Genomic DNA, 288,358 nt, shown 5'->3' on the forward strand with positions numbered 1-288,358 from the left:
ATTTATAAAGAAGTAAAACCGGCCAAGTGCGAGTCAGACTCGCGTTCCGTACTCAGGTATTTTTTCCAATATTTTGAATGATAAATCAAAAACTATTATACTTTTTTTTATTCACTATAGGTAAGCGCTTGACCACAAAAACACATACTTACATAAAAATAAAAATAAACTGTTTTAGAATGTACAGTAAAGTCCTTTCATATGATAACCAACTTGGTTCATATGATAACCAACTTGGTATAGTTATCTTACTTTGAAAATAGAAACAATTTTTTTTTTAAATGAATGTAACCACAAATTCGCGGTTTTAGAATGATTCGTGTACTTGTGGTATAAGACCTATCTACCTGCCAAATTTCATGATTCTAGATCAACGGCAAGTACCCTATAGGTTTTCTTGACAGACACGACGGACGGACGGACTGACGGACAGACAGACAGACAGACAGACAACAAAGTGATCCTATGAGGTTTCCATTTTTCCTTTTGAGGTACGGAACCCTAAAAATCGTTATACTCTAGAGTAACGGACATAACATAGCAAGCAGGTTACTGAGAATCGATGGAGAGAGCAGTGCTTGTGTCTATACGAGATCAAATCAAAAATGACGAGTTTTACTCATCATATCGAGCGAGTACCTAATATAAATTAAATAACATCTTGATAACATTTTCTTCGCAAAGAAGAAATTTCTGATAAATAAATATATTCGTTTCATTCAATAAAAACCTTTTAACAGATTGAAATGGAAACACTCCGAAAAGAGCAAATACATTATGGGATTACGGGCGGTATTTGTTTTGTCGTATTAATATTATTTATTAATATCGCAAATGTAAATTTTATCGTTGATCGGATACTTACTGTAATTAAATATTGAAATATTATCTGATTTATGTAAACAGGTTGATATTGTGTAATTGTTATTATTTTAACTAGGTGACCAATCATGTAAACATGTGTTACACCTCAATAGCTGAACGGACTGAAATTCGAAAGGTCGGCGTTCAAACCCCACCCGTTGCATTATTGTCGTACCTACTCCTAGCACAAGCTTTACGTCCTGATATGGAAAGGAGAATATTACTCATCATAAACATGGCTAATATTCTTTAAAAAAATACTATGTTTTTTGGATATTTTATTTGGTTTTGTCAAAGTATTTTAGCAACATGATGTATTATTCTACATACATGTTGTATTGATCTAAAGGGTCTAGAGAACCGATGGATAGGATCAATAATGTAGCATTTTTGCCACTACTTCGAAAAAATACTGTTGAAGTCATTGTAACCTGAAATTTGTTTTGTTAGCATTAAACCTGACCACTTCACCAAGGTCCTATTGTTATAGATGTATTGAGTCAATATCGTAATTCTACGTAGATAATAATATAATAATTTGTATCATGCCGCCCTGTGTAGAGTCCCTTAGATTTAGAGACAATGATTTATCGATAACTTGGGACGTATTTATTTTGCACTTTCGAAAATTTCCCTCGGCTGATAGAAAAATATTATAAGATATATTTTACAAAGCTTAAGCAAACCCAATTAAATTACAAACATTATAATATGATGGCAGCAATTTCATTCGCAGGGAATCCCTCCTTGATTCTCCGGGTTAAAAAGTAGCATCCGTCCGTCTCGGGGATGCAAGCTATCTGTGTGTTAAATAAATATGAGTGCAATTTAGTCCACGTGGATTTACGTTTTTAAAAAACCCGTTGAAATTCTTCGATTTTCCGGGATGATAAACAGCTTGTCTCTGCTTATAATGTAAACTGTCTCTTTAGCAAATTTCGTCAAAATCGGTAAAGCAAAATGGGCTGTAAAAAAGGAATAAACCGGGCAACACATTTTTGCGTTTGCATGCCTGAGTGATCTCCATAATATTCTCAGCGGTGAAGTCTGCCAATACGCACTTAGCCAGCGTGGCCGACAATGACCTTAAACCCTTTTCCGGCAATGGGTGGGATGATGATGATGATACGTGATGCTAATCCTTACACTACTAAAACATGGACTAAAGATTTATTTTCTTTAATCATCGTATTCATTTAGGTAAGTATAACCTTTGTACACAAGTGAATCAAAGTAGGTACACGAAATACTAGCTGGTACTATTGTGTGTGCCTAGCCCATCAGGTCCAAAACGTCAAGATGACTGATTACTTCCCGAAAATCTAGGTTACGGTTGTTCGAATTTGTGTTTTGGAATGAGGACGCAGGAAATTCCAAGGTACTAATTTATTCCACCGACATTCAACCAGTAAGATCTGGTAGATTAAAAGCGTTGTGTACATTTTAATAATACATTTTGTTACTTTTTAGACTTTTGGGTGCCAACGGAATCCTATTACTGAGCCTCCCCTGTCCGTCCGTCCGTCCCTCTCTCAGCGGGGTGTATCTCGTGAACCGTAATAGGTAGAGAGTTAAAATTTTTCACAGTAGGTATGTGTATTGCCGCCATAACAACAACATAAAAATTTTAAACCAACACACTTTCGTATTTATGTATAATAAATAATATAAAGTTATGATATATTTATTAAATAACCTTGCCTTAATTAGTAAACGGTTGGGTATGGGAAGGTGAGGTATAGACATTGAGGTGTTATTAGTTCAATGGGTATAGAATATAGATGGCTCTTGACTGAGACGGCTCGTGGGGTAGAGTGCGGTTTGCAGGAAGATGACAGCGACGTTGAATTCCTTGATTTTTACGTCAACTGTCACTCTCTAACAACCCGTGCTGTATACTCATAACTTAGGTATAAAACTCCCGGTAAAAATGTGTCCTGTCCCGTCATTTGTCATCTCTTGACGGCTTGTAATAGTCTGAGGGCTACCGCGGCGCACAGATAATGACGTCATTAAGAGACAGGGGGGAAATAAGTGGTGAAAGTTTTTGTGGCTAAACGTTGGATGATTTCTGTTTCATAATATTTTTAACCGACTTCAAAAAAGAAAGAGTTTCTCAATTCGTCGGAATCTTTTTTTTTTTTTAATGATGTTCCCCGATAACTCAAAGACGCCCAGACCGATTTGGATTTTTTTATTTATTTAAAAGGGTATACATCCCATATAAATTTGGTGAAGATCTGATGAATATCTTCGGAGATGGTGCGCAGAACTCCTCAATGGATAAGAGCAAATTGCTCGCGATCAGTGTTATAACTTAGTAAACGGTAGCGTTTTAACTGGGCACAGCATATTATAGTATCACTGTACTATAACTAATTTAACAACTAATAATAATTTGTTTCACATTATTTATAGTATAAGAAGCTAAACAATGTTTTCAGTGATCATACATTATTTCAAAGATTGAGAACTTCGCAGTAAGCTCTCAGCCAGATTAACTTTTGTCAGTTGAAATCCAAAGAGTGTCGGTAAGGAATATTTTATTAGATCTTTATTGAACCTTTTCGCGGTGAAATCTGAAACAAAGGTACTGTGGCAGTCTGAATAACAAAGAACAGGGTCTTTCCCTCCATTTTATTCCTGTCTACCTATAGTGTAACAGAAGAATGGAGTTTTGAGTTATTTTTATCATAATAGAAGATTGACTTATGCAGACCGCTGGATTTATAAAATTAAAATCATGCATAGGCAGTCTCTGTAACTTAGGGAATAAGGAAAAAAACCGGCCAAGTGGGAGTCAGTCTCGCGCACTGAGGGTTCCGTACTCAGGTATTTTTCCAATATTTTGCACAATAAATCAAAAACTATTATACATAAAAATAAATAAATATCTGTTTTAGAATGTGCAGCTAAAGCCCTTTCATATGATATCCAACTTGGTATAGTTATCTTACTTTGAAAATTGAAACACATTTTTTTTTAATTATGTAACCTCAAATTCGCGGTTTTCAGATTTATTTCTGTATTTGTGCTATAAGACCTACCTACCTGCCAAATTTCATGATTCTAGGTCAACGGGAAGTACCCTATAGGTTTCTTGACAGACACGACGGACAGACAGATAGGCAGACAGACAGACAGACAGACAACAAAATGATCCTATAAGGGTTTCGTTTTTCCTTTTGAGGTACGGAACCCTAAAAATTCGACTACTTCGAATTCAAAGCAACGCCCTCGAGGAACAAAATATCCCTTGTAACACAAATAACTATTTGATACCATGTTTGATACCTACTCCAGATATTGCAAACTATTTCAGTTATATTTTGTCAACAATATTAAGTCATTAGCCCATCTGGTAAGCTTTACGGGAGAGCTCTCGCAGATAAGAGCCCTCAGCATAACGACTACGCTGGCCGGTTGATACGTGATAACGCGTACGTTTCCGCTCATCAGATCTCCACACTAGAATATATAAACAACGTAGCAAATGGAGCCAGAACATTTCGTTATCTACAATAGAAAATTTTGTCAGTTGAGCTATAATTTAACATAAGCCTCAATAGCTCAACGGTTATAGAAGCGGCCTGAAATCCGAAAGGTCGGCGGTTCAAACTCACCCGTTGGACTATTGTCGTACTACAAGTTTCACGCTTAGTTGGAGGGGAAAGGGGAATGTTAGTCATGATTAAAATGGCATGCCCGCGACTTCGTTCGCGTGGTATAGTTTTTTTAAAACCCCGTAAGAACTCTTTCATTTTCGGGGATAAAAAGGTATGATCTATCTCCATTCTTTTAAGCCAAATCCGTCCAGTAGTTTTTGCGTGAAAGAGTAACAAACATACACACATACACATAAACTTTCGCCTTTATAATCTCTCTTTTGCTAGCACGGTCCATACTTTTATCAAATTTTGACAGAGATAGCTTGCAAGTTGCAACCGATGAAAGTCTTTTTGTACCGGAAAATCAAAGAATTCTCACTCACTTTATTTTCCTAAACCTAAATCCACACTGAAGAAGTCGTGGGCATTATCTATTAATAGTCATTATATACTTTTTGAATTTGGTTTACGGACCAAAATGTTTGTGGGATCAAGATGTAATCAAAGAAGAGAATTATCTTGAAGATACAGATACTTCATCGACGACGGTATTACCGGGACTCTACTACGTATTTGAAAAAAAAAAGATTCCGACGAATTGAGAACCTCCTCCTTTTTTGGAAGTCGGTTAAAAATGTATTTAGTGTGCGCACTCAGTTTGTACGACCAGTAAGTATTCATACGTATAAAACAAATTTGTATCAAAAGTGCGGTTAACCTAAAGCTGAAACTATATTTTCTCACCACGTTTTTACCCCTATTCGTATGAAGTATCAAGGTTATCAAACAAACAGCAAATAACAATGGATAGCCAACAAAATTTTATGGCAGCAGTGTCATAAAAAATGATCCGGGTAATAATGTCGCATACACTTGGAAAATGTAATTTTCTGTTACACGAGGGCTACGGCATTGTGGCATAAGCGACGAGCGATAACTAAACCAAGCGGCTCGATTGCGGTAGAATGACAGCTACAATTTCACAATCGCAATCCTCTCTCGTTGGTTGATGCTCGCTACTATTGGCTACAATGTATTGCTGCAACAAGAATATCATAAAATCAGCCAATCACAACGTTGCAACTAACCACACGACCACTAAATTGATAGGTCTAACGTCTAGTATCCTTTACCAGAGAGAACATTATGAAGGGGATAACAGTAACATTTATCCCAATAATGACAGTTTTAGTTTAGTTAAGAGAATATTTACAACAGAATTAGCTACAATGTTGTTAAAGAAGTGAAAGATTTTTTTGCACTGACAATTGATGGACCAAGAGCCAATGCATGCCAAACAATCGTTATTTTATAAAGGATGAAAGTTTCGTTGGCCTTTAATAATGAGAAAATTTTTCACTAGAGAATTACCTCAAAAGCAACTGTAATACTCACTCGCTTGGTATGGCTCTGGGATTTCACCCTTAAATATAGATTTACGATAACTAGCCCTAATTCGCACGAGCATTAAAAGAGCGTTGCGCTGAAAATACAAATTGCGGGTTAAAAAAGCGTTGACGTGTGAACAGATACTTGGGAATGCATTTGTTCTATTTGAACGCTTTTTTAAAGTCCGTTGCGAATGAGGCCTTATTGATTTAGCATCTTCCTAATCGCTTTCTGCGCCGCTTATGGTAACGCCAATAGCCGGGGCCTCGGGTTAGAGCTTTCCGGAGTTGGGAAACTTTGCGTCCCGTTTCATAAAGGATATCGCAAAGTGTCATCGCCGATCGCCAGTGTTAAGCCAGAAGACAATCAATCACGCTTTGTTTGTTCATCCTCTTACTATAAGTGGAACAGGGATTATTTCAGGAATTTGCCTTTCAGACAAGATACTTGATGTTATGTGCCATCTATAATAGCTTTGATCACACTTTTAGACGTTTAAAAGTGAGCTATATTGCTGTTTGAGAGCTATCATCATCATCATCATAATCATGATCAACCCATTGCCAGCCCACTACTAAGCATGGGTTTTGTTTCAGAATGTGAAGGGTTCAGGCCATAGTCTGCCACGCTGGTCCAGTGTGAATTGACAGACTACCAGAGCTATAACGGCATAACGACATCCTTAAGACGATAGACCCCATCAGAAAATTCCATCAATCATGATTGATTATGAGCAGTAAAATATCCAGATATTTAACATTAAAACATGTGCTCAAAACTTCGTAATCTTGTTTCTCCTTGACCATTCTACCACAGAACAGTGAAAAACCGTAAATATTGGCATCCTTATGTGGTCAACATCCAATCTACTCGCACAAAATGTTTTTGCTCAACGTTTCTGATACGAACAGCTAAGTGTGGTTTGCCCTTCCGGCGTTCGTGTTTCCTGCCACGTTTAAGGCTATCGTTGTCAACGATCCCCCGTCGATTTCCTACGTATGATATTATTGTTCTTATCTCTATCTGCCCTGGTTCGTGCATTCTCGGTTCCTAGATCGGTACATTTGTGATAACCAATTGAAATTGCTGTGATTGGCTGAATTTACCATGTTCTTGCTGCGACAGTGAGTTTTAGCCACTAGCGGAACAATGTTAGCCGGTCAGAAATGATTGCAATTAGTCAACCTGTTTGACGTCCGTGTTCTGTTTTCGATTACAAAAAAGAAAAAATTGTTGTTGCAATCATCAATTTTAGCAAATAGTGAAAGAGAGTCGGCCAATCAGAGGTCACAACTACCGTCACACTTTCTGTCACACTATGGCAGTAGGCATACCGAGTAATGAAAACAATTTTTAAATTCTGTCTAGGAAGTAGTAGGGTTGCCACCTGCCTCTTTTTGATTTACAGGCTACCACCATCAAAAATACGGGGTTTAGATTTGAAGAAATTTGAAAATTTGAAGTATTTAAAGAAATAGGCGGTGGTTCTCTCTGAAATGCATGGAAAGCCTATTTAGATATTTTAGTTTATTTGTAAGTTTTGTATTTTTTCTCCGTATGTTGCCGTGTCTTGATTAGTGAACTGTGTTTGCAATGTGGTTTTAAATAAAAGATTTATTTATTTAAATAGCTTTTAAAAACTCTTAAGTTTTGTAAAGCAAAATGTTATACATTTCATGCATACAATCTTTTCATTTTAACTTAAAATTACATTTAATTTGTAATTCCACCTTCACAGTATCAATACTATGGCCGTAGCCAGGAATCGATTGCGGGAGAGGTTTTATCAGGGCCGGAACTGAATCCTGTCATGAGGAAAAAAACATTCGCTCAACTTTATGGGCTAATTACCTGGTTAGTGAAATTTCACCTTTCAATTTGTCAGTGAGATAAAATACAACAATAAAAAAGCGCGAGCGCAGTGAGCGTAAGTGTTTTTGGTTCAATACAGAAAAAATTAAAGTGAAAGGGAAACGAGTTTAGCCATAGCAAGATTATATTTTTAAAGCTTCCTATCCATACTAATATTACGAATACGACAGTATATCTATTTGCCTATCTACCCTTTCACGGCCCATCTTCTTTACCAAAATTTTGGTACTTACTATTCAGAGGTAACTTGCATCCCAGACATTTTTTTTTAGGCGGCTTTTTAGCCCGGAAAATCCCCCACGGAATTTTTTAAAATCTAAATTCATGCAAACGAAATTGCGGAGTTTACACCAAGTAATACAAATTCAAAGCGCGAGTGAAGTGAGCGCGAAATGTTTGATATATTTCCAAAAAAAATTGGTAAGCAAATGCAAGAAATAGTGTAAGTATTATTTTAGGCTTAGGTTTTTGACGGATTCCCAGGCGCAGTCGCCATTTCTAAATTTCTGGTCTGAGGGGAGGCTTCGGTCATGGCTAGTTATATGGTTACTATGGCCCTAACGGCCAAGAAATTAGACTGCATCATCACTTACCACTAGAAAAGATTAAAGTCACGGGCTAACTTGTATAAAAAAAGGCTTACATCCTCAAACCAAGCCCCGCTGCCTTGGCTACGACCATGATCAATATCGAGTGGGTTTCGGCTACGCATTGCCGCAAAAGGAAAATATTCTTTCTACTGGACATAACGTCAGTGTTTGATTTCGCCAGCCAGGTTTCTGTATCCCGAAATACGGGGTAACCAGTAAAATACGGGGCCTCTGGCAACCCTATTCGGAAAACACTGTCACATTCAAGTTAATGTCAAATATTTTGTTTTCAATTACAGAAAGCTGCATCAATCATTATTACAATATTTTCTTTGTTGTGATTGGCTGAATTTTTGAGTTTGAGCCAATAAACAGACTGTTTGCCAATTAAACGTCATAACAATATAAATGCCAGAAAGTTTAACCAAATAAAACAAACTTAATGAGAACCTAGTGAGAATGCAAACGGCACACAATTTATAATACATATTATGTTAGTCGTATATAATAGATATTATAGTAGTCGTTCACTTTGGTAATAGTCAGATTGTCATCAGTAAAATTGATATTGGTTGATGTATCGTAAATTATTGTTTCGGTGACAAATATTTTTATTATCTATTTATCTTTGAACAGAATGGAATAGAATGAAATGGAATGGAATACAATGATAAATTTTTATTCCTGTAAACTTCAAAGTGTTTTTGGATGGTCAGACAAATTTACCACTGGTTCGGAATGCCGTTCCTACGTTTTCTAGGGTTTCGTACCTCAAAATGAAAAACGGAACTCTTATAGGATCACTTTGTTGTCTATCTGTCTGTCTGTCGTGTGTGTCAAGAAAACCTCTAGGGTACCCGTTGACTCAAAACCATGAAATTTGGCAGGTAACCTAACTGCGTAATTTTGGGTAGTTTTTTTAATCGATAAAGAAAGTTTGCGACATTGTTCAATAAAAAATTTGGATTCCAACTCCTCAATCCTGATGTTGCAGGGGACCTGACTACTAAAGCTAATGGGATTTAAAAAGTGTCGATTATTAATTGATATTGAAGGTATAGGATGCTGTAAGAAATTGCATTCCTAAATCCTGGTGATCCCTCGGGATTTGAAAAGGATCATCCGTTTAAATATTCTTACGTGATACAGAAACAAGTTGCATCCCGGGGACGGGCTATTACGGAGAGGCAACTTTTGTTCTGGGAAATGAAAGGATCGGGATTTTTAAAAACCTAAATCCACGCGAGCGAAGCTGTGGGCATTAGCTAGTTGTAAATATATTTAAAAGCTACTATAAGATAATAGATAAGGTACTTATTTCCTTATATTTTTATTGTATGGCAGCGCGCGTATGTATGTATATTTTTATTATAATATTATAATAAAAATTATAATATTAAAGCTGTGCGTATTGCGTGAGGAATAGGTTGCAAGAGAGTTGCAACTTGCAGGGTTTGATGCATGCGCTATTGCCAGCAAACATGAGACATATTTTTATCTACAGGCAACGTCTGAGTAGGTAACGCATACGTCTAACGCAAGTTGAAATGTACCAGTGTATTTAGTTAGACCTATCGACAAGTTTGGAGTTGGGTGCAGTCTAAATGTGGCCCGTGTGTTTAGACTGTCAGTTTCTGTCAGTTTCACGTGTCGTCCCCCGCACTTCACCACCCCGCTTGCACAAATCGAGACAGCACGAAATTTTCAAGATTTCTGGGTGTAATTTCTGGTTTTCGTAGTTCCCACACAATTATAACAATATAAAATATATAACGATAATTTTTTTACTACATAATATTCATTAAATTTTCTAGGTCTGTGGTTTTTCCAAATTTCATTAAATTGCTCCATTGTCTAGAAAAACGAGCACAAAGTTGGGCCTTTTTTTAAAGAAAAATACAAATCTTTGAGCCCCTGTAATTTTAAAACTACATATTTTTAGAAAAATCTAAAACACCACAGACACAGATATTAGTTTCTAGACTATGTCTGCAAAATTTCATGGACTTTGGTTGCTTAATATTCAAATGAAATGGGAACTACGATTGTATGGAGTAAGTGATGGAGAGAGTCCTGTAAACTTAAGTTATAAGTTATAACATTATAGGTATAGGTATTTTCTATATGGTAGATAGCGGATACATACCATGATTAATTTGGTTTGGTTTGGTGGTGGTCGTGGTATGTACCCGTTATTGATATAAAATGTCGTTAAACCACAAAATGAGCTTAAATCGCTAGATATTTTCCAGGCAAGCGCGCTCCATTCTAAACCTTATCATTGCCTTTTTAAAGCATGATTCTCATGCCTAAGCCTATTTTGCAACAAAAAAAAAAACAGTTATAATAAAATCAACATTTTACTCAAAATACTCGTATCACAACATTTTCGATTAAACTTCCTTTATCAATTTCATTAAAACATGAATTTAGTTGGGAAAATGAAAAGTGAGCAAAAGCAAAGTGAATGCGAACAGCGAGTGACTGCAGGCGAAGTTTGCTACACCTAACTTTCTTATTAAAAATTTTTGGTTTTAAAATTTTTCGTAGTTAATAGAATTTTTAACATGATCGTTATAAATGTAAGAGATTTTGCATTTGAGACTTAAAGTTAAGCTGCTTTTAGAATTTTATTGAAGTACTTGTAAATTAAATAAATAATAAAGGTTTATTTTTTTAGATCCCAACTTTCTTTGACCTAAAATCATACTAACCCGAACATACAGTGCCATAATACTTTCTTGAGCCATTTGCTTAGCGATTAAAAAGTTGAGAGAAGCGATGTCGTTCTGATAGTGCTGAATGCAATTTTTTTTAAATGTTTTATCGATAGCGTAAAATATCACTACCCATAATAATTATAAATGCAAAAGTGTGGTTGTTTGTTGGTTAATTTGTTTGTCTTTTAACCACGTTATAACGTGATTTACGACGTGATTTTTTGCATAAGTATAGGTAGTTAAAAGGAGGAGTGATATAGGCTACTACTTATCTCGGGATATCAAAGAGTTTCCACGTAATTTTTTAAACTTACATGCATGCGGACGAAGTCGCGGGTATCAGTTAGTAGTAAATGAAATATGCGCCTAATTATTAATTAATTAAGTTTGATATTTAGGTATGTATAACTTGTGTATGTTTTATTACGAAAACAGTAAAAAAGGCGCCTAGCTACTTACGTCGGTCTCCGAATTCAAGGTTTTCGAGCTCATCTCATCTCACGACCCTTGTTTTGTCAACAGCGGGCCGTGATGCAGATTACTCTTATTAAATAAAGTAAGTCGTGGAATAATAAATGAATCCCGCCGAGTTCGTAAGTATTTTGTGTTAGAAAAATCTTTATATTATGCAACTTGAATAAAATAGGCTTGGAATACGAAATTACAAACTTCTAATGAATTAGAAATGAAAAAATCGCGCGGTGTTCTTTCGTGCCTTTGGCTTGGTCTTTTACTTATCCATAAATTACTGCGAAAGTGTGTCCGTCTCTTTTTCGTACCTACTTATGTTGATTATAATAAAAGCAATAATTTTACCTCACAAAATATAATGAAAATTGCTCTACACAAGATCGATAGAACTCCCGCGAAACGCGTATGCCACACTGTTATACTTAGTATAAGTAGCATTTTTAGATCCTCATCAATCGATAGATGTCCATAGCGGGATATAGATCTTTTGTAGAAACTTCCACAGTCCACACGCTACTCTTTCTCGTTTGATGTTGTCTGTCCACCTAGTGGGGGTCTTCCAACGCTGCGCTTACCTACCTGTGAAAGGTCGCTTTTCTAACACCTTAGGAACGCAACATCTATCGGTTTTTTCAAATTAAGTGTCCTGCCCATTGCCACTATTTACGTAAGATATGCCTACCTACTTACTTCAAAAAACCGGCCAACTGCGAGTCAGACTCGTGCACCGAGGGTTCCGTACTCGGCTATTTTACCTGTCATTTTGCACGATAAATCAAAAACTATTATGCTTAAAAATAAATAAAAATCTGTTTTAGAACGTACAAGTAAAGCCCTTTGGAATATTTATCTTACTTTGAAAATTAAAACACATTTTACTGTGATGTAACCACAAATTCAAGGTTTTTAGATTTATTCCTTTACTTGTGCTATAAGACCCACCTACCTGCCAAATTTCATAATTCTAGGTCAACGGGAAGTACCAAATAGGTTTTCTTGAGAGACACGACGGACGGACGGACGGACGGACAGACAGACAGATAGACAGACATACAGACAACAAAGTGATCCTATAAGGGTTCCGTTTTTCCTTTTGAGGTACGGAAACTTTAAAATCATCCTTTCTCAAAGTTGCTTATATCCTGACAACAGTATATGAATTGACCTTGTACAGTACACCCAATCATTTTATAGAACACTTATTATAATTGGGAGAAGGTTGTTTTGTGGCATCAGCATTTTTGTCGCCCACTGGGACTCGAGTACTTGGGACGCATTTACTTCGCTGTGAAGTTTGCGTCGGGACCGTTAAGAAAAGCGTTCGCTTGGTAGGTATATTAAATTTTATGGATCAGGCGTTTTATGATCTATAACGCGTGAGTGTTGGATCAAGAATCTATGAGTACTTACGTTTTGATAATAATAATATCGTTCATCGCAAAAGCCGGGCATTTTTTAGAATCACGACCGTTTTGGCGTAGCTTGGCGTAGGTGTGCGCGCCACTTTTACCTTAGGGTTGATTTTCTGCTTGATCCATTTGAAATATATTTATTACATTATCTGAGTGGATAATGTTTTTAAAACCCCTGAAAACTCTTTGATTTTTCGGGATAAAAAGTAGTCTACATTAGTTTCCGGGATGCAAGCTATCTTTGTACCAAAAAGATGAAAATCCGCGACTTGGCCCACGTGGATTAAGTTTTTAAAAATTTCACGAGAACTCTGATTTTCCGGGACAAAAAGAAAGCTTTGATCGTCTATGGGGGTCAAGTTATCTCTGTACTCATTGGTTTTCCTCACTGAAAAATGGAATGGTTATGGAAAACTCTCAGGCATGCAGGTTTCGTGACGATATTTTTCTTCACCGTTAAAGCAGGTGATACTTAATTACTTAACGCACATACTTCCAAAGAGTTAGAGAAGCTTGCCTGGGATCAAACCCCAGACCCCTCCCAATATAATAAACCGACGTCTTAACCACAAGACTATCGCCGCTCTCTCCTTTTACATAATAATATTATGAAGGTAGACGATAATGCCTTCTATCTTATTGTCAAATACCTTTGACTAAACATCCGTTGGAGTAGCAATTATTTTTAGTTTATGAGGACGATTTTATAGGCATTAGCTATGTTATAATGTATTTACGCAAATCAACAAATTCATCCTTTTAGTTTGTAATTTACGTTACCACATATTTCAGAGCCGCTTAAAGTTACATCAACGTTCATTACACGGTTGTAAAGCATTTAAATTTAACTCTAACCATTAGTGTTGCCATAATTTAAATGTGTAAGGACTTAAGGAGTTTGTAGACGCTAACTATGTATTTACAATGCGAGATAAGGCGGTGCCGTTGTTTTATGGTACGAAGGAAGTCTTTAGGCTACGATGTGGTGGGCGAACGTCGTTTTGCAGTTGTGTTATACTCGATACATACGATCGTTTTGGTGTGAATCGACCTTAGCGAGCGAACTGATTGCTATTTATATTATGTGTAATATAGATAAACTAGCTGATGCCCGCGACTTCTCGTGCACATAGGATTTTAAAAATCCCGTGGGGACTCATTTATTTCCGGGATAAAATTTAGCCTGTGTGTTAATTCAATCCGTCCAGTAGTTTTTGCGCGAAAGAGTAACAAACATCCATCCCTACATATACACAAAATTTCGCGTTTATAATATTAGTAGGATGGATCGTAAAATCTTTTTGCTACACAAACAAGAATCTACACTTTTCACTACCCTAGAGCCTGGCACTTATTTAGCTCAACGACTAAGACTAGTCGTTCAGGGCCGCCAGTGTATTGGGCACAATGCCCATTAATGACCATTTACGGAGGAAGGTGTATAATTCCCACTATTATTATTCGTACAATTTGTAAAGTTATAGTATATTTATATTTCTTTGTTTTCATCTCCATGCATTCTACTTCTGTACCAAACAGATGATACCCGTAACTTCATCCACGTGAGTTTAAGTTTTTATAAGGATCCCATGGAAACTCTTTGATTTGCCGAAATAAAAAATACCTATGTCTCACTGATATGCAAGCTATCCGAGTAACAAATTTCGTCAAAATCAGTTAAGTATACGGATGGACCGTGAAAAGCTAGCAGAGAAACAGATAGACCGACTGACAAACAGATAAAAATACTAGTATTTATATCTGTTTGTCAGTCAGTTATAATAGTATTAATATGGTATGATATAGATTATCATTGGTAAAGAAATATTTTATAAGTACACACTTTTATTAAATTTTAAATCTGGGTTGGTTAATTTATATGGCAGTGTGTATCGAGCTGCCTGAACTGTAGGAGGAAAATGTTTGATAAGCATTACGTACTGTCTTTTGACCCTAACGTAACTTTAATTACTATTTCAACTATTTACCTATAAGTAGAACGAATCCATTGAACGTATAGTACACGACAGGTTGAGATGGCAATCGGGGTATGAGGTGGGGGGACGCCTCGCCCTTGGCCAGTTTTTTCGGGTTGTGCCACAGCTTATTCCGGCGGGGCTTCTTCTGCTTGAGGCTTTCTGGCTTTAATCCTCAAATGGAGTAAGCGCCAGGATAATTAACTCTTAGGTATAAAGTCATATGTGGCAGAACTTACAAAATCGATCCAGCTTCAGATATAATGGTTAAACTATCGTAAAAGTACACATTTTCACATGTTAGGATATTTTTTGACCCGGAAAATCAAACAGTTTTTACCGAGATTTTTAAAAACCTATAACCATGCCAATGAAGTTACGTACATTTTCTATTTAGGTAGTACAAATCAGTAATTTGCATCCCGGGGATGGATATAGGCTACTTTTACCTCGGAAAATTGAAAAAAGTCGTGGGGATTATCTAGTGTATCTATAATTTGAAAGAAAAATATGAAGCAAACACAAGTTTTGTGTTAGTATTGTTATCCTTGCCTTGTCGTTGTTTGCTTCAAACTTTGTATGTATCTACCTACTCTCTCCATCCATTGTCAAAGAACTTAAGTTTTATATTCGTTACACGGATTTTGTCGGCGGCAATTCGACTTGGCACGCTGTCCCGTGCTTTTAACGAATCGCCTGCCAAGCTTGAATTGTGGCCTTTTCGGCAATCGTCGTATACATAATCCTATGATAAAATATAGCTTATAGCTCGAAATAAATATATTCTATCTTAGACTGCATCATCACTTACCACCAAGTGAGATTGCAGTGAAGGGCTAACTTGTATCTGAATAAAATAAAATAAAATTGTTTGAAAGATGTTTTTATTTGACATCAATGGTAGTTCACTTTGTACAATGGAGTCGATTCTGATGTTTGCTCTAAACTAAATTTAGAGCATATGCATCTTTTTCTTTTTAATATTGCTGAAAAGGAAGAATAATGAATTTTAAATTAAGGACTAAATATTAGTGCTACGCCATATTAAATGAAGAATAGGCTCACGACTTGTACCTATAGTTATACGCGACAGGTTAAGATGGCAATCGGAGAATGAGGCTGGGTACGCGCCGGACACCCGCACGTCACCCGCACTCACCCACAGCGGGTTAACGCGGGGGCTTTGTGGGTGTGTGGGGCGTCCCCACCCTGGTTGCCATCTCAACCTGTCGCGCAATATACCTGCCTACCTATAGTCACGAGGCTTTGAAGTTCTAAATTAAATTAAGTTTGTCTATCCTTTTCTTCCTTTTCTTATTACATAAATAAGAAAAAAATGCGAATACTCTGCAGAGAACCAGTACTATATTTACTAAGATGTTACCGTACGGTAAGTTAATCGGTAGTTTAAAAGCTACAGTGTGATTGGTAGAGTGTAGACACTCTCTCATTATTGGCTGAAGCGCATTCTTACAGAAGGAATACCAATAAATTCAGCCAGTCAAAGCAATAGAAAGTGTAGCAATGATTTATGGAGTTTTTCCGCAATTGACCAGAAGAATATAATCACTACGACATCGACAGTACAGCTACATTTCATCCAAGAGCTACATGCTATTTCATCCAAGAGCTACATGCTATTTCATCCAAGAGCTACATGCTATTTCATCCAAGAGCTACATGCTATTTCATCCAAGAGCTACATGCTATTTCATCCAAGAGCTACATGCTATTTCATCCAAGAGCTACATGCTATTTCATCCAAGAGCTACATACTATTTCATCTACAAAAAATTATAAAGCCAAGAAAACTTTCGGCTACTGGTAGTCTTTTTAGGATTCCGTACCTCAAAAGGAAAAACGGAACCCTTATAGGATCACTTCGTTGTCTGTCTGTCCGTCGTGTCTATCAAAAAACCTATGGGGTACTTCCCGTTGACCTAGAATCATGAAAGGCAGATAGGTAGGTCTTATAGCACAAATACAGGAATAAATCTGAAAACCGCGAATTTGGGTTACATCATTTAAAAAAAAATTAAAACGTGTTTCAACTTTCAAAGTAAGATAACTATACCGATTGGAGTATCATATGAAAGAGTTTTACCTGTATATTCTACAACAGATTTTTTTTGTTTTTTTTTTTTTGCTTGGCTGCAATCAGGCTTGCTGGCAAGTAAAGACGCGGCTTAGATCCAGCGAACTTGCCTAGAAGATACCTATTAACTGTTGACTTGAGTTGTAGCACAGGTCATAGTTACGTTTAGTCCAGTATACCTATCTATATTATGTATAGTATGTACTTATATGCAAAAATTTAGAGCGCGCAATTTTCTTTCATAATATCTCTACAAAATTGCAAAGTGATATTTTCAGTAGCGGAGGTGTAGATAGGTAGTGCAAAAAAATTAATTAACTCCGCCGAGAGTGACAAGCCAATTAAATTGCTAAGTGCCGAGCGGAGTTGTGTACGTTTATCACGGTAGGCGCGCCATTTGTCAGTGTTCACGACAGTTTATCATGATCAACGCATTGCTGGCCCACTACTGAGTACGGGTCTCCTCTCAGTATGAAAAGGGTGCAATTCTGTTAGTACACTCCAATAAAGCTCACGAGTTTCAGAAGTTGAGGCCTTATGACTCTCACTGACTACAAGGTAAATGTCAAATTAGGACCTTGAAAGTCAATCACCTTAGACCTTTCCAGTCACCGACTTTAAGCATAAGAAAGCTCTCACTCTTAACCTAGACAAAAGTATTCCTTGGGAACGTTTATCGATCCTCCAAGCTAGTGAACGATTTATTAATCTAAAGGTTGGTAAGTAATTTGCAGGTTGGATCATTTCGATAGCAATTCCTTTAACGTTCAATCGTAGATCGTAATGAAAGTAAAACCTTTTAGAATAAACCAATACCTAGGGCTTATTTTTAGACGAAATGGTAGTCTATTTAGTGTATAAGCAAGCAAATAGCACTATACTTGTAAGTCTCGTAAGTCTTGTAAGTCTTGTAAGTCGTAAAAGAAAATTAACTGTTATACGTGAAAATACATAATTAATTCACAAACTTACCTTATAGGTGCTTAAAAACATTTTCACGTCTTGACTGTGCGGTGCGCTTAGCACGAGTTCGACAACGTTGAAAGGTTTCGAGTATGGAATTAAATATTGACAAGCTCTTTTGTTTTAAGGAGTTTGTCAATATTTCTACAGTGACCACTAGCTTGGCCACTCTTGCTCGAGTCGCACTTCGATTGGTCGGTTTTTGAACTAGACTGCATTGCAAACATAGAAATTATATTACAACACATCATATCGTCTAGTTTGAGTTTCACCTAGAATTAAACAAACGGGTGGGTGACAGTTGACGTAACGAATCAACGAATTCAACGCTACTGTTACCTTCCACAATCCGCACCTAACGTTATGGACCTTCTATCCCATCCTTCTATCCTTCTATCCCAGTCTAATGATGACGAAATGTATTCGAGTAGGTACGATTATCATCATCATCATCAGCCTGTAGACGTCCACTGTTGGATATAGGTCTTTCCTAAAGAGCATCACCACACCCGGTCCTCAGCCTTCCTCATCCAGCCACTTTATATCATCAGTCCATTGTGCTCTGTGCTGGAGGGTGCCCCACACTACGCGGTCACCACTCAGGGGGTACGATACTCGAAATCTATCGATGTTGTCGAGATATTTAAACTTGTACTAGGGGTACAGGAGGATCGTGCAAGTTCGTGTATGCTAAATGGATGCGCGAGTGAAAATATGACCTCGAGTGCACCGCTCGAGATAATTGCTGTAAACTCGTCTAATGAGGATTGTACACGGCGGGGGCTTCGCGATTTGTTTTACGACGTTTAGTTGCCGTTTTGCATAATTAATTCGCAAGTTGCAACTTAATGCAGTAAGTTGAACTGGTTTAATCTTAACTTGTTTATGTACTTAATATCGCTAAGTCGGAAAAAATCAAATTGGGCAGCCATAGATACAGGCCCACTTACACAAGACAGTTAAATTGATTTAGTTGAATTTTGTAATTCTAGCATTTTAACTGTCATGAGTTATAACTATATGATATAATAATACATATTCATATAACACAAGCTGTGATAGCCTAGTGGTTAGAACGTCCGCCTACTAATCGGAGGTCGGGGGTTCGATCCCGGGCACGCACCACTAACTTTTCAGTTATGTGCGTTTTAAGCAATTAAATATCACTTGCTTTAACGGTGAAGGAAAACATCGTGAGGAAACCTGCATGCCTGAGAGTTCTCCATGTTCTCAAAGGTGTGTGAAGTCTGCCAATCCGCATTGGGCCAGCGTGGCAGACTATGGCCTAAACCCTTCTCATTCTGAGAGGAGACCCGTACTCAGTAGTGGGGCGGAAATGGGTTGATCATGATATAACACAACAGTTAGGAATCTTCGGTGATAATTCCGACCAGTACAAATCATATTAGGGATTTTCGGCTCCTAATTCGCGTGGAATTCGCGTTTAGGGATCTTGTTGTTTCTTAATAAAACGTAGAGCAGTTCAACACACGTCCATTTTATTCCGGTGCAAAACACAGAGACAGAGGGCACAATACATTTTTGGCAGATTAAATATGATACTGACACATATTAAATACTATGAACAATATGATTAGGTAGATAAAAAAGTTTAGTGATGTAAAAATACTAAACAACGACTAAACTAGACTCATGTGATTAGTCAAAATAAGCCCAACTAGTTTGAAACTCACTCACACAGGCTCACTTTGATACTAGGGCTTGGCTTGTTCAAAGGGTCTGTGCTTGCTTGTGTCATTACGCGGCACGTAATGCTGCGAGCTTCACGGTTCGCGGCCTACACGGAGTGCTGTGAAGGAGGTCGAGGTGAGGGTGGCTCCGGATCATCTCCCGACAGTTTCTTACACTATACTGTAATTACTCACTGTCCTTTTAAACACTAGGATTTCAACCGGTGTGTTCGTATTAATCTCCTTTTGATGGCCATATTGTGTACCTATTATCAAAAAATATTAAAATAATATCAAAGGAAACCAACAATAAACAGCTTATAAAAAGTATACTGGCGCAGTGTCATAAAAATATCTGAATAAAGCTTGACACACTGCGTGGTAATAATTTTCTGTAACTTTCCAAAGTTCGGAAACTTTCCGTCATGTCACAAAGGATATCATAAAGTGCCATCGCCGGTCTCCAGTGTTGAAGGCAAAAAACAATCAATCATTCATTGTTTGTACAATGTCTCCCACAAAGTAGTATTGGATCAATTTTTGAAATATGCCTTTAATAATAATATTTATTTTAGGGATAGCCTTTTCAGGAATAGAACCTAAGCATGAGAAAAAAAAGTATAGGTACTACTCGTATCTTCAAAATGCAAGAGTAAAAAAATAATGTGTTACAATTTGCGGGCACCTCGTATATTAACATAATATTGGCACAAAATACAATATAAAATTTTGCGAAAGTAAATTGAACAACAGGTATGCCCACTGCATGCTGATGCAAGGTCGTATAATATAAAGAGGCGGGTTTTTGTTCAATCCATACAAAACTATCAAGCGCCGCTGTCCTGCGGCTGACCGCAACACGTATGTCTGTGCCAGACAGGCTACGGCATGCGGCATTGAAAAATTATAACCAAATTTTATTTTCGTTCGTATATGTAATACGTTTATAACCAATCCATCACCGACACACTGACGATACCGAGGACGAGTCTCCTCTCAAAATGAGAAGGATTTAGGTCATAGATGTGTGAGGGTGGCAGCCTTCCTACACCTTTGAAAACTTACAGGCATGCATGTTTCCTCAACCCTCACGATGTTTTCCTTCACCGTTAAAGCAAGAGATATTTAATTTTCACCTCACTAGCTCAAAAAGTACGCCTTTGTTGTCTAAAACCAGTGAGCAAAAATCGTTTTGGCTCACTCAATGAGAAAAAGTGTTGTCTCAAAAGTTCAAACAAACACAGACTTACTAATAAAAAAAAACTTCACCATAAATAATAGAGCTATACAATAGTAATGAAGAACAAACATGTAAACACAATTTCGTCGTACAATTAACCCGAGCAATGAACCCATAACACAACAGAAGCGTTTGAACCGTAAGTTCAGTTTACACACGCCGTAAATGGGTTATAAAGTAGAGCTATCAAAACTAATGTAAAATGTGGAACTGGAAATGCAAAGCATTTTTCTTTATTTCAGAGAGAAAATAAATCTACGTTACGTTTTAATTTGTTGATATTGAATTGGGGAAATGTAAGAGACCAGAATTCTTTTACATTAGTCATTACACGGGCTCAAGGATTTGGAAGGAAGGAATCTTTAAGCACATAACATTAAAACTGGATAATGATCTGGTAGATATTCTAGATAATCTCTCCTATAGTACTAATACTCCCCTTTCCCTCCAACTAAGCGAAAAGCTTGTGCTACGTGTAGGTACGACAGGGGTATAAGGGTCTCTTCATATAATAATCAAGGGGTACGAAAATAGTGCAACCGGTGGGGTTTGAATTGGTGACGTTTTGTCGGTTTCAACGACAGAGACAACGCTCTACAAAACCGGTATCTCTTTCTAAAGGTTGATATTTCCTTCCGGGTACTGTACGTTTGTATAGGAGCGATGGGGAGTGTGCCAGGGAAACTTCTTTTAAAACGGAATTTCAAACGATATTTTCTAGAAAAATAACCATCAAGTTAGTATAAAAATTTAAAAAACAGTGACACATTTTGTCAGATTTTGGATAGAAGAAATTCACGATGCTAAACTCGGTTAATAGTAGCTCTGTTGACCAAGTTACAATGGACAATATTTCGCAGGATGCACATTTTGTCAGTTGGTAGTTTCACATGAGCGAACGCGAACCACTTTCTAACACTATTATGTACCTTGCATTTATCGCATGCGATAAATTTTAGTTCATTAGTGCAGCTTATTACCTACCTCTTATAACTTACCTTATATTTATGTCAAAAGTTTAGTGACTATTATACTTAAGTACATCATTTCTTTTTACTTTTCAAACAACTTAAAATTATTACTACAGATAATCATAAATGACTATCGGTAGTAAAATTTTCTAATAATATAGTAAAAAATTAAGTAATATAATAATATTTGAATATTGGATAGATACCTAGTAGTCAGATTGCACTCAGCTACGTTTGAAACTTTTAATTATTACATATAGTAGTTAAAATCTGGCTGTTTCTTTGATAGGTATTATCAATATATTGCTATTGCTTTCTACCACTCCATGTGGAAAAGAATAGCACTAGATTTAGACCAGTCATTTTAGTTTTGTGTAGAAATATTGTAAAAAGTAAAACACTATTCTTACGTCTTTGCTTTAACCATGTTATCACTAGATCTTAAGTGACAATTATAATATAAATAGAAATGATCTTAGATGGTAATATAATCACGTGTAAAAGTGTCTCACTTTCTTATGACACCCGGATTAGCTTAGCAATGTTGCTAAAACTAAAAATCAAAATCTTTTTTTTTTTTGTGGTAAAGCGAGAATTTAATCTAAAGTCTTCTTCCAGTGCTACTGAAAAATTGTCTAAACGCAAGTCGAGCGATATGAGAATAGTCGTAGACCGCAGTAATGCTGTACCGCGGGCGGTAATGCCAGCCGGTCGGCCATTTTAGCTCAATGGCCCACGCTGCCAATATCACCGGAAAATGCAGTTTATGTCCCCCTGCATACATGTGTTCTTCTGCGCTAAATCATTTTGTGACTCCATTTTTAGAACAGAAAAGTTTGAATAAATATTGGATAGAATCAGGCGTTACTTTGCGGAAGTTCATGTTTAGCAAGAAACAGTTAAAAATTATTTTGCTATAATCCGCCAACAGGATAAATCTGTATGGTCAAACATGCAGTTACAAGCTAAGCACCGCTTACCTCCCCAACCAAGCAATAAAGCCAAGTTCCCAAGCAAGCACTGCCACCACCATTCACATGCAACACCACACAAGACTTTTCCACTACTCTCGACGCACGTTTCGCCCCGACACCGGAGCATCCTCAGGAGATTTCGACTTTACAATGCTGTATTGTCAACTTGACAATACAGCATTGTAAATTGCACTGAGTTCATGTCCAAAGTTAAATTCCACTAGGTACCTTAGTAGACATATTTTATTCATGTTCTGAGGTGACTTCGTATTTTTTCTAATTTTTATTCGACATTAGCTGATACCCGCGACTTCGTTCGCGTGGATGAAGGTTTTTTAAATTCCCGTGCGAACTCTTTGATTTTCCGGGATAAAAAGTAGCCTATGTGCTAATCCAGGGTATAATCTATCTCCATTCTAAATTTCAGCCCAATCCGTCCAGTAGTTTTTGCGTGAAGGAGTAACAACACACACACACACACACACACACACACACACACACACACACACACACACACACACACACACACACACACACACACACACACACACACACACACACACACACACATACAAACTTTCTCCTTTATAATATTATAGTGTGATTTATCTCCCAAATAACACAAATTTTGTTAAAGTATTAAAAATATCTATGTGAAGCGATTCCCTCGAATTCAGACCCAAAAATTATATGATCCATATAAACCTAACAAAACGGTGTTTGATATTAAATAGTGTTAAAATTTATTGCTCTCACTCTTTTGTACTATAATATTATGAAATGGAAAGGTTTTGTTTGATTGCAATCGATATACTCTGAAGCTACCCTACCGATTTTAATAATTCTTTCATCATTAGAAAGCTACTTTGTCCAGAAGTCTTCTTCTTTATGTGCCTCTCCATTACTGAAGGTCAGTAGTCAGTTTTTTAAACTTCTCCTTGTCCATGGCTAGCCGGAATAGTTCTCCTACTGTTTTTATGCCAGTCCACTCCCTTATGTTACGTAGCCATGACTTCTTCCTTCTTCCCACCCCTCTTTTTCCAGCAATTTTTCCCATCATAATTATCTGCAGCAGGCGGTACCTATCGTGTCGCAAAATATGGCCCAGGTACGAGATCTTACGCTGCTTGATGGTTTTAACTAACTCGGTCTTCTTCTGCATCCTGGCAAGAACCTCAGCGTTAGACACCTTAGCCGTCCAGCTTATGTGAAGCATCCTGCGATACGTCCACATTTCAAATTTCAAATTGTCCAGAAGTAACATAGGTAAATTATGTGCGTTTATCAAATTGCACTCGAGAAAAGTCAGATGGAAATAGTTTTGTATAATAATGATTTTGTATATTTCACATATTATTTTGTTTTATTTAAAGCTGTCTCAGCGTTGAAGCATGGTTATGCGTTTAGAGCTTGTTAAAGTTGTAAATATGGCTCGTAGCGACATAGCGTCCATATATTTTTGTTTGCGTGTTCTCTCCTAGTTTTGCAGCGTTGTATTGTCTACGTGAAATTATATTGAGATAATAGATAACGTTTATGGCATAATTTCGTTGGTCGTACGACTTGAATTATACAGACGTTCGTAATATGGCAGTAACGTATAACAATTTGTTGGCATTTTAAACTATGTAGTGTACTTTTCTTTTTTATTCGACATGATAATTAAATGGTTAGAGAGCTTAAAAGAAAAGCTTCCTTTTCCTATCCACCTTTTTCGTAGACAGAGGTTTTTCTGAGCTACTGAAGGATTAGTAATGTAATAAATCATTTATACGCTGTATTTATTATAAATACATATTTGCGGTGATTTCGGTTTACTTGTTTTAACTACGGAACCCTAAAAAGCCAAAAGTAACTTAGGTATTGATTTTGGGCAACCAAAAACCACAAGCACTCCTAAAGGCCCTCATTTCAGAGCCGGTAAAGATAACTGTGATAAAATTTTGCGGCGAAATGTTCCCATTGTCCGCATCATTTGTGACGACACGCTAGGAAGCGACAACTACAGATAATGACGTCATTAAGATATAAGAAAGGAGATAAGCGATGGAGGTTTTTGTGCCAAGGCCCGAACTTACCTAGCGGTATTTTGTGCTCCGGACCTACTGGTATTATAGTTACCGGCAGTTAAATAGTTGCGTCTGACCTACGATGCGAGTGCGATGTCGCGCAGGTATTGTTCCACGCGCTGTGTATGAATGTAGCACTCACACTAATGCAGATGGCGAACGCAGGATGTGTAGTGGCCACAGATGAGAGATTAGTTTGCAAACCTGACCATTTGGACTTGAGCGATGTCATTTTGTTCGTGATCTGTCATCTATACCTACAATTCTACATCAATCGTCCACCCACAAGAAACTTCGCATGTAAATCGCAAACAGCATTTCAACACAATTAAAGCTTCAGTGGGAAAATTAACGTTTCAACGGTTTACAAGGCTGGCATTGTGTCGGTAGCTAACTAGGTTTGCTCGGCTCTATTCAAATAGAAACAATGAGCGTTAGTCCTGAATAAAAGACCTAAATACACAAGTCTTTAAAAGCAATGTTTAGTTTTAAGTGGACAGTTCCGACCATTTATTTTCGCGTATTGTATGTAGTTTCAGTGGGGTTATTTTAGCCGAAACTAGTTCAACACCTAAAACTCTCAGAAGAACAAAAGCTTTAAGAAAAATGAAATTCACCCAATCCCCCTCAAATTTTGTTGTATCCAGTTCAACATTAACTTTCAGCGCAACTCATTGGCTATCACCCTGGATTATATACTTATTCATAATTCAGACAGTGAGATCGCATTTAAATGATAACTTGTCAGAATAAAAAAAGACTGCATAATCACTTACCACCTGATGAGATCATAGTCAAAGGCTAACTTGTAACGGAATAAGAAACCCTAAAGTCCTAACCTATCTAGTTTTAGCCACCGGGGTCAACGTTGATTAAACTATTCCAATGCTGTACAGATATCAAGGATTAAATATGAAAATTAAAAAAAAAATACCAACTCACTTGAGAATATTTAACTGCACTCCATGTTACAACTCTCAGATACCGCAAAAGAAAAGGAGGGAGATAAAAAAACCGGCCAGGTCAGACTCTCGTACCGAGGGTTCCGTACTCGGGTATTTTTTCCGACATCTTGCACGATAAATCAAAAACTGTTATGCATAAAAATAAATAAAAATCTATTTTTGAATTGTACAGGTTGTCCCTTTCATAATATGATACCCCACTTGGTAAAGTTATCCTACTTTGAAAATTGAAATACATTTTTTTCGATTGAGAAATTTATTAGACAGTAATAATACAGATTTTCACAAATGTTAAAAATACATTTTAATTTTTTTTTAATGATTTAACCACAAATTCACGGTTTTCAGGTTTATTCCTTTGCTTGTGCTATATAATACCTACCTACCTGCCAAATTTCATAGTTCTAGGTAAACGGGAAGTACCCTATAGGTTTTCTTGACAGACACGACAGACAGACAGACAGACAACAAAGTGATCCTATACGGGTTCAGGTTTCCCTTTTGAGGTACGGAACCCTAAAAACTAATACAAAATGGCGCACGGTATTCGGAATTCAAATGGTCGGATCATGGTTGAATGTTGGCGAATAACATAAATTACGTGCCGTGCAAATTCCAGCCTTCTCATTTAGAATGGGAAATTCAAACAACTGTGCCCTGGATTTTCGGGAAGCAATCAGTCATCTCGATGTTTTAGAGTTGACAGCCCAAGGTTGGTTAACATTAATGCGTTTATCTGCTCAATTTGACAATTTCATACATCTATCCGCACTAATGTATTTTGCTGGTATGATCACACTAATATTATAAAGCCGAAAGTTTGTATGTGTGTGTGTGTGTGTGTGTGTGTGTGTGTGTGTGTGTGTGTGTGTATGTTTGTTACTCCTTCACGCAAAAACTACCAAACGGATTTGGCTGAAATTTGGAACGGAGATAGATAATACCTTGGATTAGCACATAGGCTACTTTTTATCCCGGAAAATCAAAGCGTTTCCACGGGATTTCGAAAAACCTAAATCTACGCGGGCGAAGCCGCGGGCATCGGCTAGTAATAGATATAACGATATAACATTACATTTTCGTTTACCACATAGTTAGGTAATTACCAAAAATACTTTACAATTTTTGACAAAATAAAAGATTACAGATCGATTGATTAACCATAAGTCTGCTGTCTGGAATTTATAACGTTGCAATTCGTTTCTTCCCACTGGTCTTATTATGATTTGCAGAATGTACATAGTTTCACTATTATGATAAGTAACTATTATTTAATAATAATATAAAAAGCGGTGATAGCCTTCGCCTGGTGAAGGAAAACAAGGTGATCTTGCATGTTTGAGAGTTCTCCATAACGTGTCTCGATGAGGTTTTAGATTTAATTTAGTTTTTAATTTAATTTAATTATTTTAATTTGTTTTTAGTTTTAATTTAGATGTAAGTTTATTTTAATAAAAAAACTCTTTGGTTGGTTACAATAAATATTATATTTAAAATTTAGAGACATGCTCAAATGATTTTGCGTACCGAGAAACTGAAAACAAATCATTTCACCCTCAGTTACACTCATCAGCCCCGTTTTATTATTGTCAGATCACAGCGCATTTCTCACCTGCCACACATCAAAGCCTCTGCCATTACTCTTCGCAAATGTAGGCCCCTGTTAGAGACGGGCGAGGATGCCATATCTCATCGCACTGCCTTAAAGAAATTCCGTTGCCAAGTTTACTACTTGTCAACAAAAGTTCGTTCTACTGAAATAACGATGTTTGAATTGTGTTTCTTTATTATTACAAGCTTTCTTTAACATGCCGTGTTAGTATGTGGTAAAATGTTGCAATGAATTTTCCTATAATTTCACTTAGCAAGGCTTATTAATAAAAATTGCATACACACTTTCACATTAATAATACTAATAATAATAATACCTAATTAGTCTATGGAATAGAATAGAGTAGGTAACTTACGTACTTTAACAATATACCTACCTAAGCTTTAACAAATGGTTTTGGATCGTCAAAAAAAGTTGTAGGGGAGTTATTAATTTATAATAATATACAACACTATTAATTTTTCTAGAATCTCTGCAGTATAATCACGTTAGAAGCAATATTTTAAACAATAAAAATGGCTATAAAACCTCTCGACCAAAATACCCTTATTGTTCCCGAGTCATTTGTCATCACTCCACATGGCGTCATAATCTGAGGGGGTGAGCTCTACAGACTAGTGACACAGCCTAAAGAAATACTTCATACAGTCGGTTGACCAAGATGTCTAGATTCTAGATAAAAGAAAAAGCTATTACTTTAGGTTAGTGCATGGTTAGTGCACGGTTAGTGCACCTGTAATGGACAACCATACTGCAATTAATTTGTAAATTTTATAGTCATAACTGTGTGGAAGTTGTTGGTGTAAATAAATAAATAGTAAAGAAAAAAAAATTATAACGTAGACATCCGCTAAGAAAGGATTTTTGAAAATTCATCCCTAAAGGGGTAAAACAGCGATTCGAAATTTGTGCAGTCCACGCGGACAAAGTTGCGGGCATAAGCTAGTGTAAATATAAAACTAAACTAAATTTATGCGTAGGACTACTACGTTTTGGTTTTGACGCCATCTGAAACCTTGCAAATACCTATAGCGCTTCAGAGCGAAAAAATGGAGTCCACTGGCTACCTTCCTCGCGATTTTGTTGGCTCTAGGTACCTATTCTGTACCTGATGCACCAGGGGTGTTGCATCTTTTGAGCATGACGCTAAAGAAGCAGTCTATTCGGCCGTCAATAAACATCTCTGACGCGACGAAACATGGCGGCTTTATCAATCGTCTAAAAGCATTATTTTATTGTAAAGCCAACTCATCCGCTTATATAAACGGCATCTGGAAAATACAGTCTACGGTTTATCAATTTATATTAAACTAGATGATGCCCGCGACGTCGTTTGCGTGGATTTAGGTAAGGTTTTTTTAAATTCCTTGGGAACTATTTGCTTTTCCGGGATAAAAAGTTGCCTGTGTCAATTTCCCGGGACGCAAGCTACCTTTCTGTACCAAATTTCGTATAAATCAGTCCAACGAATTAGCCTTTAAGAATCCAGATGGAACTCTTAAATTCCGCGATAAAAAGTACTCTATGTCCGTCCCTAGGATGTAAGCTAACGCTGTACCTTTCATCGAAAACAGTTAAACTGTTGGGCCGGGGAAAGTTAGCTGGCAGACAGATACACTTTCGCATAATTATAATATTAAAGTATGAATCTATAATTTAGTAAGTACTAAGTACGCACGAAGAACTGCACCTCACGTTGCCATCTTGCTGTACCTATGTTTTTAGGCTGTATTAGAGATGACGACGTCATTATGAGACCGCGGAACTAAGTGACGAGGGAGTTTAAAGTACTAAACAAACAGAAGTCGAGGCGGGAATGGATCATACTGGCACAGTGGTAAAAGTGATCTTATAACAGGGAGATTTCAAGTTGGATCCAAACAGGAACCAAATAAAATTTATGCCGAGGGAGGCTATGGCTTATGCCGCGGCTACCATAAAGACATGGCAATGTTCAGTGGGTATAATACTGTGTAGAAACCCACTTTCAAATGCATCATCACTCACCATCAGTGAAATTGTAGTCAAGGACTTCGTAACATATTTATTTATTTAAAACCTCCGACGAGTATGACCCACTGTTGGGCAAATTCCTCCCTTAAACATCTTTACATTTATCTTGGTCTATTGATAGTTGGGGCCAGTTTATTATGCATCGAGTTCGTTGCGCCAACGATACCTAGGTCTTTTTGGTTTATCTAGCAGGCAGATAATTAAAAAAGTCATACAAAATATTGTCATCATATCCCGAACTGTGCCCATGGCAGTAAGTATTTGTATGTCATTCATTCCATTCTCTGGGGCATATTTATTTTATACAAAAATAAATGAGTACCTACTATTACAAAAGTCCCTTTTTTCGATATTTACTTTGTTCAAAGTTTCTGAATAAACAAGTGTAAATTAAAAATTTATAACACCCCCGACAAGTGAAGGTTACAGTAACTAGAAAAGACCGAAAAGACCTGATAACTTTCAAACGGCTGAACTGATTTTCTTGAACTATTCCGCGCCTACGATCTAAAGTATCTGAGTTTTCCAAAACATCATTTTCAAATAAATAATTATGTATTTAGGCAACGTCCATCTTGACAGCTTGACATTTGTCAATTGACATAATATTATGAACCTAACGGTTAACTAACCTTCTTTTCTACAAGAAAACTAGAAAAGAGCTGATAACTCCTAAACGGCTGAACCAATTTTTTTGGATTATAGCTAAGAACACTATCGATCAAGCCAGCTTTCAAACAAAAAAAAGTAAATTAAAATCGGTTCATTCGTTTAGGCGCTACGATGCCACAGACAGATACACAGATACACAGACACACAGATACACAGATACACAGATACACACGTCAAACTTATAACACCCCTCTTTTTGGGTCGGGGAATAAAAAGCTGTCACAGAAAGACACAGAAACCGAGAACCGAGGTGATTTCAAAAGTATTCCATTTTTACCTTTGTGTAGGTGCTGAACACTAAAAAATGTTCTAACTTATCCGGCTAAAAATTTTATAACCTAGGCGCCGAGTTAAAATCCTTTGTGCGAAATTCATCACTTCCCTTCAGTCAGATGAAAATTCACATTTTCACCGGCGGATGCCAAAGCATTTATAGAGTTTAAATTTTCCTATCGAAGAAATAAAAAAGCTCTCTACATTCCCAAGTAAAATTGACGCCTCAACTGAACTCTCTAAACTACATCGAAGTGCAAATCGGCACAAACTCAGCTAAGGGCGGGTCTACATTAATAATAATTTTGCATGGCTGTATTTGACGCAAATTATTTCGCAAATAAATTCCGATTTATTTTGTCAATTTATGCGTTGTAAGTCCTACGGAACTGGTTTGTTCCGTGAATGTATTCAGTGTTTTGATCGACCTCCCTAGCACAGTGGTGAGCGTTGTGGTCTTATGAATGGATTCCCGGGTTCGATTCTTGGCAGGGGCAATTAAAATAATCCCACTCAGCAAAGAAGGATATGATGTAAAAAGACAGGGACCTCACTTTAGCGTGCATTGACCACAAGCTAAGCAAAAATAATACGCGAATCCACGCACCTTTTTTCTCTAACTTTCTACACGTGACGTTGTGGAGGTATAGAATACATCAACATCATGATCAACCCATTGTTGGCTCACTACAGAGCACGGGTCTCCTCTTAGAGAAGAAAGAAAGAAAGAAAGAAAGAAAGAAAGAAAATGCATTTATTTGTTGTTGGTGTCACAGATAAAAACAAACAAAGTATACAAATATACATTTTCATCTGTGACACCACCCCAAATGGGTGTACAGCTCAGCATATTAGAGCGAGAAGTGCTTTGGCCATAGTCTACCACGCTAGCCAAAGATCAATATGCTATGTGAAATTGTGAATGTGAATCGACCCTTAGAAGTCAGACTGAAAAGCGTCGCATCTTAACTTGAAAACTAGGAAATTCTAAATACATCCGCAATCGGCTCGCCTCCGATTGAGTGAATAAGACGTAGGTACTCCTCAGTTGTTATTTTGTTGTCGACGCCTGCGATTTCTATTTCTATTATATTTTCAAGTATCGTATAATTTCTTCAATGACAATATTGCTTATGAAAATTGAAATATATCTTAGAAGTAGTAAAAGTTTTTTTTTACTATTTGCTAATGGATGTACACTTAGTGAGTATACAATCCTGTAACAATTTTTAATTCATCGTAACAACCCATTGCACACTATTTACCACGGGTCTCTTCTCAGAGGGTTTGGCCATAATCCACCACGCTGGCCAAGTGTGGATTAGCAGAGATTTAATTACCTATTTAAGTACAAGAACAAATTACCTAACTTAAATTAAGTTGGATTCTTTAAGCACCAATAGGTTTTTTACTTCATGAAAAACCCCCAATACAATTAACCCACGCTAAATAAAATAAAGTAGGTTAAATTAATTAGTTAATGTTTTATTGAAAATAAATTGATGTTTTTGTACTATGGATATTCGTCAAAATTAAACCTTGTTGGCGATCCAAAAATTAGCCCTAAGTTAAGGAAAGTTGAAACTGTACGAAAATGGGGAGAATAATACCTTTCTAATAATAATACAAGTGTAAATTAAAAATGTATAACACCCCCGACAAGTGAAGGTTACAGTAAGAACTAGAAAAGAGCTGATAACTTTCAAACGGCTGAACCGATTTTCTTGGATAATAGCTAAGAACACTCTCGATCAACTTACCTTTCAAACGAAAAAAAAAACTAAATTAAAATCGGTTCATTAGTTTAGGAGCTACGATGCCAAAGACAGATACACAGATGCACAGATACACAGATACACACGTCAAACTTATAACACCCCTCTTTTTGGGTCGGGGGTTAACAAATTAATGTATTGCATGTTCAAAGCAAAAATTACCTAATACGTTGTAGGACTCATACAATATAATATACTAACAATAAGTAGTCATTAGCTTGTCTCGCAAGCCTTTACATAAGAACACTTGTAGATACGAGTCCTTGAGCTTAATGGCGAGGCTATATTACATCGTATATGTTTCCTTACAGTTCGTTGCTTAGATTTAATTGAACGTGCTTTGATTCCATGTTAAGTATATATTTGTGATTTCTTCGTCTATTTTGCTCTTAATTTTAAAGGGTCTTTAAAGGCAAAGTGAAAGTCAGTTTGATGTAGATGGTACAACTGTTTTTTTTTATCGTGGATATTTTGGGTTCTGTCGAATGCGAGAATTTTAATACTAGGTACTGAGTACAAAAAGTAAATTAGAATTCTAGTACGTTGCCGTGTAGAAAACAATTAGGGGTCACTTAGGGTGGGGTATGGGTTTAATTTGCTTTAATTAGTAAAAAATAAGTAGTAGTAGTATTAGTAAGGGGTATGGGTTTAATGTGCTTTAATTAGTAAAAAGCTTGGATGAATAAATACTCGTAAAAAGGTGCAAGTTTCCATCAAGCATTCCAACTTCCACCGACCACTTACAACCAGTTTAACATGACATGACATGACCAACCCATTACCGGCCCACTACCTGAGCACGGTCTCTTCTCAGAGTGAGAAGGTTTAGGCCATAGTCTGTCACACTGGCCCAATGCGGATTGGCAGACTTCACACACCTTTGAGAACATGGAGAACTCTCAGGCATGCAGGTTTCCTCACGATGTTTTCCTTCTCCGTTAAAGCAAGTGATATTTAATTGCTTAAAACGCACATAACTGAAAAGTTAGTTGTGCGTGCCCGGGATGGAACCCCGACCTCCGATTAGGAGGCGGATGTTCTAACCACTAGGCTATCACAGCTTTTTACAACCAGTTTAACTTTTATCAATCCCTATCGAAAGTGCTGCGGTGAAGGGAATTTTACCAGCGGCCTTTTTGCGGTCAAATCTAAAACAGAGAGGAAACACGCAGGGCTGAAACAACCGCATAACAATATTTGGGAACTTTTGTTTTTGTGCCTACTGTGAGCTAAATTTACGTGAAATTGAGTTACGCTATTCGCGAAACAAAATAATGTCTGTGTGGCGGTCGCCCTTTGTTATTTTTAGGGCTCCGTACCTCAAAAGGAAAAACGGAACCCTTATAGGATCACTTTGTTGTTTGTCTGTCTGTCTGTCTGTCCGTCCGTCCGTCCGTCGCGTCTGTCAAGAAAACCTGTAGGGTACTTCCCGTTGACCTACAATCATGAAATTAGGCAGGTAGGCAGGTCTTATGGTACAAGTAAAGGAATAAATCTGAAAACCGTGAATTTATGGTTACATCACTCAAAAAAAATTAAAATGTGTTTTTTTCAAAGTAAGATAACTATACCAAGTGGGGCATCATAATATGAAAGGACTTTACTCGTACATTCTAAAACAGATTTTTAGTTAGATTTAGTTAGATTTGTAGTTTTATGCATAATAGTTTTTGACTTACTGTCCAAAATGACGAAAAAATACCCGAGTACGGAACCCTCAGTGCGCGAGTCCGACTCGCACTTGGCCGGTTTTTTTACAACATCTATATTAGTACAATGGTATAAAAATGATGTTCCATTACTAGAGAAAAGGTTCTTTCTCTCTATGTATATTTACAACTTGATTTTGGCCGCGACTTCACCCGTGTGATGTAATTTATAGTCTATAGCACTTGGGCATAATGTGGCTTAGTATCTACCGGTGAAAGAATTTTTAGAATCAGAGAGATTTGTTCATACAAACTCACAAACTAACAAATTACCCCTCTTACTTTTTAAAAATAATTGTTTAGATTTATCCTACAAATATTATAATCGCGAAAGTGTGTATGTGTGTATGGATGTTTGTTACTCTTTCACGAAAAAACTAATGAAAATCTATATCCACGGAAACGAAGTCGCGGGCATCGGCTAGTAATTTATATTTATTGGTATATGGGTGCTGAAAATCTTTCTAGTTAGTGCGGGGTCTATAACTAGGGTCTACATTAGAAAGAAAACTACTATCAGGCTTAGGACCAGCGCATACCAGTCTGACCTGAGCTAATTTAGCAAATACAAAGCCCTAAATCAACCGAGCAGAGAATCGAATCTTTTTTAGGGTTCCTTATAGGATCACTTTGTTGTCTGTCTGTGTGTCTGTCGGTCCGTCCGTCCGTCCGTCCGAAAACCCCGAATTTGTGGTAACATCATTTAAAAAAAATTAAAATGTGTTTTAATTTTCAAAGTAAGATAACTATACCAAGTGGGGTATCATATGAAGGGGCTTTACCTGTACATTCTAAAACAGATTTTTATTTATTTTTATGTATAATAGTTTTTTATCGTGCAAAATTTTGGAAAAATACCCGAGTTCGGAACCCTCAGTGCGCGCGTCTGACTCGCACTTGGCCGGTTTTTTAACCGTATGGGAGGGAAAATCCTCATGGGCATCCAAGACTGATATCCTACTGGTTAAAACTCCTCTTTTCTCCAAGTAATAATGTTCCCGCCTCGCTGGCGTATCACTATTGCCACAGCCTAGATTTATCTTATTTCTTTCCTTTCATCCTTTACTCTTGGATTGCCAGCCGCTTTTTTAACCCCCGACCAAAAAAGAGGGGTGTTATAAGTTTGACGTGTGTATCTGTGTATCTGTGTATCTGTGTATCTGTGTGTCTGTGTATCTGTGTATCTGTGTATCTGTCTGTGGCATCGTAGCGCCTAAACGAATGAACCGATTTTAATTTAGTTTTTTTTGTTTGAAAGGTGGCTTGATCGAGAGTGTTCTTAGCTATAATCCTAAAAAATTGGTTCAGCCGTTTAAGAGTTATCAGCTCTTTTCTAGTTTTCTTGTAGAAAAGAAGGTTACATAACCGTTAGGTTCTTAATATTAAGTCAATTGACAAATGTCAAGCTGTCAAGATGGACGTTGCCTAGATATACATTATTATTTATTTAAAAATGATGTTTTGGAAAATGTTTGGAAAACTCCAAGTTTTTGAAAGTTATCAGCTCTTTTCTAGTTACTGTAACCTTCACTGGTCGGGGGTGATGAAAATTTTTAATTTACACTTGTTGTCTCCAGTATTAGGTATATCTGATGGTTACGACACTTGCTCAACCCACTGTACTAATCTGTGTAGTGTCAGATTTCCCGTCACGTGTAAAAGTGGAAGGACGGTCGAGATGTTTACCTTGTGTGATATTTTTAAATAAGATCTATTTTTCTTAGAAGTTAATATGATTGTTTCATTATCATAGATTTCTACAAAAGGACGCACGCTTCTGTAGTGAAATACTTTATCTATTTTCTATTTCCTTTGAAGTATCTAGCAAAATATTCTCGTATTACAATAACAGTTTCCACGTTGTCTCAACAACTAACTAATCAGTAAATCGTTTTTTAATATTGCTATATTACGTATTTGTTGTTAGCGAAAATTGCAATTTTGAAGTCAGTTTACACGGGCAATACAAAAATCGATTATTCAGTTTAAGCTCCCTAAAATAAATCCTGTTACAATGTGACCTAGGGTGTATAAATGGACACCCATTTCCAAGTACACACCCTGGGATGTGTGTTTTAGGGTGGATAAACGTAATAAGCCTAAAAATTGATCTCGACATTACATATTAAACGCGTATGCCGTACAAGTCACATATTGTGTCACAAAAGATTATTGTTACACCAATTTGTATAACAGAGAGACAATTAGTTTCATAATTAGAGCAGACGACCCCGTGTTGTGCGTACAGCCGGTGTTATAGGCTAAGAGCTTTTAAACGATCTGTACTAAGTGTTTTTACACCAAGAGCTAGTGACGATATTTTGTCCAAGTGCTGTACATTGGTCCTTTATCGATCCAATTGCTTTACAATTGAATAATTAATTCATTTTATATTGTAGCGATACTTTGGCGACATTATTTATTTATTTTCATCAAATTAAATTAAACGAGTGTAACAAACGTACCTTTAATGTATATACATGAGAGTAAATTTTACAAGAAATAATGACTAAGGATTCTAAAAAATTTTTTAAATATGATATTATGGAGAAGTATAAGCCCACTGACGATATCGTTCACCCGCTCTTATTAATAAGGGATGAAACACCATTTCATTAATGCTAACAAAATTATTTCCCCATCGCACTTTACTCGCCAAATTAATTGTTTCTCCGACAAATTGTCACTGTTTTGGATTATACCCGCTTTTTTTTTGTGACAAGGGTCCCCTTAAAGTGATTAGGAAACTGATTTTTGGAATCGATCTTCTAAACGATATTGAGGTTTGGCCTTGACACATTCATTTATTTTTATATCTTGGGCTTAAGTTTAAACACGCTATGATGTTATTTTAATGTTGTTCTGGATTAATGGGTCTAGAACTCTCTCTCCCTATAAAGCAGACCTCAATCAATACTAAGAAAGAATTTTACGTCAACAGGATCTTTATAAAACCTAAAACCATGCGTGATGGGGACAGTAAAAAGCTAGTATTTTTCAATATTTGCTCGGTGTTAAAAGAGGAATCTTTCGAGGCTCTAACTTCAAATCAATATTTTTTTCAATGTTTTATACATCAATAAACCTAGAGATGACGACACAAATCGATATTCATAATATGCTTAGTTTTGAGCGTACTATCTATACTAATAAATACTGTCCGTCCGTCCGTCCGTCCGTCCGTCCGTCCGTCCGTCCGTCCGTCCGTCCGTCCGTCCGTCCGTCCGTCCGTCCGTCCGTCCGTCCGTCCGTCTGTCTGTCTGTCTGTCTGTCTGTCTGTCTGTCTGGCGAAGCTGCGGGCATCAGCTAGTATCAAATAATGTAGTAATCACCCTCATACGTTTGTATTAAGAAATATTTTATTCTCATTTGAGAGGACGCAAGCCGCACTGGCATGAGAATAAAACATCAACAGAATTTTTGTTCCGGGAAAACAAAGGGGTTCTACGAGATTTAATCTGAAAGTCTAAATCCACAAATCGAGGATGTGGCGGGCATAAGCTTGTCATAAATTAAAGTAATTAATGTCACAAAATAGGACGAATAATAGGGTAAAGACAAGACGAACATAATAAAAAAGAGAGAGACAGCGAAGGCTAGACCTTCATTATTTTATAAAAGCTGAAAGTTTATCTCTGTATTGTCCCCAACACATGGAAGAACAATCAGCGCCTACGAAGTTTCGTCATGCCAACCTCCTGCCAGGCACCCTTAAATTTTAAAAGTTTAAAGTTAGGTATCTGGCAGGGGGTTGCCACGATACCAAGTGTCCAGCAATGCATAACGTGATTTCTTATACTATTCCAAATAAATATTAGAAGATAAAGAAAGATTTTTTTACACTTTTTTACCTGTTATCTCCCAAAGTCACCATGATCATAGTCGCTGATCGCATTTCCCTGTGTCGGAGACAATACGCAGAGTTTTCAGCTTTTATAAAGTAATAAAGGGCTGACCCTCGCGGGCTCTCAGTCCATAATATTTATATTTCATACGGACGGAGTGAAAGAAAAGACGACAGTAGGTACAAGTACATAATATACCAGTAATGAAATCCCAGTGTTTCTAAACAATCTCAAAGAAAAACAAGCCGACGGGGTTTTTATGAAAAATAATGTCCGTGAAAGTAAATTAAATGCAACCCGGTAATATTTCATTTTTAAGGGAAAAGCAAAGCTTGAGTTTTAGGTCTAACGCAGACGGCCGGTTTTAATGAGATTATCAAATTATTGTGTCAGTACTCGGTAAGAATAACCGATTTTTGTCAATGTCACATAACACCTCACACTGTAGCTTGTAATACTACTTTTTATAAGTTTATTGTTTATTTAACTTACTAATTTATGAGAGAGTAACAGCAGACTATAATTGATAATATTATACAATTTTAACAGGTCTTATACTAATATACAAGCACGTAAAAGTGTGTATGAATAGAGATTATATTTCTTTATTTCTGAAAAATTATTATCTAGAGTCAGTCAGTCGCAATATTATCCCGACGTTTATAGGACTTTTAAAATACTGTTTTTTTTTTTTTTGTGATGATTGGATTATATTATAAGAATAGAATAAGGTTTATTAATAGGTTTAACACTATAAAACAACTACAATATACAAAGACAAGTGTTGGAAATTGTAGCAGGCACTTGGAAATTATGGGTATTATGGCCGACCGTTTGCGTTAGGCATTAAAGGAAAAGGAGGCTTCATTTTTATGTTGAAGATTTCCTAGAATCTTATTATTTTCACCTCAGATTAGTGACGGCATGACCTCAAGGAACAATTTTGTAATTAAAAAGGGGAATTAAAGAAATTTTCCTCACCAAAAAATTATGTTAATTAATGTTTTTAATAACGCGTTGATGGACGTAAATATCTGTTTAAGGAGGGAAATAAAAGGAGAAGAAAAGAAGAGAGGAGAAATGATCAAATAGCTTTATAGCGAAATTTCGAAACTTAACTAGTGTAAATTAAAAATTTATAACACCCCCGACAAGTGAAGGTTACAGTAACATCTAGAAAAGAGCTGATAACTTTCAAACGGCTGAACCGATTTTCTTGGATTAATAGCATCAGATATTGAAAGCTCAGCAAAATGGCAATATTCGTCAAATTGATATATATTAGTCTCATCATTCACTAATAACATTTAACACATCATGAACAAATGCTAAACGACGCATGAAATTACATTCCCAAAATATTCAATTTCATCTAATAGGAAACTTAATGGTAGTGAAAATGAAATTGGACTTTGTATTCATGTAAGAGATTTAAGTAAAGAAGGTATTTTTCTTAGTAAGGTTCTTCTTTGAGCGTTTCACAAGGTCACTCAAGTACCTAATCACTTATCTCGATGCGTTAGAAATGAAAAAAATCCATTTTGCAGTATTTTTTAGCGTTCCGTACCCGCAGGGCGTCAACGGGACCCTAGTATAAGCCTCTGTAAATAATAAAAATTAAAAACGGTACGGAACCCTTCGTGTGCAAGTCCAACCACACCTGACCGGTTATTTATTGTTGCTCATACGCACGGCTAGAGTTTGAAATACTCTTGCAAAATCTTTGTTTGCTACCAATAATAATCCGGGTATCTTTAAAACAAAAGTGACTATGCATTTTCTTTGTAAACGGGTCTCACTTTAGGCCACGTCATCACTTATCATTAAATGTGATTGTGGTCAAGTGTGTACTTGTAGTGACTAGAAGGGCTCCGTACCATCGCATAAAGAATAACACTTTCGTGTGATTCTGAAATGTTCATTATTTGTTGTTAGAGCGGCAATAAAATACACATTCTATCAAAATTTCAACTCTTTAGTCAGAGTTACCTATTACAGTTCACGAGATACTACAGCTCACTAAGGGAGGGACGGATGGACAGCGGAGGCTTAGTAATAGGGTCCCTATCTGTCGAGTACGGACCCCTAAAAAATCTTGTAAGAAAAAAGGTACGTTAAGTCAGCTCATATACCTACTAATGTGTGTCCGTGTTTTACTGGTCTAAGTGTGAAGTAAGTTTGTAAGTTCATTGTGTTGGTAATTGCAGTTTGGAGCTTGTTCTTATCTCGGAGCTAACGAACAGGCTGAAACGAAAACTTTGTCTAGTTATTATGTAGCAGATAGTTCCATAATTATGTTGTTTTACTTCGCAGATACTTCGCAGAGTCCTACTAATGAAACTTACTCTTTAAATATACTACTAGCTGGTGACCACGACTTCGTCCGCGTGGATATAGGTTTTTTATTTGAAATAAAAAGTAGCAGGGCTCTCTCCGTCACTCGTTTCCACTCGTTTCATAGAATCGTAGTTCCAATTTCATTTGAATATTAAGCAACCAAAGTCCATGAAATTTTGCAGACATATTCTAGAAACTAATATCTGTGTCTGTGGTGTTTTAGATTTTTCTAAAAATATGTAGTTTTAAAATTACAGGGGCTCAAAGATTTGTATGAAAATTTCTAAGACCGCGTAACTTTGAAACCGAATATTTTAACAGAAATCTGGAAAACCACAGACATAGATATTCGTTTCTAGAATTTGTCTGCAAAATTTCATGGACTTTGGTTGCTTAATATTCAAATGAAATTGGAACTACGATTGTATGTAAAATACACATTCTATAAAAATTTCAACTCTCTAGCTTTTATGGTTCACGAGATACCGTACGCTCTCAGACAGGCGGACGAACGGACGGACGGAAAGCGGAGGCTTAGTAATAATAATTATATGAAAGCAAAACGTAATTTTCGACATTAAATAATCCGAATACGAATGAAGAATTAAAATAAAACAAGAAGTGAGTAGGTTATACTACATCTATACAATGTCACAATATCACTAACGAGATTGCCTGACCTAAATAAATGCTTTTAAAGTAATTTGTATTTTACGCTCCTGCATATGAAATAGGTACAGCTACGTCTGCCGATGGCCTGTGATAAATACTTTTACGGAGAAATAAAAAATATTTTAAAGAAAGTAGGATGAAATTTCTTAAGTAGGTAGGTATATTTGAGAAGATTTAAAATAAAAATAAGAAATTCATTTTTAATTTAATTAAAACATTGTAATTTCATTAATGATTTACTGTTAAATAATAATAATCTTATAACAAATTTGTAAAGTATTATGTTTCATGAAATTAATTGCATTGGTTTTAGTAGGTAGGACGGGTTTTTCAGAACTTACCTACGCATTGAAGACACTCTTAAAATCGACAGCACTATTAATAGTATTAAAGGCTTTTTTCCTATTGATTTATTCATTTGCGCACGTTTTCTACCCTTTTATACGAATCCATTTTGCGTCTTGCTTAACCCCATAAAATCATCGAGGTTTTGTTAGATTGCTTCTACGAGCGTATGAGAGCAAAGACTAGTTTTTTGATGACCAAAAGTAAATGCAACTTTTTACGTCAACTTTTGTAGACCCCATTATTATTATCAATAACTAAACGATACCCACGATGACTATATAGGTTTTTTATTTCTGCAGAAATTCTTTGATTATTCGGGATAAAAAGTAGCCTATTGTTTTTTATAAGAGTAAATAAGCTGTCTCCATTCTAAACAGCCAAATCCGTCTAGTAGGTTTTGCGCGAAGGAGTAACAACATAGACGCATACACACACCCATATAAACTTTCGTTTTCATAATATTAAGTGTGATATCACCGATACTTATGAACAGTTTTACTATAGTTACCAAACTTATTATTCTTTCTTACGTGCAGCTGAATAAAAAGCCGGCTTCCGTGTTTCTTTCACCCATATCCCTTCCCCATACACGATACGTCACGCGAGGTTAATGACGCGCCCCACAACCCTAGGCTTCCCCTTAAGACGTCCTTTGAATACCGTTCGTTTGCTTACATTTCAAAGCCTTGGTTTCAAAGACTGTCCTATTTGGCTAATATGCCTGTAAGTTTTACTTGGACATAGAACATCTACTTAGGCATCGAGTTCGCTTCGTAAAGACTGCTGTTATTTTTTAAGTCTAACTAGCCGATGTCTGCGACTTCGCCCGCGTGTATTTAGGTTTTTCGAAATCCCGTGGGAACTCTTTGATTTTCCGGGATAAAAAGTAGCCTATATGCTAATCCAGGATATTATCTATCTTCATTCTAAATTTCAGCCAAATCCGTCCAATAGTTTTTGCGTGAAGGAGTAACAAACATACACACACACACACACACACATACAAACTTTCGCCTTTATAATATTAGTGTGATTAAGATTCCCTATACTGTCAGAGGATGTGCACTAACCTAACTGGCATATAGCTCAACGGGTTACAAATCTAGAGTGGCCATAATCGTTCGAAAAACCGATAGGTATAGGTACTTTGAGGTGTCAAGTTGCTTTGACGGCCTCTACACTAGATAGCCAGACAAGATCAGACGAAATGTAGGGAGCCGCTGGATTCAGGCAGTGCAAGACCTTAGGGTGAGATCTATAAACCGCACTCAGACTTTGCTTAGACTTAAGCCAGAGTTAAAACGAGACAGATGTATATCTCTCACATAAATCTGTCTCGTTTTAACTCAATCTTAAGTCTGAGCAAAGTCAAAGTGCGCTTTATAAATCTCACCCTTAGAGTGAGAGAATCCCTACAAGAGAGCTATTTATGTCCAGCCGTGGACGTCTATTGGTTGACGACGAAGATGATATTGTAACTAAGCCGGCCGAGATTCAAAATTTCGTAGGTGCAACCCCTATTTATTTATTACCCGTTTACCTTTTCTAATTCTAGCACAATATGCTTTACACTATGTTAGTATAGTACTTTGATAGTTCTAATAAGTTTAAGTGATTTTGTAAAGTGGTGATAGATATTGGTAAAAAGTACCCGGCTGAGTTTGCTGTGGGCTCTTTTCAGATCTGGGCGCGTTTGGAACCTTCTTAAAGCTTTAGTTTTAAGTTTACGTAATTAATTATCACCACTAGGTATATCATATTATAAATCAATTCTGATCAACTACGATGCCACAGACAGATACACAGATACACAGATACACAGATACACAGACACACAGATACACAGATACACACGTCAAACTTATAACACCCCTCTTTTTGGGTCGGGGGTTAAAAAGAGTACAATATTACCTATTTAGAATAAATGATCAAGCCCTTTTTTGGTTACATTTTTTATAACACAGGATCTTTGAACTAAAATTTTTACATTCGATGCCAAGTTTTTAAGGATTTAACTTACAATACACGTTCAATCGAGCGATACATTAAGCATGACCCTATAAAGCCGTGGACGTGAGCACTAAAGGTTACGTCAACTTTGTAACTTAACGACCTGAGTAGCGACGTTATAAACACCTATATGGGTGGACAAGCAAAGCAATAACTATGAAACACTGTAGTAACAGTATTTTATATTTTACGCCGAAGAGTAAACTTACTTTAAGTGCTTCGGCGATTTCTGTTGCAAATCTTAACTGAGCAAGCGACATTACAGTGCTATTTGGCAGCATTATTTCACAGTAGGTATAATCACAGTTAGGGAAATTATAACAAAACGTATAGACTTTGACGTCACTGGCAGGCGTCAAATGTTACCTGTATTTGTCGCTAGGTAGCCTAGTAAACGCCTATTTTTCTTTAATTTCACGTTACCCATAGCCTTATACTTAACATAATCATTGATTCAGGATCAAACCAAGAGTTCCCTCCCTCTAGTTCACTTTGGTATCCTGATCAACCCATTTCCGCCCCACTACTGAGTACGGGTCTCCTCTCAGAATGAGAAGGGCTTAGGCCATAGTCTGCCACGCTGACCCAATGCGGATTGGCAGACTTCACACACCTTTGAGAACATGGAGAACTCTCAGGCATGCAGGTTTCCTCACGATGTTTTCCTTCACCGTTAAAGCAAGTGACGCACATAATTGAGCATCACTTTGGTATATGGATAGCAAAATTCGTTACCAACCAATCAGCAAATAACATAAAGCACATGCTCGCCAGTATACCTATTATGAGAAATATGAAGAAACATTCAGTTTGACTCTACCACAAAAAATACCGTGTCTACTTCTAAACTCATGCCTCCACAGAACAAAAACTGAAAACTGAAACTTCCTGACTGACTGACTGATTATGGAATAAGACCACTTCTCCTGAGTGACGCACATTATAGAATCTAACATCTTTGCAATAACACAATCAAATTTTGCTAGGTATTCTTTTCAAAGGTGGCTTAATTTTATTTTTAAAAGTTTATTTTCACAGGAAATTATAAAATATTATGAATTTTGTAGAACTAGTTTAACATTACATAAACTTTCCAATAAAATGTGCCTCAATGTAAATCATCCATTTATACCCCTTTATAAAAACACTCGCAAAAGGGACAAAAGGTTCTTAGTAACGAAATTTTTCTCATTTGAATACGTGACTGAAATAAAATGTCTGAACTTTGAAAGTTAGGCCTTTGGACCTCTTAAGTTCTTTTGTACTCCGACTAAATACGTTTTCATTTGTCGAGCAATTTTCTCAACAATACTTAATTCAGTTGGTTTTACGTACACTACAAAATAAATGAAAACATTTTGGCGACTTTATAAGTAGGCTCCAAACATTAACTTGGTCGTAAAAGAATGGGAATAATCGACATTGTTTTGGAAGCGTTTGTGTTAAAATGGAGATTGGCAGGGTATGTCTATAGGACCACGGAATATTATAACCGATAGACTCGTTCGCTACTAGAATAGAGACCACGTACCACAAGCAAACATTAAAAGACAACGATCACGATGCATGATGGTCCATGTCCATAACATCACCAGAAATACTGCATATATGCTGAAGGCATAAACGTATAAGAAGAAGCAAAAGAAGACAAACTAATAATAGAATAATAGACTACAGGCCCATGTTTAAAAATGGGTGGGTCATATGAACCACCAGGTGACGTATACAGGACGATATAAGAGCATAAAATAATAAGTTTCAGCACTATGCCGTCACTTGTAAGCTGTCCAACAGAGTGCTGGTGAGAATTGAAAAGTGCAGGTAGAGTGAGTACATTTTGGTCATATATTTTTGTACGGCATTTTTACCATCGATAGATCCATGAAAAATAATAAGAAAGCGCGCAGTGCCGTAAAAAAATGGTGCGCCACAAAGTCAGTAAATGTTTTGATTTTCTGACAATTTCCGGGGTAAATTTGGTCATTTAATTCTGTACGGCACTAGTTTCATATTGTTTCAATACAGCCTCTAATCCATTATTCCGCAACGCCGTACAAAAATCATGCGACAAGGGGAAAAAATTGAGGGTAGCAACCCCCTCTCTTTCCGTGGTCCGGGGGGTGATTTGAAACAACATAAAATTAATTTATTTTGAAAGTGTTTTATGCATAGATAATATTTTTTTACATGCCGTACATTTTCGTTGGTCCAAAGGTTTGTAGGTGATGTGGATATTATATACACACCCGTTCACTTCAGTTAGACGGCATAGTGATTTTATCATATTATCAATTGTTCTCTTCAAAAATATGTTAATGCCGTACAGTATCAGATGGCCATAAAGTACTACCCTTAAAATGGTAGCGTCATTTTCATCAGCCTAAAAGATATGGTCTGCATTAAAATGTACGGCATAATTTTTTCCTAATTTATTTATCTTAATACTATTTAAAACAAGGGAAAAGCGTAGAAAATTGCTATATTTTATTAATCTATGAATATTTAAACTTTTGCAATAATTTGAAAAATTTCAGTTTTTGTATTTATCTATAATTTTTTTTAGAACAGTTTCTTTTGAACGGCAATACTATATAACAATAGTATTTTACACTATCATGTTAAAAAAAAAGTTGCCGTACAGAGTCAAATGATTTTACAGCTTTAAAAATTAAGTATACCATGAAATTAAGATAATTATTGATACACATTCAAATGAACACTAATTTTTTTACGGCATTATTTTTAATAGTACTTTTGAGTGCTAGATAATGTTTTGGAACCAAAGCCGTACTTTCTCAAATCACCCCCCGGACCACGGAAAGAGAGGGGGTTGCTACCCTCAATTTTTTCCCCTTGTCGCATGATTTTTGTACGGCGTTGCGGAATAATGGATTAGAGGCTGTATTGAAACAGTATGAAACTAGTGCCGTACAGAATTAAATGACCAAATTTACCCCGGAAATTGTCAGAAAATCAAAACATTTACTGACTTTGTGGCGCACCATTTTTTTACGGCACTGCGCGCTTTCTTATTATTTTTCATGGATCTATCGATGGTAAAAATGCCGTACAAAAATATATGACCAAAATGTACTCACTCTACCTGCACTTTTCAATTCTCACCAGCACTCTGTTGGACAGCTTACAAGTGACGGCATAGTGCTGAAACTTATTATTTTATGCTCTTATATCGTCCTGTATACGTCACCTGGTGGTTCATATGACCCACCCATTTTTAAACATGGGCCTGTAGTCTATAACTAACGTAAGTTAAATTATGTGTAGCTCAGAGTTACTCAGCAGGTGGTAGGGAAACATGCTCGGAGAATCACTACGTGACGAAATCGTGGTTAATGAAATCAGCGTTTCTAGATTTTTTCAGGCAAAATGGGATTCTTTCATCAAAAGCGAGGCTTACCTAAAAAAGTATCAGTAGTTTTAAATCCTTTTATTTGAGTTTCAAATTAAATTTAGATAGCTACATGACAATAGATAGCCGTAATTGCCAGTGTAGAAGCAGGTTTTGTATTTCCAGATAAACAATCATACATGTACCTTATTATTTTGCTACCCACTTCTATGGCAGGGCACGGCACATCAAGACCTCTCACAAATAGGCGAAGTAATCAGAAAAATTTCATTAAGCCCCTCTAGGGAACAACAGAGACTCGAATTGAGTGCTCGCGTATATTACAGCAATAAAACCGTATACTTTGTTATGCACACACGAGCCGCGCGAAGATAGGTACATGAGAAAAATAAACAACGCTTTTCCTTCTACGCCTCCAGCTTTTTAGAGATCCGTATCACAGAACCAAAAGAAGTTGGGCCCAAACTAAGCTTGTGTTTGTGAATATAAGGGAATGGTTGGATTTTGGATTTACAATCTTCCGGATTTCCGTCCGCTCCAGATTTGGATTTAGTAAAATTACACTACAGAAATATCTAGAGGCCCTGGTCTGGTCTATAAGGTTCTCGATTTCATTCCCTGGTTAGGTTCAAAATATTTAAATATTGTAAGTATGGTATTCTTAAAGGCCCATCCGTTTAACCGATTTATAAAGAAAGGGTCAAACTTCACAGGTAGCTTGCGTCCCGGAAATTGACTAAGGCAACTTTTTATCCCGGAAAATCAAAGGGTGCCCAAATCAGAGGGAGTTTTAAAAACCTAATTCCACGCGGACGAAGTCCCGGGCAACATCTAGTTATAATTAAGCCTGCTTCTTAGAAATCATCCTTATTATATTCTATTACTAGATGAGATCACAGTCAAGGATTAATATAAAAAATTACTGCGTTTATTTTACGTAGAATTTTCACCTCGGTTGAAAATTCTAACTGGATTGAAACATACAATCTAAGTTATTTTTTTGGAGCTGAATAAAAATGGCAGTGCAGGTGTGTTATTGAAAATAATATCACGTTACAATATTATTTAGAAAAAAATAGCTGAAAAAAAAACCGTTGCCAATATATTGTACCTAAGCCAGTTTTTACCATTTACTTCATCCACACAGATCATTTAGAAACTTTAAAAATCTGTAGATATAATCATTTTCGGGGATAGCCAAAATAGGGGAAAGTTATATTTTCAAGATTACATACTTTCCATTACATTAACTTGATGACAAAGTTGCATGGAGATAACTTACTGAGCTTTCAGTTGGCCACAACATGACATTGATATTTTAACTTTTTGATTTAAAGAAGAAGAGCAAAGCTGCTGACTTTTTTGCTGCCTCTGCTCAGTAGAACCTGTATTCCGAACTAGTGGTAGAGTCACAGACGTAGCATATAAGAGATATCTACTATTGTCCTACATGAAATACTGTGTGTGTTTCCTATCAATTACAATCCGGGTATCTTTAAAACAAGGGTGAATAGATATCTTCTAGGTAAATGCGTCCCATTTTACACCACATCGTCACTTTCCATCACCTGTGATTGTGGTCAAGCGTGTGCTTATAGTAAAAAAAATATATTTGGTTTGAACTATAAAATGTGCCTATCTATATTAGGGGTACGAAAACTTACTGAAACAGGATAAAATCGGCAACCTTTCCGACAAAAGTAAAATTAACAGTGAACTCCGCTAAAACGCCATCAACCTAAATTGCGAAGGTGCTTGCCCAAATGACAACGATTAACTGGGAAGCCATTTTGCAAAGTTTAAACAGCGCACCTGAACTTTGGCGATTGTTTTTCAAAATGAATGACTGCAGTGTACCATGCCCTGAGTGAAACTTTAAGCGAGACGCGCAAAATGGCTCGTTGAAAAAAAAAGAGGGAACCGTATCTTTTGGGGCCATAAACTGTATGACTATTTTATTTATTTTAGTGGTTCTTGCAAACAGCTACCTCAAAATTCACACGTCCAATCTGTAAACTTATATTTTTGTAATATTTTGATGCGTGTATTCTTATCACATTATTTTAAAGCTTTAGCTGACTATCCCACTCATTTTGTAGACATATATCATCATCATCATCATGATCAACCCATTGCCGGCTCACTACAGAGCACGGGTCTCCTCTCAGTATAAGAAGGGTTTGGCCATAGTCCACCACGCTGGCCAAGGGCGGATTGGCAAACTTCACACACTTTGAGAACAACTCTCGGGCACCTCGGGCATGCAGGTTTCCTCACAATATTTTCTTTCACCGTTAAACCGTTGATATTTAATTTCTTAAAACGCAATTATAACTCCGAAAAGTTACCGAGGATCGAACCCCCTATATTTGGTAAGTACTAATCAGTGACGGCTGCCTGATTCTGGAGAATTCAGAGAATTTGGCACATTTAGATAGAGGTTTAGAGGTTCAGAGTTTGCATTTTAAAAAAAAACTTCGTGAACGAAGTAGGTACCTATGAGGGATCATCTAATTTCTCTGTAAATAGAGATAATTATGTACAAAGGCCTTGTGAGCTAAGTTTTCTTCCTTAAATATTTTGATATGTATTTCGATATCATCGCGAGCGTACCTCGCGATGTTTTCCTTCACCGCTAAAGCAAGTGATGTGTAATAACACTTAAAACTTAAGCTATAACACTTAACACCGAAAAGTAGAGATTCGTGCCCAGAATCGACTCTCGGACCGCCTGAAGGAGGTCGAAGTCTTAACCACCAGGCTATCAGCACTTAATTGTTTAATTAAACCAAAACTGATGAACGCTATACTTACATCACACTGGCCTGTTTGCCGACTTGGTCTATGTCACCCTCATCAAGTTTCAAGTGTAAATAGGTTAATCGCTACGCACCACCCGAGCCTTGTATCGGCGTCACAGAATACAACATACCGTCCATTAATTACTTTAGTAAACCTAATGGCCTGCCTTTATTTTGTGAATATAGGCCATGCATAAAGATCACTTTGAATAAGAATTTTAGTTAGGTAGTCCTGTTGATCTAAATTATGGTTTCTAAAAGAGATTTTAGAGATTCTTTGTGAATATAATAAATAGGTCATGTATAAACATGAGTTAGAATAAGGATTTTAGTTAGGTACTTACTTTGATCTAAGTATATTATGGTTTTTAAAAGATATTTTAGAGTTTCATGATGATAGAAAAAATCTCCTGAAAATCTCCTGTCTATCTATGCCTACAAAAAAACTTGTCCTGACAGATCGATTTCCCATCTTTTGAATTTTTCCCCATCATTTTTTTGGATTCAACTCCTTAATCATGATTCTGCAGGTTACTACCTGCCTAAGCTATAAAGATTCAGGAGTTGTTGATAGTGAATTAATATTGTAGATACCAATCAACGACATATTGATTTAATTCCAAGTCCCAACTCCTCAATCCTGATGCTGCAGGATACAGCACTCTTGAGTATTTAGAAATTTTTGATGGTAAATTGATATTACAGTTACTAAGCAACGACTTAATGATTGAACTGCAAGTTTTAACCCTCAATCCTGATAATACTAGGTTACTGCACTCCTAAGCCTTTTACAGGGTTGAGACATTGACTTAATTACTCTTGTTGTTTGTACTTGTTAATTATAATAAGTATTAAGTAAGTATAATTGTTTTCTGTAAACCAAAACATCAGTACAACGTGTAAAGGTATCCGAAGTTAAGGAGAAAATGATGTCGTGAAACTTAAGATGGGCGTAAGGCAATATTGACGGTGGGGCCGAGTCCGCTGTCTTGTAATTAGTTGTCTGTTTACATTCGCCCCGGTACCTGGGAGATAGGCCCCGTAGTTTACACAGCCGGGCTTGATTTAAGAGATGCATCATTATGATAGTTAGGGAGTTGGTGGTCGGTCTGGTCCTCCACGCGGACCCTTTCGGGTCCCGGGGTAACTGATCAGGGCGATGGCCCTCTTCAGTGGTGGTGGTGGTCGGTATTTGATCTGCAAGAGTACCAATGTGAATATTTAATCTGTTGTAGAACTAATGTGTATGACTTCACTCTGCAAAGGATTACCAAGCTAAAGGTCAGTCAGGCAGAGAGCAGGTCTCATCTGATGCAGAGCAGATACCTGGCATGCACTTGAGTGGAGACTGCGCAAGCGCAGCGCTTATCTCCTTCCTCGTCACACCTTAAGAAAGGGTGCCTGCGATAAGAAACGCGGGATGTACCTACTGTATGCGGTGGCGTGCTAAGACCTATTTTTGCTGTCTTGCTGTGGACGCCAACAAGATTAGAGTGAATTGTAGAATACTTATTCAATTTATGTTATGCTAGAATGTTACTGTGGTGGATTTTATAATCGAAGCTTCATTATTCTTAACGTTTGGCCTAGAGCTAATTAGTTAATCATTATACATCGATGTTTCTACCACCTGCTCCCTAGTTACAATGTTTCATCTCGGACCCAAGTTTTAATAGCACTTTGTTTGTGTTAGTTAATTTATTTTATAAAATTGTATATTTTCTTTACTAACGGTACCTTTCTTTACTTAAGAGCCGGAAGCGCCTGAAGTATTTTTATGGGAATTGAAATTATGTAAACGGAAAATTGTTGCCCAAATCTAGAGTGTGTTACCAGAAGGGTCTACAACACAAATCATAAAATCTAAGGATACAAGTGTAAATTAAAAATTTATAACACCCCCGACAAAGTATTTGAGTTTTCCAAAACATCATTTTCAAATAAATAATTATGTATCTAGGCAACGTCCATCTTGACAGCTTGACATAATATTATGAAACTAACGGATATCTAACCTTCTTTTCTACAAGAAAACTAGAAAAGAGCTGATAACTCTTAAACGGCTGAACCAATTTTTTTAGATTATAGCTAAGAACACTCTCGATCAAGCCACCTTTCAAACAAAAAAAGTAAATTAAAATCGGTTCATTCGTTTAGGCGCTACGATGCCACAGACAGATACACAGATACACAGACACACAGATACACACGTCAAACTTATAACTCCCCTCTTTTTGGGTCGGGGGTTAAAAATACATTTAACAGTCACGCCCAACTGTCGTGCTTGACGTTTGTTAAAAACTTATCCTGACTGACTAACTGATTGATCTATCAACACAGAATTTATGAAGGGATTTTCAAAAATTTCATCCGAGCAAAGCAGAGGTGGGTCAGCTACTAGTTATACTCTTCAATGTCAGATTTGGGTGCAAAACAGCCGATTGCAGAAGTACAGCTGTATAATATAAAAACGTTAATCTTTTCTGAATTGACTCATTACTAAACTTATGAGAGGCTTCGGCCGTGGCTAGGTAACATTCTACCGGAAAATATAATATTCATTTATTTGTCAGATATTCTATTTACTGTTACAGAAAAATGTACTCAATTTTTTCAGCAAAAGAATACATGTTTCTTTGCTAACATCATATCGCCATCCTCCTTTGTATGCGACTCTTCACCGAACACATTATGTAAATGTAATACCGGAAGCTGATCCGATATACCCTAGTAAGTAGGTAGTATGCACTCGCCTCAGTCCCTATATCTGTAAAGCAAAAAAACAACAAGATATTTTGAATATATTGAGGATTTTCGATTTATCTAACCTTGGGGAACTTTCCTTGAAAAACGCAAGATTACAAATCTACGAGTATTATAATTTGCCGAACTCCCTGGCGCAGTGATAAGCGGTCTTATAAGAGGGAGGTACCGGGTTCGATTCCCGTCAGGGATTTGAAATTTTATAATTTCTGAATTTCTGGTCTTGTTTGGTGGGAGGGAAACTTCGGCCCACTTCTAAGCAAGGGTCCCCACTCGGGATGGGAAGGGTTTGGGCGTATTCCACCAGGTTGGTCAAGAGACGATTGGTCGATTTCAAACGCGTTCGAGAACATTATGGAGAACTCTTAGGCATACAGGTTTCCTCAAGATGTTTTCCTCCACCGTTAAAGAAAGTGATATTTAATTGTACTCTCCAAACTCCAAAAAATAGAGGTGCGTGCCGAGGATCAAATCTAAAACCCGCTGAATAAGAGGTCGAAGTCATAACCACTAGAATATCAAGATATTAAATCTGTATAATCTGTACCTACTATAATAAATAAAATTGAAGTGTCGTGCTTGTTTGAACCGGCTAATCTTCGGAATGGCTTAACCTATTTTGACGGAACTTTCACAGACAAGTAGAGGATTAACCAAGGAGTAACATAGGCTACTTTTTTCACCGACTTTGAAAAATTGAGTTTTTCCGAGATTTCTGAACCGGTTTGCGTAATTTTTTTTAATCGTTAAGGGAACTTTACGACATTGTTCCATAAAAAATTTGGATTCCAACTCCTCAATCCTGATGCTGCAGGGGATCTGACCAATCTACGCGGGTGAAGCTGCAGGCATCATCTAGTATACATATACTTATATAAGGAAAAGCTGACTGACTGACTGATAGACAGTTGATAGATCAAGGCACAGCTAAAACTACTAATTACTGGACGGACGGATGTCTACGTCATATTTATGACGTAGGCATACGCTAAGAAAGGATATATGAAAAAGGGTAAAACGGGTTTGAAATTCACGTCCACGCGGCCGAAGTCGAGGGCATAAGCTAGCTAAGTATATTTTTCCAAACAAATATATGGCGAGCTCATGGTAAGCTATAGATTTTTCAAGTTTCTTTACTTACCTTAAAAGTTTTAAAATGTTCAAGGTTTATTGAATTGCAGACGCGTATTTTTGTTAAAAACTCGTGATCTGTTGAAAAAGTTTCAATGTATTTCTAAGAACTGTTGCGTTGGTTGCGTTTGGCTGAATTTTAACCTAAAATATTTTTTAATTCTACTTCTAAAATTCAATGTTGTATATATGTATATATACCTATATGAGTCATTCAGCGGGAGATGGACAGCTATGCTTTGAGTTTCTCTACGTTATAAAGTCAGAGATAAAGATATTATTAGGACAATTGGAGTAACCGACATAGCTCTAAGGATTACGAAGATGGAGTGGCAGATAGTTCGAAAAACCGATAGACGTTAAAGTCCTAAGGGGCTGGAATGGTGACCTCACATTGGAAAGCGCATCATTGGCAAAGCCCCACTAGGTGGACTGACAACATCAAACGAGTTGCAGGGAGCCGCTGATTTCAGGCGGCGCCGCAAGAACGTGGCGAGAGGAAGCCCTTACAAGGGGCCTATGTCCAGGTGTGGACGTAAATCGGTTGGTTAATTATTAACCAATCGATTTAAATTAGTTAGTAAAGAATTATTGGATTATCGTCTCAATTAACAAACTAAATTGTTAACGATATAGTTTGATGGAGTTCTTACGAAAAAAGTTGCTACAAGCTTTTAAATTATTAACCGAAAGAGCTTGGCAAGTGATCGCGCCTGACTCGTAAAATATTGATCCAATCCTTTTACCAAAAGCTTCCGCAAGGTCTTTTGAATAAACGAACGCTTAATGGTCACCTACTTCGGAATTTTTGCTCTTGATTAGAGCTATGACCTAGTTTCGAGAACATACATCAGCCAATTGAGCTGGTTAAGCAACGTTACCTTTGGTAACTGGTTGGGTGACCAAATGTGGCAGTTAACTTTTTGCGTGAGTCGAAAACACGTTATAATACTATGTAGGCGCCTATTATTTTCATTTTCAATGGCTAAAGAGTATACAAATACCCTGAACAAGGTGAAGTGGTACTTAACGCCAAAACAACGCCTCACTAAATATTATCAGGCTCAGGTTTGGTCTGGCATAGAATACTACAGGCATCTTTGGGATGGCATTGCCAAATACCAAGTGGATGCATTAGTCTCTATTAATCGCCATGCCCTAAGAATAACTGGCGATCAATCACTCACACAGATGAAAGCCCAGGTATAGTTTTTCAGATCTCCCAGGGTTAATTAAAGACCTTCTAATCTCAAAACCAAACTTTACTTTAAATCATTATTATGCCTGTAGCATTTCAAAAATTAAGTGAAAATACAAATCGACTCCAAAGCACAGCACTCGTGGTAAAATACAGTCGTCGAAGTTTAGCCGCTGTTTAACTTCAAAATGGCTTCCCAGCTAAACGTTGTCATTTGGGCAAGCACCTCTGCAATTTAGCTTGATGGTGTTTTAGCCAAGTTCACTTCTGATTTTACCGTAAATACTTGGGCGCGATTTGGGAGATTAGAATGTTTTTTACAAAATATTTTTGGGTGTTTATTCGGGATACGTAGTAAAACAAAAACACTTATATTTTCGTCCAGTCTGTCTATCCGTCTGTCCGAGTATCTACCTATTGGTCATAATCGTGTAAAAAATAAATATAAAAGTTGTAATGTTTTTAGTACAGTTACAGATACCTATTGTTGCTCATAGAGATATAAATTAAAAACAAATCTAACCTACCTTCGGAACATGAAAACTATGGGAAGAAAAAAAATTAGTATATTGCCGCGAATCTTTGCTAAATAAATATTTGGAAGTCATTAAAAGGTTTCTCAGATAGTTTTAGGAAAAAATACCGTTTAAGAAAGATCGCCAAAGTTTTTAGCAACTGGCAAGGTTCGTCGCCAAACTTCGTCTCGAAGAAGGCACGCGATGATGATGATGATGATGAAGGTTATGAGCAACCTTATGAGCAATTTTTACTTTAATATTTTGGTAGTGCCACAGTTGCGTGTTGGGTTTCACGCAAAGGCCATAAAATCATAAAAGCGTGAGGTAGATGACAGAACGTTGGTCAGGTAAGTAAATACTCTACTTAGTAACTTTATGTGAAAACATGATTGAGTATGGATTTAACAAGCGGTCAGAACTCAGATCCAATAACCCGTTACCAACGTTGGATAAAAATACAACTATTTCAGCCAGGATAGTTAGATATCTTTCGTATCAAAGCATCATGTAAAGCCATCAAAATCAATATTCCCATTGATAGTGTAATTGTGGCTTCAATTATAATTACAGCTAGTTTTAGGTCGCATTGCTCATTGCTAGCAATAAGCCATTTGCGGAATTAATAGCTTCGATCTGTCACATCGCGATACTCGTACGTATTATAGTGCTATTTGGATAATTATTCTGAATGGTCTTCTGCTTTATGCAGGTATTGCTGGCAATCAACCTAAAATCTCGCTTTTCAAACGCGTAATACAATTTTATAAAAATGAAGCATTAAAATCCTTACTAACATTATAAATTGAAAAGTGTCTGTCTGACTGTCTGTTTGTCTGTCTGTCGCTAGCTTTTCAAGGCCTATCAGATGTTTAACTGATATTGACTAAATTGGGTACAGGGATAGCTTGCAGCTCGAGGACATATTACTATTACTTTTTATTGAGGAAATTCAAAGAGTTCCCACGGAATTCTTAAAAAAACTAAATCCATGCAAACGAAGTTGCGGGCGTCATTTAGTGTTCCCATAAACCTATTGTTTATTTATCATTTATCATCAATTCATATATAGGTAACAAGTAAATAGTTAATGATATTTTGCATACAGGTTGTCTTCTCTTATTCAGATACAACGTAGCCCTCGACTGTAATCTCACCTGGTGGTAAGTGATAATGCAGTCTAAGATGGAAGCGGGCTAACCTGGAAGGGGTATGGCAGTTTCTCTCTATAAACTAGACTCTTTTTTCCGCTGGTAAATATACAGTTACGCATCCCGCACTAAAACGGGTATGTGGGACTCTCTAGCTATGTTTAGTGGGTACAGCATACCCACTAAACTAGACCCTAAACTATTTTGTTGACAGCTGAATGAAAATTCGATTGCTTCCTTTAACATTACCATCGAGAAAATTAAAATTGTATTTCATTATTTAGGTGACCTCAGATTAACCTATTGACAAAATCGACAAAACCACAATGTGACGCAAAAGAGCTTATTTTAGCGGTATTTCTCGACTGACGCATTAAGCTCGAAGCCATTTTCAAAATTTATGGATTCGATCTGTCACATTGCGATATGTTTGGGCTTGCGTTGTCAATGCTTCCTGTGGGTCCATTTATACTGGTAGGCGATTTTATTTTTAGGGTTTCGTACCTCAAAGGAAGAACGGTTCCCCAATAGGATCAATAGGATCCTGAACATATTATGATTAGTATTTTTAATTTTCAAAGTAAGATAACTATACCGAGTGAAAAATTACATGAAAGGGCCTTTCCTTTCATGTAATTTTCCACCTTTTCCACAATTCCTTTACCTGTAACTATAATCAAAAACAGATTTTTATTTATTTTCATGCATAATAGTTTCGATTTATCGTGCTAAATATCGGAAAAATACCCGAATGCGTAACTCAAGTCTGACTCACACTTGGCCGGTTTTTTCAATGTAATTTTTCCGTACGTGTATGTTTAACATAACGTATACGGAATTTCTGGTTTTGAAGTTGGTTTGAAATCACCAGTAAGCGGTGTTTTTCTCAGCTGCAACATGTACTACATACTTTGTTTCAACACCTAGAAGGTTAGAAAGCACTAGATCGATATTAACTTTATAGCGGATTAAATATTTAGAAGAAAAAAAACCATGAGCCCCAGTAGGTAATTGGTATAGCTCACACAGTAAACAGTAAGCAAGGTAATTGCTTCACTGATTTTACTACTACAATGGATTTTAATGGGTTTATTTTACAATGAACCGAGCATACTCTACAATTACCTATTATTAAGTCTCAACAGCTTTCTCTTTCTCTCTCTTGCATAGTATTCCTCATTAGTGAGTCGGTCACCCATCCAATTACTGACTTGGGTCAACGTTACTTAACGATCACAATCGACAGTGCATCTCAAGTATTATACATTGTCACAACTAGGCCACACGCCCCTCAGCACGGGAGCTAAAACTTGAATAGTTATACCTAGTCCTTTTCTTGGCATCAGGCAGACAGTCAGACAAATTTTCGCATTATTACAATATTAATATGGATATGGGTTCAATTTATTCAACGACTAGCCGATCCCCGCGACTTCGCCCGCGTTGATTTAGTTTTTTGGAAACCCCGTGGGAACTCTTTGATTTTCCGGGATAAAAAGTAGCCTATGTGCTAATCCAGGATATTATCTATCTACATTCCTTTCAGTCAAATCCGTCTAGTAGTTTTTGCGTGAAGGAGTAACAAACATACACACACATACACACACATACACACACATACACACAAACTTTCGCCTTTATAATATTAGAGTGATAAGTTTCCAATAACAATTAGAATAGAATAGAATAGAATAGATTTTTATTCAAATAAACTTTTACAAGTGCTTTTGAATCGTCAAATAATTTACCACTGGTTCGGAATGCCGTTCCTACCGAGAAGAACCAGCAAGAAACTCGGCGGTTGCTCTTTTCAATTGTGCAATTTACAATAATTCGTGTACGAATCCTTTGCTAAAATGTTCAGTTCATAAACTTAGGCAAATGCGATTAACGATGTTCCTAAGATAAGGTGGGTCTTTTGTTTCACACAGAAGGGTGTCGGATCCGTCGCTGAGATTACAAAGTGCCAACGTTAAGCGACCGCAAGACTGCTGAACATCAGTGGAGGCGGGTGTCACGAAACCACAGCATCGCGTCTTATAATAGACAGTTAGTTAGTTATGGTATCTTCACATGCTCACCGGTGGTAGGTACATCACTGCAGAAACTACAGTTATACATTTACAAATTATTTAGAATGAATACCTAAATAACCCTGGCCGGGAATATACCTGATTCTACCATCACAACAGTTACCATTTCGCCAGAAAATTCGTGGGATAATGTAATAAGTAAAATGTTAAGTTACTAACCACTTTTAAAAACGTACTAGTCAGGTACCGTAGTATCTCTAAGTTTATGATGAAACTACCAACGAAAGTCGTCCGAGAGGAACTGAGAGCAAAATCTGGTATTCAAATATACCTACGCGTCAGGTAAGCAAGTCTGCACAAGGGACAGGGTCCTTCGCCTAGCTATAAAGTTCTTTCAATCCCAAGCTCTGAGATTGTCGACAACTTTTTAATTTAAAGCGACTTATCGCTCGATTGCCGCAAGCAAAGTATTAAAACTTGGTCTATCAGGTATAATATCAATTTCGTTTAGGCTTTGGACTTTGAAATCGAAAACGGAGGTTAGCTGTTGAATAATGGCTTTTGGTTTATGTCTCTGAATTTATTCGTCCGACTATTACGTCAGAAGCCTGTAGGCAAGTAAATTACAATATTGGTTTGTTGAAATAGGCTTTACAGTTCTTTTGAATGTCAAGGTCACTCAAGTTTTGTGGCTTTTATTATATTTTATATGAGCGTTTGAGTAATTTAAATTGTTGAATATTAAAAATGCTAGATTTTAATATTGGTATAGCTTGGAGTATTGTAAAGTGTTGTAACCACAATTTTGAAATAAAATGGCTCTTTGAGCAGTTGCTTTTTCAGCAACCAACCGACTTATTTAAGTATCTTACACTTCCATCAAGATGGCAAGGGGCGGCTCAGGCGTCCTTACAGAAGTCCTCGTACTAAGTTTTTATATTAGGTGCCGTTGAAAAGCTCTTTTTTATCTATTTTAGCTGGTTTAGCCATGAACAACCTATTGGAACAGGTACAACATGATTAGGCCTAAAGATTGGCTGAAAGCAAAGTAGCGGATTTCCGTGCGCTGAAATTTTCTTCAGTCTTTTCCGCGCACGTTATAATTACGCCCACTTTTTAACCGACTTCCAAAAAAGGAGGAGGTTCTCAATTCGTCTTTTTCGGAGTCTTTTTTTTCTATAAATTCTATATTAGGTATTGCAGCGGAATCCTGTTGGATAAGGCTAAGCAGAATTGTCAACATTTCACAAAAAAATACACATTCTTATATTCACAGGTGATAAGCCTAATGATTAAGACTTCCAAATCTGAAACTTTTCAAATTTATGTTCGTTTTAAGCAATTTAACCTACCTATCACTTCCTTCAAAGAAAGAAAATTGTGGGGAAACTTACATGTTTGAAATGGTTCATAATATTCTAAAAGTATGTGAACTCTGCCGATCCGCATTTGGCCAACGTGGTGGACTATTACTTGAACCCTTCCCATTCTGAAAAGAAACCCATTCTCTATAGAAGGCCGAACGATGGGTTGTGATAGTAATATTCACAGGTACAACTAACTTGTATACTTCCCAGTCCCATAAAAACTTGCCGTCATTCCCTCCAATAATCCTTAATCCCCCGTCCGACAGGGATCGTGCAAAGTCCTTCTAAATTAAAACTACTCTTGTCACGGACGGTATGCGGAATCGCTTCGATCTCTTCGCAAACCGCTTTCATGTCTGGGGCTGAAATGAACTTTCAGCCTTTCAAGTCGCCAGACAAATCGATACATGTGTATGTGATTTTATTTCAAAGGTACCAGAGAGCTCAATGTTTTTTCTGTCAATACCTAGAGAGAGAGAGTTTTTAGGTTTTTCTAGTAACGAAATTCCCAGTTAAGTAGGGAATTTTAATTCATTTTTGGAAATCTAAACTATTCCAATTCATAGTAACCAGATTGTATGCCAAATGACTGACTTTGAACTTATGGAACTAAACCGCACTAAACTGCAAAATGGATTCCTCTACCTACCTTTATACATACCTATACAAAGCGCACATAAAAACACTGAATGTAGTTGTATGCTTGGAAGAACTGTACCTTTGGCTATGTTTGTGTGAGTGCACACGCACACATTGTTATAGTGTGCTCACTCTCGACTGCGTAGCGACGCGGTTTACATTACGCACACAAATGCGTTAACACTTATCGATATACTCACTAATACATCCACTACTGAGCAGTTTTCGTGAAATAGAACATCTATACAAGAAATACAATGAAAATCACACTGCGGAGTGGCAACGTAAGGTGTACAAGCTCTTTGTCTAAAGGGAATTAAGGTATGCCTATATTGTCTTTTACATAATAAATGTATTATAATGAGCAATGTCTGAAATCATAAGCTAGTGTAATATTATTAGCTATTTTGTTGAAAAGATAGCAGTCTATTTACTTTACGGGTAACAAAATGGTCGTGTGATACCCCGCAATACTGGGGCCGGTAGGTCTTGCTCGTTGTATTACATTTACATAATAATGCTGCATACAAAGGCTCTTCAGAAGGGGATGAAGCCTTGTCTCGTTAAAGAAAAACAACTCCTTTCACAAACACTTTAAAGCTTGTATTTCCTTGGAGCGTGCTAATGCAACTAAATTGTATGCCTTATTTTTTAAGATTCTTACGTTACACCACTTTGTTAAAGTTTGTTTTGAGTTTTATATTTAGTTTGCTTTACAAAAATTTAATAGTTGTTTTCAAAACATACTTACCAATAGTATATTAGTGACCTTACAAATAAAAATTTACATACTGCTTTGCTTATAAATGGCTTAAATTCGTCACATGTATGACCGATTGGTCGTTTTAACTTTATGTTTTTAAATTATACAAATTATTATGAACCTTTATATTTTTACTGGAACTTCTGTAGTCCATCTTTCTAGAATGGACAGAACTATAGATTTTAACTAAGTTTAGTTAATAAAGTACATAATATTATGAGCACAAGCGGTGCACCACGTAAGTAGATAACTATGGGTATTTTAGAGCCTTATAAATACGAGTAAAGTGGCGGCAGATTGTAGTACGCTTAACAAGATTAAAACTAAAACAAGCCCCGAAGTAGATGTATTTAAGCATAATTTGGGAAGTAAATGATAAAACTTAGTTAGTTTGCATAAAATGTCGCTGGTAGACTAAGGGAGACTTCTCACGTACCACAACCACACCACATCGCAAGAACAAAAAGTGGACAAGCAGTAGTTACGTATGTGGCTGCAGTTTCTTGCAGTTGCGTTGTGGTAACTACAAAATGTTGATTAGCTTGCGTTGTCGCTTGTAGCTGTTGCGATGTGGTTACATTGTTGCTACTGTTTGCAGACAGACGGATGTGTGTGATGTGGCTGGCCACTAGTCCATGGTGTCACTGGTGGTTGCGTTGTGGATACGATGTGATTGCGATGTGGCTGACACACACACACACACACACACACACACACACACACACACACACACACACACACACACACACACACACACACACACACACACACACACACACACACACACACACACACACACACACACACACACACACACACACACACACACACACACACACACACACACACACACACACACACACACACACACACACACACACACACACACACACACACACACACACACACACACACACACACACACACACACACACACACACACACACACACACACACACACACACACACACACACACACACACACACACACACACACACACACACACACACACACACACACACACACACACACACACACACACACACACACACACACACACACACACACACACACACACACACACACACACACACACACACACACACACACACACACACACACACACACACACACACACACACACACACACACACACACACACACACACACACCCACACACACACACACACACACACACACACACACACACACACACACACACACACACACACACACACACACACACACACACACACACACACACACACACACACACACACACACACACACACACACACACACACACACACACACACACACACACACACACACACACACACACACACACACACACACACACACACACACACACACACACACACACACACACACACACACACACACACACACACACACACACACACACACACACACACACACACCGCTGTAAGTACCGCTGTTCAGAAACCAGAATCATATTATCCGAATTAAATAAGATATAGAACAAACGAGCCGAATCCAAGCGTAGTCTTAAGCACGCCATTAAGCCAAGCATCGTAACAAAGTACCTCCTTAATTGATAATTTAGAAACATTCTGCCATTAGAGTATCATTAACGAGTATCGAGGTAGACGTACAAATGTGCGCCATATTACTCGCCTATCGTAGTGTCGATCAAGACCCAGAACAGATTAATGTATGTAACTACTAGAGGATGCCCGCGACTTCGTCCGCGTGGATTTAGGTTTTTAAAGATCCCGTGGGAACTGTTTGATTTTTCAAGATAAAAAGTTGCCTATTTCAGTAACAGGGGCGCAAGCTTCCTCGTACAAATCGCTTAAGTGGATGGGTTTTTGGGAATCCCGTGGGAACTCTTTGATTTTCTGGAATAAAAAGTAGCCTATGTCCATCTCCGGGATATAAGCTAACCGTGTACCAAATTTCATCAGAATCGGTTGAACTGTGGGGCCGTGAAAAGGTAGCAGGTAGACAGACAGACAGACATACTTTCGCATTTATAATATTAGTAAGTATGGAAGAGTATGGACATGGATGGATAGTACTAGGGGAACAAAAGTGGGGATTTACTCGAGCGCAATGTTTGGTTTCGGATCAACGTTCTACACCAAATACCTCCCTTTTGTGACTTATTTCATCGACGAGCTAGAGACCTGTGACACGCGGACGGACAGATAGACAGACACCAGAGTGACATTAATAGCGTTCCGGTTTAAACCCTTTGGGTACGGAACCCTAAAAACCGGGCAAGTGAAAGCCGGACTCGCACACGTAGGGTTCCGTACCATCGTGTAAGAAATAACATTTCAATTTTTTTTGTCTTGTCTCTAACCATAAATTCACAGTTTTCGGATTTTTCCCTTTCCTTGTCTTATAGAAGTATCCCATAGGTTTTAATTCTTTCGATGGGTTTTGGCAGACAGACAGAAAAACAACGAAGTGATCCTAGACCCTAGGGTTACTTTTTTCGTGTAGGTACGGAACTTTAAAAACTAAGTAAATAAATATTAATAGAATAGCATAGAGTATTAATTTACACTGGTATATTAATATTCCATGCGGATAATACTAAGTGAAACTGAGCCAGGTACTCGTAGAAACGCACGGCCTATTTGCCCGCCCATCCTTGTGCCCGGTCAAGTGTTAGGACTTGCGCTTCCCTGTAATTGCCTGCTGTAATGAAGTTGAACATGCAACACGGCATCGGGAAATTATCGCCGAGATTGAGTTCATGTACGCTCTATAATAACACGTGTATAGGAAATTGTACACATGCCCTATTAATAAAAGTAACAATTTTCAATTAATCAGCCTGTTTGTATCCACTGCTGGGCATAGGCCTTCCCAAGAGCGCGCTACCACACACGACCCTCGGCCTTCCTCATCCACCCACTTCCCGCTATCTTCTTGAGGTCATCCGTCCAACGGGTTGGAGGTCGTCCTACACGTCGTACTTGCTGATACGCGGTCTCCACTCCAGAACACATCTGCCCCAGCGCCCATCAGTTCTGCGGCAGACGTGGCCTGCCCACTGCCACTTCAGCTGGCTAATTCGTTGAGCTACAACGTCGACACGGAAAGAGGGTTTTCACCGCCAAAAGCGGTCCTTTCACCAATATTTAGTATTTAAGAACTTTTTGTAGATATTAATTATTTATTTATTTATTTACTATAGTACCGCCCACAGAGTTACACATTTTAATTATACATTTTGTTCCTTACTTTCTATTGCTCTTATGCAACTCCACTTACGGGCAGTCACAGCGTGCATTAACATAAACATAAGTCGTACAGTAAAATATAAAATATAATATAATAGCTAACCTAAGGACTATGAAAAAATACCTAAGTTATAAATTTTAAAAGAATATAATAAGATGAAAATTAAGTTAAAGTAAATTTAAGTTAAACTAAGCTAAATTATCTAAATCATCTAAAATACAATATACTTGCGGCTAGGGATTGACACTAATTATCGTTATCCTATTGAGGAATCAAATGATTTGAGCAACTTGGCTTTAAATTTAGCCAGGTTATCGCAAAACAGATCCGTGGTAATGTCCTTGTCCAAAAATTCCTTATATGTACTACTAAACCTTGGTATTAACGAATGACGACCTAGATTGTTAAAATTAATTAAAATAAGTAACAGTTAAGTAAGTTTAAAATTTTAGGATAAGTGTATTATTGTGGGAAAGGAAAATACAGCCATTTTATTTTTTTAATTTATTTATTTAATTTGGCCTTTGACTGCGATTTTACCTGGTAATAAGACAATGATGCTGTTTACTTATACCTAACTGTGTCCTTATTTGAACCAAGTCAAAGTAGGTAGTTCTTTTTTTTTTTTTTGTTTAAATGTGTCCTTTCTTTTTTCCTCTAACATGGCGGTCGGAGATTGTTGTAGGTCGGTACTATAAATGGCGTTTTTTTTTATGCGTAGCTATTCGTTCTTGATTTATCCAATCTGGAATCAAATAAAACTATGCCCAGTTAGGCATGTAAGTATATAGCTGAGTGACAAACTCTCAAGATTAATAATTGCCTCTGAAATAAATTTTATCGATAATTTCTCGACGCCATGTTACACGATCGACGTCATTAGCGGAAGCAATCTCAGGGAAGCGAAAGTGTTAACACTTGATCAGGCACTGGAATAAGCGTAAAAATAAACTTAGTAGGTATCATGTTCATAGCTACGAAGGTTTAGCTATATTAGTTTCCTAATCCTAATCCTAATTCTAATCCTACTGATATTATTAATGTGAAAGTGTGGATGTTTGGATGTTTGGATGTTTGGATGTTTGTTACTTAATCACGCAAAAACTACAGGCCGGATTTAGCTGGAAATTTGGAATGGAGATAGATTATACCCTGGATTAACTCAGGCTACTTTTCATCCCGGAAAATCAAAGATTTCCCGCGGTATTTTTATTTTGAAAAACGTAAATCCACGCGGACGAAGTCGCGGGCATCAGCTAGTATGTGATAAAGTTTAAAATATCGTGTGTGATATTCATTATAAATTAATAACCAGCTAGACTTATATTAGTCGATGTAAACTCGACTAGTTTCGAATCAATCCAGAGTCCTTTTTCAAAGGGCTTTTGCTTGCGATGCGGCTTGAATGAGTCTAATGTACGATCAGATTTATGTGTAATAAATCATTGAACCCGTGTTCTGTTGAAACTAAATATTTTTACGAAAATCTGGCAATCCACAGCCAAAGATACCTATTAGTTTCTAGCGCATGTCTACATTTTTAACCCACGACCCAAAAAGAGGGGTGTTATAAGTTTGACGTATCTGTGTATCTGTCTGTGGCATTGTAGCTCCTAAACTTATGAACCGATTAATTTAGTTTTTTTTTTTGAAAGGTGGCTTGATCGAGAGTGTTCTTAGCTATAATCCAAGAAAATCGGCCGTTTGAAAGTTATAGGCTCTTTTCTAGTTACTGTAATCTTCACTTGTCGGGGGTGTTATAAATTTTTAATTTACACTTGTACTTGTACTCATTGTTCAAATAATAATAATCAAACTTTGTGTGGGGTGCGCTAACGAGAGGCTCCTCTTGACTGTAGAGCCTAAAATCCATTTCACTTTACAATATACGACATTCATCCTGCCTTCATCCACACTATCGTTATATCGTGGTCGATATTTGAACAATAGGGAGTTCACATCAGACCTTGGCCGTGTTCGGTCGCACGCTAAACTGTACAGCAGAGATGTATCTGGTACAGTTCCGCTGTGAGCTGAGAGCTGTTAATTTCCGCCAGCATGTAGCGGCTCGGCACAGCAGTGGTGTTATTGCGTCTTCTACTACCCCGCAAGTTATATAACGGGATTTAGGGCAGGTACACGTTCATAGCCGCAGCGGTACTAATTAACCTACTCTACGTATCACTGCCCATATCACTATCCATACTTCCATATTACAATATTATAAATGCGAAAGTGTGTCTGTCTGTCTGTCTGCTACATTTTCACGGCCCAACCGCTGAACCGATTTGAATGAAATTTGGTATAGACTTGGGTAACGTTTGTTAGTTTGTCCTTCAATCACGCCACAACGGAGCAACGTTATTATAGTCTGTACAAAATGAAAACTTACTCGCCATTTTAACTGTATGTTTCAACTGTTCTGTCAAAAGTAAAGTTCATCTTTAAAAAATAAGGACTAAAATCGTACTTTTGAGATGACAGTTATAACAAAGTTAAAATGGCGAGTGAGATCTCATTTTGTACGCATTATACCTGGCTTTTTTACATAGCTATTGTTGAGCTATCACCGTGGCCGAAATAGACAACGCACCTAGTCCTAGAACTTTTGGAAGAAATATTCCCTGATACTAAAGGCCCTCACACATTGTAGCCACGCACCGATTGCACCATAGCATAATAGTATGCAGTGCGGCCGTCTGTAGTAAGTTATGGTTCATACAAACGGTACGAAAGTAATGCAGGAGGATTTTTGCAATCATTACAATGCGTTGCGGTGCGGTCCACTCTTATGTGCGCGAAATTAAAGCAAGGAAATTTCGGCGCCTTATTCCTTCCTTGCGAGTTTTATTACAGTCTAGAGTCGCACGAATATCTGAATTATTTTATTTTCCGCTGTGTCTATGTTACTAAAATCATAGTCTTAAATGTTCATAGGCCGCTTTAGTTGGATATTGAGGAAATGATACACATGTTTCATATCACATATAGGTAGCTTCAGGTATTTTCAAGTTCATCTAGCACTTTATATTATTTAATTGGAAATTTTAGAACGATGTACTTTTGATGTGTTGAAATATTCTCAAGCCTATGAGCCAAAATTCCACATTCTGAGTCGAGCCGTATGGGGAGGGATCTGTGACTCTACCGCATAACACCCTAAAGGAAACCCTTATCATTATGTGATTAATGAAAAGCAGTCACGACCCTTAACAAGGAATACGGCGAAGAAAGAGAGATAAAGTTCAGGACATTTGTAGGCGACGGTATTCAGGACTCTGTTAAGCAACACCTTTTCATTCTAGTATCACCAGCAGACTCCGGTACAAATCATGCATGGAGAATGACGAGATTACGGAATGCGTACTACGTTGGCTAGAGAGCCAACGTAGTACGCATTCCGTAATCTCGTTACTAGAGAGTAATACCTACTCCCTGAGTTCCTCGTCTAACTGGGTGGTCTGGTTGGATTTTGGAGAAAGCTCGGCTGGCTGGAGTGATCCCACACCAGGTGAGATCATATACAGCAGATGGCTTCGTCTAAGCGTGGAAAAGAAAACCATGAGAAAGAAGTACAAGAAAGTTCAGTTTGCGGATTAATTAATTTGCCACCCAGTACCCTTCCTCCTTCTAAGATTAAACCTACAGTTTTACAAGAAAATCATAGATTACACTCAATTAATAAAATTAATTAAGATAATAACGCCCAAGAGCCATTAATTAAGCTGACTCGATTTGGCCGTTTAGTGCTGAAAGACAATCGATTGGTTATAAATCAAACAGCCGGCCTCTCAGTCAACCATTAACTCTGTTTGGACGAGGCCGTCCATCTTTCTTTCCAATTCTATTTCCGACCCGTTTTCTACAAGGACGCACGTTTTGGGTGTGTCTCGAGCAACGGCCTTGTACAATAGACAATCTTTAACCTTTGATGCTTACTTAAACATAGAGTTTAAGGTAATTTACATCAATTCCTTTCAAGTAAGTAGTGGTACTCAGGCAATAATAAATTATAGGTATTATATTAAGGGCCTGTTTCACAACCACCAGTTAAACTTTCCGACGTTATGACAGTTTTTGTATTAGGAATTTGTCAAAATGTCAAATATTTTATTCGTTAGTTAAAGTTTATCTGGTGGTTGTGAAACATACCCTGTGTTACTAGTAACTAGATGATACTCCGACTACATCAGCGTTTTTTAAAATCCCGTTAAAATTTTGATTTTCCGAGATTAAAAGCATCTATATGTATTTTTCTGCGATGTAAGTCATCTCTGTATTAAACGTGAAAACGGATGTGCTCTAATCGGTAACAGACAGATAGATAGACACCTTTTACACTTATAATATTAGTATGGTTGTTTCTCCTAGGACTGAGGAACACTGGAGTATCCTGTTGGAGATCGCATCTCTGCAAACGAAAATGGAGGGCACCCTCTACCTTTTTATCATGTTTTTGTTAATTCGTTTTTTTGTCTTTTATTTGTTTTGCACTATTATATCTTACAATCGATTTTAAACTACTATTACCAACTAACTAGAAGACTTAACTATCTAGAAGCTACAGACTTGAAATTTCAATTTCTTAGAACTGGATAGGGAGTCAATATTAATTTGTCTGTCTGTTTGAAAATATTTTTTCATTGATTTTATGAAACTGTTGGTGTAACCAAGACTATTAACATTTGTAAACTACAGTTTGGATGTATGTATGTATTAAAGTGGAAAAAATAACATTCATGACTCTCCTGACTTGGCCCAAACTCAACGCAGTGTTGTGATCGAGGAGTTTAAAATCCTTTTGTGGAAACATCAATCTTGCTTTACATTCCGTTAAGAAACGCCGCCCGTTCTATGTACTTATCTATTTAGGACTCCATCAAGTGACTTTTATGTCTTTTACTACAGACTTGTTGATAAAATGTACTGCACTGCCTTAGGAGACAGAAATTCATTTATTTTAAACTTTTCTAGTAAGTATACTAGTACATCCTTGGTACTCCAAGTGAACTGATTTTATAACCTACTTGCTGACGCCCACGACTTCGTTCGCGGGGATATAATTTGAGGAAAAGTAAACAAAGCTTTGCCTATACATAAAAAAATCTTTCTTCTATCAATGGGTTTGCCCCTGCGGGTAATTCGCTAACTCAATGATCAAACACTAAAACAAATGATAATCATCAAGGTCATTTGACATTGGTTGGTTCTAACTACATTTCTGATTCACTGAGTGATATTAAAATAATTTTTCGTAGAAAACCTTCAATGGGTTAAAAATAAATGTCAAATGAACTCGATGGCTACTATAGTGTCGATTACTGAGTTAGAGAATCACCTATGCCTAAATTAACTAAGCCAGAAGTGTGCAGACTAAATAGGTGCTTAAAGTTTTTGAACGCTAAAATAAATTTAATATTTTATCTTATTCCTAGAAGATCAAGACTAACAGAGCATCCTTTTCAGTGTAGTCTGAGAAGAACGTCTAATTTTCGTAGTAATGGAAAAGTTTAGTTATTTCTTTTAGGCATAATATTTCAAGGTGCTACGGTGGTGCTACGAATTGCCTTTTTTTTTAAAGACTATTAGCCATGCTAGTCATAACTAATACTCCCCTTTCCCCTCCAATTAAGCGTAAAGCTTGTGCCATGAGTGGGTACGATAATAGTGCAACGGGTGGGGTTTGAACCGCCGATCTTTCGGAATTCAGTCCGTTCCTCAACCGTTGAGCTATCGAGGCTCTAAATAGTTAGAGGCTTTAAATAGTTGCTACCTACGCTTGAGTCAAAGTAACCTTGACCCTTCCAGAACGTACATTAGTGAGATTGTTAGTGATTTGGCTGTATTTTCGTAGTCGTTACGGATAATATACCTACGCTCTACATTGTTACTGTAATTGGTCATTAGCCCTCATATTTTACTTGTACAGGTAGAGAATAATGGCATAATAATTTGATATACAAATTCTATCCCTAAAAGCTCCTTTAGACAGGTCAGTGACCGTATTTAGTCCGGCCGCATATTTGTTTGTCGGGAAAATGATGACGTGCGCTGAAAGGCACTGTACTCATACATTTTGTACTAAACTACAGACAGTCAAAATAATGGCGGATCGTCGTACACTTTTTGATATTCGCAAAGTGAGTGGGATAGAAAGTTTTCTAAAAACAATTGACAATTTGCGGCCAGCCTTAACGTTTATGTTTTCATATAAGGTTTCAAGGTAAAAAGGCTCTACCAATAACAAAAGTTGTAGGGTTTTTGATATCTATTTGTACAGACATAATTGTCTCCCTTTGTAATATCAACAAAGTCATTCTTTTATAGTCAAGGTTTTTATTTTATTCAGGTTAAAAATTTACATAATTAACATGTCCAATGAAATGAATACAAAACTTCCAACTCAAATACAATCCTACAAAAGAAAATTATGTACTATGAAACAAAGTTTCCCTACAATCTTTTTTTGATATTTTTTCCAATTGAACAAACTAATAATAAGCGGTTTATTAACCACGAATACTAACTATGGATTCGATACAAAACTTTTTAACTTTTATAGCGTAGTTACCATAAAATAATCAAGCCTTATTCCTCGAGACAGCAATTTAGTGGAAGTTAATAAAAATTCCTATTACAGTTATTACAACGCTAACTAGTTTTACCCCAATAGCTATAAAAATATGGATAACTCACGCAATTGATTGCTTGAACAGCGCCCTTGGGTGTTGGGCATATAAAATTACAACGGTACAAATAGTGGGGGAGCAATTTTTCATGTAAAGTGTTTTGATGTTACGTAAGGGAGTTGATCTTTTCGCGCGCAGTTGATGCGCGAAAAAATCAAATTTCATAACTTTTATTTTTATTTAGTTACGCGATGAACATTGCTCTTTGCTCGTCAAGGTCTTAGGGGCCTTTACACGCTACGGTCTTGGACCCATAATCTAAAATAATTGCTTATAATTTTATATCCATGAAATAAATTGGATTAGATAATAAATAAGTTGATTATTGTATATACACTTTTTTGTGCCACGACAAGAATCAAAATAAAGCTAAAAGAGCAAAAAAATAGTAAGTAGGATACAATTAAACAACCGTATCGCTTATTAGCAATCTCTACCATACCCGGATATCATCCTCCCATCTGTTGGAATTTCTCAAAAATTCTCTTATAAATAAGCAACAAAAATTACTCAAGTAAACTGGCTTAGGTCGGGTGAAATTTCTAAAAATCCTTTCTTTTTAGAAATCTATGTTAAAGAGAAAACCTATAAAGAAAATCTCTAGTTTCTAGATCCAACGGTTTAAGCTGTACTTAGATGTTTCAGTCAGTTTTACTTTTCTATACTTACCTAATACTACTCGTAAATGATGCTTGGGAGTTTTATTCGTCCGCGTGGATTTATATTTTATGAAAACCTCGTGGGAACTTCTTATTTATTGGGATAAAAAGTAGTTTTTTATCCCAATAAATAAGAAGTTGCCCATTGCCCACTCTTAAGATACAATTGATCTGTGTACTAAGTAGATGATGCCCGCAACTTCATCCACGTGGTTTAAAGTTCTTTTAAAATCTCTTGATTTTCCGGGATAAAAAGAATAAACATTGCTGATTACTTTGGTGCAAGAAATAGTCCATCGACTGACTGGCTAGATTCAAATTTTATTCTTTAGTAAGTATACTAGGTAAAATTTCTATTTTACATACCTATTTTTTCGTATTCCTATCTATCGTATTTAATATTCTAACAGCAATTTAGTTTTTATAATTTGGTCTTTATCGTCTACGGCAACCTAATTAACTGAAAGTGCTTTTAAACGTTTTCAATAGAGACCTATAAATATTTTTATTTTTAAACTGTTTTCCAGTAATGTTGCCCATTATATTTTAATATGATTGGTTCTACGTTTCCGTAGCTTTTCGTAGAAGCTACGCCAGGAGCTACAACCTATAGAGCACGTTATAAATAATAGTAAATTATTGTATTATATTTTATAGAAGATAGATACAATAGATAGAAAACTTTATTGCACACGAAACATGAAATAATCAAGACAAACTAAAGAAACTAAAAACTAAAAATAATTGTATGCAAAGGCGGCCTTATTGCTCAGAGCAATCTCCACCAGACAACATTTGCTGCCTTTTAAAGTGCAGAGTGTCTAAATTATATAGAGAAATCTGCATGTAAAATTCCAAGTTTCTTGATTTATGATGCCTGTCTGTCAGTTATTGTATTATACATAGACAACTAATGAAGCGCCCGTGGCTTCGAATTCCATGAAAATTTCGAAAATTGTTACCTAAATCCCTTGCCTATATTAAAAATGAAACCTCTTTGTCAAATTTCAGCTTTTTAGATTGTTTTTTAATTAAATTTTCTTTGTACATTAATTTCAAAAGGTTTGTTTCATTTCGCAAAGAAGTCAACTTTGCAAAATAAAACGTCAAGAATTGACCTCTTGCCTAAGCCTTTAAGAGTAGGTAGAGTATTTTCGTTGACCTTATACTCTCAGTCCAATTCTTTGGACTTATTGGATTGACCCGTTTACTCGTACTTCATAAGAAGAAATTAATTTATATAGCAAATCTTATTACCTATGTAATTAAAATAAAACTGAATTCATTTTAGAATTGGGTTTCGAATTTTGTTGAATTCTAAGACATCCTTAAAAAATAAGATCAAGCATATCGAGTTATATTGGAGGTAGGTATTATAGACCTTTGACCTTTGATTGAGAACTAAAGTAGAAAATTTATAAAGGTTTTCTTGGAATTGGGATTCAGGCCTTTATTGAACAGAAAATTATTTGATATTCGCATAACATTAATAAACGGTTTTATCAAAACCAATAATTCTGAGAATCAACATACGCTCGATATTAATGAACTATCTACCAAACTATTAACATTCTAGTGTGGAAAATTTGTTTTGCTATTTTTACTAAGTTAATATTAATTGAAACAAAATCCACACCACACTAATATTATAGATGCGAGAGTGTGTCTGTCTGACTGTCTGTTAATTTTCACAGCTCATCTATTTACTTGACGAAAGGTACAGACATAATTCAGTCCTGGAAACTGACATATTTTTATTCCGAAAAATCAAACAGTTCCTATCAAAAAGTCTAGATTAAATGATTAATTTTATTGTATTCCCCAGAGATATTCAATTCAAATTCGATTCAAATGATTATTTTGCTTAATAGATTGCGAGAATCTCCTGCTTGTTTTCTGAAAATTTTCTTCCAAACTATTATTAGCAGGAAACTTAAAGTGAAATTTTAAAGGCGCGGTAAGATCAGCGAAGCGCTTAAGTGGTTTGCTCCTAATTAGTCTGCTCCGAGAGCGAGACGATTATTTTAAAACCAATCAACGACAGTTATTTTAAAACTAGAATATCTAAAAATATGTGATATAAATATTATGTAAAAGGAAAAGTAACTGACTGACTGAGACTGACTGACTGACTGATCTGTCAAAGCGCAGCCTAAACGACGACGGATCGAGCTGAAATTGGGTATACAAATAGCTATGACGGCGAAGACATCCGTTAAGAAAGGATTTTTAAAAAGTAAAATAGGAGTTTGAAATTCTTTTAGTCCACGCGGACGATGTCGCGGGTATAAGCGAGTAATATTATAAATTTGAAAGTGCCAGTCTGTTTGTCTGCCCGTCAGTCAATCTGTCTGCTTGTTACCTTTTCACGGGCCATGTGTTTAACAGATTTCAACAGAATTTTCTACAGATATTATAGATTGCATCCCGAAGAAAAACCTAGGCTACAATTTGTATCAAAAAATTAAGGAGTTTCAACAAGAATTAAAAAAAAACTTTAATCCACTAGGACAAAGTCGTGAAGAAGTCTAGAAATAGCTTACGTCCTGGAGATTGACACAGGCTACTTTTTATCCTGGAAAATCAAAGAGTTCCCACGGAATTCAAAAACCTTAATCTACACGGACCATCAACTTATTATTATCTACTAACATCGTGGACGAAGTCACAGTAGAGACCGCGTACCGATAAGCGCAGTGTAGATTGACCTTTAGCCTACTGGACTGACCGACGACCTGAAGAGAAGGTGGCAAGCACGTGGATGAGTAAGGCGGAGGACTGTGCTTGGTGGCGCACTCTTGCATAAGCCTACGTCCAGCAGTGGAGACATACAGGCTGATGGAAAGGAATTTAAAACACTTCTGTTACCTTGAAAACACATTTCAGTCACAGATTAAGTTTTTTTTACATTGGTTTTAATGTCAATTCAACTTTAACGAAACTTTTATTACAATTTCAACCTTACATTTGTGCAGAGGCAAATCAAAAAGACTCACGCCATTATGCGCAGCCAGCTATTAAAAAAGGTAGGCCTTTTAATGGATCTCGTTAAGAATTTACTATTTAACAGCTGCATATAATGAGCTACGCCATTTTCTATTCACGTAGCCACCTCTACGCCGCGTAGCACTTTCAGTTAGCACTTTGTTCGAGGTTTTGCTTAAAATAGCGACGTTTTCGTGGTGACAATGGTGTCTAATTTACCTCATAGGCATCTAGATTCGTTTTTCTTCCACGTTCTGTCCTTACAGCGCATACTTTATTTCTATTTGCCCGTGGTGCGAGGTGAGCGGTGCGAGGGGCGGGGGGAAGGACACGCGCGGTAGCGTCGCCCCAGCCAGTTGAGGCTGCGGCGAACGACAGACCGCTTGTCGTACCTACGGAACTCTGGAAAAAAATACTGTGACCTATAGTGGCTGTGACGTGATAGTGATATCGCATGCGTTCGGAATTGACCCCCTGGTGTGACCGATTTATGTGACTTGTGAAGTGATTGTGGGAGCCGATTTTTGGGTGTATCACTGAAACGTTCGGTAAGTTACGTACTCTTTGGCATTGTGGAAGTATTTTCAAGTCTTTGGCAAGTCGCGATAAAATTAGCATAGTAAGTTTCGCTGGGAAACTGGTATTGTCGTGGTTCAGCGCGGCTTAGTGGACTTAGCTGCGTTTACTTGGAATTACTGCCGCTAAGTAAAGGCTTATCCATGGTAATGATGCCTTATATACTTCCCTGTGATTATAATATTATTTTTACAGGAGCCGTTAAGAGGAGTTTTACTGGTGTTTTAAGTTAGCTCTATGTTGTCTTTACTGAACGTTTCATTCCGAATTTGAGTCGAATTTTTATGCTCTACATTTTAATGACTAATTAATTATGTACGTGTGTGTATGTGTGTAGTTAGGGTTCCGTATCTGAAGGGGTCGTGCGGCGTGCCGTCAATGGGACCTTATAACGAAGCATCCGCGATCCGGCGCTGTGGTCCGTCCGTCCGTCCTTACGTCTGTCTGTCAGCGGGGTGTATCTCGTGAACTGTAATAGGTAGAGAGTTGATATCTCCACAGAATGTGTAGGTATTTCTATTGCTGCTATAACAACAACTAAGTATAGTAAAAATTTTTAAACGTCATCTACCATGAAAACTAAAAAAAATAAAGGGTTATTTCTTAAGGGTACGGAACCCTTCGTGTGCAAGTCTGCCTTGCGAGTTTGCAACTATAAACAGCAAAATTAATTAATTCGGTAAAGCAAAACCAAACTAATTTATTAAACAACAATTTTGCGACGTAGCTTTAATTAAAAATTACAAAATATTGAGTTTCAGCTGCCTCTATACTGTATTTTAATTTCTGCGGACTACAGTGATAATAACCATTTTATAATTAACACTTCGGAGAGCATGTCTGATAATGATTGACCCAATTATTATGGGCATGTTCTCTTATTCAAGTTACATGGTTTTCTAGTGGGAGGCTTCGGCCGTGGCTAGTTACCACCCTACCGGCAAAGCCCGTACAGCCAAGCGATTTAGCGTTGCGGTACGATGCCATGTAGAAACCAAAGAGGTTATAGGTTTAATAAAATCTGCCACGCACATTCCAGGTTAATCATTTTCAATCACGGCATCATTACGTACTTACCACAGGTGAGATTGCAGTCAAGGGCTAACTTGTAAACTTAATAAGTTTCATCTAATTCATTACTTAACTTTCTAAACGTTTTGGTTTACTTCAAAAATTAGGTACGACCTGCAGTTATTCAGGATCAACCCATTGCTGGCCAAGTACTGAGCACGGGTCTCTATCAGAATGAGAAGGGTTAGGCCACAGACTGCCACGATGGCCAAGTGCAGACATCACATACCTGAGAACATTATTACGTCTGGAAACCTCGTAGCTTCAGTTTTAAGATGACCTTATTAATTATCACCACTACATCGTTGTTTGATAATAATCAGAAAGTTTACAATAGTACCCAATTTGAATCAATGATTTTGACTTTAACTTTGACTTTGATGCTTTTAACTTAGATGCTTAGAACTCTAATGCTTTCTCATTCTGAGAGGAGACATGTGCCTAAAACATAGCTACTCGTATACGGTTTCGGAAAACCAAATTCGGATCCATTACCTAGGTATATCTACAAATTGTATCACGGTTACTTCGAGTCGACAATTCTCGAATCAGATTCGGATCGGATGTTTTTTTTTTATTAATTTATATATTTAAAGTACAGAAATAAACCTTATACAATATATCTCGCCAAACTGCGTCGCAGTTTGTTGGCGAGTTAGCGCTCAATACTTTTATTCTAAGCCTAATCTGTAACGTTAAATATAATTAAATAAATATACTTACTTATTACTATTTTACAATTTCTTAAAATCTACTATATTTAGTCGGTCAGCGAAGGAGTCCCTAATAAATACTTCTTTTAGCTTCTTAAGGACTCCTTCGCTGACCTTTTGTAGAGCGCTACACTACACTGCACTGGTCTTAAATAAAATTTTCTATACATTTAGATAGAAAATGCGAATAGATCATAGCAAATACCCATTAGTAATAACTTTAAGCTGAACAGTCTGTCTGAACTGCGGGTAAAATCTCGGTCGATTAATTATTTTAAACTAATTGCAACTGAATTCGAAACTAGCCTTAAGTTAATTATAAGTTTTCTTGGACGCGAACCGAACAAGTTTACGAGTTCTGGCTTTATTCAAATCGTGATGAATCGGAGCTACATCATAATTTAGACTTATCATAAATCACCATTCAACTGTTCAACTTGTTTGGTTAATTACTTGCTAATATGCCTGCGACTTCGTTCGCGTGGATTACACAAGCAAGCTCGAACTACTGGACGGATCGGGCTGAAAGGCATGCATATAGCTACTATAATGCAGACATCCGCCAAGAAAGGATTTTTGAAAATTCAACCCCCAAGGGGGGAAATAGGGGTTTTCCCAGCGGACGAAGTTGCGCGCATAAGTCGGTCTATTTATTTAAAAAAATCCATGTAAGTATATTTCTATGTTCAACCCATCGCTGGCTCACTACAGAACACGGATCTACTGTCAGAGTGAGAAAGGTTTTGGCCATAGTCTACCACGCTGGCCAAGTGTGAATTGACAGACTTCACACCTTTGAGAACATTATGGAGAACTCTCAGGCATGCAGGTTTCCTCACGATGTTTTCCTCCACCGTTGAAGCAAGTGATATTTAACTACTTAAAAAGCACATAACTCCGAAAAGTTAGAGATACGTGGCCGGGATCGAACCCTCGTCTTCCGATTAGGAGGCGGACGTGCTAACCACTAGCCTATCACAGCTTTATATTGCTATGGAATAGGTAAGCCCACCTGTGCCAAATCGTGACGAGTGTGTAAATAAGGGTCGGCATAATTTCCAAAGCAAAAAAATGTTTGGGAAATGTATGACAGCTTTTCACTTCGCTTCACTTCTTTATTTATGGCTTTACTCGCTCCGCCAGAGTATAAATATTTCACCAATGTCACTTTGATATAGAAAACACGTTACAGGTTTTGGGATTACTCCTAAGGGAGACTGGGTGTGGTTTGCAAGGGGCTAGCACGGAAGTTGATATTAACATATTGCGATAATTGCAATGTTTTAACTGGCTGATGGGGATGATGCCTATGTCAAAAATAAATCATTGCTTGAGAATTATTAAATAGTCCAAAATTATCAAATTTAATAATTAGTAAATGTAAATTATCTTCCAAAATTCGTAAAGTCCATGTTGACTGTTAGCTTTATGTTTGCATTTTAAATTATAGATTTAACTGAAAAAGTACGCCAAAGGCTATGACGTCACATCTGTGAATGTCATACAAGCCCCGTTACGTTTACGTTACGTTTCGACGTTTGATAAAAGTCGCTGATTTGACTATAGTAGTCCTCATCCCTATTTATGGCATTCTTGCTGCAACTGTACGTACGTTCCGTACGTAGTCGAAATTCCTCGAATACGTACGAAACGATTTGCTTCCTCTTTCCTAATTCGAACCGCTAGGATATGGAACGCCCTTCCGGCGTCAGTTTTCCCTTCCACCTATAATATGGGTACTTTCAAGTCAAGAGTGAATAGGCAACTTCTAGGCAAGCGCGCTCCATCTTAGGCTGCATCATCACTTGCTAGCAGGTCTGATTGCAGCCAAGCGCTAGTCTATATAATTAAAAAAAAAAAAAACTGTGCAATTTAGCCAATAGTGAGAGAGTTTCAGACAGTAAAGGTTCATCAACTCGTCTAGAAAAATCGTTCAAATTACAACTAATTTAGCCTTCTAATCACACTAATATTATAAAGGCGAAAGTTTGTATGTGTGTGTGTGTGTGTGTGTATTTGTTACTCCTTCACGCAAAAACTACTTGACGGATTTGGCTGAAATTTGGAACGGAGATAGATAATATCCTGGATGAGCACATAGGCTCCTTTTTATCACGGAAAATCAAAGAGTTCCCACGGGATTTCGAAAAACCTAAATCCACGCGGGCGAAGTCGCGGGCATCGGCTAGTCTAATAATAATCTAAGTATTTCAAGGTTTCCTCTTTATTATGCTGCAAATTAATTTCTAACAATGTTTTTGTTATATCTTTGAGGCCAATAGTAGTACTATGTGTGATGTTCTGTAAGATACTGAAAATTATGCGAAGGCACCGTTTGAGGAAGACTAGATTTGAAAAACAATTCGAGTTTCAACCTTGCATTATTGAACAGTTTTATTCCAAAAGATTTCCATATTTTGTGATTCAAGCAGCTTGAATTTCTCCGTAATAATAATAAAGTGAGGGAAGAATCTCTGACGACGTAGAAAACTTTATTTGAATTCGAAGTTCGTTTTTAATTTAACTTATTTGCAATAAATTATTTTAAAAACAATTTTTGATTAAGTAAACCAATACAATAATTTTTTTTTTTTCAATTTTCATTTCCGAACATCGCAACAAACTGTGAAAGAAAAACCAAAAAATAGTTTAGTTATGGTCACAGCTTACAAACTACCAACCACAACGAATACCAGAATTTCATATTCCTAACTAGTTTAGTTTTTGAGATAGAAATGGTCTAAGGAAAACAGACAACTTTGCCTGCCCCCATTTCTTTATTTTTTAAGATAAAAAAATAAAAAATATATTCGTACTCTAATCACTCAGCTCTAGACAATTATATGTTCCCAACATGCTAAGATAAGAAAATTATAGGTTTGTAATTCCTGTGACACAGCCTTGGACAAACAGACAGCAGAGCTTCGATTTTACTCTTTAGGTCCGGAAACTTCTGAAGTCTTCTTTTACATTGTATTCTCGTAAGCGTCGTAACCATTTTCTCGTGTCTGTCTGGATGTGTGAATAATTTACTCGCGTTGAGTTGAGACTCGGAGGCTGTATCGATTGGTTCTAAAATAGCTTCCAAAGTGAGATAAATCTCATTGTTTTTCTATTTCGATACCTTTGTCTGTGGTTTTTTTTTTATCTAAAAGTAAGTGTATACCAGGTGTGTTACGGAAGTGGTTATATCGGAACCGACTTCGGAAACGGAGTTTGTAACTTAGTTTGTCGGAACCGGAACCGGAATCGGAGGCGGAGGCAGAAGAGTGTTAAGGGCACGTCTAAGAAAATAAAATCAAACATTATTTATCAGTTATGTTCTTATTATGAATTCAAAAAATAATACAGAAGTGTTGATATACCTGGCTGAGGAAAATAAAAACAATCGAATCGGAAATCGAATTTAAAATCTTAATCTACTACTACGAGTAGTAGTGAGGTTCAGAGCATCGGCATATTCACAGACCTCCAATATAACTTCCGATTAAAAATCAGAACCGAAATCGGAACTGAAGGTGCAAAATCAATCGGAAGTGCCGAACTTTCGAATCAAAATCGAACCTCCGTAACATCTCTAGTACATACCTATATAATATTTTGTACTTAAGAGAACTTACAAATAAACATTTCAGAGAATATGCTGAATAATTGTTCAGTGTCTGGTCTGGACATGTTTCACATCCCACGAAAAAATGGGTACCTTTTATACAGCTTTATTTGGCGTATGGAATAACTCCGTGGTACTTGTTTCAAACGAAGCGGTGATAGTCTAGTAGTATGGCCGTTGGCCTTCTATTCGAGAGGACGGGGTTCCATTCTGGGCACGCGCCTCTAACTTTTCTGAGTTATGTGAGTAATATGTGCTCCAGTGCTATAGGTAAATTATAAAAGCGCACGACGTCGCGTGTAAAAGCTAGTAAAAAAATAGTCAAGTGCGAGTTGACTTACCCAAGACGAGTTCCGTATCAGCGTACAAGAAATAACACTTTTTTTGCATGGCGGCCATTTTGATATTTTTATTATTATTTGTCATAGTGGCAATTGAAATCAAACTCTATGGAAATATTTTCAACTCTCTACCTGTTACGGTTGACGAGATACAGCCCGCTGACAGACAGACTGACGGGTGGACAGACGGACGGACAGCGAAAACTTACTAGTAGAGTTCCGTTGAACCCTTTCGGGTACGGAACCCAAAAAATGAAATGACGTAATATGAAGTAAATTGCTATATGTTAAAGTAATAGTCAACAAAACAGTAAAATGAATGAAGTAAACATACATTAGCGTAATGTTGCGCTAATGATCATTAATTCATTTTTTATTCACCTCTGAAGTTTTATGAACGACTCATGAAACTTTCATTACGGGATATTTATCATACTTTTATTGTAGGGCTTGTTTGACCGTGTAATTAATATAAGTATTATAAAACCACATAATCAGGGTTCCGTACTCAACGGTCGCCAAAAGGATCCTATTACTAAGATTTCCGCTGTCAGTCCATCTGTCTTATAGCGGGCTGTATCTCATGAACCCTAATAAATAGAGAGTTGAAATTTTAATAACTGACATGGAAAAAAGTAAGTAAGCTTTTGCATTCCATTGTAACATTGATAGAAGAACGAGATCGAATAACATCAGAGTGGAATGGCCTAAATAAAGAGTGCCCCTGTATTTATGCACATTACTTATGCGCTACAATATCTCCTGAGTAGTTGGTTGGTCCGCTGAGATTAGGGCGCCGTGGCCAAAGGTCAGATAGACCTTATTTTAACAGAGACCAAAACTTTTTACAAATCTATTGTTTTAACTAAATCCACTTTTAAGTTTTATATTTTAAATTTTATATTTTAGGGTTTATATTTTTTATTTTTATTTTTTATTTTTAGTTTTGTATAAGCGTCTTTATTTGTAATACTATGTTTATGTGTCGGTTTCAACGAATAAATTTTATTCTATTCTATTCTATTCTATTCTTAATATCGTGAACTCTCTGGCATACTCAATCGTTCAACAATCCTCCCTCAACAATCCTCGTGCAATGTTTTCCTTCACCGTTAAAGCAACGGATTTTTAACGTTATAACTCCAAAACGTTAGAGGTGCGTGCCCCGGATCAAACCCACGACCTCCGGAATATGAAGCGGACGTCTAAATCACTATCACAGCTTACTTAGATATACCAATACTATATTTTATTTGAAGCATTTGTATGTTATCTTGAACATTCTATACACCAAAGCCTTTGCTGGGGGCTTAGAGCTATAAGTACCTAATCGGATGATACAGTCTAAGCTGTTAACAGTGACACGACGTATTTTCCAAAAAAAAATATTATCACTGTAGTGAAGTACAGGAATAAGGTTTCCGAGTGAAATCACACTTAATATTATAAAGCCGAAAGTTTGTATGTGTGTGTGTGTGTGTGTGTGTGTGTGTGTGTGTGTGTGTATGTTTGTTACTCCTTCACGCAAAAACTATTGGACGGATTTGGCTGAAATTCGGAATGAAGATAGATAATATCCTGGATTAGCACATAGGCTACTTTTTATCCCGGAAAATCAAAGCGTTTCCACGGGATTTCGAAAAACCTAAATCCATGCGGGCGAAGCCGCGGGCATCGGCTAGTGTGTTCATAAAATTGAAGAAAAAAGTGACATTGAAAATAGGATACGAGAGAGCGAATACAGGGTACCTACCTACACATGTTTTTGTGTAAACACGTCTTTGACCGCCTGTATAGCCTGACCGCCTGACTAGCATTGATGTTGGAAGTGCCACCCCTGACTAGTTAGTAATCCTACATGTATCATAAATGCAGAAGTGTAGGTATTTTTTTATTCATTTGCCTTTCAATCACGTTGCGACGAACCAACAAATCGACGGTATTTGTTGTAAGTATGGATATAGTAATTAAAGACCTGGAGAATGATATCCGGGATTTTTATTCCGGAAAATCAGTTTCAAAACTTAATTCATGAATTAAGGTTTAAAAAATTGTCGACCTCCCTGGCGTGGTGGTAAGCGCTGTGGTCTTATTAGTGGGAGGTCCCTGGTTTGAAACCCGGCAGGGGGATTAGACTTTTACAATTTCCGAATTTCTGGTCTGGTCTGGTGGGAGGCTTTGGCCGTGGCTAGTTACCACCCTACTGAAGAAGCCGTGCCGTCAACGATTTATCGTTCCGGTACGATACTGTAAAGAAACCAAAGGGGTATGGGTTTGATAAAAACTGCCATACCCCTTCCAGATTAGCCAGCTTCTATCTTCGACTGCATCATCACTTACCGCCAGGTGGATTGCAGTCAAAGGCTAACTTGTTTCTGTACAAAAAAAAAATGAAGTTGCAAGCACCATCTAGTTGGTTATTTATTTATGTTATTAGGTACCTAATGACTATGACATATTAAATACTAATGAATTGACTATTATTAAATGACTTTTAATGGCGCATAACTAACATTAGTATTTAAAGGTCTACCGTAACCGTTTGTATAATTCGCGTTGTGAGCAGCCTTTTTTCTCAAGTCTATAGCTACGACTAGCCAATGAGGCGTTTTAAAAAAGCCTTTGTACAATAGCTGACAGGGGAAAATGTGGGTTACGTTGCACTCGCAACCGCGGGCGACGTGTTAACGAGTAGTTACTGGTGATTGCATAATTGCAAGTCGCAAGTGGTGCATTGTGGCTTATTTTTTCTTATTTCACCCCATTTCACCCCCACGGGTAATTGGAGAATTTTCGTGCTTTATTATGGTGATTTTTGTACAAAGTTTTATGGGTTGTGGTGCGGTGGTAGAGTCGCGGATATAGCATAAGACGTACTAGTTGCCCTTCATGAAAAAAACCGGACAGGTGCGAGTCGGACTCGCGTACCGAGGGTTCCGTACTCGGATATTTTTCTCAACATATTGCACGATAAATCAAAAACTATTATGCACAAAAATAAAAAATAAATCTGTTTTAATAATGTACAGGTAAAGCTCTTTCATATGATACCCCACTTGGTGAAGAGACCTTACTTTGAAAATTTAAACATTTTTTTAAATGATGTAACCTCAAATTCACTGTTTTCGGTTTATTTTCTTTACTTGTGCTATAAGACCTACCTACCTTCAAAATTTCACGATTCTTGGTCAACGGGAAGGTTACCCTATAGGTTTTCTTGACAGACACTCTCTGCACCAAGTACTTAGGTACGTGATGCTCGCTATTACGTCCTTGTGGAGTTTGGGTTTTTAAATATCCCCTAGTAATTTTCCAGGACCAAAAGCCTTTCCCAAGCAAGATACATGCAATTTCTTTATCCAATGTCAAAATCGGTTAAACGGAGGGAGACGTGAAAATGTAGCAAACAGACTGACACATTTCGTTTATAGCCTTTGTGAAAATGGGTTCCAAAGTTTCTATGATATAATATTCGTATTTTTCTCGTATACAATTATACATATTTTTATATTCGTAGAATATTACGTATAATTATGTATAAGAGTAGACTGCATTAGTAGCTAAAGCCGCTTGGCTCATTTTGTTGTACATTTTTCCCATTTTATCGGTATTATTGTGCCCGGAATGTTGATTACCCGTTCGTTTCATTATGCTGTCGGGAATTGACCTGGATTTTTAATCAAGCACAGGCCAATGAACGAATTCTTATTTACGTATTAAATACTAAGGTTTTTTTCATATTTAAAGCATAATGGTAAATAGATTCATTTGACGATTCAAAAGCAAAAAAGCATCCTAATTATAAATGTGAAAGTGTGGATGTTTGGATGTTTATTACTCTATCACGCAAAAACGGCTGAACGGAATTGGATGTGGAATGGAGATAGATTACCTTAATACCCTGGATTAAAACATAGGCTACTTTTTATCCCGGAAAATCAAAGAGTTCCCGCGGGGTTTTGAAAAATATCAATCCACGCGGACGAAGTCGTGGGCATCAGCTAGTTTAAATATAAATCTTTCTATTTCTATTATCTAAAATTATTTGCGTTTTCTATTGCATTAATTGAATGCGAAAATGTTTGTATATCATATGTTTGATCATCTATAGCCATCTATTTTTAGTATGTCTAGCTAAATCTTGTTCTTCACTCGACATTCAAAGCACCTATAATTTCAACACAAAATAATCTCTTACCTTATACACCTATAAGACCGTCAAAGGTCTTATTTTAATAAAGCAAATATTTCTTCAAGATGTCTAGGTACGTGAACCTTAAAATTTCAACATTCAGAGAAAGTCTCCATTGCAAAATTTAATATACCTACAATAGAAGAGGTACAGGAGTGAGCTTATCAGTACTCAGATGAATAGTGAAACACTTGCACGTTATTGTAATATCAGACGTATTTATGCAGCGTTACAGTTTAATTTACATTGTTCTGGATGTTAGAGTTAAAAATAATGTATATGCCTTCGAGCTATTTTAAACATATGAATGATCTTTTACAAAACGGCGATACGTCATAAAAAGAGAGCCAGCGCGTGCCAGACCTTCGTTATTTTATAAAAACTGAAATTTCTCTGTGTAATATCCCCAGCATATTCAGGAACGATCAGTGACTATGAATATATACCTTTATTACCTGTTATCTCCCAAAGTCACCATGATCCAAACTTCATAGTCACTGATCGTTCTTCCCCTGAGCTGGGGACAAATACGTAGAGAAACTTTCAGCTTTTATAAAGTAACTAGCTGATACCCGCGACATCATTCGCGTGGATGTAGGTTTTTAAAATTCCCGTGGGAACTCTTTGATTTTCCTATTAATCTATCTCCATTCTAAATTTCAGCCCAATCCGTCCAGTAGTTTTTGCGTGAAGGAGTAACAAACATACACACACATACACACACACACACACACACACACACACACACACACACACACACACACACACACACACACACACACACACACACACCTTTATAATATTAGTGTGATTAAATGTAAGTAAAATAATATTTACGACACTCAAGGACCTTGAAATTCTGGTGAAAAAAAACTGCAGCTGTAGTGTTCCTGTCCGACAAGACGTAGCCTAGCACAAACAGCGCGACAAGACGTTTTTCTCAGCTTTCGCAACAAAGCAAAAGTGCTATAGCAATGTATCGCACTTTGTGTGCAAGCCGTTGCAATGTAAATTGATGTTCTTTAGTTTTGTCTCCCCACCGTCATTGACACTTTGAGGAGTAGTGTCTGAGTGCCTAAGGATGCACGTTTATATATTACTACCTTATGCCCGCGATTTCATCCTCGCGAACTACACAAAATACAAACCCCTATTTTACCCCCTTAGAGGCTGAATTTTCAAAAATGCTTTCTTTACGGATGTTTACGTCATAATTATAGTTATCTGCATACCAAATTTCAGCTCGATCCGTCCAGTAGTTTGAACGGTACTTACGTTGATAGATCAGTCAGTCAGTCACCTTTTTAACCCCCCGACCCAAAAGAGGGGTTTTATAAGTTTGACGTGTGTATCTGTGTATCTGTCTGTGGCATCGTAGCTCCTAAACTAATGAACCGATTTTAATTTAGTTTTTTTTTTGTTTGAAAGGTGGCTTGATCGAGTGTTTTTAGCTATAATCCAAGAAAATCGGATCAGCCGTTTGAAAGTTATCAGCTCTTTTCTAGTTACTGTAACCTTCACTTGTCGGGGGTGTTATAAATTTTTAATTTACACTTGCCCATTTATGTATTTAGATGTCTTAGTTTTGTAGCAATAAAACAGTGTTAACTAATATGTTACTGATGAAATATAATCGGAAACCATTATCATCATCATTTTAACCGATCGCCGATTCACGGTATCATACCAAAACGCTAAATTGTATGGCGACGGTAGGGTAGTAACTAGCCACGGCTACTAGACTAAACCGGGAATCCAACCAGCATCTCGCACTTATAAAAACGCAGTACCACTATGCCAGGGAGGTCATCGTAGAGACAGTATTAAGGTCTTCACACATTATACAGACTCGCCGCCGAGTCCGCTCCTACACGACTCACAATAAAGCATGAAAATGTGTTCTTTATTGTATTCCCCGACAAAACCGGGAAAACTAATACCTCCCACTTATAAAACCTCAGTACCACTGGGCGAGTCATAGGTACATTACAGAGATGTGAAGCCGACTCTGCTGCGAGTTGATTCACTGTAAATCATCGAAATTTGAGCTTTATTTATTTATTTATTGACAACCAAAACAGATTACAATATATTTTAACCTAATTCTTAAATTACTACATTTTGACCTTATTGTAATCCTATATGGTCGCACAACATGACCATGTTTTTTAAGGCACGCTTAGTCATTATGCTCCTTACGGAAGTATTTTCACTTCTGTGTATGAAGAAAGTTTGTGCTTCAATTACACACTTCAATGTTGAAAATTCCATCGGAAGGAATACTTTTTTTTGTAAGTCAAGTCGGAGTGGAGTTTGCGTCGAGTCTGTGTAATGTGTGAAGACCTTTGTACGGCTTAGTTATCAATACGGAAAGTACCGTCCGTACCTAAAAGCTATTGTAATAAAAATGACATTTAAGTACTTAGCTTGGGCCAGTTTTATTGAAATGGATAATTTTATTACGCACCATTCTCTTCAGTGTTGTTCCCTTTAATAAACAATCCTTCTATTGGCGCAAAGCCATTTCACCATCGGCTTTTACATCATTCTATAAAATGTTTATATTTCCATCAAAAGGAGAATTTGTCATTTATCTTGAAATAATCTTATGGGAAATCGTAAAACCCTGTTTAAGACGTTGTATAAGTACGGCATACGCAATACGCATAGCAAGTTAAATTTTACAAAACATTCTGTGTTTATTTTCTACAAAGTCAAGTTCGTCGTTGAGTTCGCCGTCGATAATGCTGTTGTTACTTGTTATGATGTTTTTCCACTTTCCTCTGTTTGCAGTGGTGTGAATAGCACCGCATATAGGTGTTGAGACCGCTTCCTTTATCTTGTTAGCCGACCGCGACGTGTCGCACTACGTCCGGTCTCCTTCCTCTGGTTTTACCAGTAGCTATGAGTTTTTCAGTATTGCTATTGTTCCTGGCGCACCTAGATTCACATCTGTGTCTATTCGTATCTGCAGAAGTGTGCCTTATTTTTATTTTTAGTTATTATTTGCTGCCATCCACTAGATAAGTCTTTTAAAAATACCATAAGTTTATTTTTATTTTTTGGGATGTGAGCAATTTATGTGTTAAAACGTAGAAATTGGTTGAATAGTTGAGTAGTGTAATGTGACAGATACGCAATTATAATAATGGATATGGATGTAGGTCGAACGATTGAGTCTATAAAAGAATTTTTGACACATTCCGCCATTGCCTATTTCAAGTGAAGGTGTACTTATTATTTCATCGCTGTGACAGCGTTGATTATAAGCAAGGCTGTGCGTTTACAGAATACCTTAAGTACCTACAACAGGATCAATTCCGCCCGAGTACTGATAAGTCTTCACGAACTCATTTATCACCCGCCATCTAAGGAGGAGCGTCGTAAAGCAACGTAAGCTCGGGATGCCTGCAGGCGTATAAAAACCCTGATGAACGAAACCAGCCATTGTTCGAAAGATTTATTGGCTGATGCCGAAATACACAGAAAAGTGAATAAAACATAAAATGTACCAGTAGAGATATTCGGAGTAAAAAGAAAAATTCCTCTTTTAGCCTTACTCCCAAGTTTTTGATTAAGCTGCAAACAGATTCGTGATTGGGTGTGTAAAGCTGATCATGGATAATCTCGAATCATAAGCACAAAACGCTTTTTATTTTAATAATTTTTTTTTTTTTAATGAATTAAAAATATAACATTTTTATTTATTAGTATATGTATAAGTATATGAATCTGAAGCACAGTGTTCAGAAGTGAGATAAAGTGATTGAACTTGCCATTGCCAATGAAAATTAGATGACGAGTTTAGGATGAATTCAATCTAAAAAAATACGGGGAAAATGCAAGTAGGGCATTTTCGATACATGATAGCGAAATTAAAATTCATTATGAGAAATTCACTGATCCTTCACTGGACTTCCTGGACTTCACTGGTCGACAGTTACCACCAAATGCGATAACAAGGGCCAGTATCTGATAAAAATACGGAATTTCTCCGTGATTTATATTCTGTTACGAATCTGACATTGGTCGTTTCTGATTTGGAGCATAAATGGATTTAGGTATCGGTGTATCGCCAGCGGAATGACGCTGCGAATGTTCTGTCGACTCATGCTGCGGATACAAACGCATTTGATATTATACACTCCGGCAAATGTAATCCGTGATACTGACAAATTTGGATTCGTTTCAGACAGGACTTTAATGAGAAACATTATTATATTTACATATAGTCATGTTTAACGAACACGTTGTCTCAAGACCCATCATCGCCGGAAATGTCAGCGTCGAAGTTGGTTAAGAATTTATAACTACCTCGGCCAGATTATACAATTCGATAGAAACATCTTCAACAAGGAGGCTAACAGAAGAATTCAGCTGGGCTGGGCAGCATTTTCAAAGCTACGTCAGGTCTTCGAATCGTCGATACCGCAAAGCCTTAGGTCTTCACTCTTCAATGAGTGTGTCCTAACTGTAATTACGTATGGAGCGGGAACGTGGACACTGACAGTTGGACTCTCTCCGATTCTCAAGGATAACATTCGGAGCGAGGAAATTCGCAGAAGGACAAAAGCGACCAACATACCTAAAACAAAGGATTAGCAAGCTGAAGTGACAATGGGATGGTCATGTCATCGCAGAACTGACGGCCGCTGGGGCGGACGTGTTCTAGAGTGGGCGAAGGACCGTCTTTGGTGGTGCGCTCTTGGAAATGGCTATGTCCAGCTGTGGACTCTGAACAAATATATTAAAATGTATTTGTTTTCACTGTTTGTTAACACTGCTGGGCTGCAGCTAAGGTCCGATATATCAATCTTTAAATATAATCATTTTGACTGACCAAGAAAGACCACTATGACAGGTTTCTAGTGCGCATTTATGAGAAGTTAATTACAAATTGGGGTTCAGTCCACCTATGACCTTTGTTTTGTAAAGGGTCGTTGTATTGAGAGTCTAAAATTACATCAAAGTATCGTGATTTGTTCGCAAAATATATTATCAAACCCACGAGTACACGCCTCACTGGTTGCTAAACGTAATATAAGTCAAACGTTTACAATATTATGGTCACCAGACAGAAACAAAATTCACCCGGTGTCTTGCACGACCCCCGGGCGTCATTACAGCCGCACAATGCCCGTGTTCCAGCACATATCAAGTAAAACTTTATTTATTGCTTACTGTTTCGCACATTGCTGGTGGTGCGTACGTGATCGTCAACTACTATTTATATGTGACCGTTAACCATAAATTGTTCCGTTTATTTTTAGGTTGTTTGATATAGTTGGAAGTGAAACACCAGTAAAAAGCCGTGGTAACCTAATGGTTAAGAAGTTAGCGTACAATTTCTGACACGCAATTCTAACTTTCTGGAGTTCATGTGTGTTTTAAATAATTTCAATACTTGCTTTAACGGCGAAGAAAAGCATCGTGAGGAAACCTTGCCTGTGATTTTTCCGTAATGATCTGAAAGGTGTGTGCCCATGTTGCCAGAGCTTCCCGGAATGAGGCTTTGTTCACAAATATTTAATAACAAACCTACATGCCCCACTGGTTGCTAAACGTAATATAAGTCAAACGTTTACAATATTATGGTCACCAGACAGAAATAAAATTCACCCGGCGTCTTACACGACCCCCGGGCGCCATTACAGCCGCACAATGCCCGTGTTCCAGCACATATCAAATAAAACTTTATTTATTGCTTACTGTTTCGCACATTGCCGGTACGTACGTGAGCTTTAACCACTATTTATATGTGACCTTTAACCGTAAATTGTTCCGATTTATTTTTAGGTTGTTTGATTTAATTGGAAGTGAAAATCGGTAAAAAACCATAACAGCCTAGTGGTTTAGTAGTTGCACTCCCGTGGGGATCCAAGGTTCGATTCCGCAACTTATCAGTGGTTATGTGCGTTTCCAGCAATTAAATATCACAAGTGCTTTAATAGAAATATATCGCGAATTGGGATGACTATGTCAAAAATAAATTATTTCTTAGGAATTGTTAAATAGAGGGTCTTCCAAATTTCGTAAAATCCACGTCTGCTGTAAGTTTTTAGTTTGAAAACCATTTGTAATTATCGATTTCACTAAAAAAGTACGTCAAATTATGTCAAATATTTATGACGTCACATCTGTGAATTTCATACAAGCTTCCTCACTAAGCAAGCGTTTTAACAGGGCTCTCTCCGTCACTCGTTTCCACTCGTTTCATACAATCGTAGTTCCAATTTCATTTGAATATTAAGCAACCTAAGTCCATGAAATTTTGCAGACATATTCTAGAAACTAATATCTGTGTCTGTGGTGTTTTAGATTTTTCTAAAAATATGTAGTTTTAAAATTACAGGGGCTCCAAGATTTGTATGAAAATTTTAAGACCGCGTAACTTTGAAACCGAATATTTTAACAGAAATCTGGAAAACCTCAGACATAAATATTAGTTTCTAGAATATGTCTGCAAAATTTCATGGACTTAGGTTGCTTAATATTCAAATGAAATTGGAACTACGATTGTATGAAACGAGTGGAAACGAGTGACGGAGAGAGCCCTCTTAACGTTTGATAAAAAGTCACTAATTTGACCAGTAGTCATCATCCCTATTCTCTATGTTGGAAGTCTGCTAACCCGCATTTATGCAGCCCGTGGATTGTAGCTTAAAACTGTTTTGTTCTGAGAAGAGATCCGTCCCCGATTATGTAAGAAAACGTATTCATCGTAGTCATAATTGATAGCAAATTCTGCCCCGTGATTGGTTGAATTTGCTGTTCACATTTTTCACAGCCAATCAGAGGGCAGAATTTGCTTGCTACCAATAACGATTACGATGATTTCGTTTTTCTCACACAATCGGGGGGATGAACTCAGTAGAGTGCCGACGATGGGATGCTCTATGCAATGTGAGGGGATCCTAGCTTGTAGAACAGATATACCTTCCGTCCATTGTGCATACAGTGCTCCTACCCGTCAGAGTCATCCCTCTAGTCATCTATGCTCGCTCCAAAAGCCTAGCAGACTGACCAGGTAGCCGAGAGCTTCCCGGAGCCAGGCTGGAGATCCAAAGTAGAGCTCCCATTACATGCTCAATTTTAGTGATTACATTCAAAATCATTTGTTTTATTGTAGTAACTTGTTGAAAATAATATAAGTCTGAGACTAAGCAATGTTTTTGCTATAGCGCTAGGCGAGCTCTTACATAGCAACAATTTAATTTAGCTTTTAAACTGAAACTGAACTAATTAAAACTCCTAGTTTACTCATTCTACTGATATTTGGAACTTCACAAATACACATCTCAAACGTATATTTTACTCTGGGATACTTTAACTACATAAATATGCAAACCGGCTATTAAGGATTTAGTAAACAGAAATGAGGTTGGGCAGGATATTAGGTAAATTAGGTACCTCGCCACACCCGACGCTGAAATACTGGGAGCCTTTAATCTCTAAACTACGCATTTTGTTTTATAATACAAACCTTGATGAAACCCTTAAATATTATGGATATTATGCCTAATATTATTTAAATCTATGAGAAGTTCTCCCTAGTGGGTACTCTTAATAACAGTTGGCAAATGTGTACGGCTGTTTTTCCACCAGAGATGTATGCGGCTATGCTGTGAGGTCAAACTAAGCTAGAATTCCATTACATAACTATTTTTCTTAATTATACAATTTAAAATGCACATCACTTTTCAGAGTATCGAGTACGTCGTTTTGAGAAATTAAATAACACTTGCTTTAACGGTAAAGAAAAATATCACGAGGAAACGTGCAAGTATTAAAGTTCTCTAATGATCTCAAAGTTATGTGCAGTCTGCTAATCTGCATTTGGCCAGCGTAGTGGACTACGACCTTGAACTTTCTCATTCTGAGAGGAGACCTGTGCTCAGTAGTTGGCCGGCGATGGGTTGATCATGATGAATGAATTTTCAGGAATTCCAATCAAGAAAAGCCAGGACGGGTTAGTTAGTAAAAATGAAGAAACAATTTCATATCTTAGACGAGCAGATAAGTATGAGAAAACTCATATCAAAACTCATCTTTTAGATACATACAAGATACTATGTTATTACTAGATATTATAAAATAGCGCGGGGGTATAAGCTGAGGTCATGAATACGAGTATATCAAGAGAAATGAGAACTACATTTCTCGTGAAGAGATTTTTCCATAAAACAAAAGATACATTTTCGCTTTGATGCGGTATTAGAATCATGAATTGAATAGATAATAGGATATTGTTTATGTCGACATCTCTCTTCTCTTCACTAAATAGTTGAAAACAAAGTCTGTTTATTCGTATGTACATTTTATTCTTAGAGAGGATTTTAATACAGTTTCATGGGGAAGGATAACACAGAATAGAAATTGGGGTGAGTCAGTTAATTTGACAGTTTTAGATGAATTAATTTCGCAATCATATGTTATTTTTTGATTATAGTAGAAAATGTTGATGAGTTTTTTAGGTTTTTACTAATTTAGGTTTAAAGTACCGTTAGTTTTAGGTATTTAGTAGACTAGCGGGCCATACTTAACTACAAAATCTAGGCTGAGTGGTTTAAACTGCAGGTGATTTGTCGGTGAGTTAGTTATTCTTTTATTTGTGTATGATTACCTACGTAGATTTTTATTTAAATAAAAAATATGTTTATAAATTTCCTTTGCATATTAATAATTTAACTTATAATTTTAATGTAGAATTAGAATAACGGTCACTCAATATTTCCTACTAATTTTTTCCGTATTTTTAACATCGTTTTCCTCTACCACTCTCTTAATATTCTGCGTTATAATTGCCCTTAATTAAAACTAATTCGTATTTGAATTCTCTTGACACATTAAAAACACCTATTTCTGTATAAAATAGCAGAATAATTGAAAGGCCAGCGAATTTTGTGGCGGTAATGGTTCAGTAAGCGTTCGAATGCTTTCCGCCTCGCATAAACTAATTTATTCATCAAGATGGTATCAAGGTTTGTCGCAGTGTAATACTTCGGCTTACGTAACTAATACACCCTGGTAATCAACAGTGCCTGCGGTAATCAACAGTGCCTGCGGTAATAGCGCATTCTTTGCATAAATTAGGGGAGGAGGGAGACCATGAACCTCATAAAATGATTATTGTTAATGCTTGACTTGGAACTAGGGTGGTATAATTTGAATGATTTGTTTTTTATTTTGATTCAAGTTAGGCCTTGACTGAGATTTCACTTGGTAGTAAATGTCGATGCAATCTAAATAGAAAAATCTCGAGGCAACTCTTTAATTTTCTGGAACAAAAAGTATCATAATATTTTGTCCATCCCCGGGATATTAGGCTATCTCTGAACCAAATTTCATCAAATCGGTTAAACAAATGTGCCATGAAAAACTAACAGACAGACAGACAGATACGCTTTCGCATTTTTATTATTATAGTTTTTATAGTATGCAAGTAGGTTATTTAGATATTAAGCACGGACTCATTTATACTAACATTATGAAGAGGTAAAGTTTGTAAGTTTGCTTGTAGGGGGTAATCTCTGGAACTACTGAACGGATTCTGAAATGGAAAGCTAAGTACATTATTCCTGAGTGATATAGGTTTTATTTTATTTCAAAAAATTAGAGATCCCTACGAAAATTATAATAAGCGTGCGAAGCTGGGCCGGATCGCTAGTGTTTGATACAGGTGAAGGTCGACTCTATGCATGATCGCGTGGGTACTAAATACAAACTTTTTCTATATCATAAGACAGATTACGAATTTTATCTTATGTGAAGCAGCGGCAAATCTAATAATGGCAGGTATGATAACGTTGCGGGCTTGAAAGGAATATATTAGTTTTCTTTGATAACGCCACTGAGAAAACTTTTTTCCCCAAAATATTAATATTAACCATACGATCAATATACGCTTTTGTAACATAAGACTTTTTTTCAAGATCAATGCTCAAAAAAGATATACTTAGATGCCTTTGATTGGTAAGTATTCAAATAAGAGCCAAACTATTTGTTTGAAGCAGGCTACGATTTTTTTATTTATTTGAATATTATTAATCAAAACTGGTATAAATATATGTAAAGTCGGCGTCTAAAGTAGGAGAGCCCGCATCTTAGAGGCCAGGACCTTCCCATATAAATGGTTGTATGAAAAATTAATCAGGAAAAATACAGAGGTAACGTCAAATTTATTCCTTAGATACAGATAAATGTTAAGTATTTGACGATTGAAAAATCGGCCCTTAGTTGCATTGCTATGCGGAAGTTTTTATTAACTTGGCTAAAGCCATTTTTTCTATAAAGAATTTCAGCTAAATAATAGAAAAACGTTCTAATCCTTATCGTTTAATTAAGTACTGCATTTCCTATTTCTAACCATCATTCGCAGCGACGCGATGAGGCAGCAAATCGTAGCGCAAATCGATTTAGAATCCTCAGCAATTCGACGCCTTGTCAGCATCTCCCGGAGATTTCCTTTCACTCTATTTTCATCCTCTCAGTAGTAGGTACCTACTAGAATTGGTAGAAAATCCAACGGGCTTAGAAACTCGATGACATAGAGAAAAACTGGCGTACAAATAGAAAATTGTGTTGTTTTGATCCAGTGGTGACGATGTTGCCAACTTATTAAAAGTAAGCGTAGAAATGTCAAAAGGTGCACTAGATTTATAAGTGCAATCCCAAGGTTGCCAATTTTTTCACTTTCAGTTCGTTTCTTTTTTGAAAAACATAATCAAGACCTCTCTTTTTTCTTTTCATTGAAATTACATCCTGCTGTCTAAATATGACAATGACAGTAACAGTGCACACAGTGCTGCCAGCCTGTATGTATTCAGCCACAGAATACTATACAGTAGGTACCTTCCAGGTACAGAAGGATCACTCCGCAAGGACGTTTAAATAAAAGGCCAGTCTTGTTACAACACATTAAAGGGCAATTCAGCTCGCACAGTGCTGCGGCCTAAAATTTAATAAGCGCCTCTCTTTCTATCGTGTAAACTTTCATCTCACTCTCTTACGAGATAGAGTTACGCGAGGGCCGTTGAGTAACAAACATAAATACATTTTTCGGTAACGTGATCAAATAAGCCAATTAATATGGACAATTTAAATAGTTTACCCACAAAAGAAGATAACGTTTACTGAAGAATCTTAGAAATCAGAAAATCCAAAATAATATCCTCTACATAAATCTGTAACCGCCTTCGTATTTTAACGTTTCATAAGTAACGAAAAAATATTATATTTCAGTAAAAGAATGTTTTATACCTACGTTCAAAATCAGACATCATTGACGTTTTATGTTGTAACATTTCGTAAGTAATGAGTTCCAAACACACAAACGATATTACTTCTGCGTGAGAGCGTATGTTTCCGTGTCTGTAAGCTTAGTGCAAGCTTGAACATCTCAATAACGTTGATAGATATCGAGTATTGCAACACTAATATCTCCTTAAAATTGGGTCTATACTTAAAATATGAAGTCCTGCTATATGCTATAGATGCTTGGGACACATTTGAATCTTCAAATAAGGGATTTAGGTCAATTTTATACTAATGTTATAGAAATAGATAGATTTTTACCTCAAATAAACTTTTATAAGTGAATAGTCCAAAGAATCTATCTGAGTACTTGAGATGTGTTACGGGTATTATAATTAATATATTTAGAAAAATAAAACTAAATTCCTTTGTTTTCCGGCATGCTGGTATAATTTTCAATAGTCGAAATCTATCAACGTTGTCGAGATATGCCAACTCATACTAGGTATACAGAAGACATAACGCACGGCTCATTGCCTCTACTCATAATATTGTGTGCTTATGTGCATGCGTTGTGAGTTATGACTTATGAGGCGTTTTTGATAATTTTTAAGCATACAACTTCCTCAAATATTCATATGTTTGTGATGAAAATGTTTTCTTTATATTTTGCGATGATTGATGTTGTGCGTCAGGAGAAAAGTTTGTAGGTATTGTTCTTATTTTGGACTTTTATAACCGAAGAATCTTTTCTTCGGTAACTGACGAAAAATTTTAATAAAAAAAAAAAGAAATTTCAATCCACTTCGACGATTTCGGTGGAAAAATTGAATATAACCGGTTAAATGCGAGTCGGACTCGCACACAAAGCGTTCCGTACCATTTTACATAATATAACACATATTCTTAATTTGCATAGCGGCCATTTAGAATTTTTTTATTATTAGTTGGTATACCGGTAATACATAGGTAAGTATACTAATGAAAATTTCAACTCACTGCCTACTATGGTTCATGAGATACAGCCCGCTGCCATACAGACAAAAGTACAGACAGACGGATGGATAGCGGAGGCTCAGTAACAGAGTCCAGTTGGAATCCTTTGGGTATGGAACCCTAATAGTTATAAAGAGTGAAGAAAGCAAATTCTAATAAATCTTAATGTCACCACTGTCGTTATTTTAACTCAGTTCACCAGATGGCACTGCAGGTCCATAAATCGCGAAGATTTATAACATTTATCGCGTTGGCACGAGCTATTGATATTACTGCTGTATCTACTACATTTACTTTTATTTCTATCAAATCCCAGCTGAATGGATATTAGGTCATATAGAATTTTTGATGAAATAAACTAACAATAGACTTTTCAGCGTATGCCTCACGAAACTTTTTGTACGCTTTTTTGATACACACGGGCACATATCCACACAAAGCACTCACACCACCCATATACACTCACGCATGCATTTAACTCACTACCAGTACTAGTTCCATCTGTTTTCTTTTAGTCTTTAACACAGAATTTTTAAATTAAATTTGTATAATCTGGCCTTATTTTATAACTTAACTTTAAGATGTTTACAAATAAATAGATAAAAAATCCTTTGTGCGTGTTGACTTAGGTACGGCCGAAATTAATAAATCAATCTATCTTTAATCAGTCGATAAGTAACTTAGCAACTTTGTTATTTGTCAAGAAAGATCATAATAATATAATTCTTGACAAATAACAACGTTGAACAACTAAGAAATTTATTGACAGATTATAGATAGATAAGTTATTAATTTCGGCCGTTAAACAATGACTTGATTATATCTGTAAAATATCAGCTCCATCACGATTGGGCTTGTTGAGTAACCCAATCGATTTATACTTTAATGATACCTGAAAGGTTTGTTTTACAATACAATATTTGAGCATTTACATAGTTTTTTTTCGACACTGTAGAGACAAAAAAAAAACCGACAAAACCGATCAAGTGCGAGTTGGACTCGCGCACCAAGGGTTCCGTACTCGGGAAGTTTTTTCGACATATTGCACGAAATCAAAAACAATTATGCATAAAATTAAATAAAAATCTGTTTAAGAATGTACACGTAAAGCCCTTTCATATGATACCCCACTTGGTATAGTTATCTTACTTTGAAAACTGAAACAAATTTTAATTTTTTTTTATTATGTGAACACAAATTCACGGTGTTCAGATATATTCCTTTACTTGTGCTATTAGACCTACCTACCTGCCAAATTTCATGATTCTAGGTCAACGGGAAGTACCCTATAGGTTTTCTTGACAGACACGACGGACGGACGGACGGATAGACAGACAGACAGACAACAAAGTGATCCTATAAGGGTTCCGTTTTTCCTTTTGAGGTACGGAACCCTAAAAAGCGCAAATACTTAAGTATGTTAAAATCGGCCCCTATTTAAAGCTTTTTCGTAAGTTGAGATGTAGGCTTTATATTCCAAAACCGCGGGTACATAATGTATCGTGTTCTACATTTGGCGTTGTATTGGAATTTTGCCAGTCACATTGTAGTGTATTGTTGCTAGCAAACGTGGCCATTGCTGGGCTCATATAAATTAATTATACTAGTGAAAACTCGGCGGCAATCCCTAGCGGCTCCTTTGTTGAGTGGAGGAAGTTTGTTAATATGAATATGACTTTCTTATCCAATTTCTTCATTGCGTTTCCATATGGTGGTCGAATCACCCTTTATAGTCATATTCCTCAGTGTTTAAGATCGTGACACCTTTCTATAATAATAATAAATTAAATATTTTTTATAATTAAAAAAAAATATGGACTACTTAAATAATAAATGACAAGTCGAGTCGACTAAGAGGACGAGATTTCGACTCTTAGGTTTTAGTAATTATTATCAGATATTTGTTATAATAACTGGGACCGACGGCTTTCCCAGGCAAGGAGACGGCAAAAGCCAAATTCAGACCACCAAAGTCGGTCACCCATCCAGTTGCCAACTCGGGTCATTCGCAACCGATTGATTCGAATTTGTCACAACTGGCTGACACGTACCTATGACGAGTCATACAATGCTTCAAACTTTTAGTATTGAAGTTTGATTAAATTTTTATACCTACTGTACAGAAATCAATCTCCATATAGAGAGGATTAACTCGAAAAATGCAATTTTCATGTTAGAGGTATTTCACAACTTTCTATTCGGTATATCTACTGTAAATGTTTTTGTTCATGTATTTTTTAGTTTTAGCGAGCATGATTTTTATGTTAAAACTATAGTAGCATAGGTATGCCTGTTGAAACGACACGTTTGAAAATTTCTTCTTTATTCGATACATAGTAACCATTAGCTGCAATATCATCTGATGGTGAGTGATGATGCTCTATAAGATTACAGCGGACTATCTTAGTAGGATTTATAACCGGTATCGTTTTATATTGTACGCGGAATACTGGAACGTAAAATCACTTAGCAGCACGTCATTGCCGTTAAGGTGATAGCTAGTCATGACCGAAGCCTCTAGCCAAACCAGAGCAGAGGCAATTTAGAAATTATTAATTCATTTTTTTATTCAGATACCAGTTAACTCTTGACTGCAACTGTTAACTTTTTAACCCCCGACCCAAAAAGAGGGGTGTTATAAGTTTGACGTGTGTATCTGTATATCTGTGTATCTGTCTGTGGCATCGTAGCTCCTAAACTAATGAACCGATTTTAATTTAGCTTTTTTTGTTTGAAAGGTACTTAACTATAATCCAAGAAAATCGGTTCAGCCGTTTGAAAGTTATCAGCGCTTTCCTAGTTACTGTAACCTTCACTTGTCGGGGGTGTTATAAATTTTTAATTTACACTTGTGGTTTCTACATGGCATCGTACCCGAAACACTGAATCGTTCGTACCGAAACCTCCCAAAAGAAAAATCATAAAATTGATCGTGCCGGTAATTGAACCGAGTGCCTCCCATTTATAAGACTACAACAATCACCACTGCGTCATAAAAACATCATCTCACCTATAGAACGCGTCAAGTCGAGATGGCCATCGGGGTATGAGGCGGGGGGACGTTACCATCCAGATCACTATCTTGTACGTATACCAGGTAGGTACTTTTGTAGTGTCATAAATTAATGCCTACATTTTACTAACTATACGTTAGAAATGGTCCATAGCTTAGCCCCTACGAAACAAGAAAGCTGCGAGCTATGTAGTTATGACCTAATTCGGAAAGGTCGTTATACAAATTGACCCAGTTGGAACTTGAGTCCGAGAACTCTTGCTTTGCTTACAGGAAGGGCTTTACACAGTTGCGTGAAACAGGTCATCAAAAGTGATGAATGAGCATATTTTGACACAATATCTACACGGAGTTATTACAAATTAAAACTGCGCGACCCGGATGTTAATTTTTAACCCCTGACCCAAAAAGAGGGGTGTTATAAGTTTGACGTGTGTATCTGTGTATCTGTCTGTGGCATCGTAGCTCCTAAACAAATGAACCGATTTTAATTTAGTTTTTTTCGTTCGAAAGGTGGTTTGATCGAGAGTGTTTTAGCTATAATCCAAGAAAATCGGTTCAGCCGTTTGAAAGTTATCAGCTCTTTTTTAGTTACTGTAACCTTCACTTATCGGGGGTGTTCTAAATTTTTAATTTACACTTGTTGTGTTAGGCTGTCATAGAGATGCTACAATCGACATTATAATACTCGACTATTCTATATGAATGGCTACACCGAAACAAATTTCCCTTTTTTTTAACAGAGTGACCTCAATAAAATAAAAACAAAAAAAGTCAAAAGTAAGAACTTTTATTTTACTGATTTGATTACCTACCGAACCAGAGCCTATGATAGATACGAAACGATACCAAAATCGGAAAAAGAAAAGTCCTCTCTTTTGGAAGGAAATTCTTTTCAACCCCCGACCCAAAAAGAGGGGTGTTATAAGTTTGACGTGTGTATCTATGTATTTGTGTATCTGTCTGTGGCATCGTAGCTCCTAAACGGACGAACCGAAATTTAATTGTTTTTGTTTGAAAGGAGGCTTGATCGAGAGTGTTCTTAGCTATAATCGAAAAAAATCGGTTCAGCCGTTTGAAAGTTATCAGCTCTGTTCTAGTTTTCTTATAACGGTTTTTGTGTCGGGGGTTTTATAAAAAAGTTATAAAAGGAGAAAATCATAAAAAACACCAGGTTCCTCTCAATGTTAGTTACTCCCACCCATCTATATAGAGTATTATTCTCGCCTAAGGGTAAAATTAGCACCGTTCTTCCATTCTATTTAACCCTAATCGATAACTCAATATACCTAGCCGTCTAGTTCAACAGAAAATGAGTTAAAGCGTTCGTTCGTTAGCTGAGACAATGTTATGGCAAGTATATTGCTCATGAAATTCAGCTTAGGGAAATTGCCTCTCTTTGAAAGAACACGTAAAGACGTTTGGAGGAAAATTTGATAGCTTATAACCAGCGTTTGAGTATCTTTACTTGTGTTTAGGTAACGTTCGGGCGTATAAAAACAATTACTTTTGTACGATAAGGAGGGTTATTGTGTTTTATATTAACTTTAAAAAAAGTTTCCCTAGCGCGTTTCCCAACAGTTTTCATACAAACGTAGTCTGGTTCTCATTTGAAACTCAGTGTTTAGACACATTCTGAAAATTAATATCTTGCATCCTGCATGTATCTAACCATTTTTTATTAAATGTTATGAAGCAGGACCCTAATGATGTACCTATCTGTACATTTTTGGAATATAAATTGTGTGTGTTTGCTTTGTAACCTCATGTACACTAACTGCATCCCGGAGTTTGAAACTATTCAGGCTTACACTGACTGATGCTAACTTAGCAAGCGTATATCCACCTTGTTGCATTATCAAGTTAACAACGTACAGAGTCAATTTCGAACAGATTTCTCTGACACCGAAAAACATATTCCTTTGTATTTCAAACGGCCTTTGGTTCGACGTACTAATTGAATCCGATACACTAACTTCATTAAAGAGTCTAAAACTATTTAGGCTTACACCAACTGGTGCTAACCCGTCACATAGTTATACTTTAGTTTTAAAAGATAAACTCACAGAAGCGTTCGCCCAGCGCTTCAGACCTTGTGGAGTTAGGTTTTTCACTTGTATCATGATTTCATTATAAGTTTGAGGTGACAAGGTCCTAAGAGCTGCGTATAGAGCGCCTCTTACGCATTGGAGTGAAAAGCTGCTTGTTTACCTTTTACTTAACAAGGCTCTCTCCGTCACTCGTTTCATACAATCGTAGTTCCAATTTCATTTGAATATTAAGCAATCAAAGTCCATGAAACTTTGCAGAAATATTCTAGAAACTAATATCTGTGTCTGTGGTGTTTTATATTTTTCTAAAAATATGTAGTTTTAAAATTACAGGGGCTCAAAGATTTGTATGAAAATTTTTAAGACCGCGTAACTTTGAAACCGAATATTTTAACAGAAATCTGGAAATTCACAGCCATAGATATTAGTTTCTAGAATATGTCTGCAAAATTTCATGGACTTTGGTTGCTTAGTATTCAAATGAAATTGGAACTACGATTGTATGAAACGAGTGACGGAGAGAGTCCTCTTAAGTCATTTAAGGAAAAATAAATTATACTTACGTAAATAATACCTAATACATATTATATGCACCTTAATTCATCATCAAGCTAGCAACGTACAGAGTCAATTTCGCACAACTTCTTTGACATCGAAAAATATTCCTTTGTATTACAAACGGCCTTTGCTTCGAAATACAAAATGGACCTTGATTTCCTGAAACTGAGTGACAAAGGCGCACCTATAAACACGAAACCGTGTCCACCCATACGACTGATTTGATGCGGAATTCTCGGTCGAGTTTATTAATTTCCATTTCGGGTACCTAATTTACACAAGTACCTACCTACATACGTACTTTAAAGTGGCTTACTATGACCCTTTTCTATATCTTATATCTTTTATCTTTTATATCTTATATCTTTTATATCTTTTGTGACCCGTTCCGAAGACATTTTGGCAACCATTTCGCACCACTAATAGTAGCATAGTAGACCACCAGACCTGTTATTTAAGTTTGTCATGAGTAAGTTTTTCATTTATTGAGTAAGTATAGACGAGGTGATTAGTGCAGAAAAAGCTTTGACTTTAAAATATTTTTACTTTCAACTTGTTTCAAATATAAAAATAATTAATTAGTATGAAAAACTCAACTCCCGGGCGATGCTAATGCTGTTCAAATATTAATAAACTTTTCATTTAATTAACTCGACGTAAAAGCTGTACTTTTTGTCCCTTTGCGTTTTAAAGAGAAAACTTTTGCTGTTTGTTCTTTAGGGTTTTTTACAAACATTGGCAGGTACTGTGTTTTTAATCTGGGCTAAAAACATGGGATGCTATAATGTAGAATACGTTGGCAAAGGTTTATTAAGTTTTATTAAAATATTTGCTTGTAAATAAATAGAGATGGACTCAACGAGTATTAACTTAGTATGTCTTACCCATATTATAATTGTGAAAGTGCGTTTGTTTGTTGATTTAGTGGTTTTCAATCAAGTCACAACAGGGTAACATATTGACGGGATTTTGCATGGATATAGACCTGGAGAGTGACAGGCTGCGCTTTCCGGTTCGAGCTCAACATTGTAGCACGTTGGGACCCAAATGTCTATTTTTTCGAATAATGTGCATTCCCCATTGTCACTTCAGCTTCGTAACCCATTGAGCTATGTCGGTTACTCTGGTTCTCCTACGGATCTCCTCATTTCTGATTTAATCACCTAGAGAAACTCCAAGCATAGCTCTCTACATCGCCCGCCGAGCTGTCTTCCATCATAACTACCGGCTATCAATAAGTTTGTGATGACAAGTGTAAATTAAAAATTTGCGACACCCCCAACAAGTGAAGGTTACAGTAACCAGAAAAGAGCTGATAACTTTCAAACGACTGCACCGATTTTCTTAGATTATAGCTAAAACACTCTCGATCAAGCCACCTTTTAAAAAAGAAACTAAATTAAAATCGGTTCATTAGTTTAGGAGCTACGATGCCACAGACAGATACACAGATACACACGTCAAACTTATAACACCCCTATTTTTGGGTCGGGGGTTAATAAAGTTAGTACAAGCAAGCGTAAATGTAATTAAACAAAAATACACAAAAATACTTTTAAATACGAAAATTGATCGGCCTTTTTTGCCAACCGATAAAAGAACATCGCACATCGCGTATGTTTTTATTATTTTCGAAATTAATAGCATTTGGCAGCGGCGAGGGAAAACATTACAAACAAGCTCAAACCAATATAATAGGGGAAAACTTTTTCCATATGGATGCCATGTGGTTTGGATATTAATCAAATTGGTTTTGGTTCTTTTTGGCTCTTGTTTTATATAGTCTACCATACGCGTCGAATTCCAATTAATGATGTGTATTATAATACTGAGTATCGAACGGCTGTAAAAAATCATTCAATTTTATCACCCAAATAAATCGAATGAAGATTAGCTAAGGGTGTTAAGAACTTTTGTAAAAAAATTTCATGAATCCTACTTTATATCTTACTAAGTTAGTATTCTTATAGATAATAAGTTAGTTTTTTAAATTAGTTTATTGGTTGGTCCTTCAATCAAGCCGCAAGGAGTAACGGATCAACGTGATTATTACATGGATATAGTTGACGACCTGAAGAGTGACGTACCTACTTAGACATTTTTTTCTAGTAAATTCAATAGTTCTCACGGATTTTTAAACTTTAATAAATGCAGATAAAATCGCAAAAATCATTTAGAAAATAAAATAATTAACGTTAAGTTAATAATTATTACCTATATTAAAATACGAAAAAAAAATTGTTAACCTTTGGAACATCAATTCTTTATTCTTTCTTCATTTCCATTCACGTCTTATATCATTCTTCTCCCAAGTTTTGTTTTCACTGAGAAAACTTTAAGAAAATCGAGCGGGTACTAAGGAAATACAAAAATCCGAAATCAAGTAGAACGTTACAAAGTTTACCTACGAAGTTTGAACTAGACAAACCTAGGTGAAGTTGTAACAATACTAATACAGCGAATATTACTACTAACAACTTGCATTACTTTTTACTACACCAACTATCAAAAGTGTCATGAAGTTGTAATAGCACAGTTTCTATCTAGTCTTCTGTGGCAATACAATTGAACACAGTCGACAGAAAGGGGTCATTGCGTGTGTTGTATCATGTTTAATAGAGTTTGTCTAGTGGAAGCTGATAGTGGGAAATAGCTGCTTCAAAATAAATATGTGTAAAGTTCAATTGGCACCTTGACCATCAGATGCCTTCAGAAAACTAAACTTGGAGACAAAAAGATGCCGTTTTTTCCTGGAATATTACAGTTTTTGAAAGAAATCTATTCAAAAATCGATAAAATCTAACATTTTGATTCCAAAGACAAAATTAACACACCAAGCGCAAGTGTCGAATACTGACGAATCAAGATTTGTGACTTGAGTTTACGAATTTAGTAATCAAAAGAGATTTTCCATCGCGTTCGCGGCCATATTTTCGTCCTATTTTATTAACAGCGGTCTGTTCTCGTCGACGGAACAGAAGCCCTTATCTATGAAGGGAATATTTTGCGAGTACAACGCACAAAAGGCTTTCCAAGTAAGCAATGAATATACCCTTTGGGAGAATATAAGCAGACGAGTGCTATTCTAACCCAAAACAATAAGTGCCCAAGTTTCCTGTGGGTCAGATGAGGACTTTTGAAGGACTTTTGGAGATAGGTTATCATAACTGTATGTTTTACTGTCTGGGGTTTGAATACATACTTGTTTCTTGTGACTATCTTTATTATATTGTGGGACTGTTTATGGTTTGTGCCTTCATATGTGAAGAGTTTTAATTTCAGTCGCTTTAGCAATAAAGTTGTAACAATCACATTGCTACAATGCTTGCTAATTTCATGGTTTTGTATCTCTAACTGTGTATTTTAGCCAATAGTGAGAGAGTGTCTGTCAATCATAGTCACAGATATGGACACTATATATACCTATGCCATTCAAACTGACAGTTCTTTTTTGTGCCGATTCAAAACGCCCCATTGAACGTACAGTCAAAAGCCGTAAGTCGTTTAGCACTTTAATAATCATATTTGCGTGGCACGGTTATGCACATACGTTAGGTGTTTGTGGCGTGTTTATAGAAAAGTGTCATATTAAGTGCGGCAGGTTTTTGATGCAATAGTTTCGCGGAATTACTACTCGAATTCTGAGGCCGACCGTACCTACAGAGAATTAAAATTGTCACTTTGTGTCAAATGATCTTCGTATTGACCCTAGAGTGGCTCTTTCAAAATCAATGGTATTGACACTAGATTATCCCAATCCAATTGAATTGATTTTCAGTACTTCCAACAGAATTTTAAAAAAGAAGGCTAGGTAGGTAGTTCACGTCACAGTCGCGGTAAAAAGCTATTATTAAAAACTAGATAATTTTTCATACTTAAGTGATTAAATTCAACTTCAAAAGTGAAGGTTTTCATAATTGATAAGTTTAGCTCTTCGAAATAAGCCCGCAAAGCAAGTTATTGTTTTAGCCCGGGCTGTGTTTTCATCAATAAAATACGAGCCATTTAAATATTCTATGAAACAAATATTTGCAAAGGCAATGTTAACCTTTTCATAGAAGCAATTTCCATTTGGTACATAATAAAAATAGTGATAAAGTACCACCCTAACCTAAAATAATAAATATATTTTCTTAACCCTTCCCATTCAGATAGAGGATCCGTGCTCAGTAGTGGATGGAGATCAAACCTTATGACTATGAGCATACTATGCCAGTCTTGAGCGTAGGTAGTGTTTAAATTTGTAGATTAGCTTAAAATTTAAAGTTGTTAATTAATTATAATTTAGCAATATTAAAAAGTATAAAATTTCAAGCATCTAGTTCGTCGGGAAGTTAGTTTAAAACCGATGCTTTTGGCGAACAAGCAAACAGACAGACTGACAAGAAAGCGAGTTAGTAAATTTAGTCTAGAGAAAGACATCCAGATCGACGCCAAGTAACCGTACCTATTTACTTACATTAATCATTTTCTTCAGTCCCAATAGACGGACCCGATTCGTTACAGAAGGTCAAAACTAAATCTACTTAAGACGGTAAGGAAGCCTATTTTCATATTGCTTACGGAAACTTCAGATCCCTTTGTAACGATGAGAATTACGTAGGATTTGCTTTCCCGTGGGAAACATGTTGGGTCGGTTCATTTTGTATGTATCTACTTAGGTAATGCCTATTATTGCGCATGTATGTAAGTATTTGAAAAAATGTTTTCTAACAACCAACGTATAAAAATATCTTTAGTACCTACATAAAGAAAAAAACCATAGTATTTACTTAAATCCTTCATCGATAATAACCAATTACATTGGTTATAGTAATTTATCTAATACATTTTTCTATCTATTTAATACAAAACCTTAATAACATGGTTCAATGTTACGGGCAACTTGATTAACTGATTAACTGAAAAAGATTTAGGGGTGAGAATAAGATAGCTTTAATTTATCCCTTGGACCGAGCCGTATACATATATGGGAAGTATTCTCATACTGCTAGTCGGGCATCTATACTAATAAAGAAAATTGTAGTGTCTGTCTGTAATTTCGAAATAACTACCGCATATTAAGGTCATATGGTTATTTGAACGATACTATAACTGAATCACACGTTTTTAAAATTTTTGTCTGTCTGTCTGTCTGTCTGTCTGTCTGTCTGTTTGAAAAGGCTAATCTTGGGAACGGCTGAACCGATTTTGACGGGATTTTCACAGACAAGTAGAGAATTGACCAGGGAGTAACATAGGCTACTTTTTTAACCGACTTTCAAAAAGGGAGTAGTGTTTTTCTACCTATGTACACCGAAATCTCCGAGATTTCTGAACCGATTTGCGTGATTTCTTTTTTAATCGATAGAGGAACTTCGCGACATTGTTTCATAAAAAATTTGGAGTCCAACTTCTCAATCCTGATGCTGCAGGGGATCTGACCAATCCACGCGGGCGAAGCTGCGGGCATCAGCTAGTTAATAATATGATAAATGTTTACCACAAAATCGCTTCGTTTTAACTTAGTATATGGAAACAAGGTGCCTAAGTACCTACGGAAATAAGTGTTTCAGGTTTTTTAGAAATTCCAGCTCTAAGGGATTTTGAAAAATTCCACGCCAGCAAAGCAGGGGCAGTTTAGCTAGTATAGTAGGTACTTATAATATGATATCATTGCCTTTAATCCTATCAATTTTTCATAATATTATTTCGTATTCAAAAATAGATGCGATTCAGGGAGCGGATGGCACTCGTATATCAGGGTCCGTTGGCTGAATCTAAATCTTTATATCGCTGGCTCCCAGCCCGCTGGTACGATGTTAGGTCAGCGGGGCAATGACTTTTTTATTGAAAGGCCGTGTTTGATAAAGGTGGCCCGTTTAGGTCGTGGTCGTTTTAAAATGCTCTTTACATTTTTATGTGTATGGCTCTTTGATCGACAAAAGGAGGTGCGTATAAGGCAGAGGATAAAGCAGTAAGTTTATAATATTTACTAGCTTATGCCCGCGACTTCATCCGCGTGGACTACACAAATTTCGAACCCCTATTTTGTCCCTAGGGGTTTGTTAGGGGTAGAATTTTCAAAAATCCTTTCTTAGCGAATGTCTACGTTATGATAGCTATCTGCATGCCAAATTTCAGCCCTGCAATTTGTTATGCAGATAGTTATCCAGTAGTTTGAGCTGTGTGTTGATAGATCAGTCAGTCAGTCAGTCAACTTTTCCTTTTAGCTATATTATATAGAGCCTAGCTGGTCCACCCGGCTTCGCTCGGATGAAATTAATTGAAATCCCCATATATACTAGGTCATAGCCAACCACACTGGTGTAATGAGGATTAGCAGACCCATTGATGTAGGAGGAATCTACGTGGGCAGCGTTCACACAACTTCGAGAACATTGTGGAGAACTTTCAGGCATGCAGATTTCTTCACGATTTTTTCCTTCACTAGTCCAGTCATTATTGTAAGTTCACCTCGGAATTCGAGATACCCAGCTGTAAGTCTGTAAATACTTGTATATTGACACCCTAAAAGTTGTCTCAAAACCTACATATGGTAGGGTGTACGCAACTATTAAATTTCAAGATCAAAGGTCACAAAAATCGTCTTTTTTGCGCTTATAATAAATACAAATAGCAAAAAACCCTTAGGAAATGAGATATTTACAAAAAAGCGCAAAAAACAGATTTTTGTGACCTTTGACCTTGTTTAATAGTTGCGTACACCCTACCATAATATGTAGGTTTTGAGACAACTTTTAGGGTGTCAATATATAAGTTTTTACAGACTTACAGCTGGGTATCTCGAATTCCGATATTCTTACCTAATTTAAGCTTAAATGACTGGCCTACACCGTTAAAGTAAGTGATGTCCGAAAGTCAGAGGTGTGTACCTAATAGGTATTATTAGTACTGCAACATTCATATTATAATATCGCTATATCTTCTTTGCTATAATGATTAAAATATCTAAACAGAATTAACTCCACAATTTCTCTTGCATTATTTTTTGTATTTCCGAGATAGTAAAAAGCATTCAAAGAACTTACAGTAATTAATGATATTTCATCATAATCCTTTGTTCTCTAGGAACTGTATCCGAGCTTTATCTAGAAATACTCTAGTTAATTAATATACCTACAATGGTGTTTGCAGCTCGGGCGAAGAACATAAATTATTTATTGAAATATATTACTGAATATTGCATTGTATTAAGAGAATTACAATGAAACCTACTCAGTGCGTTCAGGCCACAGAAATATAAATTCGTGTGTTAGTAGGGTCCCGTTGGCAATCTTCGGGTACGCAACCCTGAAAAGCAATGATGAGGTCACATTGGAGCGCGCTTGCTTAGAAGATATTCACTCCTACCTATTCACTCTTGCTTGCTAAATATTTGGGCTATGTCAGTGACCTTGGTTCTCATTACGGATCTTATCCCTCAGGGAAACTCCTATCATAGGCCCCTCCATAGCTCGCTGAGCGACTTTGAATTTGTGGTTTAGGCAGTTAATTAATATTACGGAAACCATAACAAAGCCTATCCGTGCGTGCGCGTAACATGAAATTAATCCCCCGAAGGACCTTTAAATCTAGCTTATTTATATTAATAGTCGGAAATTTAGTTCAGTTTCATTACAAAGTCGCTGTTCGGGGACCGATACCAGCGTTAACTGGAGATATTTAATCATAATGTACGTTGGTTTCGAGTGGAATATATTAGATGTATTATTTATGCCGTAAATTAATTTTAATTATAACTTGAGCATCTTATGTAACACTTAATAGTTTCGGGTAATGCACAAAATATTAGTACGTGATCTCGTACTTAATTAGTTTAGTTCAGTTACTGACTAAAGATACACATTGGCGTGGAGTTCATAGAATCGTAAAAGCACTGCTTATCCTAGTTGAGTCCAGTGAGTGGGTAGAAGGTGATTTTCCTTCCCTTACAACTTAACAAGAATATTCAACTTTTACTCTTAGGTTTACGATAACATGTTCTTTAAGGTATAGGGGAAAATAAAAATGCCGAATTTGGACCACGAAAGCTCACCTATTTGTTACCGACTTGGGTCAAAATTATTTATCAAGCGCAATAAACTGATAGGTATGCACTGTTGGATTCCAAAAAGATTAGTACCAATTTTAATTTTACATTAAGAATAAGATAAAACCGGCCAAGTGCGAGTCAGACTCGCGCACTGAGGGTTCCGTACTCGGATATTTTTCAAACATTTTGCACGATAAATCAAAAACTATTATACACAAAAATAAATAAAAATCTGTTTTAGAATATACAAGTAAATCCCTTTCATATGATACCCCATTCGGTATAGTTATCTTACTTTGAAAATTGAAACGTGTTTTAATTGTTTTTTAAATGATGTAACCACTAATTCGCGGTTTTCAGATTTAGTCCTGTACTTGTGCTATAAGACCTACCTACCTGCCAAAATTTCATGATTCGAGGTCAACGGGAAGTACCCTACGTTTCTTGACAGACACGACGGACGGACGGTTGGGCAGACAGACAGACAACCAAGTGATCCTATAAGGGTTCCGTTTTTCCTCTTGAGGTACGGAACCCTAAAATATAAACGGAGGATGTGAAATTTCAGTAATTTGGAACCTCATTGTATCTATGTATTTGCAAAGCAGAACAAAGTTCGATAACATTCAACAGCTAAGATTGAAGCTTTATATTAAAAAAAATATCTTTATTTTTTGTCTTGTCACCCGAACTTTTATTCGGAAAGTCTAAAGCTGCGAAGATCGTCACTTAAATACCGGGTAAGCCCGTGAAATTACCTCGTTTAATTATAAGCGAGATATTTATAAGCTTAGCTCTATGAGCGGGATTATGAAGTGGGGACAAAGAAAAAGTTTTTATATTTCATCCTCTGTAAGCTCTTTTAGCTGTTTCGCTCTTATTCATATCTTGAGCTGGCTTTCTAGTGCAAGCGGAAATGATTTAATAAACCTTTGTTAAGGCGAGTAGAAAAGAGTGCTCTACGGGTAAACTGTTGTTTCAGTACTACTTTAAATAAAATAATGAATTGTTTGAAACCTAAATTATTTTTTATGGGGGCGTGGGTTTAATAAAAACTGCCATACACCGTCCAGGTTCGCCTGCTTCCGTCTTAGATACATCATCACTTACCACCAGGTGAGATCGCAGTAAAGGGCTAACTTGTATCTAATTAAATAAAAACATACCAAGAAGAAACTGTAGGTAGGAAACCTAGGTACCTATATACTTTAGGAACAAGTGTAAATTAAAAAGGAGATCATTATTTTTGGGCCTTTTCTGAAAGTGCCGGCCAACGAAAAAAAATGGTACGGATCGTTAGAACTAGCCATTTGGAGTAATAGTTAATATGGCAGAAAAGTTGTAGGATTGCTCTGAACCAAGTTATACAAGGTCGAAGATTCGTTATTTTCATACATTTTATTGATTTCTAAAAGTGCTGGGAAACATAAAATAATGTTAGATATTGCTAGAACTAATGATTTGAAGCAATTGTCATTATGACCCGAAGGCTGTGGGGCCGTTATATGTCGTGTTATACAAGTTATACAAAAAATTAATATACTTTGTATAATTAATTGTAACCGATTTTAAGATTTTGTTACTGTTCTGATTGTTTTATACGAATTTGAATACACGTACAATTATTTTGACTCCCACGAAGTGCTGGATCAGCTGCAATGTGGACAAAATTCGTTTATACATACCTGGATTGTATGCGGCCTTGTAATACTAGGTGATCTCATCCAGCCATCTCCCAAACTTCTGCCACTGGGATATCTCCGGCGAGCTCTGTGATGAATACACTATTTGGTAATAAGTACTGTTCACCATAGTAACTACGGGCTTGCTTCAGTCGATAGCTGCCCAAAGCTTCGATTCTTCTGTGAATCTAGGAAAGTCATTGAACGGAGGATGTCGGCTTCCATAGTCTGGAAATGAGCTCTTCTTCTATTATAATTATTGTGTGTGATAACAAGTTCTGCTAAACTGTTTTACTCATTGACCAGTTCATGGATTTTGTCAAGGAAATCACGTTATTGTCTATCAGAACATGATAGCTGTTTAGCAATGTTACCGCGATCATGAAATAATCGATCACGTTACTTAATGCCCGGTCACTCTGATCAATCCTAAGCAAACGAAAATCTCTTTTCAAGCAATTGTTCATCACTTCCACCATCCAGCGGCAAATGGTAACAAGCTTAGATTTATTGGTTTGGTCAGTAATTAGCTGGGATTCATTTAAATATTTTGTTTCTAGCATTTGTGTCACATAACCGCATGCCTCAAGAAAGAAAGGCTATCTATAAAGGGCATGTACAGACAGATACAGGCGTGTACATATATCTTCAGAAAAGCACTAATTACTTTTTTCAGTGAAAATCATACCCTAACCACAAGTTCCGAAACCACTAAAAGCCTTTATATTTTTTGCGATGGAACAATAATCTACACGCTGCAGCAACTTACAATGCCTAGATTTTAAATGATACTTTAAATGATATAGAAGATTTTTACTGGATTTTTATCTTAGTCCATGGTTTTAGAGATACCATAAACAATCATGAGGTAATCTTTCTTTCTTGAGGTGTGCGGTTAAGTCCACAAATGCCAGTAACAAAACATCAGTAAAAACCCAGCTAACTACTGACGAAGCCAATAAATCTAGACTTTTTACTATTTGCTGCTGGATAATGTAAATGATTAACGACCGCTTTGGAAGAGATTTTTGTTTACTCAGGGTTATTCAGGATTTGTAACCGGACATTAAGTAACATGATCGATTATTTCAGGATTTTGTCAGCATTGCTGAACGGCTATCATGTTCTGATAGACAACAACGTGCATGCACGTGATTTTCTTGACGTAATCCATGAACGGCCAGTGAGCAAAACAGTTCAGCAGAACTTGTTATCAAAAACAATATGTAATTATAATAGAAGGAGAGCTCATTTCCAGGCTATGGAAGCCAACATCCTCCGTTCAATGACTTTCCTAGATTCACAGAAGAATCGACGCAGGTTGCTTTGGGCAGCTATCGACTGAAGCAAGCCCGTAGTTACTATGGTGAACAGTACTTATAACCAAATAGTGTATTCATCACAGAGCTCGCCGGAGATATCCCAGTGGCAGAAGTTTGGGAGATGGCTGGATGAGATCACCTAGTATTACAAGGCCGCATACAATCCAGGTATGTATAAACGAATTTTGTCCACATTGCAGCTGATCCAGCACTTCGTGGGAGTCAAAATAATTGTACGTGTATTCAAATTCGTATAAAACAATCAGAACAATAACAAAATCATAAAATCGGTTACAATTAATTATACAAAGTATATTAATTTTTTGTATATCTTGTATAGCACGACATATAATGGCCCCACAGCCTTCGGGTCATAATGACAATTGCTTCAAATCATTAGTTCTAGCAATATCTAACATTATTTTATGTTTCCCAGCACTTTTAGAAATCAATAAAATGTATGAAAATGACGAATCTTCGACCTTGTATAACTTGGTTCAGAGCAATCCTACAACTTTTCTGCCATATTAACTATTACTCCAAATGGATAGTTCTAACGATCCGTACTATTTTTTTTCGTTGGCCGGCACTTTCAGAAAAGGCCCAAAAATGTATGGAGCTAGAATGATCTCCTTTATAACACCCCGACAAGTGAAGGTTACAGTAACTAGAAAAGAGCTTATAACTTTCAAACGACTGAACCGATTTTCTTGGATTATAGCTAAGAACACTCTCGATCAAGCCACCCTTCAAACAAAAAAAATTAAATTAAAATCGGTTCATTAGTTTAGGAGCTACGATGCCCACGGACAGATACACACGTCAAACTTATTACACCCCTCTTTTTGGGTCGGGGGTTAAAAAAGCAACCTTTGGTAGAAAATACCTACCGAGAAAATAAGCAATTTTCCGTTTCAATAATTTTATTCAAACTAGAAAGCATAATATTATACAGAGCGATCATTTTACTCCATTCAAAAGGCAAACTGAACTAGAATGTTAGACTTGCTTTTTTAGCTATACAAGTTCTCATGTTGAGTAGTTCCCGGCCACTCGACCCGCTTCGGGTATCGAATCCGCTTTTAATATAGATACATATGAAATAAGAGGTTCTTTTTAGGGTTCCGTTACGGAATGGTGCCAACGGGACCCTATTACAAAGCCTCCGCTGTCCGTCCGTCCGTCCGTCCGTAAATAAATCATTTAAATAACATTAATAGGGCTCTCTCCGTCACTTACTCCATACAATCGTAACCCCAATTTCATTTGAATATTAAGCAACCAAAGTCCATGAAATTTTGCAGACATATTCTAGAAACTAATATCTGTGCCTGTGGTGTTTTAGATTTTTCTAATAATATGTAGTTTTAAAATTACAGGGGCTCAAAGATTTGCATGTGAATTTTTAAGACCGCGTTACTTTGAAACCGAATATTTTAACGGAATCTGGAAAACCACAGGCATAGATATTAGTTCCCGGAACGTTTCTACAAAATTCCATTGGTTAGTTTTACAATGAGAGACGAACTACGTTTGTATGGAGCGAGTAACGGAGAGACCCCTCTTAACTGTAGAAGATTTACAAAACGTGGATTGTAATCATTGTTTCGTGGATAAATACAACTTTGGTTGGGGTTTGGTCGGGTTGGTTGGGATGACGAATTGGTAAAATAATTTCATCCACAGTTTTATTGTTTGGCTCAACGTGTGGCAATTTCAAAACTTTTGTAATAAAAAGCTTTAAAGTTTATCTGCAGTTTATTTGCGGCATAACAAACCACAGCCATGAATACTTTAGCGGGCTAAACTTTGTTTTTATCTCCACGAGGTTGGGCCACGTCCGCCCCCGTTTCCCTGCAACCCGACCTTTGGAAACCATCCAAATTGAGCGGCCATATTTCCCGGTGGCCATGATTTAACACACGTAAAATATTTCCCCTTTATGATGGTGTAGCAGTATTTGTGCATTTAATCATCGTTTATTATATTTAACTCACTTAGTTTTGCTATATTTTGTACTGAGAACCTATTTTTAGGAGTGTACTAAAATATTACAATACTAGCTGACGCCCGCGACTTCGTCCGCGTGGATTTAGGTTTTTCGAAATCCCGTGGGAACTCTTTGGTTTTCCGGGATAAGTAGCCTATGTGCTAATCCAGGATATTATCTATCTTCATTCTGAATTTCAGCCAAATCCGTCCAGTAGTTTTTGCGTGAAGGAGTAACAAACATACACACACACACACACACACATACAAACTTTCGCCTTTATAATATTATAAGTGTGATATTTTTGAACAAACTCCGATAGCGCAATCACCTAAAGTGGCCATTTTAGACGTGTACAAATCCTTTGTAACCCCTGACCCAAAATGTGTACCCACGTCAAACTTCTAACACCCCGGGTCGGGGTGTTATAACTTTGACGTGTGTATCTGTGTATCTGTCTGTGGCATCGGAGCTCCTAAACTGATGAACCGATTTTAATTTCATTTTTTTTTTGTTTGAAAGGTGGCTTGATCGAGAGTGTTCTTAGCTATAATCCAAGAAAATCGGTTCAGTCGTTTAAAAGTTATCAGCTCTTTTCTAATTACTGTTACTTTCACTTGTCGGGGGTGTTATAAATTTTTAATTTACACTTGTTTTACTTAATTCTTCTTTTCACACGTTAAAAAATTCCTCTAGCAGATTAGCATAATTTAATCCTCATTTATAATATTTAAATTAGTTAGGGTTGCTATATTTGTGCTACAGTGGAGAATCAATTTCTACAAGCGTACTGATATAAAATATTGTTTTCTTGAGCAAACTCCGATAGCTCAATGACCCAAAGTAGCCATTTTAGACGTTTACAAATCCTTTTTTAACCCCGCCACAAAAGAGGGGTGTTATAAGATTGACGTGTGTATGTATCTGTGTATCTGTCTGTGGCATCGTAGCTCCTAAACGAATGAACCGATTTTAATTTAGTTTGTTTTGTTTGAAAGATGGCTTGATCGAGAGTGTTCTTAGCTATAATCGAAGAAAATCGGTTCTGCCGTTTAAAAGTTATCAGCTCTTTTCTAGTTTTCTTATACAGGTTTTTGTGTCGGGGTTTTTTTTAAATTTTAAGTTATTATTCTTTTCTTCTTTTATACGTTAAAAATTTCTCCTCTATTATGATGATGAAGCGATATAAGTGCTTCTTATCATCATTTGTTATTTTTAACTCACTGAGGTTTGCTATGTTTTGTGCTGAAGTGGGAAACCTATTTCTACGAGCGTAATATAAAAGTTGTGAAATAAAATATGGCTTTTCTTGAAAATACTCTAATGATTCAACCACCTAAAGAGAATTTCTGCTATAATAATAGGTGCTAGTCCTTTTTCATTAAATTTTCCTTAAGCAGGTAAAAAACATCTATTTTTGTTATAAAGTAATATTAAAAAGTTATTATTTGTTATATATTATACTTAAGTTAGGTTTGTTGCAATTTTGCTGAGGTGGGAAAGAAACCCATGTTTACGAGCGTAATATGAAAGTTTTGAGATAAAATATTGTTTCTAATGGCTTTATGACCTGAATTTCTCCTTCAAACAAATGGTGCTAGTCCTTTTTCATACATTTTCCTTCCACACGTAAAAAATCTGTTGCAATATTTGTGCATTTTATCATAATCACACTAATATTATAAAAGCGAAAGTTTGTGTGTGTGTGTGTGTGTGTGTGTGTGTGTGTGTGTGTGTGTGTGTGTGTGTGTGTGTGTGTGTGTGTGTGTGTGTGTGTGTGTGTTACTCCTTCACGCAAAAACTACTGGACGGATTTGACTGAAATTCGGAATGGAGATAGATAATATCCTGGATTAGCACATAGGCTACTTTTTATCCCGGAAAACAAAGAGTTCCCACGGGATTTCGAAAAACCTAAATCCACGCGGACGAAGTCGAGGGCGTCAGCTAGTTTGTTATATTATTTAACTTACTTAGCTTTTTTAACATTTTGCTGGATTAGCAACCCATTTTTCCGAGCGTAATGTTGTGAAATAAAATATTCTTAAAAGTATTCTTGATTTTTTTTAAATTTATGTCTCAACGACCATGATAAGTGATTTTCAGTTATAAAGTTTGTAAGTAACGCGATTACTTTATGTTGATCTTTTGAAAAGAAATTTTATTAGGAACCTACTTGGTGACGTAGGAAGAACTTAGCTATGCAGTATACTTATTATTATGAAGGCAATAGATTAATTATTTATTATTTACATATATAGCAAGTATTGATTATTACCAGAAAAAGAACACCGTACAGCAACAGACAACTTCCGACTTGAAAGTTTTTTTTTGAGAATGCAATATTAGAGGTATTAGAGGTACTAATGGTATTTGGGTAGATACAAGTGTAAATTAAAAATTTATAACACCCCCGACAAGTGAAGGTTACAGTAACTAGAAAAGACCGATTGGACTATTCCGCGCCTACGATCCAAAGTATCTGAGTTTTCCAAAACATCATTTTCAAATAAATAATTATGTATTTAGGCAACGTCCATCTTGACAGCTTGACATTTGTCTATTGACATAATATTATAAACCTAACGGTTATCTAACCTTCTTTTCTACAAGAAAACTAGAAAAGAGCTGATAACTCTTAAACGGCTGAACCAATTTTTTTGGATTATAGCTAAGAACACTCTCGATCAAGCCACCTTTCAAACAAAAAAAAGTACATTAAAATCGGTTCATTCGTTTAGGCGCTACGATAGATACACACGTCAAACTTATAACACCCCTCTTTTTGGGTCGGGGGTTAAAAAATAAAAACAAGCAATGAAGCTGTACCCTAGACTTGTTACAACTACATATTATGATATATCTATTTAAATAAAAAGTCTCGTACCCGCATTCTGAATATCAATGGGCGTTGGAATCGAATTTTTGAAATCCTAGAGTTTATTTGATATTCTATGCTTGTTCGCATCAAGACGTGAAAAGGAATTGGCTTTCCGTTTCGAAAAGTAAACGACGTGACATAGGTATTTTGCCTCTGAACCCATACGTTAGGGTTTTGTTGCCCATCTTATCTGTATTATCTTCACGTCATTTGCTTGCAATACCTAATATTTATCACACTAATTATAAAGGCGAAAGTTTGTATGTATGTGTGTGTGTGTGTTTGTTATTTCTTCACGCAAAAACTACTGGACGGATTTGGCTGAAATTCGGAATGGAGATAGATAATATCCTGTATTAGCACATAAGCTACTTTTTATCCCGGAAAACCAAAGAGTTCCCACGGGATTTCGAAAAACCTAAATCCACGCGGACGAAGTCGCGAGCGTCAGCTAGTCTCAAATTAAATATGAAATAGCTTTATCGAACTGGATAGGTAAAAAAACTAAAGTTGAGTAAATGAATGGAAATTCTGTAAGTGTTTGTTGTGATTCAGTGTCTTGAACAAATCGTGTTTGTCTTTGATCAATTATTATTTTCAAGTGGCAATTTTGACAAGAATCGAAAACTAATATAACTCCGAAATGTTGAGGTGCGTCCCGGGATAAAACTTCCGATCATCGAATTAAAAAGTATAGTTTAGAAGTAGATGGGGTAGGCCCATACCCCATCTGTATGCTAAATTGAGCTAACACTATGTTGCTTCCACTTTACTCTAACTTCAAAATCTTATATCAGTCGCATACAAACGCGAGAGTTTACATAAATGCATTTAACTCTAAGATATTATATGCCATAAATTCACGGAGTCGCTTGAGATCGTAAAGTTTTTACATCAGCCAAAGTTACTGTGTTACAATGCAAATGAGTTCTGTAAGTCTCAACTGTCTATTTAAATTATAATACTTGGGAGAGAAACGTGACTTTACTTTATGAGATGACAGCGACTGCTAAAGCGCGAGGCCCACAGGTGGAATGGAGTGGCGCTTAGGCGCAGCTTCTTTTTTCTATCAACTTAATATAACTTTACTTTGACAAACAATTGAAATTGATATACTTAGTAAAGAATCTTGATAAAAAAAACATACATATCCACATACATACATACATAGACTGCTAAAATCATAACCCTTCCCTTTGCCGCAGTCGGGTAAAAATGAACGTGCTTAAGAGAAGTAACCTTAGCGCGCTTGCCATACAAACGGAGTTAGGCTCTCATTTAAATACTAATCAATGAAGCTCAATGAAGTTTTCTGGATACGTTTCAGAAATAAAATTTTCAGAAATAAAATTTTATGTCTGTAGTTTGTCAGATTTTCGTAAAATCTGTAGTTTCAAAGTTACATTGGGACTTCGTCTTGTTGGTGTTTGCTGGCGTGCGTGTTCTGCCTTTTTGGAGTGTTATTTTTTGTTAGAAGTGGCCGGGTTTTGTGTTTTTGGTGGTGGAACTGACTGGGAAGCGTCTAAAGAGGTGGCCGCGCGTGTGTCGGCGAGCGCCGGCACAGACGAGGTCCATACTCGTATAGTTTCCCTAACTTGTAAATAACTACAAACTAGACATTGGCTAATCTATGTAAAGCCAGACGAGAGAGAGAAAAAAAAATTTCATTGGCTGAAAGATTTGTGTGTAATTCTGGGAGCCCGTGTAGTCTGACAGCCTCCCCGGGCGCAGTGGCAAGCGTTGTGGTCATATTAGTGGGAGCATGATTTTTCATATTATGCTACCTGTGAAATATTCCATCTCTAGTTTTCAAAGATTCCATGCGAGCAAAGCCTGGACAGGTCTGGATAGCTTTTAGATACCTACTTGTTTATTGCAAGTGCGATTTGTCGTCAGGGATAGTTTCAGGAAAATACGCTTAGAAACTATGCAGAATTTGAATTAGAATTTACATAGTTACACTGTACTTAGCGATATTTCCCGAAGTAGTTCACAATAGCGCATTAAGCATACTAATGGCGTTATTTAACATGTTTAAAGAAATTTATGCAGCGTCCAGACGGAATGATTTTCTGAATTAGTACTTTCAAAGGTTCAACGAATTGTTTCCTACACGATTTTACATTTTTACAATGAAACTAAAATACAACAGTCACTACTTACCTATATTTGTTACAATATAAAATTGAACTCTTATTTTTATAGCCAAACTAGCTAACGCCTGCGACTTCGTCCGCTTGGATTTAGGTTTATCGAAATCCCGTGGGAACTCTTTGATTTTCCGGGATGAAAAGTAACCTATGTGCTAATCCAGTATATTATCTATCTCCATTCCAAATTTCAACCAAATCCATTCAGTAGTTTTTGCGTGAAGGAATAACAAACATACACACAAACTTTCGCCTTTATAGTATTAGTGTGATAGTGTGATTAGTGCGATTAGTCTGATTAGTGTGATGTGATGTGAAGTGTGAAGTGTGATACTTTAAGCCTTTTCATAGTTGATCTAATTATCACACTAATATTATAAAGGCGAAAGTTAGTATGTGTGTGTGTGTGTGTGTGTGTGTGTGTGTGTATGTTTGTTACTCCTTCACGCAAAAACTACTGGACGGATTTGGCTGAAATTTGGAATGGAGATAGATAATATCCTGGATTAGCACATAGGCTACTTTTTATCCCGGAAAATCAAAGAGTTCCCACGGGATTTCAAAAAACCTAAATCCACGCGGGCGAAGTCGCGGGCATCGGCTAGTCAATAATAAATAGAGTTGTAGGTATAGTTCCAGTTTATGGTTTCAGTGTGTGTGGATATAGACAGTTCACTTTAACTTATCCCTTAACATCATGTTGACACAATTGCAAATCAAACAATAATAAACCTTAGGTTCTTAAGAATAAAGCAAAAATTCTAAGGAAAAAGCAATGGTGCCAACATGACAGAAGGGGACAAGTCATAGTGAACCGTCTGTAGTTGTAGTTTCGTACCTACTTTTCCAAAGATTTTTCTAAACCCTAACTGTTCCGTAATCTTTCGATAGGATTCTGGTCGACACTTAAAAGTAATTGAGACTCTAGATTAGTTACACAGATAAAATGTTTCTCGTCTCTTGATAACGCTACGTCGATAGATTCGTTAAAATTCTCATTTAATTTTAAACTAACTTATCAGGTTCCCCCAGGATACAACGCTCTCATATATGTCTATTTCGAAAACAACATTCTCCCACCATAAAACGTTTTTATGTTCAGTATGAAACTTGCTTTTACGGCGTGTTTATATGAGTCCGGGACGAAGAACGGAGGCAGTTATATTAAGGATGTTGGTGATCTTGAATTTATTTGTATGGCCTTATTTATTTATTCTCAGAGTTGGATTTATGATGTGCGGGAAAAATAAGCGAGATTTTTAAATATTAGACTTGGCAAACAGGATTTGTATTTAACTTTTCCCTCGAAGTAAGCGGAAAACCTGTACTAGGAGTACCTATTAGATTACTACAAGTGTGCAGTCCACTCGTAGAACCGTTGACCTAACGGATTTCTGTTCTCTTTGACCGTTGCGCTATAAGCTTAAAAGTAATAAAGGAAACAAAGGAACTATATTCAAATGATAAGCAATCATTTTAAAAGGTTGAACAGTCAAACATGAGTCAAATAAGAATAGTTCAATCTAGGCCGAGAACTTGCAGGTAGGCAGAAAAAGATTTAAGAAGAAAAATGTACCGAATAGAATAGAATGAATAGATTTTTATTCAAATAAACTTTTACAAGTGCTTTTGAATCGTCAAAATAATTTACCACTGGTTTACAATGCCGTTCCTACCGAGAAGAACCAGCAAGAAACTCGGCGGTTGCTCTTTACAACTGTTCAATTTACAATTACGTATATATGCAATAATATACAAGCGATTGCAGCCCCGCAAAAGTGAAGTTACCTATAACCTTGCCTCCATAACGAGTCTAACCACAACATCCACATCGAAGAGGCATTTTCTCATCTCAAGTTTAACGCAGAGCAAATCGACGACCCAAAATTGAAATAAATCTTATTTCCTCCGTATTAACATCTGAGACAAATTGGAAAAAGCTTGAAAGGCTGTAGAAAAGAAAGAACAGATAGGTTGCTGTCGCTTTGAGTAATCACAATCTCTCCTCTTATCCCCTTTTTCATCGGAATAATTTTGATTACTTCATTAAGATTACATTTAAATTGGGAGCGAGCTTGAATAGGCTTATAGCTGCTAGGTGAAAATCGTGAAATGTATTTACATTCATTTCAATATGTGTACGAATTTAATTTTTCGGAATGAAATATCATATTTCATTTTGTTTTGTCTATAAGTAAATTATTTTGTGAATTATTTTATTAAGCTTGTAGTTTAATAATTCAAGTATCGTAATAATAATACATTTTTAATTTGTCAATGATTTATGTATACTCATTGTATACTATTATATTACGAATTCAATTTTTCGGAATGAAATGTCATATTTCCTTTTGTTTTGTCCATAAATAATTTTGTGGGTTATTTTAATGTTTTATTTAAGCTCTTTGTCAAAATTATCGGTTTTCGAGCGCCACATAATAATAATTTTATTAAAATTCGTAGCTTATTGTTTATTATTTCGAATATAGTAATATTACCTTTTTATTTTAATTTAATAATCTGATCTGTGTGTTAATTAATAATAACTCATAATTGTTTTTTAATTAAGTAGTATTTTTGTATGTAACTGCCGCATTGGCTTAGAGGTTAGCAGGTAACGACCAGACCCTGGGTTTGATGTCCGCGTCGGATCAAAAAATAGTTAGGTATTGGATTTTTTTCGTTAAGAAATTCTTAGTAGATACTAGTCCGTAGTTAGCAAGTTGGCGGTGTTTCACCCCCGAGCCTCGAAGAAATAAAGCCGTCGGAGTTGCACCTGATCTCTCCGGTCGTGTCGGATTTCCGTCCTATCGGGCTTTGACAGTAGAGAGTGCCTGTCCCTGCGCACACACTTATCTTGTGCACGTATTTCCCGCGCAGATAGCTAATCTTTATGTTGATTAGCCCCATGGCCAAAATTCATCACTGAGGGCATCACTATTTCTGTATGAACGTATATTATTTAATACAATTATGTAGATAATATGTTAGGTAGATATTTTCCATTGTACTTTTCTGCATTTTTTGATACAATTCTCCTTACCACACTGTTTGTGTTACGTAACAACCTCCCTTCAAAGACGTCGTCGTCAAAGAGTATAAAAAAATATGTGCTCAAAATTTTCGGGAGAGCCGGAGAGGGTAAACAGCATTGCTGAAGAATCAGCCTGAAATTCCTCGGAACAGAACAAATACTCTCACACAATGAATGTACCTCCGCAGGTGAATAAAACATTTCATTAGAAAAGCTGTACAAACGACACAAGAAACTGTATTAAGTGGGTGACACGACAAAGAATAGTAGGTACCTATGTACCGGTAAACAGAAGTGACACTTGCGGCGAACATAAAGAGCCTGAATACAATACATTCCGCCTCGGACGCCTTTGTATACTACATGTCCTTTTCAGGTCACTTCCAGTTGGTTGTTCTACAAATAATTTAGCTTTGGAAAAGTGTAGGATAGTGGTTCTGTTGGATAACAAACTTGTGTTAAACGTGTATGTATATGTTATTCGATTGATAATTAAAACTTTTTTCCTTTACTCGGTTATTTAAATATATCATTCATTTAGGACTAATATTATATAACCTATAAATCATCATCATCATCAATTCTCAATCTATCACCGGCAAACTATAACTGACCAAGTCTTTTAGAATGAGAATGGTTCGGGCTATTTATTGTCCATCACGCTTGCCAAGTGCGGATTGGCATATGTTGTTAAATCCTAATTGTAAACATGTTACAATTGCCATTTACTACTTACTTTCTTCTGGTTTTGTCGGTATATATGCCCAACTTGTTTTAAACCTCTCCAGTTTCTTACATTGACCTTAGTTTTTGTGTTTATTTATAGGCATATTATGTACATGTATGAGTAGTGCTGGAATTTATATATGGGAAACTAACAGAATATTAAAATTGTATCATTTGTTTTAACGGCGAAGGAAACACACTTGGCCAAGCGTGGCCAAATATGGTCCAAAATTTTTCTCATTCCGAGAGGTGGACCTGTGCTCATTAGATGGCCGCCGATGAAAAATAATGATGAAATGGTTGCAACTAGAAAATTACTGTTACCTCTATATAAAATATAACTACCAAGAAGCTTATGTTCTAAATAGGTAGACTACAGGGTTCATAGTAACAAGGTACACATATAACACTCGCTCGTTCACAAAGTCTTACATTCTCTTAGGAGAGTGTTTACATAATAAAATGGAGCGCCGACGTCGTTATTTCAACTTATTTCGGTTTATGAACACTTTGAAAATATTAAATTTTCTCTGAGCCTCCTATGGATATGCAGCGTAATTTGTAAGAGAAAAATTTACTTACGCAGATATTGCTCATAAAATTTCGCTCGCTAATCTTTGCTTCGTGCATTTTTAAAAGTGCTTTTGGCTCACGCAAATCACGCTTTATGGAGTTTTGTTGGGAGTTTCTCTCTTCTTTTTTCTGCGATGTATTTCCCAGGTTTACTGGATTATGCTTTATAACGTACGCTGGGATTATGTAGAATTAATTTCTTTAAAAATACAGAAAACTACTCTCTACCAGAATGTTAGTTAAAATACCTTTTAACCTACCTATTACCTACCTGCCTTTACTTGGCTAACTTTACTCAGAAAGATTTTCATTCGAAAATCTTTTACAAATACTTTTAGTCGTAGATTGAATCTACTACGGGTTTGGATTGCTCTTCTTTAAGTGTCCTGGTTGAAGATATTAAAAAAAACTATTTTCACTCTTACTTTAATGTAGGGTAGCCCGGATACAATTATATTAGGCTGTATTTTCGTTTCTGCGTTCATCAGGCAAAGAGATGGTTCACACTATGTGGACAATACGCTACGTAGCCAATCTGCATCCGCAATGCGTTGTGGCTTAGTATAAAAAATATCAGCCACTGAGGGTTAGCGTCTTACGCATAGGGTCATAATGTAATGGTATGAACAATTGAATATAAGTATATGGAACAGCAGTAGATACGCTCAGTATAAGATTTTTGATAGTATTAGAGAGTCGAAGCAAATAAACGCAAAGTAAAATCCATTTTATTTCACCTGATGACTTTTAACGCCAAAAAATCAGTAAGTACCATTGATTTTAATTTCGCAACATTTCCGCTTGGAGCGCTAGCTGTAAATCATAAACTTGAGCATTAAAACAAGGCGATTAAGGACCATTCTATTTTAACTAATGTAATATAGTAGTTTCGACTCTCAAAATCTATCATCGTTGGTGAGAAGTAAAATCTTATACTGAGAGTATAGTTTACTGCGTAATCGCTTGGTGGCTGACAACAGGTACGTTATACGTGTGAACTCGCGCTAAGACTTAAAAGAGACGACCAATTTTACCGTTTTCATCATATTAAGGCAAGTTCATATAAAAATTCAGTTTACACTTTGTCCTTGTCTCCCCTCGTCATATATCAAACGATATTAGGGCCTATATTTTTCCCATTTATATCGCACGGTTCTGAGAATTGCTCATCATTACAGTAACGTTTCTGTTATCAAATTGGACGGATATAACTTTTAGATGCGATGGGTTTTTTCCACGATATATTATTTTGGGTTTTGGAAATCGTTTTGCGCGTTTGGACAGTTTTTTCTTGCTGAGATAAATGATTGTTCATAAATTGTCGAGAACCCTTCCGGGATATGCCGTGGCACTTATTTATTAACACCATATTACCTACTCTTGAAATGTTTTTGTTGTATTCTAAAATAATGATGTGTAATATTTACTGAATAACATTTCTATACTTCCATACTTAGGTACATACAAAATGCTATAGTGATGTGTCCATCTTTTTATCTGTATGTATGTCTGTCTGTTACCTTTTTGCAGCCCATCCGCTTAAACTATTTTGACAAAATTATACAGAGAAAGCTTCCATCCCGGAAACGGAACAGGCTACTTTTTATCCCGAAAAATTAGAACTCCCACTAGATATTTACAAAATCTTATTCCACGTGGGCTTGCGGGCTCATCAAGCAATAAATAATTTAAAGAAATATCAGCAATATTTATCGAAGTCTAGTTCAAACGAAAATATTTTCAATAAAAAGTAAGGGGTTGAAAAATGAGTTATGGGTCTAGATATTATAAAAAAATATATATGCCAGTATGTACCTACCAAACAGTATTGAAAAAAGTCACTGGCCTTTTCTTAACGAGGGTTCAATTTTGTCTACAGAGACTTTTTTTGATATTATTTTCTTATTAGGACAATGATATCACGGACCAATTTCTTCAAAAAGTAGACAAAGGCATATTATATTAATATGATCACTAAAACTCGTTTACGTTATTTCTTCCATAATACGTACCTAGTAAATAATATAAAAGTTACGTAACTAAAACGTAAACGTAACTTTTATATTATTTACTAGGTACGTAGCTACGTACCTAGTAAATAATATAAAAGTTACGTTTACGTTTTAGTTACGTAACTTTTATATTATTTACTAGGTACGTAGCTACGTACCTAGTAAATAATATAAAAGTTACGTTTTAATTTTACGTTTAACGTTAATAAATAATTTAAAAGTTTTCAAAAACAGTTGTAACAGTAGTATATAATTTATTCAAGTAATTTTCTATCTTGTTTCAGATGTAACCTCAGGGCGCTACCACACAAAAATTTAAGAACAATGTTCTTAAAGGGCTCAACCGCCAAAATAGAGACGATGGGAACGAAAAACCGACTCGAGTGATTTGCGGGCGAATAGAAAAAAAAATGTCGGTACAAGCGAGCGTGGGTTAAAAGAAAAAACATGGCCAGCAAGGGTGTCGGTGAGGTGATCGGCTTTTTCCTGGCTGTGGCGTTTTGCATTACGTGCCCCGAATATGGTGAGTGAAATCGTTTGTGTTTTTTACCTCTTGTCCGACGAAATAGGTCCTGCATTTGACGTTTTTATACCTTTGATGTTTTTATACCTTACTTTCTAATGGGTAAAGCTTCCTCACCAAAATGTTCACAATGCGATGTGGTGGAGGATGTCTTCCATATTTTGATAGAGTGTGTCCGGAATGAGTCTATGGGGCAAAAGATTTTTAATAATATAAATTATTTGATAGCTAGATTTTGGTACCACACATTTCCAGTCCTATATTTGGAACTAGAGGATGCCCGCGACTTCGTCCGCGTGGATTTAGGTTTTTAAAGATCCAAGGGAACTATTTGATTTTCCGGAATAAAAAGCCTATGTTAATAACAGGGACGCAAGCTACCTCGGTACCTTTCATACAAATCGGTTAAGAGGATGGATCTTTAGGAATCCCGTGGGAACTCTTTGATTTTCCGGGATAAAAAGTAGCCTATGTCCATCCCCGGGATATAAGCTAACTCTATACCAAATTTCGTCAGAATCGGTTAAACTGTTGGGCCCTGAAAAGGTAGCAAACAGACAGAGAGACAGACAGATAGACAGACAGACAGACACACTTTCGCATTTATAATATTAGTATGGATAACTCACACTTACGCAAATTAAACCAATTTCTAAAACTACCGATTGCCACTACAAAACAAAATAAAGTTTGTCCACGTAGGTATTTTCAGTCGTTTGATCGTTATTGGTTTTTAAATTCGGCCCCAGCTGACTTCAAAATACGTGTAGTATACGTGCTTTGAAATCGTTCCTTCTTTTTATTTGTATACGCTATGTTTCAAAAGTGACCAATTATTGTGGATTGCATGAAACCATTGAACATTTCGTGACCGTTTTACGATATAGTTTGAACGGAACTTGGATACAGTGGAAACCACAGCAGTTGAAATATAAAAAACTTCGAAACAAAATAATTGGCCAGATGGATATTATTCCACAATTAAAATTTTGACGTTGAAAACTTAATTTAATAGTAATTAACTACTGTAACTGAACTTTCAAGTATATTAAATTGTATCAGAGTCTATATTTATATTGCTGATATAACAATAAAAAACCAAAATGGCGAATTTCAAAATGGCGGCCATGCAAATAAAAAGTACATAATATGCTATATCTTGTACGATGGTAAGGAACCATGTGTGGGAATCCGACTCGCACTTGACCGGGCATATTATAACAAGGTTGACTCAAAGTTATCTTAGAAATTAATGTAGCTCATATTATACTTGAAATAAGTTATATAAATATTGTTTTAAGAGAATAACTAACTTAACTAAATTATAAATTTTAAACATTAATTTCATAGACGAGAGCAGACGGGTTTCATGTCTTATAATATTCATTAATGAAAATTATATCTCTTCGACCTTTGTAACTAAGTTTTGCTTTCGTGTCTAAATATTATATTAATTAGTTAATTAATAAAAAGTTTGCTACCACATAATAATATAGCTCCAAGTTACTTTAGGGCTTTTTCACACTGGAGTTTTATTAAAGAAACTCATTATAGTTCTTTAATATTTTTAGGGTTCCGTACCTCAAAAGGTAAATGGAACCCTTATAGGATCACTTCATTATCTGTCTGTCCATCTGTCCGCCCGTCCATCTGTCGTGTCTGTCAAGAAAACCTATAGGATACTTCCCGTTGAATGTAGCTTTCTAGTGATAGAAGAATTTTCAAAATCGGTTCAGTAGTTTCACAGATTACCCCTACAAACAAACATACAAACTCTACCTCTTTATAATACATATTAGTATGGATAATTTTGCCATTAATGAATTCGTCAGATACTTACACTTGTCTGTAACAGTTTGCTAAGTTAGTTTCTTACTTTATATTATACTTAGATGATTTAAAAAAGCTAATTATTAAAATATTTTCAAAAAAAAAAAAAAAAAAGCCTACAAGTAAAGTACCGAAGCAACCGCCGAGCGCCGCTAGCGATCGCTCCACAAAGCAAATGTCAAGATTTCAATTGAAATCTCGGGGAGATCAAAAGAATTACCATCTTGTTCCGACCAAGCTATTCCTTATTCGAAATCAAAGGCCCTATTTATGTACCAGCAAAGGCATTCTGTTACAGACAAGTATATCTGAAGAGGATTGAGGTCTAATAATTACAAGTAGATATTCAGCACTCGTTATCGAAAGTTCAAACAAATTGATAGGGAAGTTAATTGGTTTTATACACAAACAATATTACAGACGAAGGCATTCTTTATGTATCAGCAGAGGTATTCTGTTGCAGACTAGTGTTTCTGAAGAAGATTGAAGGCTAATTATAAGTAGATATTCATTTTTTTATTTTATTTTATTTTTTCATTGGTGTACAGTAAAAATATAACCATTCATTCGGTCATTCATTCACTCATATTCACCACTCGTTATCGAAAGTTCAAATAAATTGATATATGGCTTTACAAACAGCTCTCTTTACGTACCAGCAAAGGCATTCTGTTACATACTTACAAGTGTATCTGAAGAAGATTGAGATCTAATAACTACAAGTAGATATTCAATGTACAGACCAGAACCTAGTTACAACATTATGATAAATCTGTCTTGTTTTAACTTTATGTAAAGTCTGTGCTAAATCAAATACTAATAATAATTATAAATCGTAGCTGTAATAAATGATAAATCAGACCGAATTTCATCTATCTTTTAACATGAAAAACTATTTAATATTATATTTGATTGAGGTTAATTTATAATATCAATATTTATTTTATCCCGCAAAACATGCTAAAGTAATTTAATTAACTACATACAAAAAGAGCGGTTGCTTTTAGTCTTTTGGTTAAACTGATAAAATTAATTACTCATTTTTCTAAAAATATGTAGTTTTAAAATTACAGGGGCTCAAAGATTTGTATGTAAATTTTTAAGACCGCGTAACTTTGAAACCGAATATTTTAACAGAAATCTGGAAAACCACAAACATAGATATTAGTTTCTAGAATATGTCTGCAAAATTTCATGGACTTTGGTTGCTTAATATTCAAATGAAATTGGAACTACGTTTGCATGAAGCGAGTGACGGAGAGACCCCTCTTAAGCTAGTGTTAAAACTATAATACAAGTGTATAAATATGAAGCTCTGCCGCCTGTATGCCAAGCAATGCATCTCAGTTAATCGCGTTACCACCCGCCACAAGTCCAATCCTCTACATTAGCATAGTTTTACACTTTCCACAGAGTTTTGCTTAATTTATGCTATGGCCGCTTGAATTAACATCGTGATAGCAGTCTAGACTAATTTACTTCATGCAAAGTAGGTATAAAATAGTGACGCGAGCTGCTGGCGAGTCGATTCAACTTGCTTCATCTGAGGCCGGCCACGGGCAGCTTGAGGCAGTCAGGATTGACTGCTTCAAGCTGCGACTGCATAGTGAACTAGTCTTTTATTTGCATACATACATGAAACCGATCGAGCATGTCGACTGCTCTGGGCAGTCAACAGTATCAATGGCAGCTTCAAGCTTGTCGCTCAATGACTCGAGCTGCCTGTTAAGCCGGCCTAAGGTCTCAGTTAATACCATAGCATAGACCGTGGTACCTACCTAATTGATTACATTTGTATTACGCGCTCTGATGGCCGCAATTCGGTCCAGTCTAGCATGACTATATGACTAACCCATCCCCCATGAGAAGAGTTTAGGCCGTCGTCCACCACGCTGACCGTGCGGTTTGGCAAACGTACCATGCCTTCAAGAACATTATGGAGGACCCTAGGCTATCGCCGCATGATTTACTTCATAATTATGTAATCAGGTAAAAAGTAAAGATTTTTTTAAGTAAAAGCTAGTAGTAGTAAAAGTAATATAAAGCAAAAACAATATAATATATTGGGCAGGTAAGTCCTACCATATGCCATCAGGGGGTTTCAGGGTCCACCTTCCATCCCTATCATCAGTTTTTTGTCATTGTATTTTTTGAAAAGTACTATGAAAGAAAACAAATGAGCCCTAACTTGACTAAGCTGTCAATGCCAATGCTTTTAGAGAGTTTTACTCTATCGATCAATTGAAGTAGGTGTCAATTCCTCACTTCAAATTGATTCTACGTACGTAGTCTATTTCTTGTTTTTTTCTCAACTTGGATCCAGGTCCGAAAACATAACTTTAATTGATAGGTAGCGGTAGGTATGTTAACGTACGTAGATACGCGGCAGGAAATTCGATTCCCGTTGAATATTTCAAGCTGACCATAAAATATAATAATACCCATGGTAGTTTCTGTAAAAAGAGAAAATACAAACTTTTTGGTATTTTTTGTAAATAAAAGCAATGAAAATTTTTGAGCTCCGCATAAAATTTTCAGACACGAAAATTTCCCTTCACCAAAGAGTAAACGAAAAATATTCATGTATAAAGCACTTGTTACCAAATCGATGGTGAAACTATAAAACGAAAACCAAAGTGCTTTTCCGAATTTCGATTGCTCACGCAATGTTGACGTCAATGTGGATTAGTTTTGTGTTAGAAATACGTTATTTTATAACCGTCAAGTATTACTATAATTTTGTTTCATTACTTATTTTCTTTATTCATTTTTATGATATTTGTGATTTAATGCCCGTGGCATCGAATTTATACATATACTAATATTATAAATGCGAAAGTGTGTCTGTCTGTCTGTCTGTCTGCTACGTTTTCACGGCCCAACCGCTGAACCGATTTTGATGAAATTTGGTACAGACATGGGCTACATCCCGGGGAAGGACATAGGCTACTTTTTATCCCGGAAAATCAAAGAGTTCCTGCGGGATTTAAAAAACCGAAATCCAGGCGGGCGAAGCCGCGGGCATCCTCTAGTATTATAATAAAGACGAAAGTTTGTGTGCATGTTTGTTATTCTTTGACGTAAAAACTACTGGGCGGATTTGGTTGATATGAATGAATGGACTGGATCATACCCTGATTTAACACGTAAATGCTGCTTTTATCTCGGAAAATGAAAGAGTTCCCGCGGAATCAAAATAGCCACGCGGAATTCCGCCTTCATTATCTGATTCTGTTCCTTTTAATGACTATTCCAGCTATTTTTGAACAAAATCTCAGGAATAAGTCTCGGCTTGCGGCGCTCTCCATTATGGCGGGAAAAGAGCCCCTGCACAGTTCTATTTTGATCTGTTGGTGCAAGTCCTCCCGAATTCAATCGGCAATCGATGAGTAGATGGAAGATCGACTCATCGACACTTTCATCGCAGACACAGCCAGGGCTATCTTTGCACTTGAAAAAAAAGGTCCCGTTGGAACCCTTCGGGTAAGGAGCCCCAAAACGCTTTCAAGGAATAGAATTGTAAAAGGTCACATAAAGTTGCCCAGTCACAAAGGCGAGGACTACAAATTGCTTGGAAACGTAGTTACCGTAGGTCGTACCCGAATATCAGAGGTTCTATTGCATTCCTTTCACAAGTTTAACTAGCACATTGTACAAAACTAATCCAATTTTGTTCCGATATCAAATTGGATTCCAAAGGCCTATCCGAGCAAATTAAATGCAAACAAAGAGTTGGCATGGAGAAATTTTCGCGTATAACATCTATATTAGAGGGTTCATAATCATCATCATGATCAACCCATCTCCGGCTCACTACTGAGTACGGGTCTCCTCTTAGAATGAGAAGAGTTTAGCTAAAGCCTACCACGCTGGCCAAGTGCGGATAAGCAGACTTCACACACCTTTGAAAACATTATGGAGACCTCTCAGGCATACAGGTCTCCTTACTATGTTTTCCTTCACCGTGCAAGCAATTGATATTTAATTGCTTAAAACGCACGTACATAGCTCCGAAAAATTAGAGGTACGTGCCTGGGATCGAACCCCCGACCTTCCGAATAGACGGCGGAAGTCTTAACCACTATCACCCCATTCTAAGTAAACTAACTACTAACTAAAGCAACAATAAATGCTCCTTATAAAATTCCATCAAACGGAACCTTCGAAAAAAAGCCAGCCTCTATCCAGTAAATCAAACCGGAATCAAAAACAACCTCACGATCTGGGAACTTTAATAATCAACATCCCAGCGCAGCAGGTTTTATAAAGCGCCGCCTACAAAGTGCCTTCGGTGAAATTCCCTCCATTACGCCGAACTATCCGGGATTACCGATCCCGGGGGATGGCACGCTCATACAGGCGAGGCACGTTCGCCCCGGTAAGCGCCCGGATCAGTTCCTTAGCTCTACTCGAAGAATTAAAAGAGATCTGAACGCTCGAGTAAAAGAATCGAAAGGGGTTTATTTCATTCCATCTTGGTATATTGATTTTGCTTTTGCCGGCAGAAATTTCTTGAATAAACTGAATATTCATTAAGATTAAGACGCCGCGCGCCGTTAGTTCTTCTAGCGGATGTTGGAATATTCATTTAATAACTATGAACTCTTTTAAAATTCAATGAAAATAAAACAGTTCATAAAAATAATTCTCCTTTTAATCTATCGCAAATGCTCACTAAAACTTTTTAAATTATGGAACAAAGATAAAGATAAAGATAAATTTAAGATAATAACTAGCTGATGTCTGTGGCTTCGTCCGCGTGGATTATGGTTCTTAAAAATCCCATAGGAATGATGATGATTCGGTGAATCTTTTTTTTTTCGGGATCTTTGATTTTTCGTGATGAAAGTCATATATTACTCTATGTCACTCTCCAGGTTTCTAACTATACTCCATTGCGATTTCTTAAATAAATTTGATATTCATTAATCTTAAGACGCCGCGCACCGTTAATTCTTCCAGCGGGAATTGGAATATTGTTTTCTTCGTTGTGACGTGATTGAGTAGCAAAGCAATAAACCAACAAACTTGCAACAAACAAAATACACTTTTGCATTTATGATACAATGGGTAGTGACTTTTTAAATTCAATGAAAATAAAACAGGTCATAAAATAAAACTTAAACACGCTTTAATCCACCGCAAAATGTTCACAAAAACTTTTCAAATTATGGAATAATAATTCAGAATAATCGCTTTCGGTTCCGTGAAAATTCTAATGCTATGAAATTAATTGCCTTATAGCGGCGCAAAGTAAACAAAAATGGTTTGAATATTCGTAATGGAGGCACCCTCAACTTTCAGATAATATATCAGCCTGGCGAACCAGGTAGTTCTAGAGCAGACTAAAGACAGTAGGAAATCAACTAGCTATGTTTTTTTTAAATGTATGTGTGGACAAACTTCCGACATGGAGACTTTGTATAGGCTCAATAAAACGAATGAACGACGTACCTACCTAAAGATATTAACGCCTTACCTGACAAAATCATAGCTACTTACAATTTTAAACAAGTGTAAATTAAAAATTTATAACACCCCCGACGATCCAAAGTATTTGAGTTTTCCAAAACATCATTTTCAAATAAATAATTATGTATTTAGGCAACGTCCATCTTGACAGCTTGACATATTTGTCTATTGACATAATATTATGAACCTAACGGTTATCTAACCTTCTTTTCTACAAGAAAACTAGAAAAGAGCTGATAACTCTTAAAAGGCTGAACCAATTTTTTTAGATTATAGCTAAGAACACTCTCGATCAAGCCACCTTTCAAACAAAAAAAACTAAATTAAAATCGGTTCATTCGTTTAGGCGCTACGATGCCACAGACAGATACACAGATACACAGATACACAGATACACAGATACACACGTCAAACTTATAACACCCCTCTTTTTGGGTCGGGGGTTAATAAAAGATAGATAATAACTTTTATTGGTTATCATTATTTAAGCCCTCTTTATAACCCAAAATCTCACACAGGCAGGTTATCTGATGTTAAGTGATTACCGCTATCCATGAACATTTGCGGCACCAGAGAAACCATGAATGCGTTATCAGCTGTTTAGGAATTTTGAAATGACCCCATGTTGAAACCCAATGGGAACGCCGTCAAGGGAGGTGGATCCACAATGTGCGTGGAAAAAAGATCGGCACAACAACACCACCATGCACCAAAATTGTGAGGGTGAAATTCCCTCCTTACTACTGTGTATTTCCCATAGTTACGTTGCTCTCGTGCGTTACGTTTGTTTCAAGCTTTAGGGTAACAAACAGAGGTTTATTATGGAACATAACAGTTGTGTTCACCAATAAATGTGATTGGGGTCGCACTAAAAACTTGGTCGGTGACTCACGCGATTGAGCGATTATCCTGCTAAGCTGAACGTGTATGGAGGCTAAGAGTACTTTAACACGTGCCACAACCACACCTGACGCCTTGCGTCATTCCTTCATTACTGAGAATCGTGGCTCCTTTCTGATAACACCCACTTTATAATATTTTCCAACAAAGCCAGTTCTCCGCCGTGTGGTAAGCACAGTAGATGCCAGAGTCGAGTGATCCCTTCACCTGGTCCATCCAATGTCTTGGGCAAGTCCGCGTTGCCTCTTTTATTCAATCTTCCATATCAAACGAGCTTTTCTATGCTAGTTGCACCTTTCCTGACTATGTAACCGAAGGACTCGAATGTTTTGGTAGAGAGTCATTCACATACGACCACAATACTTTTGTCGCTGTGGTGTGGCCCATCTTAAGTGACACTCACAACTACACACACAATAATTGACCAGTGAACAAAATGAGGAACAAATATTTTACTGTCTCGGGAATGTAGATAGGTATTTTATTTTTTGTTACAGATCAATATTGGAGATAGAGTAGTATATATAGAAATAATTGTCTGTTGTTGCCTGTGTGTTCGCGTAGCGTTCATCTGATGGAGTTAAAGTTTCAGAGTTGTGTATGACTAGGCTCATATTATAAAGCCAGAACCACAGAAATTGTTCGGCGACAAATAAAAATAGAATACAAAACATTCTTAAAAACGATGTTTCATATATTATAAATATTATCGCCGGTATTAATTATTGAGAAATCAATGGACTGATAAATAATAAAGAAATTCAAGTACTTTTAAGGTATATATTATGTTATACTTAAATCAAGTCCTTATACGTTACAAGGCTTTAAAACAAAAAAAAAAACATTTCGAATACATTCGAACAAACCACGTTATCACACTTGAACGCGCTCTGAATAATTTGTTCCTGTATAATTTGGGGTATGAATTTGACCTTTTAAACTTCGCTTATAAATCTCAAATATCAGATGTCGTCCCTTGGTTAAATTTTTTTATGATGGAAACCGTATTTCTATGAATTGTCGTAATTATTATTTACTAGCTGACGCTCGCGACTTCGTCCGCGTGGATTTAGGTTTTTTCAAAATTCCGTAGGAACTCTTTGATTTTCCGACATAAGAAGTAGTCTATGTATCCAGGGTATAATCAATATTCATTCTGAATTTCAGCCAAATCCGTTCTGTAGTTCTTGCGTGACAGAGTAACAAACATAGACACATACACACACGCATAAACATACACACCAACTTTCGCCGTTATAATGTTAGTGTGATTAAAGTGACCAACGACTTTATGTTCTTTCCAAGGCAACCCCAATACTTCATACAATCGAAGTGATTTAATTACCTATTACTACTACCGGGACACCTGCCTGTCCGGACACAATTAGTGGGTAACGCTAGCTGAGGTCTGAGCGAAGCCAATCGAGTCAGACAAGGACAACGCTTAGTTAGTGTTTTGTGGCACAGAGTGAACACCGCCATCTTCCCACCTCCACCGCGGGCTATTACTTCACTGAGAATTATTGAAAGGAAAGTGCATTTTTTTAAATCCTGATCCAGAACTTGAACTCGAAACCTCATGATCCACAACCAAATATCCTAGCTTCTAGATTAACGTAGAAGTTGCCCCTAACAACACGGTATCGGTATTTCACGAAGATCTATCTATGTTTGGAATAAAGCTCTCTAGACTTTTAAATAGCATTCCTTTTGGAGCTCTCTCAAACGATTGTCTCTGTGTAAACTTCATTAAAGCCATTTTAATTAGTCTCACTGCACCCATTCTCGATAGAGGCTTAAAATAAAATAAATACTACAATACACACACAACAATCGTAACTTTAATGGAATATGCATGTAGTATAGGAGCCAGCGTACGGTTGAAAGAACAAGTAAAGTAATTAGATTTATTTGATATAAAAAGATGTGAAAATCATCGATGTATATGGATTAGCCTTTCCCATACAATTCCGTCCGCAAAAATACGCTTGAATCTTACGTCATCGTCATTGACAAAGTCAAGAGACTTTTGCAAATTCTATTGAATATTGGATAGAATCAGGCGTTACTTTGCGGAAGTTCATGTGCGGAGGTAAGCGGTGCTTAGCTTGTAACTGCATGTTTGACCATACAGTTTTTTTCTGTTGGCGGATTATAGCAAAATAATTTTTAATTGTTTCTTGCTAAATTCTATTGACTTTTTGAGCGCGTTTTTTATCTTCGAAGGGCCCATCCATATACATCAATGGTGAAAATATATAGTATTGGATTTCGTGCTTATAGATTTAAAAGCGTTTGATCACAACCGATATGGAAACTTTCACATCGTAAATTAAATAGAATTTATTCATATTTTGTAATTAATTTTCATTCATACGTTGAGTTTTAATTCGTGTCAATATAATTATAAATAGTATAATTAAAAGGAGAAACTGACAATATTATTACCTATTGGCGTATAGCTCAAGCCGTTAGGTCTCGAAACTTGAGATTTTTTTATAATTTTCCAGTTAGAAAGGATTTTTAAAAAGTTCACCTGAGCCACAGTATATAGAGAAACAGTAGTTTGATATCTCGTGGTAACGACACCTTTCAACATAGACTCCTAACAACGTAGGCCAGTTTGGGTGACTCCTTCGTTCGCACTTATCACACGATTGCTCTGTCTATAGCTATAGTGAGGTCAACGAGACGATATAAAAAAATGTGTAACCAAACTGACAGTTGCTAAGTTACATGCCAAAGCGAGTGATTATTAATATCTCTGTCCTTATCTCTCGTACGCAATAATGTTGCCAGTTTGTTTAGGTACAGTCTTTATCTCGTCTTATAAATAACTTCATCGAACCTCTGTAGATAATACTACTATCGTTACTCTGTGCCTGAGTTAAGCCGTGTGAGCTAGCTAGTTTGCATACGGAACACAGTCACAAAAGAAATATACCTACAGGTGGATCCAATAAATAGCACAATTGAAATACCCAATAAATTCAAATGTTATGCTTTACTCAAATAAGCCTCAAAGGTCTTTTATGTTACCCAATGAATAGATAATAAAAAATATATCCGAAGTACATAGTTTGGTTCAGCTGCAAAAGGGCGCTCTAGTACACGGTACAATGGAAGTCTTTTATTAACAAAATAAATTGGAAATATTATTACCCGAAGTAGGTACTATTCCTTTTATAATGTCTTCATAGATGATTTGTAGGATTATAACTACGAGTTTTGAGTGGAGCGATTACAGTCTAACCTCAGTGACCCCAAGAGATACTGCATTGTCTGGTTTGTTGTTCAGTGGCTACTACTGAGCACGGATCTCCTTTCAGATAAAAAGTGTTTAGGTCATAATCCACCGCGCTAGTCAATTCACATTTGAGAATATTATGGCACTTAGGCACTTTGGAAACATGCATGTTTTCAATTCGATATCTTCCTTCACCGGTAAAACAAGTGATATTTAAGTAATTGTGTAAAACACACATCACTTCTTAAAGTTTTATTTATTACAAGTATTTATCTATCAATTTGTGGAAACCTATTATTATTAGTTTCATCTCATTTTGAGCCTATTTAGGCCTAGTTAGTTAGTTTATAAGCCGTTCGTTATCCCAATAAAATAAAAATATTGCATCTAAAAGTGCCATCACTAATTCGGTCACCGGCTCTTAGCCTATATTCTCACAATAGCGTGAAGCTAGTAGTTTCTTATTAGCGACACAATCACGAAATGGGTCGCGAAAGGCTGACTCGACATCGCAATTAGTTATACGAGTTAACTAACTTTCGTTGCGGCATTTCTTGATCTTTTCTTCATAATATTCTGAATATTTCCATAATGCAATGCCGTATTAATTAATATTTAATGATTGCTTGGGTTCAAAATGGAGGCTAAATTATCCGCATTTCAGTCTAAGGATAATGCAAAGACATTCCTTTGTTGGTATTGGTATTGATTAAACAAACCCTTTTAACAGGGCTTTCTCCGTCACTTACTCCATACAATCGTAGTTCCAATTTCATTTCTATATGAAGCAACCAAAGTCCATGAAATTTTGCAGACATATTCTAGAAACTAATATCTGGTGTTTTAGATTTTTCTAAAAATATGTAGTTTTAAAATTACAGGGGCTCAAAGATTTGTATGTGAATTTTTAAGACCGCGTAACTTCGAAATCGAATATTTTAACAGAAATCTGGAAAACCACATAGATATTAGTTTCTTTCTAGAATATGTCTGCAAACTTTCATGGACTTATTGGTTGCTTAATATTCAAATGAAATTGGAACTACGTTTGTATGGAGCGAGTGACGGAGAGACCCCTCTGTATTGATGCCGGAGATAGCCTAGTGGTAAAGAGGTCGGCCTTCTATTCCGGTGGTCCAGGATTCGATCCCGGGCACACCTCTAACTTTTCAGCGTTTTAAGCAATTAAGTATCACTTTCTTTAACGGCGAAGAATAAACTCGTAAGGAAATAGTTATTAAAAATAAAAAAAACAGATATTAGTTTCTAGAATATGTCTGCAAAATTTTATGGACTTTGGTTGCTTAATATTCAAATGAAATTGGAACTACGATTGTATGAAACGAGTGGAAACGAGTGACGGAGAGAGCCCTGTTATTCCTTGTCAACATTATAAAGAGAACTCTATGCATTTCAGCTTTCTAGGTTCAAGGGTTTTGGCTGGGCGTTGTTAGTCACTTTTTATACATAATATATACAGTATACACATAGTACATTTTTACCACCTCTGAGAGTGGTTTAACTTGCCGTGTAAATGCCAATTAGCGTTATAGGCCTATACAACCATTAATTAATTACCTATACATACACTTACAGTTTAGGAAGTGCATTATGAGTGTTCAATACTCCGCATTTGATTAAAATCAAATTGTTTACAGTCACGCAACCTTCACCCAGCTTTTATCCACCCTTAACCCACCTTTCACTAGACTTGTTGAAAATTATCGATATATTGTTAATTATTACATCATCATTTTCAAATAATTGACGTCTTCTGTGCTAGACAGGTCTCGTGTAGGGACTTCCGCACGACAAGTTTTGCGCCGTCTTAAGAGTGGTTTCTCCGTCACTCGCTCCATACAAATGTAGTTCCAATTTCATTTGAATATTAAGCAACCAAAGTCTATGTTTTGCAGACATATTCTAGAAACTAATATCTATGCCTGTGGTTTTTCAGATTTCTGTTAAAATATTCGGTTTCAAAGTTACGCTGTCTTAAAAATTCACATACAAATCTTTGAGCCCCTGTAATTTTAAAACTACATATTTTTAGAAAAATCTAAAACACCACAGGCACAGATATTAGTTTCTAGAATATGTCTGCAAAATTTCATGGATTTTGTTGCTTAATATTCAAATGAAATTGGAACTACGGTTGTATGGAGTAAGTGACGGGGAAAGCCCTGTTAATCCAGCGACTATTTAGAGCGATTTAAAAGTACAGTAAGCAAGTACTCATTACCAGTAATATCACTTTTGTCTTTGACTTTAATTGCGTATGTACTCATTTATAGATACTACATTAGAATTTCTTGTAAATGTTACTGATATATCGATATATCAATATTTTTTTCGATATATTATTGACATCGATATTGATAATATATTCACCATTCGTAATTTGAAAAATAACACGACTGCTCTGCCTAAAAGCGAAATAAAAAGTTAAAATTCTCACATTTAAATATTGAATTTTTTCCAAAAATAGCCATTGTCCCTTGGGATGATGTAAGGGTTCTAACGATACACCTTAAGAAATCTGTTCAGGCATTTAGAAATTATAGTGGAATAAAAAACCTCACTTGGGCTTCGATATTGATTATTATTATTAATTACCTATGTCGATATATCGATACTTTTTTTTGGCTCTTCTGACATCCCTACCGTTCACCCCTGTGTGCCTGTTCTGTTGTAGCTAGTGAAAGAGGCGGTTTGCGGCGTTTAGGCCCAAATTGCTAGGAATACGCTACTGCGTCATTGTACAACCACCTATTAGTTGCTAGGCTGCACGCATTGTTCCAATTTGTGATGAAGGTATAATTTTGCGTATCTATGCATACATACCTTAGGTTAGAGTCATGAAATCTTTGACATCAAAAAAAAATTAAATTTTGTATGGAAATTTTTATAATTTTAATTCGTCCAAACACCCTGTATATACGAGACCTGCAAAACTTTAGTAATATTCGATCAATTTAAATCCCTAAACCAACACGACTACATTATTAAATAAATTAGGGACGTTAACGAAATACCTTTGCGATGTTGAACGAAATCGATTTTCTGAGAACCTTTTATGGTTTCTATGTTGTGAAGTGTAAAATTACAGTTTTCCCTAACCCTTTAACTTGTGAACAGTTAAACTTTTATTATTATTTATCATCATCCTTAAGTCCTAATGCCCCCCCGTTTGGGAAAGAGCTTTTTCTTCAAGTCGACCTATCCTCGTCTTACGCATGAACTCACTACTATATTATTAAGTAGGGAAGTATCACACTAATATTATAAAGGAGAAAGTTTGTATGTGTGTGTGTGTGTGTGTGTGTGTGTGTGTGTATGTTTGTTACTCCTTCACGCAAAAACTACTGGACGGATTGGGCTGAAATTTAGAATGGAGATAGATTATACCCTGGACTAGCAGATAGGCTACTTTTTATCCCGGAAAATCAAAGAGTTCCCACGGGAATTTTAAAAAACCTACATCCACGCGCACGAAGTCGTGGGTATCAGCTAGTGGATTATAATGTCTGGAATATTAATCTAAATACCATGCACTTAAGCCTCAGGAGAAAGAGTTACTGAGCTATAGAATTAATTTAACAAGTTACACGTGTAGCCGTCATAAAAACACAAACCGACCTGAAAACGCCATTTTGGGTAAATGTTCAGTGTTTATGCGTTTACAGACATTAAAGAACCATTTCACAAGCGCAACATTTGATGTAATGAAGTCGCGGCTTTATTTCAAAGTGGAAAATCCCAAAAGAGACTTTTTGTTTTGTAACTTTTTGTCTTATTGCCTTCTAGGCAGAGCTTCTCTAGTAATCTCACGATTTTTTGCTTTTTTGCTTGAAAGAGTAACAAACGCACGCACACACGCACACACACACACACACACACACACACACACACACACACACACACACACACACACACACACACACACACACACACACACACACACACACACACACACCACACTTTCACCTTTATAATATTAGTGTGAAGTATGATTTGAGTAGCACAACGTGAGCTGCTTCAAACTTTGAAAGAAATAAAAAAAGCTCCAAGAAGTCCTTGTAATACTATCTGCTTCGGCTGCTATTGGACTTTTCTCCGTCGACATAATGTCACAAGTGTGCTTTAGGTAAAAAGTAATGATGGAACCTTAAAATCGTTATTCATGATCTTTTTAGAACTCTCTGAAATGCTTTCACGAGGTTGAGTAACAGCGAGAGAACTTTGATTCCCGTTATCTAGCTTACGTTTTACCTTGTGTTGACGTTTTCAAAGCTTCGAAAACTCGGAAGGTTGACTTTCAAATTGTGAATGCCGGTATTTGGTCTCAGAAGGTCATCTATCTGTATATCTCTCTGCATCGTATTCCTCATTGCTGACAGCCGTGACCCCTTTCCGTTAATCACATTAGGGTAGGAGTCTTTTTGGGATTATAATGTGGTGGGTCTTACAACTTGACTAGGTTAGAGACATACTTACCCCAAATTAGATTATATTAAATATAACTTCAACGAAATTACATCTGATATTATAACGAAAGATTTTTAGGTATTGTACATACGTATTGTACCACCCACTGCTCTGTATCCTCAATCCCTAAGGCTTTGATTCTTCGAATCCGATATCAGTGATTTCATATACAAATACATGGAACCCTTATGAAATATAATAGCGAAATATATCCACTCTCATATTCCTCAAGGGTTCCATGTTCTTTGAAAGGTTTGTGCCCGATAGCAACATAAAGAAAACATTTGGGTAACGATGCATTACATACCCGTGCCAGGGACCTAACTCGATTTGCCTGGAGGAGACCCTGCTATGTACAGGTAGGGTCACCATGAATCAATTCGGAAAATGTTGAATATCTATGCGGGGTAAAATTAAGTAGAACCATTTTAAAGGTCACTTTTTATGGGTCCACTGTACCCGAAGGCTGCCTATGGGACCCTAAGCCACCGCTGTCCGTGTGACCGTCTGTCTGTCAGTGGGCTCTATCTCGTGAACCGTAACAGGTAGAGAGGTGAAATTTTTGGTGTGTAGGTATTTCTATAATAACGCAAACGAGTATTTGTTGCCCTCCCAGTATTTTATTTTATTTTTTATTTTATTTTATTTACTAGGAAGAATATTTCAGAGGTATGTCATACATACCACTGTATTTATACGTAGGTACTGAATTGCCCTGTCACTAAAAGTTATAGATTGACGCAAACGTAATTGTATGGCTGCTAAACTTTAATTACTGGTCTTTAATAATTGTGTGCCATTGCCATTTTGAAGCCAAAGACAGTAACATCTATTTTGCATGTTCAATACTAGAAACTGAATTTTGGGATGAAACAACAAGAATTTGGTTACCCTACATACGAGTATTACGTGGAAAAAAGTATCATGGTATAAAATAAATTCATTTTCGTTTGCTTATTTAAATTGGAGTTGTGCGAGTTCGTGGTACTCATTTTAAGCCTTTTTGACTGTAATATATTATTGTGTCTTCCAAGGTGCCTCCAGGTAACACGATTATTCCTCAGCTTTTTATTTACTCAAATTGTTATTATAAAGATCTGATAATAATTATTGTTATTGTGTCTGTCTTAGTTTTTCTCTAGAGTCTAGATCAAGGTCAGGTTCTACACTTATTGACTAAGTACATCTAAATGTATAAATACAAAGTCCTAACTCATTAACGCCTAGCCCAAACCCTTGTTTATTCTTCTTCTTGTAGTGCCGTCTCCTACTGGAGGTTGGCAACCATTAGGGCTATCTACACCTTGGACCCTGCTGCGCGGAAAAGAGATCCCCCTTTTTCTGAAGTCGGTTAATAATAATTTTTGTCTCATCAAGTTCACGACAGTTGTTCATACTTGCTCCGATTTAGTAGGACTACAACATTTTTGTGAGCCGCATAATATGTCATAATATGTCGGTGATTTATGTCGGATCGATTAATTGTACCTAGTGGTTCGTTTTAAGCTGAAGCCAAGTCTGGAAAAAAAATTCTCACTTAATTTTAAGTTGTTTAAAAGATTTTTCTTCTTTTTTTCTTTAAAAGCTTGCGCAATGTTTGTTCTGTTGCAACTTTGGTAGGTACTGTAACTACTCTCATTGAAAGTTTTATGCTGTTGTATCTAGTTTCAAGATTTCACTGCTAGTTGGCTAATGAGCTTTTTATAGAGTTGGCTGAGTTGAGCATCTGTTAATAGTCTGTTAAACAAATCAACAAATTAGTATTGGTAGGTAGGTAGTTGATGAGTTGATGACTGTATCTAAAGCAGAACACACATCTGCAGAGTGGAATGGAGCCATAATGTACCATCGTTTTAGGATTCCTTAGTAAAACAAAAAAAATTGGTTGTCTGTAAAGTCGGTTTACTGACGATAGTTGAACGTGACAACAAAGGCCGATTGTGCTTCTTTGTCGTTCGTTCCGCGCTCTCGCTTGCACTTCAAGCCTTACATGGAACGCCTCAGAGCGAGGTAACGCCGCATGAGTCATGTTTTTTCGTGCGTGCAAGCCGGCTCTATCGAATTATAAGACGTTGTCACGTCAAAAGAACAAAAAATGAAGAACTCTCAGGCTTGTATATTTCCTCACGATATTTTCCTTCACCGTCAAATTAAGTGATTCCTATTTAATTGCTTAAAGAACACATAACTCCGAAACGTTAAAGGTGCATGTCTGGGATCGAGTCCCCTACCTCCAGACTAGAAGGCGGGCGCGACGTCTTAACTCCTAGGCTATCATACTTTAGCATAGCGATGGACATCTCACGACTATAACTGAGATTTTGTACTAGTTGAAGAAGAGAAGAGATGGAACTTTTTAGTAGTAGTTATAAATGCACACTAAAATAAATCTTTCCAAGTGAAGAAAACTTTTCTTATTCCCAGATTAGGAAACTTTGTTTGGGATGTAGATAGTGATATTTCAGGTAGACCTAGATATTTTTAGAGCGCTGTGTGACCTAGTTCTGACTAATTCTAAAATGTAGATGGACGTCTCCGGGCTATTGATGTTGCGTTTTCATTCCCAACGCCAATTCGTTTGTAGATATTTTTGCTCAGTTGCTACGTATTCACTTTTTGACTTGTTTCAAAAATCTCTTCTGATGACATGTTTTGCTTGTGCAAAATTTTTACTTAGCTTCTGCTGGCTATCGGCCTTCTCAGAGTGTGACGCTGTAATTTTGAGACTGTTTTACATCGGTACAATAACACGCAACAATGCCGCATGCGACGAGTAGAAATTGGAACTTTGTAAAATGGATTAAAATCAAATTATTTTCATATTTTCATCATGATTCATGACCCATTTTTACAAGCAAAGAGTTAAACATTTCCACAAACAGCTGTTACGGAAGAATTTTAAGTATAAGCGGTGTTCTCTCGGCCCTTAGTACGCTCTAGTACTAATGTATGTTTTATGAAAGAAATGTTTTTGTGGCTACAAAAATATTAGTATTTTTTTTTGTATTAAATACCAGATTTTTATGCTCGCATTATATTCTTTTTCTGAGTAATTATTATTGAATTCAGTGTTTTATCTGCCTTCAATCTACAGTCCACTCTACTCAAGGTAAATATATGTATTTATATTTAATTTAAGTATTTAACCATACTTTTTTTTTTTTTTTTCGCTGGGAAATGCTTTTACGCATCCCTCCCGGAAGCAGAGCTGATCACGCTGCTTCCGGGGGGGTATGTGGGACTCGCTGGCAACCAGAATACCCACTAAAACCCAGCGGGGCCGTCTGCGTCATGACGAGACGACACAGGAACGCAGTTTGCATACCACTGTGCCGTCTCAACGATACCGCCACATTACTGGACATCCCTATGGGATGCCGACGCCTTGTGTTTGGTTCTGTCCTCATTTACGGCACGAGGTAGCGCGCATATTGGCGCCTCCTTTGCCCCTGGCGTTTGCGGCGTATGGGATGAGCGTTGGGATCCAGCTCTCTTTCCCTTTCAGCCGCCTCCTTCAATGCAATCACCTCCTCACAGAAGGACACCATTGCCGTCCAACAAGTCTCATTGGCGATCATCGCGTTTATTACGCTTGGGAGCGATAGATCGCTGCCCAAGATGAACGACAATGGATGCCTCTGCGGCGCCCAGGCTGTGCATTCCGCCAGTGTGTGCTGTGCCGTATCGGAGGGTGCACCGCATTCGTGGCAGGCCGGGGTCACTTCCCGCCTTGCAATCTGGTGCAGGTACTTACCGAAACACCCATGTCCTGTAAGCTCCTGCACCAACCGATAGGTTAAGGTCCCGTGACGTCTTTTCAGCCAGTGCTCCAGGTGGGGCTGTATTGCCAAGACAGTCAGGGTGCCCGCAATAGGGTTTTGTAAATCCTCCTTCCATCTGCTGATCAGGGCCGTTTGTGCAATGGCTCTAACCCTTTGAACTTCGTCCGGACTTGGCCTCTCACCCTGAGCCCTCAGATCCGCTCGGTACCGGTACACCTCCGTATGCACCTCGGCCTGGAGTTCCCACGGTGGGTCACCCGAAAGCAGCGTAGCAGCGGTCCATGACACTGTGCGGTACCCCCGGATATTTCGCACAGCTATTATTCTTTGCGGTCTCCGCAAAAGCATTTTGTTTTGCGGAGACAGAGCTTGCACCCACACAGGTGCCCCGTACAGTGCCATACTCCTCAAACTTCCCGCGTACAGCCGTCTGCAAGTCGACTCAGGCCCTCCAATATTTGGCAGCAGTCTACCGAGAGCTGCGGCGGCGTTGACAAGCCTGGGACCTAGCTGCTTAAAATGCGCTCCAAAACCCCATCGTCCGTCCAAGGTTAGGCCCAGGTATTTCATAGAGGCCTTCACCTCCACGACTGTGCCCTGGACGTTAATTTGCGCGTCCCGGGGTGGACCTCTGCGTGAACCATGGAATAGGAGGGCCTCAGTTTTGGAAATTGAGACCTTCAGGCCCAGCATCCTAATCCTGTCCACCACCATGGACGTACCGACTTCTGCAAGGCGAGCCGCTGCCTCATAATTCTCCCCACGGGCAGTGACTAGGGTGTCATCAGCGTAGCACAATACCCTCATCCCCGGAAGCAGTGGACCCCGCAGGAGCCAATCGAAACCAACGTTCCAAAGGGTTGGCCCCAGTACCGAGCCCTGCGGGACTCCACTGCCTACGCGGTGCCGGTACAGTCGTCCATCGCTACCTTCCCAGATGACATCTCTCTCTTGAAGGTATGCCTCCAACAATCTCCTGAGATAGGGTGGCAAGTATTTAACCATACTGTGTCAACCCGGTCAACCTATATAAAACTAAGTTTAAGTTGGTAATAAAAAGACAGCTCTCCTCTACTCCGTCTGTATGCCCTGTCCTTTACGCTGTTTTATACTTACCTATATTATTTTGATACCAAATAGAAATATTTTTGTGGATATATTTAATACATTGGAATTTCATGCTTAGAAAATATTATTTTTCTTTTTATGTAGGATTATTGAAGAAAATATTATTTCTATCTACGTTTACTCTATACCTACATTCATTCCATTTACAAGTTTTTCTTATTTTTAGGGTTCCATACCTCAAAAGGAAAAACGGAACCCTTATAGGATCACTTTGTTGTCTGTCTGTCTGTCTGTCTGTCCGTCTGTCGTATCTGCCAAGAAAACCTATAGGGTACTTCCCGTTGACCTAGATTCATGAAATTTGGCAAGTAGGTAGGCCTTATAGCACAAGTAAAGGAATAAATCCGAAAACCGTGAATTTGTGGTTACATCATTAAAAAAAAATGTGTTTAAATTTTTAAAGTAAGATAACTACACCAAGTGAGGTATCATATTATGAAAGGCCTTTACCTGTATATTCTAAAACAGATTTTTATTTATTTTTATGCATAATAGTTTTTGATTTATCGTGCAGAATGTCGGAAAAATTACCCTAGTACGGAACCCGCGGTGCGCGAGTCTGACTCGCACTTGGCCGAATTTTTTTCCTTGAGCGATTAGGTACAAAGAAACAAAGTACTTATCTTTTTTTACAATCTATACAAATAAATAAGTACAGCTAAAACCGCTGGGTATAAAAACATAATATACTTACGTAGATAAATAAGTAAAGTAGTAAGTGAAGTTGGTTTAAAAAAAAATCATAATTTGTGACCCCACTATATTAAAATATGCGATGCCTGGTTAAAACCTACTGTTTACTGAGCGATTACACTGCGAGCAATTTACTCTTACCTATCCATTGAGGAGTTCTGTTCTCCATCTCCGAAGATATTAATCAGATCCAAACGAAAATGGGACCACCTCTGAAGTTATAACCTTCCAAACAAAAAAAAAATACAGTCGAATTGAGAACCTCCTTCTTTTTTTGAAGTCGGTTAAAAGAAAGAATTTTTCAGGTATACCATTAAAGCGAAATTGGGATAGACCAACTAAAAACAGGTCTTTCAACTAGGTCATGATAATTTCATAAACTATGCGCTTAAACAAAGATAAATTATAACCTTTTTGTGGGATTGTATCTTCCAGAATAAATGTGTCTTTCGCCGCAATTTCGCCAACTGTCGCAGCCGGGGCATTTTCCCCTAAATTTATGACAACGACTCTTTCGCTAATATTGTTTACTTAGATAATGCCTGATGCAAACCACCGATAAAAATAGGTCTAACTAATTAAGTAGTTGTAGTCTAGCGACTTCCGTCTTCTACTCGGGATTTCAAGGATTCAATCCTGGACCTCTAACTTTTTGGAGTTTTAAGCAATTAGGTAATCACATGCTTCAACGGTAAAGGAAATCATTCTCCATAATGTTCTGTGAAGTTGTGTGAAGTCTGCCAATCTGCACTTGGTCAGGGTGGTAGTCTATAGCCAAACCGTTCTCTTTCTGAGTGTAGACCTGTGCTAAGTGGTAAGCCTGCGATGGTTTGACCATGATGATGATGAATCATTAAGAAACTAGCTGACGCTGGCGACTTCGTCCGCGTGGATTTAGGTTTTTCGAAATCCCGTGGGAACTATTTGGTTTTCCGGGATAAAAAGTAGCCTATGTGCTAATCCAAGATATTATCCATCTCCATTCCATCCATCATAATTTCAGCCAAATCTGTCCAGTGGTTTTTGCGTGAAGAAGTAACAAACATACACATACACACAAACTTTCGCCTTTATAATATTAGTGTGATATCAACATGTGGTAAAAAATGTTCTCACAAAAATCGACGTATGGTGCAAAGTATATTCACAAAGTATTCTAAAGCTGAGGTCTAGCTAAAATGGGTTGTCTACGTTGCGGCTTACATCGGTAATGGTCAGTTTTATTATTGCGCATCTTTGCCGGTTTATTTAATTCACCCGCCCATGAATCATGAGAGAGGTTGTGATATATGTAGTAATTAAAGAAGTTTTATCCGTTATTTCGTAATGGCAGATATTTAGGTTAGTCATGCTAAATGGATATCCGAATACATATTTCATAGGTTGCTTTATCGTTTTCGTGCCTCATTCTAAATTGCTTTGGTAGCCTATATACAATAATCTCGTTCATTTACTATTATGGTAGGAATTTCCTTAGGATAATAAAAGTATTCGCACACTATACAAACTCCTTCCATCCATCTATCCACCTCCATCCATCTGTTTTAGGGTGCATCATCACTTTCCAGTAAGTTTAATTGCAGCCAAGCAGTAGTCTATTAATTTAACAAAAGACTCGACGCCGAATCAACTCACAGTAAAGCATGGAAATGTGAGTTTTATATCGTGTTCCTTGATTAATTTTAAGAATATTGAAATAATTAAATGTACATCGTTTGGACTACGAGTAGCCCACGCATCGTACACTTCTTCAATTAAATGTTGAAGATTTCACCTAATGGGGTGAGCTCTTACACAAATTAATACGTTACGTACGAACCTATCTAAGTGAAGACCTAAAACTGCGACACTTGGATCACATTTCGTAGAGCGCTACCTCTTCTACTCTTGTGCAAAAATAGTAGAAGAAACAAAAGTTTCATCTGTCGCTACCATCACCAAAAACGAATCTTCTACGACAAGTAGGTACTATTAACGTAACATGTCTATAGTACAATTTCATTGTTATAAACAGACAGATTTGATGATTCAACAGCTTGTAGTGCAAAGTTTTACATGAACAAAGAATATTTTGAATTTTAAGTATAATAATAACGAATTCTCGAAGCGGCAGCTTGTTGAATTTAATAATATAAAATATATTCGAGAGGCAAACAGTTTCATTGTTGGCTCGTGTTCTTAATATATTAAGATGAGACGTATAAATCCAAGATGTTACAGTACTGTTTTATTAAAACACATGACGCTTTCGATTCTTATACATTTTTTAACAGGAGTAATTTTTTCTGAAGATTTCACCATGCGAAATTATTTTTATATCCAAGCGCCGACTCATATAGACGAAATGAAGTAGAAAGGGCTCTTTGTTACTACAAAAACTACTAACAAAAACAAAAAATATGTATCGGGTCACACTATAGACTATCTATAAATACATTAGGTAAAGCACCAAAGCACGAATGAAGTATATCCAAATCTCATAAATATAAAAATGAATTCCTATTTCCCTTGGTTATGTCATAACTTGAGAACGACTGGACCAAATTGGACAATTCTTTTGTCGTGTTTGTAATTGTTAGAACAAGGTTCATATGGAAGATTTTTTACGAAAATTCATAGGAAAAGACGAAGTCGCGGGCAACAGCTAATCTATAATAGTTTAGTATGTATAGAGTTTAAATTCCCTATGAGTCATAAATACATTTCCATCTAAATTCCACCGAGATTCGTTTCTGAGAGATTATATCCGTTTGAGATATGCAAGCGTATTTAATGTCTGCATCAGCAACCAATCTGTAATCAAAGAAACAAAGATGTGAAAGAGATTGCGCAAGTAGCTTCCCTTCCCAAACTCGCTGAATAAATTATGGGGTTTCGGAAGAAAAAAGGTAATTTTAACGTGTTTACTAGATTTAAGGCGCCTTTAAAGTCATAAAAAGATCGCAACGCGACTCGATTAACGAACTGTTTGTAACAATCGTTAAACTAACTTTGCTTTATAAAATACTAGAGGATGCCCGCGACTTCGTCCGCGTGGATTGTAGGTTTTTAAAGATCCCGTGGGAACACTTTAATTTTCGGAGTAAAAAGCCCCAGCGTGCAAGCTATAGGTAGATAGATAACCTATCTGTACCAAATTTCGTCAAAAACGGTTAAGCAATGGAGCTTGAAAGCTAGTAGACAGACAGACAGACAAATTGCGTATTTTAATAAAAGATGGAAGGATGGATAGTAAATGTAGATAAACATTGAATTTTAGTTAATTCAATAGTTAGCTTAAACTTATTACCTATGTCCTATCGTCAGCGCAAATCGAAACATGCCCATAGCTGGGCGTAGGAATCTTGTAGGGACTTCCTCATCCTGCGACTCGTTTGATGCCATGTTTTTTCTTCTTTTTTTTTATTCATTATAGGGACGCCCTTTGTCTGCCAAAGTTGCACTTTCTGGTGCGTGGTTGCCGTTTATTCTATTATAGCTCCTTGGGACCCCCATTTCTATAGGTTTTTCGAAGTATATGTCAACTTCAGCTCCGCACCCCGTTAGGCTATCATTCATAGAGACAAATAATATTGTAACTTTATCAGCAACATAGAATTTCTGCGCAAAGAATCACCTTGAATTTTTCAACCTTATGAATTTTTCAACCTACCAGTTTTTCAAAAAGTTTTTTTTTTTTACCTAAAACTGATTACAATAGCTGCCAATCTTAGCGTAGGTAGATTTCAATATTTTGTTGATGAATTTTCATCAAACTCTTGCTTACGTTTCATTATAAAAAAAAACTTTCAGCCTAATTTGTCAATATAAGGCTTCATTCAGACAGCAAAAATCAACCGTGCCGTTTTTATTCCAGCGAAAGATGGATATTCTTACTTTTAAGGTTCACTGTGAAAAGATGTTTGAATAAATAGCAATTCTTGTCTTGTTATTGCGACGCAATAAATGGCAACACAGATCGCACAGTACAATGAGCTAAAATTTCATAAACGCTTCTCTTGCTATCGCGTAAACTCTTACTCTCTCGCTCCCTCTTACTTGCTTCTTATATTATCTCCCTCTTATGACATTAAAGAGGATTTGGAGCTGCCTTAGGTACACTTAAATACGTCTCGAGTCACGTGACCATGTGAGCCCGGCCTTTTTTTATCGTGAGGAAAATCCGTAATGGATACCACTGGCCACGGGGGAGCACAGTGGTTATGTCGGACTCCTACCGACTAAAAACCTCACGAAGTTCCATCCCACCGATGACGATGTATCACAAGGGACCTACTACGCTTCGTTACTCCGCCGCTTTAACAGTATGAATATTGACTTCTGCAACTCACTTTGCTTTTTTATTAGTGGTCAAAGTTTGACAATAATCAAGTAAAGTAACTTTAACCTATCGTGCAATTAGACCTTAGGTCTCAGGGGTAAGGGCAAATTAAAATTACGTACATACTTGAGTTACCTATTTGCAGAAGCTTAATGCACGCCACCGCGCCATTTCTTATTTATAATTCATAAACGCTTTCAAATATACATCACAACGCGAGTCAGTGGGCGTTCATGTCTGAATATACCCTAATGCGTGGGTTAAAAGCTCGTAGAAGCGGCTCTGGCAAAACAAATATTATGTTTGGACGGGCCCTAAAACAGAGCAGCCATACAATTTATACTGTACCCATTCGCCCACAGGCTAATGTTAAATATCACTTGTTACTCCATTTTAACGTTTAAGTACGAGATTGACGGTCTAAAGTAGCTTGCGAAGGTTAATTTTTATGAGTTTATTAGAAATACCTTTCGTTTATTTAAATATTCACAAAGAGATTTTTAAATTATTAGTAACGTTATAAAATTATAATAGGAAATGAATCCAAGGGAAATCTAAGGGATGATTCTGTCTTTAAATAATAAGTTAACTGTATGATGCCCTCGATTTCGTAAAGTAGCATATTTTCCTTAAAGAAACTAGTTATTATTTTTTAGGTCGTAGGTACCTACTTCAAACTTTTCCGAATGAAGTGCGTTCAAAGCTTTAAAGGTGAAGGAAATTATTGTGAAGAAAACTGCATGAGAGTTCCCCATAATGTTCTCAAAGGTTAGTGAAGTCTGCCAATCCACACTTGGCCAGTGTAGTTTGAATGGTTTATTGGTTTGTTGGTTTGTCCGTAAATCATGCCGCAACGTACCAACCGATAAGTATAGTTGAAGACCTGCAGGGTTATGCTGTATCTCAGTGGCACACTAATTTCGTGAAAATTTCTAATAATTAAATGTCAAACTCAAATTTTCTATTCGCTAACGTCAGTTTTTAACCAAGATGACGTCATAGACAATGACTCTCGATCATAGCCATTAATGGGATGGAATAGAAACCGGAAATGCTTTTTCACGTATGTTTTCGTATCGATAGTTTTTAAAACTCTATTCACTAAGCAAAAATGACAGTTTGTAATTAGAAACTTTATTAGGTGGCTACAATCGTTTTAACAACTAGTCGGGACCAGTGTTTTGCGACTCGCCACTATAATCCGTCCGTTTTATAGAGGTAATAATTTTTTAGCAATCTCAACGAATGTAGAGATGTTTCAATTTCGAAGGATTTTTATTAATTACAAATCGGCTGAATTCCGCTCGGTTTTTCAGAAAAATATATTATAGTAAAAAATTGATACCTAGTACCTAGGTACTTACCTATTAGTTGTAAAAAGGTAAGTATAATAATCTATACTAATAAATAAAATTGGAGTGTCTGTCTGTAATTTCGAAATAACTACCTCATATTAAGCTCATATAGTTATTTGAACGATACCAACACTGAATAACACGTTTTTAAAATTTTTGTCTGTCTGTCTGTCTGTCTGTTTGAAAAGGCTAATCTTTGGATCGGTTGAACCGATTTTGACGGGATTTTCACAGACAAGTAGAGGATTGACCAGAGTGTAACATAGGCTACTTTGTTAACCGACTTTCAAAAAGGGAGTTGTGTTTTTCACTTATGTACACCGAAATCTCCGAGATTTCTGAACCGATTTGAGTAATTTTTTTTTTAATCGAAAGAGGAACTTTGTGACATTGTTTCATAAAAAAATTGGATTCCAACGCCTCAATCCTGATGCTGCAGAGGACCTCACCATCACTACTGATGGGATTTAGAAACTGTCGGTTATAAATTTAAATGTTTTTACGTGGTACAGAAACACGTTACATCCCGGGGAATACAAAAGTTCCCACGGGATTTCAGATCCTAAATCCACGCGGGCGAAGCTGCGGGCATCAGCTAGTATAAAGTAAGGTTGGTTCGTCGGAGTTAAATTATTGTTATTTTGTAAGCAAGTAGGTACTATATTTTGTGGTTATGTTAATGTTGTAGATAATAATTAAAAAAAAAATATGGCTCGTGCCGTATTGATGGGGCATGCTGAAGAGCAGCGCCAACAAACGGCGCTACGGGTCCACAGGCGCAGGCTGCGCGATATGTATAACCCAATGGAGCTGCCAGAAACAGAGTTCATTGCGAACTTTCGTTTGAGCAAGGCTGGCTACCAGCAGGTGTTAGAGGAACTCGGGCCTCACCTCCTCTATCGACCCATCGCAAGAGTTCGAATTTGCGCACAGAGACTTTTCATTTTGGAGGCATCGAAATAGACAAAATATGCTTCATGATTTCGTTCAAATTGTGTGCTGAAGGAATAATTAGGTAGGTACACAATAAAAGCATTCAAGAATACTGTAATTCTATAGTCATTCAATAGTCATAATTCAAAGTTAGGTACTACAAAACACTAATCTATGCAAAACACAAAACCGTTTAAATTCAAGTCAAAGTTCAAACTGATGTAACAAAAACTCTTTGTATATTTTTTAATGTCAATAATAATAAATAAAATAAAATAAATAAATAAATGTAATGTCAATGTCAAATGTCCATAGATAATAATTAAAAACTAGTCGAAGTCGAACAATTTAAAAAGTCTTACATTTCTACTACGCTACCTGTCAGGCAGAGATATTTAATTTGGCCATATAAAGTCGATAAAATACGCTACTATGTTAATGTTGGCCAACTGCCAAGTGTTAGATACTCGTAATTAGTTAGCCACGCATTCGATACGGAATAGAAAAACACGTGACCTAAATTTCATGGATTTCTAACTGCACTCAATGTCTAACGAAAACTTTCAAAGATACAGAATAGCCCTGCTGGAGAGTGACAAAAGCTACTTTTATTCCGGAAAATCAATCCCAGGGGATTTTGAAAAACCTAAATCCATGTGTTCGATGTCGCAGGCATCAGCTAGTAGTTTCCATAAACTGTTATCATATGTAGACCAATTAGCAGCTATTCCCCGAACGATCGCTTGTTTTCAGCTGCAATTGAAGGGGCGGATTATTATTTATTAGCAGCTTAAGCTTCCATCGAGACGCTCAGGGGCGGCTCGGGCGTCCGAACGAGAGCTCAGCGTAGATTATTGCATTTCAAAATTCAGGATGTCAGAACCGTAATACCGAACAACGGTATTTAAAGAGTCAATATTGAAAACTTGACACAACGTTCTCAGATGGTGTGAAGTGGCGCCATGGATTCTTTTATTTTATCAACTTCACCATCAATCATTATATTCATCAACCCATCGCTGGCGCACTACTGAGCACGGGTCTCCTCTAAGAATGAGAAGGGCCTGACTCTGGCCACAGTTCACGACGCTGTCAAAGTGCGAATTGGCAGACTTCTCACGACACCTTTGAAAACATTATGGGGAACTCTCAGGGATACAAGTTTCCTCACGATGTTTTCGCGGTGAAAGAAAACGGCGTAATATGCGATAATTCCAACTCTCCTCCAGCGTTCACATCCTTCCTACGACATACGTGGCCCCGTCCAGCTCTACTTAAGGGCCGCCACTCTCGAACGATGTCATTCAAGCTATAGTTGGCTAAAAAGTATCATCATCATCATCATCAGCCTGTGAACGTCCACTGTTAGACATAGGCCTTCCCAAAAGAGCGCCACCACACCCGGTCCTCAGCCTTCCTCATCCAGCCACTTCCCGCCAGCCGCTTTATATCGTCAGTCCATCGTGCTGGAGGGCGTCCCACACTACGCTTGCTTATACGGATACGGTCTCCACTCAAGGACTTTCCAGCTCCAACGGCTATCGCCTCTACGACAGGCATGACCCAAAAACATATGTAGGTATATATCGTAAAATGATGCCTACATTCACACGACTCGCTTTGTACACTATAAAGGGTAAATGAGCTACATAGTCATCACCTAAATTCGGGGCAATTACTAAATTGTCAGTGATTTATGGCCACTAAACTAGCGCACCGTGTTCAGCTCCGGACCATGTTACACAACTTTACAACAATGAACTAACCACACAGGCATTCACGTTGGGCTAAAGCTGCGGTTAATTATTTACTTTGTTAGCTATTGCTGCTAACAATACGGGTTGACAACAGGAAATTAAACAAAAACTTTGAACAATGTATCCAGAAACTTATAGCATGAGTGCCGAGTTGATATATGTAAGTACCTACTACTCGTCGAGCCATTATGAGTCAATGCCATTATACCTGCCTACCTACTATAGATATTATCTTACGTTTATATTACATTTATATCGTGTGTATACAGGGTGTTTGGTAATTAGTACCTATATAATGACGACACGTACCCATGCTACTTTGATCTGATAAACACAATGCTGAAGAACAATGACGAAATAAAATTATACCCATACAAAATTAAAAAAAAAAATTACAAAGTTTTCATGACTCTAACGTGCCCTAACTCACTGAGATCGTTGGCCATCTTTAGATAGGCCGAGGCCAACGATCACAGTGAGTTGGGGCACATTAGGGCCATGAAAACTTGGTCATAAAAAAATTAGAATTGTGTATGGAAATTTTTATAATTCTATTTCGTCATTTTACTTCAGCATTGTGTTTATCAGATCAAAGTAGCATGGGTACGTGTCGTCATTATATACTAATTACCAAACAACCTGTATAAAAGGAAAAGCTAACTCAGTGATTGACTGCACTATCAACGCACAGCTCAAACTACTTGACTGATTGGGCTGAAAGGCATGAAGATAGTTATTATATAGACATCCGCTAAGAAAGGATTATACCTATTATAGGAAGTAAATACCTAAAGGGGTAAAACAGAGGTTTGTTTGTGTAGTCCACGCGGACGAAGTCACGGGCATAAGCTAGTAGCACAGTAACGTATAAAATTCGTGCTTAGTTTAAAATTATTTAGACAACCCGGGTTGATTTTAAATTCCGTTGAATGGTAGAAATCTGGTAAAAGCTATTGTAAGTAACAAAAATATTTCTATTGCCCACAGTATCATCAGCGCAACGCGAACTCGGCAAGGGTATGCCGTCGAATACCTCGGCGACTTCACCACCAGCGGCGGAGAACGTGATTCGGCCAGGGGTGGCGATCGACGTCCCCCGCCCCACCCCTCGCACTGGACCCTACTTCGACTTGGCGGCCTCCAAGAATGTCACCGCGCTGCTTGGCAAGACCGCCTACTTGAATTGCCGAGTCAAAAACTTAGGAAATAAAACGGTAGGTAAACGATTTCAGAATATTTTGTGGAACATTTTGTACGAAGATATTTTCGTCAGACGATAGTTCCGTTTGACGATTAACGTACTTACTTGTAAAAATTTATCCATACTAATATTATAAATGCGAAAATGTGTCTGTCTATCTGTCTGTCTGTCTGTCTTTTCACGGCCCAACAGTTTAACCGATTCTGACGAAATATGGTACAGGGTTAGCTTATATCCCGGGGACGGACATAGGCTACTTTTTATCCCGGAAAATCAAAGAGTTCCCACGGGATTCCTAAAAACCCATCCGCTTAACCGATTTGTATGAAATTTGGTACCGAGGTAGCTTGCGTCCCTGTAATTGACATAGGCTTTTTATCCCGGAAAATCAAACAGTTCCCACGGGATCTTTAAAAACCTCAATCCACGCGGACGAAGTCGCGGGCATACTCTAGCTAGCTAGAATATAAAAACATTGTGAAGAAATCTGAATACCTGAGATTTCTCCATAATGTTCTCAAAGGTGTGTGAAGTCTGCCAATCCACACTTGACCATCGTGGCTCACTAACCACAAATTCTCGGTTTTCAGATTTATCCCTTTTCCTGTGCTATATGGCAATGCTACCTGCTAAACATGATTTTAGGTCAACGGGATGTATTCTAGGTTTTAATTCCCTTGACAGACAAACAGACAACGAAGAGATCCTAAAAGGGTTCCTTTTTCTCTAGAGATATGGAACCGTAAAAACTAAAGTATTGTTTGGAATGCAACCGAATAACTACTACCATTATTAGAACAAATCCCCAACAGAACTTAACACCTACGATCACACTAATGTCGCAGTTTTACGAGTATATCGTAAAACTGTGCTAGTGCTAATATAATAAAGGCGAAAGTTTATGTATATGTATATGTGTGTGTGTGTGTGTTTGTTACTCCTTCACGCAAAAACTACTTGACGGATTTGGCTGAAAATTGGAATGGATATAGATAATAGCCTGGATTAGCATATAGGGTACTTTTTATCTATGAAAATTAAAGAGTTCCCAAGGGATTTTGAAAAAATCCAATTACACGCGGACGTAATCGTGGGCATCGTCTAGTTAAATATAAAACTGCAACGTGATATAAAGCTCGCTATGGAAAGATTACGAGAGTGTATCATGAATTCACGTTTCAAAAATAGGTAGCGCATACCCAAATAGAAAAGGCAAGTGCACACGTTCACACTAACGAGTCCCTCTTATTGCGGAGCTAACGTCCAATTTACATAGCGGTGTACCACAAAATCCTCGTTTTAAAATGAAAGGCAACAATAGCACAATGCAACTTTAAAGTCGCTATTGTGGGGGAAACTTTATAAATAAAAGTCTCATTAAGCCGTGATGCGTCCGGCGCATCTTGTATATAACACTTCTATATAACGAGATGGCAACCGTCCACACGACTGTTTTAATATTATTCACTGACTGCAAAGTAACGTCCTTTCTTCAACATATTACGTAATGAGGTTATTAATGCATTTTTACACAACTGCCTCAAAAAAGGAGTGTAATGTTTTCATGGTTCATTTATGTATGCAAGTTTCTTTGTTCCATGATACTTCTGAATGCTTGAACAGATTTGAATATATGGGGATTAGGGCATAAAAAACTACTTTTATTTTTGATATCCTAAAACATAACTACGCAAGGTATCCGAACCAGCCTAGATTAATTTAACGAATCAAAAGCACGTGTAAAGTTTATTTGAATAAAAAATCTTTCTATGTTCTTTAATGTTTACCATTTTTCATAGAGATGTGAATTTCAAATAGGTAAGTATTACGAGTCAGGATATTTGCGTAATCTAAACGCTTCACATTTTCTTTCTCTCGCGTTGATGTCGGTGGTGTAATGGGTGTTTTATTTTAATGCAAGTGCTCTCCTAAAGTGTTTTGATGTGATATTTTTAAAACACTTTAAATTTCTTTCATATTATGAAAATCTTGCTGGTTCAGTGTGTTTTGACCTTAATAGGTTTCTACTCGTATTCTGTGAGGTCAATTATGAAATTTATAATTTCACGACTAATCTAATGGAATGCTTTGGCTGCGACGAGTTAGTTGTGATTATTAAAACAAGATTAGGGATCGATCCGGACCTCAAACTTTTCAGAGTTATGTGCTTTTTAAGCAATTAAATATCACTTGCCTTAACGATGAAGGAAAACATCTTGAGGAAACCTGTATGCCTGTGGGTTATCCTTGTTCTCAATGGTCTGTGAAGTCCGCCAATCCGCACTTGGTCAGCGTGGTGGACTACGGCCAAGTACTTCTCATTATGAAAGGATCCGTGGTCAGTAATGAGTCAGCGATGGGTTGTTTATAATAAAGAGTAGTTTTGAACTGGTTTTGTTTGGCAAACCATTCGCGGTATGTTCGTTAATATCATGATTGATAAAAAGTACGTTTCATTTGGTTAACAGATGGGTCAAGGAGCACCCCATTCCAGATCTACTGTGAAACAGGTACTGCCGAGCGATTTATCATTCTAATACAATGTGTGTAACAACCGATATTCTGGTTTGGGTATAATAAGCTGTCGAATCCCTTCATCACCTTGCTATCTTTTGTGAGAGTCGTAGTCAAAGGCAAGTCAAGGCAATCAGACTTGCAATCGGTTAAAAAATAAAGTCGGATTTAATTTCTTTACAATGATTGTCATCGTTGTAAATCGATTCCGAGATACCGATACGAACCGACGTTGAACACAAGTTACTTGTACGGAGTTTCACAAGCTACGATCTTATACCGTCTGGTTAAAGTGGCTACCTGTGACTCGTCTGATTTGGTCTATCTACCAAAACCTAGTGAGGTGCCAAGGGGAATTATCGGGTGCGAGGTCGCCACTCCAACACCTTGAGGCCCCAACGTTTATCGGTTCTTCAAACTATGCGCCCTGCCCATTGGCACTTCAGCTTCGCAACCCATTGAGGTTTGCCGGTTATTCTGGTTCTCTGGATCTCTCCGTTTCTGATTTGATCACATGGAGAAACTCTGAGCTCTTGCTGCCCGCTGATATTTACAATCATAGGTAACATTAATCAACCGTCTCAGAATGAAATTAAACGCTTAACACCAGATGAAAATTAATGATGATAGTTTAAGATAGAATATGATTGTGATTTCAAAGTAAAATCCGCTTTTGTGAAACCTAACAATGACTCTCATATAATCCTCATTAGAAGCAATGAAAAGCTCTGAATGAAGAAGATAAATTACAGCCGAGTCTTAGTCTAGTAATAATAAAATTAAAGGGTTTAAATATTAAGTCCATTTTGATATTCAAATGAGATTTCATGTCTTGACGTCCACTGTTGAACATTAGGTCTCTAACAAGTGTAAATTAAAAATTTATAACACCCCCGACAAGTGAAGGTTACAGTAACTAGAAAAGAGCTGATAACTTTCAAACGGCTGAACCGATTTTCTTGGATTATAGCTAAGAACACTCTCGATCAAGCCACCTTTCAAACAAGAAAAACTAAATTAAAATCGGTTCATTAGTTTAGGAGCTACGATGCCACAGACAGATACACAGATACACAGACACACAGATACACACGTCAAACTTATAACACCCCTCTTTTTGGGTCGGGGGTTAAAAAGGATTTCCGTACTTAGCAGTTTTACGTCATTATCTCCAGCAGATCTCTACAACGGTTTTGATATTATCAGAGCAGTAGGTACCTGGCAACATTGCAGCATCTACAGTGATTAATTTTGAGATATAAAGCGGCCGCAAAAGAAAGCGAAAGACAAGAAGCTCCCTGCAATGGAACGGGATTACTAAAATCTATCCATGTTATTATAGAAATAATTTGGTTAAATGTTCGCGTAATGAGTTGCGCACTGTACAATTTCTCAGAAGTCATCCTTGAAAAGGTCTGAATGAAGATGATAAATGAGAGACAAACTCAAATCTAATGATATTAGGAAGCATTAATCTCAACATAACATTATAAATTATAATATTATTCAAGCAGTATTCATACTGAGTTTATACAACAAATTGATAAATGGTCTAGACTTGTATAGTCTTCATTTTACAAAACCTCTTGAGGTACTTTTAAAATTCTTAAATCTTATTAAAAATTTAAATTAATTTTAATATTCAATCTAAGATGAATCGAAGTATTCAAGTTCTTATTTAGCGATTGAACAACTACACAGACCAAAATAAAAAATGTACATAAATAAGTAGATTATTATAAAAGAACACATAAACGAATATTTGCAAAAAAATTACACCCCCAAAATGATCTTGAATGGGTTATAATAATCTACATTCAAGTACTTAATTCATTTTCATGATACACAAGAACATTTTGGCTTCACTTCCAAAAATACTCATGGAAATCTATTCCTGAAAATCTTAGAAGAAAGATTGTGTTACGTTAATTTAATTATATTCCGAAGAAAGCAATAATTGGTATTTTGATATTGTTCAAGATACGTGTAATTACCGGAATGGCGGATTTCATTATCATTACCTTTTGACTACGAAGTATATCTAATGCCTGTTTATTCAAGCTAGTTGATGACTCGTGATACAATATGATAATAAATCATAAATAATTTAAATTTTTGTAGGAATATGAAAGTATACATTATGAATAACTCAATATTTAAAAAAAACCCCGACACAAAAACTTCTATAAGAAAACTGGAAAAGAGCTGATGACTTTCAAACGGCTGAACCGATTTTCTTCGATTAAAGATAAAAACACTCTCGATCAAGCCACCTTTCAAACAAAAAAAAAACTAAATTACAAGGGTAAATTAAAAATTTATAACACCCCCGACAAGTGAAGGTTTCAGTAATAACTAGAAATGAACTGATAACTTTCAAACGGCTGAACCGATTTTCTTGGATAATAGCTAAGAACACTCTCAATCAAGCCACCTTTCAAACAAAAAAAACTAAATTAAAATTGGTTCATTCGTTTAGGAGCTACGATGCTACAGACAGATACACAGATACACACGTCAAACTTATAACACCCCTTTTTTTGGGTCGGGGGTTAAAAAAATCTATATTTATTGAGTTTTGCAACTAAGTCACAATAAATTCACATACAGCTCACACTCATAAGTTTAGAAACGAGCAAACGCTTATGTTTAGAAGCTGTATATTGGGACCTTCAAACGAATAGTGAATAAGCATCTTCTAGGCAGGTGCGCTTCACATTAGCCTGCATCGTTACCTACTATTTGGTTTAGTCAAACGCATGCCTATATAGTTTTAAAAAAATGCGTCCATGTGGCATGGCTCAGTGTCGCACTGTTTTGCTCTGACGTGAAACGGCCTTCACGATCGTTGTGGATAACATTACAGTTTGTAACACCACGTAGCACCTTCTACCTTCTACCGCTATTAACAAAAAAATAATGAGATCGTAAGTTCTGTTTTTATTCAATACCGCACGCATGTTTGAGGCCGTAACCCAGTTCCGAAGTTAATTGAATCAGGCTGTTGGACTAGAACCAGGCCACTATTTTGTGGTAATCGTTTGTGCGCACTTTACTTACACCTTTATGGGTATTTTTCTCTTAGTAGTTACAGTAAAAAGTTATTAAGGCGAAGGTTAAATATGTAATGCCTTTCAAATAACGAATAGGTAGTTACATAAATTTTGGACTGCACCCAAATAGAGCTGTTTCAATTGAATTTGATAGTGTCTTTTACATGCATTTGTATACTAAAATTGTAAAAGTTTGTTTATTACGCAAAACACAGACAGGATCGATCTAGAAAAAAACGCAGTTCCTCTTAAGTACCTATCTAGATTCTGGGTATTTAAAAAAGTTTTTTTTTTTGTCTATTTGTCTGTGTGTCTAGGTTCGTTCGTGTATCGTTTTGACACACTTAAAAAAAATAGTCAAGTATGAGTCTGACTCACATACGAAGGGTTCCAAATTATCGTAAAAGAAATAATACTTAAATTCTTTTAACTTTCATGGCGGTGATTTTAAAATTTTTATTTATTTATTTGTTATAGCGGCAACAGAAAAACACATATGGTAAAAATTTCAACTCTCTACCTATTACAGTTCACGAGATACAGCCGGCTGACAGACAGACAGACAGACAGACGGATGAATGGACAGACATACAGATGGACTGTGGAGTCTTAGTAATAGGGGTCCCGTTATTGGCACCTCGGGTACGGAACCTTAACAATATTTATCAGCAATTCAAACGTTCTTGTAAAATAAAGACCAGAAAATGTAGACTTTGGTCTGAATTCCATAAAATCTACTCCTAAGTCTATGGGTAGCTACTTTATATAACTAGTGCCTATTAGAAATTACATTGTGTACTAAAACCAACATGTTCACAGCTTATTACCGCTTGCATTCTATGCATATGGCGTAGGTCACAGAACGTAGGTATAATGTTTTGTCCAAGTGCAAGTGTGGGTAACAGACTAATAAGTTTACATTTTAATTTAATACCAGGCACATTTTCGAGTCTCCTTTGCACATTTGGAACTGTTTTAATAAAGGAACGTTATCATAGTATTATAATAAAAGTGTTTACTTACATTAATTCTATTCTGAAGTTTAAGGTTTTTGTGAGATAAATAATTGATGCACGCTTTGTGTTTCGTTTCTCACAGATTCATCATTTGACGGTTAGACATAGCTAGATTATAAATCATAATCAACATAATTTTTTCCGCCTAATCAACTATCGAAAATCCATGCGTTATAGTGCCTTTATAACATAATTTTGATGTCCATTCACAATCTCGCTTGTAAGTAGGTACTTTGTCCCTAGAATCACAATTCACAAGAAAGGTTATTAAGAAATTTCACCTGAGAGAAACCAGAGTGGATCAGCTACCTTGTCATATTGGTCTAAAATCCAATCATATTTTACTTGATGTGTCTATAATATCAATAAGCGTATGTGTATAAAGTTAAAGAATATATAGAAGCTTAAGGAATACCTGTTATTTATTAACCTATTGATATACCTACTTATTTAACAGATAATTGGAAAAAATACTGAGCAATTAAAATTATTATCGTATTTCAGTAGGTAGATGGTATAAGTAGGTAGGTAGGTCCTTCATAATAATTAGTCCATAGCAATTAAATTAATAAGTTAATTTTGTCCATGCTGGCATATTATTGAATTTTAAACTTCTAATTAGCCTAACTAACGAATCAATTAGAAATAATAACGATATCAAAATTAGCAGCTCTATTAAGTAGGTAGAGCTTCAGCGCAATATGGCGCTAAAAGCAAATAGCAATTTCGAGTATAATGCTATGTAGAAGATCTTAATACAGTTTCATGAAGAGTCTATCGCTTTAACAGGTTCAGCTAAAAGACTCGTTAGTTTAGATTTTTATACAGAAATGTCCACAAGCTCGTAACGTTTATTTTCGTAGCTAATTCAAAATAAACAAGCAACACTAGATGAAGCTTGAGTGCGATTTTATCTGCATTAATTAGATATTTAAAAATTCCGTATTAATTAATTGATGCAATAACTATCCACTGGAAGTGCATCCAGTGTAAGCTTATTCATCCTTAAGTTTATAAGCTTTTTTAGGTTTTAAAAATCCCGTGGGAGCTTTATGATTCTCGGTGATAAAAACTTGCTTTTATCTATCTCTGGGATGTAAGCTATTTCCGTAACAAATAGATGATGCCCATTACGTAGGTCTTTTATTAGGTTATTAGGTTTTTCAAAAATCCCGTGGGACCTTTTTGATTTTCCGGGACAAAAAGTAGTCTATGTTCAAACATGGGATGCAAGCTATCTTTGAACCTATCAGACGTCTTTGGTTAAATGGATGGGCCATGAAAAGATAGCAGCAGACAGACATACCTACACTTTCGGACTTAATCTTTTGGCAAGATCGGTGCAGGGGAAAGGTGAGAAAGGGTAACAAATAGATAGCCAGACACACTTTCGCATGCTTTCGCATTAGTATTTTTTTTTGCTGGTACTCCTAGTTCGTAGTAGGTACTTACTAACTACCGACCCCTTGGAACTGGGTCACGCTCACACCACTCTCACGCCTTAGAACGATCTGTGATATCATTTTAATGTGCTCTACATTTATGAAAGTGTTGACTTGTATAATGAGTGCAAGTCATTAGTATAACTACGACCTTGTAACTTTGCATTCAACTTGTTGGAGCAACCGCCCGCGGCTTCGCCACCGTCGTGGGAGTATCGGAAAATTCAGCCTTATTCCTTGTCTACATCATAAATGGGCTCTCAGTGCAAAATTTCGGCTTTCTAGGTCCAGAGGATTGGGCAGGGCGTTGATGAATCAGTCAGTGTGTACTTTATGAGCGAACACTCGCCAACAAACTGCTATTGCAGTTTGGCGAGATGTGAATAATTATAAGTAGGTAATTCGTGTTAGTGCATTATAATAAACTGAATGATGCCCGCAGCTTCGCCCGATTTCTCTCTTTCAAAGAACTCTTTGCTTTTCCGGCTTATAATACCTATATAAAAAGAAGGGTATTTGCTAAAACTTTGTCACATGAATGCTTCCACTAGAAGCCACATAGATGACAGTGCTACGCGTGCGAAGCGGGCCACTAATTTATAGTGTCTTAGTTTATTTTCATTTATTTTTAACCTCCGACCTAAAAAGAGGGGCGTTATAAGTTTGACGTAGTATCTGTGTATCTGTCTGTGGCATCGTAGCTTCTAAACTAATGAACCGATTTAATTTAATTTTTTTTAGTTTGAAAGGTGGCTTGACCGAAAGTGTTCTTAGCTATAATTCAAGAAAACCGGTGCAGCCGTTTGCAAGTTATCAGCTCTTTTCTAGTTACTGTAGCCTTCACTTGTCGGGGGTGTTATAAATTTTTAATTTACACTTGGTTTTATTTGGATTATTGGACAGTTATGATTGAAGATAAAATAATTGAAAAATAAAAGCACAATCTACCGATCTATCAAGTTCAACTAACGCCTGCAAAAGTTGGGATTTTTATTCCATAGCACGCGCACTATCCAGGTCGTGACCTACTTCCGACAGAAATTTAATTAAATTTCAATGCTAGCACCTAGGAACTATTTGTGGTATTAGTTAGTGCATTAGGTACATCTTATAAGCTCGACTAACCACCACCTGCATCTTCAATTCTGTAGGAATTTTGAAAAATCCGGTCCAATTCCTTGTTTACGTTACAAAGAGAACCTCTGTACAGCTTTCAAGGTCCCAAGGGTTTGGGCTCGGCTTTGATGAGTTAATTAGTGATTGAGACAGGTCTTTTCTTCTAAAATAAAATGAATATCTGACTGATTGATGTATCAACGCACAGCTCAAACTACTGGACGGATCGGGCTGAAATTGGGCAGGCAGATAGCTATTATGACGTAGACATCCACTAAAAAGGATTTTTGAAAATTCAATCCCTAACGGGGGAAAATAGGGGTTTGAAATTTGTTTAATCCACGCGGACAAAGTTGCAGGCATAAGCCAGTTTTATATATTTATTTATAGTTTTCTAAATGAATTTTTTTTCTCGTATTACAATTTCGTTGTAAAGTTGTAAGACATGCAGAGTCTCTGCATGATTTTGGGTAGTAGATACACGGAATTTGGGGAGTGTTTGAGAAAGAAAAAAATCTGTGAAATTCAATTGCGATTTTATATTTTCCATGTCGTGTGTTATACTCATATCGCTCCAAAACGGTATATCAATTTGAATGGGGTTTAATGATTCGGTGGATTTAATTGAGGTGGTTCTTAGCTACATAGAACAGCTGGAAACTGAGAACGTTGGTATCTTTATGTGGTCGACAATCGACATCCAATCTACTTGCAAGAAAGGTTTTTGCTTAGGGATTTTAGGGTTCCGTACCTCAAAAGGAAAAACGGAACTCTTATAGAATCACTTGTTGTCTGTCTGTCTGTCTGTCAAGAAACCTATAGGGTACTTCCCGTTGACCTAGAGTCATGAAATTTGGCAGGTAGGTAGGTCTTATAGCACAAGTATAGGAATAAATCTGAAAACCGCAAATTTTTGGTTACATCATTTAAAAAAAATTAAAATGTGTTTCAATTATCAAAGTAAGATAATTATACCAAGTGGGGTATCCTATGAAAGGGCTTTATGTATACATTCTAAAACAGATTTTTATTTATTTTTATGTAAAATGTTGGAAAAAATACCCGAGTACGGAACCCTCAGTGCGCGAGTCTGACTCGCACTTGGCCGGTTTTTGTATTTAGTTTCTGATATGTTGAACTGTATAAGTAAGATTTGGAATATCTTCCGACGTTTGTGTTTCCTGCTACTCAAGTTAAAAGTGAATAGAGGTCTAAAAATTCAATATACGGCGATAGAAGAGGTAACTCGTTGATATAAGGGCGGCATTGTCTTCTTTGGATTATGGTAAATCTCATTTCCATTTATGAAATACTAAATGATGCCCGCGACTTCATCCGGTAGATATATGTTTAAAACATCTCATGGGAACCATGGGAACCACAGATTTTTACGGGATAAAAGTAGACTGTGTTAATCTGGGCTATAATCTATCTCCATTCCAAAATCCGCCCAGTAAATTTTGCGTGAAAGAGCACACGCGCACGCACACAGGCACACACACACCACCCACACTCATACCCACACACACACACACACACACACACAAACTTTCACCTTTATAATATCAGTGTAATTCTACTAATATTATACTTAAACGCGAAAGTTTGTATGTATGGATGGATGAATGGATGTTTGTTACTCTTTCACGAAAAACTATTGGACAAACTGAAATTTGAAATGAAGATAGATGATACCCTGTATTAACACATAGAGTTATTTTTATCCCAGAAAATCAATGAGTTTCCCACGGGATTCTTAAAAACATATATCCACGGGAATGAAGTCGCGGGCACCAGCTAGTAATGCTATAAATGATTAATTTATCTAGTTCAGAAGTAGGTATAGATTTTTATTCAATACCACGCGCATGTTTGAGGTCGTAACCTAGTTACGGGCTAATTTAATTAAGCTTCGCCGGGAGCACCTGGAAACGGGGACTGTTTGCGGTGACCGGCGCTACGTGTGGTTCTTTGACTTCAACTGCATTATTCTAATGGATTTTTAACCCCTTACCCAAAAAGAGGGGTGTTTATAAGTTTGACGTGTGTATCTGTGTGTATCTGTCTGTGGTATCGTAGCTCCTAAACTAATTAACCGATTTTAATTTAGTTTTTTTGTTTGCAAGGTGGCTTGGTCGAGAGTGTTCTTAGCTATAATCCAAGAAAATCAGTTCAGCCGTTTGAAAGTTATTAGCTCTTTTCTAGTTACTGTAACTTTCACTTGTTATAAATTTTTAGTTTACATTTGTACCGCATTGGATAGCTTATTACTAAATAATGTAATATATCAAAGGTTGAATCTGGTATACGTCAACGACTAGTCGTATACTTGTATTCAGATATTGTTAACATATAAATCGCCTAAATTACAAATATACTCCTAATTACTATGGTTGACCTAATAGATACTAAAGGTGGCGTGTGGTGACGGCAGACCAAAATAGACATGGTTCCCTCCATTCCGCCTCTTCCCGAGGGTGTCGTATGAGGAGAATATAACGGGAGAAGAGAATACAACGGAGAATCGGGCATATAATGGGCAAACCCTTCCGTTAGGAGAGACCTTTAGTCCAGCTGTGGACTGTTAAAGGTCACTGATAATACTACGGATAGTTTTTGGCGTCCGTACTTCATAAGCTCATCAAGTAATTATTCATCAAAGATTTAGAATTAGAAACACCGGCAGATACCTCATAAAACTTTTGATCAACTGTCTTAATTGAAGTAAATACCCCATTGTTTTGCAAAAACCATTGTTAATCCTTAGCTTAGAATCTTGTTTAAAGTTAAGACACCATAAAGGAATTCAAATATCCGTAAATCCTTGAGTTTTACGTCTCAAGGACCGTTAAGATGATCGCTGAATGATAAAGTTCAAAAGAAAATTGTTGTTATCGATGCTTGCTTTCAAATAAGTATCTAATTCGTAGATAATAAATTTAAAACGCTTTCTTCCCTGCATTCCCAAAATTAGAAATGGATTTTGTTACTTTATTGACGACAAGTTTTGAGTTCTCTTACTGCCAACGGTCAAGAGTTCTGAGCACAGAAGTTTGCGTTTTCTTCTGTCAAATAAATGAATACTTTTTAGACGAAGACCATAGTCATTTTCTTTTTGTTCTTTTTAATCTATACTAATATTATAAAGAGGAAACCTTTGTATTTTTGTATGTTTGTATTGAATAGGCTCAAAAACTACTGGACCGATTTTAAAATTTCTTTTACCATTACTTAGAGGGATTCTTCCGAATCCGTATAGGCTATATTTTATCCCGGAAAATAGAAAAAATAAATGTCCACCCTTGCGAAGCCGGGGCGGGTCGCTAGTTTCCTATAAGATTGAAGAAATGATACCTACTAGTTTTTAAGCCCCCAAGCAAAAAGAGTGTGTTATAAGTTTGACCGCTTAAGGCTATTTCGCATTGCCACTTCAGCTTCGCAACCCATTAAGCTATGACGGTTAGGTACATCTGGTTCTCCTCATTTCTGATTTGAACACGTAAAAAACTCCAAGCATAGGTTTCTCCATCGGCCGTTGTGTGACTCTAAGCTTTCTTCATCAATAACCCCAGATATTTTGTTACAGTTAAATATGCAAGTATCATGGGTGCGGCACAGAGACATCCATTTGCTAACTGTGGGGCGGTACACCTACACCAGCGACCAGCGGTTTCGAGCCATACACCTTCCTCATTCAGAAGACTGGACTTTACAGGTGAGTCACTTATGCTATGGATTGACTGATGGAGAACTTGACAGCAGTCATACTATGATAGGTTCATCACTCAATTCTAAAACCTATCATATTATAACCCATCGTCAGACCCACCAGAAACCCATTGTCTAACGAATACAATCGTCATACCTACTCGACTGAGTCTCCTCCTCCTCTTTCTTTGAAGTCCGTTAAGAGATTGTATGAAGTGACTGGCGAAGAGACGTTAAAAACGCAGCCCCAACGCGCGCTTCTAATTGTTATTAAAGCGTTTTCTTACGGTTTCGGTTTTTTTTTAATTGATTAGGTTCATTTACAGCTACTTATACATTAAAAATAGTACTAAGTCTAAACTTAATTGCTAAATGTTGTCGCTATTTACAAGTGAACACAACATTTACAACAACAAAATTGTTCGGTTCCTTGTATTCTAGGACCCGCTTTAGCCACGTTTACGGCGCGCGTTGTGTGTATTGGAAGCTTTAGTTTAGACTCGTTCATAAGTGAGCTATAAAATAAGTAACAGATGAAACCTGTTCCTTTCAACATTAGCAATATTCATAAAGTTAATGTGCTGTAAGAACAAAGAATACAGTCTATAAAGCTTTTATAACCACTTTACCTTTAAGTCTTTATTTGGTAAGGCCGAGCGCACACTACGCGTTTTGTTTTGAATAAATAATAATAATATACTTAGTTAATACCATACACCGCTATAAAAATATATTCCTGGACTAAAAGTACCGTACTTAAACTTTGCATACATACATAATTGGTTAGATATACGGATTACGGGCGAGCCTTGAAAAGCTAGCAGACAGACACACTTTTGCATTTATAATATCAGTATGGATTAATAGTGACTCGTGAAACCCTCTTTGTCTTTTATTGGGTTCAAATTTAATCGGTAGCTGAAACGTAATTTTAATCGCCTGTCATATTCAATTTTTAAATTTTTACTAACGGCTAATCGCTGCATTTGACATGTCATTCATCGTGTATCGAGTTAATTGGCTACCAAGCACAAGTTGGCAGATAAAGCTAGTATCTGGGGCGAGGTTTTTTTAACATGCCCGCAAGGCTTCGACCTAAAAATGTCTGCAAAATAATGAGGCTAATAAAAGAGTTTTGAATAAAAACGTATTGTGTGCTTAGCTTTACGAGTATGTTGTTAAGGCGAACGACTTATTAAAAATAATAACGAAACGATATTAAAAACGGCAAGAATTCAGCTCGATGTTTATTCAGCAGACTGGAAAATTGAGTTAGATATTATTGTTCTGAATGAAAAGAAATAAATTATGAGCTTGTGCTTTTTTACGTGACTACGAGAGTGTTGTTATTACGTCAGCGTGTGTGTGAGTAGTGTGTGTGTGTGTGTGTGTGTGTGTGTGTGTGTGAGAGAGAGAGAGAGAGAGTGACTGTGTGTGTGCGCGAGCTTGAATGCGTACGTGCATATATGCGTGAATTATTTGAAATAAAATTATATCATTATAATCCTTCAAAATTATTCCATAAAGTAGTGCTTTTTGCCATCCAATAAATGCCAGCCACTTTTTGGATGTCGTCACGCAACCTGGTCGCGGGAATGTGAGTGGCATTTTAAAGAGTAAAGAGCGTGCAAAACAAGAAGTCTAATCAGAACAAGGACTGCACTTTGTACAAAAACAGATCTCAGCCGGGCTGGTGTATCTAATCCTAGGCTCCGGCTGAGACCAAGCACTGCACAGACTAATCAGTTTTTCGAACTGACCGGTACGGCGTCCACACGTATGCACTTAACTGCGCAAACTGACTTGTGTAGGTAAGGTCTCAGGTAAGACGGAGCGTGTAGTCGAAGCTTTAGTCTATGACCTGCGCAAACCGTCATGTTGCAACTTTAGATTGGACTACTTGTTTTGCATCACTGCAGTAGGGGCCTAGTCAAGTTTAACTAATCTATATTTTTGTTTCAGATAAAATATCCCCAGCACAGAGATTCTGGTATCTACGAGTGCCAGATATCAACGACCCCACATATGAGCCATTTTATACATTTAAACGTCGTTGGTAAGTAAACTAAGAATAGGTACAGTCGCTCATTTGACTAGTAGTCAACTAGTCAAATGAGCGACTTTTCATCAAACGTCAAAACGTCAACGGATCGACGTAAATATTTGTTTGGGCACAGTTAAAGACTTAGAGAGTGCCATAGGTTACATTTATCTGAAATTACATTATCATTATCATTATTACAGATAATTAAAAAGTCCCCGTGGCTATTTAAAAATCTAAATCCACGCGGTTGAAGTCGCTGGCATCAGCTAGTTTGTTATAATGACCTCATGGACCTATCAATACTTCAATAACCTATACTTACTATATTTGTGTGTATTTTTGGTTAATTTATTGATGCATCCACACTGCATAGGTTCCTTTTGTAGCAACTGGCAACGTACGTACTGGCAACCTTATTCACGTTCTGTTAGGAGTTTTCGGTAATCAATCGTTTCGCATTTGGGAAACGTTATACACATAGTAGGTAGCTGATGGATAGTTATTATAATAATAATAATCAGGGGATTCAGTAATTAATTATGTAAACACTAACGTGATTTAAAATTAATTACACATAGTTTCATGTTAGCGTACAGCTAACTTTAGATACCTAATAATGTTTTGTTTATCAATTTTAATAAATTATTATAATAACATTCCTATTATATTACTATCTGATACCATATTAATATGATATTGACCGCCCACGGTTTTACTTGATGAAAATATAAATAAATCCTCTTCATTCTATATCGCGTAGTATAGTGCTCTTGTCTACATTATAAAGGGTGCCTTTTTACAAAATTTCAGTTTCTATAAGACAGTCAGTGAGTGAGTCAGTTTTCTTCTTATAGATATTGATGTGATTGATTGTATTCCCATAAAATTAGTGCGGAAGTTAATAAAAATGAAATTATAATAAGAAGGTACTTCCGATTTTCGACTTTATAACATAATAATTACCGGTTTCACAAAGAACTTTTCACAAAGAACATTGAAGTATCATAAACCAACATTCAACGTTGAATTTCGTTAAAAAGTTTCGCCAAGTATGAGTCACGGGCGCCCACAAGTTAGCGGATACTAAAATGTTTACGTTTGAACAAGTTCGTTAATTATGTGCGGCATATTAATGGCACGCACGAAACATAAGCCCCTCTCCAACATTTGTGCCGTTCTTTCGCATGCTAAAGTGAGACGAATTTAATTAGTTCTTCACGTTTCAAGACATTTTAGGAGGGAGGGTCAGCGTTGTGACAGCACGTCTTCTTTGCCTAAGAAAAGATACGACGAATTATGCATACTAAACTTTTATTTACTTACTAAAAATTTAATCCTCTAGTATTGTATAATTAAACCCGCAGCTTCGCCAGCGTGGATTTCGGTTTTTAAAAATCCTGTAGGAACTCTTCGATTTTCTGGGATAAAAAGTAGTCTATGTCCTTCCCCGGGATGCACCTTAAGTCTGTGCCAAATTTAATTAGAATCGGTTCAGCGGTTGGGCCGTGAAAACGTAGCAGACAAACAGACAGACAGACAGACAGACACACTTTCGCATTTATAATATTAGTATGGATGGATATACCTACAGTTCGTTTTTTGTGTCACGAATATTAGGCAGTTCTTACAGCCATATTTACTATCGGAAGCTACATGATGTAATATAGTAATTTTATTTATATCTTTTGAAAAGGTTAGTTAAACTGAAATAAGTAGGTAGGTACCTCTTGCCCGCTTGAATCGACACTTTATCTATACATATAATAAAATTGTAGAAAAGTGGTGTCTGTACAATGGAAATATATAAAAAAAAGTAGCAGGGGTTGTTATTATATCGATGTTTGTCTGTTTGTCTGTGTGTTTGTGCACGCTAATATCAGAAACGGCTTATTCGATTTAGATACGGTTTTCACTAATATATTGTAGTAAGCTTCACTTAACATTTAGTGTTTCTTTCATGTCAATCGGTTCATGAATAAAAAAGTTATGTCAATTTAAAGAATCACGGCGAACATTTTTAACGTACAGAGTACGTACTACACGCCTCGCGCCTGAGCGTCCGTGGCTATATAAAGCGCGCTGATTCCACGCGAACGAAGTCGCGGGCACAGCTAGTCGTCAAATAAAATCGCAATAATGGATTTACTTTTTTGCTACTTGTACTTGGATTTTTAAAAACCTAAATTCACGTGCAAAAAGTTGCGGGCATTATGTGTTTGGTACAGAGTTATAGAGACAGCTTGCATCTTGGAGACTTATACATATAGTGGTACTTTTTATCCCAGATAATATAATCAGAGTTCTCATGGGAGTTTCAAAAACCAAATCCACGTGAAAGAAGTCGCGGTCATTGCCTAGTATTTTTTATACTTATTCAGAATCTTTTAAAAGCCTGTCGAAATCTGCGACATCGTTCCAAAAAATGCCACCATCTTGGTTCAATCTTATAAATTAATATCTCGATGTAAAAACATGGCCGACATTAACGATGTTTATCGCCCCGTTTATTATCAAGCAATAAAACTCCGGGCCGACAACCCGGGAGAATTGTAAAAAACGTCTTCGCGACAAAATTAATTTCTTTCAGAATACAGAGACAGCTTTTTACATTTTTTGTTATTACGTGTCGCTCGCAGACACTATGAATTTATTACAGCTATATTATAGTAGTTGTTTATGGAAAATTACAGTTTTTAATAAATTTTCTGATGCAACAATACAGCATAACTTGTAAAGGCTGTTTTACGCCAGAGCAACAACAATCGACAATGCGACATGCTACAAATGGAAAATAATGTCGCGGAATTAAGCAGCATGCGCCAGTTTAATGAGAAAGCATGGTGCTATATAATTGGAATATTATGAGTTCAACCAATCTTGCCATATTTTTAAAATTACTGTAGCATGCAGGTTTATGGCAAAGCGCAATATCGCACTGTGTTAATTTGGTGTAAAATAATCTTAAGGAATAAGTTCTTATTTTGAGTCTCGAAAAGCATGGTAAGACCTTACCTGATCTTTCTCCGGTCGTATCTGATTGCCATCTCATCGCCATATGAGTGGGAGAGAAAAGAGCCAAACGTCTTTCTGGTCAATTCAAACTAAGCTTTATTTACTGTGGTATAACAGTTCTAAACTTTTTTTTTTAAAGAATATTAGCCATTTGAATCATGACTAACATTCCCTTTTCCCCTCCAACTAAGCGTAAAGCTTGTGCTAGGAGTGGGTACGACAATAGTGCAACGGGTGGGGTTTGAACCGTCGACCTTTCGGATTTCAGTCCACTCCTATAACCGTTGAGCTATTGAGGCTTCATACTATTGAGGCTTCGAATACTTAGCGAACTTACCATTAATATTGACTGCTGAATGCACTTACTTACAAGTTATCGCATCGTATAAATTTTTCATTACTTCGATTGTTATTCAATACAGCACCTAGGCAGTAGGCGTGGAAACTACTTCATACTTTATTTATACATTTCTTTTTGTTACAGAACCAACGACAGAAATAATAGGAGGTCCGGATCTGTACATCGACCGGGGTAGCACCATCAACCTGACATGCGTAGTGCTGTACTCGCCTGAACCACCGGCGTACATATTTTGGAATCATAATGATGCGGTCAGTACCATGATTATGAAAAAGTAACTCTCAGTTTGTCTGTCTGTTTGTTATGTTTTCACGAGTCAACCGCAGAACTAATCTTGATTGGCTTGATGAGATGGCTGGTGTCCTGGAGACGGAAATAGAATATTTTGTCCCAGAATATCAATGATTTTCCACGAGATTTGAAAGAAACTTAATCCATGCTTCATCTAGTTTGTTATATTTGCCTATTTCTTGAAATTATTGTCAATTTATAACATTGTTAGTTATTTTCTTGCAATAGAATTTGAGCGTGATTTAAGTTTAACAAAAAAGAATTATATGGAGACCCCATATTATATTAATCTTTTCTTACCTTTCTATGCTTTATAAGAATTGTACGCGGTTTACCTGATGTTAAGTAAGTAATTACCACCGCCCATGAACATTGCAGCACTAAAAGAACTGCTAATACGTCCAGTTCTTAAATAATTCGTTCATCCGCTCCTGGAAGGGAACAGCTTGTTTCATAAAACACTGGCTTAACCAGGGGTAAAAGATTACCTACCAGGTATCCCTATTTCAACGACGTTGCGATCACTTTGAACACTCCCTGTTTTAATATGAATACGTCAAGAATTCATACAAGGTGCTAAAATCATATCTTCACTGTTCGAGTGACCTTCCTAACCTGTTTTTGTTTTTGTATATCAGATAATAAGTTACGACTCGCCAAGGGGTGGCGTGTCAGTGGTGACTGAAAAGGGGGAAACTACCACATCCTTCCTCCTCATTCAGCAAGCAAGACCATCTGACTCAGGGACTTACCAGTGTAACCCGAGCAACGCTCAGTCCAAAAGCATCGTGGTACATGTGCTTAATGGTGAGTTTTCAACAGGCTGAGATCTATAGAGCGCACTTTGACTTTGCTCAGACTTAAAACACTGTTAAAACGAGACAGCGCTATACCGCTGGCACAAATCTGTCTCGTTTTAACTTAAACTTAAGTCTGAGCAAAGTTAAAGTGCGCTTTAGAGATTTCTACCTCATACCCGAAGCAAATAGCAACTTCAATGCAATCACAGATGTATTCGCAATTGTTCTGATTCCAATATTCTTCCACTTGGCTAAACTACAGAGTTTAAAGAAAAATCTTAAATATTAATGTTTTTCTTGAATTTCTGGAACACTTCATTCTTCTAAACGGATCTGTCCCGAATTGCCAACGTGATTGTAATCCAGGAAAATTCGGCTATCAACTCCGCTTCTAGGGATCAGTATTATAATACATTTAAATAATAATAAATAATAAAACAAAGTGATTAAAAATAAACTCAGTAGTTGTATATTAACTCTAGATAAAAATGATAATGAGTTTAACAACGATAAGCATATTTAAATCTACTAACTCATTATCCTACCGGATGATACATTAATAAAAGATGCAATATCCAAAGACCATGACAGCACTATCTATTAGGGGGCTCCCAATTCCCTTGATAAACGACCTCCGTAAGATAAAGGAGAAAAGTACTTTTAAATCCCAAGACGGAATGAAATCCGTAGATGCCGAAACCATTAAAACAACGACAGCGATGAATCAAAGAAATGAAACGTGCCTTAAATTGGGCCTGTTCCTTTTTTAACAAAAAGAAACAGTACATGCCATAGTGTAACTTTAAAAGCAAAACAACAAAATGTAAGTTACCGTAAATCTGTAATTAAGGTTATTACTAGTAAAAAATTAGACACTGCTTATACTGGCTTATAGAATAACAGTTCTGTCATAAATTTAACCAAAGTAAGTACATTATTATATTGACTACGTTGATTCAAAGCGGTTAAAGTTGCGTTACGGTTAGCGTTAAACTTTGCATCGATAAAGCAAAATGGGCACAAGTCAGGGTTTGTTAACCTTGGACTAAAATTTTAACTTTAACCTTAATCATGTAGATCTGAATACTGATTTGTGCAACCCACTTTGCTTTTTTTGGTGCTCAAAATTTGACTCTAAGTTAGACCGTTAAGTAAATTTTATTAGACCACCACTTTGAAAAGTTATAAGCTATGCTATTTTAGTTCAGTTTTCCTTCATAAATCAAAAATCCTTTTCTGAGTAAACATCTAAATATTCTTTACTTGAATTAATTATCGGGAGCCCCTTATTATTTATTCAATCATGAGCTTTTAGTCTGTTCATTTGGTATAAAATTATTTTTATATTGCATTATTGTAATACTGAATATTTATTTTTCTGTACTTATGTATAATCTTTTACATTAGGATAACATTTGTAAGGTTTTATATTAAATTCTCAGTACTGCTTTATAATTTAGTAGACATAATTTTGACCTTCGGTATTTCAGTTTAAGTTTTATGGAAGAAAGTACCTATTAAGTGCTAATGAACGGATCTTGAGCAAAGTTAAAGCTTTATTAAAAGCTTACTATAGTTAATAATGATACGAAAACAAAAATAGCCTCGTAGGTTTTTAGTTTGACGAGCACATTCATATTGTTTCTCTGTGCCAATAGAACAAACAGCTACTTATATATTAACAGGGCTCTCTCCGTCACTTACTCCATACAATCGTAGTTCTAATTTCTTTTGAATATTAAGCAACCAAAGTCCATGAAATTTTGCAGACATATTCTAGAAACTAATATCTGTGCCTGTGGTGTTTTAGATTTTTCTAAAAATATGTTTTAAAATTACAGGGGCTCAAAGATTCGTATGTGAATTTTTAAGACTGCGTAACTTTGAAACCGAATATTTTAACAGAAATCTGGAAAACCACAGGCATAGATATTAGTTTCTAGAATATGTCTGCAAAATTTCATGGACTTTGGTTGCTTAATATTCGAATGAAATTGGAACTACGTTTGTATCGAGCGAGTGACGGAGAGACCCCTCTTAACATAAGACGCTAAAAGTTTCCTATTGCACTGCAAAAATGTCAATATTGATTTTACGAGTATTCTCTCTCCGTTAACATTTTGTTCAATCGGCAATGCTATTGTTGAGAACAGTTTTAATGTTTGCCAAAGAAGCAAATTCCATTTTTCCTTTGTCAGGTGAATATCCGGCCGCGATGCAGAGAGGGGGGCAAGCCTTCGCCCCCACAGCCATCCACCGCGTGGTCCTCGCCGCCAGTCTGTTCCTGGCCTTATCTTGACACCTCCAAACAGGTTTATCCATGTAAATAGTATCCCAGACTATTTCGCTGTTTATAATGATGCTTGTGATATTATAGCAGATCAGATTTAATCATTATTTTATATTACATACCCAGTAAGAATTTTAATGGTTTTTAAATGACATACTACACCTAATAGTACCTATTAAAATTATATTTGAATACTTTAAAATAGCTGTTTTGGTTACTCAAACTAATTTTGAAGTTCGAAGGCATACACGAAACAAAAACTACAGTATGGTCTGTTCAAACCTTATTAAAATCAATTTCACTAATTAAATTACTAGCAATGTATTTAACATGCGTTTCATATTAATTTGATAAAATTTCAATCCCTTTTCGAATTCTAAAGAGAGTTAATGTGTATTAAATTCTCTCTGCAATTTAATGTTTCATTAAAATCAATACGAACTAATTAATAGTTAACGTGAGCTCTATACCAAATGGAACGTATTAGGCTTCAGATAATCATTTATAACCCAATAAACGATTTCTTGACAACCTAATATGAGACGTAAAAGATGTACTATTAAGCCTAAATTCGTTTGACGCTGATATCTTTCGAGTATGAGTACATATTATAATGTGCTGTTAAGGTAGACTTTGGGTGACGCGACATACGGTTCTTGCTTATATGGGGAGCATTTGAGGTGCGCAACCACGAAGCCACGGTAATATTATGTATAATATTACCGTGACGAAGCATGATACTTAGCATACATCACACGACACTTAGCGTAGGTATCTTACGCGTATCGCGGTCGCGTACTCAAAGTCAATCTTACACCCCCTTACGCCATTCAAAAAGTACCCAGGACCGATATCACGATAGCCTTCAAGCCTTAAAGCGCCGGCCACACAGGCCGCGTATGCGTTGCGTAAGCGTAGACGTAGCGCGTACCATTGTGTTGTAATGTATGGAACTGTATAAGATATGGCATACCGTTTGCGTGGCGTGAACGTTCGCGTAGACTAATGCGTGCAGTTACTCGTATGTCGACGGATTCACGCGCGTCACTACACGCGTGTCACGTGTACGTGCTTGGTGTGCATCGGCTTTAAAAGAATAGACATATTGAGTTCATTTACGTAACGAATGCACGCATTATGACAATTAGAGACTTGATTTAATATGGATTAGAGACACAAAATCAGAATCGATTTTTTTTTCTATTAAACTTTTACAAGTACTACTTTTGACACTTATCGTTACACATCTAACCATGTGAATTCGAAAACAACTATACTTTAACAATTTCTTACATATTTTCGACACAAATATCAGTGTAAGCAGCCGAAATAGTTTTGCTATTTTATAGTGTGGGTTGTGTTATGTATTATATAAATTTAATTAATCCCTGAGCAAGTAGATGTGCTTGTTTCTAATAGAATTGTATATAATCTATTTTAAGGTTTATGACTGTATTGGTTTTTATCATGTTTAGTGGTAAGACTATGGTTTCTTAGTACCAATTTGAGTATCTAAATGCCGTATGCCGTAGAGAGAAAGAAGAAATATAATGGACATAGAGGAATAGAAAATAAATAGGGGCAGCCCAAGCACAACAATTGCGAAAACGCATTCGATGATTTAGTTTAAAAGATTAATCGGATTCACAAAACAATAAAATGATGTCGTGGTAGCCCTCTGCCCACCCTTACTCCACGGGAAAGTATTGTCGCACTTGTTATGCTTGAGCCACCACAATCGCAAGATATGCCATTGCAAGTCTAAAGTCCTTATGTGCATACTTCTTTTAACCTGTGGCATATAAATACATTCGTAATGTAGATAGGATGTTCAAAGTTATTCAAATTAAAGTGACCATTAGGCTGGAGTTATTTTTTCGCATTCTTTCTTTACTGAAAAGTGACAAAAGTGAAGTGACTGTCAAAAAAAAAACGTTACGAAAATAAAGTCGTGAGAAAAAGGAAACAGGAATGATAAAACAGCTGACAATACTATAAATTAACACAAATGTTTAGAGAATACAAGGATTGTACATAATAATAAAGAGTAAAGATATACGAATCATTCTATCTAGCTATACTCTGTAATAAGGAATGTAAAATTGTAAGTAAACTTTAGCTCATAAAATCATTAAATTTATAACTGTTGTAAATACTATGTACAAAAACGACTAACACAGGTCATTTTGGTGGCACGCGACATCAGTGTAAAACCTCTATGCGGCTTTTGCAACGAAAGGCCGCGAGAAAACTTTGTCACACTGATGGTGCTAGGATTGAAGGACGCGTGTTTGGGACGCTCATAAACTGTTATGAATAATAACAGATTTTTTTTTATTCTCTATAAGCACGCTTTACCTCGATCACATCTGATAGGAAGTGGTTATGTTGCTTAAAAATGCATATAAGCTTACGGGCATCACAAAGTGTCCGTGAAAGTACCAGATTAACCACGATTGGGCGTAACTACTTATTTTTTTACTCAAGCTATTTATACTTTAGAATTATCCAAATAAGGTAAGTTTTACAATACAATGCTTAAGTACTAAGGTACCTACTTTGTTTTTTGTAATTCTAGTGTGGCTGTAAACTAAATAAAGTCGAAGCTACATTATTTTTCATATCAGATTTTGTAATTGACAACTTTTTAAGTATGAAGATATTCGTTTTAGTATTCAGCCGTAAATTTTTTTATCAGTATACAATATTTTTTATTTGAACGCATAGCCATAAAATGATGATTGAAGATGATTATAATATTTGAACCACCTGCTTTCAGTAGGCGCTCATAGGTATCGATAAAATGCATTTTATTTTTATCTCGTGCAATAATATTTATGAAAGTATCGCTGTTCGATCAATTCCAGATACCTAACGGGATGCTATAATAATAAACATGTCCGAAAAGAAAATAAATAGTTTAAAAAAACAATTGGCATGGATATTGGATGTGCGTAATGGCCGATTCAATAAAAAAATATCTAAAATGAATGGTGCGTGTTTATTAGTGCTCTAGGCTTTTGCAATAAAACATTTAAATATTATATTAATAACATATTAAGTTGAAGTTTAATTAATATATGATTGATTGATTAAAGTAAAAAAGATTTGATACTGGAAGTAATTTTAAATTATAAGGCTTTATGCCATTTAAATTCTTCGACATCCGTTTTTTGGTAAAATAAGCCTCATGAAATACTATTAGGTGTAAATTGTGTTAGTTTTATCATTGCTTTTTTTAAACTCTTAGGTTTTGCGAAGTAAGATGACCTGTGTACAGTCTATGTAATTAAACATATTATTAGTAATAAAATAGGTGTTAAACTTTATAGTATTAATATAGCAGAAAATATAAATTTTACAGTTTAGATAAACGATGTAATAATATTTCATTTAAAACAATTTGTAAATTACTTTCCTCTAAGCGTGAACTTTCCTTTAGAATTAAAATAGGGATATTTTTTTTAATAAATAAATGTCTCGGATTTTCTAGGGAATATGTGTTTACAAATTAGTAAAGAGTATGCAGATATAAATTATTAAATGAAATATTTTGTTTCAAAAGTGGAAGCACATGTAATCGTTCCCCGTCCTAACACATTTTTAAAAATACCCTCATTTGTAGTATTGAGGTTTCGAAGTGCTTTTAAAGACAGATGCTGTCATTAAATACTAAAATATTCTATTTATTTAAATATCAACTCTAAAATTGTATATAATCCTATGAAATTCATGAACTTGTACTTTACTTAGAAGTCTTGCTTGTGTAAAGATAACATTACTTTATTAAACTTTTCAACATTAAAATAGAAGGTAAAACGCGGTATTGCAGATGCACTAACATAGCTCGCGCCTCAAAATGTTATCATATGCAAAAATTCCAAATACATAAGGCTGATCGTACTTCGAATCCATTTCTATACGAATTTAACTCGTACGAACACATATGAACACTCACGAATAATCCCGTCCTTCCAAGTGCTAGGGAAGCGCGCAGACTATAAGTACGACTAACTCGCACCCAATCTACGTGTTCTCATAGTACTCGGAAGGTCTGGATTATTCGTGTGTGTTCGTACGTGTTCGCACGAGTTAAATTCGTACAAACCACATCCTAGGTGCGGCTAGCCTAAATCTATTTGGCTAAGAAAGTTAGATATTATGTTTACACAGGCAAAAACGTCTTGTAAAAAGCATTTGTAAATGAGTCTACATGTTGTCCGATAGAATTTTTAACAGTCATCTTTATGTAAAATTGTGACGTGAGATAAAAATATTTCGTCGAAGTATTTTTCTCTGAATAGGTTACGTGACAGATCTCGTTTAATATAACCAGTTATTATTATGTGAAAAGTTTATTATTGTATACAAGTAACAATAGTATAAAATATTTGTTGTATGTATTATGGATAATGATTGATTGCGCGATGTGCACAATCTATAAATTACATCTATAATAAACATTATAAAGAAATAATAAAGTTTAAATAAATGCGTTTGTTTTAATTAAACCCAGCACCCACCCGAAGAGTATTATTAATGATTAATAATGCCACGAAGGTAAAATTACAACAAATACCTATTTCTATTGGTTTCTGCCGTCCTAGGTATATTGAGATATTTTAAAAACTAATGTTTCTAAAAAAGAATGCTACATAGGACTAATGTTTTAGTTCGATTTATTTTAATTTTCCCGCATAGTTTGACAATAGAACGGAATAAATATTATACCAGCTTCCCACGGTAGGTACTCGATATTGCGCACCGAAGCACCATGGGAAGAGTATCCTCCACAGGAAGCGCAGACACGTCCGCCGTGGAGTGTCCGATCCACTAATCTCAAGACCCATACAGACTGATACGCACTATTGGAAGAACCTTGTTGCTGTGCGTGGATATCCGTGGTCATCGGCCGTGCGTGATAATCCGCAGAATCACGCATCGTGGGAGGCAAGTATTATGTTTCCGATCTGCCCACAGACTGAATTTTCTCATCAATTGAACTAACAGTATAACGAGATGGGAATAGGCGGATCTAAGCACTCATATTAAACATATTTTAATGTAATATTTTAACACGCCGGTGTTCTCAGGGCCGGATCTATATAAGGGCTTTTAAGGTTGCAGCCCAGAGCCCTGCGGGTATAAAGGCCCCATTTACCCAAAATGTACTGTATTGTAAATTGTAAAAAAAAAACCAATTATAAGTTTGGATAACAATGTCAAACTATATCGACTAAATTATTATTTATCAATACTTTTCATAAATTGTGATTTCAGTTTTAACAAAGAATGAGCAAATATATGAATTTGCATCACAAAACTGCAGATAGGTGCTTTATAATTTTTTCCTATACCGTGTAACTAGGTACCTAGTATCTACCTAAGATGGCAATTAGTTGAATATTTAATTAGACAGGGCCCCAATTAATATTAGCGCAGGCCCCAACAAACCCACGGTCCGTCCCTGGTGTTCTCCGTTCGTACCAAAACCGGACGTGAGATTAATTTGGGAGTTTTCTGAAGTAGGCAGGTATCTCCTCAAACTCATCAGCTCGCGGACCATAGGGGGCGCTGGGGGAGATAAGGCGATAGAATAACGCATTATAGATTCATGTTACGGCCGAGTTGTAAAACTTTTTGTTTACATGCAAGGAAAATACGAAATCCGTTCCAGGGGTGGGGGTACAACAGACATGGCGGACCCACTGGCGCCTTATGAATATCTAATCGCACCGAAAAGAGATGAAAGATGCCTTCCCTAATTCATAAAGACTTATTTACATGCTACATGGGCCGTATTTTGTTTGGGAAATTTTTGTTAGCTTAACTAATTCAGTGATGATTTTTGACGAGTTTTCATGGTCTGAATAATTAATTTGGATGTAATTTTTGGGATTAATTTAGAAAAGAAATGCTGTCTGGAAGTACGGTTAGTAAATGGTTATTAAAATCAACGCACTGAATATGTAAGTATCACTATCCATGAATTGTTCCTATCCGTCCCCCTAATCTGTCCCCCCGGGGGGACGGTTATGAATAAAAAGTTCGATCTGTCCCCCTACACGCGACGAGGGGACGGATCGAACTAATTCTTTCCGAACTGTCCCCCCGCTGATTTCTTAGGGGGACAGATTGAAATAAAAAGTTCGATTTGTCCCACTGCCACGGACGAGGGGACAGATCGAACTAATTCTTTCCAAACTGTCCCTCTGTTGCCAACGAACTAATCGAAAGAATCAGACAGATGAACAAATTATTCCTATTATCTGTACGCCAAAATAAAAATAATTAAGAATTGAATGTAATAACACCCCCGACAAGTGAAGGTTACAGTAACTAGAAGAGCTGATAACTTTCAAACGGCTGAACTCATTTAGACTATAGCTATGAACACTCTCGGTCAAGCCACCTTTCAAGCAAAAAAAAAAACTAAATTAAAATCGGTTCATTAGTTTAGGAGCTACGATGCCATAGACAGATACACAGATACACGGATACACAGATACACAGATACACATGTCAAACTTATGACACCTCTCTTTTTGGGTCGGGGGTTAATGAAAAGAGAATCAGTATGTACTATTATTCAGGCCTGGATAAAAATGATGATAGTAAATAAAAATTATTGTTTTGTGTTTTGTACAATTTTTTTCCTTCAAATTTTTTTTTACAAGGGAGATTTACAGAGTAAATAGATAAGAGCAGAAGAAAATTAAAGCTAATAATAAGTTTTCACAAATAGATCATACATAATATTACGTGTAAAAGATACGGCAAAGTATTTAGAAACGTTGAGACCCCATTTATTAACTTTACAGTATTGATCCAGTGTAAATAAAGTCTTACACAATCCACTGTTTGTTTTACAATAGCGGTAACTGATAGCGTAATAGTAAAGATGCTTAATTATTTTTATTTTGGCGTACAGATAATAGGAATAATTTGTTCATCTGTCTGATTCTTTCGATTAGTTCGTTGGCAACAGAGGGACAGTTTGGAAAGAATTAGTTCGATCTGTCCCCTCGTCCGTGGCAGTGGGACAACAAATCGAACTTCCAATCTGTCCCCCTAAGAAATCAGCGGGGGGACAGTTCGGAAAGAATTAGTTCGATCCGTCCCCTCGTCGCGTGTAGGGGGACAGATCGAACTTTTTATTCCTAACCGTCCCCCCGGGGGGACAGATTAGGGGGACGGATAGGAACAATTCCTGTTAAATATACGTGTAGAAATAAAAATATTTTTCTATTTTGTAATGATTTTGAAAGTTGGTTTTTTAGTTAGATGAAAATAATGTATGATAAAATTGTTTCTCTTAAAGTTTTAAAAAAATCCTCAATAGCATATATATCTGTCTTTCGAGATTGATTTACAATAAAATGATAAAAGTAACTTGTCTGTAAATGAACTTCAATCATCATTATACAAAGTTAACATCTCGTCTAATGGTGATTGAAGTTTATTTCTAAAGATATCTATGATAACACAATTTGATAGAAAAAAAAACCGGCCAAGAGCGAGTCAGACTTGTGCACTGAGGGTCCTATACTTGGTTATTTTTACCGACATTTTACAAGATAAATCAAAAACTATTGAACATAAAAATAAACAAAAATCTGTTTTTAGAATGTACAGGTAAAACCTTTTCATATAATACCCCATTTTGTATAGCTTATCTTACTTAAAAATTGAAACAAACACATTTAAATATTTTTTTGTTATGTACTTAATCACAAATTCAGTTTTCAGATTTTTTCCTTTACGTGTGCTATAAGATTTACCTACTTTACTTACAAAATTTTATGATTCTAGATCAATGGGCAGTACCCTATAGGTTTTGTGGACAAATATACACATAGACAGACAACAAAGTAATCCTATAAGGTTTAAGGTAAAGATTGTTTTTCCTTTTTAGGTATGAAATCCTAAGAAATAACAAGATAAAGTTGAATTATTATAGTAAAATAGTTTTTTGTTGCTTGGTTATTTTAATGTTGTAGTACATTTGTATTCATGACCTCAGAATTTTCTCCTCTTTCATTTGACATCCCACTTGATACAATAGCAAAAAAAATGTTGGAGACTTCCACTTTTTTTGATGTAACATCCGTTAGATCAATTTTGATCGTATTAAATATAGTCTATGTCATCTGGACTTTTACACCGAATTAATTGACACCTCATTCATCGGCTCAGTAGTTTAGGCACTACGGTGGAACACACAAAATTTGGATACAAACATACATACATATTATATACATACATACATACATAGACTGCTAAAATCATAACCATTCCTTTTGGCTTTGCTGCAGTTTGGTTAAAACAAAATAACACAACATCACTATAGTTATGGCAATTCTAACCTGCTAACTTATTATAGTTTATAGCTCTGCATAGGTACAGCAGTATGTAACCCTGGTATACTGTTGACCACACCGAATGCAAAGTTAAATGTTAACATTTTTTTTTTCATTATTGAGCAGGGTGAGATTAAAGAAAAAAGAAAAGGGAAGGTTTGACTTAAACGAAGTATCTGAACTCCTCAAACCTGATGATGTAAGGTACTTCACTCCTAAACCATAGAGATTTAGGAACTCTTTCTGGTGATATAATATTTGAGAGGTCGGTATGTTATACACATACTTAACTAACTCCATAAAGTTAGAGGTGCATGCTTGGGATTGAACTTTCGACCTCTCAAATAGGAGGTGGACGTCTTAACTCTCAACCATTAAGATATCATGGCTTTAAGTATATTTATTATAATATAATAATTATTCTGTGAGTAGGTAGTGAAAGTTACACGAAAAATTACACCTAGATTTAGATAATTTGTACAAGTATTATTTTATATAAGTACAAGTATTACCAATCTACTTCAGTAGTATTATAGTAAAATAGATATGAATTTAACTAAGTACTTAAAAGTTACAAGGAACCAAAAGCTTAGTTTGCTATAATCCGCTATACCAGATAGATCTATATGGTAGTTGGTACCTAGCAGCATCACACAGATCCCAAACCCATTCGACGTGAATTGTTCCTATCCGTCCCCCTAATCTGTCCCCCCGGGGGGACGGTTAAGAATAAAAAGTTCGATCTGTCCCCCTACACGCGACGAGGGGACGGATCGAACTAATTCTTTCCGAACTGTCCCCCCGCTGATTTCTTAGGGGGACAGATTGGAATAAAAAGTTCGATTTGTCCCACTGCCACGGACGAGGGGACAGATCGAACTAATTCTTTCCAAACTGTCCCTCTGTTGCCAACGAACTAATCGAAAGAATCAGACAGATGAACAAATTATTCCTATTATCTGTACGCCAAAATAAAAATAATTAAGAATTGAATGTAATAACACCCCCGACAAGTGAAGGTTACAGTAACTAGAAGAGCTGATAACTTTCAAACGGCTGAACTCATTTAGACTATAGCTATGAACACTCTCGGTCAAGCCACCTTTCAAGCAAAAAAAAAAACTAAATTAAAATCGGTTCATTAGTTTAGGAGCTACGATGCCATAGACAGATACACAGATACACGGATACACAGATACACAGATACACATGTCAAACTTATGACACCTCTCTTTTTGGGTCGGGGGTTAATGAAAAGAGAATCAGTATGTACTATTATTCAGGCCTGGATAAAAATGATGATAGTAAATAAAAATTATTGTTTTGTGTTTTGTACAATTTTTTTCCTTCAAATTTTTTTTTACAAGGGAGATTTACAGAGTAAATAGATAAGAGCAGAAGAAAATTAAAGCTAATAATAAGTTTTCACAAATAGATCATACATAATATTACGTGTAAAAGATACGGCAAAGTATTTAGAAACGTTGAGACCCCATTTATTAACTTTACAGTATTGATCCAGTGTAAATAAAGTCTTACACAATCCACTGTTTGTTTTACAATAGCGGTAACTGATAGCGTAATAGTAAAGATGCTTAATTATTTTTATTTTGGCGTACAGATAATAGGAATAATTTGTTCATCTGTCTGATTCTTTCGATTAGTTCGTTGGCAACAGAGGGACAGTTTGGAAAGAATTAGTTCGATCTGTCCCCTCGTCCGTGGCAGTGGGACAACAAATCGAACTTCCAATCTGTCCCCCTAAGAAATCAGCGGGGGGACAGTTCGGAAAGAATTAGTTCGATCCGTCCCCTCGTCGCGTGTAGGGGGACAGATCGAACTTTTTATTCCTAACCGTCCCCCCGGGGGGACAGATTAGGGGGACGGATAGGAACAATTCCTATCCATCTGTGTGCTGTCTGTAATATGGGTAGTGATTTTGTGGGTCTGTGGGATAATCTACTTCAATGTTGTTGCTAAAACAGCTATGCACTTAGAGCCCTGAACCTGGCCTTCGTAATTTTATAAAAGCTGAAAGTTTTTGGGCGCATTGTCCCCAACACAGATAAGAACGATCAGCGACTATGAAGTTTAGATCATCGTAGCTTTGGCTAGCAGCTAAGTTAAACAATTTATTAAAGTTTAAGTGAATCTGGCAAAGCATGCCGTGATTTCTAATAAGTACTATTCAGATGAAATATATAAAATTAGACTTTATACTTAGGCAAAAGATTTTGTACACCTTTGTTACCAAATCCACAATGATCCAAACTTCATAATCGCTGATCGTGCCTCCTTCCTATGTTGGGGACAATGCGCAGGGAAACTGACAACTTTTATAAAATAACGAAGGTCTAGCACTCACAGGCTCTCTCTCTACTAGTATACTCGTACTGTACATTTGGCACTCGATCAATTGAACTTATATACGAATACTTACCTATACACACAGTTTGTTTATCCGAGTCAGCAATGCAAAATATGTAAATAATTTGAATTTATGCGTTGGCTGCTTTGGCTACTTTATGATAATAATTGGGTCAACCGGAACTTTGTCCAACACGGATGATTTATTTCTAGATAACAATAAAGCCATACACGACCATAGATAAGAAATTTATATGATTTGTAAACGAGAGAGTTTGTGAGTGTGGGGTTATTGATAAAGCTGAAAAATGAAATTGAAAATCGTAACAACAGAATTTTTAGCTATTAGGTAGGGAGTAGGGACTAAGTAAACTCTTTTCCTAAACTGAATTCTCTATGAGCTTGTACCTATACCCTTATTTTTATATACCTACCTAGGTTGATTGATATTTTTAGGGTTTCGTATCCAAAGGGTACCAACGGGAACCTATTACTAAGACTCCGCTGCCCGTCCGTCCGTTCCGTCCGTCCGTCCATCTGTCTGTCAGCGGGCTGTATCTCATAGATCATACTAGGCAGAGACCTGAAATTTTTATAGAATGTGTATTTGTTGTATATTTAATGTAAACAAGATATAAGGCTGGATTTTTCAAAATTTCCATGGAAGCAAAGCCGCGGCAGTACATAATATTATAGAGTTAGATAATATGAGTTCTACCTAATGAATGTAAGAAGTTTAATAAATTTCTTTGCTCTATTGTTTAGACTAACGGAATTATCTAATCGTGATCTTAAATTAGTTTAAAAGATTAATTTCAAAGGCAAATCTGTTTAAGATTGCCCACGAAGGCAGGAAGTGAATAAGCGAAACGCTAAAACTAAATTGCTGTTATCAAGTTAAAGGCTTTACCCCAAAGCAAACTTTTGTTTTAGCTTATCATCATAAAATCTAGTGTTGGTAACACGGAATGTAACTTTTAAGAGCGGATGCCCGTTCTTGTGAAACGTCTTTTACGACGGATAACTTGTTACAACTTTAACAAAGGAAAAGTTTATAGAGTTAGTAGGTAGCCCTAATAAGGTTGTTGTAAACTCAAACAACCGAACACCGTAATGCCAATTAATTGTTTAGGCCACCTCATAATAAATTAGTAGGTATTTACATTTGGGCCGCCACCATAAGTACCTACTGATAGTAAGTTACTAGTCACTTACTGGGATGGTCCCAATTTATATGCAGGTATCTATTATTTAAAATTGGTTTATCAAAATATTTATTTTTGAATAAGGTACTAGATGATGCTTGGTTAAATATCACTTCGACTTGGAGTTGTCCAAGGGAGCAGATCCACAAATTTATGAAAAGCTGGCAACGCAGTGGCGGTTACTCTGGCGTTGCTCAATGGCGGCGATAATCACTTAACATCAAGTATCTTCATTGTACATACCTGCTTGTTAGTTGATTCACTATTTAGGTAAATAAATGCCATAACTGTGAAGGGAAACGTGAGGTAGCTAATGACTGAAGAGTACCTACTCCATAATGTTTTAAGAGTAAGGTGTATGAAGTCTTAGCCAGTGTTGGTTAGCCAGTCTATCGACTAAAATCGAAATCGATTTTAGTCGATAGATATGCTGTACCTACATATGGATGCGCCGTGAAAAGATAACAGACAGACAAACCTATAATTTAGAAGACTTCAAATTTAAACATATGGCTGCAAAATAAGATAAATAAAAATATTTCCTGCGCAGAAGATTCAGAAGATTATATCAAAAATGCAAATTTATGAGAGGTTGATATGTAAAAAAAAATTATTACAACTTCACTAAGGTTTTAAGTTCAGTATGATCCTTACTCGAAAATCTACCTGGGACCGTCGAAACAGCCGGCCCGTTATAATGGAAATGAGTTTTTACATAAATTACCAAATTTTACGGCACGGAAGGGCGAGAGAAATGTCCATAAGCCGTGTAAAAATTGATCGTTACGAATGGAAAGGGACTTTATCAAGATGAGATTAGGTAAGTAAATAAAATAGAAGTTTATTTCAAGCAATGAAAATTCAAAATAATAACTAATTAGGCAATAAAATAAACTAATATTGGTTGGTATTGTATTGGTACTGCATGGTTTCTGCTCCAGCTGAAACCGATTTTTTAAATTCTGAAACAAGTTAGCCCTTGACTGTAATCTCACCCGATAGTAAGCGCTGGTTCAGTCTAAGATGGAAGCGGGCTAATTTGGAAGGGGTATCAGTGCATTCTCTATTCCCTCACTTTCATAGCCCGATGGAACAGAAATTCGACAGGATTGGAGAGAGATGAGGCGCAAAACCGACGGCTTTATGGTCTCCGTGGGCACGGGCGTGACGCTGACAGTTCCCTAACTCCAAAAAATCCAATACCGAACTATTAAATATATGTAAAGGTGTACAATAAAGAATATTTTACTTTTACTTTTTAATTTATTATTGGTCTGGCCAGGGATTCGAACCTAGGTCCCAGGACTTCGTCATCCGCAATTGAACAGGTTAACCACTAGGCCAACGAGGTTTAATGCTTATAAGGATCATTACAATAACAGTATGTATCTCTTTAATCTATAGTTTGGGTAGAGCTTTTTCGCAACGCACGGCCAGCGTTTTACTAAATTGCCCGCGTGACTTGCTGTACTAGCTGCCGCTATTTTAGGCTAGATACACAATGACGGAGAAAGCACTGATATGCTTGGTATTGCTCTATGTGAGCCGTGGGGTGATTCGCTACCTCAGTGTCCAACGATTAATGATAGCCACCAAGCTCAATTGACATTTATTTTTAACCCCCGACCCAAAAAAAGGGGTGTTATACGTTTGACAAGTGTATTTGTGTATCTGCCTATGGCATCGTAGCTCCTAAACTAATGAACCGATTTTAATTTAGTTTTTTGTTTGAAAGGTGGCTTGATTAAGAGTGTTCTTAGCTATAATCCAAGAAAATCGGTTCAGCCGTTTGAAAGTTATCAGCTCTTTTCTAGTTACTGTAACTTTCACTTGTCGGGGGTATTATACACTTTTAATTTACACTTGTAAATTAATCCATTGAAGGTTTTCTACGAAAAATCATTGCAGAACCATCCCATGCCAATTGAACTCGATGTCTATCATTCATCGTTGGATACTGCATAGCAAATCAGCATGCAGAACAGATCAGAAATATCGTATCTATTTACCTACTTACTTCGCCAACCCAGCGATTCAAAGGGGGTCTTAGCTATTTTCGAGACCTTGAAGGCTTTTACAAACTTTGCCGATCCAGTCATCTTACTTAGTTCCTGACTCCAACATTTACCTTAACTTTCAGCATCAACTAAATAAAGTTAGATAATTTTGGTGTCGAAATGATGTAGATTACCTAATGTTTGGAAAGATCTAAAAGATTATGAAACTCGCTCAGTAGTTTACCTTTGAGACTAGTCTGAAATAGAGACCTTGTAAATTCAAATGTAAAATATAATTTCGTATACCTGTTTATACAAAATTCATTATTCCACTCAGTGTGTACTTAGCTTATATCAACGATTCAAAGGTCAAGGTCAAAGCGATAAATGTAAAGCAAAAATAGGGGAAAGTCCAGCCAGTACAAAATTTCGTTACTTTAAAATAAAATTCGTTTTCCCTGATGACAAAAGGTAGGTATATAAAATTTCTTTATAAACCCATGACCGGCTCACTACTGAGAACGGGATATCTGAAGATACAGTTTATTATCTCGACACGGCAACACTTCGATGGGACAGCAATCTGACACGACCGGAGAGGATTAAGACCTCAGTATAGCTGTAAGCTCATAGAAACCGGAATCATGAACTTGATATAGATTATTTAATTACAATAATGTCCCCGACAGAACAAACCAGGGGTACATAATTAAAATAGCGTGGAACATTATTGTCATGGGGCCAGTTAAACAACAATTAGTAATTAAAACCCGAGTTTCATTTTGTTATTGTAATGGTAATTGCGTTTTGAATAAAGGTTAACACACAATTTGTGCTGATAAAAAATTATTGATAGCACTTCGTTAGAAATAATGATAAAAGGGTTAATCAGCAAAGGGTAGAATGATTTAGGGTTGTAAAAACAGTTTCCACTTGTTAGTTTGAAATGAAAAATGACTTGCCATTACTTAAAATTGTACAGAAAATTAGTTAAAAGTTACATAAATTATTATAATTAAGTGGGCGATTAATAACAAATAATGCCCATTCTAACTAGGTCACAAAAACATAGTGAACTCTAAGTACGTATTAAAATAAACTATGGACTGTAAAAGAGATCCATCCTAATATTATAATGCGAAAGTGTGTCTGTCTGTGTGTATGTCTGCTACCTTTTCACGGCCCAAGAGTTTAACCGATTTTGACGAAATTTGGTACAGAGTTAGCTTATATCCCGGGGATGGACATACTTTTTATCCCGGAAAATCAAAGGGTTCCCACGGGATTCCTAAATACCCATCCGCTTAAGCGATTCGCATGAAAGGAACCGAGGTAGCTTGCGTCCCTGCAATTGACATAGGCAACTTTTTATCCCGGAAAATAGTTCCCATGGGATCTTTAAAAACCGAAATCCACGCGGACGAAATCGCGAGCATCCTCTAGTTTAGAAATAAATCATTAACACTCTCACCGCCTTCCATATATAGATTTTTTCAGCGTTACAGGCCATGCGGTCTGCCGGCGGCCGCATCTTTGCCCACCAATGCAGGCCGCGGTGAAAAATCTTTAACGAGTTTGCCAGGCCGTACGGGTGGCCGGCGGGCTCAATGTGTATGTTTACTAGCAGGCCGTGCGGTCCGCTACGACCTCGTGATTTCATATTAATTCTGTAGAGCGTGGCTTGCTATTACAGAAAAGTGAAGCTACCAGACACAAAATTTACTTTTATACCTACAATTTACAAAAAAAAAAATCGCTCTATCTTTAAATTTATACGATTTCTGGGGGGTTTATTACAGAAATAAAAAAGCAATTTTAAATGAAAGAAATAAGTTTTATTACATTATTACTGCCTTACTATAGTGCTATGAAAGTTAGCAAAGCATTCAGAGCACACACTAGGATTTGAAGGACAAAGTAAGCACACCGTATTTACTTTCTTTGTTACTTTACATGCTTCTACACTGGTCAAACCCTCTTCTCTCTTCTTTTCATAGCAGTGGATACATCTTCTTCTTACTATTCTGTTGCGCTGATCGACCAAAGCAGACTTTCCAAATCGGTGTTCAACTGAGCAATCCTGGTTTATTCGACCTTGTCTTCTTGGTTGGTCAAGGCCCATCATTGTACGGCAAATATTTTCTTTGAATGTGGTTATGGTATACTTTTTGGACGTGAGGTTTTTTGAATTTTTAAATAAAATAAAAGCATTGATTAATGATGTACTAAATAAAAGTTCTATGGCCAATTTTTGAAACCAACGCAAGCTTCTCCTGGCAGGGTTACTATAACTACCCATCTGATCAGAGTAGTCAATGGCGCTTTTATGCCGATTATAGTCTGCTATCAGCGTTGGTTTCAATGACACTTTATTTCGGTTTCTCTTACTGCGCACGCTGACAAAACTAGGTGTATGCCTAGTCGATAGAGCCAATACATCACGCTTGTCTTTCCATCGTAGAATTAACACTCCGTCATTATTTTCCATAGCACAGGTTTCGCCTTTCTTTAGTTTCTCTTTCAATAATTCTTTTGGTAGCCCTTTTCTATTTTTTCTTAGAGTTCCCAACAAATGGGTGCTCTTTTGGAGTAAACTATTAGCCAAAGTGACACTTGTATAGTAATTATCAGTAACAATACTTCTTCCAGCATTCAGATATTTTTCACTGAGTTTCATGACTATTTCACTGGATACGTTTTGTGTGATTGAAGTGGTCTTTTTGCCTTCATATACAATCAAGTCATAGGTATATCCGTCGTCATCGCAAATTTTAAATAATTTTATTCCATACTTATGTCGTTTTCCAGGTATGTATTGCATAAAAGAGATCCGGCCACGAAAAGCTACCATTGTTTCATCAACAGTAAGAAACTCTCCAGGTATTTTGTATTGGCCAAATTTTTTTGAAAGAATCTCGACGAAGCGTCTTATTTTTATCAGTCGATCTGTTAAGCCAACATAATAATAATTATCTTCAAAATGCCAACATCGAAGTAATATTTCAAATCGGTTTCTACTCATTACTCTTTTTGCAACATTGTTTTCATATAATACGTCCGTACTCCAATAATCACTAATTTTTGGCAGTTTTTTAAGCCCCATCCAAATCAGAAGCCCGAGAAATTTCTTCATTTCGGCAGCATCACAATCGCTCCACTTAGACAGCCGACTGTTTCGTGTCACACGTTTGAGTATTTGTGTTTTTGATGCGTATGAATTAGTCATTCGCACCATCAAATCAATAATCTCATCATCCAAAAATAAAAATAAAAAGTCTAATTCGGTTTGACAGTCTGACCCAATGTTTTTCATGCCTGGGTCAACAGTAAAAGGAAACTGTTTTTTTCTTGAACCATCTGATAAGGGTATATTCCAGCAAGAATTCGGTATGCTCTGAGATGCTGTGGCTTCTGAAGAATGTTGATGTTGGTGACTGGTGGATAATTCTACGCTTTTTTCAGATGAACTTGCATCAGAACTTTCCGATTCTTCTTCTGTAGACGGCTCGTAGTCTGGGTCATCTTCTGAGTCCGACATAATAATAAAAAGGAAGAAATTCACAAGAAAGCAATGAAATTTCACAAAACGCGCGCGAAAGTGCGACCGTTACAAGCCGTGCGGGCGGCCGGCAGGCTTATGTTTGTTTACTAGTGTGGCGTGACAGACTCGATAATTGTTTTAAGTTTTAACGGAAATTTTGTTAGATTTTGGCGCGAAAGATTCGGTACGCCGGCGGCCCGTATGGCCTGCTGATCTCGCTACGTGCAACATATAGATGGCGTACTCTACTCGAAAATATACGTCCCGCCGGCAGACCGTATGGCGGTGAGAGTGTTAATAAAACGGTTATTTTCATACATTTTGCTACATACTACATATTATGTAGTATTTGATCTCGAACAATTTGCGTGCTTATTGGCGGAAGTATTTACAATTTAACTAAAAATGTTGCAAGATCAAGAACTGGCTATCTTAGCTAGAGTAGGTGTTTATTATTAGTAGTAGAAAAAAAATTGGTTGTAAATAAAGCTGTGTTAGTCAGTTTAAAAAAAACCCCTTCGGCGGTGTACCTCCTAGATTTCAACATGGGGTTATTCAAAGGGTTGCTGGCGGTTCCTCTGTAGCTGCAAATGTTCATGGGTGACTGTAATCAGTTAACATCAAGTGAGCTTGCTCGTTGCTCGCTATTTAGGTATAAAAAAATTATATACTGATTTTGGTCGAATTTAGAACATCAATAGAATAGACACCAATTGAGAGTAAATAATCTTAAAAGCAAAACATTTTGATTTTGCGGGGAAGGCTGAAACAAAATTGGTTTAATCAAATTAAACCCACAACAAACTTTCAAATTAATTGAATCAATGGAAAACACCCCACAGGAGTATAAATTAATTCTAAATTCTAGATAGGTATACCTAGGTATTGATAGCGGATTAATCAGCAGTCTGGATAACATAGTCCTACAAACTTCATCTAGACTTATTTACAAAGTAATCAACCGAATAGTCACGTTTTACATGGGATTGAATGATTATACATACATAATATACGTATAATATATATAGCACGAATAGTGCTTTGACGTCTGTTCGGAAACTTGTTTTGATTAGTCTGCTACTCCTCCCCTCGAAATCTCCTTTGGAGATCAAGTTTACTACATATTAAACTAAGTTATATGTGACATAACTTAATCCGAGTTAAGTAAAGGTTACAGAGGTTACAAATATTCGTGAAAGTGGATCAAAAGTTTATTTTAGTAGGTGAACTTAGACTATGAACTATGAGATGATGTTATTCAGAAGTAGGACTGATTTAACGACGAATTAAAATATCGAAGTACAGTTAAGTAAGTTTTAATTTAATTCAGGACTGAAAGCAAAATAGTAATAATAATATACTTACCTAACTACATTCTGTTGCACCACCCAACAAAAAAAAAAGAAATACAAGGAAAACACGAAGGCTTCGGGATACAAAAGAAACATGCAAAGGGTTGTCTTATCTTTGATCCGTAATCTTTTTCATGTAACCTCCACAAAAGTAATCTAAAAACATGAACTGGTAGTCCAAGAAAAGCAAATTTTTTTAAATGAGCTACCGAAGAAAATATCGTAGACTTAAAATATAACAAAAAAACTTAATTAAGTATCGTTAGCAAAAACATTAGAATCAACCAGTAGTAAGTTTCATGAGGGATTGTGAGATCGATTATAACATAACATGTGTAGAAGCGGCAATAACCTAGTGGTTAATACTTCGGCCTCCTCTTTGGGGGGGTTTGGTATTCGATCCCAGGACTATTCCAAAAAACTGACTGATTTCATACAAGCTCCCCCACTACGGCGCGTTTTGACGTTATAGGATTAGAACCGATAATATGGCTTCAAAAAGAGGGGTGTTATAAGTTTGACGTGTGTATCTGTGTATCTATGCATTTGTCTGTGGCATCGTAGCTCCTAAACTAATGAACCAATTTTAATTTAGTTTCTTTTTGTTTGAATGGTGGCTTGTTCGAGAGTGTTTTTAGCTATAATTCAAGAAAATCGGTTGAGCCGATTGAAAGTTATCAGCTCTTTCTAGTTACTGTCACCTTCAATTGTCGGGGGGTGTTATAAATTTTTAATTTACGCTTGTAGTGGACAACATCCCTATTATGTGGTACATCACGAGTGAAATTTGACGAAAATTGAAATTCCACACCTCGAAATTGCGGTCAGTTTAAAGTTTCAACGCCGAACACTTGAGTTAAATTGAGTGTGGAAGTGATTCAGTCGCCGAGTAAACTTGCTTTTATTTGAAACGACTTACAATAAGTTCTAAATTTCTATAGGTATCATCTTACAAATCTAACAATTCTGACTATCAAGAGGTGTACAACTATACTACCTACTTGGAATAAATGAGTTGAGTTTGAATTTGAGTTTTGATTTCATACACACAAACCAACAACCTTCTATCTGCTAAGCACTAGATGGCTCATTCCGAACAAAAATGCCTAGTATTCTATGAACTGTCAAAATTAGTATGACGTGAGGATAAAAAGTAGCCTATGTCCTTTTCCGGGGTGGACACTAACTCTTTCATTTAACTCTTTAATTAAAATCGGTTCAACTGTTGGGCCGTAAAAAGCTAGCAGACAGACAGACAGACACACTTTCGCATTTATAATATTACGTATGGAATATCATCTGAGTCAGTTTACAGACGATCCTACGTATTCTAGTCCAGTAAGATTGGAAATAGGTGGGTTAATTTATAAAATCTATGTTTGTTAACATTGATTCTGGTTATTTTTGTCTCAATGAGTCTGCGTAGCCTCTGACCTATTTACCTGTCTTTGAAATTAGCTCACTCCACCTTTGACCTTGCTTCGTTACTAACTAGGTAGATGAGATAATTAAGATCCGATTTGCAACAAACATTTACTAAAATAATAGGAAAACCTGACTGACTGACTTGTTGACTTACTGACTAATCTTTCAACGCACAGCTAAAACTACTGGACGGATCCTGCTGAAAGACATGAAGATAGCTATTAAGACGCAGACATCCGCTAAGGACATAGCTAGTAGGAAATAAAGTTAGATACTACATCAAAGCCGTGATAGTTTAGTAGCGTAAACAAGGAGACAGACTCCCATTCTGGGGGGTCCGGACTTCGATCCAGGTTACGCAGCTATAAATTTTCCGGTTTTATGACTGGGAGAATACCTGCATGTCTGAGAGCTCTCCATAGATACTCGTAAGGTAAGTGAAGTCTGCCAATCCGCACTCGCAAGCGTGGTAGACTATGGCCAACCCCGTCTCATTCTGACTCTGGGAGGAGTCTCGTGTTCAGTATTCCATCCATCCATCCATCCATCAGCCTGTAAGCGTCCACTGCTGGACATAGGCCTTTCCAAGAGCGCGCCACCAAACACGGTCCTCCGCCTTCCTCATCCACCCGCTCCCCACCACCTTCTGCAGGTCATCGATCCAGCGGGCTGGAGGTCGTCCCACACTGCGCTTACCGGTACGCGGTCTCCACTCCAGAACACGTCTGCCCCAACGGCCGTCGGTTCTGCGACAGACATGGCCTGCCCATTGCCACTTCAGCTTGCTAATCCTTTGAGCTATGTCGGTCGCTTTTGTTCTCCTGCGAATTTCCTCGTTCCGGATTTTATCCCTGAGAGTAATACCCAACATAGCTCGCTCAGTGTTCAGTATTGAACCAGTGATAATAATATGTTGAAACAATGATGTTGATGATGATGATCTGCATATCCGTTTTAATGCGTACTTATCTAATATCACACTCATGCATATCCGTTTTTATGCGTAGCTATTTAATATCACACTCATAATAATAGGTATATACCTAGATGTGATATATGTATAGAAATGCCTCAACTTAGCTTGAATTTAGTGCAGAACAAAACCACACTAGCAAAACCACGGTTGCAGTAGGTAGGGCATGAAACAATTTCAGTTCCAAAATTTTGTTAATAACCATAATATAGTTCAGCAAGTTAAAGTTTATAAATAGGGGCAATTTGCTTCTAAAGTTGCTGATATTTCGCTGGCGGAGTCATAATTGTTTAACTTTGTAAAGTCGCTAATATTATACATAAGCCTTAGGCTACACTATACTATATTAATAATATAGCCGTAGATATATATTAATTTAATCTATACTAATAAATAAAATTGGAGTGTCTGTCTGTAATTTCGAAATAACTACCTCATATTAAGCTCATATGGCTATTTGAACGATACCAACACTGAATCACACGTTTTTAAAATTTTTGTCTGTCTGTCTGTCTGTCTGTTTGAAAAGGCTAATCTTCGGAACGGCTGGACCGATTTTGACGGGGTTTTCACAGACAAGTAGAGAATTGACCAGGGAGTAACATAGGCTACTTTTTTAACCGACTTTCAAAAAGGGAGTTGTGTTTTTCTACCTATGTACACCGAAATCTCCGAGATTTCTGAACCGATTTGCGTCATTTCTTTTGTAATCGATAGAGGAACTTCGCGACATTGTTTCATACAAAATTTGGAGTCCAACTCCTCAATCCTGATGCTGCAGGGGATCTGACCAATCCACGCGGGCGAAGCTGCGGGCATCAGCTAGTAAATATATAAAAGGAAAAACTGACTGACTGATCTATCAACGCACAGCTCAAACTACTGGGCGGATCGGGCTGAAAGTCATGCAGATAGCTATTACGACGTAAACATCCGCTAAGGAAGTAAAATAGGGGTTTAAAATTTGTGTAACACGCGGACGAAGTCGCGGGAATAAGCTAGTTAGCAAATAAATGTTTAAAATTAAAACGGTGATAGCCTAGTGGTTAAGACATCGGGCAAAATAAAAGGGTACAGGGTTCGATTACGGACACGCTCCTATGGCTTTTCGAAGTTACGTGTTTTTTAAGCAATTAGATATCATATTTTGCTATAACAGTGAAAACAATGTAAGGAAACTATTGAGAGCCCTCCATAATATTCTCAAAGGGGTGTGAAATCTACGAATCCGCACTTGGCCAGCATGGTAGAGTATGACCAAAGCCTTCTCATTCTGGGAAGAGACCCGTGCTCAGTAGTGAGTCAGTGTTCTTGATGATGATGAGGTTTAAAATTAAGGCTGCATCAAAATTGTTTGCTGATTTTTTAAATTGACATGAGTAAAGATTCCTACATCTATGACGTCACGCCACTGATTTTTCACGTTCATGTACCTACTTACTGAATAATTTTTCAGAGCTTGTGCAATGGCAAAATTATTCCAGAAATTGCCGAAAAAACTAGGTATGTACTTAGCACATTTATAAGCGCATTTATAATTTAACAGCTTCACAGCTTATAAATATTTTATGCCGAAGAAAAGGTTCTTCAGTAAACAGACTTAAAGCAAAGCTACGGGGCTCAAACGAAAACGCGTGGGCCGAAGTCCGTTCTGCCAGAATATTAAATAAGATCCAACATTGTGCTCCAGCCTCCAACTGCTATAAATAGAACAATATAAAACTGCTGAATTTCAGAATAGTATGTGCTTACCCGTGTTATATAAATTTCAAGCACCCAAGTTTCGTAGTAATTTATTAAAATGAAACGACTTGCTTTTGTATCGCAACTCTGTCTGCGTGGAATTAAGATTTTAAGAGATCCCGTTGGAATTTCTCAAAATTCAGTCTTAGTGGAGGCACAAAATAAGTGAATATAGTAGCTGATTTTCATACAAAAGCGAAATCCAATGTTCTCACTCGCGCGTGAGAACATCACCTAGGCATTTAAAGCTCAAGTAGATTCAGAAGGATGCCGGATGCCAGTAAAATAATTATGAATCCAACGTACGGAACACTCGGTGTGCGAGTTAGGCTCGCACTTAGCCAGTTTTTTATGCACCCATTCTAAACTTGAGCAAATATTCAGGGCTTGTAGTTAGTGTAAACTACACTTACATAATAATAGTCGCTTAAATAATACTTCTTCAATGTTTTGCTTTTACTATAGTGAGGTAGGTAGGTACTCAGTGCAACCGTGAATTGAAATTCTGGAAGTTGCAAATTAGTCTCTTAAAATACTGAATCACTACGTATTCGTATATAATTTGTAAATGTCAAAGTGTGTTTATTAACGGTTTGTTATTCAATCACGCCCCTATAATGGAGTAACCTAATTTTTTGTATAAGTTTAGGAGGTATAGGGGAGTATAGAGGCCTTAGGAAGAGATTAAGTACTTCTTATTCTAAGAAAAGGGCACAGGCTTTTTAAAAACAAATCCACACGCACGTAGTCACAAGCATCAATACACATCCTTGATTTCGTCGTTCAACGGAAAATTCATATCTAATATCACACTAATATTATAAAGGAGAAAGTTTGTATGTGTGTGTGTGTGTGTTTGTTACTCCTTCACGCAAAAACTACTGGACGGATTGGGCTGAAATTTAGAATGGAGATAGATCATACCCTGGATTAGCACATAGGCTACTTTTTATCCCGGAAAATCAAAGAGTTCCCACGGGAATTTTAAAAAACCTACATCCACGCGAATGAAGTCGCGGGTATCAGCTAGTTATAAATAGTGGTGATAAATTGTGATTGAAAGTGTGTCTCTCTGTCTGTCTGTCTGTCTGCTAGCTTTTCACGGCTCAACAGTTTAACCGATTTTGATTAAATTTGGTATAGGGTTAGCTTACACCCCGTAGAAGGAGATATGCTACTTTTTATCCTGGGAAATCAATGTATTTACACGGGATTCTTAAAAGCCCATCCGTGTAACCGATTTAAACGAAATTTTGTATACAGACATAGCTTACGTCCCGGAAATTGACAAATTGACAATTTTTTATCCCGGAATAGCAAAGTGTTCCCACGAGATTTTAAAAAAACCAATCCACGCGGGCGAAGTCACCGAGATCATCTAGTCTCTTATAAAAAGCAAAATAAACTACCTACATACCAAAAGTGCAGTAAAACAAAATAAGTTAACCTAAATAATAACTGTTGTAACACTAAAACTTTATGGAAACCATGCTAATTGTGCACTATACAGCGACCTTGTTTTACATTGGTGGATAATACATTGTACTAACATTGTTTAGTAGGATTCCTTACCAAAGTTTCAATTGAGGTCTAAAATTCTTTGACCTTTTTTCTTTGGTTTTAACTAACGGTAGCAGAGTAAGGGCCAGCGCAGACCGAGCATACTGAGAGATAACGAGTGGAGAGAAAAGGCGCGGCGAGTGATGGGTGATTAGAGTCACAGCACTCACAGCGCGGTCAGTGGCTGCGAGTTAGAGTTAAGTGGGTAATGTATGGTTATGTGAGCGAAAATGGAGAGGTGTTACAATATTAATACCGCATCGCGACTCTTAGATCGCAGGATTTCAAGAAAATTGCAATCCTGTCAATAGTCATCAACACCATCAATATTTCCTCCATACAGGATCACGATTTCGGATATCGCGTGATGTAATAGGCCTCAATCGGCTGGCATCTTGCACGGCGTGCCTTTGCACTTACTAGGCCAAGAGTGCGCTCATTTTCATCATAACAATTTCAACCATACGTCAAAGTAATTAAGCTTAGTTTAAGTTGATAAAGATAATATGCCGTTTCGCCACCACTCCGCTATGTTTGTGAGTATTGTGCTTTAGACTCAAATGTAAATGTCGTCAGCAGTACTGTCCGAATGATGTGAGGCTGTAAGATAACTAATCTGACTGCTCTTTATAGTTCAGAACCTCAATGGCCTGTTCCAACTTGTGCTTGGTCGATTTTATTACTCTTGATTACAGTCTATCGATTCGAATTAGGGTCTTGCGTGCAAAGCCTCAGTCACGACGTGGTGGTTCGACTATGTAATTTTACTTGTAATTTTATTAATAAGACGATGTTTAGAAAGGACCATGGGTATTTTCGTAAGAACCCTGGGCCCACTGTTAATCAGTGATGAGACCCATCACACTAATTCACACTAATATTATAAAGGCGAAAGTTTGTGTGTATGTGTGTGTGTATGTGTATGTTTGTTACTCCTTCACGCAAAAACTACTGGACGGATTGGGCTAAAATTTAGAATGGAGATAAAAATGGACTTAAACCGCGAATTTGTGGTTACATCATTTAAAAAAAAATTGAAATGTGTTTCAATTTTCAAATTAAGATAACTATACCAAGTGGGTTATCATATGAAAGGGCACACTGCACGTTCTAAAACAGATTTTTATTTATTTTTATCCATGATAGTTTTTGATTTATCGTGCAAAATGTTGGACGAAATACCCGAGTAGGAACCCTCAGCGCGCGAGTCTGACTCGCACTTGGCTGGTTTTTTAAACACAGATGAATTAGTATACCGCAAGATCTCATTAAATTTCTTTCAAAGTTCGCAATTTTGTAAGAGTTCATACATTTTTGATCAAAACAAGGACGTTATCAGACTGTAACTTCCATTCAATTGCTAAATTTTATGACATCCGACGCACGCATAAAACGTTGAAATGTTATGGTTATAGTTGCGGATCACAATCGCAATTCGGGGTCGCTACTGAAAAATACTGAAAGCAGTAAATATTTCATGATATTTACCTACAATGTCTTTATGTAACCTAACCTCATAAACTTAATATTCTACAATGTTTAACTGCGAAGAATGAATCCATACTAAGATTAATTATAAATGCGAAAGTGTGTCTGTCTGTCTGTCTGCTACCTTTTTACGGCCCAAGAATTCCCACGGGATTCCTAAAGAACCATCCGCTTAACCGATTTGTATGAAATTTGATACCGAGGTAGCTTACGTCCCTGTTATTGACATAGGCAACTTTTTATCCCGGAAAATCAAACAGTTCCCACGGGATCTTTAAAACCTAAATCCATGCGGAGGAAGTCGCGAGCATCCTTTAGTAATATAATATTTTCACCTTCCTGCACCCTTAGCATAACCAAGCCTCGCAAGTTGTCATAGTGTGACAGGGCAACATTATCTATCTACCCAAAGGAAGCATACACAAACACACCCTTTTGCAATCACACTTCACACTAATATTATAAAGGCGAAAGTTTGTATGTGTGTGTGTGTGTGTGTGTGTGTGTGTGTGTGTGTGTGTGTGTGTGTGTGTGTGTGTGTGTGTATGTTTGTTACTCTTTGACGCAAAAACCACTGGACGGATTGGGCTGAAATTTAGAAGGGAGATAGATTATACTCTGGATTAGCACATAGGCTACTTTTTATCCCGGAAAATCAAAGAGTTCCCACGGGATTTAAAAAAATTACATCCACGCGAACGAAGTCGCGGGCATCAGCTAGTCTCAAATAACATGACAATTAGTCAGCCTATTCTTACTTTAAAAATGATACAATAAAACTTAAAGCTAGCTCTATCTAATCACTGTACGAATCATGTCCACGTGGAATGGTGCCAAGAATACTGGCTGCATTGTCACTTGTGTCACTACTTACTGTAAACATAAATATGGTGACGTGTGATTGAGATTTGGAATATACGTAAGGTATCGTATATTATATCACTGTTCGTACGCCAAAGGACAAAACGGACAAACGCATGGGCTTACGAACAAGTCTCGTGGGAAATTATTGTCTCGGCGTTATGCTAAGGCTATTGGCGTATGAAAATTAGCTGTTTCCTACGACTTTTTCCATGCGGTTTTAAAGACCGCGTTGGAGTTACTCTTCCTTTTCTTATTGGCAGTTATCCTACCACCACCATAGAAACCCTCAAGTTTTTAGACCCCAAGGTTTAAACTAAAGGTACGTTGTGTATTTTTATGCTCAGTGTTATACTGTCCAGAATAAAACACGAATCGCTTATTTGTGTTTCATTTGAGTCCTTGAAACTTATAAATATTTGTTGTAGTAAGTCCAGTTAATTAAAGAAAAAAAAAAGCGAAAACAATATAAATACTTAAGGCTATGACGGTCGGGGCCGATGGAACGTGCCCGGGGTCTCAAAGCCCGATGGTAAATAATAAAGGCACGGGTCAGTGCTATTGCTCTCACGTAGCCCGGTAGTTCTTATTGATGTTATCATAAGGGCCATAATTAAATGAAAATATCATTTCGTATGGACTGAGCGTCTCAAATATTAATTGTCTGAAGAGGTTAAAGGAACGGCGTGCTGGAGCTCAGTGGGGCGTGATTGCAAATTAGCAATAATACGTGATTTGTAGGCCGTATCGGCCACAAAATGAAATCGGTTGGTCGGAGATTTCGGTTGCTTTTGTTCTTTTGCACGACTGATTTATTTTGATTCCATCTCTTCTCTCTCATAGTAGTCCTTATATTTTAAGCGTGTTTTGACCAGGCGGGATGATTTGTTAACTCAGTGTCTAACACTGAATAATAGTCACTGTTTGGTAGTGGACGTTTCTTTGTCTTCCCTTGATTGTCTTGATTTTTGATGTAGATTGACGGTTCACAACAAACTTGAATTTCTTCACTACTTTGGGTTTTGTATTTAAAACACTGAGGTAGATAACATTATTAGTTTAATGATCCAAGGATTAATTTTACAAGAAAATAATAAAAATGATGACGCGACGTATCGCTCTGTTTGATCTAGTGTTCAGTTTAATATGGCTGCTCCCTTCGTGTACGTTCGGGCGCTGTCGTATTTCTTCGTTGGTCCGCGCGCCAACATCTTCCCCCCTCTCAACGACCTTGGGATGTTGAGGTTACTTGTCCGATGCTGATGGCAAGGGGCACAGGCTATTGATGGCACGTCTGATGATGCCACTTGTGGTTAAAATGTCTGCTACACGTGCGACTCCGTCTGCTCCAGGATAAAGTTTTGATATGCGCCCCATGCGCCATTTTAGTGGAGGAAGGTTTGCTTGTTTAATGATGACCATATCTCCTTGAAGTAAGTTTCCTTTGTTTATTCGCCATTTTGCTCTTTGTTGAAGCTCACACAGGAATTCCTTGCGCCATCTTTCCCAAAATTGTTGTTTGAACTGCTCAAGTTGCTGGTATCGATTTAGACGACTTATTCTGGCGTCTAACAAGGCTGGTGATGGCAATGAGGTGAACGGTCTACCGATGAGGAAGTGCCCAGGAGTCAAAGGAAGTAAATCGGTTGGATCAGACGAAAGTGGAGTAAGGGGTCGAGAATTCAAGATTGCTTCGACTTGTACGAATAAAGTCGATAATTCCTCGTACGTGAAATGATTGGTTCCTAACATGCGACTGATATGATATTTTGCAGATTTCACACCCGCTTCCCAAAGCCCGCCAAAATTTGCACAATAAGCTGGCGAAAAATTGAATTTTATGCCCTCATCGGCGGCAAACGAGGTGATTGATTCATTGTTTTCTACGGATTCTAAAAATTGGCGAAGATCATTGTTTGCGCCAACAAAATTCCGGCCATTATCGCAGTAAATTTCGCTAGGTTTTCCTTTGCGTGAAATGAATCTCTTTAGGCAAAGAAAAAAGTTATCAGTGCTAAGGTCAGACGCAAGCTCAAGATGTACAGCCTTAGTTGAGAAGCAGATGAAGAGGCATAAATAGCCCTTGGTTAATTGACAGCCACGTCCACGGCGATCTTGTATTGGAAAAGGTCCTGCAAAATCTACGCCAGAAATCTGGAACGGTAGGTTAGGAGTCACCCTCGACGCAGGTAAGTTACCCATTATAGGATTTAGTGTATTAGCTTTCAAAATTCTACATAGTTTGCAGTTGTTTACTGTGCTTCTAGCTAGGCGTCTGCCTGAAACGGGCCAATAGTTTTGTCGTAAATTATTTAGCAATAATTGTGGACCGCCATGCTTTAGTTTTATGTGCTCATAAGCAAATAATAATTTTGTAAATTGATGGTTTGAATCTAATAAAACTGGATGTATTTGATTATAATTTTCAGGTGAATTTTGGATACGCCCACCTACGCGCAAGATGCCATTATCGTCTACGAAAGGTCGCAGTGAGAGCAGGCGTGATCGAGAAGGTAAGCATTTTTTATCATTTAGTAGTTTAAGTTCGACTTCAAAATTTTCTAATTGATGTTGCTTTATTAAATAGATGAGAGAATTTTTAAGTTCACCAATTTTGAGATGGTCTGTATATTTAGCGCTCGGGTATTTAGAATTATGGATAAATCTTAGTACATATGCTAAGCTTCTTTGTAGTCTTGCAAAGTTTGAAAATCTGTCGAAATTTATTATTGTATGTGTAGCTGCAGCTTTTGGAGTTGCTGTAAATGTAGATGTAGTTGAAAGTGTAGATATTTGCTTAGTTTTATTAATACACGCTTTCTTTTCAGGAAGTTCATTAATGAATTTTATATTACTTGGCCACTCAATTTCATCATTTGACAAAAACTGAGGACCTTGCCACCATAAGGCAGCATTTTGAAGATTTTTTGGGTCTAAACCCCGAGAGGCTAGATCCGCTGGATTATGTGTGCCTGGTACATGTCTCCAGATGCCAGAAGAAGTCATCTCTTGAATCTTTGCAACTCGATTCGAAACAAAAGTCTTTAGATCACGAGATTGGGATGATAACCACCCAAGGACCACTGAAGAGTCTGTCCAGAAATAAGTCTTTGGAGGCACTGGAAGTCGTAAAGCCTTTAAAACAGCTGAAGCTAGACGAGATGCGAGTAAGGCTCCACAAAGCTCCAATCTGGGTATGGTTTGCGACTTTATAGGAGATACTTTAGTTTTTGCACACAGAAGATTGACACTTATCTGTCCTGATTTATCAGTTGATTTCAGATATATGCATGCCGCGTAGGCTTCAAGAGAAGCATCACAAAATGCGTGAAGTTCGATGGTTTTTGGTTCGTCATTGAGTGCGTATCTGGGAATTTGAATATTAGATAAATTGTCTAAGTTAGAAACAAAGTTAGACCATAAATTGGCAATGTCAGAAGGAATAGGGTCATCCCAATCAAGTTTTAATAGCCACAATTTTTGAAGAATTATTTTTGGGATTATTGTGCACGCACTCAAGAGCCCGAGAGGATCAAATAATTTTGCAGAATTTGATAAGATCGATCGTTTGGTTACTACAAAATTAGATTCAATTTTCGTAGGAAATTTCAAGACGTCAGCGACTGGATCCCATTTAAGGCCTAGTGCACTGGATTGCGAACTTAAATTTAAGTCCGTAGCTACATGAACATTTGAATTATTTTCAAATATAGAAGGTATGTTAGTACGAAATTTACGCAAGGGAAGACATGCGGAACTAAGGATTTCTGATGTTTTGTTTATAATATGTAGGAGTTCTTGTTCTGAGTTGCAGCCCGATAGAAAATCATCAACGTAAAAATCATGTTTTATTAAATTTGATATTGTTTCATCTTTGCATGTTTTAGATAATTCTAGAAGACATCGAGTTGCAAGAAAGGGAGCAGACGCTGTACCGTAAGTAACATTGAAAGAAGACGTTTCTGCAGGTACTTCTTCGAGCTCCCAAAACTTAGAAAGTGGCTGTTGTATTTCCTTGCTGAAGTTGCAATAAATATCCGAAGTGTTGCTACGTTTCCCCCCCATGGGGCCAGCAACTATCCAACCTAGTTGAGTTTCTTGTAGTGTGGGCATATGAAGACCCAATTTAAATCTAGAAGAACAAAGTAGATCCCAGAAGACGTCAGCTCCGAGAAGCATGTCAACTTCTGAAGAAACAAAGAAGTTGGGATCCGCTAAGTGGATGTGGTTAGGTATTTGTAGACTTTCGATATTGATGTTGACTTGAGGCAGCTTGTCAGTAATAAGAGGAATGATGTAGCATCTGACAGGCATGCTAAATGTGTTGTATGTAGAGTGGATGACAATATTGCAATGTTCGGTAATCTTAATTACAGAATTGTTGAGACCGCATACCGAACGAAGATAGTTTTTCACTGTTGGTAGACCAATCTTCGTTCGTGCAGCTTCGGTTATAAAGGAAGATTGACTTCCACTATCCAATAAAGCTTTCAATGTAAATGATTTGCCGTTAGTTGTTACCTTTACCAAAGCCGTAGACAGAAGAGCTTGGTTTGAGGACACAGAAGACATACTAACAACGCAAGAAGGATCCTTCATATCGGTAGGACCAGAAGAGGAAGAAGGTAAGCTGTTATGTCTAGGAACTTTAATATTAGATGTTGGAAGTGATGTAGTAGTTCCTTCGCGACTTTGTGACGATGATGATGATGTAGATGTTTGTGTCGGTGGTTGAATATAGTGAAGAGAAGACTGTCTATGTAAAATTGAATTATGTTTTCGTTTACAGAAGCGGCAACTACCCAGTCTACAGTTGAAATGACTGTGCCCTTCACGGAGGCAGTTTGTGCAAATTTGCCATTCGTGAACTTTCGCAATTCTGTCATCTACTGACATCGATTTAAATTTTGGGCAATTATATAATTTATGGTCTAGCTTACAAGCTAAACATGCTTTGTTGGTATACGAAGATGATGATGATGATGAAGGTGAAGAAGGTGACGCTGCAATAAATGACTTTGATTTAACAAATTGATTGCGTTTATCTGACTTAACGGGTTTGTTAGCATGAACAGTCTCCAACACTGTTGCTCGCTGACGCAGAAATTCAAAAAAATTACTAAGCTTCACGTTGTCGTGGGTGCTCCTAAACTCCTCCCATTTTCTGGCTGTAGATGAGTCCAGTTTTGAAGAAGCCAGGTAAATGATCAGAGAATCCCAATGCTCTGTTGGTTCTCCTAGTGAATTTAGGGCATTTAAATTTTTGGTTATGTTATCAATTAAATTACGTAAACATTGTTCGGATTCCCTACTGATAGGTTCTATAGAAAATAAACCTTTTATATGTTCATTAATCAGAAGTCGCTTATTATTGTATCTGTCACAAAGAAGTGACCAAGCTGTTGAGTAGTTGATAGATGATACTGTGACAGAATTTATGACTGCGCTTGCTGAATCTTCTAGGTACGACTTGAGATAATGAAATTTATTTATGTCCTCGATGGTATCATTATTGTGTATTAACGATAAATACATGTCTCTAAATTCTATCCATTTACTTTGGTCCCCGTTAAATGGAGGAATTTTAAGCGGTGGCAACTTTACCCCACGATGCTTTGACCGGTCGGATCCGCTGACAGACACCGATCCGGATTCGTTTTTTAATGCGTTTTCAAAAATTTGTAACATTTCTTGTGCTTGCGCTATTAATTTAAAAAATCTATTTTCAATCTCTTCTCTATCTTTCATCTGTAGGCCTTCGTCCTTAATGTCTAAAGATTCGATTTTTGATTGCAATTCATCGAAATTATATGACAGATCTTGAAACTTACTCAACCTTAAACTTAATTCATTACATTGACTTTTATTTAATTTAGTTTCTAAAAGAGGCGTTAAGTATTTTTCAAAAAGAGTAATGCGTGTTTTTACGCGTCCTCTTTGCGCAATAAGATCTTTTAATTCGGTCATTTTGTAAGCGCAAACAACAATATACGATATGAAGAAAAAATTAAAATATTAAAAATAATAATAAAAACAATGCATCAACCAACCTCGAAGCCCCGTACAAACCGGGCGTATTAAGTAATCCACCTGTGCGGCACGGCTTACTCGATGCAGGCACCCGCAGTCAGCGCGGCGACTCAGCCGGCGTTTGGGAAGTAGGTATGAAAATATGATGCGACCGACCGCCACTTGGTGAATTATTTCTCACCACTCGACTCTGAAAATAGTCGGCGAATCTATGTTTTACTATTGAAATATTACTTAATGCACTGTAATTAAGATGGTACAGTTTTAATTAGATGCTGTTTGTACTTTGTATTAAAGAAATCTTTGAAATTAAACTGATGGAATGAATGTTTGTAACTCGTTTGAAATGATGAAAATGTCGACCTTTGTCGACAAATCGAAGCAAAATTGATAAAGAAGGATTAACGATGTATAGGATTATAGATGTATAGGAAAAAAGATGTATATTATAGGAATGAGCATTACTTCCCTCGGATCACGTCGTGGAGGTCACCATAAACTTGTTTGGTAATGGACGTTTCTTTGTCTTCCCTTGATTGTCTTGATTTTTGATGTAGATTGACGGTTCACAACAAACTTGAATTTCTTCACTACTTTGGGTTTTGTATTTAAAACACTGAGGTAGATAACATTATTAGTTTAATGATCCAAGGATTAATTTTACAAGAAAATAATAAAAATGATGACGCGACGTATCGCTCTGTTTGATCTAGTGTTCAGTTTAATATGGCTGCTCCCTTCGTGTACGTTCGGGCGCTGTCGTATTTCTTCGTTGGTCCGCGCGCCAACAGTCACTGTTAAATTGGTTCTACATTGCTACTTCACCGGGTGATATTAACATATTTTTTTGTAGAAACCCTTCAATGGATTAAAATAATGTCAGCTCGGTGACTATCATTCAGTGTTAGACACTGAGTTAGCTGATGGTTTAGTAGATATTATAACGTTACCATATCCATATATATTTTGTAACTACAAACTTTTAGCTCGCTTACTTACGCTACGCTAACGGAGCTACGACAAGTAACCGTAGCACCACCGTAGCTCGATATAACCCTTTACAATTGGGTCTTGGACCGTAGTAATAAAATGATGCTAAAAAATTTAAAAATATTAACTGTCGTTTATCGCCTTGCGACGTCATTGATCGCCTTCCGTACAGCGTGACGTTAATATAATTAATAACATTAAAAAAACATGATTTTAATTTAAATATTCTCCTTAATAATAAATTCTAGCCCCATAAACTACTGCTATACAAAACATCACACCATTTTAATACTACAGTCTAAGACCGTATTATGAAACACGCCGCTATTATAAAATCATAATATCAATTTATGATCGCAATTTATGCATCGATAGTCTTAAGTTTATTTAAGTTATTCTAAACCTTACTTAGTTGTTATCTTTGTATACCGTTGGCTTTCAATTATGATGTATTTATAAATAAACAGACGCAGCAGGAATGACTGAAATCAGCAGCACAAGAATGTCTCCCTCATTGAGAGTTACTTCTTTGCCTTGTCTTCTGCGGAGACCATGAGCTCTAGAGTCTTGGTAATAACTCAAAATTTAAAAACCCCCGACACAAAAACCTCTATGAGAAAACTAGAAAAGAGCTGATAACTTTCAAACGTCTTCGATTATAGTTAAGAACACTCTCGATCAAGCAAAAAAAAAATTAAGATCGGTTCATTCGTTTAGGAGGTACGATGCCAGAGACAGATACACAGATATACATGTCAGACTTATAACACCCCTCTTTTTGGGTCGGTGATTAAAAATGCGACACAATTCACCTCATCTAGTGATAAAAATGTTAACTGACTTTAAGGAATAATTTCGTTAATCATAGTTATTTTAATTTTGCAAAATTGTATGTAAATAACAGATATAAGTACAATAGTTACATTCGAACACAACTTAAATACTGCCACAGGCAGTGTGCAGAAATATAATGCAACTAACTCCAATCAGTAGGACCTTCACTTAAAATTAATTTAAATTGCCAAAATTATATTAAAAAGATAAACAAAATTAAACCTTTCCTGTGTTCCTCTTTAAATTTTTTATGATAATCAAAAAGTAGAGGTGAATAGTTGAACTATATCACGTAACTAATCTATAAACTCCATGCACACTAACCCGAATAATTAGATAAGACAAATCCAACTAGGTAACGAGGCAAATGGTTGAATACGCCAACTCGCGTTCAGGAATTTAATGAGCCAGAGCCATTATCAGTATGGCTCATTTGATTTTACGCTTCCGAATCCAAGCGACCGTATTAGAGTTAATGCTAAGCGATTTTGAGCTCTATTCCATAGCAATTATAGCTATTCAGAGTGCCATTGTCCAAAAGTCGACTGGTCTAATTTATTTGGTTGTTCGAGAAAAAAGTTTCAGCGGAAACGGTGTTTATTGAATGGTAAACGCGTTCAATGAAATTAAAAGAGGTTGGTATAGTATAGGAGTCCACGGTCCAAGTCAATTGATTGAAATACTTATTAATAGTACTTAAAAAAGTTACTATGTATGTAAGCGTCGTCGACGCAAGTTTGATGAGAGCTTTTCATGTTACCTTTTCATAAAAATATTATTTTCATTAATCATTATCATGATCAACCCATTACCGGCTCACTACTGAGTACGAATCTCCTCTCAGAATGAGAAGGAAAATGAAATTGTGAATTCCATTCAGAAATCATATTTTTTTTTAATTGACATTACCCTCAGGGCCTCCCACTAAGATAGTCCGCTTCACATGTGCTGTCAAATCTTCTGTTTGTATTACATAAACCTAATGCAGCCTATTGAAGTCAATGAAGGCACGCACAGAATTTTAAGACCCCCCACCAAGGTGGACAGACGACATCAATCAAACGAATCGCAGGGAGCCGCTGGATCCTGGCGGTCTGGCGGCCTCTGTGGCATGTGGCAGTCTCTATAAGTGAGCTATATCTAGCTGCGAAAATCTATTGGTTGACAATAATGGTGATGAAAGGACTAGGTCGTCTATGTATTTAAATTGTGCTGAGTGTGGTACCACACCACGTATCTTATTTCGGGCACTTATTATTTTATCTGTACTTACTGTGGCATCAAATAAACAATGTTTCTTTCTTTCTCCCCCATTAGCAACGCAATGAATTGCGTTCCTAATGTGTCTAGGAACGGAAGTGAACTAATGCCTCGCTGACGATATACTCATCACGCTATCCAAGTGGTCCCAGATGGTCAGTTGACGATTCTGCATCCAATGCGTGATTGCCATCCTTGCAGATCTTGGCTCCAGCGTCCATCATTTCTATGTCATATGGCCCTGCACAGCTGCTCGACTAATTCAAATTCAAATTCAAATTCAAATTATTTTTATTCAATTAAACTTTTACAAGTGCTTTTGAATCGTCAAAACAATCTACCACTGGTTCGGAATGCTGCGAAAACTAATAAGGGTAAACCCTTCCCAGGTAATAAACAAGCTGACTTTCTATCCATAAACCAGCCTAATAACAACCTGAGCCCTTATAAGTGATGATATAGCATTAGCAGTGTAGGAAAACTTTGCTCTATATTTGAGGGTAAAGTTTGTGGTATTAAACTATTTTAAGCTTTTAAAATGGATGAAAATTCAAGCAATTAAGTAGCATATCGAAAGGATATAACATTTGTCGAGCCGTTAGATAGCCATTGTTATATTCTGGACTGTTATTTAGCTCTTGAAACTCATTTTAACCGACTTCAAAAAAAGGAAGAAGTTCTCAAATAGACTGTTTGTTTTTTTTTGTATACGTTGTTACCGTTTACTCCACCAACTATGAACCGATTTAGATGATTCTTTTTTGTTCGCTAGATCATACTTCAGAGGTAGTCTCATTTCAATTTGGTAAAGATCTGATTTTCTTCGGAAATGGAGGACGGAACTCCTTAATAGATAAGAGTAAATTACTCGCGATCAGTATAATAGCTTAGTAAACAGTAGATTTTTCACCAGGCATAGCATATTTTAATACAAAATTGAAAAATAAATAAAGTAACAAACCGTCTTAAAATGTTACTGGAGTTATTATAGAATTAAATATATAAACGAACGAATGAATAATAAAACAGCTGATAATGTTTCTGAAAAGAAACCATTGTTTCCTAACCGTAAAGTTGTAAGAAGCGAATATATTTTTCTATTCACAGTCTTGGAATGGGAAATTCAAATTATATGTAAATAAGACGTCCTTCCTCGTCGGATATCTTTCCACTATACGCGACAATTATCTGGCGACAATTCTTGGAGACTGTGCGTTTTGACATGTAAATCAGTATTTAAGTTATTGGTTCAATTCTTGGTTTTACAAGTGTAAATTAAAAATTCATAACACCCCCGACAAGCGAAGGTTACAGTAACTAGAAAAGAGCTTGATCACTTTCAAACGGCTGAACCGATTTTTTTGGATTATAGCTAAGAACACTCTCGATAAAGCCACCTTTTAAACAAAAAAACTAAATTTAAATCGGTTCATTAGTTTAAAGGCTACGATGCCACAGACAGATACACAGATACACACGTCTCAACTCATAATACTGTAACGACCCTACATTTTACACCAAAGTGTTACAAAATAATATTAAAAAAAAAAAAAAAAAAAAAAAACAATTAAAATTTATTTTTTCTTCAATTTTATCAAAATCAGGTCAGTGAATACTTGTAGACATGTACTTACACATATGAACATAAAATTAATTTTTGAATTTTCGAAAAGAGGCAAACACCGTTTCGCATGTCGGTGATGCAGAGACGCGATCGACTGCGGCCGAATTGCGTTGGCGAGCGATGTGTGCGCGGGCGTCGTAACGCTCGGAGCAGAGTCGAAATCAGAGCGGGACCGCGTGCATTTGCGTCGGCGGGCGGTGCCTGCGCGGACGTCGTAATGCGCGGAGATAATTAATTTGTTTAAATTCTGTACTGGGGCGATACATAAAGTTTATATTAAAGAATACTGAACACGGACCAAGTTGGTGCTTGGAGAGAAACACTCTAAGCAAATATTCTAATAGAAGGGACCACTTTAATTACACAGATATATTTGTTATATAGGGGCGATACCTCCTAAGATCTAAAAGCGATTTATGTTTGAACTGTTGACGACGTGGCTGCTCAGGCGGGGAGAACCGCGTGTCCTCCGGATGTTCGGTGATCTTTGCTTGAGATGGCTTTCGGTGATATTAACTAACTATCTGACATATGACAGAGCGCGTTGGAAGAAACTTATGCGAGGGAGAACCCTGGTGCCTTTGATGCTTTGTCAATCCTTACTAAGGAGAGCCCTAGTGTCTTAGGCGTTTTGTGAATCCTTTGCTGAGATGATTCTAATGTGCTTTAATAACAGACTGACCACAGAGGGCAGGTAATGCTGCTATTCTGTTTGTATTCTGACATTTGTTGGAATGCTTAACCGCCTTGTGGTGGTTACCCAATATTAATAACATACCCATACAAAATTACGCTAAAGCATATATACTGAAGGTTGGGTTAAGGCCTGTGGATATTCCCGCAGTGAGTCTGACCCATCCTTGAAACCTATTACAGGTCTGTAGTGGGAGAGCACCACTATAAAAATGCTATTTCAGCTTCGGCTGCAACGTGGGATCATAAGTGGCACGCACCACTTCCTAAAGTATGCTTGCATACGCTGCGCTGTTTATTTGGATGATGACGTGTGTGGGGGGGGAGCTACTGTTCTTTGGTATTTTATGTGCCATATTGATCTCTTGATTTATCGAGGGTCCCAGTATGTCGATGGGATACCAAGGGAAGGCAGAAGCTCACCGTACGTGGCGTGGTGGAGCTACGTACCATCATTCACTCTAAACCCTTTTTACGCCAACTAGAGTGAATGATGCCGCACACAACTTCTTCCTTTCCTAAGGAAGAAGCACACTCACTCACACACACACGTCTAATAAGTAGGGCTCTATATGAAGTGTTGTCTTGTAAGAGCAGTCTCATGATCCTTTCATATTTAATGCGTTCCTATGCGGAACACACATTTTAATTCTCGAACTAGCATTTGTCTTATCAGACCAAATGCTAAATATGTAAATATTCATACACAAACAACACACTTTCAATACTTGAACTAAGTTCGCATTGGCAATAGTCTTACCGGACCGAATACATGGGAGATGTTATACGTAATCACACATTTTCAATACTTGAACTCTGTAAAGTCGTTTAAGTCTGATGAACTCATTATTTCCGACGCTCTAAAAGTTCTTGGTTTATTATGGACACAACATTACAAGGGGTCCTACCGCTATACGATACACGTGCCACTTTAACGAAATTGTTTTAAAATGTAATCTTTAGAAAGATCCAAAGGAAAAATAGGGTAGAGTTTCTTAGGACCCCGTTAGTTCAGTTACAATACCCCTCTTTTTGGGTCGGGGGTTAAAAAGTAATTATTGCAACAGCAGTGGGGCGATTCTCTAACTCAGTGATCAACTTATGATAGCCAAGAGCTCTAACATTTATTTTTAATCCATCGAAGATATATTAACGGGGGTCGGTATTTTTTTCGACATTTTGCACGATAATTCATAAACTATAATGCGTAAAATCAATAAAAATCAAAAATCAAAAAAAAATATTTTGACTCCCATTGGAGTCAAAATATTTTTATATTATATGCCACTATTATATGTATACAACTATTCCTTTCATGTTGATAGCTTTAATAGTTAGGTACTTACTGAAATAATCGAATGTGACAGACGGACAGACGGACGAAGAAAGTCGCACTATATATACCTAAGGTTTCCATTTTTACCAATTTGATACGGAATCCTAAAAACAAGCAAAATAAACAAATACGTCTAGACAAGAATAAACATAGTCACAAAGAGACAGAAATATAACAGAGTTATCAAGTTTCACGACAAAAGCTGAAACGACGCTCGTCTGTGCAGTTAGTAACTACTTTCAGCAGTTCTGTATGCAATATTAGGATTTACCACAAACCTGAAAATGACAGAGGGTTGCAAATTAAATTAATAGTATGGGACCGTCCTCTAAGTACTTATAATAAACTAGCGACCCGCCCCGGCTTCGCACGGGTGGACATTTATTTTTTCTATTTTCCGGGATAAAATATAGCCTATACGGATTCGGAAGAATCCCTCTAAGTAATGGTAAAAGAAATTTTGAAATCGGTCCAGTAGTTTTTGAGCCTATTCAATACAAACATACAAAAATACAAAGGTTTCCTCTTTATAATATTAGTATAGATAATTATGCCCTTAATAGTTTAAGGATGAGACTTGCAAAATACATATATTAAACTGGAGGATGCCCGCGACTTCGTCCGCGTGGATTTAGGTTTTTCAATCCCGTGGGAACTGTTTGATTTTCTGGGATAAAATGCCTATGTCAATTACAGGGACGCATGCTACCTCGGTACCTTTCATTAGAATCGGTTAAACTGTTGGGCCATGAAAAGGTAGCAGACAGACAGACAGAAATACAGACAGACACACTTTCGCATTTATAATATTAATAATGATATGGATAATCTTATTATTCATCATCATCATCATCATTACCAAACTATTGCCGGCCCACTACTGAGGACAGAACTGCCTTCAGAATGAGAAGAGTTTCGGCCATTGTCTGCAACGCTGGCCAGGTGCAGATTGGAAGACAGAAAAAAATTAAATAGTAGGGACTTCTTCCTTGAATCTTGCCTTAGTATAGGAAAATCGTAAAACGAGAACAAAATGTAAAAGTAAATTAGCTCTGTAGCTATAGCTAATGTGTAAGATCCATCAATATTAAAGGAGAAACTGACTGACTGCCATAATATTCACACCTCAACCAAATGGATCTAGAAACCGTTTCGTTTGTTTTCAGGCCATCGGTCCAGCGGGCTGGAGGTCGTCCCACACTGTATTTACCGGTACGCGGTCTCCACTCTAGAACACATCTGCTCCATCAACCGTTGGTTCTGCAACAGACATGACCTGCCCATTGCAAAAAGTTAGTTAGGAATAAAAAAAGGAATAGAAAAAACCGGCCAAGTGCGAGTAAGACACGGGCACCGACGGTTCCGTACTCGGGTATTTTTTCGACATTTTACACGATAAATCAAAAACTATTATGCATAAAAATAAATAATATATGTTTCAGAATGTACAGTTAAAGTCCTTTCATATTATGACACCCCATTTATTTTGAAAATTGAAAATACTATTTGTTCATGAACACATTTTAACTATTTTTTGTGATGTTACCACAAATCCACGGTTTTCGGGTTTATTCGTTTACTTGTGCTATAAAATCTACCTACCTGCCAAATTTCATGATTCTAGGTCAACGGGAAGTACCCTATAGGTTTTCTTGATAGACACGACAGATGGACAAATAAACAACAAAGTAATCCTACAAGGGTTCCTTTTTTGCTTTTGAAGTACGGAACCCTAAGAATCCTCTATCTTCGACTCTACAAGATTCTTTCAATGTGTCCTGGGCACAAGGCGACATCAGTCGGCATTATGCTAATATCGTAACCGAGTCGCCCCGGAACCGTGCTTAATCAAGTTAGACTCATACGCGGCGACTGCAAATATCCTGCTTTCCTATTGGAATATACGAAAATGGAACAGAATTTTATTCGGGACTAGTGTTGTGTAGGGCTTAGAACCAATAGACTTAAAAAAAATTACGAGACATTTCACCGCGATTAATAGCCTCGTCGGGTGACAGAAGGGCTGGTTCACATTTTGCGCAACGGATCAGCCTGGCTGTCCAGCGCGGAAATGCAGCCAGTATTCTTGGCACCATTCCACGCGGGCATGATTTGTATGGTAATTAGTTAAGGCTAGCTTTAAGTTTTATTGTAATATTTTTATTAAAAAAAAAAATCAATGGGTGTATATTTTGTCCTGTACATAACAGAAAATTGTTTGTAAGAGTCCTTCAACGTTTTCAAATGTACAGTGGCTTCAATATGAATGCTCTTGTTTTCACGGTGCGTTTGGAACCCTCAAAGTTTTAGTTTTAAGTCTACATAATTAAATATTTGGTCTGCCAATCCGCACAGGGCCAGCGTAGCAGTCTAATGGCCTAAACTCTTTTCTTTCTGAGAAGAAACCCGTGTTCAGCAATGGACTAGTGATAAGTTGTTTGTGATGACGATAATGCATTAATTTATTATTTGGTTTACTTAGGTACATCATCTTAAAAATTCAATAATTGACATACAATGGTACCCATTTTGAATAAAAGCTTTGACTTCGAGTTTGAATGTCTGATGGTCATCTTTTTAGTCAATAAGCTAACGAGCCAGTAAGCTGTGAATGCATGACTTCGATGACCAATAATAACAAAGATGGAAAACACGTTTAGTGACTAAAATGTATGAACAATTCACGACGTTTCTCTCACTCGCACAATACACGTCATTTGAATGAAAGTGACGTCGAATCGAGTGATCCGGTTCATTTGAACCGGCTCGCTGTTATTTGCTCAGTATAAAAAGATCCTGCTCTTACAAAACTCATTCTGAAATCGTATCATATCCATCACTATACAGGGTATTAAGGAAAATTTTCACTTAGGTCTATTTTTATGTCCGTACCTCCCAATAGAATTTAACAGTCTAATGGAACTTTAGTATGAGGATATTTTTGGGATACAATTTGTACCGAATAAATGCGGTCTGCTATTGACACAATATTTCTGTATTTACATTTCGTGAAAATAAACATGTTTGATTTGTTCGCTAATTTAGAGGACTGAAATACTATCAAAAATATTTTCATATTTCTCAATAAGATTTACATAAATCTAGATTAAAAGGCCTCCTAAAAACCTGAGGAGATTTCAAAGAGCTTCTCAGAAAACATATTGAAACGTAAACGTAACCTAATTTAGGAATTTATTTTTATGTTTATTTTATTTTATTTACTATGGGAAAATGTTAGCGCTTGAAAAAAAATATCATGAACATGACTGGATTACGAATTTCTGTTACATAATATATAAATAATACTAACGTGTGAAAGGATCACGCTGCAGTTTAATAAATTGCTGTCTATAGTCTATGGAAGGTAGGTATACTTAACTATCTACAATCAGGTACCGTAATATTTGGGCGGCAAAAATTTACCAAATAAAGTCGGTTGTCGGTTTCTGTAGTTTTAAATAATAATTTGCGTAGAGTCAGCCTTCAAGATGACGCAATACAGTCTCAAGCTGAGATCTTTAGAGCTAACTAATAAACTATGGGACGAGTCCGTAAGCCGCAGCTGACAGCAGCGAGTGATATGTGTGTACAGTCGTCTTTGCAAGGTCTGTCTCGGACGTCCGCAGACGCCCGAGCGCTCAAGGTTTGGTCCGCTACTTACGTCCGACAGTGTGTACAGTTCAGTGTTTTAGTATTGTAAACAGTCTACCTATAAGCCGCAGCTGATAGCCGCGAGTGATAGGTGTGCACAGTCATCTTTGCGAGCTATGTCTCGAACGTCCGCAGACGCCCGAGCGCTCAAGGTTTCGTCCGCTACTTACGAGTACGTCCGACAATGTGTACAGTTCAGTGTTTTAGTATTGTCAACTGTCCACCTATAAGCGGCGGCTGACGGACGCATCCAATAGTTTGTTTCACGCTTTAAAGTACGCTCTATAGATCTAATCTTGAGACTTGAAGAGTCTTATAATTTGTTTCTTCTTAAAGTTTACTTAGGCTTCAGACAAAGTTGAAGCGGCTCAGATTTATATATCTTTACAAATCTATCTCATTTCAACTGTCTTAAGTCTGATACAAAGTCAAAGTACCTGCTTTCTATAGGTCTCATTTCTATAGGCCTACATCTATACAGCAAACTAAATTAAATATTAAAAATGTCTCCACATACACACATACATAAATAAATTATTCTTTTCGCAGTACCAAACTCCGAGAATCCAGCGAAGTTTACACATAAAAATTTAGCAGCGACGTAACATTATCATAAGTAAAAAGTTTTAATACTGTGACTAGTTTTTTAGCTCAAGCAGTTTGACGTCGTTACCTAAACTTGCTACGGAAGGCAGCAGGCATGAGGAAGCTTACTTTATGACGTTGCATCGTTATAAACTTTTCTCTACGCTTGCCAAACGGAAAACCTTTCGATTTCTTGAAGGTACTTCCTCGTTTCTCTAGCTTTGGAAATTTATGTAAAATGATAGTATATTGTGAAGGGAACAATGTCGTGAATGAGTTCCTTAACTTTCTTTTGTATCTTCCTTTGTTACAACTTGTAAATGTCTGCTTTCTTGTTTGTACCAACTGCTGCACTAACGTATGTTAAGAGGGCTCTCTCCGTCACTCGTTTCCACTCGTTTCATACAATCGTAGTTCCAATTTCATTTGAATATTAAGCAACCAAAGTCCATGAAATTTTGCACATATATTCTAAAAACTAATAACTATGTCTGTGGTTTTCCAGATTTCTGTTAAAATATTCGGTTTCAAAGTTACGCGGTCTTAAAATTTTCATACAAATCTTTGAGCCCCTGTAATTTTAAAACTACATATTTTAAAAAAAATCTAAAACACCACAGACACAGATATTAGTTTCTAAAATATGTCTGCAAAATTTCATGGACTTTGGTTGCTTAACATTCAAATGAAATTGGAACTACGATTGAATGAAACGAGTGACGGAGAGAGCCCTGTTAACTTAAAATGTACCTTTTTGGCAGTAAATAAAATTTCATAAAGAAATCACTTTTGTGAAAGAATGAATGATTATGATTTATTTGATTTAGATGTTTGTGATAATAGCTTGCACCTAGGATGTAGGCTCCAGCCCCAGAAAAACACGGAAATTATTCCGCAGGACTTAAAATCGTGAAAGAAGTCGCAGACATAAATTAGTAAGTGGGTATCCAAAATGACCTTTTTAACCACCGACCCAAAAAGAGGAGTGTTATAAGTTTGACGTGTGTATCTGTGTATCTGTTTGTGGCATCGTAGGTCTTAAACCAATGAACTGATTTTATTTTAGTTTTTTTGTTTGAAAGGTGGCTTGATCGAGAGTGTTCTTAGCTATAATCCAAGAAAAAAAAAAAAAAATCGTTTCAGCCGTTTGAAAGTTATCAGCTTTTTTCTAGTTACTGTAACCTTCACTTGTCAGGGGTGTTATAAATTTTTAATTAACACTTGTTGTTATTTAGTTTAGCGGCAGTTTAAAAGAAGCTGATTAATTCTTCAATTCTTACTGTTTATACAAACGGCTTTACTGTTTTTTCATAGTTGCAAGACTAGCTAATTAAAGGAAAAAAGAGGAAACAATATAAAGGCTTACCGACTACTGAGATCGAACTCGAAGAAACGTGCTCCGGATCTCAAAGCTTCAAAGTAAATAATAAAGCTTCGAGTTCCGTTCGTACTTCAGGTTCTTATTTCGAAAGTCATTGGTATTAAAATGCACTGGCAATCATAGACTGTTGAAAATATTAATTACCTGAAGAGGTTACTTTCTGGTAGAGCGGAAAGCCGACCGTGATTGCAAATTGGCCAAACCGGGTCGGGTTCTACGTGAGTATGACTTGCATTGGCTCAGTTGTCATTGTAATAAAATATTTCAACTCAATTTCAGTATGATTTATAAAATCTTAAATCTAGACTAGATTCAAAACATTATTAAAGTATTAATACTAAAACAGGGGCGAAAAATTATTTATCCTAGACCACCTGGGCCTAGTTTCTTCGTAAAATTTACCTTCCAACTGGATAGAAAAGTCTCAAAATAAAAACGAATTTGACAGTGCGGGATTTGGTATTCTCGCGAGGCAGAAAATAATTCATGCTAGATCTGCTAGAGGTTTTTGTCCTGTTTCCTCGTAAAATTAACTTTCCAAGTTGGGTAGTAAGGTCAGCAAACATCAACAGATTTGCTGCTGCTATAAAGTTTCTTTCTGTTTCTTGCTGGTTCTTCTCGGTAGGAACAGCATTCCGAACCAGTGGTAGATTATTTTGACGATTCAAAAGCACTTGTAAAAGTTTAATTGAATAAAAATAATTTGAATTTGAATTTGAATTTGAAAGACAGTATTTAATATCACCGTTCTATGACAACCCCCGAGAATCGGAAATGCTTGGGGCTGGAAATTCAAAATCATGCACGTCTGTCGTGGATTTAGTGCTTCTTCCAAATGTCAACAGATTTGGTGACGTAAAAACTTTATATAAATACGTATTTGCATAATTATTAATCACTAGCCGATGCCCGCGACTTCGCCCGCGTGGATTTAGCTTTTTTGAAATCCCGTGGGAACTCTTTGATTTTCCGGGATAAAAAGTAGCCTATGTGCTAATCCAGGATATTATCTATCTCCATTCCAAATTTCAGCCAAATCCGTCCAGTAGTTTTTGCGTGAAGGAGTAACAAACATACACACACACACACACACACACACACACATACAAACTTTCGCCTTTATAATATTAGTGTGAAGTGTGATACTAAGTATTTTGATGTGAAAATACCTTGTAAATGCCTAGCAACTTGAATACAGTTGTTGATGAAATAGTTGAAGTTTGTTCAAATATTGTTTCCCCGAATGACGTCGTTTTCATTCAAAGATTCCTGACGAACAACTAAGTAAATTACGTCAGTTAACTCGCTGATACTGGTTGTTTAGATGGTCTTAAGCCGTGTTTCTTAAGGTTCAAAATCTCTTGGCAAGTCTAAGGTCGAGTAAGGTCGCCTAGATTGGGAAGTGTAAAATCAAATGAGCGCACTGATAGTTTTGCCTCATTAGCTTTCTGTGAAGCAACTCAACTTGGTTCAATCGGTTTTCATAGTTTCACAATAATAGTAAGATTTGTGCAAACCCATTATACTGTACTAGAAAATGTCTTTGATATAATTTTGTGTGTCACGCTAAAGGCGAAAGTTTGTATGTGTGTGTGTGTGTGTGTGTGTGTGTGTGTGTGTGTGTGTATGTTTGTTACTCCTTCACGCAAAAACTACTGGACGGATTTGGCTGAAATTTGGAATGAAGATAGATAATATCCTGGATTAGCACATAGGCTACTTTTTATCCCGGAAAATCAAAGAGTTCCCACGGGATTTCGAAAAACCTAAATCCACGCGGACGAAGTCGCGGGCATCGGCTAGTATGGAATAAATACTAGCTGATCCGCACCGGCTTCAAGCGGAGTTTTTAGGGTTCCGTATCCAAAGGGTAAAAACGGAGCGTTATTTATGTTATGTGACTGGTATCTGTCAGTCTGTCCGTCCATCTGTCTAGTCAGTACGCGTGTCATTTAAATTCAGTCTCCCCATCGCTTTTAAAGAAACGTAGTTTGGTTTTCATTTTATACTAACCAGTTAAACTCAATGAAATTTTGTAAAAACGATCTACAAAAAATATCTACGTCTATGGTTCTTCAGAATTCCTTAAAATGAATAAGTAGTTCAAAATTGCACGGGGTAATTTTCGATATAGTCAAACAGATATTCAAATTCCATAATATAACTCAAAATTTAAAAAACCCCCGACACAAAAACCTCTATAAGAAAACTAGAAAAGAGCTGATAACTTTTAAACGGCTCAATCGATTGTCTTCGAACACTCTCGATCAAGCCTCCTTTCAAACAAAAAAAAAAACTAAATTAAAATCGGTTCATTTGTTTAGGAGCTACGATGCCACAAACAAATACACAGATACACACATCAAACTTAAACACCTCTCTTTTTGGGGCGGGTGTTAAAAAAGGAGCGCGGTTACTTCTCTCAAAATAATTTAAAAAGAATTGTAAAATCCAATCAGGATATCTGTAACTGAACAGAGCAAGTAGTTCTATTTAGAGCTAATCCATTGCCTTTAGCTCACAAGTCGGTATCCAAGCCTTGAAGTAGTCGAAACACTGATAAAAGTAAAACAGGATTTCTTTACTTGAACTTATGTTAGTTTAGCCTTACGCGGTTGTGTTAGAAATTATGAAGTTTAAACAAGGTTCATAATAGGTATTATATATCACTGATATTATCAGCATCACCTGTGCCCATAACTTTAATATTTAAGTTTATCAAAAGAGAACTGACGAATATGAACATTGCGAATACAAACAAATTGGATTGCCACGAATATGGTAAATTGGTGGTGGTAAATTTTTTTGACGATCCAAAAACACTTATAAAAGTTTTCTTGAATAAAAATATATTCTATTCTATTCTATTCCATTCTATTCTATTCTATTCTATTCTATTCTATTCTATTCATGGACATGCAAAAAAAGTGACAACGCAACAAATTTCTTTACACGTGCTTATGCGGCCTTACACTTCAATACAACTAAAATAAAGGTTTTCAAAAAGGGTTTTGAGAAATTTCAACGAGACCTTAAAAAACTAAAGACATGGACAAAGTTGCAAGAAAAATATAGTTATGTATAAGTTGTAGTGTGACTCAACCATCTGTTACGTAGCAAAAAATAAGTAGGTAATGCCATGCAAGGTAAGGGCGTGTCTAGATTGATGTATTGACATTTAGGCGCGGGCAGTATTATTATCGCCTTGTGAGCAATAATTATAATGCTTGTGGTAACGTAGCTTTGAAAATTATTTCAGAGAATAAAGGAAAAGGCTTAGAAATTGAGTATGCCTTTCAGGAAAACAGAAAAGTTCGTTTTCAGGTTCGTTCTAAAATTATTCACTTTTAATTTAATACCTGTATTTACGTATTGACCTTGAAGATATTTAGGTATATAAGTGCTGGAAAATGCGGACGTTGGATGGGTATTCCAAACCAAAACGTTTCGTATTAAAAACTTTGAGCAAAAACGTTTCGTACGATTTCTCACGGTTTCTATGGTAGATATACATAGCTAGAACAATGACAGAGGAACAAGGTAGTGAAGATCCTGAACACATCTAAAGTATATCCGCTGAAGAGTCAGTGTTATAAAGGCGTAATAAAAAAAACTAGATTTTGTATCCGTCTAGTCTAGGCGGTACAGGAAAGGCAAATCTCCCATTCGGGTCTTTTAAATTGATCATACATTCAGTTAACAATTTAATCTTGTAAAAGTACGTTTACAAAAAATAATATATGTATATATTTAGTACATTCCTTGTCAGACGCTTGCAAGACGCGGAAATCTTCTTTATTTGAATAACTCGATTAAGTCGCCCCAGTGTCAGAATCCATGGCCCCTTATAGCATTAAGGCAAAGCTTATTATTGTATGGAAGGGTCTGAATGATAAAATACGAAAGAAATAGTCGTAAATCTTAATCATATTCTGAATATACTTATTATATTTTCATGGATGGAAAACATGGCATTTGATGTTTAGATTGCATACAATATTTTAAGCAATACAAGTACCGCGGTCTACCTTATGTGGTAAACTCAAAACTATCTTAAGCGCCTTTAAGAAACTAAGAAATGTCTAAAAATAGGTAATATTATTTACTGTAGTTAGGGATGAGTTAGGGGCACGATGATAAATATTTTCACCAATTTATAACAGTATCCAAGAGGGTTTCAAACGCGTCCGTGTTTAAACGAAACCCACATCAAATACTCCTACTTGGAACTTTATATCATTAAATATAAATGCGAAAGTGTTTGTATGTTGGTTTGTCCTTCAACACGCCTCCACAATAGGGTAGGGTATTTTTTGTATGAATATAATTAAAAACCTTGACTTGCATAGGCTACTTTTATCTTTGTATCTATCTTAGATCTCATAGAATTTTTAAAAGCTGTTATACATACAAATATTGACTAGTAAGTATAGAAAACTGAAAAAGTAAATGTATAACCAGCCTTTTATTATTACAATTATAATACTTACAATATTATATTAATATTATTCGTTTGTCAAACATTACAAACAAGAAGTAAGCAGATGATATCGCAACAACAGTGTGCTCGAGGCTTTATGTTTAATCAGCCTACAAAATAAATTGATTGTAATTACGAAATAAATTTTCCAAATATTTACGCGATTCATCCGAACGACAATGAATGCGTGTTTTAACCACGACGTAATGAACTAACAGTAATGTGCAGTAATTTCGGAATTGCCGCCTACGAGTATGTATAATGCCTGAGACAATAAATTAATGACTGCGGATTTTGCACGGATTTTTTGTGAAGCAATACTGTTTATTTTCACACGAAACGTCTTTAAGAGGGGTCTCTCCGTCACTCGCTTCATACAAACGTAGTTCCAATTTCATTTGAATATTAACAGGGCTCTCTCCGTCACTTATTCCATACAATCGTAGTTCCAATTTCATTTGAATATTAAACAACCAAAGTCCATGAAATTTTGCAGACATATTCTAGAAACTAATATCTGTGTCTGTGATGTTTTAGATTTTTCTAAAAATATGTAGTTTTAAAATTACAGGGGCTCAAAGATTTGTATGAAAATTTTTAAGACCGCGTAACTTTGAAACTGAATATTTGAACAGAAATCTGGAAAACCACAGACATAGATATTTGTTTCTAGAATATGTCTGCAAAATTTCATGGACTTTGGTTGCTTAATATTCAAATAAAATTGGAACTACGTTTGTATGAAGCGAGTGAGAGAGAGACCCCTCTTAAGCAATACTGTTTATTTTCACACGAAACGTCTTTGATACGAACCGCTGAGATTTCAACCGCCTTTCTGGCATCCGTGTTTCCTGCCATTTATAACTTATCATCTTCAAGGCAAGACTAAATAGTATCTTATAAGCAAGCACGCTCTTTTTAATTTTTAAGATGAAAAAGTATTTTCGTATCGTACTCTACTCAATAAGTAACTCAAATATCCGGTTCCTTATTCATGTATGGGAGCCCGCATGAAAATAATTTAATTGAATTTCTAATTCATGTTTGACTGTGTTTCTGTCTGCCTATCTGTCTATATAGTATAGTTATATTTCTATACCAATATATTTCAAAAAAACTCACAAGATTGTGTAGGATACAACAGAAAGCGGTTGCAAAGTCAAGAAATGCCATCTTATGTAACTAATGCTCACTCCGAGCATAAAATTTTATGTCTCTTCATACTAAATTAACCAAAATATAAAAATTCTACTAAAATTACACTTAAAGAACCAGATTTCACAATACATTTGAAATTGTGATTGTCTATAATCCTGCGGTCGAGATAAGCCTAGTGAATTTGCGTAAAACAAATGTTCAAGGAATAGACGAGATTTTTTCGTTTCGCCCCTCACTTAATGCAGGATTACAGGATTCATTTTATTCTGGCAAGATAATGGCCATTGGGACTGTGGTGATTATTTTGATCGTCTCTTTCCTTGTGTTTATAGTATCCAACTCAACGTTATGCTTTCAACGTCAAAAAATTTACAAAGGGCAGATTTATATTATTTTCTTGTGTTCGAAATTCAAAGTTATTCATACTAGATCGTGCTGCGTCCGCGCTAAACGGATTCTCAAGTTAAATTTCGTTTTTAGAGTTCCGTACCCTAAGGGTACCGATGGGGCCCTATCACTAAGCCTCAGCTATCCGCCTAAAAATCCTTATAAGCATTTTATAGGCAAATGCGCTAGGCGGCATCATCACTTGTCAGCAGGTCTGATTGCAGCCAAGAATATAGACTAGTGCTATAAATGTAAGAAAAAAAGAAATTGGTTTTTAATATAAGAGAAAATACTTGAATGAAGGAATCTTCAATAAATGAACTGTTATAAAAAAATTGTGTCTATGACAGGCACAGATGTATCAAGAATTTTTTTTTTTCTATTAAGATAGGTAATATGAAACTGTCTAGACTATTCGGGTTATATTTAGATAGAAAATTGAACATGTCACTAGAATCTCTAAGGAATTCGTAAATGTAAACCGAAATGATATGTACTCACTATTATGTTTGTTTTTTTTCATTTGAAACCAAACTCTAGTATATAATTATATATTCGTCTTAATGAAATTGGGTTTGCAAATTTTTTTGTCCGTCGTAATGGTACAAATATTGAATGTATATTATACTTAAGTACATTCAAACTCAAACAATTTTTTTAAATGTAGGGAAACCACGTCAAAGAGTACCACGGCCGGAAAACAGATTCCACTGAAAAAAAGCCTGCCCACTAACAGATACAAGTAGGTACGATTGCAGGCCTGCTTTTTATGCCCTCTACAGATACAAATACGATTGCCGGCCTGCTTTTTAAACAACTTATTTTCAGCGTTTTGTCGCTAGTAGCAGCAGTGAGCCTCATGTAAGTTTCATCACCATCATCATCATCATCATCCCAAAGACATCCACCGCTGGACATACAGCTCTTGTAGGGACAGTGCCTGAATTCAGCGACACCCTGCATCTCTTTTGATGTCGTCCGTCCACCTAGAAGGGAGTCTTCTAACACTGCGGTTTCCGGTGCAAGGTCGCCGTTCCAGCACCTTGGGACCCCAATATCTACCAGTTTATCGAACTATATGCCCTGCCCATTGCCTGCACTGAGCTACTCGTATGTCGCTTACTCTGGTTCTCCTATGGATCACCCCATTTAGTATGATTTTATCACGTAGAGAAACTCCAAGCATTGCTCTCTCCATCGCCTTTTGAGTGACTCTGAGCTTATTCACTGCCAAAATTATACGGCTGGGCCTTACTAGGGGCGTTTACATTTTATTTAAGGCTCCGAGTGGATTCTCGTTTCACTAGTGAGCCGTTCTACTGAACAAGTAAACATGGAAAGAATTTTCACATTTGCCAAAGTATTCGCCTTCACATTAGGTGAGACTAGAGATTTCCTTTTATTTTTGTACTGAGAAAGGTATAAATGGCTTGCTATAAATTCTGCTGATCTTTCTACTTCACCCGTCTTCTTAGATCATCGGGCTAAGTTTTTTTTTAGATGACCTTTTAACTTCCAGTTTTGATTCGACGAATAGTTTAATATAGTTTGACCTTAATAACGGATAGTTTTAGTAAAAGTTTTGCTTTTAAAGGAATAGAGGTATTGGTAAACTACAGTAAAAAAATAAATCTTCCAAAATGGAACAAATATATCGATTTTTTTGAGTACCTGATATTTTTACGGTGCTTTTATAGATATTTATGTCAGCCTCATCATACCTACAAAGTAAATTAAAACCAAACTATGATTTAATCTAAAAAATTGACGGACGGAAGGTTACGTTGGTACCCTTTGGATATGAAAACCTAAAAAGTAGATCGTTAAATAGATTTTCTAAAATAGTATGTTGAGTTTGCATTATGTAGAGAAAGCAACTGAAACTAATGAATTTATTCGAAGTATGCAAGGTATTGCGTGTTATGCCTAAGCCTCGACTTAGTAATTTAAATATTGATACGTATAAGTGTAAAAACATTCACAATTCCACAGACCACTTAACAATGCACATGCCAGCGCGTAACGGCTCTGTTAAAAGTAAAATATTGAATTAATTATTTATTACTGTACATTAAAATTTAAATCAGCCTAAGCCCTAAAGTTTATTACCTTAACACGTAGCCCTATTGTATATCACGTAAATGAAATTTTAAAACAAAATAACATTACTATCCAGATTACTATTTGTTGATTTATTCTTCAAAATCATGTCGCAACAGAGCAATAGATCGACATGACTTTTGCTTTGTAATAGTTAAATACTTGAAGAGCGATATAATATAGGTAGACTACTTTATATTCCAGGAAATCGAAGAGTTCACGGGATTTTAAGAAACCTTAATCCACGCGAATGAAATTGCGGGCTTCAGCTAGTAGGTAATGATATCAAAATAAACCTAGAAGTAATGGAGAGTAGAAGTGTTTTACTAAATATCTAGTTCGAATAAACATATCTAGCTTAGACGCCACACTAGCCAGTTTGAAAAAAAAAATTCAAAACACCCAAAACTACTCTAGGTTGCGGGAAAGGCCAATTTTGTAATATTTTTGTAACTGCCTGATCACCGCAATAATTTTATTCAGGAAAGCAATCCACAATACAACTGTAAACATTTCAAACCAATCTTAGAGCGGCCGCACATGGGCAGCTTGAGCAGTTGATCGAAATAAAGCTATTATAAATTGCTAGGAGAGAAATAACTGCACCCCTTGCCCCAGAGTTTCTTGGTGACGATCTTTCTAGTACAATAGTGACTGATCTGAGCTGATAAGCGAGAGGTCCTGGGTTCGGTTCCAGGCAGGGGCAATTTTGGGTAAATTCCAATTTCCAAATTACTTTTAGTCTGGTCTGGAGAGAAGCTTCGGCCATGGGCACTCTACCTTTTCCAGATTAGTGCACTTCTATTTTAAATTGCATCATTACCAACAGGTTAGGTGATAGTTAACGGCCAATTTCTATTGAATTCAAGGTGTATGTCTAAAAAAAGAGCAGTCGATAGCTTGAGCAGTCTCGTGCATGACAGAGAAAGGAGGATTATAGTTCGCTACGCAGTTGCAGCATCAATCATGACAGCTCCAACTGCTGTGTGGCCGTTCTTATAGCTGTAGCTAAGCTTCGTACGTTCATAAATCAAAAGCCTCTAATCACTGGCTTCGCACGTAAGGCGCTTTGAAACGAAGTTAGTAGAAAGTTGATAAACTGTTATTAACCGTGTGATTAATATCTTACAACTATACTTTAATGACTAAACAATTAATATGATTTCATAAAATAAATGTTATTTTGCCACTGTTTCCTTAACACAATTTTTCATTTAAAACATTACTAGTAGCTGGCGGATAAAACGGAAGCCGGGCGCGCATTCCATAGTCTAGAAATCAAAACAGTCCACATCCCAAAAGTTCAAAATTTAAATGAGTTTGATTGCGTTGTATAGTATTTAAATGAGATCCAAACTTTTGTTTGGAGTGCATTATGAATAAACCCCTTTTAAAACACTCGACAGTGTACCAATGCACCAGAGTGCTCAATCATTATTAAGTCTACATAATGAGGCATCGAGGCAATATAAACAGAACAGTATTTACTCATTGCACTGTGGTTAACACACGCATTCATTTTCATTGATGAATGAATTTATTTAAATAGTGCTAACATGAAATAATGCGAATTTCTGGAATACGCAACGCAATTTGCTTGATTATTGTATTAAATCGAGAACTTCAAAGTAATTACTAATTATGTAATTGATACTGGTAAACCGCAAAAATCAATGTTTATGTAGAACTTAAAAAAACTAGGAAGTAGGATTTCCAGTCATCCGTGGTCTGATTATTATCTACGGAGCTAGATAGCATTGCATTTTTAACCCCCGATCCAAAAAGAGGGGTGTTATAAGTTTGACGTGTGTATCTGTGTATCTGTCTGTGGCATCGTAGCTCCTAAACGAATGAACCGATTTTAATTTAGTTTTTTTGTTTGAAAGGTGGCTTGATGGAAAGTGTTCTTGGCTATAATCGAAAAAAATTGGTTCAGTCGTTTGAAAGTTCTCTCTATATAAGAAAACTAGAAAAGAGGTTTTTGTGTCGGGGGTTTTTTAAATTTTTGGTAGTTATTTCTTAGCAATAAATTCCTAGTTTCAGCAGTTGATTAGGTTTATAAAAAATAAATTAAAAATTTAAAAAACCCCCGACACATAAACCTCTAAAAAGTAAAAAAATAATTGGTAAATATGTATGGGCCCTTTAAGAATAGTATAAATAGTAAAGTTTTATCCAAGCGCTCGTTGCGCCAGGGGACCGCTACCTATGATAAACTATGAAAGTCATCTGTTGTAGAAAGAATAGTCTTTAGCGGTCCCCCGACGCAACGAACGCTTGGATAAAAACTTTACTATTTATACTATTCTTAAAGGGCCCATACATATTTACCAATTATTTTTTTACTTTTTAGAGGTTTATGTGTCGGGGGTTTTTTAAATTTTTAATTTATTTTTTATTTCACGCTTTTTAAACTTTATTCATAAATTACCGTTTATTTGTGCCATTCTAAAACCCAATTTCTATAATAATATAAATCCAATAAGGCAGCTAATATCTCTTCAAAAGTAACATCAAATAGGTACGTTCCATGAAATATTTTTGACCGAACATCACTAAATCAAGAATTATCTGAATGACTCACATAGTTTAACACGACCAAAACGAAATATCTGTTTCTAACATGTCGTTGCTTTAAAAATGTACCCATTTTACGTAGTCGTATAATAGTTCGCTTTTCAAGATATACCTACGATTAAATTGAAATCGACTTTCACCCGATGAAATAAGGAATAAAGTGGCTTGTATTTCATTTTGTTTGTTATTGCATGTCAAATTTTTATTTGACATAACTTTCAAAAACCGGTCAAGTGCGAGTCTGCCTCACACATGAAGAGTTCCGTACAAGTTTTTTTTTATGTAATGACAATTCAGTTGTCGGATTTTTCTCTTTACTTGGGCCACAGGAGTAGAGTGCTTGGGCTATAAGATATTGCTACCTGCCTTTCATGATTCTACGTAAACGGGAAGTACCCAATTTATAAGTTTTGATTCTCTTGAAAGATGACACACAGACAGACAACGAAGTGGTGAAGGAAAACACCGTCAGGAAACCTGCATGCTTGAGAGTTGGCCATAATGCTCCCTCAAAGGTGCGTGAGGTGTGCCAATACGTGCTTGGCCAGTGTGGTAGCTTCTCATTCTGAGAGGAGACTTGTGCTCAGTAGTGAGCCGGCGATGGGTTAATCCTGATGATGATGAATTTTAAACGTATTTTGTCAAAGTAAATAAGCTGATGACGTATGGAGCAGAAACGTGGACACTGACAGTTGGCCTCGTCCACAAACTAAAAGTCGCTCAGCGCGCTATGGAGCGAGCTATGTTGGGTATTACTCTCAGGGATAAAATCCGGAACGAGGAAATTCGCAGGAGAACAAAAGCGACCGACATAGCTCAAAGGATTAGCAGGCTGAAGTGGCAATGGGCAGGCCATGTCTGTCGTAGAACCGACGGCCGTTGGGGCAGACGTGTTCTGGAGTGGAGGCCGCGTACCGGTAAGCGCAGTGTGGGACGACCTCCAGCCCGCTGGACCGATGACCTGAAGAAGGTGGCGGGGAGCGGGTGGATGAGGAAGGCGGAGGACCGTGTTTGGTGGCGCGCTCTTGGAAAGGCCTATGTCCAGCAGTGGACGCTTACAGGCTGATGGATGGATGGATGGATGAAATAAGCTGAGTTCAAGCAGATGAAATAAAAAGAAGGTGCGCCTAATGCATCATCCAAACCTGCGCGACAAAGCGACTACGATGCGGGAACCTCAGCCGCGCGGAGGGTCATCGCCTCCTACGATATTTAATGGTGCCATACACACCTACGCGACTACAACAGTCGAGGCTACATCTTTTTTTTTCTACAGATACCTACTGAACCCTAAAAATAGTTCGACTATGGTTTGGGTTTGGGTTGATTGTTCGTGGCCTTTGGTTGACTGTTGGATATTATAATTGAATTGATGTTTTCTCGTTTAACTGTGATTATAATACTTTATAAATTAGAAACTCCGCGCCTACGATCCAAAGTATCGGAGTTTTCCAAAACATTATTTTCAAATAAATAATTATGTATCTAGGCAACGTCCATCTTGACAACTTGACATTTGCCAATTGACATAATATTATGAACCTCTGTTACAATAGTGAAAGATCCCAGGGCCACCAGCGTCACGTATTTTCTGACGAACGAAATGTGGACGATTGAGTAGTGTTACTATGTACTAAGAACGCATGCCTACAGACCTGCTAGCTTGCTTAGACGGCCAATTTTCAGGTATCAGGTAATCAAGGTACATAAAAACATTACTTACCTCACGTAAATTCTCCAATTTTTTTAATTTTTAGCAGATTTTTTTAATATTAATAATTAATTGACATAAGTAAACTATAAGAGAGTGAGAGAGAACTCAATATATCCTAATACATGTCTTACTCAGTCTCATGCGCGTAGATAATGATGCCCTCGCACTCAAACCCACAGAGGCATTAAAATTGAATTTAGGGGATGATTGGCCCTCTGGATCGGTCTGTCTTCTTGTAAAAGGTTTTAAAATAGTTGTCTGGTGGACATATATAAAAATGGAGCATCAGAATTTACGTGCAGTTAAGTAATTACTTATTTTGGGAGCTTTAAAGCGTCTGCAAAGCAATACGGCCGACGCGGGAAGTGTCTGGGAGTATTGGCGACATATTTTTAAGGATATTGCCTAAAATATACGTAAAAATCAGTTTGGAGAATTTACGTGAGGTAAGTAATGTTTTTATGTACCTTGATTATCAGATACCTGAAAATTGGCCGTCTAAGCAAGCTAGCACGTAGGCTAGGCATGCTTTCTTAGTACTTACTAACACTACTCAATCGTACATATTTCCTGTGTCAGAAAATACGTAACCTCTGGTGGTCCTGGGATAAAAGTAATAAGAAAACCAGAAAAGAGCTGATAACTTCCAAACGACTGAACCAATTTTTTTGGATTATAGCTAAGAACACTCTCGATCAAGCCACCTTTCAAACAAAAAAAACTAAATTAAAATAGGTTCATTCGTTTAGGCGCTACGAGGCCACAGACAGATACACAGATACACAGATACACAGATACACAGATACACAGATACACAGATACACAGACACACAGATACACAGATACACAGATACACACGTCAAACTTATAACACCCCTCTTTTTGGGTCGGGGGTTAAAAAGAAATGATAGTAACCGCGGTGGGCGTACTTAGTATGACATTGATGTAATTGAGGAATGTATTTATTACTATTTAGGTAATAACCCTGAAACTACGGGGAAATAAATAAAAAAAAGTGCTTTTCACATTGCTCTGAGGGTATGTGCAAATCGAGATTTTCTTTAGCCTTTGGTGTTACATAATACGTGGCTATAAATTAGTCACCCTTTTCACTTCATCAGGCTTTAGGCAAGTTTAAGAGCGGTTACACACTCATCCGTTCCGAGTTTGTGAAAATACGCATGAAAAACTCAGGCCAATCTCGGATATTGCTTACGCACTAATCCAATAATGCAATCTCCGATCCAAATTTAAGCTATTCAGTGGACATCTTTGCAAATCTACGTCATACGTCCAACTTGAATCCGAGGCACATCCGAGGATGACGGAGAGAACTCGGATGACGGAAGTCGCATCTAAGCTATCATACAAATAGTTATTATAGACTACTTTGGAAGGTATTTTTACGGACTCGGATTGGATGAGTGCGTAACCGCCCTATCTATTTTTGACTCAGTCAGGCGTAATGCTTTAGGTAATCAATAGCATGTGCTTCATTAACCTTTATGCAGTAACTAAAATAAACTAAAGGAAGATACATTAACTCCCAAGAACCTGATTTCCAGAATGCTCAAGAACAAGGAGGAATGGATAAAGTACGCTAAGTTCATCAAACACATCATGAAAACGCGCGAAGATGACGAATGCCATTATATGCCAAGCACAATGCCAATTATATTTAAAAAAAAAAAACTTTTCAGAAACAATCAGAACACAAACACTAATTTTGCAGTTTCAAAATACTATATTCTAATTCGTAATTATTGAATATTACTTTTTCAATCTAGCTATGTAGTTAGTTCAGTGTACAACTGCCGGTGGCTCACATAGCAATCATCCAATTTAATGGTCGGATGCCATGTTAAAAGAATTCCACAGAGCGGTAACCTTCCGTGAAAATACCTTTCTTGGGTACAATCCATGTGGTGGAAAAAATCTTAAACGATACATCGCGTGACTTACGTACGCGTGGTCAATAAAATTCGTTACCGTGTTGATTCTGTTTGTTTGACGTTATTGTGGACGAACTTTTTCTCAGCAACTACATCCACGTGAATTCAGTTTTTTTTTTTGAACTTACATACTAGCGCTTGGCTGCAATCAGATCTGCTAGCAAGTGATGATGCAGCCTAAGATGGAGCGGGCTTGCTTAGAAGTTGCCTACATCCATATTATTTTTTTTGGAAAATCTTTTAAAAAAACTACTTACCTGCCAGAAATCTTCATAAACTGGTATAACAGCTATGTCGTCTGCGTAAAGTACAGAATTTTTTTATAATGTTGAGTATTTTTTTAATAAGAATTATATAGCTCCGAAAGGATTTTCCATTACACAAATTAAAAAAACACATCAAGTCAAGGCTATAGATAAAGTCGCGTGGAATCAACCGCACTGCGCTGCCCACAGTTAATAGTAAATAGTTACATTGATAAATATTGCTAAATATTGTAACTTTTATACTTTTTCACTTGTGCAAGTGGAAGGGAAAATGGAAGCCGAACCTAAATGCAGTCCATATCCAAGCGATGTGTAAAAGAAAGGAACCAATTTGCTACGTACCTACCTACCTGCCTACTTTATTTTCTTTAAGAGCTCCGTAGCACACGGTGCCATTGCAAATCATGTTTTTTAATTTATGTAATTCATTCATTACATGCATAAACAAATACATTTCAGTTCAATCTCGCCAAACTACACAGCAGTATGTTTGACTAACCTATTTAAACAATATTACACCATAAACAAATTAAACTAACTATAGTCAATCGACGAACCAACCCTTTGTAAAAACCTAGAAAGGTTGTTTCAACCTTTACTAAGGTCTTTTCATTTCTGGCGCATTGATTGAACGTCTTTTTTAGAACCGTGAAATGTTTATGTACCTACTGTTTCACCATTAAATAATGTTCAAAATGATTTGTCAAAGGTTTATAACTACGACAACAGTAAACAGAGCCAATAACGAATCACGCAATGCAGTATTTAAGATTGCATTTGATATTTTTTCAACTCCCAAGGTTCATAGAAAAGTTTATTACTGATTTATATCACGGTAGAGTTTAATTTTAAAAGAATTGCAGTAGAGTTACTGGCTATAAACTTTGGGTTTATAGAGAAAGTTAGCGAACAGGTATAAGTTAATTAAATTGTATTGCACTACAACATTTTACTTTAAATCTGAGTTGTGTACATTTTAAGCAATAAAATATCACTTGTTTAAACGGTGAAGGAAACTATAATGAGGAAATCTGCATGCGTAAGAGTTCTACGTTTTATTATCAAAAAGATCTGTGAAGTGTACCAATTCACACTTGGCCAGCGTGGCAGACTATGGCTCACACCCTTCTCATTCTGATAAGAGACCCATGCTCAGTACTCGTCGATAGGTTGTCGATGATTCTTATACCGTAGGCCTTACGTTTTTTTTTAAATTCAGATACAAGTTAGCCCTCGACGGCAATCTCACCTGGTGGTAAGTGATGATGCAGTCTAAGATGGAGCGGGCTTATTTTTTATTAAACCCATACCCCTTTGGTTTCTACACGGCATTGTACCGGAACGCTAAACCGCTTGGCGACACGATTTCGCAGGTAGAGTGGTAACTAGCCAACGCGCGGAAGCCTCCCACGAGACCGTATCAGAAAAGAAATTATAAATTTTCAAACCTCTCCCGGGAATCGAACCCGGGACTTCCCACTAGCGCTTACCATTGCGTCGGGGAGTTCGTCAAGACCTTGTTGTCAGTATATTACCTTTCCATATGAACTGCTCCGGGTCGCCTACAGATTTTTTCTTGTGCTCGTTGGAAAACCATATCACGTAAATAACAGTAAACCTGAGGCAATTTGTAGGCCGTTACGAGCCCTAGGATTCAAGGAGTATCGATATATCGGTACACGTGGGACTAAAATTTATTGGAGGTAGCTCGGCTGATTGCGAATGTACGTGAAAAAATGTTTTTCCGATAGGTTTTTGCTGTAAACATGGGTGGATTAATTTTGAGAGGATTGTGTTTCTTACTTTTTGAGATATAAATGGAAGACGTTCTCAATTTGATACATATTTATAGTAACTATATACCTAAGTACTATCAAGTATCAACCAAGGGGCACGGGGCAATTCAAGGTCTACGTCTTTAAATGTATCCAGTGAAGTAACAAAGCTACGGATTCTTATACCCTAAGAGGTACCGCAAACAACCTGTTAATAAGAATCAAAGTTGGCGAAAAAGGCGAATATTAGGTATTTTATACTAAGTATAATGTCCCCGCCTACCAACGTACGTAACGCACTTGCTCGCTATTGGTAACATGTATTTTTGCAACAAAGAATACCAAAAATCAGCCAATTACAATAATATTGATTGATGCAGATTTTCCGGAATTTACCCGCAGCTCAGTAAAGGAGAATTTTCGCCGACTCGATATATTTTTTTACAGGGAGAAGGATAAAATTTACGAGGCAACTGCAATAAAAGCAGACCACAGAGTGCAAGAATTAACCGTAAAATCGGATATTGCTTCTCACTTTCCAAAGTCAGCCATTGAGGGATAAAATAGTCTCTGACAAAAGCGATCGTGTGCGTTAGCTCTTAACCAACAATAAAGCCGACCGTAAAATTCAGAGCTTTCGAGTTTCTCGACAATTCGTGCCGCTTTTGAAAGGAATCCATTACAAATTTACTCATGTCGCAAAGAGGAATTTACCTAAATTCAACTAGAAAGGCAACGGCTCAGTCAAAACGTGTACATGGGCACATATACATTTATACCAGTGTACCAGTATCAGCCTATAGAAATACTTCATACAGTTAGTTAACCAAGCCATCTGGGTAGAGCAACGTCGCGTTTTCACTGGGGCGATGGAGAAGAGATTATAGCAACCGGTAAACCACAACTTTTAGACAGAAGTATCTTTGCTAATGATGAAGCGTCTGGCTATCGACTTTTTTCGCCCGAGAAACGTACAATTCGTGTAAATGAAAGAGAGAAATCTATTAATATGTACATAGTTGATTACTGACTGTGCATATTGCTGGCGAAAACCCTCTTTTCACTAGTTTGTCGCAGCGACAAAAGTTATCAAAGAAAATTCGCTCTGCAACGCTCTTTTTGCGTTCAAAACACTCCTGCAGTTTACGCAAGATTTATTAATAATAATTATATTATTATTTGTATCATAGGCGATTGCTCATCCATTGCACTCGCAAACTCGCTCATAGCCCAGTGACAAAACATCCCAAATACACACTAGCTTCTCGTTGCTCGCCAATTCCTTTCTAATCTTTGGCTCAACTGCTTTTTTACTAATCGTTGGCGGTCAAATAACTGCCTGAATCAAGAGTGAATAAGCATCTTCTAGACAATTGCACTCCATCGGTAGGCTACATCATCACATGCTAACAGGTTTGATTGCAGCAAAGCACTAGTCTATGATTACAAAAAAAATCCTAGCAGTGGACTTGGGGGCGTTTGGAACCCTCTTAGTTTTAGTTTTAGGTTAACGTAATCAATTATCACCACTACATCATTGTTTCACAATCAGAAATTTGACTTTGACTTTGATTGTTTGGATATGTAGGTAGGTACTACGACCGCAAAGCCAGCTCGTCCCCAATCATCAAGGGTGTCATCTCTCTGTATGTATTTACGCTGTGCCTATTCTGAGCCATTCGTACTTCATTCGAATTGTACCTTCGAAATCCCTTTTCCTATCGGACCCTAACGTATATGTTGATACGAATTGGAGACCTTTCCTTTGTGTTGAGATGTGTGATATATCGTATCCTCGTTTTGCGTAAAGGTACCTATTTTAAACTAGCGTAACAAATAATATATTCCGGACAAAACGTTGCAGAAGAAAGTGAAAGTTTCAAAGGTAGGCATGGATAAAGAAAGAAAATTACGTAAATATTACTAGTAATACTAGTAAAGGCGTATATTTAGGCTTTTAAAATCCCGTAGGAATTCTTTGACTATCTAGAAAAAGTAATTTTATGTTAGTCTAAAGGGAAGTCTCCACTGGCAATAAAACAACAAGTCATTTTGCAAGCAGTCATTTTTGCGAAGTCACTTTCCAATGGAACACTTATAGAAATTGATTTGAACTTTACACAGTGCACATGACTTCAGAGCTGATTTCTGTCTTATTGCAAGTAGACACTTGGCATTCGATTTTTCTCACTCTCTATTTTTTTATGACTCTACTGTACAGTCCAAGAAATGTACAGATTTGGGGTTCCATAGATATTATGGCCGACTAAAAAAGGTATGCCGCCGCTGAAGTGGCAATGGGATGAGCACATAGTTCCAAAAACCGATAGACTTTGGGGTTCCGAGGTGCTAGATTGGCAACCTCGCACCGAAAAGCGCAGCGTTGAGAGACCCCCCACTAGGTGGATAGATGACATCAGGCGAATCGCAGGGAGCCACTGGATTCAGATGGTCCAGGACCATGGCGTGTGAAAGTCTATCAATTGATGATAATGATGATGATGATGGAAAAGTAATATCAGTTACAGCCCGCCTGCCTTTCAACAACAATAATTATATTTCCAAGAACCACAATCCTACCCAACCGCCCACACCCTATAAATGAAATTTCCAGGAGATATTCTAGTAACAAAAAGGGTCACTCTTTTCATCAGAGATAAGAATGCGGTCACAATAACTCATCGTAATAATCTACTTAACAAATTACAAAAATATACCGTCCACTCTTTAGCCGGGTTCACGCTAAGAGAGCAAGCTAGTTAGCTAGACAACTCAGTACTCATATTATATAAATGCAAGCAGAACGCTCACTATAATAACAATAAATGAGGATGCAATCTAAGATGGAGGTGGTCTAACCTGAAAGGGGCATGGATATACCATTTACTCTTTAGCCGGGTTCACGCTAAGAGACCAAGCTATACCTACTCATATAAATGCAAGCAGAGCGTTCACAATATTATTAATAAGTGACGATGAAATTTAAGATGGAGGTGAACCAACCTGAAGGGGGCATGGAAGTCTTTTCCCATCGGCATTGTACCAGAACGCTCCATTGCTTAGCGCTCCGACTTTGTCGTAAGCTTGGTAACTACCCACGGCCGAATTGCCGCACCCACAAGACCAGACGCCAATTTCGAAATAAAAATTCCCAGCTTGACCTACCTACCTAATAGGGGTCTCTTAAGTTTGCTATAGTGTACACTACTAAGGAACATCTTGCAGAGCATGCACCTGGGTTCCCTGACTTACAATACAAGACCATAGTACTCACAGCTGTGCCAATGAGCTCGTTATACTAAACGCTTGGTGTGAACCCGTATTTCTTAATAATATCATAATAATATAATATAAAATGTTTCATAATTCTGTTACCGCGCAAGCTCATTACGCCCGCGTAAAATTTATGTAGGCAAAGATAAAAAACACCTGATTACTCGTAGACCCTAAAATAATAAGCCTGATAATAATGATCCACGGTGCCGCGGGACTTGCAAATCTTTTCTTTGTGAAAATTTTAATTAAAGCTTCCGGTGCTGCTTCGAATTTTTTTTCACAATGGCTACAATATTGACCTAAATAAAATACGAAAGGTAGAAATCGTAATAGGTGAGTTTCATATTGTAAATAACGGGTACATACCTCGATTCATTAAGCCTCAATAGCTCAATGGTTATAGGAGCAGACTGAAATCCGGAAGGTCGGCGGTTAAAACTCCACCCGTTGCACTATTGTCGTACCTACTCCTAGCACAAGCTTTACGCTTAGTTGGAGGGGAAAGCGGAATGATAGTCATGATTAGAATGGCTAATATTCTTTTAAAAAAAAGTTGTTACCGTGGTCACGCGGGACTGAAGAGCTGCGACGGATGAAGTCGTTCAACCACGAAATAAGCTTAAAATCATCATTAGGTGAGTTTCATAACATAGATGATAATATCATAATAAATAATAATCATGATAATAAACAAACATATTATGTTTATTTCAGAACTAGCTAATGCCTACGTCTTCGTCCGCGTGGATTTAGGTTTTTAAAAATACCGTGGGAACTGTTTGATTTTCCGTTATAAAAGCAGTCTGTGTCAATCACCAGCTCTTTATTATAGTCATGCACAAAAACACGTCGATCCGTTGATTCATTGCAACGTAATTGACGAACTAAGAAACAAACATACTTTCGCATTTAATTATAGTAAACATTCACAAGTAATACAGCCTGCAGACGTGCACTGCTGTCTTATTTATCAAAGAACGCCACCACACCCGATCCTCAGCCTTCCTTGTCCAGTCCCTTTCCGCCACCCTCTTTATATCTTCGTTACATCTTGTTGGAGGCCACCCCACACTACGTTTATTGTTCGCGTTCTCTACTATAGATAGAACTTTCCGGCTCCAACGGCCATCGCTCCTATGACAAACGTAGCCTGCCCACTGCCACTTCAACTCGCTGATAGTTTGGGCTATGTGAAATGTGTTACAGAATAACATGTCTTAAATTGAGGCTATTAAGTTACAAAATGTTTTGTAAAATGAAATAGCTAGTTCGTAAGCCCTTTGCTTGGCAAGTTGTTTGTGAACTGTGGTGTACTCTTACACGGATGCTCATTGCTTTCGTTTTTCCCAAAAGAAAAGCGTCAGCGATTATAGAAAAAGTATATTGATTACATCGATACACTTTTTCTATAATTGTATAATATTATTGATTACAACCGAGCGGCATAGAGAGAGAGAGAGAGAGCGAACTAGCTTAGCGAAGCGTTATAAGGATTTTTTAACTCCCGACCCAAAAAGAGGGGTGTTACGTGTGTATCTGTGTATCTGTCTGTGGCTTCGTAGCTCCTTAACTAATTAACCGATTTTAATTTAGTTTTTTTTTTGTTTGAAAGGTGGCTTGATCGAGAGTGTTCTTAGCTATAATCCAAAAAAATCGGTTAAGCCGTTTGAAAGTTATCAGCACTTTTCTAGTTACTGTAACCTTCACTTGCTTTGTTTCATATTATATCAACTAAAGGTAGATGTAGGTAGAAAGGTACTTCAGTGTAGAGATTACCTCTGGTGGAAAGCATCTATCGCACTACTATTAACTATCGCAACTGATTAAGATGATGGGCTTCATCATACTGCCGTACTACTTCCAAAATAGATTAAGTACCATCTCAGACTCCATCATTGATTAACACCAGTTGATATCACAGCCAAAGCCTAAAAAACTATAAAACAATCTATTCACATAAACACTATTTTTGACTCAAAAAAGCGAGGTTTCTGAGTCTACTTGGGTGAATTAACGCTTGTTCATCTGTCTGTCTGTCCATCCCCCGGTAGGTATGTAACATATGAGCACCACATAACCAGATGAGATCACAGTGAAGGGCAAACCTGTCATCAGAACAAAAATAAAATATCAGAATATACAAAATCGCTTTCACTTATAATTTACACTAAAGCCATTTAACCAAGACAACACAGGGCGCTGTGGCTTGCTTTAATTAACTACTGACTGCAAACTTGATATAATAGATACTAGTTATTTCTGAATTGCTTAATAGAGTAACTACAAATATTGACAAACAAAACAGCACTGAAATGATTAAACTTCGTTTATTTAATTAAAATTAAACTATGAAATACTTATCCATCAATAAAAACATACATACTCTTATTTTTCTCTCCAAGATATTATTTGGATGGAGTTCTTGGATTGCCAGAGATTTCTTATAATGGTAATGATTTCTTAGTTATTCTATGAAAACATAAAAACTATTATTGGTGAAGTTGATGATTTCTAAAATTGTATCTTTTAATCTTTGTATTTTTTGTGCAATAAAGCTGTTTAAAAAAAAAAAAAGTTAAATACCTAAAGTGATAACGCAAGGTCTTACTGACTCACTTACAGCCTTAGATATACCGACATCATTAATTTAAAAAACCTCATGTAGTTATCTTAGTATTTTGTGTTTCTTGCGATATTACAAGTGAAAAGCCTAATTTTGCACCTTCTTTGTCATTCTAATATCTATTTTGGTTATTTCGCACGTAAAAATTACATAATCTTCACTTTACTCTACTTTATCCATCAGGATAGTAAAATTCATTTCGTTAAATTTATTTAGCGTCCTTTAGTTTTTTCGACGCCTCCTCGAGTTAACATTATTATGATTTATGCATCAATGTTGCTCGCCTTTTTATACTTACGACTTTTCTTCAGTATTCATCATTTTTATTTCGGCATAATATGATTATAATAAAATTCAATCCACTAACCTCCGACGTTAGCATAATAACTCTATTATTTACTAACACTTGTATTTAATGCATTATTAGCTTATCTTTTATTCCCGCCTAGACCTCACAAATTTCAAGCCCCTATTTTACCCCCACAGGGGTAGAATTTTCAAAGACCCTTAATCAATTCATGGTAGAACCCAAAATAGGATTAAATCGTCACCCACTTCTGTCTTTTCTACTCGGTTTTACAAAGCCAAGAGCTCTCAAAGGAAGTCATCAGTACAACGTAGAGACAACGGAACAAGTCTTCGAAGCACATTCATTACCACTCTCTTATCTATTGTCTTTATTAAGATGTTTCGGAATTTAATATCTAGTTAACTATTGGTAGCTGCAGTCCTACGCTACGTAGTGTCCTTTGTAAACGCTTGTATAACTCTGCAAGAGTATAATAATTTATATTTCGGGAAACAGATCCTGTAGCGCCGTTTCTTGTAAGCCAGAGGTATTAAGTTCTATTCACCACTGGGGGAATATATATTTTCAAATAAGAAATAGCGAGCAAAGGTGGGTGACCTGATGTCAAGTGCTTGAACATTTGCAGCACCAGAGGAATCGCAAAAAATGCGTTGCCGGCCTTTCAGGAATTTGTTGGTTCACTCACCCCTTGAATAACCCCATGTTGTAAGCTAGTGGGAATACCGCTGATCGTAGTTGATTCCACAGAAAAAAGGATCTGACACAACGGGCGGTCGAAGTGCACCAGGCACCCAGGTGGTTAGGGTGAAATTGCTTGCGATGGCGTGCGGTGTGGTTGTAGAAAAAGAAGGGTGGAGTGAGGTCAAACAGCTCCTCAAAGCACTCCCCATTATAAAGGTGATAAAACACGTAAAGAGAGTTCACTATATATAAAGCCAAAATATATATCCAAATAAAGCCTATAAGGGGCTGCAAATTAGTTTCCTAAATAAGTCATTCACAGAAGGCCTTAGGCCCATTTGTTGTAAAGCCAATTTGTCACATTTACATAAAAAATATGCTCCGTAGATTTTGAGTCTTCATTAAAGGCTTCCCTGGGTTGTTTGTGTTGCCCATTTTGCATAATCTTGCCATAGCAAGCCGTAATGGTCTCTATCGAACATCTTAGTTACTCTCCAATAAATTTACATACATTAATGATCTAAAAAAAAATCACTTAGATTTTGTGATAAAGGAAATTTTAACCGTGGTTTTTCAATGTTCTTTCTCATTCTCTATGTGATTTCTCATTCTCTCTCTTGGTCTCTATGAAATAAATATATTCAATTCATTTGATTGCACCAGTAACAAGTGTAAATTAAAAATTTATAACACCCCCGACAAGTGAAGGTTACAGTAATAACTAGAAAAGAGCTGATAACTTTCAAATGGCTGAACCGATTTTCTTGGATTACAGCTAAGAACACTTTCGATCAAGCCACCTTTCAAACAAAAATAACTAAACTAAAATCAGTTCATTAGTTTAGGAGCTATGATGCCACAGACAGATACACAGATACACACGTCAAACTTATAACACCCCTCTTTTTTGGTCGGGGGTTAAAAATTGATATACGCAATACTGAAGTCCCTTTTACAATGTCGCGTAAACAAATAAAATATAAAGTAAGTAAGTATCCAATATCCTGATTTGTTTTAGTTAACAATAAAACCCGTCTTAGTCGTAAAATTTATTGCCCTCCCCAAATCTCCGTGAAATAGCTTATATTGCATATCTCGTTCATCATGTTTATCGCCCCGCTACATTTTATTTTATGTTCCCATTTATAGTAACACTATCACTTCCTGATTACTCCGTGACATATTAAAAATTGCATTGTTCCACTGCCACGCCAATGAGGCTTCTTCAATCGCTTCGCAATCTTTGGGGAGCGATCAGGCTATCGACTATTTTTAACCGACTTCCAAAAAAGGAGGAGGTTCTCAATTCGTCGGGATCTTTTCTCATCCAGGAAACGTAAAATCATTGTGTGGTTACAAACTTATAAAATAGATAGATAGATCGCTGAACTAATATCTGCGGCTCTACGCTAGTTTGTCGCAGCAACAAGAATTATTAAAAAAAAAAACAGATTATAATAACTCAAAATTAAAAAAACCCCCGACACAAAAACCTCTATAAGAAAACTAGAAAAGAGCTGATAACTTTCAAACGGCTGAACCGATTTTCTTCAATTATAGCTAAGAACACTCTCGATCAAGCCACCTTTCAAACAAAAAAAAAATTAAATTAAAATCGGTTCATTCGTTTAGGAGCTACGATGCCACAGACAGATAAACACGTCAAACTTACAACACCCCTCTTTTTGGGTCGGGGGTTAAAAAAGAGTTACAAATAATTAATGTCTCAAGCGACCGATGCTAGTACTCGATTGTCACACTCGCACACACTTGAGAACATCATGGGCAACTCAGATATCCAGATTTCCTTACGATACGATGTTCAAGCAAGTGATATATTGCTAAGCAACCGACATATTTTACTCAAAATATCACGTTAATGGAAGAGGTTACGGCTCTCTACAATAAGAATAAGGTAGGAAACGCACGACACGTTTTGCGTCATCACTCCTCATTTGATTGGCTAAGGTTTGGAATACTCTTCCGCGAACTGTGTTTCCTACCAATTACAAATCCGGGTATCTTTAAAACAAGAATGAATAGGCATCTTCTAGGTAAACGCGTCCCATCTTAGGCCACGTCATCACTTTCCATCAAGTGTGATTGTGGTCAGGCGCTTGCCTATAATGAATAAAAAAAAGGGTATACAACGCAAAGAGAGGCAGTGATCTTTCAGTTTCAATGCTACTAGGTCATCGAGAAAGTGCTATGCAATTTGTCTCTCTGATAACTGAGCTGTCACTTTCAGTCCTTACCCTGGAAATTCTCCGACTTATTTCGCGTTTGCAGCGGGGAGCGTTTCAGTTACGCTTTGTGTTAAATGGCTCCCTAGTTCACCGTGTTAAGCATTTTCAATTAAGCCCGGCCTTGAATGCTTGACTAATTAATTTTGTTTTATTGCTTTGTGTTGTAAGATTTTATTATTTATTTTATTTCTTTACCCACCTAATGCTTAATAACGCTTGTGTACGTTGCAAAAAGACTTATAGCTTTTTTTTTAAACCGTGTTTAAAATAAACTTTTCTTAGAATATACCTAGTTTAAAGCTTAATTTATGACCTAAGTTTTTACAAACTACACACCACTCTAAAGAAAAGTCCAACGATGCCTTTTATCAATTTACTGTAAGAACTTCAAAGAAATGTTTTTAACGATAACGCAATAGTGATGATAATGAGAATTTCTTACTGGATAGGTTACAAAGAAGTTATCTCTTTTATATTTTAGCGCATTAGACTACTTACATAACCAATCTCTCAGAGGTTCCATAATTTTTTCGATTAGATATTACTAGCTGACGCCCGCGACTTCGTCCGCGTGGATTTAGGTTTTTCGAAATCCCGTGGGAACTCTTTAGTTTTCCGGGATATAAAGTAGCCTATGTGCTAATCCAGGATATTATCTATCTCCATTCTGAATTTTAGCCAAATCCGTCCAGTGGTTTTTACGTGAAGGAGTAACAAACATACACACACACACACACACATACAAACTTTCGCCTTTATAATATTAGTGTGATAATTATCGCGTATGCGATGTCTTTCTTCACCACACGTTTGCTACAACTGCTGGATGAAAATCTACAAATATCGAGGACCGTGTAAATGGAACTATAGTTCGCGACAGATCAACATGGCAATCTGGAGATGCCCCCCACACCCGCACAGTCCCCGCGCTGACCTGGTGCGGGATAGCGCGGGTGACGTGCGAGTGTCCGAGGCATCCTCCCGTCTCATCACCCGATTGCCATGTCGACCTGTCGATAACTATACGCATTTACGCGTAAGGGCGATAACGCACTGCATCCGATCCGAGTCCGAAAATACGTCCAAAGTAGTTATAGAACTATACTTACTATTACTTCTTACATCCACGAGTGTACCCGACAAAAAAAATCCAAATCGGTCCAGGCGTCTTAGAGTAATCGGGTAACATAAAAAAAAGATTCCGACGAATTGAGAACCTCCTCCTTTTTTCGAAGTCGGTTAAAAACGAGAAAGTGTGCGTGAAACGAGCTCGACATGGACTGTTTCGTGTCGAGCTCGTTTGATTTCTAGAAAGAAAGAAAAAACTATTATTTTTAAAGCTGTGGCCACATGTTACCAGTTAAGTATACGTTCTATACCTAAACTAAACTAGTTACGTTCGAAAATCAAATCTTTAAAAGGAGCAATCGCTGAGTTTCTTACTGGTTCTTCTCGGTAAGGAAAACGTGCTACCGAGAAGAGGTGATAAGAACCAGCGGTAGATACATATGACAATTGAAAAATATATACATGTAAAAGTTTAATTGAATAAAAAATATTTCTAATTCTATTTCTTAGCAAAATTTGCCTTAATCAAATTCTGGCCGATACCGTGAATTTCGCTTACATAGCCTGAATCTCTCATAAATCTGTGTACGGCTACATACGTACGGTACATACCAAATAGTGACATCATAAGAGAATTCACTAGAAAGGATTTCAATTATGCCTGTTTTAATTAAAATCCAAATCCTTAGTTTGTTAAATTAAAGGACTCGGGATTTAGTTCGGAGAATGTGGACGCTGTTTCAGACTCTTATTAATTACAGCTTGGTATGGAAAACCAATTAGTCTGGATTACATTCGATCCAGAGCGCACGTTACAAAAAGCCATGTTGTGATTTTGGTTCACAATATTGGTACAGTTGTTGTATAGTGCCGTGATAGCCTAGTGGCCTCCTGTTTGGGAGGTTGGGAGTTCGTTCCCGGGTGAGCACCTCTAACTTTTCGGATAAATGTACGAGTATTACTTGCTTTGACGATGAATGAAAACATCGCGAGGAAATCTGCATGCCTGAGTGTTGTCTATAATGTCCACAAAGGCGTGTGACGTCTGTCAAGCTACACTGGGCCAGCGCGGCAGACTATGGCCTAAACCCTTTTAGCAAAGATCAGTGATCAGTAGTGGGCCAACCATGGTGATAGGATGATCATGATGATAATGATGCTAGTACATAGCTTAGCATGTTCAGCTGCGGATTCGATTACCGGGTCGGGTCAAAAATAGTTAGGTTTTTGACGACCTCCCTGGCGAAGTGGTAAACGCTGTGGTCTTCTTAGTTGGAGGTCCCGGGGTCGATTTCCGGCAGGGTTTGGAATTTTATAATTTCTAAATCACTGTTCTGGTGGGAGGCTTTGTCCTTGGCTAGTTACCACACTACCGGCAAAGCCGTACCGCTAATCGATTTAGCGTTCCAGTACAATGCTTATGGAAACCAAAGGTATAATTTTGGTGTGTATGGGTATGTATGTTAATTGTTAACCAAAACTGCCTTACCCCTTCCAGATTAGCCCGCTTCTATCTTAGACTGCATCATCATTTACCACCAGATGAGATTGCAGTCAAGGGATTATGATAGTCAAGGGATTAAGATATTAGGTGTTTCCGTTAAAAAAAATTCTGCACTAGCTCATAATATAATAGGTTTAGGCCCTAATTCACCACTTTACCCAAGTGCGGATTGGTAGACTTCACAGGTTTCCTACAGCCATACCAAATAGTATAAATTGCAATTTTTTTCTACAAAAATTACGCAAATTAAAACTTTCTTGGTTATTATTCAATTAGCCCGCATGACGTCACACTGTAATCCGCCCCCCAAAGCGCCCAGCCATAGCAGTCGAGATCAAAAGGCCATTTTTAATTAAGGCACTTCCCGGAGCTGTGATGCTATTTTATACAAAGCAGTTTAACTTTCCATTGTAAAATAACTTTGGCCCACCAAAACAACACTTTGAAGTCGTTTCCAGCTTAAATGTTTTATAATAACAATATTATTTTAAAATGCACAAAGACTTTCATTAATTACAATACCGTGCCTCGAAAGGAAAAAGAACCCTTATGGGATCACTTTGTTGTCTGCCTGTCTGTCCGTCTGTCCATCGTGTCTATCAAGAAAACCTATACTATAGGGTACTCCCCGTAGACCAAGTCAGTATCATGAAATTTGACAGGTAGGTATATCTTATGGTACAAGTAAAGGAAAAATCCGAAAAACGTGAATTTGTGGTTACATCACAAAAAAACCAGCCAAGTGCGAATCAGACTCGCGCACTGAGGGTTCCGTAATCAGGTATTTTTTCCGACATTATGCACGACAAATTAAAAACTATTATGCATAAAAATAAATAAAAATCTGTTTTAGATGAAAGGTAGGTACAGGTAAAGCTCTTTCGTATTATGATTCCCCACTTGGTATACCTAGTTATCTATCCAAAAAATACCCGAGTTGGTACGGAACTCTCGGTGCGAGAGTCTGACTCGCACTTGGCCAATTTTTTTACAGTCGTGCTCCTCATTGCTGTGAGTCATGATTCTTTTCCATCAATTACAGTAGCAGGAGTTCTCTTGGGATCGTAAAGCGGTGGTTTTCTACAATCTTCCGCATCCACTAAGAGAAGAAGACTTCGACTCTTAAGTTTTTTTTCTGTTATGATATCACATGCTAGCTATAATAACTGAGTCCAACGGCTCAACTTACAACTCTCCAAGACACAGAAGGCGGAACTTTTCTAACGTCGTAGCCTTAGCTATAAACATAAAAGGCGAAATTACGTTTGTATGCAGAGCGCTATAAATGGGGAGCACGCTAGGGAAACTTCTCTGACGTCATTGACTTAGCTATCAGAATACTGAAGCGATGATAAAATTTAAGATTCTATTTCTTTCTCATTATCATATTAATTACCTTGTTAAGCAAGCATGAATAAGTGATGATGCAATCTGTAGGATGGATAGCACTTGGCTTCAGTGCCAACCTATATAATAAGTGCCAGATAAGAGGGGCACTGTAAACAATGTTAATATAGTCATTTGACCTAGAATATGACGACCTCCCTATAAAGTGAAGAATGTTCTGGCTTTGTAAGTGGGAGATCCTTGCAGGAAATAATTTGATTAAAATAAAAAATCAAGTGCGAGTCGGACTTGCCCACGAAGGGTTCTGTACCATCGTAAAAGATATAGGTACGTACCTACCTAATACTTTCATGTAGATCACTGCGAGTTAGTGAACTGCAAGTTTTTTTTTCTAATGTCCATCTGCGATCGGCCCTCCGGCCATAATCAGATTTGGGGAGTTGTGAAGGTTTGTTCGTTAGTTCCAGTAAATGTCCTCCCCTTTCGTGCTGTAAATTATACTGTAAGTAAATTATTTTTTTGTGAAAACGTTTTAATTTTTTATCCTATCTAGCCACAAATTCGCGGTTTTTGAATTTTATCCTTTACTTGTGCTATACGCCCTACCTACCTGCCAAATTTCATGATTCTAGAACCTAGGTCAAATGGAAGTACCCTTTAGGTTTTCTTGACAGACACGACAAACGGACATAAAGACAGGCAGACAACAGAATGATCCTATAAGGGTTCCATTTTCCTTTTGAGGTACGGAATACTATGAAAAGGAAATAGGCCATTTGGAAATTCATAATTTTTTAATTGGCTCTAGTCTGGCCTGGTCTGGTTTTGGCTGTGGCTAGTTTGCCGATAATCGATATTGCATTTTGATAGATTGCCACGCCCATTGCCTTAACCCATTCCAATCAGCCTGCACGCGTCTACTGCCCGACATTGTATTTCAAGAAGACCAAACATGGTCCTCCACCTTCCTCATTCATTTAAATCCCACCACCTTTTTGAGATCATTGCTCTGAAGGTCGACTCACACTCCAATCTAGAACATATTATCTACTTCATTGTATTTCATGTCGTCATTCTTATAATCTACAGATGAATATAATTATATTCTATTACTTATTACAGTAGTTGTAAAAATATTCGTTTTATAACCAACCCTCAAGACTATAATATGGAGGGTTGAAGCGGTTGAAGCTCTAAATAAACACAAATAATAACCACGAAATGTAGTCAAAGCATCCAATTCCCAGATTTGTTATAGAAAACAATAAAACCGGTCTTAGCTATAAAATTTATTGCCCCCGAGATTCTCCGTGAAATAGCTTACATTGCATATCGCGTTTATCATGTTTATCGCCCAAGTACATTTTATTTTTACGTCCCCACAAACAATACAGCTGTCATGTTTTTGATTACACACATGCGTCACATAAAATGCATCGCATACAAAAATATATGTACTTAATATTTTCATAATAAATTTTAAGGCTAAAGCACACACGATACTTTTAGCATCGGCAATATGCATTTAAAATTGTGTTGGAATTTCCTCGAAGTGTAGATAAAAGATTATCATAAAAACATTATAGAAATAGAACTAGCTTTACGTTTTATTGTAATATTTTCATTAAAAAAAAAGTTCTGTAAAAAAAAAAGAAATAGAATAAAGATTGTTTTTCTGGCTTGATTGTTTTTCAAAAGACACTCTGATAGGTTGAACTTTTAATTTCGCACAGATATTGATCATCCTAATGATCAATAACTGTGCGAACTGTGTGTGTGTGTGTATGTGTGTACAGTTTATCTGGAGGGAACCTATTCCTTCCAGATAAACCGGCACTCAGAGCTTTGATCGCATTTAAAATTGAGCTTAATATTGAAATAGAGTTTATTTGACAGGATGCTCGAGGATGCTCCCAATGCACTCTATTAACATTAAAAGCAGCCGATTAGCTGCTTTTTCGCGCATGAGCTGCCAACCGTGTTCGGCTTTATTTGTGTGCTCTTTCGTGCTCCAGCTACCAACCAGTTCCGGTTTGTGTGAAAAAACCTTCCGAGCAAGTATATCTAAACTGACTCTTAATTCCGCAAATAGAGTATAGTATTTCCGAAAATAATGACTGGACGGTAAAGCTGAGAAAAATCAAAGTACACTAAATCTAACCGTACAGTAAATCTTGGCGTAGTGTGTACCTTCTCTCCCCAAACATTCGAATAACAGTCGCAGTAATTTAGTGAGTCTTTGTCATTGACACCATGTTGTGATACCACGTCCAATTCAAACCCAATAAGATAGACACAAAAAAGAACATCATTGTAAATTGAACAATTGAAAATAGCAACCGCCGAGTTTCTTGCTGGTTCTTCTCGGTAGGAACGGCATTCCGAACCAGTGGTAATTAAAAGAACTTGTACAAGTTTATTGGAATAAAAATCTATTCTATTCTATTCTACACAGCATAGAAACAGTATCAAAATCGCGAGACTTCAATATCGTGACGGATCGCAGTTAATATAATCGTAACATGATATTGCAGCATCAATGCAATCGCATAATCGCTGATCGTCGATACTACAATATTATCATGTGTGCTTTGGCCCAAAAGAGTGACTACCGAAATACCGTTCGCTGCCGTCGGCAGATTTACTTTTATAAACCAGCGGCGGTAGCTATTTAACTGTTTATGACAGCTTGTAAAAGCTAACAAACTTTGAGTTTCAAGTTACGGAGGAAAATTTTTGCCTTTTGCAGTTGTTAAAAAAGTTAGTACGAAATACATTTTTAAACTTTTCATTTCTTGGATTATATTGAACTAGATGATGTTCGTGACTTCGTCCGTGTTGATTTAGGTTTTTTAAAAGACCATTGGGATTTTTTGATATTCCGGGACTAAGTAGCCTGTCACTGGAATGTAAGCTATCTCTGTACCAACAAAACCAGTTTAAGGAATATGAAAAGCTAGCAGACAGACAGACACACTTTCTCATATTTAATATTTGTATAGATATTACATAGTGGTGTTTTTACTTCCACATTGTTATATCTCAATTTCAAAAATAGAACGTATAGAACGTATAGTACGCGACAGGTTGAGATGGCGATCGGGGAGGGAACGCCCCGCACACGCACACAGCACCCGCAGGCGAGCGCGGATGACGTGCGGGTGTGCGGGGCGTCCCTCTGCCTCATACCCCGAATATCACCTCGACCTATCGCGAATTATAGGGACCTGGTTTAGAGAAAATACATGGATTCTGTTATTAATTAAATTTTTCACAGTTGAAAAATATTTTTTAATCAATTTTACCGGTTATAATCCCGTTCAAGAAATAAAATATTATACCTGCGAGTTAAATAACATGTAACCGGTGTTGGTGTTGATTTATTTTGGCAATAAGTGTCATGTTAAGCTACGCCATTATCGGCGTGGGTCGACAAGCAATCTACTATGCTACAGCTGGTTTGGGCCAAGTTATAAGCGATATAGGAAAAGTTATAATTTCTCATTGCTACAATTTATTATGATATAATTATATAACTACTGCGCTATTTTAGGGTAGGTTAAATACGCATTTATTTTGCAATTTATTACTGTACCCGATTCCAGCATATATTTTACAGAGCAGTCTTAAAAAGAATGCGCGATGACACACTGGTTATCTGACGCCTGTTGAATCACGCTCTTTCCATTTACCTTTACTGTGTTTTACAATAACTTGATTAAGTTACCTAGATCAATCTAGACAGCATAACCTGTTTATTCGTTAGGATTGTGGGCTGAGGAGGCCTAAAAACTAAAAAATGTATATGTATAAAAAACCATCGTAACTTTCGCTGTCGTCGTCGTTCATTGTCGGACAAAGGTCCGTTGCAAGTATCTCGACAGCACTTAGTCTTGTGTCCAGCGGCATTCAGCTACTCCTTTGAGATCGTTCGTTCACTTATTGGGGGAATTTCCAACGCTACGCTTTCTGGAGCGAGTTGCCTTTCAAGCACCTTGAGATTGGCACTCTAACGTCTGTTGGTTTCGCTTTATGCGCTTTACCTTTAACCACTTCAGCTTCGTTACTCATATAGTGGTTGTCATACCTTTAAGGTAAAATAATATCTAGGTAAGTAGCTTTTATAATAATAAATCGCTAATCTTATCTCTTGCGCCACATCCCCAGGGGAAGACGGGGGAAACAATGTTTATAGCGTTTATTAAACAAGCTGCGATGATTGACGTCGCTTAATAAAAGGCAAAAAGTGTCTTGCTTCTGAAAGTTGTTTTTGTTTACGACCGCAGCAATGCGCCCGCTCTTCAGCTATTTTATATTTGATTTTTCTCGCTAGCCCACCTTAATTCGACGGCTACGACTCGATAAAGATATTTTTTACTGTCTGTTACCTTTTCACGGCCCATTGTTTTAACCGACTTTTTATTGCGGAAAATCAGAGTTTCTTCGGTATTTTTAAAAAGCTAAATGGATGGCGATCTTTTTCTACTCATTGTTTAGTAAATCAGCTTTTCATAATTTTGTTCCTAGTTATATCTATCTGTTTATTACTGTATTTTAATCTCTCAAGCATATTGTGTGTTACTCTAGCTCGCATACATATATCTCTCTGTGCCCTTGAACATGAAATTAAATGGCTTTTGAAATAGTACTCCGTCTTTTGATTGAAATCCCTGAAAAATGCAGAGCTTGAGAGGTCGCATAGATGCTCGTCTTGACGGGTGAGGTCTACCTAGGCGTAAACGCCTAGGTGAAGAAGGCGTCTCTCCCAAATACCCGAGTTTCCCAAACACTCATTTACGAGTAAATTAAACTATTTCCATCATTACCTTTTACTAAACCAAAATTTTAATCCTGGAAGATATAATTAAATCTTTTGAGATTGAAATAACGTTGATAATTTTAATCGCCTTGCTGTCGTGTCGTTACCAATATAAGAGCTTAAAATCAATTGCAAAACTTATTTCTATTTAGAAACATTTATGTGGCGAAAACGATTCAATTTACTTGGACTTTCTTCGTGTTTCGTTTTTGCGACAAAATTTTCTTGTCGAGTTAATTCTTTACAAGCCTATTATTCTGCCTAACTTTATTAACATTCATCTTCTTTTTAACCCCCGACCCAAACAGAGGGGTGTTATAAGTTTGACGTGTGTATCTGTGTATCTGTGTATCTGTGTGTCTGTGTATCTGTGTATCTGTGTATCTGTGTATCTGTGTATCTGTGTATCTGTGTATCTGTCTGTGGCACCGTAGCGCCTAAACGAATGAACCGATTTTAATTTAGTTTTTTTTGTTTGAAAGGTGGCTTGATCGAGAGTGTTCTTAGCTATAATCCAAAAAAATTGGTTCAGCCGTTTAAGAGTTATCAGCTCTTTTCTAGTTTTCTTGTATAAAAGAAGGTTATATAACCGTTAGGTTCATAATATTCAAGTGTCAATTGACAAATGTCAAGCTGTCAATATGGACGTTGCCTAGATATACATAATTATGTATTTGAAAATGATTTGTCGGGGGTGTTGAAAATTTTTAATTTACACTTGTTGTTTTATAATTTCGTAAACATTTTAATTTTAATTTAAATTCATGTAGTAGAATTATTATACCCATTATTATTATTAAAGGAGCTGGAAATCTGCTTTTTAGCTTGTTATTGCTTTGACGTATACCAAGTTATTATTCCCTGGGTTGTTGTTCTAATTTTTCACTAGATTTGTAGTTGATTTTCTAGGATAACAAGAAGCCTATGTTTGTTTCAGGATACAAGCTATACGTAATATGTTTTTAATTGTTAACCCCCGACCCAAAAATAGGGGTGTTATAAGTTTGATGTGTGTATCTGTGTATCTGTCTGTGGCATCGTAGCTCGTAAACGAATGAACTGATTTTAATTTAGTTTTTTTGTTTGAAAGGTGGCTTGATCGAGAGTGTTCTTAGCTATAATCGAAAAAAATCGGTTCAGCCGTTTGAAAGTTATCAGCTCTTTTCTAGTTTTCTTATAGAGATTTTTGTGTCGGGGGTTTTTTTAATTTTATATTTTATTTACTATCTAGTGTCTAACAAAACACTTGGTCAAACTTCCTTAGGTCACTCCGCTTAGGTATCCAATGGAGATGATGTCATACGTACTAAATCTTGGTGAAAGACATACTCCGAGTAGACACGTCATGACACTGCATAGTATATTTCACGTCCACTGAGATGTGGTTTATGTAATAGGCATGTTATGTACTTATATCAAAATGAACGCACTATTTTCACAATATGGCTTGCATTCATTTTTCTGTGCCAATCATAACACACTAAGTTAATAATTTATCATTAATAGTCATAGACCTATAAATACTGTATAAATAATAGTAGGTATATGATATTTAATCCCTATTACCAAAAAAAAGTCACATTTTAAGGTTGCTGGAAGAAATCTTTCCAAGAGATAATTTGTAATTGTGCATTCCTCTTCATTGTATAATATGTTTAAGTTTTAAATTCTTGATACATGAATAAAATAAATAAATAAATAATCTTTTATTAGTAGGTAATCATTTAGGCCCTAATGATTTAATTTCAATTATTTTATGTACTTATTTAAAACTAGCTGACGCCCGTGACTTCGTCCGCGTGGATTTAGGCTTTTTGAAATCCCGTGGGAACTCTTTGGTTTTTCGGGATAAAAAGTAGCCTATGTGCTAATCCAGGATATTATCTATCTCCATTTCGAATTTCAGTTGAATCCATCCAGTGGTTTTTGCGTGAAGAAGTAACGAACATACACACACACACACACATACACACAAACTTTCGCCTTTATAATATTAGTGTGAAGTGTGATGTGATAGAGAAGGGTAATCAAAGAAACATCGATAAAATCATTATTTGTAGATGTAGTGAGAGATGTCATTTATAATTTTATATTCAGTGAGGATTCGAGATCCTATCGACAGGAAATGGAATAAATTTCATATGAAACGAACATCTGCCTCGAAGAATTTATCTATATCGATATAATATTTTATGTCGATAATAAATTGTCGTGTATCGGACACTTTTGTTATTAAATTTTGCGTCAATAATATCTACTTACGTATTCGTTTTTTGTTGATACTAGACGATGCCCGCGACTTTTCCCGCGTGGATTTAGGTTTTTGGAAATCCCATAGGAACTCACTGATTTTCCGTGTTAAAAAGTAGTCATATTCATCTTCAAGATGCAAGCTGTACCAAGTACTGTACGCAAATTCATACTTATGTGGATTAAGTTTTTTTCAAACAGTAGTTTGAGCTGTGTGTGTGTTAATAATATTAAGTCAGTTAGTCAGATTCTCCTTTTATATTATAATTATTATTAAAAGTGCAATGAGAGCAAGCTAGGTAGAAGGGGCAAATTTGCATAACAACCTTTTACAAGCAACCAAAATCGTTAAAATAGTTGTCAATAAATAAATAAATAAATGGTATGGAGGGAAGAAAAAATATTTTTTTCTCACCATTTATATTTTAAAAAATTCCATGAAAATAGTTTGTTTCAATTAAAATGCAGTGAGAATAATACAAATTGAAATTCTTTAATTATAGTTGCCAGCAATTATTGTGGTTGTCATTTACCGGGACACTCCACTGAATTTGTGGTGTAGGGTTGCCTGATCCATCAGTAATTGAGATATTGATCCAGAGTTCCACTCCGTAGTAATAATTTTAATAATCTCTTCGAAATCGTTTTATAGTTATGATTCCTTGTATCTATCTATATTATAAATGCAAACCGGTGTTCCTCTGTTCGTAGTTTGTCGATTTGTCCTTCACTCACGCTGATTTTTTGCGTGGATAAAAGTAGTTAGAGAGGTGAATAGTAATATCGACCACTTTTTATGTCAGAAAATCAAGAGCTCTGACTAGAATTTTGAAAACGAATACAAGCGTATGAAGATTCAATTCAATTCAATTCAATTATCTTTATTGCGAATTTGGGTTAAGTAGTTTACAGATCTATTGTTAGGTTCTGCCAAATTCTACCTTACGGCATGCAATAACACAATAACCCAATAACACAGTCATGAATACAATTTTATCATTAAAAATAATATTATTATAATGTTTTCACATATTTTTGGGAAATAAAGACATCAGCCTGTCTAGAAAATGATATTACTACCAAAGGAAAACTTGAAAGATTATAGGAAAATAGAAAAGTGACTGAACTCCTTTTAGTTGGAGGGAAAGTTGGATGGAAGTCATGTTTATATGTGCTGGATATCTTTAGTAAAGAAAACATACAGATACTCGGCTGAGTTTATTGTGGGCTCTCCTGAGACCTGGGCGCGTTTGGAACCCTCGTAGCTTTAGTTTTAAGTTTACGTAATTAATTATTATCACTACTATAATAATATTATTATCTTACAAATCTAACGATTCTGACCATCAAACGGTGTACAATAGTACCTAATTTGTATAAATGATTTTGATTTGATTTAAAAAACACACTTTTGGATTTGTAAATTAATAAGATAATGCAAAGCATCTATTACAACGCATTTTTAATTTTTTTTTGTAATTTGAACGACACGCATGCCTCCTATAGTTGTATGTTAATGGTATTTTGTAAGAAACCTTCACGCAAGTAAGGCAAAACATTATTGCATTTTTTAACTCAAAAGAACGAACGATGAGCGAACACAGGTAATAAAATACAAACATTATTTTTCATAGATAAAAAGAAAATGATAATATTATGTAGGTATATGTGGATAAATTGTTCAATTTTTTTCTTTCGGAATTTACGTCTAACTGGTTGGCAACCCTATTTGGAGCACACTCTCATAATGAACGGGAATTAATTAAAAACGTCCACCTCATTCCGTCGATTGCGCGAAGGAAATATGAAGTGAATGTTTAATTTGCGCAAATGAAGTGAAGAGCGTTTATATGAGTATTATTATGAATTAAGAATAATGAAATAAAATAAAAAACTGGCCAAGTGTGTGCCATAATACGCATAAGGACCCGTAGTCATACTAGTAGTTAGAAACTTTGACGGTAGTCACTTCGTAAACGGTACTTTTTTCTTCCAAAACTGTCCCCTTCTCATCGTCCAAAACTCAATGCTAGCAGTTTCTATCAGTCTAAAAAAGTAAATGTAAAATCTCATTATCAATTTGTCACCTAATATTTCTACACAGGATTTGTGATTTGTAATTAAGGGTTTTCGGAATTTTCCTTTTTCCTTTGCTATAAGACCTCCCTTTGTGTCAAATGACAAGATTGCAATTCAACACTCTCAGGCTTAGAGCATGATGACTTTTGTGTGAAAATATGCTTTGAAAAACTGTTTTTTTTTTATTAGTTAAACGAGAAACTATAATTTTTATAGCAATTAGAAGCCATTGACTTAAGTATCCAGTATTCATTTGAACTGAATATTTTAAGCAATTTCTGGGAAAAAAGTCGTGACACACGGACGAACAGACGGACAACGCAATCCTAATTATTTATTGATCCTTGGCAAAAACTAGTACTCTCATAAGTTTGTTCATTCTACTTGCGTAACATCGAATTAAAAGGCCCTGTTTTAAATCTTGTCATTTTTCCTACTTTTGTACAAGTTCAATTCACAGTGGTAATGAGAAAACTAAAATGCACGGAATGTGTTCAGTTTATAACTACTAAACTATTTCAAGAAATGGCAAACGATAAAATAATTTCAAACAACAGTGATTTAGTTGGGTTGTTTAAATTACTTTGAACTTTGTACCTATTTCGAATGTTCCAAATTAAGTTTTGTAAAGTTGTATTGGACTTTTAATGCCTAGTGGGTGCCTAAATGTATTTGAAGTTAATTACATCTTTGAATTTCTTTGGGGTTTCAAGGCGGTGGAATGGCGGCCTTGCATCGGATATACCAGCGTTGGAAAACCCCTCTACTAGGTGGACGGACGACATCAGGGAGGCGCTGTATCCAGGCGGCGCAAGACCGTAGCATGTGAAAGTCCCTACGGTTTAGAGAAAATATAATATTATATTATGAGTGTACGGTGTATCCCTTTAGCGAGCGAACTCGCCAACAAAATATTATGCAGTTTGGCTAGATATGATTGTATTTATTTGTGTTAGTCCATTTTTAACCCCCGACACAAAAACAGGGGTGTTATAAGTTTGACGTGTGTATCTGTGTATCTGTGTATCTGTGTATCTGTCTGTGGCATCGTAGCGCCTAAACGAATGAACCGATTTTAATTTAGTTTTTTTTGTTTGAAAGGTGGCTTGATCGAGAGTGTTCTTAGCTATAATCCAAAAAAATTGGTTCAGCCACATAAAAGTTATCAGCTCTTTTCTAGTTTTCTTGTAGAAAAGAAGGTTAACTAACCGTTAGGTTCATAATATTATGTCAATTAACAAATGTCAAGCTGTCGAGATGGACGTTGCATACTTATTTATTTGAAAATGATGTTTTGGAAAACTTAGATACTTTGGATAGCTATAATCCTAGAAAATCAGTTTAGCCGTTTGAAAGTTAGCAGCTCTTTGCTAGTTACGGTAACCTTCACTTGTCGGGGGTGTTATAAATTTTTAATTTACACTTGTCATATAAGAAAACAAGTTAAATGTGTAATTTTTTTAAATATTTTTAATAAATAAATTTAATGAATACCATATATTGGCGTCACTCAGAAAAGCAGGTATTATTTAAATATTTTATCGAATTATTGGAATGTCCTCTCCAAAACCAACACAAAAAAAACACAAGTTTAATGCAAGCTTTTAAAAAAAAATTAAAACTTAAGTAACATGTAAACTTCACAACCAAAATGACAAAGACTTAGTTCAACAAAACAAAAAAAAAATTAAGATAGTAATTAATTAAATTAATATTCTTGCTAACTTAACTAGAAGGAATATACAGTTTTATTGATACATTGGTATTGATTATGATTGCAACTTAATTTTAGAGCACTCGCAGCACCCCTTTCCATCCGATATAATTAGAAAATAGCAGATAAACTCAATTCAATTCCAAACTATTTACCCTCGCAACTTTACCTGCCAGTCTACAGTAGCACTCAAATTTAGCCTTTAATCTAAAATTCATTTTTCTGTTCTCTTCCGCTAATATTAAAATAAAAAGATGCAGACACTCTAAATTTATAAATAATTTTTCAAAAATCATAAAGATATCAAAAATTGCGAGACCAGTAGCAACTAAAGGAGGCCTCAATTTAATCAAAGAAGGTAGGTATATGCATAAAGTCCGAAGCATCAATTATAACTCACAAGCCAATATTTTACAGGAACACTCAATAGAGATTTGGGGATGAGCATGTAAAACTAATTACTAAAAACTACTTTAAAGGGTTTCAAGTATCTCAAAATAAATTGTTAAAAGTTCTGTTCCAACTAGACTCTCCTTCCCACTAAAGAATTATATAAGAAAACTGATGAACTATATTATATAAGTCAATTATACAAATTCAAAATATGTCTATTTGTTAGGAAAATACTATTAAAGTCCGTACATACACGCATCACTTTAAAGCTAAATCTCATAAATATGGTACACAAAACGAACATACCTATTATGCTACAATTACATAAAGCTAGGACTAATTATGGTATGTAAACTACCTAGCTCTACTACATAATGTACTTGCCGAAACTCATACTGGAGGAAAAATCTTTTACAAAGTTTAAAGTTTAATCAAACAGTGTCAAACACCATAGATATCTTAGCTAGATGTAGGTATAGTTTGTTAACGAATATAACGTGTTTTGACTTTTTATATTATTGTATAGTCACCATACCTTTAAAGATTATGTTTTCTTCTATATTTATATTTAGAATCGGGAGCGATTCTTAATATGAATATGTGTAAGTGAACTTCTTGTCCTTTTGATAAAATAAACTCTCTAAACTTAAAGTTAATCGCCGCCAGTTCTCGATTTAAATCACAAAACATTTTCATACACTTTCAACGCAATAGTTTTACGCACATATTTTCTTCTTCCCTTCTTATTGGAAAATCGCGGATTCCGAGCCTTGGCGCGTCTCTCTTCTACCGGGATACATATGTGATTGTCCTTATTTCCCTCCAGATCCAAATTTTTAATGACCCTTATCCTAGGGTTCTTTCCCTCCAGATCCAAATTTTTAATGACCCTTATCCTAGGGTCTACCTCCTTCGTCCTATAGGACTTTTTGTCCATAGCCCGTAACCTCGGGGCTTTCCTTCCTTGGGACTTTGTGTCCCTGACCCATACCTAGTTTTGGGTCTTTCTTTTCCTCATTTATTCATTTCCAACATCCTTGGATCCTGCAAACATAAAACACTTTGAGTAGACCGTTCATTTAATTTTGTTTCATAAGCATCCATCATAATACAATCCGACCTAAGAGAAGTAATTTTACTTGGTAACCTAGAAAACCTATTATCATTATTATAATTTAGTTTTCTCCAGTTCCGTACCCCTCGAAGGGTGCCTACGAGACCCTATTTTCTAAACCTCTGCTCTCCGTCCGTCTGTCCGTCTGCACGTGCGTCACGGCCTGAACCGTGAACGGCGTATCGTGAACCGTGATAGTTAGAGAGTTGAAAGGAACGTGATTACGGATGTATGAAAATCCTATGCCTGGTTGCTTCCAATTCAAACTTTTTCTTTTAATGCAGATTACGCTTCCCATATTTCTTACAATTACCTATTGTTTTTTTTTTTTTTTTTTTTTTTTTCTAGCAAAATCCACATTCTGAAGTACTAATGGACAATGTTAAACAAACGCCAGGGTACAGTAGTTGCGTCACTTGTGCCTCTTAACCATATAATATCTACATGCAAAAAGAATCTTTGATTTATAATTTCACATGATACTTATATATTTTATTTTAGCCATAATATGCACCATATGGCGTACTTTGTCGTTTCGAGTAACATAAGCAGAACTACCAAATTCGACCCTGGGAACGACACAGTCGCGACTCGCCGCCGAATGATACCTATTAGTTTATCATTAATTCCTTTTCATAGAGAAAAGCGATATCAACATAATAGCAGGAAAAAAAATGAAATAAATATTCCGTTCGATACATCTCTATTCTCTACGACATCAAGATCTCTATCACAAGCTGATCGATCATAAAGATTAGAAGAAAGTAGGTACCTTATACATTATTTTATATGTTAACCGTAATGACCCGCATCTGTTCGATTTTCCTTTATTCGTTTCGTAAAAGATTCGTCCTCGTACGTCCATCATCATCATCATCGTCATCTACATCGTCATCATCATAAGGTCACTGTTGAACATAAACCTTCCCTAGTAAGCACCACACGTACTGTCCTCAGCCTTCCTCATTCAACCCCTGGTTCCTATTGATACAAACCACTAAACCCCCCCCCCATCAAATGTGTACCTATCTACATCCATCCATCATACCCAAATGCCGTGCTGGTTGATGTGATGAGCGACAAAGTGTTAACCTCTTCAATACCTCATGGAACTGTAGGAATAGCCATGGAAGACCTCCAAACCGAACGTTGATATTTTGTGTAAGTGGTCCCACGAGTCAAAAAAAAATATTCTTGTCCATAAAGGAACAAGCCACGATATAGATTCTTCTATCGGAACTTAAATATTCCAATCACTGCATGTATTCCAACTAATCAGTTTGCTACTGTATATTTGAAGTTGATAATAAATAAAAATGTTAGCTTAATTAAATTCCTATGATAATTCGATTTTTGGTGCATCAACCAGCTTCACCTATTATGTAAAATTAAATATATATATTTTTTTTTAAATTACCGGCTGTACATTTTAAACTAACCTAATCAAAATATACTTTCTTACTAATAACTTAATCTTAAAATTTTTCCAGAGGATCCTTCCGCCTCAAATTAACTCAATGATAAAAATGAACAGGAAACTTTAAATGTTGTAAAATCCAGCCAATGCTTCGTACCTTGCCTTATTAATCCAATAGGTACTTCTTTGGATTTTGTCAAAACAAAATACTTTTACTTGTTGAGTGTATAATAAATAAATAATGTAATAAATCAATTAACTGTTAAAGCTAATAACTTTTACAGAAAGCGAACCTCATGATATCTCTTATGAGTTTTAAGCGTAAAATTACCACGCCGAAAACAAAACATGAGCTGACAGTATTCTTATTTGATATACATAATCCAGTAATACTATATCTATCTACATAATTCGTAAATATGTATGTATAGTTTGTAAGTTACTATTTCACTTTATGCTGTTTCAATGCTTTAAGTTATTATTTTTATCTTTGTCTCATTTTTTTAGTTTAGCCTCATTCTATTTTTAAACTTACTATTTCGCTATAATATTTACAAGTAACCTCATCGAAGACTACACGGTCTTCTGATAACCCAACAAGCATTTATCCAACAGCTATCGCTTTCACCCGAACGGAGGTTCCCTGAAATATACTGAGATAACAATACCTAGTTGACACATGGATGTACAAGAGCGGCAACAAGCTATGACCCCCTCTAGTCATAACTATATCTTTATGATTGTAACATTTCAAACAGTGAAAGTATGTATAAACGATTTCGTCCATAGGACATGCGCTCTAAAGAATGTTAATATAATTATCAGCAACTAAAAGCTTGAAGAAACTAATAGGTACAACTTGTCTTTGAAGTATGAAAATATGCACATTTATCAAGTATACCAGTTCATCAAACATTAAAGTACGCATTTATAAAATGATAACTCACTTATTAATCAAGATAACTACCTGTTTATCAAACCTAGGGTAGGTTATACCAAATATAAATAACTACTCACCAAATGTAATACTTTATAACTTAAGTAAAATTATGAAACAAATGTGCATCAACCACATACATACACTCTTCAAATTCATCCATTTATCAAAATGTTATATAATATAACCATTCACCAAATCCATTATATACTTTGTTCATTAAATAGCTTAGTCAAACTTTACTCCACTTGCCACGATTGCAAATTTTCCAAAATAGTCAGCCGCAAACATTGCAGCTCATCTCACTTGATAATGCATCCCTCCCTCAGAAAAACAGGCATTAGGAATGTCTTTCCAAGACGCGCGAGAGACAGCCACCGTGGCTTTTCGCGAGATTTAATCCAAATTGAACTAATGCCTAAATAAATGTTTTAATTAGAGGGCGATTGCTTTTACAACCTCTAACCGTCCAATCAAACACCGAAAGTATTCAATAATCCGAGACGTAAATAAAAAACCCGTCAGAACACCGTATTTATAAAAACAGAGACAAGAAAAAGATTCCTCCTCGCAATGAGATCGCGTGACATCCAACAAGTGAATTATCGACTTTATTACACAACTTATCCTCAACATGTTTTACATCATTTCCTACAATTGAAATCTTTCTATTTTAAATACCCTAACTACAACTTCATAATCCAACCAAAAATCACACTAGATTTATCCCTCGGTCCCACATCTTTAATGCTTTTTTTTTTCTGTTTCGGTAACTAAAACAAAAAAATATATATATACTCATGTTATAAAACGTTGTCAAAGTTTTCCTGAACGCGCTAAATAAGCAAAAACATAAAATCAGGCGAAATGCCAGACCAGCCGAAAAACCTTCAATGCTTAATCAGCCTAAAAAAAAAATTATGATCACTATTCATATTATCATGAGATACTACCGGCGCTCCTAAGCGAAATTTATAAGGCACCGCATTTCGATTTTATCAAACAGACTGATCAATTTCGAGAGCACAACAAACGTGGTTTCCTGAGAGTTTCGTTAACTAAATGCATATCGAAACTGAACTATCGCGAAGCGAGTCAAGCGAGCGTGAAAATTTTTTTAAATATATTTCTGGGATAATGTCATGCCACAAACGCGAGCGTAGTGCAAAGATATTTGCCTAAAATTTCTTTCGTACAACAAAGAAAATAGTATTTTGGTAGTAGGTACTTATAATCGCGCCCTGCCCTAAGGGCAGTACTGTAGGTATATTACCATTAAAAAAAAACTTACTCTAATTTTAATAGAACATTTGCCAGGAATTTAACCCGCCAAGCGATGTTAATCCAATAAAAACAAAATCATATTGCATTTAAATGCGGCAGTACACAGTTAATTGCGTGAATACAGGTAAACAAAAAAAAAAAAAACCCCGCTGCCCATATACTATACCTACCTGCTACTCGTAGTACTCAAATTATTGTGCCAGTATTAAAAGTAAATTAGCTGTTATCTAGCGTGGTAGACTACGGCCTAAACCCTTCTCATTCTGTGAGGAGACACTTGTTGCTCAGTAGTGGGCCGGCCATGGGTTGTTCATGGTGAGCTGTTATCAGCAAAGTTATGTTTGAAACTCAAACATTACGCGTTTCAAGTGGTAAAAATAGATAAATGAAAACATTTCTCCTCACTTTTGTAAAAAAAAAACACTTATTTATGCACCCCGTATTTTAAAACTATCTGACTACCTACCTACCATAATTTTAAATTCAGTTAAAGAATAACCAGATAAGATAAACCTACTTTTACACCCATTTTAGGATTTATATTTCTCAAAATGCTCAATTTATTAACCCTGGTCACTATTACTTTATTACAACGGATCACCTTCATTTTTATCAATTAACATTTTATATCCCCAATCACTTAGTAACCATTACAAGTAGAGACGGATTATTTCACTGGCAGGCGTAAAACGAAAAGCTATTTCATGTAACTTTTTCTACCTTATCCCAAAGCGGTTTACAAAAAATAATAATTTCACAAAACAACATTCAAGATGCCCAATGAGTGCTGTGTGATAATATCGCGTCACTGTGTGCTAGAAAAAGGAAAACATCTATCTATACAATGAGTGCAGCAAACGATTGAACCTAAATCCAGAACCTACCTTCCGTAAAACAAAACCACTATGTGAAAATAAATCCCTATCGTAACTCTTAACCAAACTAATTCGGCACACGATTACAAGTGTGAAGATTGAAATACCACGTTCCGTGAGATATTCACCTGTGAAATCATTTAATGAGAAATAAAACCCCGGCAGGACATAGTAGATACATCCTGAAAACTATTTAAAAGTAACAATAACGCCCATCATTAAGTAAACCACACTTTTTATATTGTTTAACACTATGTTCACTATCTATTCCATTGTACCCACGATACAGGATAACCTAGTGCGGGTACCACCACACAGACACAGGAAAATTGTACAAGACTGTATTTTGTAAATAAACATTTTTCATTTTTCATTGTAAAATAAGCCTTCTAAATACCTCAATGTTATTTAAACCACAATTTGAAGGTCGATCGCATTTGTATAACCAATATACAAGATGAATTATAAACATGTGGGTAATTCTAGGTATCATAACGTTATATAATTTCCATTCCAACTCGGAGCAAAGCTTTCTAACAAAATGATAACTAAATGTAGAACAAACAAAACGAAAACCCACACAAATAAAAAAAAATTACCATTAATAGGTATCAATAAAAATAAAATCATGGAAAGATCCTACCCGTTTATCCAGAAATCCTTTGATGCCATGACTAGGTACTTTGATATATTGAGGCCCAAATATTGGCCTTGTGCTCCAAAATGTCTGTGGTCTACTAGACCTCCACTTCTTTCTCGTTCCTCTGTATATTTCCACTTGTTTCTCTGAGTCGTGAGCGTGACAAGAAAATATTATATTTTCTTGATGTCCCTCTTCTGACCTTTTGGGTAAGGTCTGACGAAATCACAAACACAATCTTTATGATAAATTATTACACTTTTATTTCATATTTAAATTTATTAACTTTTACATTTGTGTCAAATAAATGTTGTTCCTCTTACGTTAGTATATTTTTGAATGTCCTCGTTTTAAAACCACTCTTACAGGTAACCTCTCCACGTTTATTAGCCACTCCCCTTTTTATCTTATCGTTATCGGCCAATCCAAATTGTACAATGAATAAACTTAGTGACTAATATACAAATCATCAAGCTCGTTTCACAAATCATCTAAGTAATAAAGATGTTTTCATCTTATATATCGATTACAAATATTATCCTTTATTATGCTACAATTCATCAACTAAAAACTATAAGAATTTTATATACAGTACGTTTATCGATCAGATGTTGAACAACTTCAGCCAATCAATGACGCCTTCTAATATGATGTTATGATTTGAGTGGCGCCAACTATGTTTTATAGATAATTAATATGGGCCAAGCTTACACATAATATTATTTTGTTAAGATTAAAAATCTAGAGATGATGATAGATGCTAGAGATAGGTTTCGGAGTTCTTTGATTTTCCGGTAACGTAATAAAAACTAATTCAGGCTATCTCTACTACTTTCAGCCAAAAATTGTGTCGTGAAAGTGTAACAAACATCCAAACTTTCACATCATTACAATATTAGTAAGATGTTTAAACCTCAAAAGACATTTGACAAAGGAGTTCCAAGGTTCATCGGTTTTCCGAGTTGTGATTTCTCTATTTTAAACCATTTACTGACAATACTCGAGCTTTTTGAAAGGTAGTCTGTTACCACCAATGTACTCGACGGGGGACTATTTTCAATCATCCCTTTGTGTCCTCTGCGATACGATAGCGAACGAATGGGTGTTATTGTCAGCCCATACTCCATGAAAACTGTCACTCTGAATAACTTTTTGTACATGGAAAAACTTTTACGTACCGCGAAAGTAATTTTACGAACGAAATAGTGTTTATTTTTATTTTCACTTCAACACAGGCTTTTGCCTCTGCTTTTGGATTGATAGTAACTCTATTTCTCATTTTATATTTGCCTTAAATCGATTGGAGCTGAAGTCTCTTGACAATATTATTGATTCAGTTTCAAAATAAGAAACAAACCCTAGGTTTAAAGAGTTTATTTTCCAAAAAGTACGAAAATTCGCTTTCATTTTCTTTATCTAACCAAAACAATTATTGTAGAGTAACTTAGTTTAAGGGCAGCGACTTTAAATGCAAAACAAAAATGAACTTACATAATATGTTTAAAAAACAGAGAAAAAAATACCAAACAACCCATTTACCGAGCTAAAAATATGAAAGGAAATTTAATTTCGTAGTTTGCATGATATCTTTCGGTCAGCCAAATAAAGTCATAGCTTGTTTCTAAGATGGGAACTACACGCTTACAATGTCCCTATAAAAGCAAATGGGACCAAGATTGGCGAATTTTGTATTTGAATCTTGATATCGGGGTTGTAAATATTTATGAAAGGTTCTACAGAAAACGTTTTGGAACGGAACCAAGTTGTCATCAAGCCATCTTCTACAAAAAAAAAAGTAGGTACACCTACCTACCTTTTAAAATAAAATAAACTTGCTAAATGAAATAAGCAATCTTTACCAGGCAACGCGATCTTTGCCTGAAAAAGATCGATTCAAAGTGATAAGGCCGCCAAAAAATAAAAATCTATTCTTATTTTATTTTGCATATTTGCATTTTTAACCCCCGACCCAAAAAGAGGGGTGTTATAAGTTTGACGTGTGTATCTGTGTATCTGTGTGTCTGTGTATCTGTGTATCTGTGTATCTGTGTATCTGTCTGTGACATCGTAGCGCCTAAACGAATGAACCTAAACCTAAACGAATGAGAGTGTTGTTAGCTATAATCCAAGATAATCGGTTCAGCCGTTTGAAAGTTATCAGCTCTTTTCAAATTACTATAATCTTCACTTGTTGGGGGTGTTATAAGTTTTGAATTTACACTTTGTTGGTTATAAATGTAAAATGTAAACTAAACATATTTTATCTGTAGGCGAATAAGTAAAAGGCTTGTAGCCAGAGCCGTAAATCGGTATTAAAAAGTGTTATTAGGCAATCTGTCGCTCTTGCGATCTCTGTTCTCAATCTCTCAGCTTTTGACGACTCGCTCTCCCGTGTCTGTTTATCTAAAGTGTTCCTTATAAATTAAATCTCCGTCGATCAGCATATTTCCTTTTATTTATCGATAACCCTTCACACTTGTAGACAAATTGAAATAACACAACATCGCTAAGTAATTCAGCGATTACAGAGATTCAGATATAATTTTTGTAAGTTCCGACAATTTGAACGACAGATTTGAAAATAAAACATACAAACATAGCTGTAAAATACCATAGGTAACTGAATTTCATCATGATCACCATCATAATCAACCATAAGACATAGGTCACTGGTAGAGACTTTCACACGCCACAGTCTTGGGCCGCCTGAACCCAGTGGCTCCCTGCAACACGCCGGATGTCATCCGTCCACCTAGTGGGGGACTCCAATGCTGGGCTTTCTGATGCAAGATTGCCATTCCAGCACCTTGGGACCCCAACGTCCCCCCCGCATAGAATAGAATAGAATAGATTTTTATTCAAATAGACTATTACAAGTGCTTTTGAATCGTCAAATAATTTACCACTGGTTCAGAATGCCGTTCCTACTAAGAAGAACCAGCAAGAAACTCGGCGGTTGCTCTTAGCACTCTCCATCGCTCGTAGAGTGATTCTGAGCTTTCGTTCTTGTTAGCTCTCTCCATCGCTCGTAGAGTGATTCTGAGCTTTCGTTCTTGTTAGCTCTCTCCATCGCTCGTAGAGTGATTCTGAGCTTTCGTATGTGGCCCGTAATTAGCGAACATGTCTCGGGTCCTCACGTAGTCGGGTAAAAATGCTAAGAGACTTTGAACTGGGAGAGCATTGTGATAGACACACTCAAAAGCGTGTGTAGTGTGAGTGAGCGTCGACTGGTTTTACCACGTCTTACGCTATTCGCACCATCCTACCTACCAACTTTTTTTTTATCTACCTACATATATTTAGAATTCTTATTGATAACCCATATTTAGCCTAATGTTGTTAGTTTATAAGTCTAGTTGTAAGTACTAGTAGAAATTGTTATACTAGATTAAATTATTGTTACGTGCACTACACATTGTCGACGACAGGTGTGCGGAAAAACTGATAAAGTTTATGAATACACCTGTTTTGTAAAATTTGTAAAAATTTGTTCTTAAATAAATAAATTATTATTATTATTATTATTAAAACTCATTGTAAGCGTTTTGCTTACGTAACATCAAATTAAAAGCGATTGTTCAAATCTTGGCATTGTTCCTAGAACAGAACGACTTCTATGTACGTTTTTATTGGGAAAACTGCAATGAATAGTGTACGATTTGATTACATGGAAGTTCTCAGTTTTGTAAAAGGTATCTATCTTTTTTACGACCTACAATTACTATTACTAAACTACCTATCTTTACAATTACTAATATTATAAATGCTAAAGTGGTACACTTGCCTCTGCACATCTGTCATCCTTTCATTGTCGACCCGTTTAAGTGATTGCACCGGAAATGGACATATAAAGACATACTTTTATAATAAAACTGGAGGATACCCGCGACTTCGTCCGCGTGGATTTAGGTTTTTAAAGGTTAAGATAAAAAGTAGCCTATGTCCGTCGTCGGGATATAAGCTAACTCTACCAAATTTCGTCAGAATCGATTAAACTGTTGGGCTGTGAAAACTTGACAGACAGACTGACACACTTTCGTATTTGTAATATTAAAGTATGGATACCCGCTGAATTTAGACGGTGCAAGACAATTGCGTGTGGAAGTTCCTATAAGAGACTACGTCTGGCTGTGGACATCAATAAACGATGGCAAGAAGTTTATCTGGGATTTAGTATAAGTATAGATAATAATGCACCTATACCTACGTATGATGAAATGCAATAACTACTCCGCGTTTCAATGCGTTTCCGTTTTATATTGCATCGCCACTTAGCAGAAATGAGATCGAAGCCAAGCACTTACTTACCATCAAATAAAAAAAAAGTACAGCAACTCGTTAGGGTTCATCGGATGCCCTCATTCGATCGACAACATCTGATAAGTTTGTAGTTTGCTTGCAGATGGGAACTACAAGCGAACAACGATCCTATAAAGGCAAATTGTATCGAGATTGGCGATTCTTGTATTGGAATCCGACATCAAACGAGCCTGTAAATGTTCAGGCAGCTTTCAAAAATGGCGGTACATAGCATTTCGATGATAAGGGGTATGGGTTTAATAAAAGTACCATACCTCTTCAAGTTAGCTCGATTCCAACTTAATCTGCATCATCACTTACCATCAGGTGGGATTGCAGTCAAGGGCTAGCTTCTAATGAAATTTTAAAAAAGTCTAATTACTCACAGCAAGTCAATATCTGCAAGATTTTTCCATTGGAAAAGTTACTCCCTTGTTTTAAATTCTACAAGTTTTATTAACTGTGGGAACTAGACCTTTGAACACAAATCAGAACGCTATTATTAATTTTCGGCATAAAAAACGAGTCGTATTTATACAAAGCAGCTTAAAAGATTACTCGAATGTTAAATTAAAATAAACCGGTTAACTTAAAACAGGAAAATCTGGAAAAATCATTTATTCATGGAGCGATAACAAGTCTCGAAGAATTAGCGAGGTGGAGTTATGTCGAAACCCTTTCCTGTAATCCATAACGTAAATTCAAATTTAATTACACCTAATAATTTACAGTTGAGCTAACACTACACCACTAATTTTAATTACTATAAAAAAAACTGTTCAGTCAGACTTCGATTTTCAACATGTTTAGCAGTTTAAAAAATTTAAATTCACTCGATTTCAATTTTTTAATTTAATATAGACTACTAGCTGATGCCTGCGACTTCGTTCGCGTGTATGTAGGTTTTTAAAAATCCCGTGGGAACTCTTTGATTTACCGGGATGAAAAGTAGCCTATGTGCTAATCCAGGGTATAATCTATCTCCATTCTAAATTTCAGCCCAATTCGTCCAGTAGTTTTTGCGTGAAACTTTCGCCTTTATAATATTAATGTGATAGTGTGATTAGGGACTCCTGTTATCTCCCAAAGCCACCATGATCCAAACTTCATAGTCGCTGATCGTTGTTCTCTGTGTTGAGTACAATACGCAGAGAAACTTTCAGCTTTTATAAAATAAAGAAGGCGTGGCCCTTGCTGGCTCTTAGTCAATTACAGAACTTAAAACAACCCTAAAGCCTTGTAGTTTAATTCTATATTATTATGTCGGACGTGCGATGTGACTTAAACAGCATGTGTGCTGAATTGTAGATTCGTAACTGAATGCTGGCAAATTGTCGGTGAAACGGGCGGGCTGGCGCACCAAACGTCCTAACCTTGTTTCCTATGTAAATCTATGCATGTATGTAATGTGAATGTGATATTATCTTTGGGCACTTACATTTACATTTATACACAAATACACAGCCAACTAACTTAATTTTAGGTGAAGGTTTTATTTCTGGAGATTTTTGTTTATCATTATACTGTGATAAAGTCATAAGAATATAACCTTAAATGTTAACCTTCTATCTTATCGTTGTATTTATTGGAAAATAGGCAGTGGAAGTGAAATTAAAACACAGCTGAACTGTACTGAATTACACTAATTTCTTTCCATGGATACTGTAGTCTTGAGACGTCATCATAGACAAATCGTAGGAATATCTAATGTTTTTGAAAATGAAATATAGCCTATTTTACTTAGATGACGATGTAGCTCTCTATAAGTGAAATACTTTTATAATCGGTTCAGGAGTTTTTGAGTTTATCCATTACAAACAAACAAAACCAACCATCAAATCTTTCCTCTTTATAATACTAGTTCAGATAAGTACTAAGGTTTGTACGAATCTTGTAACTAAGTCTTATCCTACTAAGCCCTCCAGTAACTATTCCATTTAAATTCAGTAGTACTGATATACGCGCACTCACGCAGTAAAATGACGACACGTCTCTCCCCCATCGATCAACTGAGGATTATGTACTTTGCTTCGGGCTAGACCACAGGACTATGGCTTTAGCGTTTATATTTTTACTAGATTATGCCCACGAATTCATCCGCGTAGATTAAGTTCTTTCGAAATCCCACGGGAACTTTAAGTGGGATAAAAAGTAGGCTATATCTGTGTCCGGAATCCAAGCTATCACACTAACATTATAAAGGCGAAAGTTTGTATGTGTGTGTGTGTGTGTATGTGTGTGTGTGTGTGTGTGTGTGTGTGTGTTTGTTACTCCTTCACGCAAAAACTACTGGACGGATTTGGCTGAAATTTGGAATGGAGATAGATAATATCCAGGATTAGCACATAGGCTACTTTTTATTCCGGAAAATCAAAGAGTTCCCACGGGATTTCAAAAAACCTAAATCCACGCGGACAAAGTCGCGGGCATCGGCTAGTCCTTTATAAAATAAAATTTTATAATGCCCGCGACTAACGTAAACGTGGGTTTAGGTTTTGTAAAAAATCTGCCTGAAGTTTTTAATTTTCTGGAACAAATAACAGCCTAATCCGACTCTGGGATGCAAGCTGCGAGTATCTGTATACTTTTTGCCCAAAATCGGGTAAATGGATGGGCCAGTAAAGCTTGAAACACAGACGGACACGCTTTCGAATTTATAATAGTAAAAAGTATTGTATAAGAAGTAGTATTTTTAGAATGAAGTCGATTGAATTTCTGTGTTAGTATGATGATTCGTACTGTGTTTTTGGAACTGAACGTCACAAAGTCCTTGAACATCTTTGCCTTTCCCTGAAGTAGGTATTAGTAGGTTTTATACCTTAAGATACACAACCTGTAAACTGTTATTCTCCTAATACATAAAACACAAAATGTAAATAAATAAATCTTTTGTTTCACCATAAAATTACAACCAAAAATTAGGCTAAGCCGCTGATGCCTAAAATTAGTTGTACACTCGTGTTATAGGCATCAGAATTTTTCTACGTTATGTCCGTTACAGACTTTAAAATATGACCGATGTGCCCCAAACCGGTTTCATCAGAAAGGCAATAATGTGAAGATGATTTTAGACCACTAAACAATGCAAACCAAGCATTTTTTTTGAGCGTAGTAGCTCACGTCGGATAAAGCAAAGTAAAAGTAAAATATTCTTTATTGTACACCAAGATAAAATTATAAATATATGAAATTATAACAAAATGTATTCCTGTACAAAAGGCAGCCTTATCGCTAAAATAGCGATCTCTTCCAGGCAACCTTAGGGTGAGGATATTCGCTAGTATGGTATAATCGCTCCGCTTGGCACTGCGGTTACTTCATTATAGCAAACCACGTGCAAGTAACGACAACAGTTTGCTGACTCTGGTCGCCACATTGTAATTAATTTGATGACCAAATCTTGGAGTTTCATGTCCTCCATCGGGCATTACAGGCCTATTTTACGGATCCTATCTTCTCTATGTTTGTAACCACGTCCTTATGTAACAAGGACAAGGTAAGGCGAAGGTCTTTTTTATTAGAATTCCGTAGTAAAACTAGAAACTCTTGTAGTTTAGTCTAGTCCATCTGTCTGTCTGAATGTGTTACAGCAATATTTAAAAAAATAAACTCTAGGAGCTCAAAGCATTAACTATAAAAATCTGTTACCGCTACCCAAAAGTATTATTAAAAGATTTTTAAGTGAATAATGATTTACCTACTTGAAAGTATACATGAAAAGTCGAAGAAAAATTTTGGTTAACACCTTCGAGTGTTATCTCGATAAATAGGTATTATAAAATCATTCGTTTTCTTAAACAATTTCAATGACCGCCAAGTTTTTAGGATTTAACATGTTTACATGCCTATGAACTTCTCCACTTTTTTCTAGCCTCGACCTATAATTAATTCCTTATTATTAATAATAATTAATAAAATTATAAAATTAATTTATTTTAATTTATAGACTAGCACTTGGCTGTAATCAGACCTGCTAGCAAGTGATGACGCAGCCGAAGACAGAGAGCGCTTGCCTAGAAGATGCCTATTCACTCTTGACTTAAACGACCATATTAAAAGTGGAGAGAAAAACTGATGCCGGAAAGGCGTTCTGGATTCTAGCGGTTCGGATTAGAATCAAGGAAGCAAATCGCTTCGTAGGTGTCCGCGGAATTTCAACTACGTACGGATACCTTGACGATACCTTGCGGTATCGCTATTAAGAGAAGCCTTAATGGAGGTTCAATAACCATCTAAAATGTAGAATTGCACACCATACGGCATGTGGGAAGACTTATGAAATGCGGGAATCCAATAAAAATTTTCTCTCTTGGATTGCGTGTAATTGAATGCAAAAGCATTAGAGGAAATTGCATTCCTAACGCGGATTTCCCATGTCGTAGGGAACTATATTGCCGTGGTTGCATGCAGTGGAGTGAAGTTTTTATTTTGTTTATTACTCTTCATGCGCTTGAATAAGCATGTTATACCTACTTGTACAGAAGAGTACGAAAAATATCTTTTTATTGCTATAATGTATGGGATATCACACTTCACACTAACACACTATTCACATCACACTATCACACTTCACACTAATGTTATAAAGGTGAAAGTTTGTGTGTATGTATGTATGTATGTATGTATGTGTGTGTGTGTATGTTTCACGCAAAAAGGACTTAACGGATTTGTCTGAAATTTGAAATGGAGATAGATAATATCCTGGATTAGCACGTTACTCTTTTTATCCCGGAAAATCAAAGAGTTTCCACTGGATTTGAAAACCTAAATCAACGCGGACGAAGTCGCGGGCATCAGCTAGTGAGTTAATAAAACTGCCTCACCCCTTCCAAGTTAGCCCGCTACCACCTTAGACTGCATCATCACTTACCACCAGGTGAAATCGCAGTCAACGGCTAACTTGTAATCAAATAAAATAAAATAAAGTACGAAGAGTACGCATTAAACACATTCACGATTTAAATAATATTATTATATTCGATTACTCACTTATTATTATTTAACCCATACAAGCAATGTGAAAAGAGTGCAATGCATCAAAATCGAGATAGAGTCACGAAATACAAAATATACGGAGTAAAATTCCATTTCTGAACTTTTCCGTGCTGTTTTCAAAAATCCCAATGCAGTAGGCACTGTACTAACTAAGTTTCATTCTATCAATATAAGACGCGAGCTACTTTATCCTTGCTAGATAGAAGTGCAGTGGTTTGACCTCTAGCAATACTTACGCTATATCTGAATATAACGAATAGACCGGTGTTCCGGTAGTAGTACTAGATAATTGATTCAGTTCGATTGTATGGAGTGTGCGGGGTGTGCTGCTAGGGAGATAGAAATTCTATTACCAGCAAGGTACACATACCAGAGGTGGTAAACACTATTTCCACATACGGTTTCACGCCGGCACAAAGGTTCACTTAGCATAGTGAAAGGTAAATAATGTCCATTCATATTGTAACAAAGCACTCCGCAATTGTTTGTGATTCATGATTTGGGTCCAACGTAGACAACCGATTCGTATGGACCTATACAAATAAATAAATTAAAGGGGTTTGGGTAAAATTGGTGCCTTTTTTTAGGATTGCGGCCACCGATAAAACTGGTATTTTATGACAGAACAGCAAAAAACAAACAAAAAATGTTATATAATACATATGGCTAAATCACATCGGGGCAGAGATATTCCATCTTCAATATGTTAAATTCCATTGATTACACCCAATGTCTTTTTGTAATTGTTCGCATTAAAAGTAGTAAAAAATGCTTTTTTTAAACTCACAAGCAATGCTCACACCAAGATGTATCATCATCATCATCATTATCAACCGATAAATGCCCACAGCTGGACATTGGTCTTTTGTTAGGACTTCCACGCGTCTCAGTTATGCGCCACCCGAATCCAGAGGCTCCCTATGACTTGTTTGATGTCGTCTGTTCACTTAGTGGCGGGGATGGGGGGGGGGGGGGGGGGGAGGGTCTTCCGACGCCGGAGGTCGCATCTTGGGAAGTTGGGACCCCCACTTCAGCTTCACAACATGTTTAGCAAACTCTTTCTCCAGCCTTGACATACATAGCGCGATTGTTCGTCCTAGGTATACAGACATACTTATCTACAATTTGCAGAGCTCTTAACAATTACTGGACGAAACAAGAGTATTGGACATGATTTTCGTCCTCCTCACGTTTATTTTTAGACCCAACTGTTGAGAAATTCTGCTGAGGTCATTAATGTCATTTTGTCAATGTCAAGTCTGTTCCAACCCAGAAGCTTAAAGACTTAAACCAACTCACGGACATACTCTTCCACGAGTAACACTCTCCGTGCCTATTACCTAGAGATCTTATTCAAGGGTACAAGCGACGGTCATGCGCAGCTTGCCTGCGCCCGATTCTCCTGCGATGCATGGGATGAGAGTTTTTGGCTTCCACTCTCAACCTCTCTACTGCCTCCTTCTGCGTCATTACTTCCTCGCTGTAGGAGACCATCGGTTTTCAAGCCCTCTCACTGTCCACCATGGATTTGGCCACGACGTCTTGCCCCATAATTTCCACCAGCGATTGGCGCGGCTCCGCTTATGCCGGGCACTCAGACAGCGTATACTGTGCCGTGTCTGAAGCACTACCACGATGGTGACAATCCTCTCTGGGCTCTCTTAACACCACCTTGCCCAGGTATTTCCCAAAGCACCCGAACCTCGTAAGAACCTGTACAAGGTGAAACGTGAGTGGTCCGTGCTTCCTCTTCATCCACTCCTCGAGGGTAGAACGGATAGCCTCAATAGTCTTGTGACCGGCTGTGGGTGACTCGAGCCACCTCTGCCAATGGAAAAGGAACTCGATCTGCGCTAATAGCTGCCACCCATCTACTTCCGTCGCACGAGTGTTCCGCCAACCAAAGGGCATCCACCCTACTCTGGTACACACAAGCCAGTGTCATAGCGTCCAGTTCCCATGGTGGGGTCCCAGCCAAAACACAGGATGCCTCTAGGTTATGGTTCGATATCCTCTTCCGGTATTCTGTATAACCTGCCGTAACGGTGTGGGTGTGATCTATGGTACTGAAGCCTATTCGGAATACGGCTTGTTCGGGAGGCTGGAAACCTATGAGCGAGACGATTCGTGATGACTTTCGAGAACAACTTATAGACATGGCTCAGCAGGGATATGGGTCTTTAATTCTTTAACAAGGTAGTGTCTCCCTTTTTAAAGAACAGAACCACTACGCTTCTGTGCCATGCCTCTGGCGTTATGCCCTCGTGGATGGCAGGACTATACAAGCGCTGGAAGACCTATGTAAAGGTTTCCCATCTGTTTTCAAGAGTTCTGCTGTGATTCCATCATCACCTGGTGCCTTGTTGTTCTTGAGTTGCTTGAGAGCCATACTAATCTCATATAGGCTGACGTCCAGGACATCTTTGGTGTAGCGTCGAGTCAATTTGGCTCTGGGATCTCTAGCCGAATCTTCAACAAGCTTTTGTGTAGTGGTTTAGGACTGTCCATAGAACTTCTCCCAAAATACAAATGGAGGCGCATCGCGTTTATGGCTCAGCCAATCACAGCGCAGGGTTCATCTACCTACGGTCAGCGCACGGTGGGCAAATGCTCGAAGTTTTAAGTCCCGAATTCAGTCCCATCATTCCTTGAAAAGTATTTACTTTGTTTAGGTATATAACCCGGAGATCATAGGGACTACATACTCTCATCATCATCATCATTATCAACCAATAGAGGTCACTGCTTCATATAAGTTTCTTGTAGGGACTTCCACACGTTACGGGCTTGCGCCAACCGAATCCAGTGGCTCCCTGTGGCTCGTTTGATGTCGTTTGTCCATCAAGTGGGGGTTTTTTTAGCTCAAAATAAGGTCATTTTATCTTTATACATCCTATGCATTGTCATATCTAGATATTTAATGACATTATTCAGTTAGAAAGTGCATTTGAAATCGGGTTTCATGCTTCAAGTTTAATTTTTCAAATTCAAATATCTCAGCCCCGATGTCACTTAGAGCACAATTATTTACTATCATTACTATGTTTAAAGTAGCACTATAAAATGACACTAAAACCATCAGTGGCCGCAACAAAAAAAAAAGGCACCACTGCTCCATACAAAGTTACCCAAACCCCTTTGTATATGGGGGATTATGAAAAAAAGGTACAAAGACTTTCTTCGCTGACCTGGGTGGCCTGATGGGATTCTGGAGGTACTCAGCTTGCTAGAGTGATTCAGGCAAGCAGTCGCGTGGCGCGTCACTTACAGAGGACGGTTACGTCTAATTTCGGAAAAAAACCCAGGATACAAAGACTGCGGCCATTTTTAATAAATTTAAGAATATTTTACTACATTCCAACTATATAAATCAAATGAGTAGTGACAGTCGATGAAACTGGCTGACATGCTTCATACCAGATTATTTTTTGGGCGTAATTGTCATAGTTATTGCCCAACAACTGATTATACTTAACTAGCCGATGCCCGCGACTTCACCCGCGTGGATTTAGGTATTTCAAAATCCCGTGGGAACTCTTTGATTTTCCGGGATAAAAAGTAGCCATGTGCTAATCCAGGATATTATCTTCTCCATTCCAAATTTCAGCCAAATCCGTCTAGTAGATTTTGCATGAAGGAGTAACAAACATACACACACACACACACATACACACAAACTTTCGCCTTTATAATATTAGCTTGAAGTGTGATAACTAGTCGGCGCCAGGCCTTATGTACCTACTAGGTACATAGGAGGAAAACGTTGGCAATATTGCGCCTATTCATTTTGTGTAACAATTCTCTAACCAGCATTATGTTTAGGGCCCATTAATTTATGCATATCGATAGAGCTGAAAGCATTAGGCACCAATTGCGTAGATAGGTAATTATAAATGCTTTACCAGGATCACATAGATGGTATTGTGTATACCACACCTATTTTAATAGAACAACACTGATGTACGGTAAAAGTCGAGTAACGAGTTTATGATTACATCAAAATTTAAAAAAGTGTGTAAATGTTTTTCTTATACAAACTAAAATTAAATAAAATCGGTACTAACTAGTGTGATTGTACAATTAGTCTAATTTACTATTAGTATTTAGTGCAAATACAGATAATCTTTAGTTCATGTTTTTCAAAGGAAGAAAGGAAAAGTTTTTCAAAAAAGGAACAGAAGTAAAATTGCATACAAGCATGAAATTTTTTCCAATGCTGTGCTTTTCGGAAAGCCTGGCGTTGGATTACCCCCGTACTCCCCTATCCTCTATCATCTATCCACGAGACGCAGAGAACCGCTAGATTCAGGAGGTGCAAGACCGTGGGATGTATGTCCAGAAGTGGACGTGGATAAAATGATGTAAAATCTTATTTTCTATTAGCAATTTCACTTATTGTTACCTTTTCCAACCTACAAACTGTGCCCTAATTTTGTCTAGTTTTTGGAATCCAGGAGGACTTTTGTCTGACTACATAGCTTAATAAATTCTTCTTCTTTCTGGGCAGGTTTTTGAACTTAAACTTGCCGTGCCGTGCATGCAATGCCTCTCCCCACTGGAATCGCCATTTCATCCATCTAAGTTCGTTCCAGAAGTTTAGTAGACTATTCAGTTGCCTAGTGGTTTCTGGAACAAGATAGAGGATCCAAAATAGCACTATTGTTGGTCTCCAGTGCACTCCAGTAGTGGGTGCGTTGGTGTTTCATCTGTCACATCCAGGCTACGGACAGGGGACTCGGTGACACCTAAAACAAAACGGCTTTATTTTAATGGGCTATTCCTTATCAGTTCCACCCCCTTCGTGAGTTTACTTTATCCAGGGTGAACAGTTTGTTAGTTTTGCGCTGGTCCATAATAAGGAATGCCTCCTTAGTTTGTCTGATAAATATACTTCCCAAAAATCCAATTTGGATGTATGTTACAATTCATTAACATACGTGATTTCCAATTCAGGGCGCCGAGCCAACTTATTAAAATATTTCTGTATTAACTCATACAAATAATTCCAGATTCCAATTACTCAGATATATTATCGGAATCACATAAAGTGGATTAAAGCCTTGACCTGGCGGGAACATGTGTTTGTTCCAAGTTTGTTCACGTAAGTTGACCTATGACGTCATTGTGTCACCCTTCAATCTACCTCAGTACCTACTCCTTACGTCGTCGTCGGTTGGTATTGTACCGCATTTCGAATTGATCGGCCTTTGCTGACCTAATGCCCTTAGACAGCTGAATAAGTCTTGCATGTAGAACTTGTGTGAGAAGAAGTGATTAGTACGTACTCGACCTATTAGTTAATGTATTTTCCTTTGCGTGAAGCTATCTAATTAATAATAATATAGCTTTTTTACCAAGTAATAAGAGACGCTAAAATTAGTTCATTCAGAACTAGCGAGACGCCCTGGCTTCACATGGGTAGCTTATTACAATTTCATAGGGATCTCTAATTTTTTTTTGAAAATAAAATGCAGCCTATGTTATTCAGGAATAATGTAGTTTTCTACTGGAGAAAGAATTTTCATAATCATTTCAGTAGTTCCCAGATATTACCCCTTACAAACAAACTTACACACTTACTAATATTGTAAGGCGGTAAAGCCTTACAATATTAGTATAGATAATAAAGCTGGTTTAGATGTATCTTAAAAGTAGGTAGGTATTTTAGTGTTTAAACTAACTTAACTAGGCAACTAATCAAAAAATCCGTCTTAATATTATACCTATATAATATTTTATAATGAAAGTATGTGGTTCACAGTAAAGCCTGAGAAAACATAATGCACTTTTGCGTACTGAATTAGCATCATTAAGTCCTATTTCTGAATACCTGAACGCGTGAAACCGCACTACGCGTAGACAGCCTACGGCGCTACGCGATTTGGCGCCGCGCCGTTTTCCTGCTCAAATGGAACGTCTTGTACGCAAATCACGTTGGGAGCTTTAGTGATTACTTAATAAGCGTCGAGCGAGCTTACAGATTTAAAAATCCGAGCAACAGTGTCGCGTTGCAGTGTTGAGTTTCGGTCCTAATTTCTATTTCCTGTTCGATATCAACTTTAGGTTGTCTTTCCACCTGTGAGGCTTGTGAGACTATAACATAATTTATGATAGTATTTTACGAACACTTCAAGGAAATTCCTATATAATTTTAGGCTAAGTAAAGGCCCCAGATACGGAACCCTAAAAAGATCATAAACACATGTTTGTCTCTGTAAGCAAACCGACGACGCAATGGCGTCATAGCGTCGCGATTCAATCAGGTTCTGCTTACGACGTTCCGACCGCAATTCAGATCGACCGGGCAGGCCTAACCTGAGTCAGC

General features: G+C 36.7%; 1 protein-coding gene and 5 long non-coding RNA genes across 8 annotated transcripts; 4 read left to right on the top strand and 2 right to left on the bottom strand.

The window, feature by feature from the left end:
* The first annotated feature begins 2,093 nt into the window (after window positions 1–2,093).
* Window positions 2,094–23,901, top strand: LOC123865879. The gene is made up of 2 exons (XR_006796062.1): window positions 2,094–2,130; window positions 23,711–23,901. It is a non-coding gene; the product is annotated as an uncharacterized LOC123865879 (long non-coding RNA).
* Window positions 23,902–50,411: 26,510 nt separating this feature from the next.
* LOC123865928 lies at window positions 50,412–64,193 on the top strand. Its single transcript, XR_006796078.1, has 3 exons — window positions 50,412–50,488; window positions 52,975–52,977; window positions 64,181–64,193. It is a non-coding gene; the product is annotated as an uncharacterized LOC123865928 (long non-coding RNA).
* A 10,619-nt stretch (window positions 64,194–74,812) lies between these two features.
* LOC123865880 (tyrosine-protein phosphatase Lar-like) lies at window positions 74,813–181,380 on the top strand. 3 transcript variants are annotated; one of them, XM_045907081.1, is made up of 8 exons: window positions 74,813–74,989; window positions 127,505–127,743; window positions 158,637–158,863; window positions 171,578–171,706; window positions 173,662–173,755; window positions 177,240–177,367; window positions 178,046–178,214; window positions 180,379–181,380. In XM_045907081.1, exons 2-8 carry the CDS (start codon window positions 127,668–127,670, stop codon window positions 180,504–180,506), a joined length of 951 nt encoding a protein of 316 aa, XP_045763037.1. In that variant the 5' UTR covers window positions 74,813–74,989; window positions 127,505–127,667; the 3' UTR covers window positions 180,507–181,380. The 3 variants fall into 3 exon arrangements, with proteins under 3 accessions (XP_045763037.1, XP_045763038.1, XP_045763039.1); XM_045907082.1 differs by having other exon boundaries at window positions 180,382–181,380; XM_045907083.1 differs by having other exon boundaries at window positions 180,406–181,380.
* Window positions 86,763–150,939, bottom strand: LOC123865881. Its single transcript, XR_006796063.1, has 3 exons — window positions 150,904–150,939; window positions 147,691–147,696; window positions 86,763–86,792 (listed from the first exon to the last, which is right to left on the bottom strand). It is a non-coding gene; the product is annotated as an uncharacterized LOC123865881 (long non-coding RNA).
* An 897-nt stretch (window positions 181,381–182,277) lies between the features above and the next one.
* LOC123865882 lies at window positions 182,278–198,408 on the bottom strand. Its single transcript, XR_006796064.1, has 3 exons — window positions 198,329–198,408; window positions 194,552–194,557; window positions 182,278–182,289 (listed from the first exon to the last, which is right to left on the bottom strand). It is a non-coding gene; the product is annotated as an uncharacterized LOC123865882 (long non-coding RNA).
* A 37,006-nt stretch (window positions 198,409–235,414) lies between these two features.
* Window positions 235,415–256,041, top strand: LOC123865874. Its single transcript, XR_006796060.1, has 3 exons — window positions 235,415–235,426; window positions 253,586–253,697; window positions 256,026–256,041. It is a non-coding gene; the product is annotated as an uncharacterized LOC123865874 (long non-coding RNA).
* Window positions 256,042–288,358: the final 32,317 nt, after the last annotated feature.

This window comes from Maniola jurtina, chromosome 6 (assembly GCF_905333055.1).
Source record: "Maniola jurtina chromosome 6, ilManJurt1.1, whole genome shotgun sequence".
Classification (NCBI taxonomy): domain Eukaryota; kingdom Metazoa; phylum Arthropoda; class Insecta; order Lepidoptera; family Nymphalidae; genus Maniola; species Maniola jurtina.

Excerpts from the sequence above, each read along its gene's own strand:
- LOC123865880 (XM_045907081.1), top strand. The coding sequence starts at position 127,668 with ATGGCCAGCAAGGGTGTCGGTGAGGTGATCGGCTTTTTCCTGGCTGTG. Across the intron at positions 127,744-158,636 it reads CATTACGTGCCCCGAATATG|TATCATCAGCGCAACGCGAA; the intron begins GTGAGTGAAATC and ends TATTGCCCACAG. Across the intron at positions 178,215-180,378 it reads CGTGGTACATGTGCTTAATG|AAGCAAATTCCATTTTTCCT; the intron begins GTGAGTTTTCAA and ends TGTTTGCCAAAG.